This window comes from Rhinolophus sinicus, linkage group LG07 (assembly GCF_036562045.2).
Source record: "Rhinolophus sinicus isolate RSC01 linkage group LG07, ASM3656204v1, whole genome shotgun sequence".
Lineage (NCBI taxonomy): Eukaryota > Metazoa > Chordata > Mammalia > Chiroptera > Rhinolophidae > Rhinolophus > Rhinolophus sinicus.
Window position 1 is genome coordinate 84,166,148 of NC_133757.1, and position 269,427 is coordinate 84,435,574.

A 269,427-nucleotide genomic window follows, 5' to 3' on the forward strand; every position below is an offset into this window, starting at 1 on the left:
TTAATAATTCTTCACTATTCTGACCAATATTAGAATGGGCATTTGTACTTGCATCTTTAGGTATTCATCCAATTGTTTCTCTATGATAAATATTTTTAAAAGTGCAATGGCTGGGTCAAAATGCATGCACAGTTGTTGTTTTTGATTAATATTGTCAGACCACTCCTGGAAATCTCTGTGTGCCAACTTCTGCCACCACTAACGAGCTATGAATATGCTTTGCCCACCCGAGGATGGGCCGTCTTTTTATTATTTGCCAATAGATGAAAAAAGAAAAAAAAAGTGCTTGTTTTCATTTGTACTTCCTTATCTTTTATGCTATGAAAGAGGGAAAAATATTACACCCATCTCAAGATTTTGTGCAGGTGAAATAAAATAATGATAAAAGTATTGAGCAGCCATCATTGTCAAATAGGCAATGGGTGAAGTGAGATCCCCACCTTATTTTTCTGAGTTTTTCCGACCCTGTGAAATCACTTCACGGCTTCAGTTTCCTCATCTGCAAAACAGAGCCTATGATAGTACATACTTCAAGGACCGCCGGAGGGTGGATAAAATAATCCTCCACATGAGTTCAGGGCCTTCCAAAGGCTGGGAGAGGCGGAGCCATTTGCCAGAGACCATGCAGCCCGCAAGTGGCTAATGTCAACTTCAGAAAATGAACTAACTCCACCCCTTTCCCAGGTCCCTCTGTCCTGTTCAGATTACACAGCCTCCCTGCCCTTGGTCACCATTGCCTGAGGAAAGATGAACTCCCCATCAGGAGGATTTTAAAGAGCCAGCTGATGGTCACATGCCACCTCTGCCCTTTGACCCACATTCTCAGACTGTTGCCATGTCCCAACACAGGAGGCATTTGGGACATCACACTTACCCTTTTACACTTGGGGAAACTGAGACCTGGAGTAAGAAGGCTCATCCGGCCCTGCCAGCCATCCCCTGCCGCGTGGGGTTAGTACTGTTGCCTCCTGACCCCCAGCCCAATACCCTTTTCCCGACTCTGCCTTCCTTTGAAACACCCTTGGGGAAACGTCTGTGTCTCCTCTTTGCTTCTTGCACAAAGTTCAGATTCTGCCTAGTTTTCCAGCTTTGCTTCTCCCTTCTGAGCCCAGGCTGCCCCCTCTCCTCTGGGCCAGGATATATATATCTACTGTGAATCTTTAAGCCACAGTCAAGCCGGCAAACCTTTGTATGAGTTAAATGCCCCACATTTACTCTCACTTAAGTTCCAGAACTGTGCAGTCTGATACAGTAGACTTTGGCTACATATAGCTACTTAATGTAAAAGAAAATTAAAATTCCAGTTCCGCAGTTGCACCAGCTACACTTCAAGTGCTGATAAAGATGAACTGGAACTTCCATTGACTTCCTTTTCCCTTCTATAAATACCCTCCATCTTGGCACATAGGCCAGAATGTGCACGTGGCTTGCCATATCTGCATGCAGTGGGGTTACAACCTTTTCTTTTTCCCGAATAAACCCTTTCCGGTGATGAAACATCTAGTTGATATTATTTTTCAGTCCACATTTTAGGAGCCTGTCCAGGATTCCAGAGAACAACCCTGACAGCTTCTTGGCAGGTGGGCAACCAGGTGCTGGCACCTCACCTAGAGCCACTTTGGCTCCCAGCTTGCTCTCCAATTCAGAAATTTAGGGTAGGTTTCCTGGATCAAGCTTCCCCTTTTTGTATGTTGAAGCTTTCTGGGCTTTATTCAGAAATTGTTTAGAGAATTTTTTGTTTGTGTGCATGTGTTAAAAAAGCCTTGCTTGTTTGCTTGTCTGTTGTCTGTGAGTACTCAATTTGGCACATCAGCCTGATTTCTTCAGAAACAGGTTGTCCTTTGAAACAAAACTGGCTTTGGCCTAAAGAGCCCTTTGAAGACAGAGGTTATTTCTTTTGAAATTAGTCAGTTTGGCCCAGTATTAGACAGTGCCATCTCATTGAGAGAGCCACCCAGCTCAGCCTATAACTGGACTCTCCCAGGGTCAGTTGTTTTCCTAAAACTGGCTTTCAGCCTTCGGCCTGGTCCTCTGTGATCAGAATGTTCTAGAGTGAGGCAGGCTGGTAGCTGACCTGCAGGTTGCTTGAGCTGTTGTAAATTGTCTTGGACCCTATGTTCTAGAGAAAAGTCTCTGAAAAATAGGATCCATCATGCAGGGTGTCATGCGGGGTCTCTGGTCCCACTCCCCACATAAAAACGCAGGATATGGTGAGGCCAAAAAGGAACACCCACGGAGCCATAGATAGGGGACTCATACCACTATATTCTCACTAGTGGCTGGGTTAAAGACACAGGAAGCAGGAGCCACACGATCCACAACCTGCCGTCTGCTTTTCTCTGCCAACCAACCTCACTTGGTAGCTGCAATCCGCCGTGCTAACTGCAATCCACTCTTGCTAGCTCAGCCACCATCTTCTTGCTAGCCCCCATTTGGTGCTAGGGTAGCCACAGCAGTTATATTAGTGGCCAATGGCTCACTGGTTACAGCTGACGGCCAACTAGCCACAGCTGATGGCCATTTACTACCTGAGCCAGCACCTTGAGAGCCTGGAAATTGCACTCCTACCTCTGTCCCCACAGGATCTCAACCATCTAAATATTTTAAGACCATCCCTCATTTACCAGGGACACCTGCTGAGTACATGGTTAAAATCTGCGGTCAATTTTCACATGCATATTTAACTAAATGGACAAATCTGACTAAAAGTAATTCAGAAAATCAGTGGCCACTGTGGGGAACTTTCAAGATTCCTAAACTTGATTTTCTTAAAACTAAATAGGACAATAATAGCGCTAAAATTGATAAAACTGAATGGAATGTCTATTTTGAACGGTATTTTGAGGCTTCCAAATGAGACCAAGAATCTGAATTTGCCTCTTTGCAAAATAAAGTTTTGAAATTAACAAAGGCTACTGAACATTTAAAAAAAGAGAATGGCATCAGAAGTCACATGTTCTTCCTCTGCAGCACTGTCTTGCCCTTCCCTCTCAACTCCATTGTCTCAGGTTCCATCTTTAGGTCCACCCTATCCTTCTATGCAAACTTTGCCTCAGGTTTATTCTCCAGTTTGTGCAAGTGCTTCTTCCCCAACTCCTTTGCCTCACGCTCCACCTCCGACGCTATCTTGCCTTCCACCACTGCCTTCCTTACCTTTGGTTCTGCGTTCAGTGCCATTTTTCCTTGAATCCGCTCATGTTTTTTCCCCCTCTGAACTTCTCAGTACTTTTCCATTTAAAATAACCCCCCCCCTCTGGGTATCCTAACCCCAAGTTTCATATGTCCTTTGGACTAAATCTGAATTACAAGCCATTGTAAAGGAATTCCTTAAGGGGACTGAGCATCTTCACAAGTTTGCTTGAGGAATTTTATATTACTATTCAGGCCTATCAACCTGGTCTTTCTGATTTGTATCAGCTAATCCATATGTTAGTTGGTAAAGACCAGGCTAAGAAATGCTGGATGGGAGCATTTTAAAACAGACTTAGAAAAGCAAACTTCTAATTTGGGGGAAGAAGCTAGAGAACTTGCTCGAAAGCTAAACCAAGTAATTCCCAAGGCTTTCCCAAAGCCCGTTGATTGGAGCAAAATTCAGACTTGCTCACAAGAGTCTGACGAATCTGTTTATGACTATTATAATAGACTTCAGGTCATTTTTAAGGAAAATTCTGGTCGTTAGATGTTGATGCCACTTGGGTAACTTTTAATTCTGTTTGTTAATGGGCTGCAGAGATCTTTCCCTCCTCGTTAAGAGAACCAGGATGGAATGGGGGACCGTGCCCACCCTAAATTTGGTTAATTGTGACAATCAGCTTGCCCATACTCTAGATGAGCCACCTAGAAGTAAGATTGCCAAGATTTTTAATTTTCAGACTCAGCAAATGAGAGGCCCTGTGTGAAACTGAAAGACTTCAAACTTTTGCCATTATTGCAAAGAACTGGGACTCTGGAAAAGGGATTGCTGTTTAAGCTTTTCAGACGCTTTCAGCCTTCTAAGCAGCATCTTCCAGTTAGCCCCCTCACTTCCTATAAAATCCTTTTGTTAACTGCTTTCTGTATAACTCCTTCACGTTGTAATAACCTTAATCCTCAGTCTCCCTTCTGAGACTGACGGATCCCCTCCTGACTCCTGACTCCTGATGATTTGCAGGAGACTCCTCTAGGTAAAGCTGATCTCTCAGGGATTACATATGGTTTATATTTTAAAAATGTAAATGGCGGTGCTATTTATGCTATTGTTACCACTTCTGAAGTTGGTGAGGCAGTATCTTTGCCTTCAGTCACTTCAGCACAGCAGGCTGAATTATAGGCCCTCACTAGAGTTTGCATTTCAGCAAAGGTGTCCTGCGGGAGACCCTGCTCACTGCTCCGTCTGTCATGCGGGGCGGCCTGCGGAGTCTCTGGTCCCGCTCCCCACAAAAGAATGCAGCATATGGCTAGGCCAAAAAGGAACACCCGTGGAGCCATAGGTAGGGGAGTCATACTAGTATATTCTCGCTGATGGCATTATACTCTCTCTGGAGGCTGGAACCACACTGTCCCCAACCCGCCATCCTAACTGCAATCCGCGCTTGCCAACCCAGCGGCCATCTGCTTGCTAGCCCCCATTTTTCTGCTAGCGTAGCCACAGCAGTTATATTAGTGGCCAATGGCTCACTGGTTACAGCTGACGGCCAACTAGCCACAGCTGATGGCCATCCAATCACAGTTGATGGCCATTTACTACCTAAGCCAGCACCTTTCTATGTGAGGCCGAGACCTTGAAAACTGCTTTCTGGGGTTCTGTCCCCACAAAAGGGTAAAACTGTCAACATTTATACTGATAGTAGATGTTTCATGACTTTGGAATCTTAATGGAAACAATGTGGTTTCCTTACCTCCAATGGAGATAAAATTAAAAATTGCCCATATGTTCAGGAATTATTGGATACTATATTTTACCTCATGCTTATTAAGATTCCAGGATATTCTAAACTTGACTCCCTGGAAGCTAAAGGAAATCACCTGGCTGACATTTCAGCTAAGAATGCTGCCTTTAAAGGCATCAGCTGGACTCAAAACCTCTGTCATGGTCCAAAGGGATATTTCTCTAGTCGATAACTTAGAAAAACTGGCCAGAGAAGGCCAACAATTGGCTTTGGGGAAAAAGAAAAAAACAAGACTGGAAATTCAATAATTGCTGGTTTGATTAGAAGAGAAAGCTCTGGTTCGGACTAAGTAACAACCCAGTCCTACCAGAAACTAAAATTTTCACTCCTGACTACTGTATATGCATTAAACCATTGGCTCACTGTCAAAATGATAGCATTTATGAATCAGCATTGGTGGGGAGATATTAACAAGGCTGCAAAAAGCGCCTATCTGAATGTCCTAGCTGTGCAAAGTACAACCCAGGGGAGCCTGTTCTCATTGCCCCTGGACAGTTTAAATCGCCTAACAGACCACTTGAGGTTCGACAAATAGATTTTATACAACTTCCCTCATCTCATGGATATACATATGTCTTAGTTATGATATGTATGTGTTCTCACTGGACTGAAGTGCTCCATTGTAGACAAGCTAAAGGCCTATGAGAAGATTATTCCTACTTGGGAATGCCTCTCAAACTCCACAGTGAGGGAGGAACTGATTTCACTGGTCAGTTGCTACAACAAATCTGTGCTATTTGGCCAGTTCTACAACATTTTCACTGTGCTTACCACCCTCAATCTTCAGGTTTAGTTGAATGTACTAGTGGCATTATTAAGATTCAAGTAGCAAAATTAGTAGAAACTCTTCAAATACTTTCGCCTAAAGCATTGCCATTAGTCCTTTTAGCTCTCAGGTCTACCCCTTTTGGGACACATAAGCTTTTACCTTTCAAGATAATTACAGGACGCCCCATGTATTTGGCTCCTGCCTCTCTTGATCCATAGTTGGTAAAAGGAGACATATGTCAATAGAAGCTTAATTGCTTCTATTGGCAATCATCATGCTTTGGTAGAACAATCTTTTCACAGTGCACTCCAGGGAAATGAAAAACTCAACCTGGACACTTTGTTCACTGGAAAAGACACCTCAAAAAAGATTCCCTCCAGCCTTGCTGGAAGGGCCTCTGTCAGGTACTGTTGACTAACCTCTGTGCTGCTAACTCCAGGGGGTAGACTCTTGATTACAATCATGTGTCACCTAAAGAAGGCACCCAACCCTGACTGGAACTGCACACAGTCTGGTGACCTGAAACTAAAACTATCAATATTAAACCAGGCGACCTCTGAAGGAGATGAATTGCCAAAATGACTGAATCAGGCCTGTATAACTCTTCTTACTATATCGATTCTTATTTCATCTTTCTCTTTTGCTTGGAAGGAATGTGCCCTTGCTGACATTTCCTAAACTATTGTGAAAGGGGGGAAATTTCTGGTTGTTGAATTTGTCATCAAGAACTTTGATCTAAGATAATGATGGTCTTTGTTTCATTATCTACAGGCTTGAGCTCCTGGTTTAAATTCATCTTGTAGAATAAGTTGTTATGTTGTTCTAATTCTGCTTTGAATTCTTCTTGTTATTTAGTTCTGCACCTGTTGCCTGTTAAACCTCAACATGAGCTGTTCCAGATCCAAGCACTTTCCCTCTGATGTGAGCGAGGACACCCAGAAGAGGTCCTTCCTGATATCAAGGGATAAAAAGACTGAAGTCGGAAGATCTGACTTTTGATCAGAGATGCTTTTGGAGAGAGATCGCGATCAAAAGCGGGGAATGATAAAGTTGAACTGGGACTTGAAGCAAACAGAATCAGTCTGGAGGGCCGATGGGCAGAGCGAGGGCTTATGTAAGTTCTCACGCTCTGCATAATCGCAAGAACCCCACATGCAAGAACTTTACAGGAAGAACTCTGTTTATAATAAAGCTCTAGAGTTCTAACTTCTCTTTCCATTAACTTCCTTTCCCTTTATATAAATACCCCTCCATCTTGGCACGTGGACCGGACGGAGTGTGCATGTAGCTTGCCATGTCCGCATGCAGTGGGTTGCACCCTTTTCTTTTTCCCGAATAAATGCTTTTAGCTGATGGAACATCTAGTCGGTATTATTTTTCAGTAGACAGTGCTTAGTAGCCACATGTGGTTAGTGGTTACCATGTTAGATAGCGCGGACACAGAACATTCCCATCATAGAGTTTCACTGGCTAGCCCTGCTCGAGACTGACCTTGTTTAAGTCTGAGATTTTTGTAATCCCATTTTACAAATGAGACAACTGAAGGTCAGAGAAATCACACCCAAAGGCACGTAGCTAAGAGCTGGGATCCAAACTAGTCCCTGACCCTAGTGAAAGATGGCAGACTAGGTGGGCTGACATTTCGTTAGATGCAAGGAAGCTACCCTCATTTTCAGAACACACACGCTGTGAACATATACATCTACTGATATCACTGTGCTTAACTGCTTAACATTTTCACTGCGAGGTCCGACTGTAGTCGAATGATCTTTTCATGCCTCTGACTGTAGCGTTACTTTACTCCACAAGCTCAGTGTTCCAGAAAGGAAGTTTAGGAAAGTAGATGTATATTTTTCTATATTTTTGTGGTTTTCAAGAATGAATAACAATAGGAAATTTTTATACTTTAATCATTTATTTTAATAAAATGTAGCACCTTGACTGTATTTACTTAAAAATATAAATACTGTAATTATTTTCTGTGGCTTTTTGACACATTTTGGAGAACAAACTTGAAATCAATTAATGCAGTAAAAAGGTTAAGCACTGTGTATGTATTTGTGTCTTTATTAACCCCCAGAGGCAGCCAGCATTTGACTCTGAAAACCCGAATCACAAATACTTCTGCTATCCATATCTTTTTCCACACGGGAAGTTTCATCATTAGCATAATGAATGTCAGCACCCTTTGATTGGTGAGATCTGGGGCTTGTTAATTAGTCTTATAAAGGTTGGAAAAAGGAGCTCTTATGGGCAGAATTAACGGTATTCGAGTATGTGGATTGGTTAAAATATGAGACTCACTCATTCCCCAACCTTTTAATAGCAAGTTAGAAAAACAGTTTCTATCCCAAGCCCGTTCTGTGGTCAGTCATTAATTTGAAGGATTCAGTTTGCCTGACACCCCTAAGGCTTACAGGCCTAAAGCAACACAGAACCCTGCCTTTAAAATATTCAGGTTTAGGGGAGGCTGGATGGCTCAGTTGGTTAGAGCTTGAGCTCTTAACAACAGGGTTGCTGGTTCGATTGCCACATCAGCCAGTGAGCTGCAGCCTCCACTAGATTGAAGACAACAAGCTGCAGCTGAGCTGCTAGAGGGCCTGCCAGATGGCTCAGCTGGTTAGACAGTGTTCTCTTAACAAGGTTGCCTGTTCAATTCCTGCATGGGATGGTGGGCTGTGCCCCCTGCAACTAAAGATTGAAAATGACAGCTGGACTTGGAGCTGAGCTGCGCCCTCCACAACTAGATTGAAGGACAATGGCTTGATTTGGAGCTGATGGTTCCTGGAAAAAACACTGTTCCCCAATATTCCCCAATAAAATTTTTTTTAAAAATTAGTAACTTAAAAAAAAAATTCAGGTTTGTTTCTTGGTTTTGTTTTCATGCAACGTATAGTTTGCAACACCAAATTGGACAGAATGCTGGGAATTCATGGAACTTACACGTGTAAATTCTCTTGTGCCTGTGAACCAAGTTTAATGTCTACATGGCAGAATTTGACTGGAGACCTTTTAGCATGACCTGGCAGCCAGGTGGAGGCCTCGTCAATCAGGCCTCTGGAGGTTTCCAGGAGTGCCTTTGAGACTCCAGAAGAACCCGAGTTGTGTGCTGTGTGTGGGACAAACAAGGTTTACCTGGGTCTGCTGGCCTCCCAAGACTGTAGTCTCAACCTTCACTTTACAACCTGTAGTCCCCTGTGCCAGAATCTGGCCCAGGCCTGGGGGCTGCCTTCCACCAAGCTCCTTGCAGCCCCCTCACGTTCTATGTGTTTGGGGAGGGGTTGGAACAGAGCCCCCCCTCCCCCACCGCAGACCCAGGCCGACAGAGCAGGAGAGGCACATCTTGACAACCAGGGTAAGAAAGGAAGCCACAACAGCCAGGAAGATTGGTGAAAGCCTCGGTTTAATTGGAGACAAGATCAAAGGATTGATTATCGATCAACAGACCGACTGATTTATCATCAAAGTGGACAACACTCGAGCAGCTCACAGGGGTCCTGTGCTCCCCCCTGGAGAGAGGAGCCCTGATTGAGGGTGGGGGGGTGTCCATCTCAATGGAGGCCAGTCACACCTGGCCCTGGGGCAGGGAGAGGGGCAGACTCTGCCAAGCCCTCATCCCACAGATGAACCGACTCCCCATCAAACAACAGCATTAAGCCCACCCTTTCGGGGTCTATTGTACAGTTTGTATAATACAGCAGGAATGGAGACTCTCCCTCTGGGAGACCCCCATCCTTCCTTTCCCTGACTGGGTCAGCAGGGGAAGGGCAAGTTTATTTTCCCTTTTTGCCTCTGTAGAATAATTTACAAACCAACCATACAGTATGTACAAGAAAAAAAAAAAGAGAAAATAAAACAAAAAACACACAAAAAAGGCCCACTCCGGTTGCCGGCTAGGACAGAAACTACTTTCACTACAAAAATGAACCCTGTACAGCATCATGGGAGTGGGAGCGGGTGGTACTCCCCAGGGGGATAGACAGACAGATGGAAGGCTGGGGGCAGGGGAGGCTACAGTACCGTGTGCTCAGAATTCAAGGGGTGAGGGCAATGAGAGAGGTCGTGCCCTGCCCAGCTGCGCAGAACCAGGCCAAGGGGCATAGAGGAGGGGAGAAAAGGGGGTCTTTCCTTCCAAACATTCCCCCATGGCTTGGAGAAAAATGGCCTTTCATCTGTCTGTCGTATTGCTCGGGGAATAGCTAGGAGAGGGGAAGGCTTGGCAAAGTGGGGACAAAGGAGAAATGACTTTGGTGCCAGGGTAGGAAGGGATGCCCAGAAAGGGAATGTGGGTGTACACCATTATTGCTTCCTCCTAGGGCAAAGGCTTGGGGAGGGGAGCAGGAGGATGCTGGAGGGTGCCCAGGATGGGGGCTCTGGGCCTGGCCCCACCCCAACCAAGGTGCAGGTAGGAGCCACTGCAACCCCCTCTCCTATGGCCATGGGAATCATTAAGGCAGAAACAAGATGAGAAGCAGCTGGAAGGGGGGTGCAGCTCAGAGCCATTCCCCCCCAACAGAGAAAATTCAAACGGAACCCAAAGTGGAAGGGGAAGAGAGTGGCAAGTGGAGGGAGGATCAGGCCCTCCTGAAACCTCAGATCCTAGGCTGATGGTGTGAATGCGAATGTCTCTCCCACACCCTCTCCTCCTCCCAGCATCCTAAATTTCACAGCATCCCTGTGCCTGTCCCCGAGTCAGTATTGCCAGGTTTGTGCAAAATGAGGTGGAAGACTTCTGGGGGTGGGTGGGTGGGAGGGCAGTGAGCCTGAGAGGGGCTGGAGCTGGAGCTCCTCACAGTGACCCCTCCCCCACCAGCCCTGCCCAGAATGGCTATTTCTGGCTGGATTCTAGAAACCCTCCAAAGCTCAGAAGAGCCTGGAGGGAGACCCTAAGCCTGCTTGGGCCCAGACAGAGAGCCCAACGAGGCTGGAAGACTGAGCCTGGGACCTGGGGGGGTGGGGGGGGGGTGGAGATGGACAAGGAGAGCCGGGAACAGGAGCATCTACAGTTGCTGTGTTTCATCCTGGTTTTTTTTTTCTTTTTTTTTCCTTTTTTTAGAAATGTAACAATTAAAATTCAAAAAATAAAATCCCTTCCAGGACCTCAGCCCCTCATTCCCCAGGTCCCACCTCCAAAAAGAGGCCCTGTGGGTGGGGGTGGGGGTGGGAGGAAAGGAGAAAAAAAGAAAAGAGAAAAAAAACCACTTTTCTGTTTTCTTTTTTCTCAGGAGGCCCAAGAGTCTTTGAGGCAGTGGAGGAGGCAGTTGGGGGGTGATGGCGGTGAAAGGAGGCAGGGAGGGCAAATGGGTGTAGGGGCTGGGGCTCAGATAGGGTCTCCAGCAGACTCCCACCCGCCAGGAGATGGGAGTGTGGGTGGGTCCTCGCTGGTTGTCCCTGTGCAGGCACAGCACGCCCTCTTGGCAGCCTGATGCTCTTTCTGGGCCCCCACCTCGGCCACCATGGAGGGGAGGCCCAGGAGGCCCGGGGCCTCCTCTGGAGTGGGCGGGGTCCTCAAGGCAGGCAGAGGGAGGCTCTCAGGGGGGTTGCGGCAGCCTACAGGATCCATGGATGCATCTGGGGTTGTGGACTCATCCTGGCCCGAAGCCACACTGTCTGCTTGCTGTGTCAAGGACATTTCCTCTATCTCCTCCACCTCTGCAGATGTGTCCTGGCCATCATCCTCCAACACTTCCTCAGGTGGGAATGCATACTGGGCTGTGGACAATTCCTGTACCTCAAACGCACCCAGAGCGGAGGACGCCGCCCCCTCCTCCTCTTCCTCCTCCAGCGTCAGCTCAAACTGGAACTTATCGTGTGGAGATGGGTGGCCTGGCCCTCCGGGCTCCTCCTCAGGCGGTGGTGATGGGCTCTGCTGAATGGCACTGTAGTACCAGTCCCGGTTGTCCTCCAATGTGTCCAGGATCTCCTGGGCATCTGGATGGACCAGGTCAGCCCATGTCTCCCAAAGCGGGTGCACAATATAGTCGATGAAACCCACCTGAGAGAGGGGGAAGAAGATATAAACCACCGGCCTGCTGGTGCAGATGGCGCCACAATACTGCGGGATCTAATCAAATTGAAAAGATGCTGATACCATTTGACCCAGCAAGCTTGCTTGTCCAGCTCCACCCTGGAAAAACTCTTGCACAGTAAGAAAGAAAGAATAATAAGTTTTTAAAAAATGTACTCCACAGATATTCATTATGGCATTTTTTACAACAAAGAGAAATTAGAAATAAGTTCATAGCAGGCTACACCCTGATATCATTCTCCCACCTTTTCATTGACAGAATCTTGATTTTTCTTGGGGAACACAATGCTTCCAGCTGAAACCTGTATTTCCCAGCTTCCCTTGCAAAGAGAGGGTGGCCATGAGACTACCTGTAGATAGAAGATGCTGTTCTTCCCTAGAATGTAGCCAGAATGGCTAAAGCTTCAACAGTATAAGAGGCTCCTCTGGGGATAGAAGCCCCATGCTTCAGATCGTAGAAGAAAACACTGCATGCTCTGGGCTGCCTGCCAACTTTGTGAAGCCAAAGAGAGCCCAATTCCCTTTCTCTAGACTTTTCTTATATAAAAGAAAAAAAATCTTTAGTTTGAGTCACTGTGAATTCCTAACTCCTAAACACTTCAATGTCTAATAACAGGGGAATGACTACACAAATTATTACCTATCTTCACCTGTGGAAATACTATATAGTAGTGAAAAAGGAGGAGCTAAATCTGTGCGCAATAACTTGGACAGATCTCCAAGTTACTGTTGAGAAGAAAAGGCAAGCTGTATAAAATGTGTGTGTATGTATATAGATAACCTTTTTATTTTTAAAAAAGCTAAACTCAACTTTGCTATTAAGTTGCCTGTGAAAATAAGTACATAAAAAAACTATAAAACTGGGGTGGGGGTGGGGAGGCGGAGGGGTGACTTGCAGGCCCAGGGGACATTTGGAAAGTATCTGGAGACATTTTTGGTTGTTATAGCTTGAAGGGAAAGGTGCTCCTGGCATCTAATGGGTGAGGCAAAGGGTGCCACTCAACACCCTACAATGCTCAGGATGGTCCCCACTACAGAGAAAGATTTGGCGCCAACTATCAACAGAGCTGAGGCTGGGTAACCCTGGTCTGGAAGGGCATATACACTGAAACAGGAAAGGTGGATCTCACAAGGAGGAGACTCGAAGTGCAGAGGGTGAGAAACTCTTACATTCACACTTCAATGTTGACTCTTTTGCGAGATTGCATTCCTGCCCTTCTTGTTAAATTAAACAGGCTCACAATGAAGACAAGTCATTTCACCTAATTTCAAAATTCACCAAAAATCAGGGACAATATCAATGGCCAGGCCACAATATCAGAAACAGAAGCTAAATCAACGTAAGTATTATTATTGATACTATGTATCAATAATACTTAGCTAAGTATTATTATTGATGCTATGGTGCTTGCTACAAATGAGTTAGAGCAGTCTGAACACAGGTCTGTGTGCCTAGAGGTTCAATTTGGTTGTTCTAGGGAGGACAAAATGTTGCTATTTCCTATCAAGATGGAAAAGACTTGACCTTGTGGAGGGGCAGGTCAGGACCTCCCTGGCCTGAAAGCTCCAGGCCAGGATGGGGTGGGAGGCCAGCCCTGTTTCCTTCCATTTGCACCCTAAAACTGTACCTGAGACTTCTCCACCGAGGCTGTGTGCTTGTCGCACATGGGGCTGATCTCCATGCCTCGCTCACGCTCACGGTCACCCTGCTGAAAGAACTCGGCCATGATGCGGTCTGTCCACTGTCGGTACAGCTCCAGTGGCTTGGTGGGGTTGCTGAGATCTGCACAGTGCACCATGTTTCGCAAGACCTGCGTGGGGCAGGGTACCTTCAGAGGCCATGCCCGGTGCTTCCTTACCTCCCCTCTTAGAGGGAGAGTAGGGAGAAGGAACAGGGGGATGATGGAGAGAGATGGAGAAATAAAGAGGGAGATGAGAGGGGGAGAGGAGAAGGGAGGTAAGAAGGGGCTGATAGAGGAAAGGGCAGAAGGAGATAGGGAAAAAGAGGAGGTAGGGAGAGGTATGGTGGAGATGGAGAGAGATAGAGGAAATAGAGGGAAGAGGGGAGGGGGAGATGGGAAAGAGGAGAAGTGGTGGGGGAGAGGGGAAGGGATAGGCAGGAAGGGGTTGAGGAAGAATGGGGGGAGATGGGAAGGAGAGATGGGGGTTGGAAGGGGAAGATAGGAGGGGAGAGAAAAACAGACAGGAAGATGGGCAAGAAAGGAGCTGGAAGCTAAGAGAAGGACGACATCCCAGACATGAAAGGGGGAGGGGAGGGGAGGGACCAGTCTCCTCATGTGAGAGGGGTGCACCTGAATGCGGTCAGAGTAGTTGTCCAGCAGAAGGACACCCGAGCTGGTCACTTTCTTGGTCTCCACCATGGTCTTCAGGTCAGCCAGGAGGGTCATGTGCTTGGACATGTCCGTGGCCAGCACCTGTGGGGGAAGGGGGCACCACAGGGGCCGCTGAAGCCCTGCCGATCACCCACTGTACCAACCTGAGCCTCTGAAGTTTTCACTCGGTACAATCTGTCCCCACAGGACTCGGACCTCCCCAAAGCACCACCCATCAAAAGTGGCCTTCCCTCTCTGAACCCGCCGCCTGCCCCGCCCACCATGTCGATGACCATCTTGCGCAGGCTCTGCCGCTGGCGCTTGCTGAGGTTCTGGAAGATGTCGCAGTTGTCCTCCTGCAGCAGCTTGAAACCCACAGCCAGGTGGTGGTTCTCCAGCACCGACTCATCGTTGTACATGAGGGCCAGTTCCGAATCTGTAACCCAGGCCCAGGCGGGCAGTCAGGAGATGGGAGCGCCCACGGAACTGCCCTGCAGGGAGGGGCAGTACAGGCCCCGCCTCCAGCCCTGCAGTCCCCGCCCACTCACTGGTGTTGATGAGGAACTGGTTGGAAACCCCAGGGTGGTCCACGTCGTGGATGGCAGCCGCAAAGAGGGCCGCGAGAATCTCCTGGTCTGTGAACACGGCCTGGAGGCAGACAGAGGGGGTCAGAGAGACATTGGGGTAAGAAAGATGGGGAGTCAGACAGGGTGAGAGAGAGATGGGTAGTGAAGAAAGACAGGGGTCAGGAAAGATAAAGATCAGAAAAGAACAGGGTGAGAGACCCTGGGCCAGAGAGATAAGCAGGAGACAGGAGATGGGCAGTCAGAGAAAGTGATGGGGTTGGGGAGACAGGGCCAGGCAGTGCTCACGTCCAGCGCAGGTGTTGCCAGCAGCACATGGGTGGACTGGAGCACGTCGGCTGCGTGCAAGCTGTTGTGGTAGGCCACATCCTGGTGGTAGTGGTCTTCCAGGGTCAGCATGTATGTCACCATTGTGTCCACTGGGATGCGGAACTTCTTCAGCAGGTCCCGTTCCTGAGGGCAGGTGCGAAGAGGCGGTGAACCCTGCTGGCCCTTAGCTCCCCACCCTGCCCCTCCCTCTCACTGCCCTCCACTTGCCCTACTCAGCTCGGCCTACCTGGAATATCGCATACATGATGCAGCTGAGGGAACGGCCCCCTGCATAATCTGACACTCGAAAGATGTTCAGGCCCCACTTGTTCAGGTTCTCCAGTTCCTGAAGGAGATGGAGGCCAGAAATCAAGAGCCTGTGAGGCCCAGGGCCCTCTAGATTCTTTCTGGCGTAGCTCTGGTCTGAAGGTAGCACCATTATTGCTTACCCTGTGGGTGGCATGCTTAGTGGCACAGAATTTACTGCCCAGGTCCTACTGGGCCAGGAAAAAACAAAGCAACCACAGCGACTGTCTACTGAATGCTTATTATTGAATGCTTAGTGCCAGGCATTGCACTAAGCACTTGATCTCATTTGGCAGGGGCAGGGAAATGATGTGACTTACCCAAGACCTTGCAGCTCACAAGCGGCAAAGCCAGGATGTGAACCCAAAAGCACAGCTCAGTCTCTGAGCTAAACTGCTCATGGGCACAGGCGGGAGGAAAGAAACATGGGCTAATTTTCCATGGCTTCCCAGGATCCAAAACAGTGCCAGCACATAGAAGGTGCTCAATAAACACTGGGTGACCCAATGTAGTACTGGCCAGTGTTAGTCCACAGAGAGTTACAATAAATGTCAGCTGAGTGACATTTATTGACAGTGCATCACATCTACTGTACAAATCAGTGTGGAAGCCCCTTGGCTTAAGGTCTCTTGGAAGAGCCAGGAGCCAAACCCAGGTCTGGCCTATACTGGACACTGTTGGGATTCTGCCCAAATCCCCTTCACTGGCCACTGCACTCACCCCCCAGCTGCTGGGACGTTTGCTTCTAAGGCTCACAGCTGCCCCACTCTCCAGAAAACTGCCTTTGCCCCTACAGGAGCTACACAGAGGGGGCGATGTCATCCACCCTGGGGGCAGCCCCCAGCCAGTGACTGACACGGGATGCAGAGGTCAGCGCTCTTCCCTCAGGATGAGATCGACTCCAGAGCTCCCTGTGGGGTCAGGCTGAGGCTGGACTCCAGCTGAGACCACCTCCTTGCTTAGCTCCTTCCTCTCCTGCTCCGGAGTCTCCGAAAGCAGGTACAGATGTCCTGCACTTTTCGAAAGTTCTCATTAAGCCACTTGCTTTTACAAAAGACCTACACTAGAACCTGTTTTTGCTAACTGAAAGAAATCCAAAGAGGATTTTTGCTTTTAAAAAAGGCAAAAACAGTGTTCAGCATTTGTTTGGCGGCAGCCTTTGTAGAGGCATCAGCACCCTGAGCAGCAGGAGTGGCCCTGCCAAGCTCCTTCCCCCTGGACCACAATCAGCATCTTAGCTTCCAGCCACCAGAGTTTTGAACTGCGTCTGTGAGCATCTGTGTTTTACCTAGATTTATTTTGTGTATCCATTAGCAAGATGTGTCCTCAGTATCAGAAAAGCCTGAGAGCTTCTAAGGGTGTTACACTTAGCATAAAACTGAAAGTAATTAAGTGTTTTGTTCATGGTATACAAAATAAAGACGTATAAATTAATGGTAACTGCTTCTTTGCTTTACGCCAGTTCGGTTTATGAAAGGTTTCATAGGAACGCCCTATTTTCGGATAGCAGTAGGACCTGTACGCCCCAATCCTCATCTCAGGCTAACCCAATGCCCAGTCCTTCCTTGGGCCCCAGGAAACCCCTGTCTTTTTCCAGCCCAGCTCCCACTGAGCCCCACCCACTTGGGCCAGGAGATCCTCTTGGTCTGTCTTCACCCCAAAGCGGGGAATACTGCAGTCGGTCAGGCTGCTGCTATGCGTCAGCTTCTTCACCCCCGTGATCTGAGACATGGGCTGGAACTGCGGCCCAGGGGGTGGGGGCTGCTGGGAGGGTCTCTGCCAGGATGCTTGCTGTTTCTCTCCATCCTTCATCGTGGGTAATGGGATCTCTACTTCATTCTGCTTGTCTGCAGAAAATGGAGGAGAGGCAAGCATGAGTTTCCCCATAGAGACTCCCTGTTTGGCCCTCAGTCCCCATCCCATTTACTCTGGGAAGTCTCACCAGGGAGGGCAGACCACTTCTGGGTGTCATGCTGTTGGTTACTCATAGGCTGGAAAGCAGAGGGGAGGCAGGAATTCTGGGAGGTGGTGGGCTGGAGTGAGGACCCCAAGGCCCACCAGGAGCCATGGAGTGGCCTCAGTCCAATTGCCAAGTTTGACAGGGGGGTGGTCTGGGAAGCCAAGAAGTGGGGTGGGGAGGCTACAGAGAGCTGCTGTCTGTCCCGGATAGTCAGGGAAGCTTCTCTGGCTGTGAAAACATCCCCATAATGATCTAGAGTGCTGCTGTGGGTGGATAGCGCTGGGAGGAGGGAGGGAAGTGTGGTCTCTGGCTCCATGGACTTCCACCCCTAGCTGGTGACACCAGCTTACCTGGGGGCCAGCCCAGGAGCCCTTTTCCTAAGCTTTCAAGGGTTTCCAGAGCCCAGCCAAGGCCACGCATTGTGACCTGCGGCCCACCAGTCAATGAAAGGGCCTAATAGGGGTTATTTGCATGCCGTGCTCCCATTGGCTGGATCTCAGAACTCTGCAGCGCCACACCCCTACCGGCGGGAGCATTTGAAACTCAAAACCTCTCTTAAGCTTGGGGGAGGTAGGTCTCCTGAATTTGGGGACCTTTGGTGATAAATTGTGAGGGTGAAATTATCCTGAGTTTGTGAGGGTTATCCTCAGCTTGGGCTCTTAAGTTCAGAGGTTAGGATGAATTGCAGGTTCCGATGACCTTAAGGGTTCCCAAAAATTTGGGGTATTCTACTGTACTGGGGTTCAATTGAGTTAGGAAATTCTCCTAAATTTGGAGAATCTCTTCCAGGTTTTTAAGCTTAAAAATTCTATTGAGTTTGGGTATCTAAGTTTGGAGAGTCTACTGAATTTGGGGGGTCATACAAGTTTGGGGATTCTATTGAATTTAGGAAACTTTTAAGCTTAGAAGTTTTTTAAAGTTTTGGGGTCTTTTATGGACTCTTAGGGGCAGAGGGTCCCTTAAGTTTGAGGACCCTACTGAGATTGGGCATCTCTCCTGAGTTTTTTTTTTGGGGGGGTCTTGTGAATTTGGGGGAATCCAAGTTTGCAGATTCTATTGAACTTTGGGGGGGCTTTCAGCCTGGAGGCATCTTAAAGATTAGGAATTCTATCTGAGTTTGAGGGTTTCTTGAGGTCTTGATTTTGAGAGTTCCACTGGGGTTTCATTGAATTTGGAAGGGCTTTTCAGTTTAGAGAAATTTTTTTAATGTGGAGGTTATATAGAAAATGGGGTCCCACCGAGTTTGGAGGCATCATGAGTATGGGGACTCTTGAGTGTGGTGACTTTGACCTTTGGGGAATGAGGAGTCAGGGTCCCTTAGGCAAAGGTGGACAACAGGACCCGGAATCTGGGATTCCCCTCCAGCTCAGGTGTCCCCTGCCATGTGCTGCTCTTCACTTACCCAGGAATGTGGTGGAGATGTACTCAGAGACCTGGTTTCCTGACCTGCTCATCTCTGACAGGTGTGTGAGTTCACGGTTTAGCATCCTCTTGAACTAAGGTGAGAGAGGCAAGAAGGAAGGAATGATGGGGTCACAAATGAAGGCGAGAGTCAGCTCCTCCCAAGAAATTTCTGAAGACCCCATGAATCCCTCCTCCTTGTCCGTTGAGCCAACAGAGCCCCCAGCAGGCTGCTAGAGGGGAGGGGTCAGCCTTTCCTCTCCTCCCAGCTCTGGATAGTGGTCCCTAATCTAGGGGAGTCAGGACTCAGCACATCCCTCATTGCCTGAGGAAGGGGGGGGTCTCCCCTCCCCATCCTCTCTCCCCATCAAGGAGGAGCCAGAGAGGTACCTGTGGAAGGGAGGGGCTCCTGACTAACAGGGAACCAATGGGGTATCAGGAGAATCCCGTTGCCATGGCGATGGGAGTCTCCTTAGCAACTCCCCTTCCAACCAGCAGCTGAGCTTGGGGGAAAGGAGGGGCAGGCTACATGCCCTTTAACCCTTGCCTTCCAGAGCTACCCTTGGCATGGGTCTCCCCAGATATTGACCCCACTCCCTAGGAGTCCTGGCCCCCAACCCAGTTTGAAGGAGAGAACACAGTCCCCAAGTTCTGGGTGAAGAAAAGGCTTGGCTGGAGCAGAGGACAATAGTGAGCTGAGGAAATCCTAGTTCAGTCACCCAGGGGAGTGGGGTTCCCATCATAGCCCCCTCTCCCCCAACTTCAGGGGTGGACAGATACCAGATGAACAGAGTACACCCAGAACCAGGCTTGGGGGCCCTTCCTGGTCCCTCCATGCCACTTCATACAGTGTCTGCTGTGACATTGTGCAAGGAGGAAAAAGGGCATTGGCTCCCCGCCCCCAAGCTCCGCCAAAGCACCCCCAAAGCAGAAGCCGACTCTGTCCACAGAGGCAGAAGGGAAGCTGGGTAGGAAGGGTGAGCCCGTGTGGCCCACACCAGGACAGGGTGCTCTTTCCTCCCAGTGCTGCCCAGAGACCCTGGGTACACAGAAAGAGACACATATACCCAAAGTCACAAACCACACACTGAGTCACAGATTCCTGTGTTATCCAGTTTTACATAGCCTCAGACACACAAATCAAGGGGCCTATATAATAAGGTGGTCACAGACAGTGAGGGTCATATGCCCTCCCAAAACCACGCAGTTCTGGGCTCACAAATATGCCTAACACACACCACCACCATCAGAGCCAGATGATCTCAGACAGGGCCACGCCATAACCCAGGCAAATAAGCATATGGTCAGGTGGCCCCAAACTACTGAAGACATACACATGTGTATACTGATGGTCACACCCAGACAGAGACCCCCCAGCTCCCCACCATCTACACCCAGCCCTGGGCCACATACACAGACAGTCATAAGCATTCATCTCCAGGCGACACACGTGCACAGATGCACACACCATTCCAGATGGGGGGTTGGGGGCAGCTGAAGGGTTAGAGGTCAGAGGGCTAGAGCCCGGTCTTCTGCCCACCCTTCACTCCGAGGTCTCCTACCTGGTCCCACCAGCCCACCAGCCATGGCTTGGAGCAGGTCTCACAGAAGAAATCCACCAAGGGCATCTTGGAGTCTTAGCCCTGCTCAGGGCTGCCGCACACACAGGCTGGGCTTGGGGAGTCCCGGGGTTAACAGCCACCCTCTGGGGTGGGGGTGGGGTGCTGGGCAGGTGGGCAATGGAAGGGGGAGCCGCGGAGGGGCCTGGGCCGGCCCAGCAGGGCTGGGGGCTCCCTTCCCCTCCGCGCTCCCGGTGGCAGCCCTGGTTACATGGTCTGTCGGCCCCTGACCCCTATGGGCCCCCCAGCTACAGCAGCTGGAGGCGGCCAGGGACCCCTGCCCATGGGTGGGGGCAGGGCGAGGGTCCCAGGAGGCAGCTTCGGAGGCTCTGGTCTAGGTGTATATGCGTGTGTGTGTGCGCGCACACACACACGCTTGCTCACTGCAGTACTGGCAGGCTGCATGTGATGTCAGCTCGTGCTGGGGGGGGTGTTAAAGGGGCATCGCAGCCCACGGACCTTGGCCAGGACCCAGGTAGGGCTGCTGGGATAAGCAGGGCGGCACACACCCCCTTGAGGGGACATGTCTCCTTTATGGACACACCCAGATGCTCCACACACTCAGACACATACTCTGAGACATACCTTCCACACCAACACAACCAGACACTGACACACAGGAACACACAGACACTCACTGACCACACACACACACACACACACACACAGTCACAACTCTGATGTGCAACATATTTACAGGCAGACACACCCTTTTTAAGAACACAGACCCACACCCAAAAAATGAAGACACACACCGAGGGACAAACACCCAGACACTAGCCACACAGACACATACTCATCACACCCACAGGCACACTTTCAAACAAACACAAATACCCATGTGGCCTTAGACACAAACGTACCCTGACAAATCCATAAGAGAATATACACACACACATACACACACAAAACACACACACACCCATCACAGACATACACTCACACATCCACATTCAGAGAAACAGTCACATTCTCTGATGCTCAACACATCCGCAGGGACACAATCGCCCTCAGACTTACATGGTCCGACAAACCTCCACCCATAGGGGTATGCACCCCCCAATACTGACTCCTCCACCTACACACTCATTTCCTGATAGGCATCCTTCCACAGGGGCTGCCACCATCCTGCATAACTCCAGGAAGCATCATTCAATTCACATGGCCTGCTTTCTGCATAGTGCCCCCTAGAATTGTGCAGTGCACAGCCTGCACAGCTGCACATGGAAGACCTGTACCCTCCCCAGCAGCCCTGCAAGCACACACACACTCACATTTGCACCTGGACCCACTCACACCTGTAGACATACACATCCCTCCAGCACAGCCCCACACACTTACAGCCCCTCAGAATAGCCTGTGCACACCGACATATCATCCATAGGTACACATCTGTATGCCATTCTTGACAAAACCAATTGGAACACACCCTGACCCCACACTGCAAATGTATGGCCAAAAAATCAACAGCCACACACACCCACAGCCACGGATACACACCTATTGACCATACAAGGATAGGACCCCTCTCCAAGAGATGGTCGCCTATGGATAGATGTACAGCCAGACACGCACACGCACACACACCAAGCTCTCAGGGCCCTGGGAGAAGTCAGAACTATAGGAACTACAAGTCTTAAAGCCACCACCCAGGGGTTGGCCCTACCCTACAGGCCTTATTTTATTCACAGACTGGTCCAGCCACCCTGCCGCCCCAGGCCCGCACACCTTGTGGGACGCCATCTCGCTAACTGAGCGGTAGGTCTGCATGGTCTCCAGCTGCTCCAGACACCAGTCCAGCTCCTCCAATGTCTCCCGGGCCAACTGCTGACATGTCTCCTCTGGAGAGGGGGGCAGCAGGGGCAGTGACTCAGAAGATCCACTGGCAGACCCCCAAGGCCCCAACCCGTGGTGATGGGGGTCTGCCAGGTGAGTGGGCTGCTGGAAAATGGTGTGAATCAACCACCCGGGGTGAGGGACCCCAACTGGGGCACTAAGAGTGGTTCTTTTCCATTACCCCTGGGCATAGTTACCTGACAGTGTGGCCTTGCAGACGAGAGTTGGGCCACTCAGTGGGGACCGCCTGCAAAGAAATGGGGCTCCAGTGCCAGCCTGGGCCCCTGCAGACCCCTGCCACCCCTTCTCCATGATAGTGATGATTTTCCTTTTTCTGAGTGCTCACTGGGTCCCAGGCATGCTACCATGTCCTCTACCTGCAGCCTCTCACAGAGCCCCACAAGTAGGGTTTCCAGGCAGGAATTCCTGCCCGTTCTCAGGAATTATTTTTCACTTTCCCATTCCCAAATCTTGAGATATAAACTGTTTTCTGTTCTCCACAATGAATCGTTTCCACAAAGTGACAGCCAATACTACCAACCACCTGGGTTTAAGGAGCCGATTTTCCCTATTTCCCAACCAACTTTTCTCGGGATTCGGGAACGGGAAAGCGAAAAAAATTCCCAACGGGCAGGAATTCCCACCCGGAAACCCTAGCGATAAACAGGGAAAATGTCTAAGAGATACATTGTGAGTAGTATGTTTATTTCCCATTGTGGGTATTACTGGGTTCAAGGAGCCAATTTTCCCAATTTCCCGACCAACTTTTCTAGGGATTTGGGAACAGGAAAGCAAAAAAAATTCCTAAGAATAGGCAGGAATTCCCTCCCACCTGGAAACCCTACCCACAAGAAACCATTTTACAAACGAGGAAACAGGATCAAGGAGGTGAACCGGCTCCCTGGAGTCTACATAAGTGATCAGTGGTTGGGTCAGATCTTGTGTCTCCAAAGCTCCTGCTTCATCACCCACGGCACCCACTCCTTGAACCTCCTGAGGATGGCTCTGTCCCCCCTCCCAGAGGGACCAGCAGCTCTCAGCCATACCCCTGACCCCAAATAAGAACTGCTCCTATTTAGTGAGTGCTTACTATGTGCTGGGCAATGTCCTAGCACTTTCTATATATCACTTCTGCACTCCTCACAGCAGCTAGCTAATGGAGGCGCTATTCACTTCTCCTTGTATAGAGGGGGAAAGAGGCACCACAGGGAGCTATTTGCCCAGCAAGGTGGCTTGAGGGCAAGAGTGGCCCTGAGGCTGAGGTGGTTGGCCACCCATGGCCTCACCACCCTGTATCTAGACCCCTCTTTCTTTATAAAAGTTTCTGTGTCAGGCATTCAAATTGCAGTGGTTTACTGGCTCAGAGCTATTACCTGAACAGAGGCTCAGAGAGGTCAAGTGCCTGCCTGAAGTCACATAGCAGAGCTGAGAGTGGAACTCAAGCGTGCTTAGCCTCCTGATCATGGTCGTTGGGGCCCAGTCTTGACTCACCTGTTGCTGGGAATGGGCACATTGGTCAGGAGTGAGAAGTTGCTGCGAACACTCCGGAGACTGGCCAGTACCTGGGACCAGGAGTAACAATGAGGAAAGGGGAAGCAGGGCCTGGCGCCCTGTGCCCAAGGGTGGGACAGGATTGTAGCCCCTTCCTTCCTTCCTTAGGTGGAGTGGTCTCACCTGGGCAAATGGTGTTACGATGAGGTCCTCAGCGTACCTGTAATCAAGGACAGGAGCAGGTCAGGGGTCCTCCCAGTGGGATGTCAAAGGACCTGGGAGGAGAGGGGCTGGGGTGCCAGAGAAGCAACTCTAGGATGGACACTCTGTGGGGGCTGGGCCTGGGAAGGCCGTTGGGCAGGGAGACAACTCTGGGGGTGGGGGCAGAGGGCATGTACACCTCCCAAGGGCGGACATGCTGCAGGGGCCGGTCCTGAAGGAAATGGCATTCAGGGAGAAGGGCTCAGATGGGTGGGTGGGGGGAGGCTGAACACACTACAGAGGCTGGGCCTGGTAAGAAGAGTTGGTGGAGAGGGGCAGAGGGCAAGAAGGGGCCTAGAGAGGATGAGATGGGTACCTTGATGTGGCAAGGGCAGGGCTGGAGGATCCAATGAGAGGGGAGGGGGCTCAGCAGGTCTGGGGGGTGCTCAAACCTCAATAGGTGGTCATGATAAGGGGGGCTAGCTAAGGGAAGGCTGGAGGAGGGCAGAAAGAGGGGGCTCAGCCGAGGTGGACACTGGGAGGAAGTTGTGGGAGGGAGGGGCTCAACTGGGGGTGTTCCCTCCTTGCGGGAGATGCAGACTGAGGTGGGGCCAGGCCCTGACAGCCAATGAATAGGTTGGGTGGGAAGGACAGTATGGACACGGGTGGGGGCTGGGCCTGAGGGAGGGGCTCAGTGTGGCTGCGTGGGGGCAGAGATAGATAGGGTGGGTGCTTATTGGGTGAACATGCTATAAAGGGATTGAGCCTGTTTACCCTTTACTGGGAGGACAGGTGTGGGGGCTTGGGCAGTGAACCCCTCCACGTTGGGAAGAGCAGCCTGTGGTAGGGCCAGGCCTGGATGGGCTGGCAGATGGGATTAGGGGTGCTCACGCCTCACTGGTGACCGACGAGTTCCGGGACATGGTCTTCGGTGACATGTCATAGTCGCTGTCTGAGCGGTAGAGGAAAGACTCACGGCGCTGGCTGGTGGCCGTACCGGCATGCAGCACAAGGCCCGGGCTCGCCTGCGAGTCCAGGGGGCTGCGGCCAGGCGATGGCGTCGGCCCATTCTCTGCCTCACAGCTGCAGGTGGGGAGGAACAGGGGCCACAGGGGCTGAGATGGCATCAGGGAGGTTAAGAGGAACAAGGGGGCCAAGGGGATTCCTGGCAGAGATGGGGGGCAGATAGAGGACATTAAAGACAGACACCCCAAAATAGATAGGAGACAAAGAATAGCATAGATTACACAGTTACCGAAAGTCTTCATGAGCCAGGCCTGTTACAGGTGCTGGGGACAAACCAGTGTCCTTCACAAAGATGACATGGGGATGGCTGGGTGGTAAACAGCTTAACCTAGCAGCAGTGTATACCCCAAAGTTGTGGGGTCCTCCTTGGCTCTACTCTTTCCTTCATACCTCAGATCAGACTCAGCCCAAATCTATTCAGAATCTGTCCACGTCTCACCCCCTCCTCGGCCAGCCCCCCTGACAGCTGCCTGGACCAGTGCATTCACCTCTGCCCTGGTCCCTGCCTCCTGTCTTTGCCCCTCAGTCTGTTCCCCCTTTAGCAGCCAGAGGAAACCTGTAAACACCTAAGTCAGGTCACATCCCTCCTCTGCTCAGAACCTTCTATGGTGCCCAGATGATTCAGAGCAAAAGCTGAAGTCCTCACTGCGGCCCGTGGTCCTGCCCTCTGACCTCCCACTCTCCCCTTCATTCACTCTGCTCCAGCCACAGTGGCCTCCTCACTGTTCCCTAAACATTCCAGACACATACCCGCCTCAGGGCTTTTGCACAGGCTACTTTCCTTGCTCAGATCTCCAGTGGCTCCTCTTTCACCTCCTCAGGCCTCAGCTTAAATGTTGCCTCCTCAAGGAAACCTCCCCTGACCAACTCATCTAAAATTCTAACCGCTGTCCTAACATTTTATATTTCCCTTCCTTAAAAAAATACTACTTAGCTGACATATTCTATATTTTACTTCTTTACTGTTTGCTTTCCCTTCTAGAACTAAGTACTATAGATCAGGGATTTCTGTCTGCTTTGTTCACTGCTGTATCCCTTGGGCCAAGAACATGGCCTGGCACGTTTATGGAATGAATCATAAAATGTATGAATAAAGGAATGAATATATGAATACATGAACTGGACTGTGCCACGCAGAGAATTAAAACTAGAGGGATGACCGCAAGTTGCTAGAGAGCTGCTTTTAGCTGCTGTAGTTGAAGCAGGCCTGTCTGAGGAGGTGATATATGAGAAGGAGAAGGCCATGGGTCTGGGGGTGGGAGAAAGCACTCCGGGGTAAGGGAACAGCAAGTGCAAAGATCCTGGGGCAGGATTCAGTTTTTGTTTGAGGGCCAGCAAGGAAGCTGGTGTGGCTGGAATGGACATATAGACAGAGTATGACAGAGACACAGACACAGAAAGGGAGAACAGTGGAACCTCAGCCTGGGGATACTGACAAGACCAAGAGCCTCAGGATAAGGCAGGGAGATGCTGGCTATGCCACTTCCCAGCTGTATGACTTGGAGAAATGACTGAATTTCAGTTTTCTCATCCACAAAATAGGGACAACCACCCCCTCCCTCAGGTCATCCAGGTGACCAGCATTAGCACAGGTAAAATGCTTAGAATGATGCCTGGCACAGAGCTCAAAACATATTGGCAATCCTAAGTCTATCAGCCCCATATACACCACTTAGGGAATGGACTCAACAAGGCAGTCGATATGGAGAACTGAGGATGACAGCAGGAGTTGTGTGCCTGCAACTTGCTGTGTGGCCTTGGGAAGACCACTGCACTCTCTGGTCTGTTACTCCATTGTTAAAATGAGGGGGTTAGACTGGTGAGCAGACTTCAGGCTATGCTCTGGGGGGTACACAGTGTTAGGGGGAGGAAATGGAACCCTCCCCTTTCCGGCCCTACTTATTGCGAGTCAGCATAAGATTATATTTGAATAGTCCCTCTGCTAATAAGTTTGAAAACAAAACAAAACAAAACAACAACAAAAAAGAAATAAGTTTTAAATTTCTTAGACCATGACAGTGACACCAGCTTCCATATACTGAGCCTTTTCTCTAGGCTAGTTCTGGGAGGAGGGAGTGGGACGGGACTTCATTGATTCTGTTTTATAGATGAAGAAACAGGTTCAGGGAGGAGAATGTAACTCTGGGTCACATAGGAAGACCACAGTGGGGTCAGAATTCAAACCCAAGTCTTGTGACTCCTTAAACCAAAATGTTAACTGCTGCCCTCTGCTTACCTGACCGCCATCAGAGCATAATCCATCCACTAGAAAAAAGATGTTCCAAGGGGTCGGGCAGCCAACACACAAAGCAGAGTGGGGCTGGAGCCCTGAGTAACCAGACATTCCAATTTTAGGAAAGAAACCCGAAATTCTAAATAGTGAGAAATTCAAACTTCCTTTAAAAACAAACTTCAGGGGCGGACAGATGGCTCAGTTGGTTAGAGCACGAGCTCTGAGCAACGGGGCTGCCAGTTTGATTCCCACATGGACCAGCGAGCTGCGCCCTCGGCAACTAGAATGAAGTCAATAAGCTGCCGCTGAGCTCCCAGATGGCTCAGTTGGTTGTGGCGCAGGCTCTCAACCACAAGGTTGCCGGGTAGACTCCTCAACTCCCTCAAGGGACGGTGGGCAGCGCCCCCTGCAACTAACAACGGCAACTGGACCTGGAGCTGAGTTGAAAGAACTTTCAACTAAGATTGAAAGAACAACAACTTGACATGGAAAAGTCCTGGAAGTATACACTGTTCCCCAATAAAGTCCTGTTCCCCTCCTCCCCCCCCTTCAAAAAGCTTTTTAAATACACCTAAAACTTCCATTCTGAAAAAAGACACTGTCAAGAGAATAAAAAGACAAGCTACAGACAGGGAGAAAATATATGACAAAGGACTTGGATCCAGAATATATAATGAACTCTCAAAACTCAATAGCAACAAGACAACTTAATTTAAAAATGAGCAAAAGTTTGGGCAGTTCACCAAAGAAGATATCCAGATGGCAAATAAGCACAGGAAACACCATTTGTTCTTAGGGAAATGCAAATTTAAACCGCAACTATCACTTCATACCTACTAGGATGGCTAAAAAACAAAGAAACAAACAAAAACTGACAATAATAACAAGTGGTAACAAGGATTCCAAGCAACTGGAACTCTAATTCATTGCTGGTGGGAATGCCAAATGGTACAGTCACTCTGAAAGACCGTTGGTAAGTTTCTTATGAAATTAAATACATACTTACCATATGACTCAACAAATCTACTCCTATGTATTTACCCAAGATGAATGAAAATATACGTCCACTCAAAAACCTGCAGACCAATATTTATAGAAGTTCTGTTCATATCACCAGATACTAGAAACAACCAAACCAAATGTACACCAACAGTGAATGGATAAATTGTAGCATGGAATACTATTCAGCAATAAGAAAAGATGTGTGTATGTGTGTATGTTTGTATATATTTGGCCTCTGCCCTGTGTTCCTTACACACAGTTCCTAAAACCCTGGGAATCTCAGCAGTGAAAAGTGACTTTTTGTAAGGTAATGAGATGACTGCCTGCTAGGGACTCCCAGACAGCCTCAGAATGGGGGGTGCTACTTACAAGAGAGACCCCAAGTGATTAGAGGGTTGTAACTTTCAACCCCATTCCTAGATCTCTGAGGAAGGGATTGAGGCTGGAAGTTGAGTTAATCACCAATGGAATGGCCAATGACTTAATCAGTCATGCCTATATAATGAAACATCCATCAAAATCCCTAAGTGACAGGGTTCAGAAAGCTCCTAGGTTGGTGAACACATCAAGGTGCTGGGAAAGTGGCACAACTGGAGAGGGCATGGAAGCTCCGTGTCACTCCTCCCTATACATCTCTTCTCTCTGGCTGTTCCTGAGTTGTACCTTTTATAATAAACCAGTAACCTAGTAAGTAAACTGTTTTCCTGAGTTCTATGGGCCATCCTAGCAAATTATCTAACCCAAGGAGGGAAGCTAAGAGAAAGGGGCCAGTGGTGGGATAACGTGTCAAAACTCATGGAACTGACTAAATAAATGAATTTAGCAAAGTTTCAGGATACAAAATCAACAAACAAAAATCAACTGCTTTTCTATACACTAACGAGGAACAATCCAAAAAAGATATTACTGAAACAATTTAATTTACACTAGCATCAAAATAAATAACATACTTAAGAATAAACTTAACCAAGGAGGCAAAAGACTTGTACACTGAAAAGTATAAAATGTTGCTGAAAGAAATTAAAGAAGACACAAATAAATGGAAAGACATCCCATGTTCATGGACTGGAAGACTTAAGGTTAAGATATAGATACCACCTGAAGCAATCTACAGATTCAATGCAATCCCTATCAAAATTCCAACAACATTTTTTTGCAGAAATAAAAAAAAAAAGTCCATTCTAGAATTTATATGGAATCTCACGGGACCCTGAATAGCCAAAGCAATCTTGAAAAAGAACAAAGTTGAAGGACTTGCACTTACTAATTTCAAAACTTACTACAAAACTGCAGTAATCAAAACAGTGTGGTCCTACATAGACAGACATATAAACCAATGGTTGAATAAACAGCCCAGAAATAAACACTCACATACGTGGTCAAATGATTTTTGACAAGTATGCCAAGACCGTTCAATGGGAAAAGGACATTATTTTCAACAAATGATGCTGGGAAAAGTGGTTATCCACATACAAAAGAAAAGTTGGATCCTTACCTCATACCATATACAAAATGAACTCAAAATGGATCAAAGATCTAAACATAAGAGTTAAAACTATAAAATGCTTATAAGTTTCATGACATTGGATTTGGCAGTGATTTCTTTGCTATAACACCAAAAGCACAAGCAACAAAATAAAAAATAGATTGTCCTTCTCAAAATTAAAAACTTTTGTGCCTCAAAGGACACTATTCAGAGAGTGAAAAGGCAGTCCACAAAATAGGAGATAATTTTTGCAAATCATGTATCTGATAAGGGATTAATATCTAGAATATATAAAGAACTAAAACTCAGCAACAACAAAAAGCAAACAAGCCAATTAAAAAAATGGGCAAAGGACTTAAACATTTCTCCAAAGAAGATAACAGATGGGCACTAAGCACATGAGAAGATAGGCAACTCCATTAGTCACTAGGGAAATGCAAATCAACCACAGTGCGAGACCACTGCACCCCATTAGGATGGCTGTTATTTTAAAAAGGAAAGGAAATGTTGATGAGGATGTGGAAAGAATGGAATACTTGTGCATTGCTGGTGGGAATGTAAAAATGGTGCAGCCATTGTGGAAAACAGTTTGGCAGCTCCTCAAAAATTTAAGTATAGAATTACCATGTAATCTAGCAATTCTACTTCTAGAATTGAAAGTGGGAACTCAAACAGTTCCTTGTACATCAATGCTCATGGCAGCATTATTCACAATCTCCCAGAGGTGGAAACAACTTGTGTCCATCAATGGGTGAATGGATAAAGAAAATGTGGTGTATCTATATATACAATGGAATATTATTCAGTCTTAAAAAGGAAATTCTGACACATGCTACAACACGGATGAATCTTGAAAACATTATGCTAAATAAATAAGTCAGACACAAAAGGACAAGTATTGTGCTATTCCACTTATATGAAGTCCCTTGAGTAGTCAAATCCATACAGACAGGAAGCCGGGGGAGGTGCCAGGGGCCGGGGGAGGGGATGGGGAGTGAATTAATGGAGAAAGTTTCAGTTTTGGAAAGGTGAGAAAGTTCTGGAGATGGATGGTGGCACAACAATGTGAATGTACTTAATGCCCCTGAATTTTACACTCAAAAATAGTTAAAATGGGAAATTTTATGTTATTTCTATTTTACCACCAAAAAAAAAAAAAACTTCATATAGATGTATACTAAAAAGGGTGACTTTAATATGTTGCTCTTTTAAAGACATTTAAAAAACACACCTTAAGATGGAATACTTAATCATGAGCTTGAGCCTTTGGTGGTAATTCCCATTCCTTGAGCACCTGCTATGTACGGGGTACCAGATTAGACACTTTCAGGTATAGAGCAGTAATAACAAGACACTTACTGAGTACTCGCCAGGCCTGGCATTATCAAAGTGCGTTATACACATGAACCCAGTTATGTCTCCACCAACTCTAATAACATCCTGGTTCAATGAGGAGACTGAGGTATGGTGGTGGTGGTGGTGGGGGGGTGGTCTCGCTGCCTGAGAACCATGTCCTATCTCCCAAGGCCCAGGCTGGATTTGTTTTTGACTCTGCTGAGTGCCACTGGGAAGGGGAGCAGCGCATAGCTATGTAGAGAGGACCCTTCCCCTGCCCCAGGAACTGAAGTGCAGTTTAGGGAAGGTGAGACCCAAGCCCGAGACAGTGCCCAACTAGCATCTCGGGCAGATATTGCAGCCCCAGAGGACTCACTTTACTGCAAGCAGGAGCCCAGAGGCCAGGATAGGAAGAGGCTCCCTGGAGCCCTGCTGTTTGTGCTTCCAGGAGCTATGTCCCCTGGGCTGCAGAAGGACAAGGGGGAGGGGATTAGGCCTGTTGAACTGCAACCTGTAAGGGGGTCTCAGCTACCCCCAAGGCAGTGGGGAGTCATCCCTCCCTGTCCTGCTGCTATTCAGGGTGACCCAAAATCAGGCTAGAGGCTGCACCAGAGATGTCCCAATGGGACCCCCAGCCATACGCCTGACAGGCCCTGACATCACAGCCTCATGCCCAGACACTCCACCAGAAGGGAAATGACCTGGGTGGTCAGATGGCTCAGTTGGTGAGAGCTCAAGCTCTGAACAACAGGGTTGCTGGTTTGATTCCCATATGGGCCAGTGAGCTGCGCCCTCCACAACTAGATTGAAGACAACAAGCAGCCACTGAGCTCCCGGAGGGGCAGCGGGATGGCTCCATTGGTTAGAGCGTGAGTTCTCAACAACAAGGTTGCCAGCTCAATTCCCCCATGGGATGGTGGGCTGTGCTCCCTGCAACTAAAGACTGAAAACGGTGGTGACTGGACTTGGAGCTGAGCTGCACCACAGCTACGTAGATTGACTTGGAGCTGATGGACCCTGGAGAAACACACTATTCCCCAATATTCCCCAATAAAATTTATAGGGGGAAAAAAAAAAGGGAAACGACCTGCCCAAAACTCCACCTGGGACAGTCTGACCATTTGGCATTCTTAGGTGAACTTGCTACCTGCCTCCACCCTTCTGGGGCCTCTAGGCCTGCCCACCTGGGCTTCAGAACATCAAATTGGGCCTCTGGAGGGCTGTGCAGCCCAGGGACAGACGCACGCTTCAGAGAAGTCTGCTGCAGGGACCAATGGGAAACAAACAAGCCGGGGTGGGAGTGGGGGTAGCAACGAAAGGGGACACATCCCATTTGGTAAAAATCATAGCAACAATGAAAGTAGCCAGCTGCTCTTGAATGTCACACACTAAGCACTGTGCTATGCCTAGACAGGCACTCATCCCCATTTTCCAGAGAGAGAGAAACTGAGGCACAGGATGACTGACTTGGCTGGTGGTAGAGCAAGGATTTGAACCAGGGCAGCCTGGCTACAAAGCTGCATGCCAAACCACTGGGTATCTGTCTCCCCCCAGGCAGGCCTGGTGTCTCCCCAGGCTCTTTCTGCCCCACTCTACATAACTCCCTTGTAGGAAATGCCAGGCAGCCTTTATGGAAAGGCCTGGCATTTACTTTGTGAAGGTCACACAGAGGTTGAAGGCGGGCAATGTGGTGTGTCTGCCAGGCAGGCATGTGGTGCCAGGTGACATGGCTGTTAGTGGGGTGGGGTGTACAAGAAAGGTCTGTTCATGTGTGAGTGGAGGGTGGTGTTCAGGAGAACCCGTGTTCACGGATCTGTGAGTCCGGCTGACGTTGTAATGGTATACCTGTGTGCTGCACATGTCCTGTGACTGTCCCTGACTCCTGAGTTGGTATCAGGTGTGTGCCTGTGTGCAGCCGTATGGAGGTGGGAATCAGGCCTGGGTATGTGTTGCAGTGAGAGTGTGTTCCTGTTGGCAGTGCAGTGTATACACGGCTGTGTGAAGCCAGGGGTACTGTAGTCTGTGTGTCACCATGGCCATGGGTCAATTGTGGGTTCTCTTTTTGCCCCCACCAGCCAGGAGACCCATGCCCAACATAGTAAACACTGGGTGATCCTGACTGCCGTGTGTGTGTGTGTGTGTGTGTGTGTGTGTGTGTGTGTGTGTGATCTGTGGCTGTGTACGTGGAGTGTGCCAGTGTTAGGGAGCATGTGTGTGTCCCGTTGTCTGAAGGGCTTGGTGGGGGGGACCAAAAACATGGCTGGGGTACCCCAAGAATTCTGAAAACCTAAAGGCAACTTCTCTGTCTCACAACTGTCCAGGAGATTCTAAATACCCGCAGCAGTTGCAGCACCAATCTCCTCCCCACCCCCACCCCAGCTTGCTTTTCAGCCTGGCAGCCTTAGCAAGGAGAGAGGAAGGGTAAGGGCCCAGGGACCTGGCTGGAGGCCGGTGGCCCGGGAGTGGAGCCCAGGTGACCCTGGACACCCATGCTTGCTGCCAGGGTGAATGCCAGAAGCCCAGGTTTAGGGGTGCAGAGGCTGAAGGGATCCCATCTTGGGTAGGCAGAAAGGGGGCAGGACCCAGCACCCATTTTTGAAGCCACCTGCAGGAAGTCCTGAGCAGTACCCAGGCGTTTAGGGCGAGAGAAGGGGTTGGGGCTCCAGGTAGACCCTGAAAACCACTTTGGAGACTCCCCAAGGCAAACTGGACACCCCCACCAGCAGTCAGAGCCCTCTGGTGGAAAAGGAGGGGACTGGCCCCGGGCCACCCACCTGACAGATCTGCCTGGAGGGTGCCAACAGGTGTCCTCGTCGCTGAAGGAGAAGTGGAACAGGGACTCAGGGCCTGCGTGGGGCAGTGCTAGGGCAGGGGGCCGGGGCCTGGCCCGGCGGGCTGAACTGGAGCGCATGGGTGCCAAGCGCTGTAGGGGCGCGCATGGGGACGGAGAAGGCACCGTGTTGTGGCGTGCACAGCTCGCCAGGTCCGAGGTGTCTGCGGCCGCTGCCGGAGCTGCCTCCACACCTGCCCTCCCGGTGACCCCCGAGGCACTGCCCCGGGTGTTCTGGCGTCCTCGCAGCGCCCCGCGGGCTCCACGCCTGCCTCCTCCTGTAGGGCCCTGCGGAACTCTGCGCACACATCTCGCCTGCCTCCCTTCCCCCTGGCCTGAGGGGGGGGCGGTGCCCCGGGCTCCGGTTCCCGGGCTCCGGGCCCGCCCCCCCTCTGACTCTGGCCCCGCCTTCCCCTAATCCTGACGTCAAGCTGTGCCCGCAGAAAGTCTCAGAGCGCCGGGTGCCCCGGGGGGACAAGGCGCCCGCGCCAGCAGATTGCGGGGTCTGGGACACAAACTCGGGTGAGGGACGACGGATGCGGGGGATGCGGAGCTGGGGGACTGAAGCGAGACTGGACACAGATAAGTGGAGACAGAGACACAGAGTGAAACCCGAGAGCGGCCCTTATTTCCCCCGCCTTCCCATCCCCAGCTCCATGCCGGGATCCCAGAGGCCCCGACCCTCCTCCTCTTCTCTCTCGGCTCCCAGTCTTTCGCTGGGTCCGCGTCCTGTCCGTACCCACAGTGCCCTCTCCTAGTCTGTGTCTCGGGACTCTGGTTCTAAACAAGTGTGTACGCAGAGTAATGGTAAGGGGCAAGCAGAGGACCCTCTCCCAGCTCCGGAGAACCTCCAGCTCTAGCCCGTGCCCACCTCCGGGTTGCCAACCTCGGTTTCCAGGATAAAGGGACACTGGAAAATGAGACCAGATGTGGCGCCAGGCTTCTCACCCCCAGGCTGTTCGCCCACCCGGGTCTGGCCAAGAAGGGTACTTCCATTCGCCCTCCGTGCCCGGCGCACGCGGTGACCAGCAAGCCTCCTGGTAAAGCAACCCCGAGGGCACCGCTGGCCCCATTTCACAGGCCGCTAGACTAAGGCCAACAGAACTGAACAGGCGTCCTCAGATCACCTGGGGTGGCAGGTTGGCCTCGCTCTCCCAAAGCCTGACTGCAGCCTCAGGTCTGCACAGGAAGTGGGAGGAACGTAGTGTTATATTGAGCGCCTACTGCATGCCCTATCAGATGTCTCCACGGCAACACTGGCAGGCCAGGGATGATTTTTATCGCTGCCTTGTGACGGAAGAGGAATAAGTGAAGCTGGGCGGAGCCAGCTATGTAACCCAGACACTGGCGCGCGTCAGGTGGCCGGTGGAAATTCGAACCCACAGCCACCTGGGCGCACTTACCCGGCCCACGCCTGGCGGCCGAAATCCTGGAAACTGCGGAGAAGCCAAAGGCGCCTGCGGAGAGTTGGGGACGGGCTGGCGAAGAAGACTGGAGAGGAGGGCGGCGAACGTAGCCAGCGGGGCGCGCGGGGGGCCGGGGGCTCCGGCAGGAATGCCTCGTCCTCCGCCGCCGCCGCCGGGAAGGCGGCCAGCTGCAGCTCGGGGATGCAGCCCAGGCCACGCGGCCGCGCCATGCCCGCGGGGGGCGCGGGACGGCCCTGCCTTGGCGGGCGCTGGGGAACAGCGCTGCCCGCCCGGCGCGGCCCACGCAGGCCGGCCGCCCAGCCCTGGGGCCCACCGGCCCCTCCGGCCCCACCCCGCCTGGCCTCCTCGGCCCTTCCGGCTTCGCGCTGGGGCCGCCCCTGGGCGGGGCGGGCCTGGGGAGATGCAGGGCTGCAGCAGGGACACCCCACAGACCCCAGGGGGCCCTGAGTCCCTCTAATGTCCTCGTTATCGCTGGAAATGTCTCTACAAACACCTGGGACGCACCTCCCCAAATTTCTAGGGCGCTCTCACAAGTCCCATGGTGTTGAGAGGTCCCACAGACCTCAGGGGTGTCCCTAAAGTCCCTCAGACGTCCCCACAATCCCAGGGAGTGCCGCCACTATCCCTGAGATGCCCACACACTACCCGAGGGTATACCCCAAATCCCTGGGTTCCCCCACAAAAGCCAGAAGTGCTCTGAGAGAACACAGCTCCCCGGATGTCCCCCATAGTGTCCTCATCGTGACTGAGACATCACCACAAACCTCAGCAGCACCCCAAGAATCCCAGGACACACCTACAAGTGCCAGGGGTGTTCTGAAAACCCACAAGAAACCCCTTCAAATCCCAGAACCACTGCTTCAGTTACTTGATGTCCCCCAAATCCCCTAGAGCCCCTCCACCACCCCTGAGTCATGCAGAGGCCCCCCCCCCCCACCAGAGTACCGCCAGAATCCCCCAGAGCCACAAAGCATTCCCACAGACATGGGCATTCCTCACAGATGCCAGAAATGCTTCCAGTCCCTCAGATGTTCCCCAATCCCTGAGTGGCTCCACAGCATCCCTGACATGCCCCCACAATAGCAGAGACCCCCAATATAACCTCAGAGGTGACTTTAGACTCCGGGGTGCTCCCATAACCATGGAGATGCCACCAAAACCCCAGGGGCACAACTAGATTCCTCCACAGCTCCTAAAACTGTTCTACAACCCTAGGCTACCCCCAGAATCCAAGATCCACCCACAATCCTTAACCACCTCCCAGAATGCCCTCCCACAGCTTCTGAGACATGTCTTATAACACCCCTAGAAGATCTGAATATGTTCACAATCTCAAGACACTCCTTAGAGTCTCTGAGACACCTCTTAGAATTGAGGCCCCACAGCTCATGAGGTGACCCCAAGAATTCAACCTCCCTTCAGCACTGACTCCCACAGTAGTACACAGGCATGAGGACTTTCTGGGACCCCGGCAGTGGCTCTGTATGCCCAACTACTGTGACTCTGGGGGGCACATTATCCCCTTTCACAGATGAGGAAACTGAGACTCAGAGAGGTGAAGACCCTTGAACAAAGTGAGCCAGCTGGTTATAATTCCAGACCCTACTCCAACCTGTCTGTGGCTCTTAGGAGTTAGGGAATGGGAAGAAGCTTGTTTTAAATAAGAAAAATGGGCCAATCTCTATTTTAGGGCCCCACCTCTATGAATACCTTTCTACCTGTTAGCTCTGCTGTCATGGGGCCCAGAGTCGATGGCCCAGGCTTGAGTCTGGTTTCTGGCACTGAGTCATTTGACCTTGGCCAGTCACTTCCTCTCACAGAGCCTCAGTTTTCCCACCTGTAAAATGGGTGTAATAATACTACGCACCTCGTGGATGGACATGTGAAAAGCTCAGAAAAGTGTCTGGACGTAGTAAACACTCACTGAATGTTAGTTAAGACTATTATTATTTGACAAAACATTTATGGAGAGATTATAATGTGTCAGCCAGTGTACTAGGATACAGATGTATAGAGGATACAGATGACGACAATAATGGCACCAGATCTTCAGAATGCTTCCTGTGATTCAGCACCTCTACCCTGTTTCCCCAAAAATAAGACCGTGTATTATTAATTTTTGCTCCAAAAGATGCATTAGGGCTTATGTTCAGGGGATGTCATCCTGAAAAATCATGCTAGGGCTTGTTTTCTGGTTAGCTCTTATTTTCGGGGAAACATGGTAGCTATGCTCTTATTTAATCCTCACAAGACACCCACAAAGCGATACTATTGTTGTCCCCAATTTACGGATGGGTAAACTGAGTCGTGGAGAGATGCTTCTCTCCAACCTGCTCAAAGTCACACAGCCAATGAGTGGCTGATTCAGGCTCTAGATCAGTTTTTGTCACTCTGTATTTTATTACTGCCTAAACATTTCCCCCTAATTGCCTCCTCGATGAAATGCTAATACCACAGAAATACTGTATATTTGTTTATGTGCTGTTTGTATATCAGGGCTTTGTACATAAAGATTTTTTTTTTCACACATCCATCCTAAGAACCAAATTTTGCCCCCATGAAGGTGATACCACCTCATTGGGAAAGCATGGTTTCCCAACCTGAGCACTACTGACATTTGGCACCTGATAATCCTTTGTCCTGGGTGGGGATGGAAGTGGTGGGGGCAGTCCTGTGCACTCATAGCAGTAGCAGAATCCCTGACCTCTACTACTAGGTGACAGTAGCTCCCCTCAATCATGACAAATAAAACATCTCCAGCCATTGCCACATCAGACTTTGGGAACAGGGTCCTTGGCCAGGGTCACCCAGACTGGAAGGAGAAGAGCTGGATTATAAATCCAGTTGTCTGATTCCAGAGACTGGGACTTTAGCCACTGGGCCCTTCACGGTTTAGCTTCCTTCTAGTCAGTGACTGTTGTCCCTTTCTAAGAAGTCAGATGTAAACTGAGACCTAAAGCCAACCCTGACCATGGCCTACGAGGGAGGTGAACTGCCCCTCACTTCCCTGCTTCATTTCCTTCCACTCACCCTTTGCTCACTCTGCCCTGGCCATACTTGCCTCCCTACATTTCCTCCAATATGTCAGACACACTCCTACCTCAGGACCTTTGCACTGGCTATTCCCTCAGACACCTGTATACCATTCTCTCTCATTTTATTTAGGTTTCTACTCAAATGTCACCTCCTCAAAGAGGCCTTCCTTGTCCCCAGGATATTTTTCTTCATGTCCCACGTGTCACCATCTAGAGCTATCATATCCCTTTACTTGCTATTTCTTTCTCACCTACCTAGAGTCTCAGAACTCCAAGAGGGAGCAAGTGGGTCTATCTCATTATCTTCAGTCACAACCCGAAAATGCTCGATCAATGTGGGATGAATGGCCCTGTTACAGATGAAGAAACTGAGGCTCAGATGGTGAAGTCCTTTCCCAAGGTCACACAGCAAGTCAAGGGCAAAGGCTGGATTTGCGCTCTTATTCAGGAGTGAAAACAGTGGGCTCAGATGCCCTCCAAAACTCTGTCGTCACAGCTGTGTCTGTAGTTCCCCCAGGCCCAAAGCCCCAGTTTCCTGCAACTCAGAGGAGCTTGCAGTCAATCTGTTACTGGTGAGAGGGGCACCAGGGCCTGGGTTTGTGGTGTGGGGGACGCCCCCTTCTCTGCTGAAGTCATTTTGAGGAAGTGTAGTTCTCAAGACACCAGCTCCTGGCTGCCCAGCCCTGATGTCAGCTATCTCAGCCTGGGGGGTGGGCAGATCTTATTCAGCACGGTTTACTGAGGAAACTGAGGCATAAGGAGGCCTGATCGCTGGCCCCAAGTCAGAGAGAGAGACAGTCAGCGGGCAGGGGCACAATCTGAATCTCACCCACTGATCTGAAGCCGAGGAGACCTGGTTTTTAACCCCAGTTCTGCCCTTCCTGGCTGTGTGACCTCGGGCAAGCTGCTTTGTCTCTGTTTCCTCGGCTGAAATGGAAAGCCAAAGAAAGATGTTGGGAGTTAAAACGCAGGTTGGTGTTGGGAGGCCCGGGCGTGGGCAAGGGCATAGGCAGGACCGCGGAGGCCAGACGGGAACTCCGCTTCCGCAACTTTTCCGCTAATTTCTTCGCCACCCGCCAGGCGGCAGTCTCCACCGCGCTCCGCTTGGAGGATGGAGGTGGCGGCCTGGTCCCAACCCACCCGGGGAAGGCGCAGATCTCACGCGCAGCCTGCGGTCGGCCGGCCTGGCGCCCGAATTCCCAAGCGTCAGTAAGCATTAAATAATAACAGTGGGCGCCGCGGCAGTGGCGGTGGCGGCGACTTAGCTCTGCTCAGGGACCGGTACCGCACACAGGTTCGGACTAGGAGCGTACACTCAGTCTGTGCATTTTTCGTTGCCCAGCAGGGGGCGCGCGGAGACACCCGCTCAGCCAGGGTCAAGGGATCGCCAGAGACAAGGGAAAAAGAGGACCCAAGCGGGGACAGAGACCACCAGCCAAAGAGAGACCCCATTTCCGGCTGCCTGGGATCAGGCAGCGTCCCTCTCTGTGGGGAGAATTTGGGGGCCTAAAGGGGGCCGCAGGGGTCGATACGTTGGCCCCACCACCAATTAAGTCAAGCCCCCCCATCTCACCACCAGAGCCCTCTTCCTGGTGCTCCATCTGCCTCTTGACAGATCGTGGCGGTGTCGTGACTCAGCCCTGCAGGGCCCCAAGAGCGTAGGTTTATATATTCCCAGGTCACGGACGGAGGACAGTGTCCTCTCTGGAGGTACCTGTGACTCAAGTCTGGAGGGCTCCCTGGACCCACTGTTTGGTGGCTGCATAAACTCCATTGTGGGAAGCGCTGGAACCCCCTGTGTGTGCACTGGTAGAACCATCTTCCGGAGAACTGGGCTGGCAGAATGCCCATTCTAAAAAGCAAGGTTCCCATTGGAGGTCTCTCAGTTCCCCCTTCCTCCTTCTGCCTGGGAGTCAGGGAAGGATACTGGCACCAATGCCCTCCCTCCCGCCACAGCCCCTGGAGGCTACATAGGCCACAGAAACCTGTGAAACAGAAACCTGCTGGCATGTGGTTGAGGTTCCTGTTTTTTCTTTCCATCCTGGAGGAACAGGGTCTAAGCAGGCTCCACCTCCTCTCCCGAATTCAGGGCCCTGAGTGACTAGCTACTGAGCACTCCCTGTGTTAAGTCCTTTACACACATCCCGAATCTCACAGAAGTCTCAAAGCAACACCCACAGGGCAGTGCTGACCACAGCCCCACTTTATAGATGGGGAAACTGAAGCTCACAGCGGCCAGGACACCCAGGCATCAGATAGACCTATGGTGGAATCTCAGTTCTGCCATTTCCTGATTGTGTGAACTTGGGCAAGAAGGAGAAGGGACTTTGCCCCTCTCAGCCTCAGTTTCCTGATCTGTCCAATAGGAGTACCTCGCCAGACCCAGGGGATGAGGACATGTGAAAAAGTCCCCCACATGGAGCCTGACAGTGAGCCATTTAGGAGATGGATGACACTAAGATAATGATTATTACCACTCAGCCGCCGTCCCCTGAGAGTCAGCACCCCAAGACCAGGATAAGGGGAGTCCCTGGGGCCTTAAAAGGGAATAGGGCCCAGTTCCTACTGCACCCCACCCCCTCCTCGGTCTCTCAGAACAGTGACCTGGCATGCTGCCCTTGGTCTTGGCATTTCCTGTTGATTCCAGTTTGTTTTCCTTCAGCTTGTCTCTGGTTCCCTTTGGGAAATATCAGGCTGTGTGTGCGGGGCTTATGACACTTCCTGGTGGGGCAAGGGGCTGGGTGTGCCTTGAATGGAGGTGGGTGGAGGTGGCCTGGGGGGCTGTGGTGCCTGCTGGAGGTCTCCAGAGGTAGAATAGTAGGGTCACAGCCTAGAGGGGCCTCCCTTGGGAACTCCACTCCTAGAGGGGCCTCCCTTGAGAACTCCAAGAGTGAGAGGCCCAAATTTGTCTTAGTGGTGTCCCAAGAAGAGGGGCACCCATGGGGGGCAGGCAAAGCACAGAATCAAAGCTGTCAGTCACTCATGTCACCGGAGCATACACAGTCAGATCTCTAGCACTATCGGAGCACCAGGTGGTTAGAGGACAGCACACCAGGCACACAGGAACACACCCCGAAAGTCAGAACACACTCTCAAGCACAGGGCACAATGGCAGCCAAGAGCACACCACAGTGTCTCAAGTTCAGTGTCCCAGGTAGAACGGACAGTCCTACTGACACAATCACATCATCCTAGGAGTGTACACATCTCAATGCTACCATCCCAGGAATGCATACTGTCACAATCACTGTCCCAGCAGCACATACAGTCACTGTCACAATCACTGTCCTGGGAGCAGATAGTTACTCTGTTACAATCACAGTATCCCAACAACACACACCATCACTGACACAATCACAACATCCTGGGGGCGCGATATAGCCACATGGTCACAGTATTTCAGTAGCACAGAGTCACTGTCAGAGTCACTGTCCCAGAAGTACACAAATCACAAAATCACCGTCCTAGGAGCACACACTTTCCCACTGCCATAATTATCACTATCCCTGAAGCACACACACTGTCCCCATGTTACAATCACAGAACCTCAGAAATCCAGGCAAAGCACACAACTAAGGTAACCACAGCTGGTCCTACCCTAACAGCTGGAGCCAACTGAGGTCAGTGAGAAGATAGTGAGAGCCAACGACACGCCCTCACTAACGCTGTCACCTGGGGAGGCAGGGACTTCTTCACCCTCTGCTGGGACTGTGCACCCGCTGGACATTGCTCCCTCCTCTATGCAGCTACTGAACCCTAACTCTCCTGCCTTAAGAAGGGAGCTCCACTCAGCACACAGGCCCCCAACACAGTGCTCCCCCAAAGAGGCCCTCTCTGGATTTCTGACTCCAGCTGCTGCAGGGCGAGTCCACGAATGCCTTCCTCCCCATCCCATACAGTTCTCCACTCCCTAGAAGGGCCATGAGAGGCCCTCAGTCTGGAGGAAACACTGGTCCTAAAAGGCGCCACCCCCTCACAGCGCCCCCTTGGGCATCCCCAAAGAGTGAATCTAGCTTTCAGTACAATGTTTCCAGGAGAATCCCTGGAAATGGTACCCAGCCTAGCCACTGTCCTGCACTATTACCGACTAAGGATATAGACCCCTAAAGCTGCAGCCTTCAACCCAGATCCCGTTAATGCCACACGCAGCATGGCGCCCCCAAGTCAACCCCAGGTTCGGCTTCAGTACAAGCCTCGGGTACAGTACACCACCAGGGGCCGGATTCCGGATGCCCCCGCAAAATAACTTCCCCCCACCCCTACCGCCGCCAGTCACACAGATTCCACCCGCCTCACAGCGTCCCCTTGCGGTCAGCGAGGCGAGTTGCATCCTCCCTGCGCGCTTGTTGGCTCCGCGCGCGTCCGCCTCCCGGAGTCTTACCGCCTGCAGCTGCCTCCCCCCGCACCGCCGCTGCTGGTGCCGGTGCCGTGGAAGGACGAGGGCCAGGACATACGGGACGTGCACAAGCCGGGCCGGTCGCCGGTGTCCACAGCATCCGCGCGCTCTATGGGCCGGTGTGGCGGCCGCTCCGGCTCTGCGCGCTCTGCGCTGTCGGAGTAACCGCGCTGCTGGATACGGATGGGGGTCCGCGGCTGCCGCCACAGGTGCTGGGGGGGCGGCTTCAGGGTAGCCTGGCCCTCCCGGGGCCCGGGCAGAGACAGAGACAGGCTCCTCTCCGAGGGGGCGGCTGGGGGCTCCATGGCGCCGGCCCCCACCTGCACCCCAGGGGGCCCCGGCCTCTCCAAACTACACCCTGCTCAGCTGCGCGCGAGCCGACGCACCCGGAGCCCCGCCGGTGCGCCCGGCCTCGGTGGGGCCATGGCGCCCCGGGGACAGACCCGGGGGCGCTACGGGCTGATCGCCCCCGGGCCGGGCGCGGAGGCTTCCTGTTGGCGTCTGGCTCTCGGCTCGGTACCCCGCAGCGCTCTCCGCGCTCCGCGCGCGGCTCGGCGCCAGCACGGCTCCCCCACCCCCGTCCCGCCCCTCCCCGCCCCCCGCCCGCCGCGGCTGTCAGCGCCGCCCCGCTCCTCCTTGGTCCCAGCTAGTGGGGGACAGCCACCCAAAGAATGGGGGGGCCCTTCCCGCCCACGCAGAGCCCAGGTCCCGGCGGGGAGGGGTCGCCTGAACGCTGCTCTCTCCAGAGCGTCCTGCCTAGCAGCTGCTCGCACGGGAACAAAGGAGTTAAACGGTTAATCGGATCGAGAAGAAGACACCCGACTGGTTGCGCGAGTGTCAGTCAGTCCTTCCATCATGGCGGGGGAGGAGCCCGGTGCTGGCGTGTCCTCGCCGCTACCCCAGGCCAGGGGGAACGTGTGGGAAAGGGTCCCGGTACCCCAGACGCAGTTCCTGCGGAGGACAGCGGCGGTGTGCCGGGTATCCACTGTTAGTGGGTCGGAGGATGGTGACAGTGTGTTCCCGGGGCGGGATGTGAGCGCACGTGGCCCCTTCCGAGGGTTGTCTGTGTTTTTGATATCCTGAAGTGTGTGTGCGCACGTGGTTGGCTGCCGCGGTCGGCCTGTTTCTCTGGATTTCGCTGTGTGTGTATCTGTGTGTCTGTGGGTGAAGGATGTGTGCACACGAATGCTGGGTGTTTGGAAGGTGTGCCCTTCTACCGGGTATATTCGGGTGGCCTGAGGGCTGTGTATGTGTTCCCACGCTTTTGGGTGTGTAATGTGGTCGGTCCGTGTTTGAGTAGTTGTGCATGCGATTCAGCCTCGGTTGTTTGACTGTCGTGTCCGAGGGAATCCAAGTGTATTGGTGTGTGTGTGTGTGTGTGTGTGTGTGTGTGTGTGTGTTTGGCCTAGGGTCACTTTGGGGTGTTTTCAGTGTATCTCTTTGGTTCCCCTGTGGCTCCAGGAGGACACCCGTGGCCAATACCCCGGCTGCCCACCCACTGCTCTATGTTTCGCTGCCTCTTCTAACGCGCTTCTTCAGGAGGTAAACTGAGGCAGGTCCCCGGCAGCCTCGGGACACACCCGTGCCCTTTTCGGGCGAGTAAACAGCGGCGCCTCTTCCTCTCGGCCCCCGCCGGCAAAACCCCCTTCCGGCACCTAAATCGGGAGTCGCCGTGACTCACGCTCCCGCCTCCCCCAGCGCTGCTCTGAGCGAGCGAGCTGAGAGGGAGCAGGATTCCAGCGCTCCTCCCTTCCCCCCGCCCCAGCCCCAGCGGAGCTCTGGTGGCGGTCCGGAAGAGGGAGCACACGCGCCCGGGTGCCCCAGCCGCTGGGCCGAGGCGCTCAGATGCTAATCTGCTCAGATTTGCGTCCGCCGAAGCAGGCCCTCGCCTCGGTGCTCCCCAGTCCCGGGCTCCCCCGTAGAGGCCGAGCTGTCTGCCACCGCCTCTCTCTCTCCATCCCCCGCAATGTTCATATACATATATACATATATATATGTATATATGTATGCCAGTCTCCAACCCCCACAGCCGCTTTTCTCCCCGCCAGAGGGGGTTCCAGGCGTGGGAGAACGTGGAGCAAGACCCGGCCCCCCATCAGCAGCCGCGGGGGATCCCAGAGGCCAGAAGTGTATCCGCCACTTCTCTCGGGGACCCTCCTGGCAAGTACACACACAAACGGCTTCTAGGGGATTTGCAAGGGTTGCCAGTCCTCCCCAGATCAATTGAGCGTCCTGGTCTGGGCCAAAGTCTTGTCACAGGGGTGGGGAGGGGGGCGCTGTAGCGTTGGCTAGAGAACTCTGGACAGGCAATGCAGGATACGGGGGGTGGGGGAGTGTCCTGCCACACAGGGGTTGCAGAAAAGGGCATAAGACAGTAGGCCAAGCTGGTAGTTGGAGCTGTGGCCTGAGGCTGGGATGGATCAGGCTGGATCCGGAAGTGCAGAGGCTAGAGGGTTTTGTTGAGGGGGGAGGAGGCGGGGTATATTAGACCTCCCCAGGTAGGAATGACAGTCACTTCCTCTCCCACTTGTAAATGAACAATTATTCCATGACCCAAGCAGAGACCCTGGAGCCCTCCAATTGAGTAGATGAAAGGGTGGGGAGATCATGGTTGCATAGAACAGTGACCTGGGGAGTGCAGTTGGGGCAGGGGCCCACCAGCAGCCAGGACCAGCTCAGTCCTCTGGCTTTTGAACTCATCCTTGGGCCAAGATGGGAGTTGGAATGCCCTGGGAGGACCCTGATGAGAAATAGCAAAAAAGTGCAATGTAAAAGCTCACAGATACCTCTCACATCTCCCCAGGAGAAAGAAAAATGCCAGGCCAGAACTCTTCCAAGACCCCACCCTCCTAAGTTCTAGAAGAAACAGAATCCTTCAAGGAGGGGAAATAAAGGCGCACAGCAGACTGATCAGACGCCTGCTCTCCAGCCTGGCCCAGCTCTCTGAATGTGGAGGCACCATTGGGAGCTGGTGGGCTGAAACTCCTTTTCACAACCCTGCCCCTTGCTGACTCAGGCAGCTGCAAAATGGAAGGGGTTTCTAGAGGCTGCAAGGGACACCTGGGGGGATGGGTGTCACAGCCTGACCCACTATGTTCCAGAAGTTTCAGCTGGTTTTGCAAAATGCGGGGAGTGTGGAACACAGAAAGGGCTGGTAGCTGGACCTAGTCCAGTTGGGCCTGTTCCTCCACCCCACCTCCCAGCCTGGTACACCTCCTGCCTACCTGTCGGCTCTGGTGATGGAAATCCGCGGAGGGATCAGAAGTGGCAATGTGGTGGGCCGTGGCAGAAGAGGAACACCAGGGTCCAAGGGCTCTGGGTCCACCCAGCCCAGGCCTGGACCGGTGGAGAGGCGACGGCGAGGGCGTCGGAGGCCGGCCCCCAGCATACTGACATGGCTGGGTTCAGGGGTCTCCCCCAGCCTCTATGGAGGGACAAAGATGGGATGGGTGCTTGGCCTGGCCAGGCAGCTGTGAGCTCCACTCCCAGAAATGACCCTCCCTAGCCACCTGGAAGAGGCTGATGGGGGTGTAGAACCCCCAAGTATAGACTTGGGGGTGTCCCCCTCAAGTCTGAGTCCCATAGAGTGCCTTCCCACCCCTTATATCTGAGGAGTGCCCTTTCTCAGCCATAATTTTTACAGGGCTTCCTCTTGATGTCCCAGCCATGGGGACTCTGCTCTGGGCCCACATGCCTGTACACTATCCTTCACATGAGATCCCCCTACCACATCACATGAGATCCCCCTAACACATCACCTTTTCCCACCCTCCAAGTCTAAGAAACTCCCTGTTGGACTTAATGTCTGTGGCCCCCTCTCACATCCAAGAACCTCAAGACCTCACCTGCAGCTCCACCCACAATCCTTTACCGACTTCGGATGTCCCTTGGAAGACTCTGCCTTCTGCCCCTGGGCTGAGGGCCTCTTAATTCGGGCAGCAAGAGAATAACAGAAACAAAGGAGGCACGAGGGGACGTGACTCCTCGCGGACACTTAGTGAATAGCCCTGGTCACTAGAGGGCACCCTTCTCCTAAGTGGCCCAAGCCCCATCCTGGGCCCCAACCCTCGCACCTCGTCCCGGGTCCCGGCCACCGACTGGACACTGCCACTCCTCTTCATCCCGCCAATCTAGTACGCTGTGAGGTCTGCGGGGACCATTGTCGGCCTGGGCCAGCGCCTCCTGCAGGACCAAGCCAAAGGCATCCACCATTAGCTCCCTGGGGCTCCCCCTGCCGGCGGGGCCTAGAATCCGCCCTGGCCCCTGGTCAGTTGCCTCTCCCCGGGCGTGACGTCAGTAGGTTGCTGACGCACTGCCTGTGACATCGCCTCCCATTGCCAGAGCGACAGCTGACGCACGGCTGGGCCCCCCCCCCCCAGCGTCAATGCCAGGGTTAGCCACTGGGGGACCCCCGAGCCTGGGGGGGTTGCCCCAGCAACCTCCGGCTGGGGCTAACCCACGCCTTGGGATCTAGCAGAGAAGACGAGGAGCTCCCAGAGCCCGCCGCGTGTGGCGCGTGGTCCGAGCCAGGGGCCGGAGGAAGCGTCTCCTCCGAGCTGTTGGGTTTTTAAACCTAAACCCGAAATAGCTCAGATGTGCGGGGGCCGCGCACAGAAAGACAGCGACTTGGGCACAGATGGGGGACGCGCAGGCAGAGGCGCACGGAGACAGACAGGAACGCGTGGAAATAGAAACAGACAGGGACACAGACGCAGCTCCGGATGTTGAGTGCGCTCCACTGCCGGCTAGCCTTGTCTAAAAGCTTGGGGGAGGGAAAAGCTGGCTTACTTCACCTCACCCAGACGCGGCGAATTACTGCTGTGTGGCCCAGTCTCGGTGACTTAAACTCTCTGAGCCTCAGTTTCTCCTCTGTGAAATTGAATGATAATTTCTACGGGGTCCATGTGAGAATGAAATGAGATCAGACCATACTGAATTCTCACGGGAACAGTGTCTGGCACTCAGTAAATGCTTAATAAATGCTGCTAACATCTGAGCTTGTGGGAGCCTGTTAAAGCCCAAATGAAGTCATGGTGCTCCTGTGCTTAGCACTTTTCATGACTTTCACCTCACTCAGAGGAAAAGTCAAAGTCCTTAGTAGGAGGTCCACACAATCCTGCCCAATGTGCCCAATCACCTTCCTGTCCTCACCTCCTCCCACTCTTCCCCTGGCTCACTATGCTCCCTCCACACTGGCCTCTTGGCTATTTCTGGACACACTAGGCACGCTCCAGCCTCAGGGCCTTTGTACTTGCTGTTCCCTCTGCTTCTCGTCCCTTAAATAATCATAGGCTCCCTACATCTTTCTGGTCTTTGCTCATATTTCACCTTTTCAGGCATTTCTTGTTGCATTTCCCTCTACTGTACTTCTTTTAAAGTTGCTAGCCCCTCAGGATTCCTAATCCCCCTTATCCTGCTCCATTTTCCCATAGCACTAGCACCTCATAACATACTATGTAATTTATTTATTATGTTTATTGTCTCTTTCCACACCAGAATATCAGCTGCAGTAGGGCAAGAATATTTATTTTATTCATTACGTATCCCCAGTGCCTGAATCTGGAACATAGTAGGCTCTTAATAGGTATTTGTTCAATGTCTGGTTGTTATTTCGAGTATTCAATAGCATATTTATAAAGTTCCTAGTATGTCTACCACGGACTAGATACATTATTGTGACTTATTTTTCTTACCTTATTGCACTAGCTAGCACTTCAGTTCAATGTCAGCTAGTAAAAGTGAATATAAACATCATCTCACCAGCCTAGTATTTAGCACCAGGCAAGCCTGCAACAGACAGTTGTTGAACAAATAGGTGAATGTATAGACAGCTTAAAAGTCACCCCCATTTCTCAGCAAAACCAAGCCAGTCCATGTTCTGGGCTCCACGGCTGCCTATTCTGCCCCATTAAATCCCTCATCATTCTGGCTTGTAATTATCTGTATTCCCTATTAGAGCTCTCTGAGGGCAAGAAATGATATCCATTCATCATGATCCCCCACACAGAGTCTCAGTGAATGCTGAACAAATACAGATAGACACAGGGAGCGAGAGGCTCCCTCTCTCTCTGAATGCAGACAGATACATACGCTCAGACAAGCAGAGAAAGGGCCATACTCAGGTTCCAGAATTACACTGATAGACCTGTATTCAAATCCTGGCTCTGCCACTTATTAGCCATATACCCTTGGTGAAGTTGCCCCAGCTTTCTGAGCCTCAGTTTCTTTGTCTGTAAAATGGGGATAATATTCATACCTCCCTGAGGGGTTGTTATGAAGATGAAGTGAAGCAATGTATGTAAGGTTCTGAGCAGTGTCTGTTTCATAGTAGGTGCTCACAAAACAATGGCCACTATCCTAGTAATAACAACTATCACTGTTGTTGACTCACATGGAGCTATAGACAGATCTCACTTTCTTCCATCCTCCCCTTCTCCCTAGTGGCCTTCTAGATGTTCCTAAAACACTTTGAACATATTCAGACCTCAGGGCCTTTGCACTTGCTGTTCCCTCCATCCAGAAAACCAACCTCAGGTATCCTGTGCTCCTTCCATTCCCCTGATTTCCCTGACTCGGCTTTCATTTTGTTTGTTTTAGACTTATTACATTCTAACAAGATATAGAATTTATCTCCTATTTTTATTAGCTGTTGCCTGTCCTTTGATTAGGACATGAGATCAGGATGTTGGTTTGTTTTGTCCCCTGCTAGGGCAATGCGGGCATACAGTAGGTGCTCAACACATAGCTCTTGAATGAATGAATAAATCTGCTTGACTTCCTCACCTCCTTTGGGTCTCTGCTCAAAGTCACCTTCTAGATCCTTCCCTGATACAGGTGTCTCCCCCAACCCTGTCACCTTCTGCCCTTACTTAGCTTATTCTCAGCTCTTATCACCCCTGACATCTCATATCTTTCTGTTTCTACTCTCCCCAACTCCTTAGTCCCATGACGGCAGGGGATTTTTCTGGCTTGTTCTAGCTGTAACAAGGGCCACCTCTCATGGCCATCTGAACTGTGCAATCCCACAGGGCTCTACGTTTAGAAGGTTTAATGTGCTGCTATCATCGTCTTGAAATTCTTCATAATTTTGAACAGGAGCCCTGCATTTTCCTCTTGCCCTCTACTGTGCAAATTCTGTAGCTAGTCCTGGCTACATTCCCATTGCCTGGCATAGCCCATGATAGGTGCTCAGAACGTATGGAATGAAGGAAGGAATGGAGGAGTGGATGGGCAGAGGAGCCCCACAGGCCAGGGGAGAGAGGTGACGTGCACGTCACCACTGTCCGGACACACCCATGGACATTTGCAGCAATCCGTCCTGGCAGAGACCTGGGTGCAGGAGGCAGGGCATCAGCCTCTAAGCCTGCCTTCCCCTCCCCTGGGCAGCAGGCTGTCTGAGGAGAGGGGTCCAGATGGCAGAGCAGGCCGCTCTGGGCAGCTGGCACCAAGCTCAGGCTGAGAGAGGCTTTTTCCCCCACCTAGCTTGTCAGTGCAATCAGCCACAGGCCCACCCTGGGAGCCCCTGGCCTGGCTTAACAGAGGGGTGCTGGCTTCTCCCAGCCTGACATCCTGCCCACCCCCTACTTCTCTCAGGAGGATATGGGGACGGGTGGCCAACAAGAGGGAAAGGAGTGAGGATAAAGGCCAAGTCTACACCTTGGCCCTGAACATCCAAGACTGACGAGCTCCTTGCCTGGCACTGAAACAGGGCTGGGAAAACTGTCAGCGGCCACGTGCATGTGTATGCACACAGGTGTTGTGCATGAGACTTTGTACACAGCTGTGCGTATTCAACTGACAGGTGGAACTTGCCATGAGTCGAATTTATATAGTTGAGACAAGACTCTACCTGTAGGAGTGTTTGTATGTGACAGGGTGACACCACATCAGTCTATGTGGGCATGAGGTTAGACGTACCTCTGTGTGACTGTGACACGAGTGTGTGTGGGGGAGAGTATTTGCATGTGGAGGCAGCAGGAAGCAGCTTTTCACAGTGGTTAGAAATGCCAAATTTGGGTTCAAATCTCTGCTCAGCCACTCACCTAGTTGTGTGGCCTCAGGCATATTATTTAGGTTCTCGGTATAGAGTGTGAGTAGGATTACATTTGTCTGGATTTGCATGTGTGTGTATCTTGGAAGAGTAATTCCACTCCTCCAGGAGATCTTCCTGGATATCCAACTTGAAGTGGACCTTTCCCTTTTTCTTTCTTGTCACAAGCTGTCTGTTTCCTTCACAGCCCTAAGCATAATTTGTTGTTACCATATTTATTTGTTTATGTTATTTTTCTCTTTCCCCCAATAAATATCAGCTCCATGGGGGCAGGGAGCCTTTTTCTGTTCACTGCTATGTCCCCAGCCCTTGACATATAGTAGGCACTGAATACTTGTTGAATGGATGAATATCTGCATGGTACGGGGAGAGGTAGTTTCTGCCTGGGTATCATAGGTTCCTGGAGAGCCCGTGCCCAAGTCTGGTCTCTACTATCTTCCTTTCCCGGTTGTCCACAACCATTCCTTTGGCCATCCTCACTTTTATGGGAATGATGACACCTCATCAACCTTATCACCTCTGACAACATCTTTCCCATCCCTGGGTCTTAGGGACTCACTCAACCTCATTTGTAAAATGGGAGGATGGATGGACTGGTTCATGATAAAGCCGCCTTTGTGATCTAAAATACTAAGGAAATACTCTTTGTCTAATTCCCTCTTTAATTCATTCAACATTTATTGAGCACCTACAGTGTACCAGGCACTGATTTGAACCTGATCTTGCCCTCATGGAGCTGAAAGAACAAGGCAGACAGATACAAACCGTAAATCTCATTTAATCTCCAGCACTCCCCCGCCCACCACCACACCCCATCACTCTCTATGCCTGACAGGATTTTAGTCTGCACAGTCTGAAATCACCATGGGTATTTCTCTGTTTACATACTGATCTTGCTCCCTTACCAGTCTGGAGGGTCAGAAGAGCAGGGACCCGACTGGTCTTGGTTGCTATGGCACCACAGCCTGGCTACAGTGCCCTGGCACATAGTAGGCACTTGGGAAATAGGTGTGAAATGAGCTAAGAAATAAATGATGAGGCAAGGACAGGCTCGCATGCATTACTTCGTGTAAGTCTCGGTGTGCCATTACCCACTTTGCAGATGTGGAAATTGAGGCTCAGGGAGGCAAAGCCATTTGCTGTGTCCCACTGCAGCTAAGTGTGTGGCTTATCGGATGCAGCAAAGGAAGCTTGGATAGCCCAAAGGAGCATTCCCAGCCCCCCAGCCCCACTTCGCAGGTACCAGAGACACAGCATGGGATGCGCTAATGGGAGTGGGGGGGCGGAGAGAGAGACCAAAGGACAGTGCAAAACAACTCCGGGATCTCTATCTCCAGGGTTGGAGATACTGTGCTCGCAGGAGATTAGAAACGGTTTGGCGCTGATGGGAGAGCTTCCGGCGCCCTGTTCCCAATTCTGGAAGCTGGGGCTCTTGGGACCCGGTTTAACTGGGGCCAGTCAGCTCCAGTCTCGAGGCCAGGGAGAGACTCCTGCGCCTACCCGGGAATCCCCTGCATCCGGGGTCCTCCCCACACCCCCCGCAGTCCGGAGGCAGGCCTGAAGCCCTCGGAGGGCTACGGGGTGGAGGGCCGGCTTTCTTGGGGAGTCGGGAAACCCCCTCCATCCTGGCCACCTCTCTCCAGGGCTCCAGGTTCCCCTCCCCACCGCAGCTCGCAGCCCGAAGCTTACCTTGCAGGGGAGCTGGGGAGGGGATGCCCCGCCCTCTCCGGCTGGAGGGGGGGCGGGAGGGGACAAGGGTGTCCAGACCCTTTGTTTGCTGCTGTGTATGTGTGTGTGCGCGATTGTGAGACCCGCTGGGGTGTCGGTCCGTGCGCGCGCGTGCCCGGGCTGTGACGGTCTCTGAGATCCTGGACTGCCAGGGTTGGAGGGGGAGGGGAGAAAGACAGAGGGACTCCCCCGCCCCCGCCCGCCCACTGATTGGTTTGAATGGAGCCTGAGGTGGAGGGGCGGCAGCAGGAGGGGGCTTTTTTCTGGATGGCCCCATCCCCTCTCCGGGCAGGGGAATCCCCCCTCCCATCTGGAGATCTTCCAGCCCCCTTCCTCCAAACATCCGCTTTGGAGAGCCTGGGAAGAGGCGCCCCTCACCTGAGGGTCTAAAGCTCCTATCGTCCCCCCGGACCCTCACGGAGTGTCCTTTAATCTGAGATAATCCTGGCCCTAGGCTGCAACAGAGCCGTTTATCCCGGTATCAAAGTGTGGGTTGGGATTTACGAAAGTGTGCGTGCGGCTGGTGTCGCCCTAACTCAGAATAATGGAATTCTTTGAGCGTGTCCAGACGAAAGGGAAGGGGCTATGAGCAGCCCTGGAGTATTACTACGTACAAGGAAAGCCCCCTTTCGCACCTCCGCGATCCACCCGCCAGCTCCACCACACAGCGGGGCCTGGAGCACTGGCCGCTGGCTAGACATTAGCGACACCTAGCGGCCACACGGGGAAACGCCGCAGACCCGCGTCCGAGACACGTTTGAGGGATCCAGGTGATTCCAGAGGGTGCGTATGCGCGAATCTTGGCTTTGGAGTGGTAGCAGATGGGAGCAGCACAAGGAGGCTGTGGTGCGACCATAGAAAATAGCAGCCCCCAAGGCAGGGTCACATCGCCGCCACCTCCCACCCCCCAAGGGCAAGGCCATAATATCCCTCTTCTACTAAGACTTCCCAAGGCAGGGTCCTGCACCCCTGAGGGAAGGTCCCCTCAGATCACACACCCCTCCCCAGCGTAAGTTAGGTCCCAATTCACAAGGGGCAGGGGGCGGGTCTCCTCGCCGAGGCCCTGCCCCTGCAGGGGGTTCGGGCCGATGTCACTGCGGCGTGGCTGAGGGGACAATCTTCTCCCTCAGTGTCGCCAACTTCACCCCCCTCCACGACCGCCGCAAACTCCCACTGAGGGGCAGCGAGAGATGAGGGGGAGCTTGAGGTTGGAGCTCCCGCCCGTATACCCCTAGAAGATGCCTAGTGGGAACCCCGCGTCGGATGAGGCGAGGTCTCGAACCGGACTCCCGGGGGCCGAATATGAGCGCTGGGGCCTTTAAGACTAACTCGGTCGCCAGTGACGCCGCCGCGGTTACTAGGGATGTGACGTCGCGCGCGGGCGGGGTTGCGCGCCCGGGCGGAAGCGGAAGGGGCGGGGCTCCTCAGGTTGAGGTTCCCGTGCTGTCGCTGCTGCCGCCTTCACAGCCGGAGCGGGCTGGGCCACCGAGGCAAGATGGTGGACTACAGCGTGTGGGACCACATTGAAGTGTCTGACGATGAAGACGAGACGCACCCCAATATCGATACGGCCAGCCTCTTCCGCTGGCGGCACCAGGTAGAGCGCGCGCGCCCAGCCCCTTCCCCCACCCTCCTGGGACTCCGCTGCAAAGTTCCGATCCCTTATACAGCCAGGGATTCCGCCGTTGACACTTGGGATTCCCACCCCACAGTCTGGACTTTTAATATCGCCTAGGGTTCCTCGATTAAACTCCGGGACCCCAGAACTGCCGGGACCCCAGAACTGCCGGGACCCTGAATTTCTGCATGGAACTCCCAGTTGACGCTTAAGGCACCTTCCTGAGTCTAGACTCCCAAGCCAAGCTTTGGGGGTGCCTCCTAGTCCCGCCTGGGACCTTTCATTTACACCCAGAGCTCTGCCTCAGAGTCAGGACCCTCATCCTGTTCGGGTCCCCACTTCTGATCTTGGATATCCCATCGGCCACTCCCCAGTCCCTAGAGACCTCAATACTTTGAATCTGTTCTGTGATATGCTTCCCTGGGTCTTGAGGGTGATTCCCATTAAGATCCAGAAATCCCACTTTTTTCCCAAACAGAACAAGAAACTCTGGCCTCCCCTGGGGTTTTTGTTCCTGGCCTGGGATGCCACCCCACACTCAGGACCCCTACTCTATCCTGTAGACCTGTGCACCACTAGGGCCCTTAGTCCCACCTGGGCCTGGAGTTTGGAACCCAGTTCCCCTCCAGACCCAACTACCAGCTCCACCGTGATGTAGCCTCCGATTCTGGCTGCTCTCCTTTAGCCTTACCTACTGTAGACCCCATTTCCCATGACACCAGGAAACCCTATCGTTGTGGCTTCCTGTCCAGCCCTACCCCCTGCCCCTATTTGGCATTGCAGACCCAGGCACCACCTAAAGCCCAAGACTAGCTTCCTGTTGGAACCTCTGCCAGCATTAGAACACCTCATCCAAACCCACTCTGCCTTCCCCTTGACCCCAGCCTAGTCTGCTGCTCTCAGGCACCCAAATTGTCCCTGCTCTCACCAGGAACCCTCTCCCAGTCTGATTCCAAATTCACTGCCTATTTTAATATTTGTCCCCAAATCCAGACCCCAGAATCCCGAGCCCCAGTGTCCTCCCTCCTCTTTTCCTGTCCAGCAGTGTCCACAGACCAACAGAAGGGCTCTCATAAGTCTTAATGTTCTAACCTCCTGCTCCCACACATCAGGGCTGCTGCACCCACATAGCTGTGCCTGTTATACTCTCAAACTGAGGGTGTGTTCCTCTCAGAACCTTCCACCCTCTGGTATGGCAACTCCCAGTCATGTATCCAGAAACTCCTAGAAGGGCCGTTTCCCATCTTGCCAAGGCATTTAGTCTCTACATCTGATCCCCAGTCTTATTTCCACCCTGTTCCTTAAAGCAGCAGTCTTTTGGGTAGTGTACCTGCTGGGCAAGCCACTGGAGTCTAAGAAGAAAGTTCTAGCACTTCTATTTCTTGTCATTTATTATGAAGCATTTAAGACCTCCACAAAGTTCTAAAGACTATTCTTGGGAACACATTTCTGTCACATAAAGAGGTTAATCTATCTTGCTTTGTGGAGACCGGTGCCCCCTCTCCTGTGGCAAATGCCTTCCACCTTGCCCTCCACCCCCCTTCCTCCCCACTCCTGACGCAGAAACGTTTCCTGTCTTGCCACGGAAAGCCTCTTGGCTGTTGCTGACAGGGGCCCTCAGCATCTCCAGCACCAAGGAAGCTTGGGTCCTAATCCCAGCCTTGCCTTCACAAGACCATTGCAAAAATGAAATGAGATTAGATCTGAAAAGAATTTGGCTCGGGGCCTAGGACGGGAGGTGGGATTAGTGAATAGGTAGCCTGGTGGCCTTTTGAGCCTAGGCCTGCCTGCCTGATTTCAGATCCTGGCTTCTGAATCCCTTGACTTGCTGCATGATCTCTAGTGAGTTGTTTGATCTCTTGGTGCCTCAACATCCCCAGCTGGAAATATTCATAGTGTCCACTCCGTAGGGTTGTCGTGAAGGTTGCCTTATTTATTTAATGTGTATAATGCTTTTGGGACAGCACCTGGCATGTAATAAGCTCTCCATAAACTTTAGCCACCATCGTCATCATCATTATTTAGGCAATTTACTCTCATGGTAAAAAACAAAACAAAACACAGATTCCAGAAGGGAACAAGTGAGTCTTCCTTGGCTCCTCGGCTCCCTTGCTCAGACAGCCGCCACTGGTTTCTTGTGGCTTCTTCCAGTAAGCTGTGCTGCATCAAGATTCTAGGGGCGTCAGTTTCTCTATCTGTAAGGCAGGAGGGCAATGCCACCCGCAGGCACTGCCCACTCCTGTGGCTTCTGCCCTGCCCAGCGTGCTACAGTCCCTCCTGGAGGTGTAAAGCCCAGGCTGGGCAGGCAGCTGCCCCCACCAACTCCGGGCGGCCTTTATTTAGCTTTGGCCTCCCTGGCAGCTGCTCAGAGGACACCAGGAAGAGCTTGGTCGCTGCCCAGCAGCAACCAGCAGGGTGGTAGGTTCCTGCTGCCACCCTAGGCCAACTATGGTGCCGACCCCAGAGAGCCTCTTTCAAGGTAGTGGGAAGGCACCCGGGCAACACAGGCCCTTGTGGAGAAAGGGATGTTGCAGAGGTGAGGGCCTTTTTGACCCCTAGCAACATGGGGAAAAGTGTGGCTTAGGATTGGCTGTGTCAGTTTCTGGGGCCAAGGTCTCCCAATTCTCACCCTCTGTATGCCTGGTCCTGTGCTAGAACTTGGAGATACAGCCTCGTATAAGGCACAGAGAGAGTTAGCAGAGCGTTCTGGTGGCAGTAGCCGTGACTGGTTATAACAGTAAGATACTGAGTGCTATGTTGCAAGCAGGTGCTGTGGAGTAATTCATTTAGTCCTCACAGCAACCTTGTGAGGCCCCATTTCACAGTGTTGGGAAAACCAAGACAGGGAGACCGTGGTTTAAGCGACTTGCCCAAGGACGCGTCACCAGTAAGTGGCAGACCTGGGTGTTGTGACGATGTAGTGACAACCACCCCCAGCTAAGGAGCATTTACTCTGGGCCAGAAATCAAACTGAGCACGCGAAGTACCATTTCTTGTTTGAGCCCCAGAATGTTCCCCAGAGAGAGAGAGCGAGATCGTCCCCTTGAACAGACAGTAATGACAATAGCCAGTGTGGGGCTGGTGCTTGCTGGGCGTCCATGGCCCTGGACCATCTGCTTTAATTTATAATCTCCTTTGCTTCTCCCAGTGCAACTCCGTGAGTTCAGCGTTGTTGTCTGCATTTGAAAGATGAGGGAACTGAGGTGCTGAGAGGTTAGGGGATTGGCCTAGGGACGTCCAGGCAGTGCGCAATGACCGTGAAGTGTGACCCAGGTCTGGGGCCCTGAGACTCTCCTCCAGCATCTCATCAGGTCGTCTGATGATCACAGAGGGGCCTTTGGGACTTGATGCTGGTTGGGGGGCACTTGAGGAAGGCGCTGTCAAAGCTGGGACGTGGGGGCAAAGCAGGTGGAGTAAGGGGAAAAGAGTTCCAGGTGGGAGGAACAGCATGTGCAGAGGCCAAGAGGCAGGAGACAGCTGGTGTATTCAGGGAAAGGGAAGGGCCAGTATCTGCTTGGGGCCCAGAGCTGGGAGAGGAAGGCAGGACCCAGCCCCCCACAGGGCCTTGGTGCCAGCTGAGCAGCTTGGTGCAGGGGTCCCGGGTCCCATTTGAACCTGGGAACTCCACTGTGGGGCATTGGGAAGAGCTGCAGTCAGATGTTATGTGTCAGAGACTCCTCTAGCAGCTTCTGAGCTTGGATGTAGGGGGCCAGCAGTTGAAAGCAGTGGTGCCGCTCAGGATTGAGCAGGCGCTGTCGGGAGCCTGGGGAGATGATGGAGGAGCCAGCAGGAGGGCTGGAGAGCAGGCAAGGCCCAGCGGTCGGCTCGGGCCCTGGATGGGGCACTGAGCCAGGCAGTTGGTGAGATGGGTGCCGTCATCAAGCTTGGGGCACAACTGAAGTGGACATCTGGGGTGTAACATCCAGGGTCGGGTGACAGGAGACTGCTGGGCACTGAATGGGTCTCAGGAGGGCATGCTGGCCTGGAGATAGCAGAGACCTTGGCAGTGATGCAGGCTCAAGACTCCCAGTGGAGTGAATTAGAGAACCATCTAGAAGTGAAATCGTCAGGACTTGGTGGCAGAGCAGGAGGGGGGGCAAGGCCAATGAGCAGGCCTCAGCAGGGGGCACAGGCCGGGTGGGCAGTGTCTTTGTTAAGGGACGGCCTGGCAGGAGGCCAGGGGTTAGAGGGTAAAACGGTGAGGTCAGTTTTGGGCATGAAGTTGGAGATGCCTGCAGGGCACCCGGGCGGAGGGTGGGCTGAGGGGGTTGGGGGACAGAGGAAGGTGCCCAAGTATTACCGACAGAGGCTCCAGGGAAGAAGGGGATGAGGCCCCATCCAGCTTCTCTTTACTCATCTCACAAGCATTTCCTGAGCTCCTACTGTGTGGCCCCTACTGTGTGTATGACACAGTGAACAGATCCATCCCCATCTCCAGAGCCAATATCGTTGGAGAAGGACAATGCCCAAAACATGATAAATAATTGTCACTGGATATTAGTTAGCAGGGGACAAGTGCTGAGAAGGAAGATAAAGCAGGACACGAGTAAAGGGAGGTCCTGATCTTCAGTAGGGAGGGAGGGAAGGCTTCATCTCTAAGGCGATTGAGCCAAGGTGGTAAGGATGCTAGGAGTAAGCTATAGGGGGATCTGGAGAGAGTATTCAGGCGGAGGGAACAGCCAGTGCAAAGGCCCTGAGGTTTGAAGTGAGTTCCAGCCAATGTGGCTGGAGGGAGAGGGTGAGCAGGAGGAGCTGAGGGCATGGAAGTGACAGGGCACATCGTTCAGGGCCTTGCTGGCCATGGAGTGGACTTGGGCTTTTGCTCTGAGTGAGGTGGGAGCCACGGAGGGTTCTGAGCAGAGGAGAGACCTGCCCTGACTCGGTGTACACAGGTCCCTTTGGGGGTGAGGGTGGAAACCGAGCATCTGGGACACAGGTTGGTGCAGACATTCCTTTTGGCCATGCAGGTGCATCCTGGGTGCCCTGGGCTGGGGTGGGACCAGGGTCAAGGAACAGGCTGTTCCCCAGAATGGTGGGCCACCCCTGCCCACAGGCCCGGGTGGAGCGCATGGAGCAGTTCCAGAAGGAGAAGGAGGAGCTGGACAGGGGCTGCCGTGAGTGCAAGCGCAAAGTGGCCGAGTGCCAGCGGAAGCTGAAGGAGCTGGAGGTGGCCGAGGGTGAGGGCAGCAAGGCGGAGCTGGAGCGGCTACAGGCTGAGGCCCAGCAGCTGCGCAAGGAGGAGCGGAACTGGGAGCAGAAGCTGGAGGAGATGCGCAAGAAGGAAAAGAGCATGCCCTGGAATGTGGACACACTCAGCAAAGACGGCTTCAGCAAGGTGCGCATGGGCCGGGGGGCCTCACTCCGGGTGGGCTCGGCGGCCACGGGTGGGTGGGAAAGGGTGAGGAGCGCAGGTCAAGGGAGGGACAGAATTGGAGGCGGGCGGGGAGCAGGTGTTGGGGGGCCGGGCAGGTGAAGCACCCCACCGGTCCCCCTCTGATCTGCCCGAAGGCGCTAGTCCGAGGCCACATGTGCCACACCCATGCTCCCGCCACATTGATGTTCACAGCGCCATCACCGCCTCCACCGTGGATGGGATGGGCGCGGCGGCCACGGCCCAGCCGGCCACATTCGGGCCGCCCCACGGCCTCGCCCCAGCCCACTCCCCCTCTTGCCCCACCACAGAGCATGGTTAACGTCAAGCCTGAGCAGGCGGAGGAGGAGTCAGAGGAGGTTAGGGAGCAGAAACACAAGACCTTCGTGGAGAAGTACGAGAAACAGATCAAGCACTTCGGTGAGCTGAGTGTGGTTGCGGGGGGCAGCCGGGTGGGGTGCATGCGGTGGGCTGGCTCTTTGCTTCTGGGCCTTTCCAGCACCTTGGCAACACCTTCTTGCAGGCATGCTCCGCCGCTGGGATGACAGTCAGAAGTACCTGTCAGACAATGTCCACCTGGTGTGTGAGGAGACGGCCAACTACCTGGTCATCTGGTGCATTGACCTGGAGGTGGAAGAGGTGCGTGTGCCCTGCCCCCGTGTCGGGGAAAGGCCCTGCCTGGGGGCTGCCACTGGCTGACGCTCTGCCTCTTCTCCCTCTGCAGAAGTGTGCACTCATGGAGCAGGTGGCCCACCAGACCATCGTCATGCAGTTCATCCTGGAGCTGGCCAAGAGCCTGAAGGTGGACCCCCGCGCCTGCTTCCGGCAGTTCTTCACGAAGATTAAGGTGGGGGCCCTGAGCAGTAGGGACAGGATGGCGGCTGGTCCTCGGGGAACCAGCCTGCCATCCACGGGTTGGTGGGGGTTGGGGGGGCAAGGCGAACACTTGAACACATGTCCCCTGGGACTGAGACCCTGTGCTCAGAACCTCATAGGTTAGGAGAGGGCTGAGCCGTGGAGGAGGGAGAAGTAGTCAGCTCCTAGACAGAGTGTGGAAGCTGCTGAGGGAGAGAGTCAAAGACGCCTCCAGTTTTCTTACCCTGAGCTCCCCATGCTGACCTGGGGAGACGGGGCAAGGCAGAGGGGCTGGGGGGCATTATCTGGAGCTCGGGTGTGGCTGTGTTAAGTTTGAGGTGCCTGTGAAAGTCCCCGCACGAGGACGTCGAGGGAGTGGGTGTCGGGTCTGCAGTTAAGGGGGCATGCAGGCCCAGGTCATTAGCATACAGGCGGACCTCATTTCATTGCGCATTACTTTGTGGCACTTCACAGATTATTACTTTTTTTTTTTTTTTTAACGAATTGAAGGTTTGTGACAACTCTTCACCGAGTAAGTCTATCGGCACCATTTTCCCAACAGTATTTGCTCACTTTGGTCTCTGGGTCACTTTTGGTAATTCTCTCAATATTTCAGACTTTTTCATTACTACTATATTTGTTATGGTGATCTGTGACCAGGGCAAGACCCTCCACCAGCAAGAAAATTACAACTCGCTGAAGGCTCAGAGGGTAGATAACATTTTTTAGCAACACCTTTTAACTAAGGCGTGTATGTATTTTTAGACGTAATGCTATTTATTGCGCGGTTAACAGACTATAGTGTAGTACAAACGTAACTTTTATGTGCACTGAGGAACCAAATGTTCCTGTGATACTCGCTTCATTGCGGTGGTTGGGAGCCGCAGTGTCTCCGAGTTGTGCCTGTGTGGGTGGTCGAGTTGAGCCGAGGGGACACTAGATGGGGCAGAGGAGAGGCCTGACCCCCACGGCATTTCTGAGAACCAGCAGCAGGAGGGTCCTGGGTGCTCCCCATCCTGCCCAGCGAACGCCTCCCGTCTCCTGCGCCCCACAGACAGCTGACCGCCAGTACATGGAGGGCTTCAACGACGAGCTGGAGGCCTTCAAGGAGCGTGTGCGTGGCCGCGCCAAGCTGCGCATTGAGAAGGCCATGAAGGAGTATGAGGAGGAGGAGCGCAAGAAGCGGCTGGGCCCCGGCGGCCTGGACCCCGTGGAAGTCTACGAGTCCCTCCCCGAGGTGCGGAGCCCCAGCCCAGGCAGGCGGCAGCCAGCCAGCCAGCAGGACTCCCAGGGTCCTGAGGACCCAGGCCCTGACCCCCAGCTCCTCTGCCCCCACAGGAACTCCAGAAATGCTTTGACGTGAAGGACGTGCAGATGCTCCAAGACGCCATCAGCAAAATGGACCCCGCGGTGAGTAACTGTGCCCCAGGCCCACCTACCAGCCAGGCTGAGTGGCTGAACCAGCGCTGTGTCCCCCAGCTCCTCTCTAGCCTTGTTCCCCATGTTGCTAGTAGAAGGGTCTCCTGGGCTTCTAGAATGCATAGGAGGTTGGGTTACTGTGTGGCCGGCACAGGAGGCAGCCAGGCTTTTGTACTCGCATTTATTGAGCACCTACTGTGCCCAGTATCCAGATGAGTGCCACTGTCACTGTGGGCCCTTTATAGCCAGCACATCTTGCTGACCCCGTCTTTGCCAGTGACTCAAGGTGGCCCAAGGAGGCGTCTGTTACCCCTTCAGTCCAGTTTCTTTCTTGCTATTAACTGGCCAAGTGCATGGGGAGGGCTGGGCACATGGTAGATGCTGGGAAGCCTCATTGTGCTGTCATTATTAGAAGCAGTAACTGCGCTGGCAGGTGAGGACTTTGAGGTTCAATAGCGCTTGGTTTGACCCCATTCCTGTTGGTTGGCTCACTGGTTTCCTCATCTCTAAAATGGGTTCAGTCACGCGATCTGTTCTGGGCTTTCTAGAAGCTTCTGTGGGGAATGAGCATCTAGACCAAGGGTCTTCAGACTTCAGCTCACAGGTTCACTGCCTGTCTTTGGTACGCAGAGGCCATGCTTGTTTATTTTCACATTGTCTGTGACTGATTTTGTGCAATAGCCAACCACAGAGTGGAGGGGTGATGGGTTGAGCAGTTGCCACAAAGACCATGTGGCCGCAAGCCAAAAATATTTACTATCTGGTCCTTTGCAAAAATTTTTGCTGACCCTTCTAGACCTACACTATTTAAGTTTGAATGAAAGTTAAGGGAAATTAAAAATTCTGTCCCTCGCCTGCACTGGCCACATTTGGCGTACACAGTAGCCACCTGTGGCTGGTGGCTGCCATGTAGGACAGCACAGATTACGGACCATTCTATCACTGCAGACAATCGACAGCCCTTTTGGACAGCTCTGACCTAAAATAAGCAGTAAGCAGGCTGGAGGATGTACAGGGCGCAGGGGGGCCACCAGGAGGTGGCAGCCTGGCCTCACCCGCCCACCCTTCTCCCTGCAGGACGCGAAGTACCACATGCAGCGCTGCATCGACTCCGGCCTCTGGGTCCCCAATTCCAAGTCCAGCGAGGCCAAGGAGGGGGAGGAGGCGGGCCCCGGGCACACAGACACCTTGCTGGAAGCCGTCAAGCCAGGAGAGGAGAAGGATGTCAGCGCGTGACTCACCCCAACTGCCGCCCACTTGCCTGCAGGCTCTGTGCACCCCTTTTCAAAAAATGAAAATAGATGCCATTGCCCTAGTTCCTGGCTTCCTCCACTTTCACTGCGTCCCCCCCCAACCTGGGGGACCTGCCCCTCATGCCCCCCCCCCCAGAGCTCGTCCAAGTCTTGCTTTGAGTCAAGGGGGTTCACTGCCTGCAGCTCCCCCATCAGCTTTATGCCAAAGGCCCAGGGGTCCAGAAAGGGGCAGAGATCGCCAGGCTGGTCCAGGAGAGGAGGGAGGGGCCCCAGCTGAGAGGCCAGCTCCAGTCATTGTGGGCTCTGGGTCCACTGTCTGTCCGCTGTCGAGTCTTCTATATGGAAACAGCAGCGATCTTCCAATAAAGGATTTCACGTGCTCCACAGGGCCTCACAAGGGCTGTTGGCACAGCTCTTCTCTTGGGACGGGGGGAGAGGAACCTGGTGAGTGTTGGTGGCTGGGCCTGTGACACCCGTACTTTGTCCTCCAGCTATCTGGGCGACTCCCTTTGTGCTTACTCCAGGCACTTGCTGTTCCACTGCCTGGAACACTCTTCCATCAAAGTCCTCATCTGCCCCTGCCCCCCTCAGTCTTTGACTTGTTCTTCCAAGTCCCTTTCCTCTACCAGGTCTCACCTTCCACATGGGCCGCTCTGCCTCCAAAACTGATCTTCGGTCTGACCACTGCCCTTTGTCCACACGGCCTCCACCCTGGTCCAGGCCCCCATCATCTCTGGCCTGGACACCTGCCCCATACTGAACCCCAACAGGCAGTGGCCAGGAGGTGCCGATGAATGCACGAGTCGGAGCACATCCCTCCCTCAGAGCAGAAGCCAAAAGCCCGGTAGGCTCACCAGGCCCTGCCCCATATGCCCAGTCCCCTCCCTGCCCTCATCTCGTGTCCTCCCTCCACTCCCTCCTTGCTGATCCGTGAGCACTTTATCAGTGTGGATTGGGCAATTCAGCCTCAGTGTCCCCTGCTCTGTACAATGACAGTAATGGTAGTACCTTCCTCCCAGGGTTGTGATGAAAGGTGATAACGCTACAGGCAGGCAGGCACCTGGCACTTAGGTGCTCCCACTGTGGGCCTGGATGTCTTCCTATCCCTCTGCCTGAGCGCCTTCCCGGCAGTCCTCGGGCGGGGCTCCTTGAAAAAGAAGGAACTATTTGGGCCTCAGGAAAGGCCTTAAAGAATAGTTAAGGACACAACGATTAAGGACACATCACCTTAGACATGAAATAACAAGCTAGTGAAGTCCTCTGCCCACACCTGGGGGACACCACCCCCAGCAGCTGCTTGTCACTTAGCCCAGAGCTCAGTGCCATCTCCTCCCCGAGGCCCTCCTTGCCCTGCTTTCTGAGTTGCCCCTCCTGCCCAGCCAGGCAGCTTGCCTTACCTACCCAAACACTTGCTTTTGCTGACCCGCGTATTGTCTCCCTTATGCTATGATGACCACCAGGGTACAAACCAAGTCTTTCTTGTCCCTGAGATATTCGCAACACCCACAAGAGGTCCTTGGCACACAGCGGGCCCCTAAGTAAATATTTGCCAAAGGTAAAGGCCCCAGAATGTCGTCGTGCCTCAGCTGGTCACCACCAGGGGGCAATAGTGAGCTGCAAACCAGAAGGCGTCACCTACTTTTTATATGGATGACAAAGTATCGCGGGGTGGCAATCCTAAAGCCCTGGATAAACCTCAGCCATCCAGGACTGTCAACTTGTTAATTCTTTACTGTGAAAACTTTCAGAGATAATCCATATTACAGATTTTTCCTTTTGCCTCAGGCTCCGCTATAACTCAGCACTGTTACTGATTCTTAAAATTTCGATACTTTGTTCATGGACTTTTTTCATGCTAATTGTGCTTTTTGAAAATATTGCATTAAAGTATTTATCTTGGTTACTGAGTTTTTTGACACCATCTTTGCTTTCCTGCCTCACCTGCCTCACATTAACTGTGGCCCTGGTAGGACACGAGACTTAAAACATGAAATGCTGTTAAGGGATTCACAGTGAAACGGCTGCCTCTCCTCATCCCTCCACTCTGCTGGTTCCCTGCCCCCAACCACTGGAACCCACTATCTCTGGTTTCTTGTGACTCCTTCCAGGGTTTCTTTTCGTAAAATCAAATATATTCTTATCTCTTCCCCTTCTTTTTACAGAAAACATAGCCACTCTACAATCTGGAACATCTTGCTTTTTCACTGAACATGACCTACAGATTTTATCGGTCCATCAGCACTTCCTCATTCTTTCCTGTGTGGAAAGCTCCAATATGTGTACATTGTATTGGTTTATAATTACCCCTGGTCATTCACAGAACATGAAAGAATTCACGAGACTCAGAAAAGTAGGAAAGCAAGAAAAGGTTTATTGAAAGTGGGGCAGCGGGGATACCTCCAGGGTCTAGAGGAGGCGCTTGCTGTGATGAGAAGTGCTGGGATTTCTGTTTGGAAGAGAAGTGCTGGCAAAAGGAGTTTGCCAGGGCAGTCTGATAGAGACAGCTGTGGTGGGTTTCTGTTTAGCTGGGGTTTTATATTTTTCTGTGCAGGATGTAGAGTGCTTGTTAGCTTGCAGGGGGTTGCTGTTGCGATTGGGAATTGTTCTGTTCTAACCTATGATGGATATAAGGTGCTTGTCAGCTTGCAGGTGCAGTGCTAGCCAGGGGATTCAGAGCCAAACAGTTAATTTTTAAACTCATTCCTGCTAATTCACAATCTCGCTCCTGTTAACACTTTCCCTGTCTCATCATACATCTCAGCATTTATTTCACCAGCCCTTTTTGATAAACACTTGGGTTTTTTCCAATCTCTACATTTTCTAGCAATGCCACCAGAAATGCCCTTGTATACCATTTCCCATAAGTATAGGCTTCCTACTCATAAGAAAAATTCCCCAAAGCAGGACTGCTTAAGGGGAAACAGAACTCCACTCAACTCTGAACAAACTAATGAAGGAATTGGTGTCAGCGATGTGAGCGGGGTTGGAAAACCAGCAAACATATGTTGAGTGTATTAGTTTCTTATGCTGCTATAACAAATTGCCATAAACAGTAGCTTCAACACAAATGTATTACCTTCTAGTTCCGTAGGGCAGAAGCCTCACAGGCCTAAAATGAAGACGTGATCCTTGTGGAGGCTGTTCTGGGTAGGATCACTTCCTTGCCTTTTCTAGCTCCTAGAGGAGGCCTGCATTCCTTGGCTCATGGCCCCTTCCTCCATCTTCAAAGATGGCAAAAATGAGTCAAGTCCTTGAATCACATCACTCTGACCTCTTTTTCTGCCTCCCCCTTCCACTTCTAAGCACGCTTGTGATGACATTGAGCTCCTCAGGCTCATCTCCCTATTTTAAGGTTAGCTGATTAGCATCCTTAATTCCGTCTGCAACCTTCATTCTCCCTTGCTAAGTAGCATGACATAGTCACGGGATTTGGGGGGAAGGGCTGGAGCTGTTAATCTGCCAACTACAGTCACGCACCCCAGAACTAGCAGCAGTGGAGATGGAGACCCAGACCCTTTGTGTGTGTTTTTTTTTTTAATTTTTAGTTTCAGGTGTACAAAACAATGTAACAGACATTTATCATTTATATCCCTCACATAGTGATAACTCCCCTCCCCCATCTACTACCCCTCTGACATCGCACACAGCCATTACATTTCCACTGTCTCTGTTCCTAATGAAACCCAGACCCTTTGGCTTCAGCCTTCGTGTACTCCCTTCGTGTAAATCCTCTGTTTCCTACTGAGACCAGCACAGCATGTCCTGTCTGTGGCTATTTGTAGCTACGTTCTTTGTTTTCAAAGATTTTATTGAGGAAGGGGAATAGGACTTTATTGGGGAACAGTGTGTACATCCAGGACTTTTCCAAGTCAAGTTGTTGTTCTTTCAATCTTAGTTGTGGAGAGTGCAGCTCAGCTCCAGGTCCAGTTGCCGTTGTTAGTTGCAGGGGGTGCAGCCCCCCATCCCTTGCAGGAGTCGAGGAGTCGAATCGGCAACCCTGTGGTTGAGAGCCCACACTCCAACCAACTGAGCCATCTGGCCACCCGGAAGCTGAGCTGTAGCTCATTGACTTAATTCTAGTTGTGGAGGGCGCAGCTCACTGGCCCATGTGAGAATCCAACCGGCAGCCCCATTGCTCAGAGCTCGTTCTCTAACCAACTGAGCCACCCATCCGCCCTGTAGCCACTTTCTAAAGGCCTTGGGTTCACATACGTGCCAGCATTTCCACTGGGTATGGAATTTCCTTGGAAGGATTTCCAACCAACCTCATGACTGTTTGGGGGAGGGGCTGACTGTTCCCTGAACCCTCCAATTCAAAAGGACACAAAAAGATTTTGCTTTTAATTCACCAATTCCAGGCTTTCCTCTGGTCTGCTGGACACTCTGGGAAGGCCCCTGCAGGTCTCTGGAGTCTGGGGAATCCCCTGAAAACCCATGGGGGAAGGGAGGCCCTAGTTTGACCAGACTGTCCCAATTTAACCTTGAAAGTCCCATCTGGGAAACCCCTGCAGTCCTGGGTAAACCCCAGCAGTTGTTGGGATGACCTGGAGCCTTCCTGCTGGGCCTGGACCCCCATCTGTGATGTAGGGGGCAGCACACAAGCCTTCCCAGCAGCCTCCTGTGGACTGTATTTTCTTCAGCTGTCAAGTGGGGGTGCTGGCCCCACTTTAAGAGAACAAGAGAATTCTAAGCACCCAGCCCTGGGCCCAACATCCAGGCTGGGACAATGTGAGCTATTAAAATTTATTATTACTGGGATCATTGCCATTATTATCCTTAGTCACCTCATCTGACATTTCCTGTGGTGCCTCCTGAGGTGATAGACGCTGGGCCCCAGGCCCAGCCACCCTCTGTGGTGTAGCCTCCAACCCCTGCAGAGGCCGCCCCACCTTCCCTGGGCTAGCTGTTGAATCTGGCACCCTGGGCTTCCCGCTGCCACATTCCTAGTGGCAGAGAGGAAGTTGAGGCTGGAAGGCCATGGCTAGTCCTTCTGCGGTGGACAGGACAGCAACTTGGGCCCAGACAGCTACCCAGAGCCATTCACTCCACCAGCTTCTTGGCACCTATTGAGTACCAGGCTCAATTCCAGGATCTGAAGTTACAAGTGGAGAGCCACGCAGACCCCTCCCTCATAGAGCTAACATTCTGGAATGGAAGTCAGGCATTAAAATCAGCTCTCAGAAACTTCCAGTGGAATGTCAGGTGGTCATAAAGGTCACGAAGGAAAAAAGATAGTTGGGAACAGAGGAACAGAGAGTTGGGTTTGCTGATTCAGAATGAGGAAAGTGGTGAGGGTTTATTTCTTACCCTGACTAGTTGTTTGTTTTATTATTGTTGTTCTTTAAATCTGGGCCCATAGGTGAAGCTCATGAAAGTTTTTTTGTTTTTTAATACATGGTAAAGGAAAACTGTTTCCCTACTCAGAACACGTCTAACACCCAATGTGTGGGTTTTCTGCACCACACCATTCGCATTTTCTATGGACACCAATGGGTGTCCTACAGTTCAATTCAGTTCTGACACTGACTACTCCGGAGTTAGTGCAGACCCCACAGGTTAAGGACTCAGTCCCACAGGACTGCCCCCCACTTCAGCCTCCAATCATTGATGAGTCAGAAAAAGAGTTAATAAGAACAAGTCTGTGAGCTAACAGGAATAGGTTTAAAGATTAACCACTTAGCTGTGAGTTTCCCCAGCTAACACTCCACTTGCAGGCTGACAAAACACCAGGAGGATTTTCAGAGAAAGTCAACTGCGACAAACAGTTCTCAGAAGGGGCCAGCAGCAATGGTAAACAACTGCAAGATGACTAGCCCCCTGCATCCTGCATAGAAAAACATAAAACCCGCTAAACAGCCACATGCTGCAGCTGTCTACCTCAAACTGCTCCTGCTCCCCTGCTGGTGTTTCTCTCCTTCCCACCTGAGGAAGCTGTCTTCTTTAGATGTTGCCACGGGTATTCTCTCGGCCCCACCTTCAATAAAACTTTCCTTGCTCTCCTACTTTTCTGAGTCTTGTGAATGCTTTCACATTCTGTGAGCGACCAAGAGTAATTCTACACCAATACAATCACAAGTCCCAGGTTGTCACCTTTACTTCTGGCTGACCGCTATTAATTGGGGGTTCCCACAACCTCCTTCTCAGGTTCAATAATTTGCTATAATAGCTCATGGAACTCAGGGAGACACTACAGAGGTTTCCCAGTTTATGATAAAGGATACAGATGAACAGCCAGATGAGGAGATACACGGGGCAGGCGCTGGAATGGTCTTGGGCACAGGAGCTTCTGTCCCCATGGAGTTGGGGGTCATCACCCTCCCAGCACATGGATGTGTTCACCAACCCAAAAGCTCCCTGAATCCTGTTATTTGGGGTTTTATGGAGACTCCATTACACAGGCACAATTAATTAAATCACTGGCTATTGGTGATTAAATTCAACTTCCATCCCCTCTCCCCTCCCTGTATATGGGGCGGGGTGGGGCTGACAGTTCCAACCTTCTAATCACATGGTTGGTTCCTCTAGAAGTTACAAAGTCTCTAGAAGTTCTGTGCCATGAACCGGGAATTAAGACCAAATATATACATCTTATTATATCACAATATCACACATGGAAAGACCATTTTTCCTTCAGAGATAGGTATTTATGGTTTCAAATTTCCCTGTGTCAGCCCATTATTCCCATTCTAAACCCCAGGGACCCACTCCTTGCCACTCAGTGCCCTGACCTCAGCTTAAGAGCCTGTTGGGATCATGTATTTAAATGGCTTCACAATTCTGTAACCCATACAATCAGGCTTTAGATCTGATCACCTGCTCCTGTAAAAGATAAGCAATTGTGTAATGGCTATCATGAAATAAAACAACCGTATGTTCTCTCTCACACACAAGAATGTTCCTTGTAGCAACAAAATTGGCAAGCGCGCAAAATGCCATCACCAGAATGGACAATTAAGTTAATTAAGTTTTGAACTATCAATTTGTACAGTTGGAATATGATATGGCAGAGAAAGGGAGTGTTCAAGAGCCACTTGAGTCAACATGGATTAATCTCAAGGATGTGTCACTGAGTAAATAGAATCAAGTGGCAGAAGGACACGTACAGTATGATATGTTTTTAATAAAGTCGAAAAGCGCGCACAAGACAGCGATTTAGTATTTGAAGATGTAAGTAAAGTGAGGGGAAGATTCATAAAAAAAATCTGAGGGAGTGTATTCCAGGCAGAGGGCACAGTCAGTGCAAAGGCTCTGAGGCCGGACTGTGCCTGGTGTGTTGGAGGAACAGCGAGGAGGCCTGTGTGGCCGAAGCAGAGTGAGTGAGGGGGAGAGACGGAGGAGGGGAGGGCAGGGAGGGAACAGGGCATGTCATGCATGACCACAGAACGGAGCTGGGATTTTTATCTGAGGTGGGAGCGGAGGAAGGTTCTGAGCAGAGGAGGGACATGGCCCAACTCAGGTGCTCACAGGTGCCCTCTAGGCAATGCAAGAAGGACAGACTGGGGGTGGGAGGCAAGGGCAGGAGCCCCAGAACAGGCGCAACTGCAGTGGTCCAGGCATATGATGATGGGGCTGAACAGGGAGGTGTGAGAAGCAGGCCAATTTTGCTGATGAATCGGAGGTGGGTGTGACAGAAATGGGGGAGTCAAGTAGAACCCTAAGATTTATCTCCCTGAGCTAAAGAATATTTCCACTTTTCTCTTGAGTCCTTCCGTAGGTTGGCTGAGCAAGCATAATAAAATACAATTGTTGGTTTGTAAACTGGCTCCTGGTACACCCAGGACAAAGAGAGACTGAAGAAAGAAACAGATCACTCCAGATTGGCAGGTGGCAGGTTTAGTAAGAGAACTTACATAAGATGCTTGTCGTGGGTCTACAAGACAAGTAGATCTCTGCACCTGCCCACCAGCATCTTAAAAGTGTATATAGAGGCCTTAACTGGATTCAGTCACATATAGTGTCCAGATGGTCTCAACAACACCTTACTCTCTCAAGGCTGTGTCCTGGGAACTGCTCCCACTTTGGGAATGGTAGGCAGACATACATTCCAAGGACAGGGGAAGGGTGAGGAGCCTGTGATTGTCCAGGTCCAGCTCGAGGGTTATGACCTCTTGATGACCTCCTCCAACAAAAGCACATTATTTTTATTCCTCTCCTTTATTACGAAATATATAGACACTCTGGAGATGTCTCCATATCAGTACAAAGGCCCTCATTTATTTCCCAGCTGCATATTATTCCCTTGTCGGGGTAAGTCACTGTTAATTCCCCAGCTCCAGGTTCCCAGCACTCACTACCCTCCAGGCACCAGGCTCAGTCTCTCTCTACAACTTCACATTGAGTCTCCATAACTGCCTTGTGAGGAAGAGTCTGTCTTTCCCCATATTTTCTCAGTGAGGAGCAGCCACTTGCCCTTGGCTACAGCAGTTATGGCTCCAACTCCAGAAATAAACCTGTCTCTGCCCTTTTGTGCTGTGACCTGGGAAAGTTACTCAACCTCTGTGAAAGAAAAAATTATTCTGATGCTTGTTAAAATGGTAAGGAAAACTTCATTCACGTCTATTGCAATAGGGGGATTGAAATAGGGTTGAAAGGTCAGGGTCAATTCTGAGTACAGCAGACAGCTGGGGATTGGGAGCCAAAGAGCAGAGTGGGGGTGGGGGTTGTCTATGGTTGGAAAATAACTAAGAGGAGAGAGACGTTAAAGGTAGGGGGACTCTTGCTAAACTGACTTAACAGAATTTTTTGCTAAAGAGAAGCCAAGGACATATGCATCAAAGGTGGGGGATGAGGAACTTGATCAGATATCAAGGGTGGTGCGATGACTTAGGAGTCTTTGCTCAGACTGGGCTGGGCAAAGACAGAACCGGGGGCAAGGTCGAAGGCTAGTGGAGAAGAGGCCTCAGAGGAATAAAGTTTGGTTAAGGAGTCTTTGGCACCTCTCCGTGCCTCAGTTTCTTTCTCTGAGAAATGGGTATAAGAGCTCCTACTCAGAGGACTGCTACCAGGATCAAACGCGATGCGTGTAAAACGCTAAGCGTATAGCCTTCTCGGTAAATGGCAGAGACTTGCTGTGTGATTAAAACTCAGATCGGGTGGGACGTCCAAGTTGCTACTTGGACAGCAAGGTGGCCTCAGAGGACAGGAATGCAAGAGATCTGGAAAGGGATGTGAGCAGGTGGGCTAGAAATGCCTTCCGTAGAGACGAAGGGGGGTCTCAGCTAGAGGGTGGGGCTGGCCATGCAGTGACAAGGCAGGATGGAATGCGGAGACACATGGCAGGCGGTTGAAGGACTGAATGGCGACCGGCTGCAGCCTTAGATCACCAAGACGAGGATTTGGGGCTTGCACCAGAGTCAGGCGCGAAAGCCTGACTTGGGCCTCTCGCCCGCGCAGGAAATAAAAGATCCCGCCGCAGCGGCCTGTGTGGACCACCCACTTCCGCGTCTGAGGCGACCAATGAGTGTGACCGTTTCAGGCAGCCAATGAGAGGCGGTGTCTCGGCGGCGATCCGGCGGTGGCTGCCTTCCGCGGCGGAGAGGGCTCCGGGGTTCGAGCCACAGTCCCCAGGACCAGGGTTGAGTGTGGAGGAGGGCATGGAAAGGGCGCCTCCCAGAGGTCCTCAGGAAGGATGCGGCTGGCGAGAGGCGCCGGACTGGCAGCGCTTGGCCGGAGATGAATAACAGCACCCGCTGCCTCGGGACTGGCGGATGCCTGGTGGGTGCACGTCACGGTTCCTACCCGTCAGCGGAGTTTGGAGGTTTGGGTGTGTGTGTGGGGTGCAGACTTCCCGGGTGCAGACCTTAGCCTGACCCCATCTCCAAGCTGGGTCTGGGCCTAATGGGGACGAGGAAGGGGGAGATGGGCACCCCAAAAGTCCCATCCCCACGTCTTCTCTTAAAAGTTAATAGATAATAATAGCGAACCTTGATCGAGGGCCTGCTGCGTGCCAGGGCCTGTGCTGTGCCTTTTCCCGGCTTCATCTCACTGAATCCTCCCCACAACCCTCTGAGGGAGAGACCTTTATATGCCCGTTTTCCAGATGAGGAAACAGGTTAGAGAAAGCAGCTGATTCCTGACGAACCTGACATTATGCTGTTACAACATTCTCCTCTTTCCATCACTGTTTGTCTTAAATCAGTAACATTGGTGCAATCAGTGGAATCACTGACAGCCCCTCCTCCCTGGAGATTCAGGAGACCTCAGGAGGCCTGGGCCCTGGGCCTGGCTTTGTAAAAGTCCTGGAGCTGGGTGGGAGGTACAGAGCTGAACACAACCCTTCCCAGGCTCAGGGGAGTAAAAAGAGTCTGGCCTTGCTCATGGGGGTGGACGTGGGAGGCAGGAATCTTGGCCTGAAGCAAAAAAACAGTTACGAGGATGAAACCAATAATAATGATTTTTACCCTTGTTCTGGTCACATTTGTTATTTTTTTCAGGCCTGTATCAGGGTCTGTGCCAAACATATAAGGAATACGCAGAATTATGTTGAAACATTGCAACCATCTTTTGATGGCAGCGCTCTCGGCATCTCCATTCTCCCAATGGGGAAACTGAGGCCCAGTGTGGCTAAGTGACTTACCTCAGTTGACACAGGCAGTGCCCAAATTTACCACCCAGGTCTGTTTGACCACACCTGTCTGCCTGGTTATGTTGGGAATAATGGGTTCAGAGCAGATTTTTATACTGACGCCACTGTGTCCAATAAAAGGGTTGGGTGTTATAGTTCATGAGAAGTATCTGATAGGTGGGGACACATCCCTCAACTTCATCAAACAGATGTGGAAACTAAGGAGGAGAATTGTGTGCCTGAGGTCACAGAGTATGGGGAGTCCAGCATCGTTCCCGCGGGCCTCAGTCTGACTGGGCAGCAGGTTGAGATACTAACAGGAGCCTCCAGGTTAAGACCTGGGGACTGATGAGCTGTCCCTTCACAGCCAAGCCAGCTGTCAAGAGCATGCCTCTGTGCCACTGGAGGGCCACTGCCAGGGGCAGCACGCCTGATGAGGATGGAGCTCAGCTCATGACCACCAGAGGAGGCCTGAAGGTGCTCCTGCACTGGGCTGGCCCCGACGGCGGAGAGCCCTGGGTCACCTTCAGTGAGGCCACACTGACTGCGGAGGAGGTCTGCATTCACATCGCACGCAAAGTCGGTGAGTCCCGTGGCGAGCGTGGAGGTGCTGGCAGCAGCTGGACCCCATCCATCCACCTGCCTGTTCATTCAACAGACACAGTGAGCACCTGCTGTGTGCCAGCCCCCAAATCACTGCCTTTCTGATAGGGAAATCAGCAAGAAATGTAATAAATAAGAAAACTGTGTAGGAGGGCAGAGATAGATGATGGTGAAAAATTAAAAACTTAAGGAGATAAGGGAGGGAGCCCCAGGGATATCTGGGGAAGATGGGTACCAGGCAGCAGGAGCAGCAGGAGCAAAAGCCCAGAGGTGGGAACTTGCCGGCAACCCCTGGAGCCGGGTGAGGGGAGACAGGAGGAGGTGAGGGCAAGGAGGTGATAGCGCAGGTTGTGCAGGGCCTTGTGGGCCTCAGGGAGGATTTTGGATTTTGCTCCATGTGATGTGGGACTGTGAGCAAAGGAAAGACGTGACTGGACTCAGGTATTCACAAGTGCTCTCTGGCTGCTGTGGGGGGAACAGACTGTGGTGGGTGAGGGTGGGAGAAGGGAGACCAGGGCAGAGTTGATCCCCAGGTGGGAGAGGATGGGGGAGAGGTCAGCCAGGGCCAGACCTTACAGTGCCTTAAATGCTGGAGGGAGGAGTTGAGAGTTCAGACTATTTTTTTTTTTTAAGACAGCAGTAAGGAAATAGGGAATGGCTGGGAGAGCCTGTAGTAGATGTGCTCAAAAGTGTAATTTCTTCTGCCAGAGGAGAAGGTCTCTCCAAGGGGACTTTCTTACATGCCCTTTCTCCAGGAAGTCCTCTCAAACTCCCCCCGCCCCCACCCAACGACTGGGTGGGTGTGCCTTCTGGTGGATTCCTACACTTTGTACTTTTCAATTGATAGCTGATTCTTAAAAGCTTTCTGATGGGTGTGCTGGGTGAAGTGAAACATGTCTGGCAGAGGGAACAACGTGTGCAGAAGTCCCAGAGAGCCTGATCTATTTGAGGAAGGAAAAGACCTTAAGAGTGATTAGCTTGTCAGTTTCAAGGATTTGGAAGGGGAAGTAGGAATTGAAACTGGGGTCCAGGTCATAGCTATTCTGTGATGAGGGGTTGGGCTTTCTCAGGGTGCAATGGGGAGCCATAGAAGGTTTAAGCCAGTGAATGAAACAGTCAGATTGGCTCTTCAGGAAGTTGTCTCACAGGGAGGCACTCCTTCTGTAGGAGGCAGTGCTCTTGGATGCAGCAACTTGGCAATTTGGCATCATCTAACGTGGTTGAAATGCACACTCTGAGGCCACACAGTTCCACTTCTAGATATTCACCCTACAGACACTCAGCTCATATGTTCCAGGAGACACATGAGGATGTTCAGAGCTGTCTCATTTATTTTAGCGAAAAATGGGAGACGATCTCAAAGTCCCTCTGTAGGAGAATGTGCAAATAAATAGCAGTATGGTTGAGCACTGGAATACTATACAGCCATGAAAAGGCAACTTAACCAACCTTACATGTATCATCATGTGTGAAGCTTTCAAACTTATTGTGGCATGAAAAAGCGAATTGCAGGAAGACACTTATGATATAATACCACATTTCGAGTTTATAACATTCAAGACGATCATAGAGGATATGAAAATGGTAAACTCTACTTTAGGAGTAGACATACCTCTTTGTGGGAGGGGAAAAGAGGTGGATATAGGCTATATTTACCAAGTTTTATTTCTTTATCTGGTGGCTGGTACTTAGGTGATTATAAATCATTCTGAAAGAACTATTTTAGCTAAATGTTAAGTGATATATAAAAAGACGCCTTGGGTGGCCAATGTGGGGAATGACAAGTCTGGAGGTTGGACTAGGCCTGGGTTTTTTTTTTTGTTTTGTTTTTAAAGATTTTATTGGGGAAGAGGAACAGGACTTTATTGGGGAACACTGTGTACTTCCAGGCCTTTTTTTTTTTTTTCCAAGTTGTTAACCTTTCACTCTTGGTTGTGGAGGGTGTTGTTCAGCTTCAAGTTGTTGTCCTTTCAGTCTTAGTTGTGGAGGGCGCAGCTCAGCTCCAGGTCCAGTTGCCGTTGCTAGTTGCAGGGGGCGCAGCCCACCATCCCTTGCAGGAGTCGAACCGGCAACCTTGTGGTTGAGAGGATGTGCTCCAACCAACTGAGCCATCCAGGAGCTCAGCGGCAGCTCAGCTCAAGGTGCTGTGTTCAATCTTAGTTGCAGGAGGTGCTGGCCACCATCCCTTGCGGGACTCGAGGAACTGAACTGACAACCTTGTGGTTGAGAGCCCACCGGCCCATGTGGGAATCGAACCGGCAGCCTTCGGAGTTAGGAGCACGGACCTCCAACCTCCTGAGCCACCGGGCTGGCCCTAGGCCTGGGTTTTGGATTTGAAGGAAGTGGGTGGGTCCCAGAGAGAGGGAAGATACAGGAAGAGCAGGACTTGTACCATCTGATGTGGAGTGTGTGGAAGGAGTTGAACACAAGAACCAAGTCCTGGCTTAAGGAACTGGGCAGAGGAGGGGCAGGTGTTGGGACCTCGGATAAGATCTGTTTGAAACAAGGCATGTCTGAGGGGGCTTGTGACTTCCAGGGGCAGACAGCCAGGAGGTAGCTGATAATTTCTTTGGCGCTGAAGTTCAGAGAGAGATCAGAGGAGGGTTGTGTTAGTCAGTCGAGGATAGGTTTTGCTATAGTAAGAAGCAGCCCCCCAAATTTTCCTGGGTTAAGACAATGAAGGTTTACCTAAAATCTAATGCAGGTCAGATGGTTCGCCTCCATCTTGGCACAAGGTGTCTCTAACATCCCTGGGGCAGGGAAGATGGCAGGAGGGTTTATTTCCAGGCCTGGAAGTATGAAATCTCTTCTGCTCACATCCCATTAGCCAGAAACCAGTCCAATGGCCCCATCCAAGCTGCAAGGGAGGCTGGGAAATATAGTCTTCTGTGAGGCCACAGCGTGGTCAACATATTGCGTTGTCTTCTGTCAGCAGGGGAGGAAGTGCAGGGAAGGCTTGTGAAGGGAGACAGCAGGTCTGGGGGCCCACAGAATGAATGGCAGCAGACGCTGACTCCTAACCTTGTTTCTCCCCTGTTCCAGGCATCACTCCACCCTGCCTCAATCTCTTTGCCCTCTTCGATGCCCAGGCCCAGGTCTGGCTGCCCCCAAACCACATCTTTGAGGTCTCCAGAGACATAAGCCTGACACTGCACTTCCGCATGAGGTGAGCAAAGGCCTGTGGGAAGCTTGTCTCCTTTTGTTCTGTCCCCTCCTTCCCCTGCACCCCATTTTCCTAGAGCTGGTCTGAATCTGTGCTCAGCCCCAGCTGTGCCCACTCCTTTCCTGCAGGTTTTATTTCCGGAACTGGCATGGCACAAATCCTCAGGAGCCAGCTGTGTACCGCTGCGGGCCCCCAGGGGCCAAGGCTTCATCAGATCAGGCAGAACAGGGCATGCAACTCCTGGACCCAGCTTCCTTTGAGTACCTCTTTGAGCAGGTGTGAGCAGGGCTGGGGAGGTGGGATTATTTTGGGGGAACTTATGGGCAGTTGAGAAGGCTCCACTTCCCTCCCCAGTTACAACTAATAGGTTTCAACTCATGCCATCTGGGATCCTTTTTCTGCCTGAACCAAAGGGTTTTGAGACTCTCCCGTTTGCCTGGGAAAGAGTGCTGTGATCCATCAATGATGTCTGCCACAGGCATAGGGTTGGGTAGAAAGGCATGAATGCTGTGTATTTGGCTTTTCCAGAAAACTTTTTCCCCGCCTCCCCAAAGTGGTCAGAAGCTGGGGAGCGAACAGGTTCTCATGCCTCCCTTCCTGTCCAATTTAACCACCCCCAGGGCAAGCATGAGTTTGTGAATGATGTAGCATCGCTGTGGGAGCTATCGAGTGAGGAGGAGATCCACCACTTTAAGAATGAGAGCCTGGGCATGGCGTTTCTGCACCTCTGCCACCTCGCTCTCCGCCTTGGTGTTCCCCTGGAAAAGGTGGCCAAGAAGATCAGGTATCTGCAAATGGGGCGGAGACACTGTGTAGATGGATGGCAACATCTGGGCATGGTAGGACCAAGGCAGACCTTTCATGCTGCCATGACTTCGTTCATTCAACAAATGTTTATTGAGTACCTACTACTGTATGCTGGCATTAGTTCTGCGTATTGAGGACACAGTAGCGAACAAGTCAGATAAGAATGTCTGGTGAAGGAGACAGGCAATAAAGAAAATACAAAAGTAAAATGTGTAGTGATTTAGATGGTGATAACTACAACAGAAAAATTAGGCAGAAAAAGAGGAAGAAGAAGAGTGTCAGGGAGTCAGGGTTACACAATTTAAAATTGAGTAGTCAGGGAATTCCTCACTGAGCAGGTAACATTCATTCACATTCAAAGATCTGAAGGAAGTGAAAGAGGGAGCCATGTAGGTATCTGGGAGAAGATAATTCTATAGAGGGAACAGCCAGTGCAAAGGCCATGAGGCTGGACTGTGCTCGATATGTTGAAGGAAGTGTGGCTGGAGCATGATGAACTTGGAGAACTCCCTATAATTCAAGGGAAGGAAGGAGCTAGCTATGCTCACCTCCATTGCCAACTCTTGGGGCAATCAGAGCATACTGCCTGGAGGAGGCAGCAGGAGAGTTGGGTCTTCAGTACCAGCAGTTCTTCTTAAAATACATATCCTATCACCATCATGTTATCACTCTGGAGGACTGGGGCTGTGACAGCGAACTGGGAAACCCAGAGGAGGCAGCCTATCCAACCTGGAGATCAGAGAACACTTCCTGGGGGAGGTGACATTTCTACTGATACCTGAAAGTTGAGTTGGCTTTATCCGGATGTGGACTGCGTTGGCAAAGCATTCTAGGCCAAGGGAATAGCATATACAAAGGCCCAGAGGCAGAAGGTGGCAAAAGCCTATTTCTAAGGGGACCAGATTTGGAATATGATTGCCCATGTGCAGGAGTCGGCAAGGCACTAGTCAGGGGGCCTCTTTCCCCAGTGGGGAGCCCTGGAGGGCTTGGAAGTGGGGACAGGAGGCAGCTAGAACCTCAAGCTTTAGGAGCTCTCTGGTCAAAGGGTGGACGGGAAGGCTTGGGACATGGCGACTGAAGCTGCGAAACCTATAATCTAGGCGGGTTATTATACTATACTAGTGGGCAAGTGCAGGGAAGGTGATGGGGAGAGGGGCTAAGGGGGCAGGGCTTTGTGAGGAACAGAGGAACCCCCCAGAATTGTGCCTTTTATTGATAACCATAATATTCATGTTAAAAACAATAACAACTTCAATAATAACAGCTGACAGTGACATGGTCCTTATTATATGCCAATCAATAGTCTTAATTCTGTCATAAGCCCTACAGGTGGGCACAGTTTGAAGCCCTTTAGAGCTTAAGGAAGTTGCCCAAGAGCTGGGATTTCAGCCCATAGACTCCTCCTGAGTTCTGTGCCCCAGGCCCGACACCACGCAGCCTCCCTGTGCTGGCCCTTTATTGTGTGGTCTTTCCACCTCATGATAGCCTGCGTGTTTTCTAGATGAGGCAGCGGAGGTTCAGAGAGGTTAAGCCACTTACCCTGTGTCACCCAGCCAGGCCTGCAACCCAGGCGCCTGACTGGCCCCTCCTGGTCGTCCCCACAGCTTCAAGGACTGCATCCCACGCTCCTTCCGGCAGCAAATCCAGCAACACAACGCCTTCACACGGCTGCGCCTGTGGATCCTCTTCCACAGGTTCCTGCGGGCCTTCCAGCCAGGCCACCTCTCTCAGCAGGTCATCATGGTCAAGTACCTGGCCACACTTGAGCGGCTGGCACCCCGCTTCGGCACAGAGCGTGTGTCTGTGTGCCACCTAGAGCTGCTGGCCCAGGCTGAGGGAGAGCCCAGCTACATCCGGGACAGCAGGCAGGACCCTCTGGACCCTGGGCCCGAGTCTGCTGTAGGACCCCCGACTCATGAGGTGCTGGTGACCGGTACTGGTGGCATCCAGTGGCGGCCAGTACAGGCAGAGGTGAGCAGGGCACCTTTTCTATCTGGGGGTCCAGGTAGGGCCGGGCAGGGGCTCCTATGAAATCTTGGCCTTGGTCTCTGAGGGGAACTGTGGTGCGTCCTTTCCCCACATGGCTCTGGGGTATGTCCTTCTGTCCCCGGAGTCTGTTTTCTTGGGAAGTATCCTTTGTCTGCTGCCCGCTGAGGACCTGATTTCTGGGGTCTGCTCCTCTGATAATCCCTTTGGCATATGGGGGTGAGAGAATAGGATTCTCTTCTCTGCCCTCCTCGAGGTTCTGGCTTCTGGCATGTATATCTCGTGGGGGTGGGTCCTCTGTCCCACCTGTGACACGACATGAGGGGGGGATGCTGAAGGAGATTGCCTGGTGCCCCCAGTTCCAGCCTCTCCACAGATGGAATGTGTGGGGGACTAAACAGGTACATCCCTGCTCAAATCCATCCTCCCCACATGCTGGCTTTCCAGGGTCCCAGTGGTGATGCCGGTGGCAGGAGCAGGAATGCCCATGCTGGCTCCTCTGCGAAGAAAGCAAAGGCCCAAGAGTTGGGCAACCAACCCATGGACAGGCCACGCGAGGTGCCATGGACCTACTTCTGTGACTTCCAGGACATCAGCCACGTCGTGCTGAGGGAACGCCATGTCAGCATCCACTGTCAGGACAACAAGTGCCTGGTGGGGCCGGGGCCTGGGGGCTGGGCTGGGGGTGCCTCCAGCCTGCGATGCCTGGCTGACATACCCCTGGCCTCTAGGAGCTGACCCTGCCTTCCCGGGCCGGGGCCCTGTCCTTGGTGTCCCTGGTGGATGGCTATTTCCGCCTGACAGCTGACTCGAGCCACTACCTGTGCCACGAAGTGGCTCCTCCACGGCTTGTGATGAGTATCCAAGATGGTGTTCACGGACCCCTGCTGTGAGTGCGCGGGGGGCGCTGGGCAGCGTGGGCCATGGGGGCAGCAGCTGCCAACTAGACTGTGCTCTGGGAACTGGGGCTCGAATGAGGTGTGTGTACAGATTTGTGGGCACTCATGTCTCAGTGTGTGCTTGTGTGCGCAGCTGTCAGTGTGCAAGCATTTGTGTCTGGTGTGTACCTGTGAGTGTGAGCACATGTTTGCTTGTGTGTGACTGCATTATATGTGCAAGCATTCACTCATACCACTGGTGCCTCCATTTGTGTGTGTGTGTGTGTGTGTGTGTAAGTACACTCACATGTGCGTGCCTGTGTGTGTGTGTGTGTGTTGTACTGCACGTGGGGTACAATAGGGGTTAGAGAGGGAGAGAGCCACTACAATGGCATTGGCGACGTGTCATGGGAGTGACTGGGTTGGGGACTACTACTTGTGCGTGTCTGGATGTTGAACAGCCCATTTGGTGTGCAGCTGTGTCACTGCTCCAGGGACTGCGTATAAAATTGTCCTCGTATGTTTTCACACGTGATAGGATGGGGGATTTTTGTGGTGCTATGTTTTACAAATGCTGGTGGCCATTCACAGATATGTGTGTGGGTTTACGCCCCTGCAGGTGTGTGTCTGTCCTGATAATTGTCGGTTACTGAGAGATTCTGTTTGGACTTGTAGGGCTGAGAATGTGAAGTATTAGTGCTTATGTGGTCATCAGATGCGTGTGTGGCCGTTCTGCATGCTGCCAGGTCATAGTTTGTGATTGTCTGGCCATTGTCCCTGTGCCTGGGTGTCCCTTATCCTGTGTGTAACACTGGGACTGACCCCTGGGGGTTTCTTTCTAAGAGGTCTCACCCCTCTGAGCCTCGTCTCTACACCAGGGGAGGGTGAAGTAGCTATTTTACCTCATGAGAGCTATGGCTGTGCCACATCACAGCTGAGTGTGTGCCACCCGTGCGGGGTCTGTGGGCCTTATCAGTGCGTTTCTTAGTCTGTTTAGGCTGCTATAACACAATACAACAGACTGGGTGGCTTAGAAACAACACACGTTTATTTCTCACCATTCCGAAGGTCAGAAGTCCAAGGTACCAGCAGATCTGGTGTCTGGTGAGGGCCCACTTTCTGATTCAAGACAGCTGTCTTCTTGCTGTGTTCTCATGGGAGCTCTTTGGGGTCCCTTTTATAAGCAGTAATCCCATTCATGAGGGCTCCACCATCATAACTGACTTACTTTCCAAAGATTCCAGCTCCTAATACCATCACATTGAGGGTTAGGACTTCAACAGACGAATTTTAGGGGGACACGAACACCCAGTCTAGCAGCACGTGAGCCGCCGTGTATGCAGGCGCCTGGGCCTGTGGCGTGGTGTCTCCTGTTTGTTGTTCAGGACGATTGTTACCTCTGGGCCTAGGATGTCGGTGCCCCTGTGCTGCCTCATGACACTGGGTAAGCAGCCGTGTCAATGAACATCCTCCTTTGGGGGTGGGACAGACAGTCCACTGTGTGTCACCCTGGGAGTGGCTGTGTCTGTGGCTGGGGTGTGCCCGCTGGCATTTGACAGCTGTTTTCTGTCTCTGCGTGTATGTCATTGTGTCGCTGACAGTGTCTGACAGATGTTTCCCATAAGTGTGTGCCTGTTTCTCTGCGTGAGTTGTCATGTGTGACAGTGTTATACCTGCGTGTGTGTGTCCCAGACTCAGTGTCACCACATAAGCAGCTGTGTCTGACATTTGTCCCAGCTGGGAGTGTGCCCCTCTGGGTAGGTTTTGTGCGTTCCTGTTGCCAGGTGGGGGTCCAGCAGCGCCCCCTGATGCTGCCCCCTTGTCCCTTGCAGGGATGCATTTGTGCTGGCTAAGCTGCGGCCGGAGGACGGTCTCTATCTCATCCACTGGAGCACCAGCCACTTCAATCGCCTTATCCTCACAGTGGCCCAGAGGGACCAGGTGGGCTTGGAGTGGGGGTCCTGGGCAGGGGCTGGGTGTACCTGCCTGGACCCCTGCTCATCGCCCTCATCCTGCAACCCACCCCAGGACCCTGGTACGCAGGGCTTGCGCCTGCGGAAGTTCCCCATTGAGCTGCATACGGGGACCTTCACACTGGAGAGCTGGGACCGGTACTTCCCCAGTGTGCGGGAGCTTCGGGCTGCCCTGCAGGGCTGCTTGCTACGGGCCGGTGATGACTGCTTCTCCCTGCGCCACTGTTGCCTGCCGCAGCCAGGAGGTGTGATCGGGGTGCACGGGGTCGGGGGTGGCACTTCCTCCATGGCAGCCCTCAGTGACTTGGCTCTCGCCCCCAGAGATCTCCAATCTCATCATCATGCGGGGGCCTCAGGCCAGCAGCACCAGGCCACTCAACCTCAGCCAGCTCAGCTTCCACCGGATCTGCCAGGATGACATCACCCAGGTGTGTGCAGGTGTGGGGCCCCTGGGAGTAGGAGGGTGCCAGGAGGAGCAGCCACCAGCTCTTGTCGTGGACACATTCTCTGCCATGTTCCCCCAGCTGTCCCACTTGGGCCAGGGCACGAGGACCAACGTGTATGAGGGCCGCTTGCAAGTAGGGGGCAGAGGCTCTGCGGAGGACACGGCAGACGGTGGGGACACCCCCATGCTTGGTGCGGGCCGTGGGCAGGAGCTCCGTGTGGTGCTGAAGGTGCTAGACCCCAGTCACCATGACATCGCCCTGGTGAGTGAATGCAGCCGGGGCTGGGGGAGGGGCCGGGTGTGCGGCCACCTGACCTGGTGTCCCCACAGGCCTTCTATGAGACAGCCAGCCTCATGAGCCAGGTGTCCCATGTGCACCTGGCCTTCGTCCATGGCGTCTGTGTGCACGGCTCCAAGAGTGAGTGAACCCCAGCAGACTGCCCCCACCATTTACGGGCCGACCCCCCACTTATACCCACTCCCTGGGTTGTACCCCGACCTTTGACCAACATCCTGACCCCTGACTACCAACCTATGACTATTCAACCCAATCTATGACTATTCAACTCTCACCATTACCCTGACCCCCTGCTATACCCCAACCCCTGACTATATGCCAACCCATTGCATCTCAGCCTCTGGCTATACCTTGACTATTACATGCACCCCAACCCTCGACTATACCCTGATTCCCGACTTCATCCCATGCTCCATTCACCACCTAGATGCCTCTATAGCCCAGCCCCCATCTGCCCTCCAACCCCATCAGGACTGTGACCCCATGCAGACCCAAGCCCTGTTGGATACCCCAGTCCTTCCAGACCTCAGCCCCTGCCCCACCCCACCTCTACATCTACCCTGTGTGTACCTCAAAACTCCTTGCACAGGGTCACCCTGGCCAGTCCCCAGAACCTGAACCCCATGTGTCCACCTCTCCTGCTTCCCCCCAATGCTGGCTTTCACTCTGACCCTGAATAACTTCCGCCCCCGAGCACCCCAACGCTGTGGGATCCTAGCATCACTGATGCGTCAGCCTCAAGCTCCATGCCTCCACTTGTCTGCCTCACCCCCAGGTCCCCAGTCCCCTCTCCACCATTGTCCTGACAGCTGACTATGTCTCAGACCCACCCTGGACCCAAACACCACCATTCATCTCTGCCTCACCCTGGACTCACCTCAGCCTCCACTCCATCCTGCATTTCCCCTCTCCCTGAGGTCACTCCTAAGCTCCCCACACACACCCCTGCCCAACAGCTTCCCCGCCCACAGCCCCAGCCCCCCATGGCCTGCCCTCAGTGCCCTGGAGGGTGGAGGCAGGTGGGTGGCCCTGCAGTGGCTGGTCTTTGCAGACATCATGGTGACCGAGTACGTGGAGCATGGACCTCTAGACGTGTGGCTACGGCGGGAGAGGGGCTGCGTGCCTGTGGCCTGGAAGGTGGCAGTAGCCCAGCAGCTGGCCAGTGCCCTTAGCTATCTGGTACGTGGCCTGTGGGTGGAGGGGAGGGCCACCGGTTGGTGGGGAGGGCCAGGGCAGCCTCAGCACTGGGAGAACAGGAAGGACCCACTGGGCACACAATGACAGTGTGTTGGGGTCCCCATAATGACTATGATTGTCTTTTTCACATGGGCTGTCCCTGTGGGATGGTGTGGGGACAGGGTCTGTAGGCCTCCACTGGCCATGCCCCCTTTCCTTCCCACCCCAGGAAGACAAGAGACTGGCTCATGGTAACGTGTGTGGCCGGAACATCCTCCTGGCACGTCTGGGGTTAGCAGAGGGCACCAGCCCATTCATCAAGCTGAGTGACCCCGGCGTGGGCCTGGGTGCCCTCTCCAGGGAGGGTGAGGACCTGGACATGGCTGGGTATGGGGAGTGGCTACCCCTACTCCTTTCACCCTCGGTGACCTCTGGCCCTGGCCCCCAGAGCGGGCAGAGAGGATCCCCTGGATGGCCCCTGAGTGCCTCGTCGGCGGGGCCAACAGCCTAACCACCGCGGCTGACAAGTGGGGCTTTGGTGCCACCCTCCTGGAGATCTGCTTCAACGGGGAAGCTCCTCTGCAGTGCCGCAGCCCCTCTGAGGTACATCCGGGGCACCCTTGGGCTCTTCCCACAAAGGCGCCAAAACCTCCAAGGGCACATTCAGGGTCCAGAACTCCTCCCTCTGGCTTGTGGCCTCATATGTTGTCTCATCTTTTTGGGGCTCCATCAGGTTATCTATCAGTTCGAGATAACTGTAGTCCCAGCCTCATAATGTCATTGTGGTACACAGCAAAGAAGTGACATGCTTGAGTTGTAGACACAGTGACCTGGGTAGTGATGGAGGAAGCACAGGCTGTAGTGGGGAGGAGGTCCCAGAGGATGCCCCTGACCCAGCCGAGGGGTAGGCAAGGCTTCCCAGAGGAGCTTTTAATCGAAGTGCAGATATAACACAGTGGCCCATGCTAGAGAGTGGCAGCCTCGGCACAGCCTGTGCAAAGGCCTGGGGTCTGATGCATTCAGGGAGCTGTGTCTGCAGAGCTCCCTGGGAGCAGAGATGGGTGGGAGTCAGGACAGGAAGGGACAAGTGTGAGATGCTTCACACAACAGAATCTGCTGGACTTGGGTTTAAGTCCTGGCTCTGCGGTGGCAGGCAAGTCAGCTTCCCTTTGCCAAGACTCAGTTGCTTCACCTGTAAAATGAAAACAGTACAAGGACCTGGCTGGTCCAGCCCTGCCGCCTTGGCGGCTTGACTCTGCCTCTTGGGAAAACAGACTTGGGGGGTGGGGCTACTGACGCCTTCAGGTTCCCTTCCCCACAGAAAGAGCACTTCTACGAGAAGCAGCACCAGCTGCCTGAACCCTCGTGCCCGGAGCTGGCCATGCTTACCAGCCAGTGCCTGACCTATGAGCCAGCCCAGCGGCCATCCTTCCGCACCATCCTGCGTGACCTCACTCGGCTGCAGCCCCAAAGTGAGCCCCACCCCAGTGCTGGGACCTTGGGGCAGGGGAAGGGATTGGGATTCCTACTGACACAGGCACAGTGCACTCAAGGTCTCTGTATAGTGGCTCATGGTGTGTGCCAGATTCTAATTCACTTAGGCGGGGAATGCCCGACTTCTTAATGTTTTCCTTGGTTTCAGCCAAACTTCTTTGGATGCATTTTTTTGTTTTGTTTTGTTTCCTCTCTTGATGAAAAGTTTGTGCCCTTTACCCAATCTCAGAACATCCCAGGTATCAGTTTGATGCAGCCAACTCTGCGTTTTGGACTAGATGTGGAATTTTCCAGCTGTTGAAAAAAGTTTCCTTATCTCTGGGTTGATCCTTGGGGGAGGCAGTTACCTGCTTTCTGTGCCCCAAAGTGTAGACCTGCTGGGTAAAGGGCTACGGCCCGACGTCATGCGGTGTGGCTTTTCCAGATCTTGTTGACGTCTTGGCTGTGAACCCCGACTTGCAGGCGGCAGACCCCACTGTTTTCCACAAGCGCTATTTGAAAAAGATTCGGGATCTGGGCGAGGTGAGGGCGGGGCCTGGAGGGCCGGGGCGGGGAGCTGGCAGTTAGAAAGCTCGCGGGGGCAGAGAAGTTCAAATCCTAAGGAAATCCTGCGGAAGGGTGTTTTTTTAGAGTGGGCAGAGCCAGGTCCAAAAGACTGTCAGCTTCAAAGGAGGCCCTGGGGAATTGAAAGGGGGTCCTAGGCCCCTAGGAGACCCAGCAACACGGAGTACGTGGGGCCTAGGATTTTCCCAAACTGACCAGCCTGGAGGCGGGGCCCAGGGAATCGAGGCTCGGGCTAAAAACTATCCTGCGTTCTTGGCTAGGGTCACTTCGGCAAGGTTAGCTTATACTGTTACGACCCGACCAACGACGGCACTGGCGAGATGGTGGCAGTGAAGGCCCTCAAGGCGGACTGCGGCTCTCAGCTCCGCACCGGCTGGAGGCGGGAGATCGATATCCTGCGCACGCTCTACCACGAGCATATCGTCCAGTACAAAGGCTGCTGCGAGGACCAAGGTGGGTGGAACCGGACGGGGCCTAGAAGTCGATGGGGCGGGGCCATCAGGACCTGTGGCCAATTAGAGCCTCTCAGTCCCAGGTTGGAGGACGGAGGTTGTTAGGCACCGAAGTGGGCGTGGCTGGACTGCCTTTTTTCCATTTGGGGGACGCTCTCTTAGGGCCAGGATGGGTCGCAGCCGTTGTCACCTCCCTGGGTTGGGGACAGGGTTTAGGATGGCTCCTTCCCACCTGAGGACTGGGCCTAGTGTGGGTGGGCCTTGGCCTTCCCTACTCACCTTGGGGTCGGGAGCTGCAGGGCTCACGGTGGGCCGCCCCTGGCCCCTACCTCTATCGCCCTTAGGCGAAAAATCGGTACAGCTCGTCATGGAGTACGTACCCCTGGGTAGCCTCCGAGACTACCTGCCCCGGCACAGCGTTGGGCTGGCTCAGCTGCTGCTGTTTGCCCAGCAGATCTGCGAGGTGGGCCGGCCCGCCCCTGCTTGCAGAACCTGCCCCTCCTCTTTGGCTTGGCCTGAGTGTCCCATCCCTTTGCTTGCCAGACCCAGCCCCTGGGCTGACTTTCCAACATACTTGTCCGTCAGCCGATCACCTGGTCACACCCCCAGCCTGCCAGTCCCCCAACCCGCCTAATTTCCACTCTGAGACGCCGCTCTGCTCACTTGGCCACGCCCAGCAGCCCGGTCCCTCCCAGTTTGCCCACCCCTGGTCCAGTGTCCCCTCTGTGGTCTCCTCTGCGTCCATCCTGCTTCCTTGCTTGGTTGCACCTGCCATCCTGCCTGCTCTCGCAACCGGTCCCTGCAAGCCTGACCTGACTGTCCCCCAGCCATCCGGGTCACCGCTCCTTAGGCCCCGCCTCACCCCGCTCCCAGGGCATGGCCTACCTGCACACGCAGCATTACGTCCATCGAGACCTGGCTGCGCGCAACGTGCTGCTGGACAACGACAGGCTGGTCAAGATCGGGGACTTTGGCTTAGCCAAGGCTGTGCCCGAAGGCCACGAGTACTACTGCGTGCGCGAGGATGGGGACAGCCCTGTGTTCTGGTGACTAGACGAGACCCACCTGGAGGGGGGGCCAGGCTTATCTGGAGCAGTCAGTGGAGGAGGTGGATGCTGGGGCCTCAGATGACAGGGTCTGGTCTCACCTTAAGGGAGGGGCCCTAACGGGCCAGCGGGCTTCCAAGCCCCAGATAAGGACTCCAGTCTGGTCTGGCCCAAAGCCTAACTGCCCTGTCCCCCCAGGTATGCCCCAGAGTGCCTGAAGGAGTGTAAGTTCTACTATGCATCTGATGTCTGGTCCTTTGGTGTCACCATGTATGAACTGCTGACCTATTGTGATTCCAGCCAAAGCCCCCCCTCGGTGAGAGCCAAGCCCGCACCCCTACCCCGTACTAGAGGAGTTAGAATGGCATGCATTCAATTCCCAGCTCCCCCAGCTTAGCAAGTGCTTGATCCACTTGAGCATCACAGTCCCAATCTGTAAAATGGGCCACTTAAAATGCCAGGGGCTTTGATTGTGACAGAAACTCAAATAGGAACTCAAATAGGAACAGCTTATTCCTCTATTTGCAAACTCCAGGGGAGAGTTGGGGCACAGCTTAATATAGACCCTCAGATATCATCATGAATCCCATTTTCTCCATCACTCAGCTATGCTGTTCTCTGTGGTAGTATCTCTCAGGCCGTCTCTCTCTTGTGGCAACCATGGTCCCCTAGTCCTCCCAGCAGCCCTCCAGGTACCCATTCCCTGCAGCTGAGGGGATCAAGGGTGCTTTCCAGCTTAATTCTCAGGACTCTCTGACTGGCCCAGCTTAGCTCACATGTCCTCCAGGGAGCCAACCAATGGGTATCCATGAGCCACAATAATTGGCCAGGCCTGGGCTGTAGGAGGAGCCAAGAGAACGTTAGGGGTTTATTCCCAAAACCAATCAGAGTGCCTTTATAGGAGATTAAAAAAAAAAAAAAAGATCCTGGACAGACAAAACAACTTGCTGAGAGGCTTAATAACAACAGCAAACACCTGATTCAGACTTACTCTATGAATATGAGTTTATCTAACTTTCACAATCACCCCAGGTGTTAGAAGATATTGCCCCATTTTACAGATGGGAAAACAGGCCTAAGGAGGTGAAGTCATAAGTCCAAAAGTTACACAGCTGAGAAGTGGTAGAGGCAAGACTACCACGTTTCCCCGAAAATGAGACCTAGCTGGACAATCAGCTCTAATGCATCTTTTGGAACAAAAATTAATATAAGACCCCGTCTTATATCATAGTAAAATAAGACCGGGTCTTATATTTTTGCTCCAAAAGACTCATTAGAGCTGATCGTCCGGCTAGGTCTCATTTTCAGGGAAACGTGGTCGAACCCCTGCAGTCCTACTCCAAGCTCCTGCCCTCTACCTAGGCAGCTGTGCCTCTTGAAGAGCTTGTCTTTTATTCTGTAGAAATTCATCGAGCTTATAGGCCTCACCCAGGGGCAGATGGCAATACTGAGGCTCACAGAACTGCTGGAACAAGGGGAGAGGCTGCCTCGGCCAGAGAAATGTCCTTGTGAGGTGAGACCCCCCCCTCCTCTGCCCCCACCATTGGACTGTAGACAGGGCAGTAACCACAGCCCATTTTTCCTCCCCCAGATCTATCTCCTTATGAAGAACTGCTGGAAGGCAGAGGCCTCAATCCGCCCAACTTTCCAGAACCTCATACCCATCCTGAAAACATTGCACGAAAAATACCAGGGCCAGGCCCCCTCTGTGTTCAGTGTCTGCTGAAGCCCACCCGTGGCTCTGATTCAGGGGATCAGAGGAGGCAGTACCCACAGAAAGGGCCGCCCACTCTTACCCCAACAGGGGGAAGTTGGTCTCACCCACTCCCTGCGCCTTACTCCTGCCCTGAGACTCCACCTTTGTGACCTGACTTTCCCTGTCTTTATCCATTTGGGCTGCTATAACAGAGTACCACTGACTGGGTGACTTATAAACAACAGAAATTGATTACTCACAGCTCTGGAGGCTGTGAAGTCCAAGATCAAGGTCATATTTGGGTGAAGGCCCTCTTCCTGGTTCATAGCCTAGGCCTTCTCACTGTGTTCTCACAAGCGGGAGGGTAGTGAGGGGTCTTTCTGGGGCTTCTTTTATAGGGGCACTAATCCCATTCATGAGGCACCTAAGTACCTCCCAAAGGCCCACCTCCTGATTCCATCACATCAACTGCCAGTTTCACCCTTTTCTCCCTGTTTGACCTCAGGGAAGTGACTTTCCCTCTCTGGGCCTCAGTTCTCAACTATGAGCTAGGGATAGTCATGCTTGCTACTTGGAGGACTAATGTAAAGAGTTAAGACATTGTGTATGCCACATGCTTAGCAGAGAGACTTGCAAACAAGCACTTAATAAACATTTGATACTGTTCATCTGGTGCTTGCCAAAGTGTTTCCACTTAATTGGTACTTGAGATGGGTTATGTGTCAGCCACATTGTGAAAAACAGGTAATTTGCTTTCCCATAGGATGTCTCCAGACCTAATGCATTGAAGCTCTCTTGAACGGACAGTTCCACACTATTCTAGAAGCATTTGCTTTTTATACCAGTTTTCAAAATTAAATATTCATTGTAATTATCATCTCCTTTGGGGGATAGGTAATATTGACAGAGGCAGAGAAATGTCTCCCTCCTCTGGCCTTTAGCCACCACTGTCACCTCCCTGAAGGCAACTAATGTCATCTGGTTTCCTGTTTTTCCTTCCAGAGACATTTTATCCAAATACAAGGAAATCTGTACACATATTATGCTTTCCCATCTTTTGCAAAAATAGTAGCATGTGCAAAACTCTACAGAGCTCTAGTCTGTTTTGTTGCTATTTTTTCCCCCATGTAATAGATCTTGAAGATGGTCCCATATATCTAGGCATATAGCATTTCCTTGTTCTATTTTGTGGTTGTGTTGTAGTCCACCGTTGAAATGTTCATCAGCATTTGTTCTCTGCTGGGATTCATGCAGTCATTCCTAACCCTTTGCCATACCTATGTGCTACTGCAGCGAGGAACCGTGTGTGCTCATCGTTTCATCCACATTCAAGGGTATCTGTAGGACAAATTCCCAACGGGAATTGCTGCTTGCAGGATCCAACCTGGTAATTTGGAAAGACGTTGGCACTAGGACGTGTTTGATATTTGACAAGGCAGATCTCTCCTTTTTTCCCCTCAAAATTATCTTGGCTTATTCTTTTGCAGCTACTTTTTAAATATCTTTTGGGGCTGGTCCAATGGCTCAGGTGGTTGGAGCGCACGCTCCTAATGCATAGGTGGCTGGTTGGATTCCCACATGGGCCAGTGAGCTGCGCCCTCTACAACTAAGATTGTGAACAACACCTCTCCCTGGAGCTGGGCGGCCGTGAGCAACCAGAGGTTGGCGTGAGCGGCCGTGGGCTGTTGAGTGCTGTCTTGGGCTGCTGTCTGCTGCCACGGGCTACCGTGTGCCGCCATGAGCGGCCACGGCCAGTGTGAGTGGCCGGCAGCCGTCAGAGCTGCCGTGAGCTGCTGTGAGCCGCCGACCGGTGACCGACTGCCTCAGCCGGGGAGCGCAAGGCTCTTAATACCAGCATGGGCCAGGGAGCTGTGTCCTACACAACTAGACTGAGAAACAGCGGCTTGAACTGGAGTGGGGGGGGAGGTGGAAGAAGGGGGGGAAGTACACAATGAACTTTTATTATGAACAATTTAAAGCATATACAGAACAAAGGAGAATAATGTAATGAACTTGCACTTAACCAACAGCCACCAACAGTTTCCAACACCTGTGGCCAGTCATGTTTCAACTCTACCCCCATCCCTACCCCTGCCACTGAAGCATTTTGAAGCACATCCCAGATGTAGAAAATATCATTTTATCTGTAAAAACTTCCACATGTATCTCGAAAAGATGTAACCACAAACAATAACTGCAATATCATCACACCTAAAAGAAAATTTAAAAATAATTCTTCAATATCATGGTGTAGCTTGTGAGTGTTTAGATTTCCCCAGTTGTCTCACATGTTTGGTGTTTGTTTACAGTTTGTTCAAATAAAAATCCAGAGAAGGTCCACATGCATTTGGCTGAGGGCCGGGTCCTTTAAGTTCTGAGTTCCTCTTCCTTTTTCCACCACCCCTCCTCCCCTTGCACCACATGTGTTGAAGAAAGAAGGTTGTTTGTCCTGTAGACTTGACCAGTCTGCGTCATCCTTGGGGTATAGTTTTAACACATTCTTATGTCCTCACTTTAACCAATGAATGGGCAGGTTCAGTTTCCATTTTTTGGCAACTCTCAAAGGGCATTGTGCCCTCTCAGCAGGAGGTACTCACGTTCTGCTTGTTCCTCCTTTTGTGGCACGAGCAGCCACCCAGACCTATCAGGTATGCAGTTTTTATTTTTTAATATTTCATTCCGAAAAATTGCAAACAGAGAAAAGTTGGAAGAATAGTACACTGAATACTCCTAGATTCCAAATTACCAGGTTGCTAAATGTACTTTATCGTACTATATCTATTCATTCTTCCTCTGCCGGTCCATCAGTCCAGCTCGTGTTTTGGATACAAATCAAAATAAGTGGATTTGTGTGTGTGTGTGTGTGTGTGTGTGTGTGTGTGTGTGTGCGCTGAGATATGCTAGTATCAATTTGACCATTTTGACTATTTTAAAGTGTATGATTCAGTGGCATTAAATACATTAACAATGTTGTGGAACCAACTCCACTATGGATTTACAGAGCTTTTTCATCTTCTGAAACAGAAACTCTCTATTCAACACTAACTCCCCATCCTCCGCCTTCCCCTACTCCTGGTAACCACCATTCTACTTTATGAAGTTTTCTATTCTAGGGACCTTGTATAATTGTAATGTTTATCCTTTTGTGTCTGGCTTATTTCACTTAGCATAATGTCCTCAAGGTTCATCCATGTAGTATATTGCAGAATTTCCTTTTCTAAGGCTGAATAATATTCCATTGTGTAGCTGGACCACATTTTGTTTATCCATTCATCTGTTGATGGACACTTGGGTGGCTTCCACCTCTTGGCTACTATGAATAATGCTGCTACAAACATGGGTATGCAAGTATCTGTTTGAGTCCCTGCTTTCAATTCTTTTAAGAGAGGAATTGCTGAATCATTCTGTTTAACTATTTGAGGAACAACCAGTTTTATATCCCCATCAGCCAAGTGTGAGAGTTACAGTTTCTCCACATCCTCCCCAACACTTGCTATTTTCTAGTTTGTTTGATTGTTTGTTTTTTAACGGTAGCCATCTTAATAGGTGTGGATGAAACCAGAGGGCAACCGAGTCCAAGGCTTGTGTTGCCTGCGCCGCTCAGCCAGTAGACCGACACAGAAATTGGGCTATAGGATGAGTATTTATTGTCAGAGCACCGGTGATCTGAGAAGGCAGCAGGTTAATACCTTCAAAAACTGCTTTAATATTCCTAAACTGGCTCATGGTATTTAAGGGAAAATCTGGACATTCCTCCAGAGGCTATGTGATAGTTCTGGGGAGTCTGTTCTGCTTCATGGAGCCTTCCCTCTGGCAACGTGGCTCTCTAGTGCGTTAACAACCCAGGAACAATGGTGGGAATAACCAGGAAAGAATACTAGGCAATAAGAGGTTGTGATGAAACCAGAGGGCAACCAAGTCCAAGGCTTGTGTTGCCTGCACTGCTTAAGGGTATTAATCATAAGTTTCAGGGTAATTTTCTAAAGAAGGGAACTGGGACGGGAAATTAAGCCACAGTGGGTAATCTATTACTGAGCTATAGGTCAAGGAAAGGTGAAGCCGGGGACCCAGTGAGGCCTCTACTATCTATGGGGGTCCCAACGGGGCCCTGCTTCATGGAGTGCTCTCTCATTGTGGTTTTGATTTACATTTTCCTAATGGCTAGTGATGTTGAGCACCTTTTCATATGTTTATTGTCCATTTGTATAGCTTCTTTGGAGATATGTCTATTCAAGTCCTTCGCCCATTTTTAAATTGGGTTTTATTGTTGTTGAGTGTAGGACTTCTTTATAATCTGGATATAATCCCTTATCAGATATATTATTTACAAATACTTTTGAGTTTTAGTTGCTCTTTCAGCACCATGTGGGAAATGGATGGGGGTCAGGGCAGCAGAGGAGACCCCTGATTGGAGAGGGGAGGTGCCCCAGGTTAGAGAGGAGGAAGATAGCCTCAGGGAAGGTGAGAATGGATGAATACTGGGTGCCATGAAGGTCCCTCTCTGGCGCTCATTAGTGGAAAAGGAGGCAGGTTGGAGGCCCAAGAGATGCAGCAGATGGAGGTGGGAGTGGCCACCTGACACCACCATCACCACCTCCTCCACCTCCACCCTCACCCCTATTACTGCTGTTCCCAGTCCCTTTTCTAGAGATAAAGAGACCAGCTGCCTAGAGGTGAGGGCAAGGGGGACAGGGGTAAGGGATAGTTACAAGTAGCATCCTTGACACACGGTAGCTCAGGATTCATCTGTGTCCCAAACACCCCACCTCAGCATCATGCACAGGGAATGGGGGGATCTCAGTGGAGATTCCCCCAAAATCTTCAGTGGTAAAGGGCCCTACAGGAGCCATTCTGAAAGTCAATACAGAGCCTTGCACAAGTGCCCAATAAATGTGGGCTCTGTTCATTTTCATGGCTTCACTCATTTTAGGGGGTCCCTCTTTTTTTTTTTAAAGATTTTATTGGGGAAGGGGAACAGGACTTTATTGGGGAACAGTATGTACTTCCAGGCCTTTTTTCCAAGTCAAGTTGTTGTCCTTTCAGTCTTAGCTGTGGAGGGCGCAGCTCAGCTCCAGGTCCAGTTGCCGTTGATAGTTGCAGGGGGTGCAGCCCACCATCCTATGTGGGACTTGAGGAATCGCACCGGCAACCTTGTGGTTGAGAGGACACGCTCCAACCAACTGAGCCACCCAGGAGCTCAGCGGCAGCTCAGCTCAAGGTGCCGTGTTCAATCTTAGTTGCAGGGGATGGAGCCCACCATCCCTTGGGGGACTCAAAGAGTTGAACCAGCAACCTTGTGGTTGAGAGCCCACTTGCCCATGTGGGAATCAACCGGCAACCTTCGGAGTTAAGAGCACGGAGCTCCGACCGCCTGAGCCACCGGGCTGGCCCAGGGGTCCCTCTTTATGTCCTCCAAGAATGTTGAGATTTCACACTAATCTCTCGAGGCCCTGCCTAGAAGTCCCTGCATCATCCCCTTGAAATGTTGCCTTGAAATCACTCTTTATCACTTCAAGGACGGTGTCTGGAGGTTCCCCCATTAACTTCCTCTAAGCTCAGCAGAAAGGAGGTATTTCACCCCCCTCCACCCAGACTTCCTAGTACTGAGAACAAAGGAAGGTGGTGGTGCTAGCATTTCCTGTAGGTTCCTTTAGAGCGTGCAAATGAGGTCCGCCTTGTCAGATATTTGCCAGTGACCTCCGTCTCGTCTCGCAGGGCCCCACTTGGGCCCCCCACGCTGGACCTTCAGGGCCACAGAGGATCCTCCCTGCCCCTCCCCAGGCTTGGGCAAGATGTAACCCCTGGATTTGTACAATCTTAACTGCTGTGGCTGTGTTTCCGTATTCCTGGGTGGCCCCGCCTGCTCCCCACTGCCCTGCCCAGTGCTACATTACAGCATCTTCCTCCACAGGTTGGCCACCATGGTGCCCTTGGGGCCACTGCATGGGGCCTGCCGCACTCTGCTCATCTCCCTGCTTCTGGGCTGCTGTCTGCTGCCCCCAGGTAAGGCGACTCAGGTGGGAAGGGCTGTATTGGGGGACTGGTAGAGGGTGAAGAAAACAAAGCTCTCACATCCTGTTGCTGTGGTTCACTTCAACTTGTATCTGACAGGGCTCACCAGTGTCCTGTAGACAAAGTTTATGGCTCCTTCACTCAGCTTTCAGGGCTCCCTGAGGCCTCATCCCTGCATGGGGTTTGTCCCTCCACCCCAACTCTCTCTCTGTTCCATCTGTTCCCTTGACCTTTGCCTGTTCTCTTCCCTCTGCCAGGATCACTTTTCCCTTTCACTTGGCTGATTCCTACTTACCCTTCAAAACACCATAGTCGTCTCTTCCAGGAAGCTTCCTTGACTCACTTCCTCCTATAGTCTCCTATGGATCTCCTTCTAAGCTCTCTCCTACCCTTGATCCATCACCTGCCTTCCCCACTGAACTGGAAGCACTATGAAGGCAGAGACCATTGTTCCAAGGAGGCGATGGATGGTGGGGCCTGAAGGTGGGTGGGCTGGGGGTACCGGGTCAACCAGCAGAGCTTCCCCTTGTTCCCGAAGATGTCCAGGGGCAGGAGTACCTGCTGCGGGTGGAGCCCCGGGACCCGGTGGTACCTGCCAGAGGATCCCTCTTGGTAAACTGCAGTACTGATTGTCCCGATCCTGAACTCATCACCCTGGAGACGTCCCTATTGAAGGAGCTAGTGAGCAGTGGCCTGAGCTGGGTGGCCTTCCAGCTCAGCAACGTGACTGGTGACAGCAAGGTCCTCTGCGCTAGCTTCTGCAATGGCTCCCAGATGACAAGCTCCTCTGATATCACAGTGTACCGTGAGTGGATGTGTCTGGAGGTGGGCCTGGTCTCAAGCAGTGGTGGGGGTAGATGGGCAATGCCCTGAGTTTGCAGGAATGGACCAGGCCTCTCTCTGACCCAGAGCTTGGACCTGGACTTGCGTGTGTGTGTGTGTGTGTGTGTCACATACACATACACACACATAGCAGAGAGACAGAGATACATCTCAACCACATGCCAGGGCCGCAATGTGAAATCTATTTATTTAGATCCCAGCAAACATTTAAAAACTGATAGCTCATGCCTTTTATTTCTTACTTATATTTTATGGCAGGTAATAAATTAAGGGGGTTCCCAAATCAGAAAGTATTAAAAAGGTATAAATGTCAAGTCTCCATTTACCTAGTGCCACTGCCAGTGGCCAGTTTCAAGTGTTCACACCCACTGAGGTGCTCATTCAAGCCTTAAAAAAGCCCCAGGGTAGGGGGTGGAGTGGGGTATGTGTAGGGTGCACTTATGAGCCTCATTTTACAGCTAAGGAAACTGAAGCTCAGTGGGGTGCAGTCACTTGCCAGGGTTCACAGCCCGTGAGCAGATAGGCCGGCAGTGCGGCTCCCAAGTCCCTGTTCTTAATAGGTGACATCTTCCTCCCCAGACCGTGCATCCCCCTGGTACCGCTTTCTTGTGCATCCTTCCAAGAGTTTCTCTGCATTTAAAAGAATACAATACACTAGAAAATAGCAGAGAATCTCACTCATAGTGCCTACCATTTTGTGAAGTCTTTACAGATTAGTGTGTTTAACTGTGTAAGCTCCTGTGTGGGCACTAGTGTCTATATGCATGTGTGAATCTACATGTGTGTCCGTGAGTATGTCATGATGTGTCTGTGCCAGTGTACACGTATGTCTGTGTGTACCCGTTTATCTCCGTGGTAACTGTCAGTATCCATGCCCATGTGCAGATCTGTGTGTGAGCATGTGTCTGTGTGTGACTGTATGTGGATGTCTGTGTCAGTATGTGTCTATGTATACATGTCTTCATATGTGTATTTCCGTGTAATGTGTGTATTTGTGTGTCCCTCACTCTGTCTGTGAGGTACTTCTGTCATGTGCTACGTAGGAGCCTGTTGGTCCTGCCTCATGAGATCTGACTACTCATCTCTTCCCTTGTCTCATATTGGGTAGCTTGAAATCAGCCATAGCAGGAATATTTACACCACAGAAATTGGTAAATGCTCGCTGTTGGGGCTCCCCACCTCTGACAGCCCAAGCATTACCAGCATACCACCATCCCTAACCAACGGTGCCCGAGGTTAAGATGGAGGCCTCCTTGTTAAATATTCTAAAATTGTAAAGAAGAAGATGTTAAATATTTTTCAGAACAGCCAGTCTGCGGGCCTCTATGTGACAGTTTGAGATCCAGACTTGAGTTGTTGAGGGTGAGAGTGTGCCTACAAGGGGCACTGCAGCTGCAGTTGGGAGAGGACCCAGCCTGGGGTTGTTGGGGTACCCCATGACTATGCCAGAGCACCTTGAGAGACTACCCCAGGCAGGTGGATCAGGAGATCCTGGGGACTGATCAGGGAGGGCTAGACCAAGCTCTGGGAGACGGTCAGGCCAGAGCCCAGGCCAGAAGCTGGGAGGAGGGCCAGGGGAGTCCCTAGATGTGACATGAAGGAGGCTATAGACACACAAGTCTCAAGTTTGGGAGACCCGCATTCTAACCCGGGTTCTGCCCCTTCCTTGCTGTGCATCCTTGGGTAGATCACCTCTCTGGGTCTCAGTTTCTCCATCTGTAAAAGGGAATAATAGAGGAAATTTTACTCAGTTGCTATGTGAATGAAGGTGGATTACTGAATGACATCTGGAAAGTCTAAGGAAAGCTCCCAATAAACAGGAACTTTTATAATTATTATTATTAACATCATAAGTGGTCATAAACGTTCGTCCCCTTTCTTTTCTTGTTTATTCCCCCTTAATTGTGAGGTCCTTGGGGACAAATCTTATTTTTATAGTTCCTGGCAAGGCATCTGACAAAACAGGAAATAATCATGATACTAATGACAATAGCTGACACTTCTACTGGCACTTTGCTAAGCCTGTCAAAGTTTACAGTTCTGCACTGGGCCACCCACAGCTCCTCTCTACTCCCTGGGGCAGGGGTTGCAGGGCTGGCTGGTAAATTCTATTCTCCTCTCCCTTCCCCGCCAGGGTTTCCAGAGCGTGTGGAGCTGGCACCCCTGTCCCCCTGGCAGCCTGTGGGCAAAAACCTCACCTTGCGCTGCTGGGTGGCAGGTGGGGAGCCCCGGACCCACCTCTCTGTGTTGCTGCTCCGCGGAGAGGAAGAGTTGAGCCGGCAGCAGGCGGTCGGGGAGCCTGCAGAGGTCACCACCACAGTGCTGGCCAGCAGAGACAATCATGGTGCCAATTTCTCTTGCCGCTCCGAACTGGACCTACGGCCCCAAGGACTGGGACTGTTTCAGAACAGCTCGGCCCCCAGGCAGCTCCGAACCTTTGGTGAGGGAAGGGACTGTGGACAGTGGGTGATGGGCTGGGCCAAAGTAGGGGTGCTTGGGCCATGGGGCTCCTGAGAATGAGATGGCCTAGATCTCAAGGGCTTCTGGGAAGGCATGCCCTTGCATTTGAGGGGGGTGGCCTCAGATGGGAGGCCCCAGCCGGCCACTGGAACTTTTGAGAAGTATGTTCAGGTGTGTCCTGGGGAGGGAGTGATCCAGGCTGAAAGGTATTCTGGGAAAGAAGGACCCTGGTTGGGGGGTATGAATATGTCACATGGAAAGGGGGCATCCATGGCTGTGTGAGATTTCCCGCTCATGCCCACCCTTCTACCTGCTCATGCCCACCCTTCTCCCCACTCATGCCCACCCTTCTCCCCAGTTCTGCCTGTGACCTCCCCGCGCCTCACTGTCCCCCGGTTCTTGGAGGTGGGAACGTCCGGTCCCCTGGCTTGTAGCCTGGACGAGCTGTTTCCAGCCTCAGAGGCCCAGGTACAACTGGCACTGGGGAACCAGATGCTGAATACCTCAGTCTTGAGCCAAGGGGACACGCTCACAGCCACAGCCACAGCCACAGCCAGCGCGGAGCAAGAGGGCGCCAGGGAGATTGTCTGCAACGTGACTCTGGGGGGCGAGAGCCGGGAGATCCGAAAGAACTTGACCATTTACAGTAAGTGGGGACGGGGCCAAAACAGCTGGAGAGATAAGGCAAGGGGGCAAGGCATATGGGAAATAGGAAAAGTGAGGCCTGAGCTGCCAGAGTGGGAGGAGTATAGTCTGAGCGCCCCAAGTATGGCGAGGGGGGCGGTCCGCAGAGTAGCCGAAAGGCATGGCCTGCATACCGCGCGGGGCAAGACGTAGGTGGATGGCAGGGCTTGTCCCGCGGAGGGACGTGGTCAGCAAATTTTCGGTTAATGCCCCTCTTCTAGGCTTCTGGGGGCCCACAGTGAACCTGAGTGGGACTATCGTAAACCTGACCGAGCCCACCGTCCCTGAGGGGACCACAGTGAATGTGACTTGCGCGGCCGGAGCCCGAGTCCAGGTCACACTGGATGGAGTTCCGGCCGTGGCCCCAGGGCAGCTTGCCCAGCTTCAGATAAACGCCACCGAGAGGGACGACAGGCGCAGCTTTTTCTGCAATGCCACCCTCGAGGTTGATGGGATAATCTTGCGCAGGAACAGGAGCGTCCAGCTGCATGTCCTGTGTGAGTAGGTCACTCTGGCCTCTAATCCCTTATTCCCCTGGTTTGGGAAGACTTGATTCTCCCTTGCCCCTTTGTGCCTCGGGTGTGTCTGATCATTTGGCGGTCCCACAGACGGTCCCAAGATTGACCCAGCCAAATGTCCTCAGCATTTGACGTGGAAAGATAGGACGATCCATGTCCTGCAGTGCCAGGCCCAGGGCAACCCGGAACCACAGCTACAGTGTTTCCAGAAAAGCTCCGGGCGCCAGGTGCCCGTCGGGATCCCATTCCGCGTCAGGTTAAACTACAGTGGTACCTACTGCTGCCGGGCGGTCAGTTCACAGGGCACGCACACTTTGACAGTGGTGATGAACGTTCGGGGTGAGTGAGGTGCGGCCGCGGGTCTAGACGGGCAAGCCCAGGTAGGGCCAAGGTGCGAGTATTTACTCCTCGCTTATCTGCACAGATCGGAACTCCCCTGTCGTCACCATCTTCATGGGGGTGTCAGCGATCCTGGGCCTCGTGACTGTCATCGCAGCCTTACTGCACATCTTCAGGGTGAGGAAGCGTAATGACATCTACCGTGTGAATCCGGGGAGCACCTGGTTGCCCCTCACGTCTAAACGGCCCAACGAGGTGCTGGGGGAGGAGCCATCCTGAACCTCGGGCTACCGAGGGACTGGGCCAAAGAAGACTGGGATGTGGCTGTATCCCCGGGTTCCGAAACAATAAAGCCTTCAAAATCCGGAGTCTGTGGCTTGATTCCACCTGTGCAGAGCCGTTTCCCCACAGCGCGTCCATTGAGTGACACCTCGACGGCGGAAAGAGCGGAGGCTGTGGCGTCCAGAAGGGGCTTGAACTCTGAGAGGCGGGCTGGGCCTTAGCCAATAGGCTGAGGGAATCGAGAAGAAGGCGGGGCTTCTCCCGGCCAATAGGTGGACGCGCTCTCGTTGCCGCTCTATGACGCTCCGCCCCACTCGCTAGTCCCAGAAGGCGTCGGGTTTCCCAAGATGGCGGCCGACGTGTCCGTTACTCACCGGCCCCCGCTGAGTCCGGAGGCTGGGGCCGAGGTTGAAGCCGACGATGCCGCGGAGCGCCGAGCGCCCGAAGAAGAACTGCCGCCGCTAGATCCAGAGGAGATCAGGAAACGCTTGGAACACACCGAGCGCCAGTTCCGTAACCGCCGCAAAATACTGATCCGGGGCCTCCCGGGGGACGTGACCAACCAGGTATGGGGGGGCGGTGTGGGAGCGTGGCGGGGAAATACCACCGTACGCGTGCGCGGGGGGAACCGAGCAACACCAACGCTGGCGTGCGCAGGGGGGAACGTCGGCGGGAGAATCCAAGCGCGGGATCCACGCGGGTTTGGGAGAGACCAAGAGCGGGTTGTGGGGGAGGGGATGGAGGGAGAAACCAACTTTGGGCTGAGGGAGGATGTTGCTAGGGGCGACCACAGGCTTGGACAAGACCATTGAAGTGGGCGGGGAATGAAGGGGCGGGCAGCTTTGGGGGATTGTGAATGGGTAGCTTGAGTGAGAGTGTGGAAATAGGGATGCCAGTTGCTCTCTGCTCTGATTGTGTTTTTCCTCATTCTCCTCTACCATGAGGTGGTGGGACCTCATAGCCAGCAGTTTCAGAATTGTTTAGAGTATGCTTTTCTTTCTTAGTACGCATTTATTAATGTCTCTTAGAGATCTGGAAGCTGTAGCAGTTTCTGGGGTCTTTCTTCCCTCAAAGCCCCAGGATTAATTTGGAAAAATGGTGTCTTCTGCCCCCAGCCCACAGACCTGAAGGAAAAGAGGGGCGAGTGTTCTGTAGAGCGGCCCCTTGGCTGATCTGGCCAGGGGTGCCCTTCTCTTGGGGCCTGTGTAGCGCAGGGCATTCTAGTGCTCTTTGGACCCAAGGAAATCGCATCTGGTCTGCCCTGCCCTGCGGTGGTGGAATGGATTCTTTCTTCCTGTTACTGAGAATTCCTGCTCTGCCCTACCAGCATATCTGCTACTGGCTCACCCTGCCTGTAGGTCGGCACATGGCTAGTGGGGCCCCCGGAGTGTCGGGACAAGCATGACTTGGGATCAGACCTGCGGCAGGCGCCACTAAGCGTGGTTTTCTAGAGCTGGCCCTCCTCCTAGCACCTGCCGTCTCTCAGCTGGGAACATGCAGTCTCTCCTGCTGGGTGTACAGTGTGTCTGGCACAAGCAGGCCCCAGAGCCTCGCCTCTGCAGCTGGCTTGCAAGAAGGGGGCCCTGTCAGCAGGAGGGAATTGGGAGGCATATGAAGCCACAAAATGTGGCTTAAAGTACACAAGGTCCTCAGTCAGGTATCTCTGGGTGGCATTCCTGCTGCTGCCATGACCAACCCCAAGACCTTCGACAAGTTCCTTCACTTCTCTGAACCTCATTTTCCTCATCTGCAAAATGAGTTTGTTAATAACCTAACTTGTAATGTTGCAAATAGCCAGTCTTGCCAATCCAGGGTCAGAAATGTTAACTTCCCTAAGGGCATATGGCAGAGATGGGACTTGAACTCAGACCTACCTGGCTCTCTAAGGCATGTTGTGTTGGTTAAGAGCAGGGGGTCTGCAGTTAGATTCTGAATCCCAGCACTGCCAGGTATGGCCTCAGTGGCCTTGGCAAGTAACTGCTCTGAGTTTCAGTTTCCTCCATTGTAAAATGGGGGATGTAATGGATCTACCTTCATAGCTGGTCCACATGAAGGTGGCACTGGATTGCTCTGTTAAGCCCCTGGTGACTCTCTGTCATTTGGCTTCTGTCTCCACAGGAAGTGCACGACCTGCTTAGCGACTATGAGCTCAAGTACTGTTTTGTGGACAAATACAAAGGGACAGGTTTGTGGGGTTGTGGGGTGGGCTAGTGGCAAGGGGTGACAGTCCCTGAAGCCAGGAGCGTTCTGGCCCACTGTCTCCTCTCCTAAATTTTGGGCCCAACGTTGCTCCCTAGGCCAGCACAGGACAGACGGTTGCCCCAATCTGTCCCTCGTCCTGGGTACTCATCATGGGGAGCCTTGATGTTCCCCTTCCAGGCTACTTAGCTGGGTACCTGATCATTGGGCTCCCCTGCTGCCCACGACACCCCTCCCAGTAAGCCAGTCACCCAGGCCTGTCTAGTCTTCTTCAAGCTCTCCAGAACAATTGGTAGCCCTTCATCTCTGCCAAAATGGCCTCTCTGCTTCCATGATTTCATGCCCCTGTTTGCCCCTCCCCCAGGCAGCCAGGACTGGTCAAATCTGATCAATCTGATTGCAAATATGATCAAACCTGATCCTAACCCTGATCGTTTTGCTCACTCCTCAAAAGCTGTCTGAGGCTCCTCCTGACACTATCTTGCAAGGATGTACCCCAGCCTTACCTCAGGCACCCATAAGCTTCCAGGCTATTCCCTGTGACACAGTTCTTAGCTGTCTCCTCTTCCATCTAGGTAGCAGCAGGCAGTTCCTTACAGTGCCCTTTCCCCATCATAGCATTGACCACCCTGGGTGGTCATTGCTGGCTCACTCCTGCCTCCTGTACTCAGTGGTTAGCTTCATAAGAACAGAGACAGATCTTGTTAGCCTTGGCCGCCCCCCACTGGTGTGGGAGGCCCTCAGTGGGTGTCTGCCCTCCAGGTATTGTGCTGGGTATTCAGCCTCCCAGGGCCTTTGTTTACAATCTGTCACATTGGTGAGAAGGAAGTGAGGACAGGTGACCCCTAGAAACCTATCTGGTGGGCTAAGGTAGTGGCTAAGCTCTTGGACCCTTGAGGCAAATGGACCTGGGTTTGAGTGGTCTGTCCTCACTCTGTGGCCATAAGGCAAGTGATTCACCCTTCCTGAGCCTCAGTTTTCTCAAATTGGGCGTGACTGGCTTGGGTTGGTCACATTAAGATATCTAAAAAAGGCTGGGGGTGCCTGGCACATAGTAGGTGCTTAGTAAATATTGACTGGGCAATGAGACGACTGTTTACTGAGCTCCTCATATGCATATATGCCAGGTATTGAGGATCCAGAGGTTAAGAGACTCATTCATATCGTCTTTCAGTAAATACTGAATGCCAATATGTGCGGGGCCATGAGGACACAACTGTGGACCAGAGACAGTCTAGTCTGGGGGGAGGATATTATTCAAACAACTGCAGCCGTGGAGGTGCAGTGGTCATGGGACCAGAAGCTACAGAGTGCTAGGCCCTGAAATAGGAGCAGTCAGGGTAGGCTTTGTGAGGATGAAATGATTTTTGCAGTCAGATTAAAGGGGGGCTTGGGGTTAACTGGGTGAAGGGGCGTGGGGACCGGTATTCCACGTTCGGGGAAAAGCAGGTGCAAAGGCCTGAGGGGGGTTGTGCCCAGCATGGTCCTGGAAGTAGCAGTAGGAGATGGGAGAGGAGGTCAACAAGGCCACAGGGCCAGGCCACAAAGGCTCCCCTGGCCCCAGCATTGAGAAGCCCCTGGACAAGGGTGTGGCACAATCCAATTCTCATTTTGAAAAACTCTCTGTTGTGGTTGGGTAGACAGCAAACCAGGAGTGGCAGTGGGACCAAGGCTGAGGCAGGGACTTGGATGTGAGGTGTTAGTGACCTGGAAAGGCAATGAGGAAGAGTGGGGCTCTGTAGTCCACCTGGATTCAAGTCTAGGCTTCTCCCCTTGGGCAGGGAGATGCTATTTTAGACCCATTTCCTTGCTGACACAATGGTCGTTATGAGGAGTAAGTTATTCCCATTTGACAGATGGGGAAACAGACCCCAAAACCACACGGGCTAGAGTTGAAACCCAGGCTCCAGTGACCACATGCTTAACCACTGCCCTGTATGTCCCACAAGTTGTGCATGTAGTTCCTATATATTACCTAGCCAGGTGCACAGTAGGTGAGAGGGCAGGTGAGTGCTACTGTGGGTTGCAAGCAGGGGTAGGGGTAAGAGCAGGGAGCAGGCTTCCTGGAGGTAGGAGGCACCCGTGCAAGGCTGGCAACTATCCAGTTGACTGCGGCCTGAGATGTCCTGGTTGGTCAATATTCTGAGGTCACGTGGTTTAGAGGGAAGTAGGGGTGGGTGGCTGTGGGGCGGAGGGACAGGCTCTCAGGGCCCCCACTGACCCACACCCCTCCTGCTGCAGCCTTCGTGACCTTGCTGAACGGGGAGCAGGCTGAGGCCGCCATCAGCACCTTTCACCAGAGCCACCTGCGGGAGCGCGAGCTGTCGGTGCAGCTGCAACCCACAGATGCCCTCCTCTGCGTGGCCAACCTGCCCCCCAGCCTCACGCAGCAGCAGTTCGAGGAGCTGGTGCGGCCCTTCGGCAGCCTGGAGCGCTGCTTCCTGGTCTACAGTGAGCGCACTGGCCACTCCAAGGGTTATGGCTTCGCTGAGTACATGAAGAAGGACTCAGCTGCCCGCGCCAAGTCGGACCTGTTGGGCAAGCCGCTGGGCCAACGCACCCTGTATGTGCACTGGACAGATGCGGGGCAGCTGACGCCCGCCCTGCTCCACTCCCGCTGCCTCTGTGTCGACCGTCTGCCGCCCGGCTTCAGTGATGTGGATGCCCTATGCCGGGCGCTGTCGGCTGTCCACACACCCACCTTCTGCCAGGTGAGCCTGTGCCTGGAGTGGGCCACTGGGGAGCTGATGCCAGGCCCCGTGCACCTGGGAGGGGTCCTTTGACGTCACCTGCTTTCTCTTGTCTCTTGGGTCCCTTTTCAGTAAAGCCTTTGGCGACACCACTTTGGGGTTCTTGTTAGAGAGGCCATGTGGTATAGTGGGTGGCAGCTCAGATAGGAGCCAGATGATGGGGATTCAAATCCCTGCACTCCCTCTAGCGACTGGCTTAACCTTGCTGGCCTTCGTCTCCCCCTGTAGGTGCAGGTGAGGCTGCTTTTGTAAAAGTTGGGCGCGAGGCTTGTTTACCCCTCATCCACTTTCACTGCTGCACTCTTCAGATGTTTGTGGAGCATCTACTGGGTCTCAGGCCCCAAGCCCAGCTTTAAGGAGGTTGCTCTGGAGAAGTCCACAGTCTGTTTAAGCCTTGAGGTCAGGACGCGTACTTGACCAGGTCCCAGCCCTGCTCTGTGACCCCGGGCCGGTCACTTGCTATCTGGGCCTCAGTTTCCTTCATAAGAAGCAATTTGATACTCTTGAGTTGGTTAACAACATAATCCCTGGTTCATCCAAGTCCCATTTGTCAGGCACTTCCATATGTGTGCCCAGCCCCATGATAGGCGCAGTGTGGTGAGATTAGGCCAAGCCCAGCCCCTGGAGCGTCCCAGATGACCCCCTAGGTGGACATTCCTTCAGCACACACTGGGTTCTGAACACATTATTGCAATCCCTTCATCCTGTAACAGCCCAGAGAGGCAGGTATTAGCCCCATTTTCAGGTGGGGACACTAAGGCACAGAGGGGTCAAGTGACATACCCCAGGTCATACAGTCAGGGAGTGGCAGAGCCAGGCTGGATCCAAAGCCACAGGCCAGCCTGGAAGAAAGCTGGGACCTGGCTCAGACGGGACAGTCCTGGGCTCTGACCCCAGCTCTGTGGCCTTGAGTGGGGCCCACTCCTCTTGTGTAAATGGGTGTTAGCACCTAGGGAATCAGGCAACTGTAGGATGCTCTCCCCTTGCTCCCACAGTGGTCGTTCATGTTCTTGCACCTACTTCATGCGCCAGGCCCTGGGCGGGGCTCAGGACACAGATGAATTCGCTTGGTGCCCACATCCCCTTGAGGTGGCTGAGGATGGCAGGGCCATGACCAACTAAAAGTTCTCTCTCTGAGCCTCAGATTCCCCATTTGGAAATGGGGTTAGCATCGGTTTGTGATTAAGTTATTGTGAATGGCTTCCTGTTCATTCCTCCTTTTAAGTTAGGTGTCCTGGTTGAATGGAGGCCGGGTTCCAAAGTCAGGCAGGTTGAGGTTTGAGCCTCAGTTCCCCTATTTAGGAGCCATGCGGTCTTGGCTGCCCTTTGACCTCTGATCTCTCTCTCTTCATTGGTAAGGGGGGTGTGATTGTGAGAAAATATGCATCTGGGCCTTGATACGGGGCCTGGCCGGAAGTGGGCTGATGGCCAGAGCCTGCCTTGCTTGGGCACTCAGAGCAGGTGTCGGCCTCCCCGAGCTGCTGTGCCTGGAGTGGGACCCTCCTCTTTCCCTGTTGAGCATCTGATTGAATCCCCACAACCACCCTGTGAGTCGGGTTGTTGCTGCCCAAACCGAGGGCCAGGGATGGGCATATATAGGGACCTGCCCAGGCCAGCCAGCCACTTAGATGTAAGCTGGGAGTCAAGGTCAGGCAGCTGACTCTGGGGGCCATGCTCTTAACTGGGTGCCCCTGCCTCCCAAGACAGCCGGATGCCAAGCTGAGAGTTTGCACTGTCCTCTGGGGGGGGGGGGGAGGCTTTATTTTTCAACATTAAGATGAGACCTAAGGAGCTCCCATAGCAACCCACTTTAGTGCACTTTGTCATTTATTTACAGGCCAATTTACATATGATAATTTATTTCATTACAAAGTTGCTTAAAAAACTTGAGTGCTGTAGACATGTATAAAGTAGGTGTCACAAGACCTTGTGTGTTACAAAAAGCCTTTTCTGTTTGTTTAATTTTCTGAATGGGCAATCCAATCCCATTTGGAAATTCACAATCCAGGGTAAAGGCTCCCTCCCGGCCCCCCAGCGCTTTTTCCTGAAGCCCCTGCTCACACTTGTTTGTTGTATTCATATATATGTTCCTGCGTTCTTCTTTTTTTTATAAATTTTATTGGGTAATATTGGGAAACAGTGTGTCTCCAGGGCCCGTCAGCTCCAAGTCATTGTCCGTCAATCTAGTTGTGGAGGGCGCAGCTCACTGGACCATGTGGGAATCGAACCGGCAACCCTCGCGCTGTGACCAACTGAGCCGTCTGGCCACCCTGCATTCCTCATTTCTTGACTCAGTTAATGCCATGCCTGCGTCGGTTTGGGTTTTTCCACTCGCTTTGTTTTGGGCATCTTTCCTTATTCAGACATGAGAGCTTTCTTGTTCTTTCTGCGGCTGCACCGTATTCCGTTTTATGGACTGTGTGCTACACTCCCTCCCACTGGTCATGGTGTTGGTCTCACACCGTACCACAACTGGGCCGTACACCACTTGGAACCCAGAGGAACCGCATTGGTTCTCGGGACAGCTATCGTCACGCCAAGGTGGCCCGTCGCACTAAGGGAATTAGCCTCCCCGTGTTTGATGCCAGCTCCAGCTCTGTGGCCTGGGCAAGGGACTGCCCCTCTCTGAGCCTCAGTTTCCTTATCTGCAAAGTGGGCATGCTAACAGTGCCTGCATCTGGACTCAGTGAAGGGCCCAGCTGGGTGTTTTCACAGTATCTGCGCACCCTGGGACAGTCCCCACCCACAATTCCAGCACCCATAGAGCCCTGAAAACCAAGAGGTCTGTTTGCTGAGTTGGTGGCAGACTCATCTGGCAGCGAAGAAATGATGTGGGGCCGTCTGTGACCTTTCTCTTTGTATCTTGCTGCAGAGCTATTTGTGTGTTTGATTTTCAGGGAGCCCCGGAGCCCACTGAGGGCAACTGCTATGTAATACGCAATATGTGTGGCATTCTCCCTTTCTCATCTCCAAAAAATTCTCAGTCCTGGAACACATCTGGCCCCAGGGTCTGGAGGAGGAGCTTTGGACCTGAAGTACCAAGGGGCTGCTGTCAGGGCAGGTGAAGAGGCCTCTCTGGCCTGCCTGTGACCACGCCTGTTCCTATGGCTCACTGGCTCTGTGACCTTTCACCACCAGCCTCCAGCCTGAGCTCAGAGGCCATGTGCCTCACCTCCCAGCCCTGGCTGCAGTGCCCTCCACCTGAGGCTCCTGATTTCGTGGCCTCCCAAGCCCACCTGTTTTCTAGCCAGCCCTCCTCTCACCTCTGCAACCTGAGTTTGCCACTCCCATGTTGGGGCCTTGGCTGAGCCAAAGTGGTGTTGGCAAGAGGCCCAAGGGAGTTGACCACTGTGAGGCAGGGCCCAGCTCTGCCCTCCCACTTGCTGTGTGACCTTGAATATGCTGACCTCTCTGAGCCTCAGTTGCCCCCTAGAAAGTGGGTAGGATGCAGCCTCCCAGGGCCGTTGAGAAGATTCAGTGAACTAATGCAGGAATGGGGGCCAGGACTATTCCCATTGGCCCAGTATCTACCCTCTCGGGGGGGACGCTGTCACACTCAGGAGCTGCGTTTGTTCACTGTTCTCATTCTGTGAGAGTGGTCACTGCCCCCTGGGCCTCACCTCTGCATCCCTACCCCCCAGCTGGCGTACGGCCAGGACGGGCAGCTGAAGGGCTTCGCTGTGCTGGAGTACGAGACGGCTGAGATGGCTGAAGAGGCACAGCAGCAGGCAGACGGCCTGGCCCTGGGGGGTAGCCACCTGCGTGTCTCCTTCTGCGCCCCAGGGCCCCCTGGTCGCAGCATGCTGGCTGCGCTCATCGCCGCCCAGGCCACGGTGAGTGTGTGCACGGCGGGTGGGGGGGGGTGGGTGGAACAGGGGGCCAGACCCTCCTCCCTCAAGAAATCAGGGCCCCTGGCGGACACCAGCTGGACTCGGGGGTCAACAGGGAACGACAAGGCCCCCCCCTCTGGCCGGGCAGGGCTCTGAAGTGCCCTCTGTTTCTCTCCTCAGGCCCTCAATCGGGGCAAAGGCCTCCTGCCTGAACCCAACATCCTGCAGCTGCTCAACAACCTGGGGCCCTCTGCTTCTCTACAGCTTTTGCTCAACCCCCTGCTCCACAGCAACGTGGGGGGCAAGCAGGGTAAGGTGGGTCAGGTGGGTGGCAGGCAGGGTCCCCAGCCTCTCAGAACCGGGCACCTCCCTGGGACCGTGTTCCCATCTGAGCTCCCAGTGATACGAGCCCCACGAGCAGGAGCTGGGATGAGACTGGAAGTCACATGTGAGGGGTCTCAGGTGGGAGCCTTACAGCCTGCAAAGAGGCAGGGTGGCGGAAAGAAGGGCTGTCCTTCCCCAGAGCAGACATTCCCTTCCTGGGTCCTTCCTTTGGGCGAGTCATTTACCTTCTCCAAGCTTCAGGCCCAGGACTGTGTTTAATGGGGGGGAGGGACTTCTAACCAGGGACCACCACCCATCTCCCGGTCTCCATCCAGGTCTCCTGGGTGCCCCCCCGGCCATGCCACTGCTCACTGGGCCTGCCCTGTCCACGGCTCTACTGCAGCTGGCCCTGCAGACCCAGGGTCAGAAGGTAACGCAGCGGTGGGCCCGGGCTCCCTCCTCACCCACATGTGCTCCCACAGCCCCTTGCGGTTTCAGACACTATTTGCACCTGCCAATGGCTCGCCCTCACTGGGGTTGTGGGCTGTCTGGCTGTGTCCCTGGGGCTTAGTACGGGTCCTGGCCTGTCACAGGTGCTCAGGACTCAGCGAGTGACTCATTCTGGGGAAGAAAGTCCTGGCCCCACAGGGGAACAGAGTGGCCTCTCACCCCCACCCCCGCAGTACATATACACAGAGACATGCAAAAATAGACATAGACACACCCACATACAGACACCAATGCACATACATGGAGACATGCACACAGACACAAAACAGTGCAAGTGCACGCAAACACATGCCACCCTGTCTGGGTTGATTCCAGGGGCCAAGTCAGTGACATGGTGATAACTGACAGAAGGCAGGTTGTGGGCTTGGCCCCTTATGTGGCTAAGTGTGACTGTGCTTCTGTGATAATCAGCAAGGGGGCTGGTGTGGGATGCTGGGTGCCTAAGAAGGACTCACTGGTGTATGTCTTAGGTGACTGGCAGTGTGGGATGACATGCTCTGATACACTGAGACCCGTGTTCCCTGGGTCTCCCCAAGGCCTTGGGTGGGCCCTGGCATGCGGGAGGCCCTGGGTTACCATTGGCTGGCTGAATGTGTGATGGGTGGGGTGTCTCAGACACTGGGGGACACTGCTTGTCTGCCTGTGATCGGCCATGGGACTGGAATCTGGGTGTACTGGCAGGTGTGACTGCCAAGATCTTGGGTAACATCTGTCTACTGCCCAACCCACACTGCCCTCATCTCCAGCTGACTATGCTCTGTCCCTAGAAGCCTGGGATCCTGGGAGACTCTCCCCTCGGCACCCTCCAGCCTGGGGCTCAGCCAGCTAACCCCCTCCTTGGGGAGCTATCTGCAGGTAACACAGATCCTGCCCCTTCATCGTCTCTCTGGGCCCATCAGGCTTCCCCTTTCCTCTCTGGGTGTGGTAAATTTCCAGCTGTGTGGCCTTGGGCAACCTCTCTGGGTCTGAGGGTCCTCATCTGTCAGTTGGGCTCCCACTTCCTAGCATGTCCATGAGCATTCTGGGAGTTGATGCACTTAGAGGGCTCGGCTCAATGCCTAGCACAGAGTTGTCCCTCGGCTACTGACCCTGGTCCAAGCAGAGGCTCTAGAACCCTGAGAGGAAGGGTCTTGTATGGCTGTGTGGCTGACACCCTCTTTCTCTCTGTAGGGGGGGGCCTGCCCCCGGAGCTGCCACCTCGGCGAGGGAAGCCACCACCCCTGCTGCCGCCACTGCTTGGCCCTTCTGGGAGTGACCGGGAAACCATGGGCCTGGGTCCCCCAGCAGCCCAGCTCACTCCACCCCCTTCCTCTGTGGGGCTCCTAGGCACTGGCCTCAGAGGCCTCCAGAAAGACAGTGGGCCTCTGCCAACACCCCCCGGGGTAAGGCGCCATCCTGCACCCAGCACCATTCCAGCCTCCTGCCCTGTGATGTTCCCCCTGCCAGGGGCCCTTGCAAACCCAGCCCTCCCGCCACAGGTCTCACTGCTGGGAGAGCCCCCCAAGGACTTCCGGATCCCCCTGAACCCCTACCTGAACCTACACAGCCTGCTCCCAGCCAGCAACCTGGCGGGTAAGGAGGCCCGGGGCTGGGGAGGCGCTGGGAGAAGCCGCCGCCCAGCTGAGGGCCCCCTGCCTAACCCCCCAGCCCCCGGAGGTGGTGGCAGCAGCAAAGCCTTCCAGCTCAAGTCTCGCTTGCTCAGCCCTCTCACCAGTGCCCGCCTGCCCCCCGAACCAGGGCTTCCTGACAGCTATGGCTTCGACTACCCCTCCGTGAGTACCTGCTTGCCCTGTGGTCAGCCCTCCCGAGGGCCGGATGCTGTGGCCCTTTGTGTCCTGGGAGGAAGTCATTCTCCAAACCGATCTTTCTCTTGTACTGATTGTGCCAGGTCAAGCACTAGTGAGACAGCGAGGAATATGCCGGACACGGTCCCTGCCCTTCAGTTTCTTGTCTCTGTACCTCAGACCTTGCTTCCTGTCTGTCTTTTCCTCCCAAGAGGTCTTAGGCTGCATTTCTGCTTCTCCTTAGAGACAGGGTTCAGCCTCCTCTATCTGTCTGCCCTTCTCCCCTCTCAGATTCCTGTCTCTGTCCCTAGGAAACTGCTCCTTCTATGATTCCAACCTCTTTCAGGTCAGATGTTACAGACTGGCCACCCGCAGGCCACCTGTGTTATATTTGGCCCACACTAAAAAAATAACAAATAAATGCTAACGCCAGCATATAAATACTACAAGCATTCACACAACTCAGATGCCCAGCTTACCTTGAAAACTCTGAACAGCTGGCCCCATTGGGGCCACATGCCTTCACAGAAATCTCTGGGTCCGAGGTGCAGCCACCCCCTGGGACAAGACACATCCTATCTCATTGCCCTACCCTGCATCCTCAGTTTGCCCTCTACTTGAGAGGGAAGACTTCCCTGATAAGTCCCCAGCTGTGCCGGGGAATTCAGCCGGGGGATGAGGTTGGGGCAGGCCCCAACACACTTCTCCCACTTTCATTCAGGACGTGGGACCTCGGCGGCTCTTCTCCCACCCACGGGAGCCAGCCCTCGGGCCTCATGGACCCAGCCGACACAAAGTAAGAGCCATCCTGTCCATCCCACCTCCTGGATTTATCAGTTAGCTTTTGCTGCATAACAAGCAGTGGCTTAGAACAGCAAACATTTTATTTGCACTCTTCTGTGGGGCAGTGGGTTTGCTGTGTAGTCACCTGGCAGCTCAGCTGGGCTCAGCAGTCCACATTGGCCTCAGTAGGATGGTGAGGGGGCCTCAGCGGGGATGGTTTATCTGTTCCACGTGGTGCTCACCCCAGCAGGCCAGCCTGCGCTCATGCACATGGTGGTGGTCCCAGGGTTCCCAGGAGGCAGAAGGGAGGGCAGGCACCTCTGCTTACATCGTCATGCTACTGTGCTATTGGCCAAAGCTAGTCACATGGTAAAGCCCGGAGTCATTTGGGGGGTGGTTTACAAAAGGGGGTGGATACTGTAATAGTCTGCCTCACTCAGCTGGCCCCTTCTCTACAGATGTCCCCCCCACCCAGTGGCTTTGGCGAACGGAGTGGTGGGGGCAGTGGGGGACCCCTCTCTCACTTTTATTCCGGCTCGCCCACTTCCTACTTCACCAGCGGCCTGCAGGCTGGCCTCAAGCAGAGCCACCTTAATAAGGTGAGAAGCCTCCCCACCTACTTTCAGGTTCCCAGTGATAGCCAGAAGGCAAGGAGACCCTGTGATCCTTGTTGCTTAGGCCGAGGCTGGGGTGGCGGCAGGGGGTCAGCTTTGCTCAAGGCCGAGCTGAAAACAGGCCATCCTCCCCTCCCCTGTGTGTGTCGCACCTGGTGCTGCCCAGCCTTCTAGGCCTCCGTTCCCTTCCCCAACATCTCAGGGTGGGTGGTATTAGCCCCAGTTGACAGATGAAAAAACTGAGGCTCAGAGAGAGGAAGTAATCTGCCCCCAGCCTCATGGCTAGTAAGCAGCAAAGGCAGGATTTGAACCAAAACCTTACCTTTGCTCTGGGAGATGTTTCCTCTCCATCCTACCTCTCTCATTTCTCCCAGGCGGTCAGTTCCTCCCCACTGAGCTCTGGAGAAGGGCTCCTGGGCCTCGGCCCTGGGCCCAACGGCCACAGCCACCTGCTGAAGGTACAGGTGTGGGTGGGGACACAGGGCAGGGGAGTGGTGGCCCCTGGGTGGCCCCTGACCTGCTGCCCCCTCCTGTCTCCAGACCCCACTGGGTGGCCAGAAACGCAGCTTTGCCCACCTGCTGCCCTCGCCGGAGCCCAGCCCAGAAGGTGGCTACGTGGGCCAGCACTCCCAAGGCCTTGGCGGCCACTATGCAGATTCCTACCTGAAGCGCAAGAGGATTTTCTAAGGGTCCAGTGCCAGAGATGCTCCAGAGCCTGCACCAAATCGCTTTTGGGTTTCCTGGTGTTTTTGTATTTTTTCTTTCTTTTTTTCCCCCAGTAATAGAAAAATCTCTGAAAGACTTTGCTGACTGACCCAGCCAGAACCCAAGGAGTATGGGAGAGTCTGGGGGCCACTCTGGGTCTCTGGCCTGCTCCCGGCATGGAAACCCTGTAGCCTTAAGAGGGAGAGAGCAGGCCGGGGCCCCTCTCTCCCCTTCCCTGTGTTCACCTACATCTGCCTCTCTGGGAGTCCTCTCCTGCCTTGTCACTCCTGTATCTTGGCCTTTTGAGTGCCTTGGAGGTTTCTTTGTCCTCCCGTGAGGATCAGAGACTGTCCCCTTTTTTTTAACTTTGACGATTGACTTTGTTTCCTTATTTTTTTAAACAATCCAAGATGACCCCCAGCTCTTAATTCCTGCAAGGTCCAACATGTCTGAGTCTCCATTCCACACTTTTCGGTTTGAAATGGCTCAGCCCTTTTCTCTCCCATGTCTGCCACAGGCATGGCTGTCTCCTGCCCCTGCCTGCCCACTATGACCTGTACTCCAGCTCTGGATCCCATGCTCCCTGCCACAGTTCCCTCGCCTTCTGATGCCTTAAAGCTGGGCCCAGGCCCGCTGGTCAGAGCCTCTGTGACACTGAGCCCCAGAAGCTTGACTCAGGACCAAATGGCTCTGGCCTGGGGATTGTGTTGGCAAACCAACCCTACCATCCCTTCTGCCAGGCCTAAACTAAGTGCCGAGACCGGCTTTCTCTGCCAGCTTAAACCAGTCCTGCTGTCCATCTGTGGAAGTAGGGCACTGTGCATCTCACTGAGCCTCTCTGCTCACTCCCCATGTTGAAAATGAGCTCCGCCTCTTTTTCCCTAGCCCAGATCACCTGGAGCCGGCCTCCCTTTGGCCCAGTGGGAATCCACGTCCATGCAGATAAGCTCTGACCCTGCCCACCAACAGGACATGTTGGCCTGAAGTGACGCTGAGCCCTGCCCCTGGCCGCCTGGGCCACCAGCTTCCCTCTCCTCTAGGTGTCCACATCCACTTTGGGGGGCGGGGCGGCCTCTCCCCAACCCTCTCACAGACCTTTGCTGAATTAAAATTTGTAAGTAAAATTTTAAAGAAAGAGCTGGCTGTTTTTTGGGACAAACAGTGGGCCTGGGTGGGTGGTCTGGGATTATCGCCACAGGTCTTGGTGTGCCAGAGCCTTCACCTTTCCCCACTCCAGCAGTCCACGCCTGGATTCACACGCTACAAGCAAGCGTTGGCGCTTTTATGGGGGTGATTATAAGCCCTTTGCTCCCTTGTGCGCCACAGCGCATGCCCAGTCTTCGGGTCACGTGATGCCTGTCATGGCTGCCTCCATGGCTCGGGGCGGTGTGAATGGCGGTTTCTTGCTACGGGTGGCGTGGGGCACCTGGTGGAGCCGACCTGGAGGCTGTTGGGGATCCTGGAAGGCGGCGGCGCCAGCGACAGCTAGAAAATTCCGGGCGACAGGTACCTAGAGCGCCTCGGGATGGGGGCAGCGTTAACCCTCGAATGCCGGCAGGGCCCGGCTCGTCCCCTCACCTAACCGTGTTTTCCAGGCTCGCGCCCGGCCGGGGAGAAAGAAGCCAGCGGCCCCGAGCGGCCCGGGGACGTGTGAGTGGCGGGGGGTTTGGGGGGCGGGGGCCAAGTCCTCCACTCCTCATCCCACGAGGTTCCTCTGATCCCCACCTTGCCCTGATGCGTTATCCTTGGGTCCCGCATCTGCTTCTCCTTATTTCACTGTCCGTCAAGCCCAAGCCAGACTTCCTAACCCTAGATTCTGGGCCATCATCCAGTTCGCCATCCGCACCCCCGTCTGTCCCCAGGGTGAATGTGGTGTTCGTAGACCGGTCAGGCCAACGGATTCCTGTGAGCGGCAGAGTCGGGGACAATGTTCTCCACCTGGCCCAGCGCCATGGAGTGGACCTGGAAGGTGGGAGTCAGGCCCAGAGAATTTGGGAGGCCCCTGTCATTCATTTTTTAAAAAAGAGAAAAAAGAAAAACAGCACGCACAAATCATATATGTCTCCCTGCGGCTTAACCCTCCTATGCCTTTCACCAATCATGGACTAAAATCCAGACTCCTCACCACTGCCTCATCCCCCGGTCAGCTCTTAACTTTCATTCCTTCAGCATTTGTTTGAGCATTTACCTGAGGTTACTAAAACTCCTGCTTGTACTGCCCTTCCTCCCTCTATTCTGGCCACGCTAGCTTTCTTGCTATTCCTTAAACTGCCAAATTCATTCCTGTCTCAGGCCTTTGCATTTGCTACTCCCTAGGTCTGAAGTGAATTCCCACTAGATCTTCTGGTTTCTTCTCATCCTTCAGGTCTCAATGTAAATGTTATCTTCCTGGCAATCTCATCCCCCTCAGCCAAGCTTAAGTCCCCATGCCTCAGCCTATCATATTAGTGTGTTTTATTGTCCTCATAGCACTTCTCACTGTTTTATATCCTTCTTTGTCATCTGTCCCCAGAAGAGATCAGAAACAGTTTGCTATGTTCACATGTATGTGTTGCCAGTCATGGTATTTAGATGCAACAGGTATTAAATCAGTATTTGTTGAAGGAAAGATAATAATAGCAGACATTACTTTAAGTATGTTAACACATTAATTCATTCATTGACACTTCATGACAACTTTATGCAGTAGGGGAGATTATCTCATTTTATAGGGAGGAAATTGAGCCCCAGGTTGTCGAGACCTGATCCAAGGTGAAATGACAAAGTTAGATTCAAACCCAGCCTATTTTAGCCACTAATCTGTGCTGCTCGTCTGTAGATATTGAACACCTACTGTGTGCCAGGCAGCAGTGTACAAAAATAGATAAAGCCTGTCATTTCATACCAATTTTAACCTAATAGGGAGTAAATATGTAATTATCAGCAACTGAAAAGGATGGCCTGAAAAAGTGTGTAGGGTTATTTGGTGAATGTAATTGGGAGGCTCATTAGAGGGGATGGAGATGGGGATGGTCGTGGCAGGCCTACCTTAAATTTTCTTCTGAAACCCAATGGCTAGCAATCAGGATGGAGATTGGAATATGAGTTTTAGAGGCAAGTGGCCTGTGTTCAGATTTTGCCTCTTACCAGCTATGTGACCCTGAGCAAGGTACTTAGCACCTCTGGGCTTCTGTTTCTTCATCTATAAAATGGCCTAACATAGTTTCATTTTGCTGGGTTGTTATGGAGGATTAAACAGACATTGTGCGTAGTGCTTAGTGCCTGGCACATGGTTAGTGTGCAGTGACTAGTTGGGACATTTATATTAGATAATCTCAAGGGATGAGGGTGCTAATGAGGTGGGAGACGGGGCCGAGGAAGAGAAGCTGGGATCTATTTGGAGTTTCAACGTTAAGTTTCTTCCCAGGGGACAGGAGGTTCTGCTGGGTCAGGAGGCTGCCTTGACCCAAGGCCTCAGATGAGGACTCCACCCTCATTGTCTAACATGTCTGGAAGAGAAAGGAGAATTCTGTCCCATCATTCACTTATAATAGATGTCTCTTGAGCATCTACTACATGCCAGTGCCATGTACAGAAAGCGGAGGGCAGGTTGATGGGGGACAGGTAAACCCAGAGATTAAGATAGTAACTTCAGACTGTGAAAAATGCTGTATAGAAATGAATGAGTTAACAAGGCAGGGGGAAGGACAAGAAACAGGAGATAGGGAACTTGGAGGATAGTTGAGTCCCCGAAGACAAGATCTGGCCATGGAAAGAGTAGACAGAAGAGCATTTCGGGCCAAGGGTATAGCAAGTGCAAAGTTTCTGGAGTTGAACAAGGGGGCTGGTGTGGCTGATGTGGACTGAGTGAGGGAGTGGGAGGATACCAGGGATTTGGATTTTATTCTGTCTGAAAACCTTTTGGAAGGTTTTAGTCCAGGAGGGACATTATCCGCAAGCACAGTTCAGTCATCAATCAGAAGGGTGGCAGTGTGTCCAGAGGCAATCAGGAAATCTCCGCTTCTGCATCTTTCAACCTTTATTCCCTGACTCCTTCCCCTGCCGCACTAGGTGCCGAGTGAGCTGGTCCCTCCTTAAGGAACTGGAGGGAAGTGGTAACACATTTGCCAATCACTGTGACAGAGTCACAGCAAGGGCTCACAGGCTACAGGGAACCTGCCTGGCCTTTCCCTTCTCAGCTACACTGAAGTCCAGTCTACACTCATTAATGGTTGCATGTACCCAGCATGATGGGGAATCGTTGGGAAATGGGACACCCAGGATATCCCTTTGCAAAATCTATCTGCAGCTCAGGGACAGCTAGCTGAGTAAATGACAGGGTGGAGGGTGCACACAATAGGTGTACAGGCCCAAGAGGGAAAGATGGGGGCACGTGGTGACACAGACTTCTCTGTTATGTCTTTCACCGGATGGCACCAGCATGACCATGCCCCTCACCTACGTTCCCTTCACTTGCTGCCCTTAGGGGCCTGTGAAGCCTCTCTGGCGTGCTCCACTTGCCATGTGTACGTGAGCGAGGACCACCTGGACCTTCTACCACCTCCTGATGAGAGGTGAGCACGGCGGCCCCTCCCAGCTTGGAGCTGTAGCATTGGCCATTGAGCCTCTGCATTCCCGGTGTTTAGAGATCCACTGGGCAGCAGCGGAGGGCAACCCCAGCTCTTCTCCCCACTCTAGGTGCTGGCAGGGGCATAGCACCCCTGGACTTGATCAGGCTGCCTCCCTCCCTGCCCCTCTGGGCCCTCCCCGGCTGCATCAACGTGCCCATAACTAACCGCTGCCCTCCTTGCCCAGGGAGGATGACATGCTGGACATGGCCCCCCTCCTTCAAGAGAACTCCCGGCTGGGCTGCCAGATCATACTGACGCCGGAACTTGAAGGGGCTGAATTCACCCTGCCCAAGATCACCAGGAACTTCTACGTGGACGGCCATGTTCCCAAGCCCCACTGACATGGGCTGCTGGACCATCCCATACACCCATGGCCCCAGGGCCAGGACTGGAGGAATAGCCAAATTGCCAGCCCAGCCCAGCCCAGAGCACGGACAGGCCCGAGAGAGATGTTGGAAGCACCCAGGAGGCCAAATGCTTCAGAGAGATCCCACGTCCAGGCTCTGGTGGGAACAGGGCCCCGGTTGGGGTGACCTACCCAAGCCCCTGAGAATGGGGTTGTGGATAGGGGTGGAATCTAACTAGAGTGACAATAAAACAGTCGCACAGAACTGCAGCATCTTGAGTGTCCTGGCCGGGGCTTTCCTCTGGATCTACAGCTGCATCTTCCGGGCCCCAGCTCTCCCACAGCAGTGATGGGGCCAGTGGGGAAACTGAGGCAGAAGACTGGAGGAGAGGGCCTGAGAGCCTGAGGGCCCACGTGCGTCAGCGTGGCAAGGCCCCGCCCCTGCAGCCGCGGAGGGATTTGGAGGGGCCGAGGCCGCCCTTGGCCGTCAGGGATGTGCAGGCCACCCTAGCAGAATCGGAAGGGAGAGGGGCAGTGCCTGGCCTGAGGTTGGGAGCTAGGAAGCAGGCACCAGACATCGCCCGCCCTGCCCAGGTAGGACTTATTGCCCACCTCCGCCTGAAGCGCAGTACCCCGCAGGTCCCGCCCACCCAGGTGGCGCTCCTCCGTGGGCCGGTAGGGGCGGGGCCAGGCGAGATTAGGAGAGGGGGGCTGGGCTGGGGCATAATGGAGGCTGAGCCAGCACCGGACCTCTCGATGATGCTGCGAGAGCTGCTGGCGCCGTTCTGTCTGGACAACGAACCGCTCCCCGGAACCCCCACCCAGCAGGCGCCAAGGGCCCCAAGATGCCTCACACCCACTGGCAGGTGCGTTAAGGAGCCGCCCCTTCCCCCATCCTGGCCCAGTGGTCAAGGGGTCATGACCTCTGGTTTCTGGGGTTGTTTAGGGGCCACAATGTTAGTTACTGATACTTACAAAGAAGAGGTTCTGGTCCCCAGGGGTACGTGGGGTCATATGTGGTTAGAAGACATGCGGTTCCCCATGCCCCGTGTCCCCGAGGCCTGTGTAGTGCCACCCAGGAAGGGAGTGACCACACACACTACCCCTTGTTCCCAGGTCCTTCTGGCCTGCACACCAGGATTCCGTCACTGCCCTGCACTTCCTTCCAGAGAGAGAGGGCCTGGCCCAGCCCCCTGCTGGGGACACCCAGGCCCTGGGCCTCTGCTGGGAGCTGAAGGCCCTTGGGGCGCTGGGACCCCCACCTCTGGCCAGGGATGCCAGGGCCATGCTGACTCCAGTCAACCAGCAACATAGCCTGGGGCCCCCAGGGACACCCTCAGTCTCTTCAGCCCCACCCCAGAAGAGACCCCGGAAGCAGTTGAACCCGCACCGGGGCGCAGAGAAAGTGGACCCCCAGTTCGAGGGGGTGACGCTGAAGTTTCAGATAAAGCCGGATTCCAGCCTACAGATCATACCCAGCTACAGGTAAGGGCTGGCCCTGGTAAGGGCACCCTTTATGCAATTAATGATAATGGTGGGGACGGAGGCCTGCGGTGGGGTGCCTCCAGGCCTGGCTCACAGATTCCCACACCAGTCCTGCGTTAGAAATGGCACAGTCTCTAAGCAAGCCATGGCCGTGGCCAGCCACTTTCTGGTCTGAGCCTGGGTCTCCTCTTTATGAAATCGGCCTGACCATACTGATAGCTGCTGCTATGTAATTTTTTCCAATAACAATAGCTACCATTTGTCAGGAATAACAATAAGAGGTAACAGGTAACACTTGATGTATATGTCTCACTGAAGCATTGTAAAGCCTATTTTTACAGATGCAGGAACCTGAGGCACAGAGGGAGAAATCACTTGTCCAGGGTCGCACAGCGAAAACTAGGGAGAAATGGGATTTCAACCTGGCAGGCTGGCCCCAGGCTAACTACCTCTTCAGATGATAATCATTATTATTGTTAATGAGGGACCAAGCCAGGCCTTTCAGACATCAGATGCCTCCTGATGCCTGATACCTTGATAGGAAATCTTCATTTTGGGGGGCTGTCTGGGACAGGATAGTTTCCCCAATGCTAACATGCTTGTCTGCTCTCCAGCCTGGCCTGCAGCAGCCGTTCTCAGGGTCCCCCTGCAGGCCCCACTGGGGGCCCTGAGGCTAACCTGGGAGGCAGTGAGGCCCTGGGTGAGTCCTGGAGACCTGAAAGCTATAAATACTTGGGGGGACCAACCTCCTGTCCTCCCTGTCTTTCTCCCCATCCTGCTTCCCCATTTAGACCCATCTAAGGAGATGCTGTACCCCCATCACTCAGCTGAGTCACTCCACCCCCAGTTTCCTCCTCTGCCAAGCTTTGCCATCTGTCTCCCTTCCTAGCTTTCCCTGTCTTAGATCTGGCAACACCTGGGGCTGGCCCAGAGCTGGGTGGGGCCTTCACAGAGAACCCCATGCTCCACCCCACATGGGACTCCTGAGCTCAGACTCTTGGCCTCTGACATCTGCCCTTTGGCCTCTGCCCCTTCAGGGCCCCGGCGCTGTGCTTCCTGTAGGACCCAGAGGACCCCTCTCTGGAGAGATGCCGAAGATGGGACCCCTCTCTGCAATGCCTGTGGTATCAGGTCCGCAGAATGGAGGAGTTGGGGTGGGGATGCAAATCAGCCTGTGCTTAGCCAGCATGGGGTATTCCACCTTTGGGGAAAGATGGTTTTTTTGTGGCGGTTTCTATAGCCCTGCTGCATCCTGAATGTTGGTTTCTTGTACTACCACTCCAGGTATAAGAAATATGGCACCCGGTGCTCCAGCTGCTGGCTGGTACCCAGAAAAAATGTCCAGCCCAAAAGGTTATGTGGCAGATGTGGGGTTTTCCTGGGCCCACACCAAGGCCCAATTCAGGAAGGGTAAGCCCTTCCTCACCCAGCCCTGCCTGTCCTGCCTCAGTTTCTCCAGGGGAAGAATGGGCGGAAGACCTCCTAGGAGGAATGGGAAACGAACTTGGGTCTTGAGGGCTTCAGCCTGCCTGCTGTCTGCCCCCTTCCCATTCAGGGTCCCCAGGCGGAAAACCCAGGCCTCAAACCCCAGAGCCCCTTTCTCAGGGGGTCACTGGCCCCTTCCTTGGGCCCCTGTTCCAATCAATCAGGTTTGGCTGAGCTCCCCTCAGAAAATGCTCTCAGCAGTGACATTCATACTGTTACTAGCAGGGACAATAAAGAGCAGAGCTACTCAGAGAAGGAACGCTGTGACTTGGGAGTCCCACCTCTTGTGCCCTCACCCGCCTCTCCCCCAGCCCGGGAACATGGGGCAGGCATTTTCTCATTGGGGTTCTGAGGGACACACACACATACGCTCACGCATACAGGCACCAGTTCCCCACAGGGGACTCGCTACATGCACCACAACATCCCACACGGGAACAGCCACCACACACAGAGACAGACAACACCTGTAGAAAGACACACACAAAGGACAGACATATGCATCAACACACACGAACAGACACATGTGCTGACACATGAGACACACAGACTACACACAAGACTGAAAGACACGCGTTGACAGACACATCTACTGATAGATGATAGACACACCTGTCAATAGCCACGACAGATACACACAATAGACACACATGAAACACATACAGAAGGCACACATTGGCACAGTGATACACTGTGGGCCCCGCATCTGTCAGCTCCACCTCTGCCTGCAGAATGTCACCTTCCTGCTTCCTACAGGGACCAGTCCCTGCTGTGTTCCACTCTCCCTCTTTTAAGATCTCTTTGACCCCACCAAAAGGTGTCCCCAGCCTGAAGCCAAAAGCCATGTGGAAGAGGCGGGCCCTGGGCAGAGCTCTGGTTGCCAGGATGGGTGGGATGCAGTGAGAGCAGGGCTGGTCCCTGCCTTGGGGGTGAGTGAGACTTGCCTGGTCACATGCCCTGAGAAGGCAGGCCCTTGTGAGACTCCTTTAGTTTCTCCTGGGTGGGCCAGTAGAAAAGGCCTGGGCCCAGATTCCTCAGCCCTCAGACTCTGACTCATTTGGTCCCCCTTCCTTGTATCAGAACACTCTTCCCCCAGGTCTCCCTTAGCAGCCACCTTCTTACCACTTGCGGAGGGGAGGCTCAGCCTTCAAAGAAGCCCCCCTTGACCACTCTGTCTAAAACAGACATGCCATTCCCACCCATGGCAGGCTCTAGTTCAGCTCCTTGCTGGTCTCCCTCTTAGGACCTACCAGAACTTCCAGTTCTCTACTGCTCCAGGGTCATTTTATTCACCTTCCTCTCCCTGACTCAACCATGACTTGGGAGGTACAAGGTCACCATCACATCTGTGTCCCTGACCATGACAGGGAGAATCTCTGCCCAGCATGGAGAATCTGGGAACACACACTGAAAACACAAAGGTCTCAGACTGTGTGTCTGCAAACTCATGGCTGTTTTTATCCATTTATTCAGCATTTATTGAGCAACTACTGTATGCCAGCCCCCAATTGGGACACTGCAGGGTGAACAGAACAAAGATTCCTGCTCTAGTGCAGCCAACATTCTAGAGTGACAGTAAAGAAATAGTCAATCACATATCTAATGGAATGTCAAGTAGTGCTCGGTGCTACAGAGAAAGTATAGAAGATGTGGAAGAGTTGGGTGACTACCTTAGCCATGGTTCAGGAAGGCCTCTCTGAGAAGGTGACATTTGCATAGAGACCTGAGGATAAAGAACTATGGGGCTATTTGGGGTGAGGATGCTCCAGGCAGATAGAATGGCAAGAGCAAAGGCCCTGTGGCAGGCAGGACTTTGTAGGGTTCAAGGAACATGAAGGAGGTGGGTGGGAATGGGGAGAGGTGATTGAGGGGGTAGGACTGCAGGGGCTGTGCCTTGTTGCCTTTGGTACTTACTTGGCACCCAGCACTGGCGTAGCCTCTATTGCCGTTTCCTGCTCTCACCTTTGCTCATGAAATGTTGGCATGGGCAGCCAACGGAGTTCGCGCTGTCCAGACCTGCTTCCTCCTCTGCAGCTCTGTTCCTGTTTTTGAGGGAGGAGGCTGGGGGGAGGCCCAGCTGTTCTCTCCTTATGCTCTGGGTAGTGAGGGGGATAGTGGTGTGCAGTAGGAGTTTCACTTGATACCCTGTATTTCTGTTCTGAATCATGATGAGTCAAATCCAAAGGCAGGTTGAGGGTAAACTGAGGCACAGTGGATCGACAAAATGGAGGACACTTTGAGAGTGAGACAGGGACATCCTGGGAGCTGACAGGCATAGCTGCAGCCACTACCTTCGTTTACCATCTGGGCGAGACCTCAGCAGGGGTCCGATGCCCAGATCCCTGGGAGGGGGGCTCCACCCATCTGGGGAAGGTGGCCTTAGCTCTGCTAGGAACGGTCTTGGGGAAGCCCCTAGCTCCCACCCTAAAGAGTTAGCCGGTTTAGAAAGCAGTGCTGGTACAGAATTGTACACCTAAAATCTATGTAATTTTACTAACAATTGTCACCCCAATAAATTTAATAAAATAAAATAAAAAAGAAAAAAAAGAAAGCAGTGCTGGGAGGAAGAGATAAAGCTAAGGGAGAGGAAGGAAGGAATCTGGTCCCCACCCCTGCCCAAGGGTCCTGTGAGAGCAGGAAATGAGGAATGGAAAGAAGCTCCAGGTCGCACCGTGCAGACTGGCTCCAGACATAGCAGATTCTCAAAAACAAAAACAATGTTTTGAATGAATAACCCACTGGGTTTGGATTCGAACCCTGGGGGGCCTCCACCTTGCAGAGACTGACACAGACTGAACCAGTGTCCTTTATAAAAACTTTACTGGGTAGGGGGGTAGAAAATGGGGGTAACGCCCTGGAATTGAATACATACATAAATAAATAAAACAATAAGCCCCCATTGCGTCTGGGGGGGCGTCCCCCGGCCCGCGGGGAGAGGGCTCACGCTGATGTCAGCTGTATGGCGAAGACCTCGCCCCCTGCGGGCGTCTCCGCGGTGTCCGCAGGTTCTGTTCCACCTTCAGGGCCCGCGCCCCCGCCTGTGCCCCCACCAGTGCCGTTGAGACATACAGCCTCGCCGGAGCTCTCGGCCTCCTGCACGTTGTATTCGCCCTTCTTGCAGGCGGTGGACTGCATGTAGAAGGCCAAGCCGGCCCCCGCGGCCAACAGTGCCGCGCCCCCCGCTGCTCCGCCCACGGCGACCCACAGCCACGGACCTGCAGGGTGGAGCCCCTCAAAGAGGTTGGACCAGCTGGGAGCTCCCCCTACCCCCATGAGATGCCAAACCCAAGTCACTCCCAGCGCTGGTGTGACACAAGACCCATTTTACATGTCACCCCAGCACATGATGATATAAGCCCCTGGCTCCAGAGATACCCACAAGTCAACTCTCCTCACCCCCAAAAGGATGAGGGTGGGAGGACCGGGTCATTCTTGTACCCCAGAGAAAACCAAGCCTGCAAGTGACACGAAATGGGGGGAAGGGATCTAGTTCACGCCTCCCCCCCCATTGCCATCCTCTGCGCTTGGGCTTGGTCAGTCTCCAAGCCCTCTTCTCCACAGCGACAGTGGAGGGTGAATTGGACCAACTCTCCACCAGGCAGAGCCCCGAAAATGAATAAGTCTCTCCCCACAGCAGTCACAGCCCTGGAGGGTCCCTCCCCTTGAAGTTCATTCAGCTCCCTCTCCCTCCACCTCACCCTCATCCCACCATCAAAGTCCCCCACCAATCGGAATGCCCCAGACGTCTACCCTGGCCTCCAAACTCATCTGTGGATACAGGAAGGCAGGGAGGAGGTCAGATGTCCCAAGTCGCAGATTCCGCCCCCCAGATGCCACTTACCAGCCACGTGCACGGTGATGCGCCTGGAGTGGCGCCCATGCGTGTTGGTGGCTGCGCACTCGTACTCGCCGCCATGGCTACCCAGGGCGCCTGCCACGCTCAGCGTGCTGTTGTTGCTCGACAGGCCAATGTTGAGCGCCCCTGGGGGGGCGCGCCAGCTGATCTGGGCGGGAGGCCAGGCCTCTGCGCGGCAAATCAATGTGAAGTTCCCACCTGGCCGCACGCCTCCTGGAGGCGATGCAGCCAGTTCGGCCACCACAGGCCTGTCTGCAGGGGGACAGAATGTTGTAAGGGGACTCAGGGCCGGCCCCGACGCTGACCAAGTGCCCCGCTTCCGCCCAGTACAATCTGAGACCACCCCTGCTCGAATGTGCAGGTGGGGATCCAGTCTCCCATCAGAATCCCCCCTACAATCCGGCTGTTGTGTGAACTAACATCCCTCGCCCAGCTACACCGAATGGGAGAAGGTGGGGACCCGCGCTAGTGTCCTTCTGACCCAGGATTTGAGGGGGGTTGGGCTCCTGTTCCCTAGAGTTTTTATTATGCTCAAGTTTGGCCGGGATTCTTTATCCCCAGAAATGGGACTAAGGAGGTGCCCTTGAGTTCCCCTGGGCAATCCGACTGCTGCAAGTCTCTGTTCTGAGGACCATACCCCCTACCTAGTGCTAACCCCACTCACATTCCACGCCCACGGTGACCATCCGGGCGTCCGTGCCGTGCGGGTTGATGGCCAAGCAGTGGTAGGTGCCCGCATCCTGTCTGGACACGCGCAGCTGCTGAGGCAGGGGAGTGCCCTCCCTGGAGCATCGCACTTGTGGGGAGGGGCGACCTCCAGCGACGCAGGCCAACTTGGCAGCCTCCCCTTCCAGCCACGTCTGGTGACTTGGGCAGGTGGACTCATTCATTTGTGGTGGCGCTGCAAAGCAGTCATAGGGGTTATCAGGGAGGGGCCAGACCTGGGGCACCCTCTACTCCAGCCAGCCTGGGCCCCGCTCACACTCCACGCTAACAGCCACTGTCTTGACCATGGAGCCATGTCGGTTGGTGGCGTTGCAGGTGTAGATACCAGGTGCCAGTTCATTAGGGATGCTGGGGGCTCTGGGACTAGGTTCTGGGGGTGCCAGAGGCAGCAGCACCCCTTCACTGGTGTCCCCAGAACCGACGCATTCCAGTCTTGGCTGTGGCTTCCCATCAACCTCACAAGAAAACAGCCGTCCAGATCCTTCCACCCATGTCCAATTGCTGGGGCAGCTCAGCTCCTCAAAACTGGGGCCATCTGGGGAGCAGAGGGTCATGCAGGGACTGGAAGTCAGGCCAAGGTTATCCTGACATAACCCATCTTGCCCTTTGCTGCCCTCACTCACATTCCACCGTGATGGCCACATTTTTGGCTGCAGAGCCTTGAGTATTGGTGGCTTCACAGCGGTAGGTGCCCGCATGCTCCCGGGCCACACGCAGCAGACCCTCCATGACCTGGGCCTCCCCAGAGCGCACACAGCTCACGTTTGGTGGTGGGAACCCGTGTGCCACACAGCTCAGCGAGGCTTCTGTTCCTTCCAGCCATGTAATGCGCTCTGGGCAACCCACGCTGTCCAGCGCTGGTGCATCTGAAGGGGGTTTGGGTTTAGGGATCAGCCTAATGTCCCTAGATCCTCTTTCCCATCCCAAGGCAGTCAGGAAGGATTGGGCAGGATATGCCCCACACAAGGATGTGGAACCAAAGGGGTCTCATGCCAGTCAAGCCATGCACTATTTTGGGGTCTTGTGAGCCCAGAGGGGCACCTTTTTCTTGTTTTTACAAAGCATCCACAGGGCCTTCCCCCAGTCTTTGGCCTAAAAATTGTTAGATGGCTTGGAGCATACACCTTTCCAAGACTCTGCTCAAATACCATGCCCCACATCCCTATGGAACGCCTACCGCTTCCCTCCGTCTTTCTCCAAGGTCTTCCCCCAACACCACACACTAGCCTGTTCCTTTTCCTAAAATCCCGCCCAAAGGCACCCCTCAGACCCTGCGCCTACTCTTCCCTGTAGGCTGGCCACCCCTAGACTCTAAGAACCAGACAGAGATGCACCATGCACACCCCCAACTCACACTCCACTGTCAGCGTCACGTCCTTGACTGCCTCGCCCTGGATATTGGTCGCGGTGCAGCGGTAAGTGCCCGAGAGTGCGCGAGTGATGGGACCCAGCAGGCCCAGTGCCAGCACCGCCCCGCCATCCAGTCGGGCGCAGTGCACCGAGGGCGCTGGGTTTCCGCGGGCATCGCAACGCAGCGTCTGCTCTGGGCCCTCCGGCCACGTCCAGCTCCTGGGACAGTCCGAATCGTCCAACCGGGGGGCGTCTGCGGGCAGGGGTGTGAAATGCAGAGAGGCTACACGTGTACCATGAGAAAAGCCCCACTTCCACGACATGGCCAGGGACCGGGTAGGTCCTTGGAGATCACGAGGAGGGAGGCAAGAGGTCAACTCACATAGGACGCGCAGTTCGGCGCTCTCGTTCTTGTTCAGGGTCTCCCCGTCCACCTCGAGGGTGGCGTCGCAGAAGAAGCCGCGTCTGTCGTCGTTCTCTGTGGTGTTTAGCTGAAGCTGGACGGGCCGCCCCGGGACCGCGGCTGGAACTCCGTCCAGTGTGACCAGAGCTCGGGCCTCCGCAGCACAAGTTATTGTCACCATCTTCCCCTCGGGGACGCTGGGCTCGCTCAGGGTCAGGAGGGGCGCCGGGAAGCCTGGGGATGCGGTATTTGCCAGTAGCCTACTAACCTCACCCCTCCTGCGGTCAAGGCTGCCCCTCATCTGCGGGAAATCTAGCGCGGGGGTCAAACCGTGAGTACCGTGCCCCGCCTCTCGGGCTACTCAGGCTCCGCCCCTTCTCGACCCACCCTTTTGAGGTGATCAGGCCACACTCCTTTCCGGTGGCTCAGACTCAGCCTCTCCCACCATTCCGCTTCAGTCCTCCATCTTCCCCGCCACTTAGGAACTTTCTGGCCACGCCCATTTCAATACTAAGGCCCCGCCCACTCACTGCCTAACCTTCGAGTCCCTGTGGCTCCACCCTCGAGGCCCAGAGGTCCCGCTTCACCCGGTCTTACTGTAGACAGTCACGTTCTCCCGGGTCTCGCGGCTCTCGTCCCCCAGGGTCACGATGCAGACCAGCTGCCTGGCGCCCTCCTGCTCTGCGCTAGCTGTGGCTGTGGCAGTGGCCATGAGCGCGTCCCCCTCGAGGGTGATATCAGGACTCAGCCTCTGGTCCCCCAGCGCCAGGTAGACACCGGCCTCCGAGGCTGGAAACAGCCCGTTCAGGGTGCAGTTCACGAGTCTTTCCGAGCCCACTTCCAAGAGCCGGGGGGAAGTGAGGCGCGGGAGGTCTGGAGACAGTGCTGAGAGTCGAAGAACAGAGCTTGAATTTATGTATTGAACACTCAATATATACTAAGCGCTTTACCGTGCACTATCTTATCCTACTATCCTCAAGGCACAGAGGAAAATAGCTTTCAGCTGGTGAGTGTTGGAGTAAGGATTAGAATTCAGTCTCTGCTTCCAAACTTCTTAAGGACCGGCCCGACCCCTCTGGGTCCCCTTCTCCTTTCCGCAGCCACTCACCGAAGGTTCGGAGCTCTCTGGGGAACGAGCTGTTTTCAAACAGCCCCAGGCCGTGAGGTCGCAGGTCCAGTTCCGCGCGGCAAGAGAAATTGGCCCCATGGTCCTCCCTCCGCGCCAGTACAGTGGCTGTCAGCACCGCGCCACGCGCTCGGGGTGGCTCCCCGGCAAAGCTGCGGCGGATCAACTCCTGCGCACCCCGCAGGAGGGTCAATGTGAGGCTCCCACGAGGCCCAGCACCGGGGACCCTACAGCTCAGGGTGAAGTTCTCGCCCACAGGCTGCCAGGTAGGCAGCGGCACCAGCTCTACACGATCCGGCCGCTCTGCAATGTGGGGAACCATGGGAAAAGCTCAGCAGGACGTAACGTGGAACCCAGGGGCTAACAGGGGAGGACTTGGGGATCCAGAGGGTGGGGCCTGCAGGGGAGGACCCCGTGACCCAGAGGGCGGGACCTAAAAGGGAGGGAAAGTAGAGTGAGAGCGTGGTTGCTGAGAACTCACGAAAAGTGCGAATGAGCCCACGCGCCTGCAGTGTGCGCCGCGCGCAGCGGAAGAAGCAGACCGGCTGGGTCTCTGGCTCGCGGATGTCTACCAGCTGCCGCGCCAGCCAACGCAAACCCCTCTGGGTCCCATTCCGACGTAGCGAGGTCTCCAGGCCACCGCGCTCCGGCCGTGGGCAATTGGTGCTGCAATTCAGCCACAGCGATCCCCCGCGCTCCACAAGCGCCACGCGGGGCTGTAGGTCTGCCCAGAAGGGTTCCTGCGCGACCGCTGCCCAGAGAAACGTGGGTTCAGCCCGTGGAGCCACCCCTCTGCCGAGTCAGAGATTCCCGGGGAATGAACAGAGGCAGCAGTACGGAAAGAACTCAGAAGTTCCGCGTCCTGCCCAAGCCTCAGTTTTAGAGGCGCGTTCCCAGGGTGCAAACCTCAAGGGTGTCTCTGGGACGTGGCAGCGGAGAGCCCTGGTCTCCAAGGTGCCTATGAGGTGATGGGAAAGTATGGGGGTGTGGGGGAAGATGAGAGGAAAGATGGGGTCTTCGACGCACACAGCAACGCTGGGAGGAGGGGGCCCCAGGTGGGGGGAGGGAAACGAACTGGTTCTCAGGATTCTCACCGGGAGAGGGGGACACTGAGGTTGAGGCCAGGGCAAAGGGGAGATGAGGCTGAATCAAGGATAACCCGGGTGAAGAACATGAAAAGAGGACGCGAGGCTGGACTCATGGAAGGAACCGCGGGAACATCGAGGGACTTGGTTGCCAAGGCTCCAGGTGGAGCGAGAACAGCGCCTCTGAATCACAGCAGTGGGGGAGATCGGGTCTTCGTGGGCCGCGAGAGGGAAAGATGCCAGTTCGTGGACCATGGTGCATAGCAGAGCGTGAGGAGGTACCCCGGGAGGGAACAAGGGCGACATGGAGTCTCCGGGGTGCGAGGTTGAGTGCGGAAGAGCACCCAGGATCTTAAAGGGTGTAAGGTGTGTGTTGGCGAAGAGAGAGAAGAAAGACCAAGGCTCAAGGTGGGGGCAGAAGCGTGGGAGCCGAGCGAGGGCGGAGCCGGCAGGGGCATGTGGTCGCTTCTCAGTTCCAAAAACCCCCTCTCTGTCCACCCGGAACAGGGACGGGCTCTTACCTGTGAGGCCGAAGAACCCCAGGCCCAGGGCAGCCCAGAGGCCGAGCAGCGCCCGGCGCAGCCCTGGCATCGCCGCCGCGGGGGAAACACAGGAGGCGATGGGAGCGCGAGCGCTGAGCTGGGCTCGAGGACCGCGCGGCGCGGCGCCGCGGGTGGGGTGTGGAGGAGGCAGAGTTGCGCTCAGGGATTGGTTTAACGTTGGTAACTTGGTTTCCAAGGAGGGGGCGGTGGCAGAGAAGGCGGGGAGGCGGGAGGGCGAGCGTGCACCAGGCTCCCGGCCTCTGTGAAGGCGTCCTGGCAGGAGCAAGCGACCCACGGGGTCTACGTGGAGGCCTGCCCAATCTCCCGAAGCCTTCTGGAGGCGGCTGCGCGCTCCCGCGCCATCCCGGGCGATGACGCGGAGGTCGGGGGTATGCTGGATTGTCCTCAAACCCCCCACTCCACTCCTAGCGTACTTGCTGTGATAATAAGCTGGACTCGGAGCTCCGCCCCCATATTTAGCCCTTCCCACCAACGCCCCCTGAGGCAGGGATCGATTTGGTATGCGCTGGATGGGGTAGGTACAGTTCTAGGGATGGGTGTGGATGCCTCCCTCATAGATCCTTCCCCTTTTGACCCCGGGGAGCTGAGGGTTACTGCCCTGCCCCTAGTCCCCCTCCCGCTCCGCCCCCGCACGCGACAGAGGGGGCGGGGACCAAAGTGCCAACGAGTCGGGAACACGTGTGAGTGCGCGCAGCGTTCGCGGGAGTCTAAATTAGGGTCGGCTCGGCTCGGTCTGTATTTACCCAGCGTGCAGCGGGCACGTGTCTACTCTGTGTGTGCGAGCGCGAGCCGCGGAAAAACGCCCTTGAGTCCACTTTCCGCGCGGCGGGTGGGAACCCTGGACCATGCGGGCCCAGCAGGCATCCAGTGCGGACCCAGATTCTGTGTCCAAACGAGACCAAGAGACCAACTGTGACGCTTGACCCAGCATCTGGGCCCCAAGCTTTGACACCCTTATGTGCCCACCAGGCTGGATAACTATCAGGACGTTGCCAGGACGCAAGTCTGTGCCACCCCACGTGGATCATCTGATTGCTTTTACTTCGCAGTCACCACATTGGTACCTTTTCTGCCTATCCACGTTCCTCAATATGTCCATGTGACCCCGCCCACTTGTGCTCTACTCTCCGGCGCTAACAAGTGAATTATGGGGATCAGTGCTCGTCACACCCTTGTGCTCCAGGAAAAGTGCAGGATCAAAAGTAGAAAGGAAGGGGGGATGGGAAAGGAAACGTAGTATCCAATCAGGTGATAGCGGCGGAGCCAATCAGGAAAAGCCATACAGTGAAGGCGCCCGCCCACAGCCCAAGGCCTTCCAGTGCCTTTGCTTTGCCCATCTGCACCGCACTGATAATAGCCACTGGACAGGTGTTTATTACTACACCGGCTAGTAATGCAGAGGGATTGGGACTCTGAACCAGAGTGAGGAAACCTCAGGTGCCCTCAAGGAGACAAGGAACTTGAAGAAATTGCGACAAGGCCAAAAAAGACCACTTCTCGGAGGCAGTGTACTATTGGGGTACCTTTAGGTGGAACAGAGGTCGGCTTTATTGATCCAGGCAGGGTTCCCCAAAATAGTCCAGATTCCTTTTTGCTCAGGCTGAACTGGCATGGACCACCCCCTCTACGGCCGGGACTGCATCAATAGGTACTTTCGCAGGTAGGCAGCCCCCACGAAGAGAAGGATCCCGACAAGGGCTGCGATGGAGGTGGAAGCCAAGGGTTTGGAGGCAGGGCTCCAAGCTGGGGGCAGGAAGTGAGAATTAGGAACCGAGCACTTGGAGGTGTGACGACCCTCATGGAGCTCAAGCTTGGCGTGCACAGCCTCCTGGGATCATAACCCTTCCCCACCCCTCCTCAAGTCCCCAGGATCACAAGGGTGCCTCACCGAAGATTGTCATGGGTGCGGAGCTGCTGCGGACCACCAGGCCGTCAAGACTGAGGCGCGCGTGGCAGGTCACCGGCTGCCAGAGGTCGCAGGGCCTGGCCAAGTACTCATAAGTCAGTGTCACGTTGGCCAGATCCAGGCCTGTGAAGCGCGTGAGGTTCTCAGAATAGATGACCCGGCCGCCGTGCTGCAGAGTCACCACTAGGAAGCCCACGGGGAATACATGCGTCACGTGGCAGCGCAGAGTGTACTTACCGTCCTCTAAGACCGGAGGCTCCAGGATCACGCTGTGTGGCGGTTCTAAAGCAAGAGGGGACCGCTGAGCAAGGTCCGCGGGCCCCTAGCGCGACTGTCAACCGCCCCATTTCTGTCCCCCCCCCCCCCATCCCAGCCGGGCCTGAGTCCCTTTCCCTCACTATAGGCGTTGATCCTGGCCGTGGCACCCTGCGTTATTCCTGCGCAGGTGACGTAGCAGTGCACGTCGGAGCTCCAGGCCCTCACATCCAGCAGCTGGAAGGATACCCAGTTGGACCCGTTGAGCGTCTTGCCTCGCTGTAGTCCAGTATGGAGGCTGGGGCCCTCCGGTAGGGGGCAGCTGCTGCTGCAGTTGAGCCACACCGAACTCCCGGGCTGCACGGCCTTGAACGTGGGGCTTATGCGGACCCAGAACTGCGCTTTGGTCTCCGAGAACACGGAAGAATTGTCTCCCGGGCCTTGCGCCCACACAGCCCGACGCCTCCGCGCGCTCCCACCTGCCTGGTAGGCAGCCGCCAGCAAAACCAGCTGCGAGAGGGGGAGCAGAAACCTCATGGCAAGCAGCCCGAACTGAGGGACCCGGCTCCAGAAAGCCAAGGCTGGCTCTGGAGATAAGGAGGCAGGAAGCCCCACCTCCTCAGCCCCACCCTAGACAGGCTTGCTACCAGAGGGCGCAGAAGCCCTGCAGTATATATACCCACAATGAGATTCCAGACCCCATTATAGACCAATGTCCATGTGTTTTTGCCAGAGGGGAATCTTTAATTTTTTACCCCCTTCTTCCACCTACCCCGCCCCCCCACTCCAGTTCAAGCAGTTGTTTCTCAGTCTAATGTAGGACACAGCTGCCTGACCCATGCTGGTATTATGAGCCTTGCGCTCCCGCGGCTGAGATAGTTGGTCATCAGTCTGCTGCTCACAGCAGCTCACGGCAGCTCTCGCTGGCTGCCGGCCGCTCACGCTGGCCACCAGCCGCTCATGGCAGCTCATACCAACCTCTAGCTGCTCACGGCAGCCCAGCTCCTGGGAGAGCTGTTGTTTATAATCATAGGTGTAGAGGGCGCAGGTCACTGGCCCATGTGACAATCAAAATGGCGACCTTGGCTTTAGGAGTGCGGCACTCCAACCACCTGAACCACCGGGCTGGCCCTCTTTAATTTTCACTGGCATCTCAGAAGGTACTAATAAATTCAGATTTGGATTAGGACCCCAGGGTTGGGCCTAAAACTGCAGTCTTTTCTTGGGGGAAGAAGTGGGAGGACAGGGCTGTGGTAGAGTGGCTAGAAAGTGTTCTATCTGGACTTGACACCTCACCTCAACTCACACAAAGCTGGCCCAAATGAAAAAGCTTTATTAGCACAAGGGAGGGGTTTCTGGAGTTGGGAGTCCTCTGAGGCCTCTCCTTCCCATTGCCTGAAGGGCCCTCATCACTGCAAGAATTTGGAGCTGCTAGAGTTCTGTTCTTGCATGGTGTGGGGACAGAGCCAGGAGTGCAGTTTCCAGGCTCTCAGCCTCACAAAGGTGCTGGCTCAGGTAGTAAATGGCCATCAACTGTGATTGGATGGCCATCAGCTGTGGCTAGTTGGCCATCAGCGGTAACCAGTGAGCCATTGGCCACTAATATAACTGCTGTGGCTACGCTAGCAGCAAATGGGGGCTAGCAAGAAGATGGTGCTGGCAAGTGTGGATTGCAGTTAGCACGGCTGAGTGAGGGTTGAGGATTGCAGAGAAGTGGACGGCAGCTTGCGGAAAGTGTGGTTCCTTCTTCCTGTGACTCCAACCCAGCCACCAGTGAGAATATAGTGGTGTGACTCCCCTGTCTATGGCTCCGTGGGTGTGCCTTTTTGGCCTCACCATATTCTGTGTTCTTGTGTGGGGAGCGGGACCAGAGACCCTGCATGACACCCCGGCGTGACACATGGTCCCAATGAGATGGAAACAGGTAGGACAAAGCAGGGGCACACAGGGGTTGGGCCTAGTTTCATGGGACTCCATGGTTTAGCTGCCAAGGACTGGGTACTTATGTTTAGGCATGCCATCAAGTGTCACTGTGAGCACTAGCAGAGATGCATATGGGTGGAGAGATGGCTAACAGAGGTCAGCATCAGTGCTGGAGGGTAAGGGCTCCATGGGTCGTCCCTGGGCATGTCACCAGCAACATGCAAACCATGTTGCATTGCTTGTACCCTTCTGGGGGAAAGCAGGTTGGCCAATGGAGTGGGAAATTCCATCCCACTTAACCTTTTTGCCACACACTCTTAATGCAATGCACAGCCAATACAACTGTACCTGGCATCCCTGAATGAGATTAGACTTGAGAGCTCCCTGAGGGCCGGAACCTCTGAACTTCTGTTTGTCTTGTTTACCATTCTATTCCACATAAAAGGAACTAATAAATATCTGATAAAAGAACAAATGAATAAATATGTTATCACCGAGAGTTGGAAACAGTCAGTGGACCTCACTGTAAGAGCTGGCATCTGTCAGAGGAAGTATGGGGATTTGTGTTTCAGTGCTGCCCGTTTGGGCAGGGCTACTTCTTAGCACTGTAGGACCTCAGCACACACAGTAGGGGGTGTTTTTCAATGTTTCCCACATGGATGTCTCCATGTTGGAGGTATGGGTCTCCATCACTCCCCTTCTGACCAGGTCAGCCTTTGATATCTCTCACAGTCATGTCCTGAGTCTTGCCCCCCAGTCTTGGCTCAGTCCTGTGGCTACAGGTCAGGTGGGAGGCCTGGGAGGCGTCAGTGCGCAGATGCCACGACCCCAAATGCTGTGTGTATCCTAACCGAGGCCTGTATCCTGTCCTCTGGCATTCTCGGAAGGCAGGTACAGCTGAATAGCATATGTCCGCCACTGTTCAATGTGGCACTGCTGCCACTGGTGGAGGCCCTGTCTTATGACAGCTTCAGGGTGGCGTGTTCAGCTTCATGGCGTTCGCCTCCCGGGCCTTCTGTAACTTGTACTCCCGGATCTTCCGCTGGCGGTTATAGAGGTAAGCGGCTGCGAACATGGTGCCCAAAATGACAGCAGCTGCCACCACAATGATGATGACCACTTGATTCGAGTTGTCTGTGAGAAGAATTGGGAGAAGTGAGGGTTGGACCAGGCTTATTGTCCCTCCCCTGCCCAGCCCTGAACACCCGCACACTCACAGGTCACATTCACAACCACTTCACGGGTCACTTCACCCCGAAAGCTTGTGGCCTGACACACGTAGGTGCCCGAAATCTGCCGCTTGACAAGTATCTGTTTCCTGATGGGAAGTGAACTCCCATTCCCCCCTTTCCGGCGACAGACCACCTTGGGGGGCGGGTTTCCCCTAGCCTCGCACTTCAGGGTCTCCTGGGAGCCTTCCTGCCATGTCCAGTTTCCTGGGCAATCACTCTCTTCTAGTCGGGGGCCATCTGGAGAAACACCGCAAGATGAAAGACAGGTCAGGGAGCAGGACACCCCTCACCACCTAGGACTGGAGGACTTAGGTAGGAACTCAAGGGGGAGGCCACCAAGGTGAGGCAGGGGTGGGCACCGGAGGTCAGAAACTCATGAGGTTTTAGGCTCAGCCTTAGAGGTTAGGGGTCATTGTCCAGCGGCCTCACTCACACAAAACATGGAGCTCCTGGGTCGTGTTCTTGCGCAGCACCGTACCAGCCACCTCTAGGGTAGCAGAGCACAAGAAGATGCGCCCGTTGTCGTCGGAAGTGGCGTTCAGCTGAAATTGGGCACTCGGTCCTGGAGGCCCAGCTGGGGCCCCCTGCAGCGTCACCACGGCTCCAGCACGGGCCTTGCACTCCACACTCACCACAGTCCCCTCGGAGACATTAGGCGAGCTCAGGGTCAGGATGGGAGCAGGGAAGCCTAGAGACAGGGCACACAGTGAGCCCCGCTTCTAGTGCTGGCCACCCCCCCCCCAACCCCTCTGGTCTCTACTTACTGTAGATGGTCACATTCTCCAATGTCCTCTGGCTCTGGTTTCCCAGAGTCACTGTACACGTCAGCTGCTGGGTGCCCTCATCCTCTGTGTTCGCTTTGATGCAAGCCGTAGCCAAGAGAGAGTCCTTGTTGTTCTCGACTGTGGTTTCCAGCCTCCGGTCCTCTAGCACCAGGTGGACTTGGGCCTCTGAGGCAGGGAACAGCCCATCCAAGGTGCAGTTCACGTGCTGCTGTGTGCCCACTTCCATGATCCGGGGGCTAACAAGGTGTGGGCGGGTCATTGGCAGGACTGGTGAGAGAGGGTGGGTATGAACAGAGAGGAGGCTAAAGCCCTTTCCTGGGGCATTTTCAATCTATCACCTGGAACTCCTCTTCACGGGAGGCTCTGTGGCCTGGATCACCCCTGCCCCAGGACACTTGCGCCTTTTACTCCAGGTCACAGCTTTCTCAGAAGGTCCTGTGACTTGGGCACCCCATCCCCCAACATCCACCCCAGTGGCCAAGAACATGCTCTTCCCAGAAGCCTTTGCAATCTAAGTCGCCACCTTCTCAGTATCCTCATGGCCACCGGCCCCTCCTTTCCAAGAACCCCTCTCTCCAAGCCAGAACACCATATGAGCCTGTCTCCTGCAAGCTCCCCAATGCCTCACCGAAGGTTCGGAGCTGCCTGGGGACTGAGCTGTTCTGGAACAGTCCCTGGTTTTTGGGCCGAAGGTCCAGTTCCGTGCGGCAAGAGAAGTTAGCACCGTGGTCGCCTCTACCAGCCAGAACTGTAGTTGTAAACTCAGTGGGTTCCTTCACCCCTGACTGCCAACTCAGCACTTCCTCCCCGCGGAGCAGCAACACAGAGAGGTAGGTCCGGGGCACCCCTCCTTCCACCTGGCAGCGCAGGGTGAGGTTTTCACCTACGGGCTGCCAGTGGGGCAGGGGTGCCAGCTCCACACGCTTTGGTAACGCTGGAGGGAGGAAAGGGAGTGTCTGGTGAGCTGGACAGGACACCTGCCAGCAGGGGGCACTGCTGGCACCACTCTCCCCACAACACACCCCAAACTACCCAGCCAGACAAGAATGTTAAGGGCTACAGGTGAGAAGTCCCCAAGTGGTTGTGAAGAGGACAAAATAACTCTTTATTCACTGCAGCATCTAAGAGTGAAAAGTGGAAGAGAACCCCAGAGGCTGTCACCAGGTATCCTGTGAAATAAACAGTACATTTCAGCTACACAGTCCACTAGAGATTGTTTTTAAAAAGACTTCTGCTCCCCCTTCTTCTATCTTGGCCTTATTTTTCTCCGTAGCACCCTTCACCCTCTGACATACAACATCATCTACTCAGTAAACTTGTTTCTCCTCCATTTCCCCCATGGAATGTCAGCTCAGGAGGGCAGGGATCTTTATCTGCCTTGTGTCCTGGGGTGTTGTTGGCAAAGAATAAGGTTGAGCCACCCACACTGATTCGAGGCCTTTTAGGAATTCACTTTTATGAGAAAGAAGTTCCCAAACGTGCTGTGCAATCCCCTGAAATGTTAAAAATATAAGAACAATCCACAGACGCTCAAAACACAACTCTGAATAGCTCCTGAAAACATAACCCACGGGCTTGGTTTTTGCAGGCCGTGGTCTCTGTTCTGCGCAAGGTAACAGAATTCCGGGTCTGGATTCCCAGTGAAAATTTATAGCAGAGCCCTGGTGAGCTATGACTTAGCACTGAGACTCTCTAGGCTCCCCAAAAAGCGGTCTTGAGGACGCCCAGTTCCCTTCTCAAGGGGCCCTGAAATGTCACTCAGCAATGCTATTAGTATCTGGACATGGTTCCTAGCTTTTCTGCTTCTTTGCTATGAACTGTTGGTGAGTGACTGCATCTGGAATAGTCCCAGCCCTCGGGGCTGCAGAAATGGATCCTCAGTTTCCTGAGCTGTAAAGTGGGGCTATTGGAGGCAGGATTATTAATCCATTTAAGAGGTTGAGAGAATGAGTATAAATGGGCATGATGTTTCCTTTTAGGGAGATGAAAATGTTCTAAGATTAGATTGTGGTGATAGTTGTACAACTCTACAAATACACTAAAATTCATTGAATTATACACTTCAAAGCTGTTAAAAGGCTGAAAAAACCCTCAGCCATCCAGCTGTGACCTCTAATCACCTGCTGCAAACCCCAACTTACAGAGCCAGAGACCCCCTCGAACCTCAGCCCCCACATCTCAGAGCCCAGCTCCTTGCCCTGAAGGCCAGTCTGGTGGAGGATGTCTGTTTGACCAGAAGGTCCTCTTGACCCTTGACCTTTAGTACCTCACAAAGTCCTGGTCACTCGTCTGCCCCTCCCTTCCTCTACATAGCCACTGCTCACAACACCTGTGCCCTGGACAAGGCCTCGGCCAACTGCTCTCCCACTTCCTATAAGTCTAGCTTTCTGCTGTCTAGATCCCCTGGCCTGCTCACACACCCATCCATGGCTCCCTAGCACCCTGAGGAGAAGGTCCCAACTTCAACTCCAGCCTCACCAATCTGGTGACGTTCAGCCCGTCCTGCCCTCCCAACCCCAGATCAGCATGTTTCCCCACTCCAAACCTTTGCCCAGGCTGTTCCCTCTGCCCAGAATGCCTATCTACCAATTCCTACACGTCCTTCAAGGCCCAGTTACCTCCGGCAGGAATGACCACTGTCACCTTTTGAGAGAAAGCATAGCCACCCAGGAATGCCCTTTATCTTCATACTGGGGGTGAGGCAGGACCAAGCTAGAGTCTCTCCTAGGTCACACCCATGGCTACTGTGTGCCAGCTATCTGCTCCATTTCACAGAGGTGGAAATTAAGGAAAGTCCGGTGCCCAAAGTCACAGAAGGAGAAAGTGGCAGAGCCAGAACTCACACCTGGAGTGCTGGGCTTTCAACTATCAGGCTGAGCTATGAAAGGGCCTTCCAGGAAATTTCCCTGGGGTTTTCAGAGGCCACCAGGAATGTCTGGGGACTTTCCTTACCTGGCCAACATCTGCTCAAACATCCTCCAAATCAGAAGCAAAGCTGATATTTGCCCAAAGGCTTCCTCGCCTAGACACTGTGAAGATGGAATGTCCTTCATGACTCACTGTGTCATTATACTCGTCCCACGAGGTCTCGTGTGAGAGTCAATTGAGGAGCTATGTCCCGCACGGTCACCCAGTTAGTAAGACCCATGCTGGGACTGGAACCCACGGCTGTCTAATCCCAAAGCCAGTTGGCCAGTTCGTTTGTTCTTTCCCTTTCTTCTCTCTGTCTCTCTCTGTCTCTCTCTCTCTCTGTCTCCCTCCCTCCTTCCTTCCTTCCTTCCTGTTGGGTTTATTTTGTTCTAATTTGAATTTTATTTGTTGCCTTTGGTCATAGTAACACATTCTCACAGTTCAAAAGACCAAAAGCAAAAAACAAGAAACAAAAAAACAAAACAGTGGGAGAAAACTGGCCCCTGCCTTCTCCTGGAGCCCCCCCCCCCCCAGCTTTTCTCCTCACAGCCAGCTAATATGGTCATTTCTTTCAGTAAACACAGCCTCCCTCACCCCGCTCCTGCCACTCCCTAATGCCCAGTATGGCATGCCACTCATTCTGGGCATAACTTTCTTCTTTGGACTCGACTATACACCTTGGAGCTCAATCTCTTTTGAGATACAAGAACAGTCTTCATTCTTGTACACAGTTGCATACTATTCCATCGTATAGTCAAACCACAGTTTATCTCCCAGCCCCAGGCATTTGAGTGGCTTGCAAACTACTGCCCTTCCGAATAAAGCTGCAGTGAATAACCCCATTCCCCCACTCCAGTTCCCTCCTGGGTGGCGACACATGTAAACCCAATTCCCAGGAGTGGAGTTTCCATGTCAAAGGACACGAGTATGTGTCATCTGGAGAACTGATACCCCCTTCCCTGCCTGGGGTTGTGCTTCTTTAGGCTCCCATACTGTCATCAATGTCCTAGGACTGCCTGCTGCCCCACAGTCTTGCCAGCACAGCTGTTATCAATTCTTTTGATTGTTGCCAATATGTAAAAAATGCTATCTCAGGGCCAGTTTTAATTTTCATCTTTTTTAAAAAAGTCAGATCTAGGGCCTGTCACATGTTTAAAGAGTGAGGCCTAGAGAGCCAGCATTCTCAAATGTATTGAATCCCTGTTGATTCTCTAACTGCACAGAAGGAAATTCAAGGAGGGGTTTCAAATGACAAGGAGGCTCTTCGAAGATGTGTCCCCCTGCCCTTCGGTGAGATTCTCCCTAGCCCCACCAGCCAGCAGTGAAAGCTGGGGCCTCCCCGGCCCACCTCCCACACCCAGCTTGCCCGGTGCGGCCCCTGGTCCCGGCCACTCACAGTACACAGTGAGGGTCAATGAAGCTGTCGACTGGATATTGTTGCAGTTTGAGAAGCATAGTGGAGTGCTGTCTTCTTGTATGTCACTAAGTTCATAGATCTTGTAGTTGGGCCCACTATCCACTTCCTTCTTAGTCAACGGAGTCTCCAGACCCAAGACAGCATTTCCATTACAGGAGGCTCTGCAGGTCACCTGCATGGAGCCTCCTCTGGGTATGATGTGTTCTGTGGGTTCTACTGATGTTTGGGCACTTCCAGTCCCTGGAACAAAAGTGTGAGGAAGGGAAAGGCATTACGAATTGGGTTCATCAACATTCTTGGGTACTCATCCTTGAACAAGAAAAAAACTCTGCCTTCAGTGTGGGAGACAGAAAAATTCATGAGCAAATAAGATAATGAATAACTGATGTTAATAAGAGCTTTCACAAAAACAAAACAGGGTGACAGAAAAGACAGTGCCTTGACGACAGGGGCTGGCCGTCCAGAAAAAAGGGAAATGAGTTCCAGGCAACAGGACCAAGTGCAAATGTCCTGGGGCAGGGTGTCCAGAGCCTAGTGAGCGAGGGGGACATGAGGTCAGGAAGATCATGCAGGCAGTGTAAGCCATGCCAAAAATGTGTTTGTTTATGCTGAGGGCAGTGGGGCGCCATGGAAGTTCTCAGCAGAGGAGGGACCTGGCGTCAGTGTTCTCCCTCACAAGAAGGCAGCTGAAGAGGACCAGACCTCCGGGGATGGAGGGGTTCTAATCAGGCTGGCTCCCCACCCTTTTGGACAAGTGGTCTCCCCTCTCTGGCCTTCAATTTTCCCATCTGTAAGGTGGGTGAATATAGTCCTCCCCATCCCCTGGTAACGCAAGTAGCTCCTAGAGCCAGGCAGGGAGGGAGTGAGTAGCTACAGGTAAGAAGGAGGTGGATTGTTAGCTCCCTTGAACACTGGTGTCTCCAAAGCTGAAAAAATGTCTGTCTGAGCCCCTCCCTCCTACTCTACCCCTAAAGATTCCTGCCCTCAGCTTTGGGCCCCCTCTTCCTGGGGTGTGGAGGTGTGAAAACAACTCTCCAAGGGTGATTATGGAATCATTCCCATTTCACAGAGGGAAATGGGGAAGCTTGGACACGGGAGGTTAATCAGCCAGAAAGCGGTGGAGCTGGTAACCACGGTGTCCATCTTTCAGTCTCCTGCTCCCCAACCCTGACCACCCTTTGAGACCCAGGCTGGAGCTGCTGGAGGCCTGTAAGGGAATCTCACTGCTCAGCCTGGAATTCCCCTGAGCAGAAGCAGGTCTGGACTTCCCCAAAGGCGGGGAGGAGGAACAGACTATACATGGGGGGCGGGGATGGGTCCCCAGCCTGCTCAGCAGGGTGCACCGCGTCCTACACAACACCTGACCCGTTCCTGGGGGCAGGAGGAGCGTTGGGCCAGGATACAAGCACGGCAAAGTGGCCACTGTTACGTTCTCATTTTCACAGCTGAGAAACTGAGGGCTCTGGGAGGTTCAGACTATATAGCCTGAGACCACCCGTCGAGGGAATGCAGGGTCTGGATTCGAACCCATGGCAGTTGACTTTCAAAGGGTGGCTCTAGCCCCAACTTCCCGTAAATAGCTACCTCAGTAGGAATGACCTGTCCCCAGGCCGCCCGGAGCCGGTCCCCGCCCCCACACCTCGCCGAGGGCGCAGCCCAGATCTCGGGCGCTGGCCCGAGCGCAGCCCCATCCTCTGACTCACCTGGGAGCAGAGCCCCGAGCAGGGCGAAGAGGGCGGGCAGCGGGAGTCGGGCGGCGCTCGAAGCCATCGCCACCGAGGTAGAGCCGAGGCAGAGATGTGAAGGGGTGGAGGTTCGGAGAACTGACTGGGCACTAGCAGTGCGCACCTCCTTTTATAGCCACCGGCCACCGGGGGGTCGAGGGGCGGTGCTGCTTTCCGGGAAACCTCACGCCTTCCCCTTAGAAACTACTGCTCAGGCATTTCCGGATTGACGTGATGAGGGGCCAGAGCAGGGCTGTACCCTTGCTGGCCACTGGAGCAGCGGAATTTCCGAATTGGAGCAATAGGGCCACAGTGGCTGCAGCGACTCGGAGGCGGCTCCCGGTCCTAGGGGTCTCATCCACGGGTCCGTTAACCTTAATTCAGTGTTTACACTGCGCGGAGCGCTTTGCAGCTACTCTTGGACAGTAGGGACTGTTACTGTGTCTGTTCCAGAGGGTGTTAAACTGAGGCTTCCAGCTGCAAGGGGATTAGAAATCCAGTGTCACTCCTCAACGCCTGTGGGAGTCTTGAACCGAGTGATAGATCCCTCGCTAGGGTGGGATCCCGAGAATACTCCCGGGGTGCCCTCCACAAGGGTGTCCTTCCCTCATGAAGCATGTCCCCAGCCAGCTGACCGATTTCCCCAGAAGCGGCCCAGAAGCTAGCGAAACCTGGGGGTGAGGATGCGCTGCGTCGTCACGTCAGGGGATCCGCATTCCCCCACGGATGAGAGTCCCCACCCCGGCGGCCTCGCTTCTCCTTTCGGCCTTGGCCGCGGGGGCGTCTTTACCGCTTCCAGAAAAGGGAAGGAAGCCACGTGGTCCTGGCGCAAAGCCCCCGCTGCCGTTCCCAGGCTCGGCGGAGAAACTGAGGCAACAGACCTAGAGGGGAGGGGATGCGCGCGAGCCCTTGCCTTCCCAAGGGAAATAGGAAGCTCCTAGGCCCCGAAGAGGGGACACTCACACCTGTCCACCGCGCGCGGCTCCCGAAACTCCAACCCGGAAATTCAAACCACGGGCGCTAGCACTAAATATGTGCAGGGATTGTGCGGGCTGGTTCCATTAGGGCGTTGGTGGTGTTTGAGACCCTGCCCTTCGTATATAGGTCGCCCCACATTCCCCACCCGAGGTCACAGCCTGTGCGTGTGACCCACAGACTAGTTATCCAGCACGTTTGAGGCTGGGGACTCGAGTCTCCGAGCGCCAAGCCGCGAAGCCTAAGGCTTCCTGTTGTGGGGCGCGCGCTGCGTCTCCATGGAGACCTCTGAAGGGCCACGGAGGTCGCTAAGCAGAACGGGAAAGGAGGGGGCCCCGGGGACACCCCAGCCCTTCCTCAGCGGCATGGGGCTGAGAGTCGCTCATCGTCCAGATAAGCGTCCCTCCTCCACCTCCACCCTAATCATTCCTAAGGAATTTCCACGGGGATCTTTCTTCTTAAGCGCTGAATTCCCGCCCAGAACCGCCTGGGCAAAGGTGAAGACCGGGGATTGGGGACGTCCCTGCCCTCCGGAGGGTCTGGGAAAATCCTGCGCTGGGCGTTATTTTCCGGCGGATTTTTCTGAGGCTTCCACACCGGCTCTTTTGGTCTTGGTTCGAAGTACTCGGGCTGCAAGCACCCCCTCGCGGCCCGGATTCACCAGACAGCCAGAAAAGAATCGTTCTTCCCTCTCCACACGGCTGCACGGTGTTGATTGAGCGCCTATTGTGTGCAAAGCGTCGTTCCAGGTGCTGGGGACACAACAATGAACAGAATAGACAAAAATCTCTGCCATCGTGCAGAGATGGTCTTAGTGGGGAAACAGACAAGAAACAAAAATAAAATGCTATATAGAGTGTTAGTTTGAAAAAAATAAAGCTGAGAATGCGAGAGGAAATATGAGGGTTAATGGACTTTTAAATAGAATATTCTGGGAAAGACTGAAAAGATAACATTTGAGTAAAGACCAGAGGGCAGCGAGGAGGGAGCAGTGGCAAAATTAAGAAGAAAGTGTACCAGGCAAAGAACACTGGATGTGCAAAGGCCCTGCGGTAGGAACTGCCTTAAAGAATAGCCAGGAGGTCAGTGTGGCTGGAGTGCAGTGAGGAAGGTAGTTAGAGGAAAGGAGGGCAGGGAGGGGGTGAGGCAGAGTATGTGGGCATTGTCGGCCAGGGGGAGACTTTGGCTTTTCCTCAGTGAGGTGGGAGCCATTAAGGGTTCTGAGCAGAGGAGGGACAGGCCCTGACTCAGGTGTTTACAGGCACCTTCCTGAGACTGCAGTAGCTCCAGTCAAGGGGTGCAAGACGTGGGTGGAAGCCAGATGGGAGACGAGGTGACTGCTCTAGTTCAGGTGAGTAATGATGGGGCCTGAACTGGGAAGTGATATTGGAGAAGTGATCCAATTTGGCATCCATTTTGGCAGCAGGGCCAGTTGGACTTGCTGGGACATGGGGGCAGGGCAGATTCAAGGATGACTCCTTGGTCTTGGTCTGAGACCCTGGGAGTATGGAGGACCATTTCCTGAATGAGGAGGGGATTGTAACGGGGGCAGGTTGGCAAGAGGAGAATGCACTTCCCAGTCTTACACTCCTTTGCGGTTTTTGTTTTTTTGGTTTTTGGGTTTTTTTCCAAGGGAAAGGGAAGCACAGATGCTATAGTCGCCAGGAAGGGCAGGGCTTCCTCCAGGGTGCCAGGGAGTCTCGGGCAGGCGAAGGAATGAGCCCAGGCAGAAGTATCTATGCTCAACTCTATGGCATTACTCCTGCTCTCTCCTCACTCTGAGCTCTGGCGTGGCCACCTTGCAGTTCCCTCATCCTGGAATGCTCTTCCTCCCATCCCTGACATGGCTGGCCCCCCCTTTCTTGTGACCTGAGCCTAACGCCCATAACTTTCCTGAATGCTCCCCACTCCCGGATCCTGGACCACACCCTGTTCACTCCCTGTCTCCTACCCTAATGGGTCCATTACTGAAATTTCATTCACTTGCTAAAATTCTTTCAGTTTACTTATTGTCTGTGACCTCCATTTCTGAGAGCTCCAGAAAGGCAGGAACTCTGTCCACCTCAGACCTGAATCAATGAATGGTCATTATAGAAGGTGATCAATAAATACTTGCTGAATAAATGAACTTCTTGTCTCTGAGCATTCTGCACATGCTGTTCCTACAGCCCAGAATTCCCTTTCCACTGCTTTTTACAAAAGGTTCCCAGAGCATTTCACTCACAAATTTGGTGTGCAGGTAGTTTATCTGGGAGGTGGTCCCAGGAAACATCTGGGGTGGGGGGAGTCAGGGAAGGGAGCCAGCAAAGGTGAGCATTAGTGGGTTTCCCCTTTGGGGGCATCTGGGGTTCATCTCACTGGGAAATTCTTGGAGATGGGTAGACTCTATGCTAATCCTATCCCTCATTGGGTAAAGGCTGCTCCAGGAAGTCAACTCCCCAATACTACATATATATATATATATATATATATATATATATATATATATATATGTTTAATTTTTAATTCACCATGTTGTACATAACACCCCCAGGATTTGTTTAATATTCCATTTTGTATATACGAACCACATCTTTATCCATTCATCCATCCATGGACACTTAGGTTGGTTCCATGTCTTGGCTACTATGAATAATGCTGTAGGGGACATGAAGGTGAAGATATCTCTTCCAGATAGTGATATCATTTTCTTCAGATAAATACCCAAAAGTGGAATTGCTGGATCATATGATAGTTCTATTTTTAATTTTTTGAGGAACCTTCATACTGCTTTCCATGGTGGCTGTACCAATTTCATATATATATATGAATATATATATGAATATATGTATATGTATGAATATATGTATATGTATGAATATATATATGAATAAGAGAAATTCACATAACATAACATTACATTTTTGCCTTTAAAGGGTTATCTAGTATATTCACTATCTTGTACAACTGTCACCACTATTTTATTCCAGAATATTTCCATCACCCGAAAAAGAAACCTGGTACCTCTCCATACCCCTACTCCCCAGCCCCTGGCAACCACTAATATACTTTCTTTTTCTATAGATTTGCATATTCTAGATATTTCATATAAATGGATGTGGGGACAGAGCCCCAGAGAGCAGTTTACAGGCTCTCGGCCTCACGTGGAGGGGTGCTGGCTCGGGTGGTGGATGGCCGTCGGCTGTGGCTGATTGGCCGTCGGCTGTGGCCTGTTAGCCGATTGGCCGCTGGTATAACTGCTGTGGCTACGAAGGATTGCCGAGGAGCCGAGCAGAGCCCAAGAGAGCGGAAGAGGAGGGCCGAGGAGAGTGGAGGAGAGTCGTAGGTCGGTCGGTTGGCGGAAAGGTGGACGGCAGGTCGCGCGTCCGGTGGGCCCAGCCTCCAGTGAGACCATAGTGGTATGGCTCCTCTACCTATGGCTCCGTGGGTGTTCCTTTTTGGCCTCACCATATCCTGCGTTCTTATGGGGGGAGCGGGACCAGAGACCCCACAGGCCGTCCCGCACGACAATGGAATTGAACAATATGTGGCTTCTTTCACTCAGCATGATGTTCATAATGTTTAGCATAAAGATTCATCCATGTCATAGCATGCATCAGTATTTATTTCCCTTTTTGCTGAATAATATTCCATTATGAGGGTATATGACATTGTGTTTATCCATTTATCCGTAGATGGATGCTTAGGCTGTCTCCACCTTTGGCTATTGTGATAATGCTGCATTGTTCCTGTTTTCAGTTCTTCTGGGTATACTGCTTTGCTTTTTATAGTTGAATAATATTCCATTGCATGGATATATCACAGTTTGTTTGTCCATTCATCAGTCGGTAGACATTTCTGTTGTTCCTACGTTTCGGCTGTTGTGAATCATGCTGCTGTGAGCATTCATGTGTATGAGTTTTTGTATGAACATGTTTTCAGTTCTTTCGGGTACATATGTGGAAGTGGAATTGTTGGGTCACATGGTAATTCCACGTTTAACTTTCTGAGGGACTGCCAGACTGTTTTCCACACTGACTGTACCATTTTACATTCCCACCGGCAATGGACAAAGGTTCAAGAGCTCCCATTTTCCACATCATTGACAATACTTATTTTCTGTTTATTATTATTATTGCTATCCTACTGGGTGGGAAGTGGTATCTCATTGTGGTTCCCCAGTCCTTCTGACCTGTCCACTGGACAAGCCCAGCATGGCCCTGCAGTATAGGAAGCTGGGGTGTGCCTGGGACAGCGAATGCTGAGAGGATGTGGCCGGTCAGGGTGCTGACAGCACCTGCCACAAGCTGTGACCTTGAGCAAGCCACTTCCCCTGCTTGCACTGGACCAGCCTCAGTTGTAGAATTGGGATAATAACATATACCTCAAAGGGTGGATGCGAGATTTCAATAAGACTATTGTGTAGTGCTTGGCATAGCCAAGTGCAGCGTGTGCGGCGTGAGAACAGGCAGTATTTACTATTTGTTTCCTCAGCACTCAGCTATGAGAATCTCCCCCACACTTCCTAGGCAGAAATATATGCTTCCTCTTCTGAATTTCCACAGATCTTGTTTATTCTGGCATTACAGCTCTCCCTAGAGGCTCTAGCATGTAAAGAAAAAATTTGTGGTGTTTGGATGTCATCAAAACACAACTTTGTTTCTCCTTCCACCGCTTTTTTCTGTGGTGGAATCTTTCCCTGCCCTGGCTGAGAGTTTTGCTGGGGGACTTAGGCCCAGATCAGCCTTACATTCAAATCTCTGGAACTTGACTTGGTCCTATGGGAGCCCCGGATCAGTCCCCTCCAGACTAGAGGCCTCAATGGGGAGAAGGTCCCTATGCCATTCACCTTCTTCGTGCCCACCTCGCCCCCTTTCACCAGCTTTGGGTCCCTCCTGCCCAGGTGCAGGGAGGAGGGGACAGGTGAGAGGGGGCAGTTTCTGCTTGGCTGATGGCTTTACCCTCTTTGGATGAGGCAGCAGTGTGTTAAAGTGGCGCCCCTTGGTGGATTTAGTGGTTATGTGTTTTGGGGGGCTCTTTAGAACTCCTTCTCTGGGGTATTGCATCTGTAAGCTGGGTTTGGCTCTTTCTTCAGTCCCTGGGGTCTGGTCCTATCCTCTCGTCTCTCCCAGGGGCCTCCAGGTCGACCACCAATAAGCAGACCTCCTGGCTCTACCATCAGAGTTTCTTGCTTCTTGCCCTCTGGGTTTTCTGGGAGTCAGATCCCAACGCCATCCGCTCACTTTACCTTTCCCAGCCTGAATCAGCATGGGTGGTCTTTATAAAGGGCACTTTTCAAAGGCAGCGAAGTCCCCTCCAACTCTGGGTTAGCCCCTGTCCCAAGAGGAGGACATGGGGACTTGCAGGTAGCAACAACTCCCCCTGAAAAAATGTGTTCACCTATCTCTTTAAAAAAAAAAAGGCTTTTTATTATAGCGAAAGCTCTCAACAGCAAAGAGGGCATATGCTGAAGCCACATGTGACAGCTTCCACAGTTCTCACGGCCAGTCTTGTTCTAGCTCTCTCCCCTTACATATATCCTGTCATGGGTTCTACTGTTTCTTCTCCCTGCAAAAAAAGAAGTCTTAACCCTCAGTACTTATGTATATACACTTATTTAGAAATAGGGTCTCCACTAGGGTTTCCGGGCAGGAATTCCCACCTGTTGTCGGGAATTTTTTTCGCTTTTCTGTTCCTGAATCCCGAGAAAAGTTGGTCAGGAAATCGGGAAAATTGGCTCCTTGTACCCAAGTGGTTGGTAGTATCAGCTGTCACTTTGTGGAAATGATTCATCGCGGAGAACAGAAAACAGTTTATATCTCGGGATTTGGGAACGAGAAAGTGAAAAAAATTGCCGAGAAAGGGTGGGAATTCCCGCCCAGAAACCTTAACAGGTGATCAACTTAAGATGAGGTCATTAGTGTGGGCTTAACCCATAGCGACCAGTGTCCTTATAAAAAGGAGAAATTTGGACAGACGTGCACACACAGCACACTATGTGAAGATGAGGCCGAGATTGGAGTGAGGCTGCCAGAAGCCAGGGACCACCAAAGATTGCCAGCAAACTGCCCGAAGCTGGGAGAGGCCTGGGACAGATTCTCCAAAACAGCCTCAGGAACCAACCCTGATGACAACTTCATCTTGGCTTTCTGGCTTCCAGCACTGAGCTGATATATTTCTGTTAGTGAAGCCCCTCCTTCCCTTCTCCCCTCCCCCAATCTGTGATACTTTGTTATGGCAGCTTGAGCACATACTCTCCCATCCCCCTATTATTTGAAAGCCCATTACAGACATTGGATTTTTTCTTTTTTTTTAATGCTTTTCTCCATCCTGATCTGGCTGAGGGAGAACAGGGGAACAGGTTCTGGCCTATTTTTTGAAAAGCCACATGGGCAAGGGTTGGTCTGTTTCTGATGGCTGTGATGTAGACAACTGAGCCACATTACTCCTAGTTACAACTATTTAGACTAGGCCAGGCGTTGTCAGAACAGCTGGGTCTTACCTTAGGACTTGATGCCCCATGGGGCTGGCCAGAGGCACAGGAAGAGGCAGTAAGTTTGGCTCAAGCACACATAGCATTTCTTGCTCAGCCTCTGCACCCTTTCTTACTGCTGGCTCCAAATGGCTTTTTCTTTTTTACTTAGTCAAATCTAGTACTTTAAGGATCAAAATTTATTTTCATTGAGGAGTCTCGAAGAATGTCTTGGGAGTTCTGAAGCACTCCCAAGAGAGGCATTTCAGATCTTTGCGGCAAGGCACAGCCCAGCTGATAGGTGGTCACTGTGGCTGCCTGGCCTAGCCAGCACATGCAGATGGCAGTTCTGGCCAACTTTAAAGAGATCGACCACATTATTTTATAGTCTGTGTTTTAACTATTAAAAAAATTAACTTGGGAGCAGCTGGATGGCTCAGTTGGTTAGAGCGCAAGCTCTCAACAAAAGGTTGCCGGTTCAATTCCCACATAGGATGGTGGGCTGTGCCCCCCTACAACTAAGATTGAAAACGGCAACTGGACTTGGAGCTGAGCTGCGCCCTCCATAACTAGATTGAAGGACAAATACTTGGAGCTGATGGACCCTGGAGAAAACACACTGTTCCCCAACAGATTAAAAAAAAAAAATTAACTTGGGGGGGGGGCAAATGATATCAGCAGACTCAAGAATTAAGGTACCGGTTGGTGTTTTAAAAAACGTTGATTCACTTGTTTATTGACCACATTGATTCTGACTGTGCTCAGGGGAAATCACTGTGATGGAAGCTCAGGTCTGCATATGGGACCTACTTGTGGAATAAGCCTGCACATCGGACTGAAGGACCATAAGAAGTGGGGCCACAGAGCCCGTCAGGGATGTGAGTACATGATGACGTGACCAGGAGCCAGGCGGTACCAGGAGCAGGTTCCTAGGGATGTGCTGCACCCACACTCCTCTGCGAGCTCCTGGAGCCTGCCTCACCCTGGGGAAGCTGATGCTGGGTCATTTCTATACACAGTGCTAAGGTTGCCCCTTGAGGAGAGGTGCTGGTGGTGCTCAGCACTGGGGAGAAAACCCGACTTGCCAGGCGGAATTATTCACAACATCGCAATAAGCTTTTCTATTTCTCCTCTGTGATTAAAAAATAAAATTTATTTTAAAAACAGAAAAGAGAATTGGGACAGGAGCTGGGTCAGGCTCTCCGCCGAGTTGCCCCTTTTCAGTCACGACACCTGCCGGGCCACTCTTCATGGGCTCAACCTCCTAATTCAAAGAGGGGGTCTGGGCAGTGCTATTCTTGCAGGGTGGGTGCAAGGCCCCCAAACCACCGGGGGCTTGGCTTGGCTCAGAGCAGGCACCTGGCATGGAGAGCAGTGCAGGAAGAAGGGCAGCTGATGGGCCCTGGGGGTGCAGGGTAGGGGTTCAGGGGAAGTCACAGTAGGGCAGATGGAAGGGGTAGAGGGGTGTATAGCGTGAGTCGTGCCAGAGCAGCTTCTCCTCCAGGAAAGCGACAGTCTGCAGGGTTAGGATCAGCGTCTGGTGCTTCAGCATGCTGTGCACATTCAGGCCTGAGGGGCAGGGTGGGGGGTGTAGTCAGCGGGGCTGCACCCCACATCTGCAGCCCCTTTCCCTACTCTGGGAAGCACTCCCCCTTACAGAGACACCATGGGCTGGCGTGGAGTCTTGAGCCCCACGGCCTGGGTTCAAACCCTGCCTCAGCTGCTCGCCACCCGGAAGACCCTGGGCAAAGGAGGGTCCTCAGCCTGTCAATTTCTGGCTGACAGCCTCCCACGTACGCTGTGCATTCTGCCCTCTGCTCAGCCATGATTCCCACCTCACACTCCAGTGGGTAGGCACAGACTATAGACAGAACAGATGAATAAACACAAGGTACTGAGGGTGGCCAGTGTGGCTGCCGTTAGTGAGCAAGAGTGGGAGAGGGAGAAGGGAAGGGTAAGGAGAGGACGAGGAGGTCATGTAGGATCTGGTGGGCCTCAGGGAGGACCTGGGCTTTACCCTTGTGCAGTGGGAGCCACAGAGGGCTGTGGGTAGAGGGGTGTGCACCAAGCTGTGTTCATAGGCGCCCTCTGGCTGCAGTGGGGGGAACAAACTATGGGGATGAGGCCAGAGGCATCTGCACTGGTCCAGGCAGGAAGGGGAGGGGGCTGGTCCAGGGTGCTAAGAGGTGGCCGGATTCTGGATATGTTTAAAGACAGAGTTGATTGGGTATGACTTGGTGAACTGACCGAGGAGTGGAGGGTGATGGCACGCTATGGGGCCTGAGCCACTGGAAGGAAGGAGATACAGAGATACCTATGAGACCCCCACGTACAGCTGTCCAGGAGGCAGCTAGACATGCAATGAGGAGGCCAGGAGAGAGCTCTAGGGATCAGTCAATGCGATGATGGGTGTGACATGCCCAGGACAGGCCTGATTTTATCTTTCCACCTCTCTGAGTGAGGAGCCAGGCAGGGACAAGCCTATGGGCCCTTACATTCCCTCCTGCCCCACACTGGGACCTGAGCTTGGACAGATGTAATCTCAGAGCATTTAAGAAAGTTATCAGGGACTGGCCGGTGGCTCAGGTGGTTGGAGCGCCGTGCTCCTAACGCCGAGGTCACCGGTTCAATTCCCACATGGGCCAGTGAGCTGCACCCTCTACTAAGATTGTGAACGGCTCTCCCTGGAGCTGGGCTGCCATGAGCAGCCGGAGGTTGGCATAAGCTGCCGTGGGATGCCATGTGCTGCCGTGAGCGGCCGGTGCCAGCGTGAGTGGCTGGCAGCCAGCAAGAGCTCGCCCACTGACGATCGGTGACCAACTGCCTCAGCCAGGGAGAGCACAAGGCTCATAATACCAGCGTGGGCCAGGGAGCTGTGTCCTACACAACTAGACTGAGAAACAACGGCTTGAACTGGAGTGGGGGGTGGGGAGGTGTAAGGGGAGAAAAATGAAAGAAAGATATCATTCTTCTGATGCTTTGTTTGGGCCAGTTGAGGGTCGGGGGTGGGGGTGGGGCCCAAGGCCAGTGACTGTGGGCAACTGAGAGGCAGATACAGGATTTGAACTGGCCCGTGCACTCTCTATCTAGGGACCTGGGGATGGACCGGTGCCCTTCACTCACCGACAGCTGGGATCAGGTTGAAGGTCTTGAGCCTGGAGGTGGCTGCCACGATGTTCTGAGGCATGTCCTCATGTGCTCTGAAACAGAGGCCAGGAGGTGAGCCCTACAGAGGATGGAGCTCAGCCCCTCCCGCCATCTACCCTACACGCTCACAAGTCCACCAGCAGCACGGAGTCCCCCCAGCGGCGGTAGCGGGCCAGCTCTGTCAGGTACTGGGGGTCTTCAGTTGGCAGCTCCAGGGAGTCCACAATGTGCAGGTCATCCTGGTGGGAGGACAGGACAGGTGGTCTGAGACCCTCTCCCCCACCCCCATAGCTCCCAGCCCACACCCCAGGACCCTAGTGGCGACTGGTGGGGTCGGGGCTCTACCTGGGCCAGCTTGATGGTCAGAGCCACCTTGAGGCCCTGCACCCGCAATTTCATGGGCAGCATGTAGTAGTAGCTTGTGGGGCCCCGGGGGCCGTGGGCAACGCCTCCTGCAGGGACAGAGGTGTGTGAACAGGTGAGAGCCCTAGCTGGGCTTGGAGGTCAGAAATTTGCCTCAGTGGCTGATGTGGAGGGTGGGGGTAGGGAGGCTGCCAGCAGCCAGGCTGAACTCCATCAAAGAGGGCAGAGCCTCAGGTAGGGCTGTATGGGGAGGCTGGATTGGGCATCACCTGGCACAGGTGACTTCACCTCCCTGAGTCTCCATTTCCTCAGCCATCAAACCCTGAGTGACGATTGTCTACTTGTATATCCAACCTCTGCTAGGCCCTGGAAATGCAGCAAGGAACAAGATGGACAGGATCCCTGCCTCATGCTGTTCATAGTCAGACAGAGGCTTGCATGCAGAGGGAATCAGAGCTAGGAAGGACAGCACAGGGGTCGTGGGGGGCGGAGGACCCAAAGAAGGTCAGGGAGGGCTTCTTGGAGGAGGTGTGGCCCAAACACATCAGAAAGATGACAGGAGTTGGCCAGGCAAATGGGAGTAAGTGCTACTTGGTCACAGAGGGTGTGAAGAGGACCAAGAGGAGGGGTCTGCAACCACCAGTGCCTGGAATGCCAAGGTAAGAAGCTCAGACTTCTTTAAAAAGCTGCAGGAGCTGGGAGTCTGAGGAGAGAGGCCAAGACCAGAACTGGGGTGGTGGGTGGGAGAAATGGGGAAAAGTGGACAACTCTCAGATCTCTGCCCGCACATGGGCAGTGAGGTCTATAGCGGCCTGAGTCCTGCTGTCCCTGCCCAGGAAGGCTGATAAGGTGGAGGGAATGGGACTGAAGAGACAACACGCCATGTGTGTGAAGAAACACCAGACCCTGTGTTAACCCACAGGCCCCTCCCTGCCCTGCCTGCTTACCTCCTCGCCAGATCGGGGAGCGGATACTGCCATGTCTTGCACGCCCACTGCCTTTCTGTGGCCAGGGCTTCCGGCCACCGCCCCGCACCTCAGCCCTAGTCTTGGTCTTGGCATAGCTCTGTGGGCACAAAGTGAGGAGGGGGTCAAGTTCATAAGGCAGATATCATCGCAGCCAAAAGGCACCTGACCCAAGGATATAGCAGCAACCTGGGCAGACTGGGCCTGCTGCTAGGGAACCTGACAGGAGGCACAGAGATTGGGGTTCCATCGTGACAAGCACAGATCACTTCTGGAGGGCAGGAAGGATAAAGAAATCAACAGTTCCCTCCTCCACTCCAGAATGTCAGCCTCAGAAAGTGAGGGGCTCTGTTGCCTGGCATACCATAGCTGCTCAGTATTTTGGGAATGATTTTAATGCGGCTGCACCTAAAAGGAAGGTGGGGCATGGGGAAAGACATGGCGAGAATTCGGGAGAGGTGCAGGTGGGGGCTCATGAGGGACTTCCAATGCCAGGCTGATGACTTCATTCCCAGAACAACCAGGAGCCAGGGTGTGGGCAGAGGGGAGAGCTCACTGGATTTCTGAGGTGGGCAGATGGAAGGCAGAGAGACGCTGACTGATAACGGCTTCTTCAATGTTCTTGGCATAAAATCCAAAGGGCTCACCACTGTTCCTGCTGATCTCTATGGTCACACTGGGCTGTTTTTGGTCCTTGCCACAGGACCTTTGCATGTGCTGTTCCTATTACCTCCACTCCAGCCCTACTACTCCCTTTATCGAGTTAGCTCCTGCTGCACACCTGAGGTTGAACGTCCCTTTCTGTGGGACAACTTCCCTCATCATACTTTTATTTATAGATATGACTACTTGATTCACATTTACCTCTCCAACAAGATAGCTTCATGAGGGCAGGGATCTTGCCTGTCTTGTCCCTAGCACAATGCCCAGTGCACAGTGGATGTTCAGAAAATGCCTAGCAAATGACCCATCAGTGAATGGTTTGGGAGAGAGAAGAGGGCCTGAGCCCAGCACACCAAGCTTCCTCTGCCTCCTTCTCCCCACCTCACCCCACTTGGGACACTCACAATTCTCCTGAAGTTCTTCTGCCAGATAGCAACCTGGTGCAGGATATCCAACCTGTGGAGGAAGGAGACATGAGAGGTCTGCCTCCACGTAAAACCCTCCCATGGCCTCCACCACGCTAGGTGAAAACCCAGGCTCCTGCCTTCCACGTCCAGGGCTCTGTGTGATGTGCCTCTGCCGCTCTCCGAACCCAGCTAATAGCACTCTGGCTCCAATCCATTCCATTCTGTGAAATGGAGTCTGGCCTCCACACCTTTGCACTTGCTGTTCCCTCTGCCTGAAATGCTCTTTCCCTGGCTGGTTCCTTCTCAGCCTACAGCTCTCGGCCCAAACAGTATCTCCCAGAGGAGCGCCGTGGCAAAAGAGAGAGCCGCCCCTTCCTCCTTCTCACCTTACTTTTTTCCTACCATTACTTAATGCCACCTTCTTTACGAAGTAGTTTGCCTCTCTAGCCCTTCACTGCCCCATATGGTAGACACTGGGCACATGTGTAGCTACTTAACACCTAAAATGTGGCCAGTGCCACATGCTGAAATGACAGTATTTTAAATGTATCAGGTTAAATAAAATACATTATTGAACTCAATCTCACTTATTTCTTCCTATTTTTCTAAAAATGTGGCTACCAGAAGAATTTTAAGTTACATATTATGTGGCTACTCACATTATGTGCCTACACTGGACATGGCTGCCACGGTAGTCTGCCAGGGGTTGGCAAACTATGGGTAGTAGGCCAAATCTGGCCTGCTGCCTCTTTTTGTAAATGTTTTATTGGAACACAGCCACGCTCATTTGTTTACATACTGTCTATGGCTGCTTTTGCACTACATTGGCAGAGATGAAGAGTTGCCACGAAGACATTATAGTCTGCAAAGCCTGAAATATTTACTATCTGGCCCTTTACAGAAAAAGTTTGCTGACCCCTGCTCTAGACTGTAAGCGACATCAGTGCTCATTCACCACACCTAGAATGGAATCTGGCACATAGTAAGTGCTTCAGATATTTAAAAAATCAAAAAATATATATTGCGTTTTAATTTTTTTTGTCAACCTCTACTACACTGGTGCTCTGTAATGGCAGGGGCAAACCACACAAATAACTGCAATGAATTAATAGCACTTACTTGCCAGACACCATGCACATAAGAGGCATCATACACATTGGCAAGCAATAACCCAGTCCTGGGAGTTGGCCACAAAGGTTGAGATCCTGGCTGTAAAGCTTACCAGCTGGGTGACCTTGGGCAAATTTCTTAACCTGTCTGTGCTCAGTTTATCTGCAAGATAAGGATAACAGAACCTCTTCTTCCTAGGGTTGCTATGAGACCTAGTTCACCAAAATACAAATAGGCTGTGCCAGGCACATAGCAAATATTTAGACATTGTTAATGACAACTTTTGCAAAAACCAATCACAACAACAATAATCAACATTTCTATAGAATTTATTATGTGCCAGAATTAACTCATTTAATCATCACAGCAACCTCTCAAAGTTTGACAGAATGGAGATGGTAAACCACAAAGGGAGAAGGCAGGACTGGAACCCAGAGGTTTTGCATCCTTAACCCCGAGAGAATGCTACCTCTCAGCGCTCAACCTCACACAATTCTACAGCAGGAAAACCATCATCCCCTTTGACAGGTAGAGAAACTGAGTCTCAAGCCCAGGTCATCCTGATTCCTAAACCCGCGTTCCTCGTCCCTCTGCCACCCATTTCACCATTTCAACTCCCCTTCACCTGGGCGCCGTGGAGAAAACGTCAGGGTGCAGCTCGGCCAGACCCACACGCTCCTGCTCATAACCCCGCAGGGACTCGACCCAGGCCTGCACTGGACGCCGGTGCACGGGTACCGGGAAGTCGCTCTTACGCAGCACCGGTGCTTGGGGACCTGAAGCAATTGGGAGGTCAGCGACAAGGGTCAGAACTCCCGGTCGCCGACCCTCCTGAGGCGTCCCCGGCAACCTCACCCGCGCTAGCCAACGACTCTGGCTTCTCCAGATGCTGCCCTGCCTCTTCCGCCAGCGCGTTCAGGCCCTGCAATGGTGGACAAGAGTGAGAGACGATCCTGGACCAACCAACCTTTGTCCTCTGACCCTAACCCCAGATCCCGGCCTCACCCGGCCCCCGGTGGGCAGAAGGCAGGCCCGTGCCCCCGCCCGGAGTAGCTGCAGCATTGCGGCGCCGCTCCCCACGCGGAGAGGTCACGGCTCCCTCTAGACTCGCTCGGCGCCTCGCGATGACGTCACGCACGCTCTGTGGGCCGCTCCGCTCGGATTCAGGGCCAGAAAGGGGAGCTTGCAAGAGCGATGACGACGGGACCCGGCCCAGCGTGCCCCCACCACCATCCAAAGGCTAACCCCCAGACCTCAATTTCCACTGCTGGCCTAACGGACCCTTGGAGACACCTGGGAATGCGATCCTACAACAAGAAGCCCGCCCGCCCGTAAGTCTTGCCCTATTGGGTCCGGTCCTAGACCTATTGGGTCCTGTGTAGGAGTCCAGCCAAGGAGACCTTCCCTGCCCAAAGGTCACGCCCCTCAGTCAACAATGAGCGTTAAGTGTGGAAAAATGGCCTGCCCATGGCTGGGCGGTTCTGAGGCGGACACCTAAGGGAATAGGACCAATAAGTGTTACGCTTTTTGTTTCAGCCTCGCCCTCCTGGTCTCGCTCCCATCTAGCCTACAAGATTCTCCACGGTGGTTTTTCTCTATCCAATAAAGTGGTTTTGTTTGTTGAAGTGCAGGGCCCTGTCTCACACAGAACGCTCTCAGGTTTGGGCCTACCGGACCGTGGCTATCCGCTTAGATCCCCCAGGGCAAGGCTACGTCCCCCTTAATCCCCTCAGATTAGGTCTGTGTCTCCCTCACTCCCCAGGCCAGGGTTCTGCCAGGGCTCTCCGAGGACAGAGCAAAGTGGAGAGTCCACAAATCCTGGATTGCACTCTTGTTGCCCACATCCTCAACAGAAATCCAAATGCTCGTTTTTAGGGTCTTTGCCACGTTCACTGCATGACCTCCAGGGGGCGCCACGCGCCCATAGCAGCCTTCCTCGCCTGGTCAGGCTTGATCACCTGGAGGTCTGTTCTGTCTGGACAGAGCTCAGGGTCCCAGAACGTGGTCTGGAGCCAACCTCAGTTTTCTTATCTGGAAAACAGGGTGGTTATGAGACTTCGATGAAATACTGAAGACGAAGCGTGCCATGCCTGGCACAAGGTGAATACTTACACCTAACATTATTATTATTATTATTATTATTATTATTATTATTAAATGTGAGTTTTGTCATCAAAGCGAGTCAAGAGCCAAGGTAGGGATAGGGGTGGCCCTTGGAGGATTTGGATGATATGCTAAATATATGGGCTTTTTTTTTTTTGCCATCTGATATATAATATATGGATATTTATAAAAACTGTTACAGAAAATTTACAATGTATTTCATTGTGTATTCTATCCCTGCAAGAATAACTGCGGATGTGTGTTTAAAATTCCACACTCTTTGCAATTTAAAAAGGTCTTTTAATCCTTTATATTGTAGAATTTTATTTATTCATTTTATGTTTGCATAGATAATTCACACACCTGGTAAAAAAATTTTCAAAAACGACAAAAAGATAACTAGACTGAAAAACCTGCATTCTCCAACCTCTGTCCCCTACACCCCCCAGTTCCCCTCCCTGCACCCCCGCCCCTGTTCCCCTCCCAGAAGCCACCACTACAACCAGCTGTGTGTCTCCTCTCAGAACCAGTGTATGATTTTACAGGCAGATTTAGAACTCTGTCCTGTGCCAGGGAGTTCGTATTTTATGTGGTGAATGAGGGAACAGCATTTTAGTTGCTTAATAATTTATTAGGTACCTACTGTGTACCGCTGGGGTAAATCCAGTAGATACCCTTGAGATACAGTCCAGTGAAGAAGGCTGAGGAATCAGAATAGGAAAGGTCTTCAGGGTCTGTGGGAACCCAGAGGAAGAACTCATAATGAGTGGGGACAAGAGCCTCAGAGTTGGCTTTCCTGAAGCTGTAACCTGAAAGCTAAGAATTGAGGGTCCATCTGGACTTTGTCCAGAGAAGAAAATGTGTTCTAGGCTGAGGGAACAAGTCGCAAAGGCCAGATGTGGGGAGAGTGTAGCGGGGTCCGGGGTGGCTGGACTTTTCTGACAGCCACATGCTTTATTCGTTAACTCATTCATTTATGTTGAACCCACCTCAGGGCCTTTGCAAGAATATCCCTGCAATAATAATTGTGGATGTGTGTTTCAAATTCCATGCTGTTGTTCCTTCAGCCTGGAACATACTTTTCCCAGAGCTCCACATGACTTGATCCCTCACCTCCTTTAATTCTTTGCTCAAACGTCATCTCCTCCAAAAAGCCTGTCCTTGAGCACACTACTTAAAATTGCATTCCCCACCCCTGGCCCTTTTGACTCCCTCATCCTGCCCTATTTTTTTCCCCATCAGTATTTCTAACATCCCATATAATTTCCCATTTTTTAATGCTTTTTGTCTGTCTCCTTCATTAGAGTGTAGAAATTTTGCTCCTGTGTGTTCTCTGCTGTAGTCCCAGCACCCAGTCTAGTGCTTGTAACACAGTAGGGGCTCAATACATGTTTCTTTTTTTCTTTTTCTTTTTATTTTACTTGGACAAGGGGAACAGGACTTTATTGGGGAACAGTGTGTACTTCCAGGACTTTTTCCAAGTCAAGTTGTTGTCCTTTCAATCTTAGTTGTGGAGGGCACCATTCAGCTCCAGGTCCAGTTGCCGTTGCTAGTTGCAGGGGGCATAGCCCACCATCCCTTGGAGGGAGTCGAACCTGCAACCTTGTGGTTGAGAGGATGCGCTCCAACCAACTGAGCCACCTGGGAGCTCAGAGGCAGCTCAGCTCTAGGCCCTGTATCCAATCTTAGTTGTGGGGGATGGAGCCCACCATCCCTTGCAGGATTTGAGGAGTCCAACCAGCAAACCTTGTGGTTGAGAGCCCGCGCTCCGACCAATTGAGCCACCTTGCCGGCCCCAATACATGTTTCTTGAGTCATTTCCTTCTCTCATTGCTCTGTTGCAGGAGTATTACCAGAAGCAGAGAAAGCCCTCCTTTTGTCTTCTGGGTTTTAAAGTCTCTATCACCCTGAAGTCACGGACACATAAGGTACCCAAGAAACGATTATTTATCCAATGGTGCTGGAGTCACATAGACACAGGTTCAAATCCAGACGATGCTGTTAATTGGCTGTGTCTGTGGGCAAGTGGTTAGCTCTCAGAATTTGGTTTACGAATTGTTAAATGAGACACACACAAACCCTCCCATACTGAGCTGTGTAGTAGATAAGAGTTCTCTTTCCTTTTGTCCTCACTCCCCACCGTCCTTTTCCTCCCACAGAGGGAGCTTATAAACAGGAGTTAGATCACATCCCTTATCTGCTCAGAACTCTCCATACCTCCCATTTCATTTAGCGCAAAAGCCAGAGTCCTTACTACAGTCCACAAGTCCTGCAGCCCACCTGCCTCACCTCCTCCCACCTGTCACTCTGTGGTTTCTGCCATAGTAGACTTCTCACCAGACCTGTCAATCCCATGCCAGCCTCAGGGCCTTTGCACATGTCATTTCTTCTGCCTGGACCACTCCCTGACCTCCTTCAGGTCTTTGCTCAAATGTGACCTCTGGTGACCCTGGGTCTAAAATCACTGTTCTCTTGGTACCCCCATTTTCCTCATCGGCTTTCCTGGTGTCATTAGTTTCCAGAACTTTTACCACCTTCTAACAGATGACATGATGTTCTTATTTTCCTGATGCTTGTCTGTCTCCCTCACTGGAACATCAGTTCCTGGATGACAGTGTTCTTTGTTTCTTTCACTGCTGGCCCCCATTGCTAAGGGTCCCAATAAGTTCTCATACACAGTAATTGCACACATGGAATGTAGAGAAAGTACTTTGCACAGAGTTCCCCCTCTCCCAGCATATCGAGTATGAGCTTTAATGAAAGAGAGGTGATGACCTCAAGATCTGCACACTGCAAGGCTCAAAGGTTGACCATTTTGGCCCATGCCTAGGTGAAGGTCAAAGGTTGATGTGTCCAGCCTACTCCTTAGATCAACTGCAGGTGACCTCTGTCCCCAGTGGCATGGGGCCAGCATCAGCCTTTGGGCCCACAGAGGATCTCTGCTGGCCACAGGCATGATAGCAATTTAGGGCACACACTTTAGAAGCTGGAAGGCCCCCAGCATCTAACCTTTCCTAGTCCCTCATCACTGTGCAAGTGTTTTCACAAAGGCCAGAGGTCAAGGTTGGAATATTCCGGGCAGCCCTCAGATAGGAGGAGCCCAGTGTGAGTGCAGGCTTGATGGGGGGTCTCTGACCTGTCTGAAGTGCTCCCTATCAACTGCCACAACATCTGCTGTGTGTTTGCAGCTCAGTTTGTGGGCAACTGCCAAGCAGGGGAGGAGGAGGAGTCTCCCAATGAGGCACCCCTCCCCCCAACCCCTGGGGATGGGCCTCATTTGCATAGCCGTTTCCATTCCCTTTTAGTTCCCTTTGGTTCAGCTGCATTGGGGGCTTGGAGCAAAAAAAGGCACAGAACCAGCCTTCCGGCCAGATCTTGGCAGAGATCCAGACCTTCCTCCTCAAGGCTTGAACCCCTGGGCAAGGCACATGGGTTTGCTGGGCCTCAGTTTCCTCCTCTGTAAAATGGGGCAAAAGTGCCCCTACCTCACATCGTTTGTGCTGGCTTAAGTCTTTGTGTCCTTAGATCACCCATTCCCTGCCCTGCCCCTGCCTCATGGATACAGGCTGACCCCTGCACAAAATATTTCCATTGTCCACTGGCTTCTGCACACACTGCACCAATGGTAGGCCAAGGGTAGATTGGAAGGCAGGAGGATAAGAGAAGCCAGGACATTTCTTCCCAACTGCTCCTGGTAGCATCTCCCATTGGACACAGCCTCCCTATGTGCTAATAATTTCTAAATTATTAAATCCCCTCCATTTGAGGTGCTTCTATTTTCCTGATGTAAGACAGCTGTGAGGGATTTTGTTTGTTTGTTTTTGTTTTAAGATACAATAAAGTCTTCTCTTTTCAGTGTATAGTTCTATAAGTTTCTGCAAACATATGTAGTTGCGTAACCACCACCACGATCCAGATATAAAATGGTTCCATCACCCAAAAATTCCCCCGTGCTCTTCTGTGGTCAAATCCTTCCCCAACCCCAGGCCCTGCCAACCACTGGTCTGTTCACCATCCCTGTAGTTTGGCCTTTTCTAGAACGCCATAGAAATGGAATCATGCACCATGTAGCCCTTTGTGTCTGGCTTCTTTCCCTCGTTATAATGCATTTGATATTCATCCGTGTTGTTATATATCACTAGTCCTTTCCTTTTGGAACTAGTGGTCCCAAATAGATTCCTGAGTGGTCTTCTGTGTAAGAATGGACTACAGTTTGTCTATTCATTCCCTGGTTGAGGCAGCCGCTATGAGCTTTTCATGAGTTGATATTTGCAAAGCTTTTAGACAATAACTGGCACGGTGTATATGTCAGCTGGTTCTATTATGCTGGGTCGGGGAACTTGCTGAGAACTGGGCCTCGGGTCTTCCCCTCTTCTCTAACTGTGCATGTCTCTCTTGTCTGGAATAGAGAGCCCACCCTTCCCAGGATGGAAGGGCTAAGACCGCATCTGGTGCAGACGTGGCAGGGGATGGCCTCCACTGGGGGCCTCCCCAGCCCATCCCTGAAGCTGAAAGTGGGCCCCAAGCCCATGGACGGAGGAGACGAGGCGGCTGCAGCCCCACCGCCTGCCAAGATCAGCATCTGGAAAGCTTCTCTGCAGCTGGGGCCCCTTCCCCCAGTGCCGGGGTGATGATCAGAAAGTTGGGACCTGTCTCAGACACTTCTTTTTATGCAGTTTCTCCTGCCAAAAGCCAAGAGCCGTGGGGTGGGAGGAAAGTGGAGGCCCAGGGAGAATGAAGGGTAGGCCTGGGCCTCATTGATTTGGGGGAGTTCACAAAATTTGGGGTGGGGTAGGATCAGAGAGAGATCAGAGGGTTCCCCTCACCTGGATTATAGAGAATGTTCCACGTCTCACCAATGACCCATGTTGTCCTGAGTTGTGACCATCACCCTTCTATCCTGACCTGCTGGAGCAGGGAAGGGGGTCACTGCATCTGGACTGGGTTGAGGACGGGATGAGCAAGTTCAAATCCCCACACTACTGTGTGTCTCAGTTTCTTCATCTTTAACATAGATTGGTGAGAAAAGGCAAAACTGTGGCGACAGTAAGAAGATCAGGGGTTGCCAGGGATTCAGGGGGAGGGAGGGACGAATAGGTGGAGCACAGAGGATTTTTAGGGCAGTGAAACTACTCTGTTATGAGACTATAAAGGTAGATACATGTCATTCTACAGTTGTCCAAACGTGCAGAATGTACAACACCAAGAGTGAACTGCTATGACTCTGAACTTGGGGTGACGGTGATCTGTCAATGTAAGTTCATCAAGTATAACAAATGCACGTCTCTGATGTTGATAGTGGGGGAAGGCTACGCTTGTGTGAGGGAAGAGGGGATATGGGAGGGAAATCACTGTACTTTCTGCTTAGTTTTGCTGTGAACCTAAAGTTGTCCTAAAAATAAAGTCTATTTAAAACAATGGGATGATGATAATAACATTCCCCACCTCCTAGGGCTGTGAGGGTTCGTAGAGCCGCACCCCGTGCAGTGTGAGTCGCGTGAGCTTTAGCCATTATTGTCAGTAGCCCTATAATTAGTGAAGGCTAGTCCGAGCCTCTTCTGTCATCTCTTTCCTCTTCCTGGGAGCTCCCCAAGAGAAGGGCCCTGTTTCCTTCTTCTTCCACTGTTTTCTCGCTCAGGGGTCCCCCTAGAGCAGGGCCCAGCTTTCCCCTTGATGCCCCCAGACTATCAGGAAGTCTAGGCCTCTAGTATTTTCCAGTTCTCCAGCCCATTCCCTCAGCTGACCTGGCAGAGACTTCATGTTGCCCCAGAAGTGGAGGGGGAGGGGAGAAGAGGGGGGCGGAAGTTGCTTGTGGGTGTATCTGTGTCCCTGAGGACATCACCATGTCTAGGAGCCAGGGTACCCCTAACAGACTCCGGATATGTCTGTGGCCTTGACATCACCCCCACCCCCAGGTCTCTGGGGGGATGGCAAACTGCTGAGCCAGCCCAGGCAAGTTGGGGGGGGGCACTTCCTCCCCAGGCTTCAGGTCTCTACGGAAGGCTGAGATTTCCGCTCGATAGCAAGGAGAAGACCCAGTTTTTTCTGTGCCTGTGGGTTGAACACCTGGTCTCTAGAGGCTACACAGGCAATACAGTTCACTTGGCAGAAGAGTCAGTGAGATTTTGCCAAGGTCCGAGTGGACCCCAAGAGCTCGCCTGGAACTGAATGGACACTGAAATCTGGCTCTGGAAAAGGAGCAAAGTGGCTGTCTGACTTTTCTTTTCTTATCTCTGCATCAAAGCCCTGCTGCCCTCTGTTAGAACTCTCTGGTTTCTTCAGTCTCCTCCATCAGACTATCAGCTTTGCATGGCAGAAACCAACAAGGCATCACGAGAGCCAGCACTGAGCATTATACGTTGTGCATTAGATGAATATATATGCTGCATACATATGTGTAGCATTAATCTGTTGATTTTAATATACATTTCTTTATTAATAATGTAAAGATGTTTATTAATATAAATTTGTTAATATTGGTATGTTGAATAATAATGATATCTTTATTAACAATGTTATTTTTTATATTATTGATATTACTGATTACTATTATTACAGAAACGATTTTACAACTAGAAGTCTGGTGATTTATTACCTTTTATTTCATTTTTCATGTCTTTGTAAATTTTTTGAATTGGCAATGTGAGCTAAAAATTTCAAAGTCCCCACCACAGTAACCCATGAAAAGTCTGGTGACTTCTCACCTGTTCCCCTGGCCCCCTAGTTCCCCTCTCTGAGGGTAACCACTGTGACTGGTGTCTCATGCCATCTCCCAGAGATGGCCTGTGAGTCCCCAGGCAAATGTGTGTGTATTTATACAGCCCTTATAAATACACCCAGAAGTGCAGGCAAACAATGCAAACTGGTCTATATTGTGCTTTTTTTCAATTTAACATGTTGAAGAGTTTCACATTAGTACATACAAAACTACTCCATTTTAATTTTTTAATAGGCATAAAGGGATCCATTTTAATTCCCTTTTTCATCATTTTGCTTTTCAACACTATGAAGTATAATATATATTCAGAAGAGTACACCTACCTTCTCTCTTCTTTTTATTGGTTGCATTGTCTGGGTATCAAGCAGCCTTAAATTTTTGTTTGTTTAATTTCAGCTTTATTGAGGTATCATTGACATATAAAATTGTGTTATTTAAAATGCACTTTGTGGTTATTCGATATACGTATACATTCTGAAAGATTCTTCCCAGTGAGTTAATTAACACATCCATCACCTCACATATTTATCTGTGGGGGTTTGTGTGTGAGAACATTTAAGTTCTACTCTCAGCAAATTTCAATTATATCATACAGTATTATAAACCATAGTCACCATGTTTCTTTCACATTAGATTCTCAGACCTTATCCATCTGATTGCTGAAAGCTTGTACCATTTTACCACCCTCTCCCTGTTTCCCCCACCTCAGCCCCTGGCAAACACTTTCCTGCTCTGTTTCTGTGAGTTTGATTTTCTTTTTTAGATTGCACATACAAGTGACACTATGCACTATTTGTCTTTCTCTGTGGCTTATTTCACTTAATAATGCCCTCAAGGTCCACCCATGTTTTCACAAATGACAGGATTTCCTTCTTTTTTAAGGCTGACTGGTATTCCATTATTATGTTTTTTGTATATATGGAAAAATATATATCACATCTTCTTTATCCATTCATCCATTAAGGAACACTTAGGTTGTTTCCATATCTTGTCTGTTATGAATAATGCCACAGTGAACATGGGGGGTACAGGTACCATTTTTTATCGGTTTGCTTTTTTGAAGTATAGTAATCATACAGAAGAGTGCACCTACCCTCTCCCTCCTTTTTATTGCACTGTCTGGGCATTGAGCAGGCCTAGTTTTAAATTTAATTTATTGTTGGAATATGGCACGTACGCACATGTTACAAAAGTCAAAAGGTACAAAGGATTCATAGAGTGAAAGCGGCCTCCATCCCATGCCCTTTCTCCTATCTATCTTTCAGTTCCTCTCCCAGGAAATTTACCAATTTCTTCTTCCTGCAATATTCTGGATATTCTGTCCACATCCAGTAGGACATTAGCTCTACCGCAGACAGGGTATTTTACCTGTTTTGTTCCCTGATGTGTCTCCAGCCTTTAGAACAGTGTCTGGCACGTAGCAGATACTTCATGTATTTGACAAATAAACATATAAGCGGATTATGTTTGTGTTTTCACAAATAGTTCCCTCCTCAAAGACTGAATGAGGGAAAGAGGGGGAAACTGAAGAACCCCATTGCAAATTGGTCCCAACTAGGAAGGCAGGGTGCAACCTGGGCCTGCAGGGCCACCGCAGAGAGGGCGGGACAGCCACTGGCAATGGCAGGATAGGATGTTGGGTGCGCCCAATCTTCTAGGAGAGGAGGCAGCACTTGAATTCTGGGATACTATCGAAGCAAAAACCAGTTCTGTCTTTGGGGCAGGGCCTGGCACATGGTTGGAACTTTGTTTTTTAAATGAACGCACTGTAGATGGTTAATGCCTATTTGCTGCGTTGACACATAGTAGATGCTTCATTGCTCCTTGTTGAGTAAATAAAGGGGATCCCGTGCTCTCCTCCAATTCTAGGGTCTCAGGGATGGGCCAAGACAGTGTCTGCTAGATATCTGGAGACAGCTGTTTCAGGTTCAGGCCACCTGGTCAGGAGCGACGTAAAGTCACGGGGCTGCGTGATGTCATGCGCCAGCCGGTTTCTCACGGGAGGCGGCTGGGAGGGGCAGGGCGGAAGGTGGGGGGGGTGGACAAAGGGACCCGAGAACCTCCCCCGCCGGCCCCCAAGCACGCCGGGGCAAGCAGGCCACATCTGGAATTCATTGCCGCTGCAGCCGGAAAGGGGAGGAGAGGAGGGCGGGGCGAGTGGGGGGCCGAGGCGGCGCCTCTCCCCGCCCCCCCGCCCCCCCGCGTACCGGGTCCTGAGCCCCGGGACGCAGCCGAGCCCGGCGGGCAGCCCCAGCCCTAGCCGCGGCCGTCCCGGGGGCGCAGACGCCAAAGCCCCTCTGGTCAGGGCAGGGACCCGGGCCAGCCAAACCAGGTGAGCGTGCGTGGCGAGTGGGAGACAGAAAGGGCGGGCCAGGTCCTCCGAGGTCCCCGTATCGGAGCTGGGGGGGCGCTGGCTGAGGGTCCGGGCACACCCGGGCGCGCAAGCGCTGCGGTGCTCCTGCTGCACTGAGGGAGTGGTCACCGTGCGCCCTCTCCACGACTCCAGGCGATCTTCACTTCCTCGGCCGGCCGCGAACCCCCAGACTGCGCTCCCCGCCTTCCCCAGCGGCAGGAAGTTGGCGCCGGGGAGAAGGCGGAATCCGAGCGTTTTCGGCCGGAGACTGGGAGGCCGGACGGCGTGCCTGGGGTCCCGGGTTTGGGGAGTGTGTAGGCGGGGGTAGGGCGCCCCTCCTAGCTGACTCCAGTTGGACGTGGGCAAAAGGTGCCGCGCGCGAGGAGCCTCCAAGCCAAGGGGTGGGGCCCCGAAAAGGGCAGTCGCCCACTACCTGCCTGTCTGGGTCGCTGCCTCAGTTTCCTTGAGTAGTTCGTCTTCTTCAGTCCCCCCATGGGGGCGTGGCTTTGTTCTGGAAGGACCGGGAACAGGACTGCGTGGCTGCGGCGCCTCCTCTTTACTCTGGGGCCCGGGGATGGGGCGTGGGTGCCGACGTGCGTGGCACGGACCCCGCTGGGTCACGGACCCAGCGGAGCGTTGGGACGTCGCCCCCATCTCCGGCACGAGTTGACTCACCCGGGGATTTCCACCCCTTCCCCCCGACTTTATTCTAGTCAGGTGCTCCTGGGTACCCTGCTTGGCGCGCGTGGGGCATTCGCGGTGCAGCTGCGGCTGGGATCTCCCCCACCACATTTCCCAAATACTCTGGGAATATCCAGGCGGTGTCCTGGGTGGGACAGAGAGTAATCCCCCAACCCCGCTTGGAGATGTGGAGGTTCCTAGCTTGCGGCTGTCGCGGAGAGAGGAGGCGCCGGCTCAACTGTTTGGAGTGTGGATACGGGCCCAGCGGCCTGGAGTGTGGATACCGCGCATTCCACGGCCAGATAAGGAGACCGAGACTGTGCCCTGAGGGTGGGGGCGGGTTCTGTCTCCCGGATGCGCTGGGCTCCCCTGGTAGGGGGGCCTGCCATCAGACCAAGGGTGCCTCCAGCCTCCTTTGGGTTGATTGGGGCTGGGCTAAGTTTAGAAGCCGCCTCCTTCGGAGGCCCACTGAGGCCTCATTCATTCATGTATGCATGCATGCATGCATTCATTCATTCATTCATCCATCCATACATCCATCCATTCATCCATCCCTTCATCCATCTCACATGTTTTCTGAGCACCTTCTGTATGCTCGGCATCATTCCAAAGGGTGAAAATGGAGCTGGTTGCTGGCCTCCAACACTTAGATTCTACTGTGGAAGCCAGACAGAAAACTAGAACTATTGTACAATGTAATTTTAAAAATTGCCAAGTGCTGTGAAGATAACAAATCAAGATGCTGTGATAGAAAGGGCATGGAGAAGGCAGCTATGGTAGATTGGTGATCAGAGCAAGTGACCTTAACACGTTGCTTATGGCGGGGTTTAAATCCCTCGTGAAGATTCTCGTGATCTAGTGATCCGTAGGCAACGTGTTAAAACTTAAGCTTGAAAGATGAGGAGGCGGTCATTTAAGGATTTGGGGGAAGGGCATGTCAGGTAGAGGAACAACAGGGGCAAAGGCTCTGAGGTGTCCAGTGTGTTTGGAGTGGAGCGACCCTTGGGGAGAGCTGGAGGAGGCTAAGTGGGTAGGGCCGGGCCATTTGGGGCAGTGGGGAGCCATGGAAGAATTTGGAGCTGAAGAGTGACACATTGGAGCTTTAAAAAAGCACCCCCCCTGGCTGCTGTGTGGAGAAGGGCAGTGTACAGGGGGGCCTGAAGGGAAACCAATAGAAAGGGTGAGGGGCTACCTTAGGGCAAGTAGCATGGGATCAGTGTGTGACAAGTGGGAACCCTAGCCATAGCGCCTGCCTCAGTGGAGCTTGGGGGAGGAGCTCTTGGAAGCCACTGAGCTTCCTCCTGTCTTCCGCTCTCCTAATCTCCCCCTAAACAGTCTTGATCTGTCTCTTTTCCCTTCCCTCAAAACCCTGTCACTTGACCCTCTCTCTCCATTTCAGGCCTGACAATTCCTGGTTCTGAGTCCAGTGACCTCTACCAAGCCTTTAGGGAGGAGTCAGGACTGCCTTGGTGAAGGTGAACAGGAGACAGGCTCTGTGTGTAGCCAGGCCTGGGAGCCTGACACAGGGAGGGGAAGCAAGCAAGGCCTGCATTTGCCTGGGGGTGACTGCCAGCCCCAACCTTTAGGCCGGCTTCCTCTTTCTGGGGAGTACCAACCTGCCTCAAGCTCCCACTTTAGCAATGTCCTAGTGGAGAAGATGAGAGTGTGGGCCTGTTTTCCCTTCTCCAACTAGTAGAGCCACCCCTCCTTCTGAGGATGCCTTGACAGCCTCCTGGGCTGCAGAAAGTGAGGGTGCTTTGCCCCAGTCTTACTCCCCCAGGGAAGAGGACTCCCCCAGGGAAGGAGACAGACTTTTTGGTCCGTCCCTGGGGTTTGAAGGCTGAATCCATTTCTTATTTCTCCAGGAAGCAGCCATAAATCTTTTTCTTGGCCGCCAGACTAGAGAGGGTGGTGGCCCCTCGTCAGGGAGGGAGGTGGTGGCGGCCATGGTACACGCCCTGGGCTTCTTGCCCCACTAACAAGGGTGCTTTCCAGGCCTGTGATGGTCCTTGATTCTCAATTTTAAACCTCAGGAGGGGCCCAGTAGGCCAGGGCAGCATGGGGGTGTTTGGTCGGGTGTGAGGTCAGGCCGTGGTTCAAATTCTCCTCTGGGACATCCGCACAGTCTTCATTCTCCAGAAAAGAGCTCCAGAAGCCTAGACAGGAACAGATTAGCAGTACTAGCGTTAGAGCGCCTCCAAATGGGGCAATCAGACGTCAAAAATGGAAAGCTCAGGCCAATAGGCGAATTGCTCGATGCTCTGGGATTGAAAATAAGCCAATCAGGGTGCGGACTGTTTCTGGCCGGAGGCCTTTCTGGTACGGCCACGCCTGGGCCAAGCCAGCTCCCGGTGGCTGCAGCAGGCAGAGGGCATCAGGGCGCCCAAGGCCCTGTCTGTCCAGCAGGGGAACAAGGGGCCTCTGTGTGGTGATTTGGGCGGGGCGGCAGCCCTTGGGGATGCGCACAAGCCCTTCTCTGTTCCTTAACTAGGACGGATGCCCCTTCATCCAGGGGGAGCAGCTGCCTCCGTAAGGCCAGGGGACAGAGATGGCTGAGCGACCCCAGAAGCCCCCCATCACTCCCGGGCTCACTAGGAGCCAGCCTAACCAGCCTTTTCTGGAACGCTGCTCTTGGTGCACACATGGTCCTTGCAAGGCTGGTTTCCAGGAGCCTGGGGAGGTCTCTTCCCGTGGCTCCCCTCCCCCATTTAGCTAATGGCTGGAGCTTCCACCTAGCTCCCCTCCTGAAAAGCAGACACTGCACTAGCTCCTCTGAGAACACCCCCTCCAAGCTGGAGGGAGGCCATGATGTCGGCCTCTCATCCTCTCTGCCCACGCGCCTCTTCCCGCCCCCCCACACACGGCTCAATTTTCCTTGGGGGGGGGTGACTCAGGCTTTAATGGAAACAAATACCGGCCCTCCTCCCTGCGGGGCTGCACACCCCCTCATAGCTCACATGATTTCAGCGCAGCTGCCCCATCCTCCCAGCCAGGACCTCCCAGACGGGTCTCCTGTGGCTCCCCCATCCCATCACCCCCTCCTAGCCTTCCCCACACCGGATGTGACTAGGGAGCAAGGACTCCACCCTGTTTGTTACAGGGGCCTCACATCTGGATTTCATCCTGGTTGGGGAGGGGGTGCCAGGGCCTGCCCACCCTGCTGGGACCCTCTGTCCAAGGGCAGGCCTAGATGGTGCTGATGAGAACAGGCTGTTGAGAATCTTGCCTGGCTCAGTCAACATCCCCTCCCAAAAGACTGGGTGGAGGTCACTAGTCCCGAGCAGTGTGTGGCAGTAAGAGGGGAGGTAATAATATTTATTGAGAGCTTGCTATGTGTTAAGGGTACCTCATCCATCATTCAACAGGATTCCCCATCACACCTAGGAAGTGGGCTTTCTTCTCCCCATTGCACAGATGAGGACATTAAGGCTGCATGTCAAATGACTTGACCAAGGTCCCACAGCATGTGAGAGGTGGAGTGAGGTTGAATCCTGGATTGCCTTCAAGGTCTAGGCCCATGAAGATGATATGACCTCTAGGATGCTCAAACCTCAGGGCCACCGTGGTGTCTCCCCAAGACCTTATGTTGGGAGCACCCATGTCTTCAAGGCTTAGACCCAGCCTGAAATCTAGGGCAGTGGGTGGTAATGAGCTGGGGATGGTGCTATCAGCAATGAGCACCTTGCTGACCCAGGTTGGCAGGCAGCTTGCTGCCCAAGGCTCCAGTGTATTCAAGAAGAGGCAAGTCCACCAGTTTCTGCCCACAGCTCACTCTCTGGGTAGGTAGGCAAGGTTTCTAACGTCCACTTTGTATCCTTCATGCTATTTGGGGGAGCTTCTGAGAGACAGTGTAGCCTAGAGGTTAAGAGACTTTGGAGCGGATCTCTTTGGCTCTGCCACTTATTAGCTTTGAAATTTTGGGAAAGTGAATTGACTTCTCTGGGTTTCCCATCTATAAAGCAGAGATCATGATAATTCTGACTTCATGTGGCCGCTCGGTGAGGAGTGATGGAGCTGGGACTTGAAACACAGCTGTCCAAAGTCAGAGCCCAGGCAGCAGCCACAGCACTGACGTATTTGTCTGTCTGTCTGTCTGTCTTTTCTCCCTGCAGATCTGACAGCCCCATGGCCCCCGCCGGCCACTGAGCCCCACCATGGGCAGCCTGTACTCGGAGTACCTAAACCCCACCAAGGTTCAAGAGCACTATAATTACACCAAGGAGGTGGTGACCACGGAGGACCCGCCCTCCCGCCAGGTGGCCTCAGCCCTCATCATCATCCTGTGCTGTGCCATCGTGCTGGAGAACCTGCTAGTGCTCATCGCGGTCGCCCGCAACAGCAAGTTCCACTCGGCCATGTACCTGTTCCTGGGCAACCTGGCGGCTTCAGACCTGCTGGCGGGTGTGGCCTTCATAGTCAATACCTCGCTCTCAGGCTCTATCACATTAACGCTGACACCTGTGCAGTGGTTCGCCCGTGAGGGCTCAGCCTTCATCACGCTCTCTGCCTCTGTCTTCAGCCTCCTGGCCATTGCCATTGAGCGGCATGTGGCCATTGCCAAGGTCAAGCTCTACGGCAGCGACAAGAGCTGCCGCATGCTGTTGCTCATCGCGGCCTCATGGCTCATCTCACTGACTCTTGGTGGCCTGCCCATCCTTGGCTGGAACTGCCTGGGCAACCTCGAGGCCTGCTCCACCGTTCTGCCCCTCTATGCCAAGCACTACGTGCTCTGTGTGGTAACCATCTTCTCCGTCATCCTATTGGCCATTGTAGCTCTGTATGTCCGCATTTACTGTGTGGTCCGCTCCAGTCAAGCTGATGTGGCTGTCCCGCAGACACTGGCCCTGCTCAAGACGGTCACCATTGTGTTAGGTGTCTTCATTGTGTGCTGGCTGCCTGCCTTTAGCATCCTCCTCCTGGACTATGCCTGTCCCGTGCGCTCCTGCCCGATCCTCTATAAGGCCCAGTACTTCTTTGCCTTCGCCACCCTCAATTCGCTGCTCAACCCTGTCATCTACACGTGGCGTAGCCGGGACCTGCGGCGGGAGGTACTGCGGCCACTGCAGTGCTGGCGGCGGGCAGCAGTGGTGCAAGGACGGCGGGGCGGGACCCCGGGCCGCCGCCTCCTGCCCCTACGCAGCTCTAGCTCACTGGAGAGGGGCACCCACATGCCCACGTCACCCACAATTCTGGAGGGCAACACAATGGTTTGAGGGACAAGTGGGCTGACAACCAGGCCATGGCAGAGGGCTCCGTAGAGAGGCGCTGGGTGACCTTGGACAGAGAGGTGAGGCTCCCAAGCAAGAGGACCCACTCCACAGACCTGGGTGATACTGAAAATATTTCACACCTGGTATGGCCGGCTGAGGCACCGATCAGTCGGATGGCAGAGCTGCAGCCGGGTCCTGGAGGCCAGTGCAGTGACTTGTGTGACTCCTTCAGAACTGGATCATGGAAGGTCTGGGGAACCTGGAAAGGGCCCGGGTGACAGCAGGCAGGCACTCAAGAGGAGCTCAGGGCAGGGGCAATTTACAACCTGGTACAAAGAATTTCATTTCACAACTGTCCACTCTGTGCCAAACTCCGCTCTTTGAATTTAACCTCCTTGCCACCTTTTCCTGGCAACCTCAGTCCACTTCCCTAGAACCGCTGCCCTAAGGGGCTGGAGGCCTCCTCCCTGACCATCCGGGCAGTCCCAGCTAATGGTTCCCTGGGCCCAAATCCACAGCTTCCCCAAATTTTACCAGCTGCCACTTTGGCTATTTCTTCCCTTTCCTCTTACTCCACAAGATACCAGGAAACCACGAGGTGAATGTGGGGTGGGGTGGGGCTGAATCCCGTTCTCAGACCTCATTGGCCAATTGCATTATTTGGGGTGCAGAGGAATCACCAAGGACTAGAAAAACCAGTCTGGGGCGCTGAGGAGGTGTCTGGGTCTCTTAGTGGCACAGGGTAGAACTTGAGAAAGTTCTGGGGGAACTGTTAGTCCAGGACGCTCCCACCCACCAAAAACAACCACCCCCAAGTTATACTCACCTCCAGCCCCAGCCAAGGTACCAGATCTCCTAAGGCAGGGCAGCCTTGGAGCCCACTGTGCCTCATTTCACGTTGAATTAAACGGAGCAGGTGGTGGGGGTGCCAAGGACATTTGTAGGGGTCTCTCCCCTAACCTGCCCCAGAAGGACTTGGCTAAATCCTGTGGATACGTGGAAAGGTCATTGCGGTACAAATGTATATTTATGTGTGTCTGTCAGTGTCCTTGTGTGTCTGAGTGTGCACATGTGTGGTGCCTGTGACCCCCTGCCTTTACCACTTTTCCCCAGAATGGGTGTTATTTTAAAATGTTTCATGTCTGTGTTGAAGCTGCCAAAGAGGGGTCCGGTCCCCCACAGACCCCTTAGTAATCGCTAGCTCATCTCCTCACTTGAGAGCTGGGCTGCAGCTCACCTCGTGGAAAGAAACCTCATGCGTCAAAATGATTTCTTATGAATGCAAAGGCTGGGGGTGCTATCTGGGGGGCAAGTAGCCAGTTGGGGGCTTGTCTCCCCTCATTTGGCTCCCCAGATAACCCCCCTCCCATGACAGACCAGGCCCAGGCTAATAAATTGTTCAATTTCTCTGTCTGATTTCTCTTTTTGTTTTCTTTTCAGGCTTAAGGTGGCAGTTCCCCCATTAGTGCCCTATGACTGAGGGCAGATGGGACAGGGGAGGGTGGCCGCTGCCCAGGCAACTCACCCTTTACCAGCGTTCCCATTCTGTACCCCCCAGCTCTGCCCAGGCCAAGACTGTAGTGGCTTCTGAGAAAACGGGGTCAACGCTGGCCTTTCCCCAGGGCAGTTGTGGAAGGCCTCCCTGCTTTCCTTCAAAGAGAGCTGGTGAGTGGTGGGGGCCTCCTCCTCCATCCCAAGTACATATCCCTCCCCAGAAGCTGGAGAGATCTTGGGGAACACGGGTCCAGATGGCCCTCCAAAGCTCAGTATTCCCCAGAGGAATGGCTGACCTTCATCAAGCACTTTCCAGGCATGAAGATGTGACTCCTCAGGAGGTGAGAGTTACTATTACTCTCATGGAGATGTGGGTTCAGAGAAGTTAAGTGAGCTCCTCAGAGTGACACAGCCCTTTAGGACAGCACCTGTTTGGATTTGAACTCAGGTGTGCTGACTCAGGAACCTGCCAGCTGCACCACTGGGCCAGAGAAAGGATCCTCAAGCCCCCTCTTTGCCATGGAAGTATGGGCTGCCAGCCCCACCCAGAACCAGGAGAAGCCCAGATGGGATGAAGCTGGGGTTGGGTCCAGGTTAACACCCCACTCCTTTGCCCAGAGGCACAGGGCACAGTGGCTCCTTTGAAGACCTGGAGCTTTGGGAACCCAGGGCCCCAAGCTGAAGTCTCACCCAGCAAGACCAGCACAAATGTGAGGGCAGCCAATGTAAGAGGAGTGAGGGAGACAGGCCACAACCATGAGGCTGAGAGGACTGCACCCCCATTGGAATTCCCCTTCAGCAGTTCAGAGACAACCTCTGTTTGGAAACCTGAGCCCTAGCTGAGATTGGGAGGAGGAAGAGGCATAGGCCAGGCCAGAGTTGATAAATTTCCCCCAAATACCTTTGTGCTTCCTCTGTCCGTTAGGCCTCTGCTCAAATGCCAGCTTCTCAGAGAAGCCTGTCATGACCACCTTCTTCCCTCTCTATCTAGCCCTTTTCCTGCTTTTCACCTGGCGGTGTATCATATATCAGTTTTTCTGTCTCTCCCTATTATAATATGAGCACCTTGAAGATAGTACTGCATCCATCTTATTCACCACTGGGTGTCTAGCATCTTAAACAGCACTTGGCACATTCCCACCACAGGGCCTTTGCACCTGCTGTTTCCTCTGCCTGGAATGATCTTTCCCCAGACATCTTTGTGACTCCTCTCCTCCTTCAGGTTTATATTCAAATATCACACCCTGGTGAGGCTTCTGGCCACGCCATGCACCCGTTTCTTATTCTATTTACCTCCCTTGCTACTCTAACATGCAACACACTTTGTTTCATCCCATTTATTTTCTATCGCCCCCTTTTAGAGTGCCAGTTCCACAACAGCAGGGGTTGCTGTCTATCTTCACTGCTGGGCCCCAGAACAGTGGCTAGCACACAGTAGGTGTTCAATAAATGTTTGTCAAATGAAAGCAAAGGCAAATAATGATCATTTCAGTGAATGTTAAATGTTGTGAAGAAAATAGAATAGGAGAGGCAACAGTTTTGGGATACTCTACTCCGTAGAATAGGCACTACTGTCAGCACTCTGACAGTAAGGAAACTGAGGCACAAAGTTCTCTGGCCAAGGTCATACAGCGTATGAATGGAGGGATTGGGATTTGAACCCAGGCAGTTCTTGATTGAAGATCACAGTCACATCTGATCTTCCTCAATATCCTGAAGATCAACTTTGCTGATATCTCTCAAATCTTGGAGCCTAGACCAGGAGGAACCAACCCACAGGGGATGCAAGATGACTTTCACCTCCTTTTCCCCTACTAGCTGTTGTTGGATATTAGGAAGCATCCAAATCACCTGGAAGAACCTATTAAAATGCAGGTTCTGAGGCTCTGCGGTGAGAGATGCTGATTGAGTAGGTCTGTAGTGACCCACTCAATGCACATTCTCCATCAAGCATGGCCAGGCATTGACTTGGGACCATATTCTGAGAAAGTCCTAGACTCCAGAATCTCAGTAGAATTTTTTGCACGGATGGAACTATGCCATATCTGCCCTGCCCACTTGTGGGCTATTTAGCACTTGAAATGTGGCTAGAGTGAAGCAGGAACTAAATATTAACTTTAATTAATTTAAATGCAAATAGCCACGTGTGGCTGTTAACAATTCTACCTTATGCATCTCTGCTTTCTGCAGCCTCTGGGCAGCTGAACTCTCTTGGCATTATGCTGCCAATACAACAAAAAATCCTGTCTCACCATCATTATCATGATGATGACATGGTAGCTTCCACATATTATTTCATGATTTTTGAAACATTTCTTTTAATAATGATATCAGCTGCAAATGACAGCACAAAATATTAGTAACTTAAGAAAGAAAAACGGATTTCACATATAAAAGGGTTTCAGAGGAAATTGGTCCTGGGTAAGAAGGACAGATGCCTGTTTACTAGGAGTCCAGGCTCCTGTCTGTCCATCTATCCGTCCGTCCATCCATCCATCCATCCATCCATCCATCCATCCATCCATCTACCTAAATACTTTCTGTGTTTCCTAAGAACAAGGCATCCTCCTATATAACTTCAGTAAAATTATCAAAATCAGGAAATCTATAAACTTTAATCAGATTTCACCAATTGTTCTATTACTGACCTTCACAGCGGAAGAAAATCCCAGACCACGTGTTGCATTCAGTTATCTTTTCAGTCTCTGTCACTCAGAAAAATTTCTGAAACTTTATCTTTCATGACCTTGACATTTTTTAAAAAGACTGGTCAGTTACTTGGTAGAATGTCTTTCAATTTGGATTTGTCTGATATTTCGTCATGATTACATTCAGGCTATGCATTTTTGGGCAGAAATACTACGAAGTGATGTTTTTGTCAGTTAGTCCCATCACTAGCCATGTTAACTTTGATCACTTGGTGGTATCTGTCAAGTTTCTCCACTTTAAGTATTTCCCCTTTTGTAATTATTAAGTACCTTGTGGGGTGGTACTTTGAGATACTGTATATATCCTATTACTAAGCAAACTTTTACTCTTTTAGCATCCATTCTTGTCTGAATCAATTATTACTCATTGGCTGTCTTTAAGAAAATTGGAGGACATCACATTTCATTTGTAAATATGCCACTTTTTATCTTTAAAACTACAGTATCATGATTATACTTGTCTAAAGTAACAGTGTTAAGTTTCCCCCATCTGTTTCAGTTTTAACATTTTGTTTATTTGAATCAGAATTCAAACAAGGTCCCATTTAGTAAATAGATTTCTGAAGCATTGTTTCAAAGCGGCAATTGTGGTATAAGTATTGAGTGCATTCTTTAAAGTAAAGAAAAACATGAAACGGGTTAATACTGTCACCACTTTGGTGGAGAACAAGAATGCTCACCTGGTTTCATCGCCTGTAAAATGGATGTGTTAATAATCCCAACCTGGAATGCAAAACGGTACTACCACTTTGGAAAACTGTTTGGCATTTTCTTACAAAGGCAAACACAAACTTACTATATGAACCAGAAATTTGACTCCAGGTATATACCGAAGAGAAGTGAACATGTATGTCCACAATAAAAATTTTATGCAAATGCTCAGGCAGCATTTTCCATAATAGCCCCAAAGTGGAAACAACTCAAATGTCCATCACCTGGTGAATGGATAAACAAATGTGGTTCATCCATTCAATGGAATAAGACTCAGTAATGAAAAGGAACACAATATTGATACACCCAATAACATGGATGAAACTTAATTTTGCTGGGTGAAAGAAGACAGACACAAAAGATCACATATGGTTCCATTACATGAAATGTCCATAAGAGGCAAATCTGTAGAGACAGAAAGTAGATTAGTGGTTGCCTGGGGCTGGAGGTAGGAACAGGGATTAACTATAAACAGGTATGAGGGCTTTTATTGGGGTGATGAAAATATTCTAATACTGGATTGTGGCAATAGTTGCACAACCTGGCAAATTTACTAAAAATTTAATTTCTACACTTAAAAGGGGTGAAATTTTTGTGGTATGTAAACTTTACTTCAATAAGCTTGTGAAAAAAGAATTAGGAGCTCTCAAAATACATATATATTGAATGGTCTATTTTATTCCTACCCTCAGAGATCTCACATTCTAGCAGGAGAGACAGTCTGTAAGAATAAATATATAATACAATGTTAGAAAGTTTCCATTATGGAAAACAGTATGGAGGTTCCTCAAAAGATTAAAAATAGAACTACCATATGATCCAGCAACCCCACTTCTGGGTATATATCCAAAGGAAATGAAAGCAGTGTCTTTAAGAGATATCTGCACCACCACGTTCATTGCAGCACTATTCATAGTAGCCAAGATACGGAAACAACCTAAGTATCTGTCAATAGGTAAATAAAGAAAATGTGATAAACACACACACTGAATAATAATATGGAATATTATGCAGCCATAACAAAGGTAATCCTGCCATTTGCAACCATAGGGGTGAACTTGGGGGACAATAAGCTAAGTGAAATAAGCCAGACACAGAAAGGCAAATACTGTATGAGCTCATTTATATGTGGAATCTGAAAAAATCGAACTCAGCAAATCAGAGAGTAGAATGGTGGTTGCCAGGAGCTGGGGGATGGAGGGATTGGAGAGATGTTAGTCAAAGGGCACACACTTCCAGTCATAAGATGAATAAGTTCTGAGGATCTCATGTATAGCGTGGTGATTATAGTTAATAATATTGTATTGCATAATTGGAATTTGCTAAGACAAGTGTTCTCACTACACACAGAAAATAGTAACTAAGTGAGGTGATGGATGTGTTAATTACGGGGATGGCGGTAAACATTTCACAATGTATACATATAACAAATCGTCATTTGGTACACCCTAAATATATGCAATTTTTATTTGTCCATTATACCTCAGTAAAGCTGGGGGAAAAATGCTTCTTAAATTTTCACAAGTGGGGAGCTTGTGAGAAAATACAGCTTCCTGGGCCCTACCACCCCAGAGAATCTGATTTCAGCGCCCAGGACTCTGCATTTTTACTCTGCGCCACTTCTGATGTGAACCATCCATGACTTACAGCATTTTTGTTTTGTTTTGTTTTTAAATTTTATTGGGGAATATTGGGGAACTGTGTGTTTTTCCAGGACCATGAGCTCCAAATCAAGTTGTTGTTTTCAATCTAGTTGTGGAGGGTGCAGCTCACTGGCCCATGTGGGAATCGAATTGGCGACCTTGGTGTCATGAGCACTGCACTCTAACCAACTGAGCCAACCGGCTGCCCATGACTTACAATTTTTAAAATACTGGTTTGAGGCTGACTTAGGGCTGTAAGATATTGCCTAGAGGAAATAAAAGACAAGGTCATTGCTTTGTCATTTCCTTCTGGCTAAATCAGTCATTCTTATCCAGGGTGATTCCACACCCCCAAGGGGAACATCTGGCAGTGTCTGGGGACATTTTTGGTTGTCCCACCAGAGGGTAGGGGTGCTACTGGCATCTAGTGTATAGAGGTCAGGGATGTTGCTAAGCTCCGCAATGCACAGTCAGGACAGTCTCCCCTGACAATGGATTATTAGGCCCCAAATGTCAGTAGTGCTCAGGTGGAGGAACAGCAGGTGCCCTTCTGGCTCCTTCCACCCGGTCAGCTGGTTCAGGACTGCTAGGCCACAGCTGGGAGACTGAGGAAACTTCTAGAGACATCCTGAGTGCCCTGGTTGGAGACACTCTCTGTTCACGTCTGTTTGCCAGGTAGCTTTAATAACTTGGTGATTGTCTTTGGAGAGGCAGTTGTGGTTAATTTGTGGTTATTTCCCGAGAGGAGGCGTTTCACGTGAAGTCTCTCAGATTTAATGGCTGGGGCAGGCCCAGTTCTCATCCCTGCTCGGTGTGGCGTGGACGATTTTCTTTGCAGTTCAGGAGCGGATGCGGTTGTGTTTTTCACTTCTTGTTCCAGAAGGTGGGTGACTCACCCAGGTCTCCCTACTGTTTTTTGTCTAGGGCCTGGTGGCTATAACAGGCTGTGGCCATGGGACTCAGGGAGACTGATGAGGGCTGGCTAGGCTGAGGGAGGCAAAGTGGGATATACATAAATGTCTTGAAAGGAAGGGAGAAAGGAAGCCCCAGCTTGAAGTGGGTGAGAGAAGTGGGGTGAATTTACATAAACAAAATCAGGCGGTATGTACTATTTTATGCTTGGCTTCTTTCATGCAGCGTAATGTTTTTGAGATTTGTTTGTAGTTTTGCATGGAGTTGTAGAGTGTTCATTCTTGAGGCTAAATAACAGGATTCTGCAAACTACGGTCTGTGGGCCTAATTCACCCCACAGCCTGTCTTTGTATGGACTGAGCTAAAAATAGTTTTCACATTTTTAAGTGGTTGGGAAAAAATGAAAAGAAAACTGTATTTTGTGACATGTGGAAATAGCATGAAATTCTAGTTTCAGTGTCAATAAAGTTTTATTGGAGCATAGCTGTGCCCACTCATTTACAAAATCATCTGTGGCTGCTTTCACACTACCATAGCAGTGATGAGTTGTGACAGAGAGTATGGCCCACAAATCCTAAAATATTTACTATCTGACCTTTTACAGAAGAGGTTTGTCGCCCCAGTGTATCGTATTCCACTGTATGAAATAGGTAACTGCTTATTGTTCTATTGGTATTGGAGGTTTACGTGGTCTTCAGTTTTTGGCTACTGTGAATAAAGCTGCTATGAACATTTTTGTACGTGTCATTTGGTGGATATGAGCACTTATTCCAGGAGTGGTGCTGGGTCAGAGGGCAGGTGTGTGTTTACCTTTAGAAGATGAGCCCAAATTGTTTTCCAAAGTGACGATACAATTTTGGATTCCCCCGCAATACAGGAGAGTTCTGGTATTGCTAACATTTGCCAATTTTCCTTTTTTTGTTTAAGCCATCTTGGTGTGGGTGGAAACTGACATTGCATTGAGGTTTCATTTTGCATTTTCCTGATGACTAATGCAGTTAAGCAGCTTTCTGTGTGGGTCTTGGACATTTGGATTATTCTCTTTGGTGATGTGCCTGTTCAACTTTTTTTGTCTACTTAATAAAAAGGGGATTGTCTGTCTTTTTCTTATTAATTTGAAGGAGTTCTATATGTATTGTAGATACGAGTCCTTGGTTGATGACAGATAATCTGTGGTTTGTCTTTGAGTATTATCTTTTGATGAACAAATTCATTTTAATACAGCCTTCATATTTTCCTTGATGCTTAATGTGCTTTGTGTCCTGTTAAAGAAACACTTGCCTACCCCAAACTCACAAAGGTGTTTTATGTCTTATTTAAAAGCTCTCTTGACTTTGCTTTCCCATTAAGATCTACAAGATGTTTGTAATTAAGTTTTGTATATGGTGTGAGGAAAGGATCAAGGTTCACTTTCTTCCATATGACCGTCCAACAGACCCAGCATCATTTATTGAAAAGACCATCCTTTCCCCACTGCTCTTCCAGTTGTTTTTGTTTGACATAAATAACACAGCCATACGGTCCGGCATTCCAAAAGGGCAAAAAGATATTCAGAAAAATTCTTCCTGCCCACAGCTCTCACCCTGCTAGTTAACATTCCTTATCTCCAGGAAGTTATCCATTTCTGGTTTCTTTCCCAAGGTTTTATGTATAGAGGAGTAAATACACATAATACACCCCTTTTTTAATATAAGCAGTGGCACACTATGCATTCTGTTCTACATCTTGCATTTTATTTTCATTTACAGATAGGAAACAATTTCTGATATTATATGGGTAAATATCCTTTTGGTTTGTTTTTTTTGTGTGGCATCTATCACTATGTAAATGGACCACAATTTCTTTAGCTCATCACTGGAGAACTAGGTTCTTTCCTCTTTTGCTATAGTCAAGTCTCAGTGAATAGCTGTGTCGACTTCTCATTTTGCACATGTGGGTGAGTGAATCTTAGCAGAGATTTTTGGAAGTAGAATAGCTGAATAAAAGGATATGTGCATTGGTTTTTTGATAGATATTTGCAGACTGAGCATTTAATGTGGGGGAACAGGCATTGTATCCTCGTCCTTGAATGCTCCCTAAGTCTTTATTACATGGCAGCTGTATCCTGGGCAGTTTGTTGGGCATAGGTGGGGGTATGACTGACATAAACCATCACCCTAAAATATGTGATTGTCAGTTGGAGTAAAGACTCTGGAAGAAAGAGCTGTGGAGGAGGAAAGGAAAGGCTCCTTGGAGGAGGTGATGGTTGAGCCACAATAGGAAGAATGATTAGATTCTCCAAGCAGGGAAGTGGGCACGTGGAGCAGCCGGGCTTTCCAGGCTAAGGGTACAGCAAGTACAGAAGCCTTGCAAAAATTATCTAGGGCTGCATAACAAAAATCTCCAAAGTCTAGTGGCTTAGAACAACACCCAAGTATTATCCGTCAGGGTTTCTGTGGGTTGGGAATTTGGGAGTGGCAAAACTGAGCAGCTCCAGGTTGAGGCCTCTCATGAAGGTAGAGTCAGATATTAGCTGCGGCTGAGTAATTGAAAGCTTGACTAGGGCTGGAGGAATCACTTCCAAAGTGGTTCACTCACCTGGCAGACAAATTGGTTCCTCTTCCTGTGGGCTTCCCTGCAGGGCTGCTTGAGCATCCTTACAATGTGGTGGCTGTATTCCCCCATGAGCACAAGCTGGTGTTGTAATGGCTTTTATGACCTAGTCTTAGAATGGCTTTTATGACCTAGCCTCATGTACCTTTGCTTCTACCATATTCTCTTGGCCACACAGACTGGCCTTGGTTCTGTAGGAGAGGGATTCCACAAGGGCATGAATCCTGGAGGTGGGGAATGTTAGGGGCCCACTTGGAGGCTGGCTACCACAAGTCTTAGGCAGGAAGAGGCTGGGAGTATCCAGGATGGCGTTCAGCTGGGGTGAGCAAAGGAGTGAGTGGCAAAAGCTGATGTGGACAGGGCTATGAGCATAGGGGTGAGGTTTATCCTGAGAGCACTGAGAAGCCATTCAGGTGTGTGCGATAGGGTGTGGAGGAAGTCAGAGGATCAGATTTGGATTCCAAGAAGATCCTTCCCACTGCTGTGTAGAGAATAGGAGGGGAGAGGGCTGAGTGGCAGCCCGGGAAGGGGGCTGGGCAGCTGTCTAGGAGAGAGGTGGAGGTGACCTGCCCAGAGCAGATCAGCTAACTGACTTAAGGGTTGTTTGAAGGAAAAACCCACCAAGCTTGGCATTATGCCCCGAATGTGACCTCAAACAGAAAGCCATCAGCTTGCTCAAGGGCCTCGCAAGTTGCAGGCAGGTCTACCCATCACACTCCAGTGTGGTTTCCCCAGATCAGTTCCTGGTCCCTCAAGCCCAGAGAGAGAGTTTGCAAAGCCTGTGCTTGTGTTCTTCCGGGCTGGACTCCGGTCTGGGGTAAGAGTGGCAAAGTATCTCCATTAAACCCTCGAGTGCTGCTTCTACCGCTGGGGGCCTCTGCTGGGCCTGGCCCCAGGAGAGCTGGGTAGCTGTGACTAATTCCCCAGCATGTGGTGTGACTCAGCACTGGCCTTCTGACTGACCATAGCTCAGGACACGTGGCCACCCCTCCACTAGCCCTGGTGCTTTGAGCTGCCTGGACCTTGGTTAGGCTGACACTGGCCTCTCCTGGACTCTGGAGTAGGGCTCTCCAGCCTCTGTGAAGTGTTCCCTCTCCTGGCCTCTGGCCTCTGTGTTCTCTCTCCTGGCCTGTGGAGTGTGGCCCTCCAGCTGGAGGTGGGAATGTGGCCTGGGAAGCAGGGAGCTCAAGCCTGTCAAATCTTTTCCTGTGAGAGGTCTGTGAACACTGCACTCTAGACTAAAGAGGTAAGGTGGAGTGAATGCCCACAAGAGCTGAACCTGGTTTTCTGGAAGATCCATTCCCTTTGATCAAGGAATGAGCCTATTTCTAGGTAGGGGAGGGCTTCTCTGGTTGTCCAGCCAGTCACTGTGGAGGTTCCCAAAGCTGTAAGTATCCTTTCCCCCATTGGTTTGGCAGACATTTGTCGTGGTCACCTGACCACTGAAAAACCACCAAAAGCTCTCTGGAATGAAGCAGGTGACTCAGGGACTACAGACAAACCTGGCTTTGCAACTTGAGCTGGTTTGGGCCTCAGTTTCCCTGTTTGTAAAATGGAAATTACATTGTTGTGGGGGACAAAACAGCTTTATACCTACGAACATTTGTCTTCACTTTGTATCAGGCACCTCCCATGTGCCACCTCCTACATCCTATATATTAATTTAACCGATATTTGGATTCCCACGGAGTGAGCCCTTGGAACATCAGCTGTGAAGGAGGCAGACCAGGTACTTGCCCTCTGGGACTCATAGCCTTTGCAGAGGTCAGCACTCTTAAGGCTCACGGGCTAAATCTGGCCTGCTCTCTGTTTTTGGTGAATAAAGTTTTATTGGAACACAGCCATACCTATTCATTTATGTATTGTCTACAGCTGTTTTCAAGCTATAAAAGCAGTGTTGAGTAGCAGCAACAGAGACATAGGGCCCAAAAACCTGAAATACTTACTCCCTGATCCTTTACAAAAAAATGTGCTGATCCCTGCTCAGTTCTAGTAGAACAGACAGACTACAATATAGAGGTAAATAAGAGAATCTCTGACAGTGGTAAATGCTACAAAGAAACAAGGTAATAGGATACAATGACTGGGGGCTTCCAGGTGGTCAGGGGAAAGCCTCTGGGTAGCAGCAAACTTTGAGCTGTGTGAATCTCCCAGAAGAGGGGGCTGGTCAGAAGTAGCAGAAAAAGCAAAGGTCCTGGGGCATGGAAGAGCTTGAAAGACTAAAAGTGGGTCAAAAAAAGCTAGAGCACAGTGAGGGGGAATGAGACGCCTCCAGGCAGGGCCCTGTAAATGGAGTAAAATGCTTAGATGTTTAGTTCAAGGGCAATGGGAAGTTTTAGTGCGGAAGAGGAAAATGGCATGTTCTGATTTTTTGTTTTCTTTTCCCTTTCCTTTCTCTTTCTCTCTTCCTCCCTCCCTCCCTTCCTTCCTTTCTTCTCTCTGGATGCAGTGGTGTGGGCGGTTAGAGAGGAAGCTGCTAGAATAGTCCAGGTGAGTGATGATGGCAGTCTGGGCTGAAATGGTGGCAGAGTGGATAAGCAGAAAGTCCTGGGTTGTATTTCGGAAGAACCAGTGGAGATTCCTCATATTTTGCATGTGAGGAGAGGAGAGGAATTAGAGATGGTACCTGGCTTTTTGGTCCTGAGCAATTTGAGAGCAGATCCAGCTGTGCTGGAAGGCCTGATTTGGCACCAACTTGCTGGGAGCCCTTGGGCAAATCTTTATGTCCCTGAGCACTTGCTCCACCTGTAAAATGGGTCTATCATCCCTTGACAAAGGGATTATAAAGATAATTTACCTGAAGGGGAGTCTCCAATAAAGACAATGCTCTCCCATGAGCTGAAGCCTCTGAACAGCAGGTCTGCTCATCTGTCTCTCCACCCTCCCGTCCTATGAGCACCCCTTTTCCTAAGGTGTGTTAGGGGCCCACATGCTGGCTTCTGACAGGTCTATGGGACTTGAGTCAGACTATCTTCTATCTGCCACCCCTTTTCTGCCACCCCAGCCCTCAGTCCAGTTCCTCCAATGCTGTCTGGCTTCCTGGGGCCTTGACAGCTCACCAACCTGGAGTCACTGTTTTGCATTCAGGCTCTGGAGCTAAAGACACCTGAATTAATGGTCCCTGCTGCTTCTGAGTCTGTGATCTTGGGTAAGCAGTCTCTGAGTCAGGCTCCTTTGTAACAAATATCCTAGGCCACAGGAAATGGGGATATCTCCCTTCATGCTTGTTAAGGATTAAATTAAGTAATTCCTCTAAAGAGCCTGGTAAGTACATAAGTGCTGATTAAATATTAAATTAATAGCTATTAACTTTAATCCTATTAATATTTCAGTCCTTCTGGATCTTGCAATGTGTATGTAACCCATAGCAACCAGAGGGTCTGAGGTCCAATTCTTGCCAGGCCAACCCCTCCCCACCAGCTACTGGGGAACCGAGTTTACATATGTGTTTACAAACACATTCACTTGTAAATTTTGTAATATAAATATGTAAAAATATACCATAATTTGTAACTATGTTCTGGTTTTTTGTTTTTGTGACAAACTCTTTTTTTTTTCTCTTTTTTTAAACTCAGCTCTACCTTGTTAATGGTTTATTTTTTATTGTGGTAAAGAACACCCAGCATTTACCGTCTTAGCCATTCTGAGGTTGACACGAACAGTAGTGTTAACTACATGTACTTTGTTGTGCAACAGATCTCTGGCAATTTTTCGTCCTGTAAAACTGAAACTCTATTTCAATTAAACAACTTCCCTTTCCCCACTTTTCTCTTCCGCTAGCCCGATAATCACCATCGTTCTTTCTAAGAGGTTGACTACCTTAGCTACCTCAGAGAAGTGGAATCATGAAATGTTTGTATTTTTGTGACTGTCTTATTTCATTTACCATAATGACCTCATGGTTCACTAGGTTGTTGCAAAAGGCAGGATTTCCTTTGTTTTTTTAAGGTGTTTATTTATTTATTTATTTTTATTGGGGAACAGCAGTGTTTTTCCCAGGACTCATCAGCTCCATCAAGTTGTTGTCCTTTCGATCTTAGTTGTGAAGGGTGCAGCTCCAGGTCCAGTCGCCATTGTTAGTTGCAGGGGGCACAGCCCACATCCCTTGCGGAAGTTGAACAGGCAACCTTATGGTTGAGAGTCTGCGCTCCAACCAATTGAGTCATCTGGCCACCCTGGAGCTCAGCGGCAGCTCATTGACTTCATTCTAGTTGCAGAGGGCACAGCTTGCTGGTCCATGTGGGAATGGAACTGGCAGGCTTGATGCCCAGAGCTCGTGCTCTAACGAACTGAGCCACCCATCCGCCCCAGGATTTCCTTTTTTTAAGGCTAATATTCCATTGTGTCTTTGCCACATTTTCTTTACTCATCCATCAACGGACATTTGGGTTGCTTTCACCTGTTGGCTATTACAAGTAATGCTTCAATGAAACTGGGTATGCAAACATCTCTTTGAGATCCTGTTTTCAATTCTTCTGACTGTATACCCAGAAGTGGGATTGCTGGATCATATGGTAGTTCTATTTTTATTTTTTTGAGGAACCTCCACACTTTTCTACAACAGCTGCAACATTTTACATCCCTACCAACAGTGCACATGGGTTGCAATCTTCACATCTCTGCCAAACTTCATATTGTTTTTGGGCTAATGGCCATCCTAATGGATGTGAGATGATAGCTCATTGTGGTTTTGATTTGCATTTCACTGATGTTCAGCATATTTCCATATGCTTGTTGGCCATTTGTGTATCTTTGGGGAAACTTGTATTCAAATCCTTTGCCCATTTTTTAATCAGGTTATCTGAATAGTAGTTCTTTATATATTCTGGATGTTAACTCCTTATCGCTTATATGGCTTGAAAATATTTTTTCCCACCCTATTGGTTGCCTTTCCAATTTATCGATTGATTCCTTTGTTGTGCATAAGTTAAGTTTGATGTATTCTCATTTATCTATCTTAGCCTTTGTTGTGCTTTTGGTGTTATATCCAAGAAGTCATTGCCAAGTCCAATGTTGTGAAGCTTACCCCCACGTTTTCTTCTAGTTCTATAATTTTGGGTCTTATGTTTAGGTCTTTAATCCATCTTGAGTTAATTTTTATATATGATGTAAGACAAGGGTCCAACTTCTTTTTTTTGCATGTGGATATCTAGTTTTCCCAACACTATCTGAAGAATATCCTTTTCCCAAGTTCTAGTGTTTTTATAAAAACACAGGCTGTGGAAATGGCCTGGGCATCCCTACACTGAGATTCTTGGTGCTAGCTGTATATTTTGTGCATCCTGAAATTTTTCTGGAGTAGGAGCTATTAGCCTCTTTTTACAGATGAGGAAACTGAGGCTGGGTCCAAATGACCGGCCCAAGGTCGTTATAATGAGCAAATGGGTGGAGGTGGGCTTGGCACTGAGAACTTGAACTCAAGAGCCCACAGGCGTAAAGCCCCTGGGAGATGCTCCCTGTTTTATCCCCAGCATGCTAAAAGAAAGAATGAATGACTGTCTCAGGCAAGGCTCCCAGCGACCGGCGGAGCTTGGATAAGCCCACTGCTCGGCATGGGGGTGTACGCCCACTCTGCGCATGCGCACCCCCGCCGTTTGGCCAGCTCTACTCCTTTTGGTACGGACTCTCTCAGTATGGTACGTCCCGCCTTCCCCCATAACCGGGACAGGATGGTACGGGCCACCTCTGCTCACCGCCCCTCCCCATCGGTTTCCGCGCGAAAAGCCAGAGCTGCCTGTGCTGCCGACGCCTCTGCTGCAGCTTCGGAGATGCCTGCCCGTACAGCCCCGGCCCGGGTGCCCACGCTGGCCTCCCGGGCCATCTCACTGCCCGACGATGTCCGCAGGCGGTAGGTGCCGCAGGGGACGGTGAACTCGGTGGAGTGGCATGGTGTTGAGGGTGGGGGGGTTGCTTCCCCTCTGGGTAGCCCTTGGCTGCTGCTGACAGACGGGCGCGCATGCGTGCAATGGTACGGTGGCAGTTGGCGCGGGCGGGATGGGACTTCCGGTCGCGCGCCCCGGGCCGTTTGGCGCCAAAATGGGCCCAAGCCCCTCACAGCTCCTTCATGACTAGAAACTTGGGGTCTTCTCTTATCTCAAAGTAGAGCAAGTTCATAGTTCGTTTCAGGGATCCCTTTCCCAGAACAGCTGCGGGCCCGGCTCCTGCCGCCAGCCTGGTCGCACAGGAAGTGGGCAGCCCGCTGCCTTAGGACACCCCTCGGCCTGGCACTTCGGCCTCCACTTCCGGTGCCCGGCTCGCTGAGGGGCCTGGTTCACAGGGGTGTTTTGGGAGAACCCCTTGGCGTCCCTGTGCCAACATCCCGATGGCGGCAACCAGAGATGAATGTCGCCAGTCAGGGCCCAGGCGCTGCCGGTTCAGGTTTGCGAGCCCTGTCTTCCTTGGGGGGCTCCTTCCGTCATCAATGCTGGGGAAGTCACATTCTGGAAGAAACCTACCATGCAGCGAGGCCCAGAGCTCGGGCAGTGTGAAGGCTGAATGGGCTTTGCTAGTAAATCTGTGCCTTTGAGGCTTGGGCATCAATCAAGGAAGCCTTGCTAGGAAGAATTGGCTGCAGTTTCCAGCATGTGTGTCTATGGGAGAGTGAGGTGTGGTGGCTAATGTTGGGGACCCGCTATAGCAATTCTGTGCTCACGGGTGGGTGGCAAGATCATTGGGCCCCGGCTTCTTGTTCGTGAAGGGCACCAATTTCACTCCTGAAAACTTGCACACCTCACTTGGAACAGGAGTCACAGGACCCTTGACCTGGCCTGAACACTTCCAATCAGAAGTGACCCTGACTTTGCCGTTTTCCTGTGCTTGTTTCCTATGGTTGTGCCAGGCCAGTTCTGATTTGGGCCTCTGGGGGTGGAGAGTGTGTGTTGGGGGTATTTCGGTCTCCTTATCAGGTGTTTAAGGTTCCAGTCACTTTTTAAGCAGTTGGAGGGGGTGTGTTTTTGAAGAATCTAACTGTTACCCCAAGATATAACTTGACTTAAAGTGGCATTATGAAAGTCCCTGGTTTCAGGGTGTTAGACCCAATACAGAGACGTTGGGGCCCAGTCTTCTTTACTCTGATGGTGAGAACTCTACCTCCACTGGCTTGTTTATGATTTGGGGCAAGTGTCATAAGCAAGCAGTAGACTAGGATTATTAACATGCATTATAAAGTGGTATTGGAGTAAATGAGAATATGCCTGAAACATAAAGACCCAAATATTAGCATCGTATTGGCTAATCTACCTTGCTTTTTTCAGTTTTGCTAATCAATCACTAATTGTATAAAATACTTTTCATTTAATCCTCAAGAATTCTTAAGAGGGTGCCGCAGGAGTTCACTTCGAAGGAGCAAGGATTCCTGCTGAGGTCCGCTTCTTGCCAGAACCTTTCCATTCAGCTAGGGGTTTCAGACAGGCCACTGACTCAGGGGTTTTATTGGGCCAAACCAAGTGATTTGTTTGGTTGAATTTGAATGTTAGGTGAGTGTTAACAATCCGCCAGTTACTCTAGGTTCCATATTTGTTTGAATTCGAATTGCCTACTGTAGGTAGAGAGTTTTGGATTTCTGCTTGAGACCAAGTGGTAGACATTGAAATTGTCAGCTTATGAGACCCTCTCAACAGCTTTTCTTACATTTCTTACATTCAGTGTACAAAGTATACACATAAGCATGGCATTCAACATTCCTTTAAACTTAGATTTGTAAATGGAGGTGTAATTCTTGATTTACGAAAATTGGAAACGTGTAATCTATAATGTAGCAAGTACTTAAGTCCATTAGCATACTCTAGGAACAAAATTTAGGCCAGGTCCTTAGGCATATCTGTCACACTTCTGCTAACTTGTGTTTATGTGACATCTTTTAAAACTCAAGTGTAGTTCCACTAGCTATATATAACGACACTAGAAAGTATTTTCTGTTTTTTTATTGGGTGCAGCTCAGCTCCAAGTCTAGTCGCCATTTTCAATCTTAGTTGCAGGGGGCGCAGCCCACCATCCCATGCGAGAATTGAACTGGCAACCTTGTTGAGAGCTCGCGCTCTAACCAACTGAGCCATTCAGCCGCCCACTAGAAAGTATTTTCAATATTTGGGTTTTTAAGTCTTTAACTTCTTTTTGGAAGTAGTATTATTTACCTTAAGTCTTTTGAAAAGCATGCCTTTCAGGATAAGCCATATTTTCTACTTGATTTTTCTTACTCTGCCCAAGCCGCCATCATTTGTACAGAAAGAGTGGTAGTGTCCCACTTTTCTTCCTGTTACCACTCAGGTCTGTTTTCTATAAGTGGAAACTGTGTTCCTCTTACAACTTAAGTCGGTTTCAATGGTTTTCCTGCCCCCAACACTGCCTGGTACCGTTGGCCTGAAATCCAGAAGCCCTATCCATTTGACTGAGTCATCTTACGCTCTTCTCACAATCTATGCAGGCCTTCTTTTAGGTTCTCAGGACCTGAGACCATGTAGAGTGACCAATGTAAGGCTGTTCACCTACCCTCTCCCAAGGGGGGTTTTGTCCCTTCGTCCTTAAGCTTTCACTCAGAAAGACAGTCCCCTTCCCCCACATTGAGAAGGGTGTTGAATTCAGTTAGTGCCTCCTGCATGCTGCCTTGCACTCCTGGGGTTGATGATTTGTTGTCCGAGCATGTTTCTCATTCATTGTATCTCCAGCTTGGTGTATAGTAGACTCTCAAATGTTTGCATGCCAGACTTTCTCCTTTAATGAAGCCTGGGTTTACACACTGATTCTAGCAACCTCCTTTCCACAACTCTGATGAGTCTTTGTAATTATGGCAGCTTTCTTATCTGCTAGTCATTCTATGATTATATTAAGATGGATCTTGAATTTCTTAACTAGTTTCATGGCTCCTACTGAGTAGATATTGAATAGGGCAAAACTGACTTACCTTTTCTAGTTCTCTCCTGCAGTGGGATTCTAGAGGTGCAGACCATTGGGATTCAGAGCCCACCTGCCACTTGCCAGCTGTTTGGCTAAGTTGTCTAACATCTTGGTGCTTTATCTGTAAAATTGGATGGAGGTGCCCATTCCACCAGGGCATTATGAAGACGACCTGAGCTGATCGGTGTAAATATGGTAGAGCAGCACCTGCACAGAAACCTACGTGGTCGGCTGGATATTTCATTTCCATAAGGGAAGCATAGTTTAAAGTACTGACACGCAGCTCTTATCCTGAGGCAGGTATTAATGTAGCATTGTATCTCGTGTTGAGATGAGGTATATGCTGGCTGATGCCAGCCTTCCTCTTTGCCTGGCTTCTTGTAGGACGTACTCTTTCTGCTGCCACCTTAGCTTTTGTGCCAGCTGTGCACTCCTACTCTTGATTAGGCATTCCTCTCTGAAGGGTTGAGGTGGCTTTCTATCTTCTTTCAACTCTCAGTATCTTGTTTCTTAATTCTTTATATCCTTGGCTTTTGTGATGCTCTACTACCAGGGAGCTTCTTTCTTCCTTGTCCCCCCCCCCCCTCCATCCCCTTTCTTTTATTCTTTGACCCTTATCTCTTCTAGTCATGGGACTTCTATTTTCAGCAATTGGGGTGCCCACTGCAGATAGAAACCTCCAGTAATTTTTTTTAAAAAAGATTTTATTAAAATATAGCTAACATACAATATTATATTAGTTTCAGGTGTATACCATAGTTATTCAACATTTATATACCTGAAGAAATGATCAACATAAGCCTAGTAACCATCTGACACTGTACAATGTTATTATAATATTAATGACTATATTCCCTATGCTGTACATTATACTTATTTATGACTTATTTATTTTATAACTGGAAATCTGAACCTCTTATTCCCCTTCACCTTTGCCCCACTTTTAAAAAACTTCAATTACGGTTGACGTTCAATATTATTTTATATTAGTGTCAAGTGTACAGCATAGTAGTTAGACATTTATATACTTTATGAAGTGATCCCACTGACTAGTACCCACCTAGCGTTATATAGATATTACAATATTATTGACTATATTATCTAGCCTGTACTTTACATCCCCGTGACTATTTTGTAACTACCAGTTGTGTTTCTTAATCTCTTCACCTTTTTTTCACCCAGTCCCCCAATCCCCGTCCTGTCATCCATCAATTTGTTCCCTGTATCTATGAGTCTGTTTCTGTCTTGTTTGTTCGTTTATTTTGTTCTTTAGATTCCACATCTAAGTGAGATCATAGTGATAATTTGTCTTTCTCTGTCTGACTTATTTCACTGAGCATAATACCTTTTAGTTCCATCAATGTTGTCGCATAGATACCTCCAGTTTTAACGTCTCTCTGGAGAGCCAGTTCTGATTTCTAGCTGCCGAATAGCCATCTGGACAGCTGCTGTTCACTGAAACATCACTCCTAAAACTCATGGCCTGGTTATTCTCCTTTCTTCCACCAAAAAGTTCTGAATTTCTAATACTGGACTCATTTTTAATTGCTGCCATAACAAATTACTACAATTTTAGTGTCTTAAATAAAACCACATAAATTTATTATCTTATAGTTCTGTAGTCAGAAATTTGGAATGGGTCTCACTGGATTAAAACCAAAGTGTCAGCAGGCTGTATTAGTTTCTGGAGGCCTTAGGGGAGACTCTGCTTCCTACTCTTTCGGGTTGTTGGCAGCACTCAGTTCCTTGTGGTAAGACTGAGGTCCCTCTTTTGTTGGCTGTAAGCTGAGGACCTTTCCCAGCTCCTGGACGTGATGTATACAGTTGATCCTTAAACAAGGTGGAAGTTAGGGGCGCTAACCCCTGCACTGTTGAAATCCAGGTGTAACTTTTGACTCCCCCAAAGTTAAGCGTTGATAGCCCACTGTTGACTGGAAGCCATATGGATAACAGTTGATTAACGCATATTTTGTATGTGTTATGTACTGTATTATGATAAAGTCAACTAGAGAAAAGAAAATGTTATTAAGAAAATCATAAGGAAGAGAAAATATATTTACAGTACTTATTGAAAACAATCCACGTATAAGTGGACCCACGTAGTTCAAACCCACGTTGTTCAGGAGTCAGCTGTACTACTATCCTACCTGCAGTCTGCTGAAAGTCTTTTCTACAGAAAAACCTTTCCTGACCACCCGAGTTGGGAAGTGCCTGCCTGGCAATGCCTGTGTCCAGTCACCCAGCTCGTTGCCTGGAACAGGGCCTGGCGTGCAGTAGGTACCCACAGATGTGAGTGGCGAGCGAAGCTAGAAGCAGGTTCTCATGCTCTCCGAGCAGCCACTGTATGACACTGGTCCAGCAAAGCCCGCCACTCACATTCCTGGATTTGCTGCTAATGCCTGCCCTCTGGAAAAGCTCTGTTCCTGCCCTTCGGGCAAGTGATAACTGAGTACCTAGTCTGTGTGGGTGCTGGGGGGGAGGATCCAGTCCCTGCCCGCTGTGCTTCCCTCCATGACACTCACCTGACTGGTTAGACCTGTTCTCACCCCCAGGCTAGGAACAGCCTCTCCACTCACTTCGCTTTCCTCGTGCTTTCTATTCTTGTTCCTTTATTTTTTCCTCCCTTCTCCAAAAGAGGCAAGACACTAATCTTCAATAATGAAACCAGAGTATGATTTTTCCAGCCAAACTCATAACAGTTCTGCACCTCTGAATAATCAGGTACAAACATTCCAAAGAAAAAAATAAATAAAAGCAAAACAAGACAAAACAAAACATTCCAAAGGATGACTCTTGGATGAGGTGCTGGCCAGCTCTTCTAACTCATCCATCTCCCCTGCCACCCCAGATGCCTTGATTCCCCCATCTCATACGTTGCTCATTAGAATGCTGCCACCCCTACCTCCCCAAGCCCTGCCCTGGCCTTTGGGGAATGTTAGCCGCCTGTTCCCCACAGCATCCCATGGCTCTGGTCCACTCATTCTAACACCAACCGTGCTATGCTCTACCTTCTTATGGGCTCTTCTCAGATCCAGTGGGGGGAAGACTACCTGTGGGTCACTTAACTTACAGAAGGACACCAACTCTGACCTGCTTCCTTTCCCAGTCCCAGTACCTTTTAAAATAATACATATTGTTATAGAACACTCCTCTACTATCTCTCACCATCATCAGAAAAACTACCCTTCATCCCCCCAAAAAAAGGGACCTCATTTCGATCACAAATGACTTCTAGGCATTACAGTTGGCATTCTAGACATGGGTGGAGGGGAAACTACTGTATTTTTTTCTAACACTCATATATGTAAAATTTACTTCCAAAGTTCTTTAAAACTGGTACTAATTTTTTTAGGTAAACAAAGCTGCTTAACAAGTGTTTCTCCCTTATTTTCTTCCCCCAGGCTCAAAGATTTGGAAAGAGATAGTTTAACAGAAAAGGTAATTCCACCTTAAAAGTTTTTTATTATCAAATGTGATTGTTAGATACTTCGTGGCTTGTAAAAAGTTTAAGTGGAAACAGCTTTTTTATAATGCCATTTTATAATGCTGTTTTGAGGACAACTTGGAAATATTGCTTAATGTGCTGCATTAATATGCTGCTAATATTAGTTGACTTTTGGTAACTCCTTGACGAGTTTCCCAATCTAGGTTCTAAACCATCAATTCTGAATTGTAACTTTTCCTGGTCACACTGTTTTAAAAAGCATAGTTTTGTTCTAATACACTATGGTGTGTCTCCATCCCACCTCTGATTTTTCCCATTTTTTTACCACTTGGGAGATGGAGTAATGTGACCTTAACGGAAACATCATGAACGTGTCTTGTGAATACTGTTTTTTTTGGCCAAGTCAGCATTGCCTGTCATTCAGTCATTATGTGACCAGGCAGTGTAATTATTTGTGTATTAGTCTATTAGTTAGTAGCATGGGAGTTTGGGGACTTCTAAACCCATATCCTTTCCTTAGGAGTGTGTGAAGGAGAAATTGAATCTCTTGCATGAATTTCTGCAAACAGAAATAAAGAATCAGTTATGTGACTTGGAAACAAAATTACATAAAGAAGAATTATCAGAGGTAAGTCATTTCTCAGCATCCTGGCATCTAGAAAACTTCTCTTGTGTAGCTTGTCTGTGACCAGCGAGGCAGAATAATCCCCAACTCTCCTTGTTACCTGATAGTTACAAAGGAAATGTGTGTGGGTCCTTATTCTCTTATTGCCACTCGTTTACATTTACTGCTACTTAAATTATCCTTTCCTGCTGTAGGAGGGCTACCTGGCTAAAGTCAAATCCCTTCTAAATAAAGATTTGTCCTTGGAGAACGGAGCTCATGCTTTCAGTCGGGAAGTGAATGGATGTCTAGAAAACGGGAGCCATTCACGTGGTAAGGACCGCAGAGTGGGAATGGCAGAGGAAAACAAGTCCTCCAAACCCGTGTCCAAACCTTGCATGCCCAGGAGAAGCAAGTCCGATGGAGAAACGAAGTGTAAGAACCCTTGACTTATTTAACCTTGATGGAGACTGGTACCACATAAGGAGACAGTCAGATTTGGAGCCATAGGTCCCTCCAGGCAGTAGGTCCTGGTTTGTTTTCTTGTGTATACGTCTAACTAGTAAGAACTGCATACTTCCTAATTAGCTTAGGTGTATACCACTCTAAATTTTGTCTTTGACCAAGTCTAGAGTGTTAGATCTCAAAACATGGCTAAGTTTATGAGGTTGAAGATAACAGGAGCTACTAATACTTATTATTTATAAGTTATATGCCTATTTAAGCTAAACATTTATTCTTAGACTCTTTCCCAGTTTGTAGTCAAAGTAACTCTTGGAATCTTTATAAACAAAAGAGCATGGACTTGAGCCCAGATCTGGTTCTTGGGCACTTCACCTTTTGACGATAGAAGGGGACGTTCTGTTTCCTTGTCTGGTTTGGGGTTGGCCCCTCAAATATTAGCTTGTGTAAAATGGCTCAGCATACTGGCAGGTGCTAACTGCAGACTTGCTCAAGACAGTTGTTGATCAGAATAAGAGGGGACAGACACTTAAATCCTCAGAACCTGGTTCTCTGCACGAGCTTAGTGATGCTGAAGAACTGCTCCTTCGCTGTGAACTTTTTTATTTATAGTGGCTTTTTTTTCTTGTTTCTTTTTTTCTTTAAACAGCTGATGTCTCACCTAGCCCCAGGATTACAAGGCAAACTACCAGGCAGACTACTATCACCTCTCATTTTGCAAGGGGGTCAGTATATAATGAATTGACAGCCGCCTTTTCCAGGGGCCAATTGTTTTTGGTAAAACATGTATGGAATTAGCAATTCTGACTTCCACATTGCATAGGTTTTCATTTTGCAGTTTTGTTCATTAGACATTCATGAATAGCATTTCTGACGATCTCATCTATTTTTAACCTTACTGTAGGAAACTTCAAATATATACAGAATAAACGAGGATAGTAAAACGAACCCCCAAGTTCATTTCATCTACACCTCCATACACTCTAACTGGATTACTCCCAAGTATATAGCGACTCCTCATGTCCCCCCAACTGGATTACTTTGACACAAATCTCAGACATGGTATCTTATCCATAAATATTTCAGTAGATTTCTAGACGATGACTTGTCTTTTTCTCTGATGAATTTTTTATTCATGTTTTGCTGTAATTGCTAATATTTAGTAAACAGTCTTTTAAAAAAAAGACAAAACATAATGACTTGTAAAGTGTAATAATTGTAAAGTTAATAATTCTTTACTATCAAACATATAGCCACTGTTCACATTTCCCCACGTGTAGCAAGCAAACTGCGTTTAAGGAAAGGCTTTATTCCTTAAGCCTTTCAAGTTATAGATTCCTTTTCTTATTTTCTTGCCATTTATTTGGAAAAAAAAACTAGGTCATTTGTCCAATAGAGTTTCTAGATCTAGCTGGCTGCGTCCTTATGGTGGTCAGTGTGTGCCCCTGTCTCCATTTTCTGTAAACTGGTAGTTAGGTCTAATGCCTTGATCAGATTCCAGCTTTATTTTTTTAAGACTTCATAGATGGCTCTGTGGCCTTCCATCAGTCACGCAATGTCTCTCCTGTGATACTAGCAGCCACGGATCAACGTCTAGATCCACGATTTCTTAGGGTTTGCAAAATGGTGATATTCTAAACTTGTCACTCAGGGAAATATTAAACTCGAAGCTTCTTTCAATTCCGCTAGCAATGAGGGCTTCTTGGCATCCGTGCCCTGAATCTGCCCTAAAGAGGGTGGGAGACGTGTAGATCATTCCACACCCGCTGGAGGTCTGTGGTCTGGCTGAGCTAATGGTTGGCTTTACTGTGTTTGACAGCCCTGCCAAACGGAAACCCGAGGAAGACCCTGAAAAAGCCAAATTGGACGATTCTGTTCATGAAGAAGAGAAAGACCAGGTGGGGCTGGCTCTTTCAAATTTCTTCACTCTGCCTTTTTGGGTACATTTGCTGATAATTGTGACTTTATACTTGCTCTGTCCAAATGGGCTTAAAGTGACTGAGGAGGTGTTAGAACGTGTCTCTGGACCCAGGGCAGTACGAGTTTATCACATTAAACCTGAGGGCGCAGCAGGCCCTGCCACGCATGGCAGCCTCACAATGTCAGAGTCTGTTCCCTCCTCTGTCTTCCTACCTCTCTAGCTGATAGTTATGACAGTCAACCCAGCAGATGTGACATGTTTAAAGCATTTGCTTCTGACGTCAGATAAGCACCTTTCCCACATCTAATTTCTCTGTAAAAATAGAGAATTCTCCAGTTGTCATGTGTAGTGTAATAATGCTACTTAGACTTCCTAAGTTAGAAAAGTGGTGGCTTGCTGAAGACCTTCGGTAGGGAAAATGTCAGTCTCTGGTTCTGTCCCCTGTGACTTAAGGAGGGCCAAAGCTACACAATCACCAGATGGTCACATGCTATCAATTTTCATTTCAATTTTGCCACAGGATTAGCTATGGAAGTTGAAGGGAAGTCTGTATAGGTTTACGTGTGAGTGGTAAATGCCTAACTGCTACCTAGTAAAGATGAGTCTCCGTGGTTTGCTCTAAGGCAGCGTTTCCCAACCATGGCATTATTGATTTGGGGGGCTGGGTAATCCTTTGTTGTGGGGAGCGGTCCTATGTGCTCTAGAATGTTTAGCATCATCCTAGACCTCTACCAACTAGATACCGGTAGCATTCCCCCTCTCCCCTCCCAGTTGTGACAATCAAAATCATCTTCAGATTTTGCCAGATGTCCCCTAGGGGGCAAAATTGCCCTGGGTGAGAAGCACTGGACTAAGGGGTCACTGGGATACCAGTATTATTGATAGACTTTGACATCTTTTTGTGGCACACGCTAATTCTGTGTCACTGTATTCTTGAAAATTAGATGTCACTATTCATGATCTTTATGCAGACATCTGTAGTCAGATTTAGTCCGACTACCTACTCAAGTGGAAAACTGAGGCACAGAGGGGAACAGCTTGTCCAAGTCGTGCGGCCATGTCTCTTGCCTCCTAGAAAGAATTATTACAGGTGAAAGCAAGCTGGCTCTTGTAATATTGGTAACTCTTTTTACGAAGGCACCAACTTTAGAGTTTCTTGCCCTCTGACCTTTTGGAGTCCGGCTTACATAGTCTGTTCATCTGGCTTCTCAAACACACCAGAGGCCAGTTTATTGGCAGTATTTGGGAGGCTTTCGCGGCTTCATGGATGAACACTTGTGAGAACTGTTTATTCCAGTATGCTAGAGTAAGTCTTAGTATACTAAACCGGTGTTATCAGATGGCATTAGTCAAATAAATGGTAATACAGAGAATCGTACTTAAAGTCTTGAGAATTTATGTTTTAAAAACGGGCATTACATGTATCTGGTGAAACTTCAAACAGTACAAAAGGATGTGCGGCACACAGATCTGCCCCTCACCCTTTCCTCTTGAACCTCTCGTTTGCCTTTCTTAAAGGCAAGCATTTATCAGTTTCTTTTATGTTTTTTCAGGTTACATATGTGCATATATATTTTAGTACAGTGTATCAGTATAAAATCTACATTAGGATTCTACAGAGAAACGGAACGAATAGGATGAATGAATGTGTGTATATGTATATATGAGATTGGTTTTAAGTAATTGGTTTACATCCTTATGAGGCTAGCAAGTCTGAAATACGCAGACAGGAAAGGACTACAGGCTGGAGACCCAGAGAAGAGTTGATGTTGCAGCTGGAGTCTGGAGGCAGAATTTTATATACCGGGGCTGCCCAAAAATGTATACAAGAGGACACTTTGGTCAACGTTGCTCAAGCAGTAGTTGGCCACAATCAGAAGTGTCTGGACGCTGATGGTAACCACTTTGAGCCCCTCTTGTAGTTGCAGAAGTCAAATGTGACTTGTATTCATCTTTTGTTATCAGTATATATTGAGTATTATAATTTTAATACACTTTTTCTTCCTTAAAATGTATATACATTTTTTTGGCACTGTGTGTGTGTGTGTGTGTGTGTGTTCAGATTTTTAAAAATATCTGTTCTGTGTAGTATAGAGAAGTCCTGTGTGGCTTACACAAGTTTCCCCAGTGATAACATCTCACATAACTTCAATAACAATAGTCAAACCAAAAAACTGACATTGGTACAATCTGCAGACTTGATTCAGATTTCACCGGTTTTCATATGTATGTGTGTATAGTCACGTGTATCCATGTATGAAATTTTGTAATTTCCACCTCAAGTAAGATACAAATTTATTTCATTACCACAATATTTTTATCCCTTTTAAATATGCAAATACAGCTGTCCTGCAGATGGCAAATATTGTTGACGTAGGGAATTAGTGTCCTAGGATATTCGTCTGGGAAGAAGAGCTTCTGTCTAGTTTAGTTGTCACCGTCACTTCCTGATGTGAATCCCAAATTACCATTTTGTTTTTTTCTAATATTAAAGAATTCCTGACACAGGGTAGAAGATGTCTGATCTTTTATGCAGCCACACTAGGCGATCTCTAGCACGCAGACATGTGCTGGGCCGCCCCCTGGGCCTGTTTTGTTGTGAGTGGGGTGGGACATCACACCAGACTGATAGTTGCCCAGATCATCACCCCAAACCCAGGCCCCCTCCCCTTTACCACCCTCTTTTTAATCATATCAAATGTATTAATACTTGGACTTAATGTTTTTGGTTTTGATCTTCTCTTGAAATATTCTTATCTTTTTTTTTCTTGCCTTCTCTCCACATAGGAGGAAAAGAGACGTCGAGTTATATCCAGAGACCCGTAAGAATAATTAATATACCTTTTTGTTCTGTGCAATGTATAATCTTAATTACAGTAGTGACTTTTCAGAAATGTTTTGAAAAGCACTTTATAGTGAGTTGCCATGGTGACCATACATGAGTTAAGGATGCTGAGTTTGGGGTCAGATTATAACCTTTGATTCTGGTAGAATTTTCATTGCAGAGAATGAAGTGAGGGCAACTGGCAGTTGTTATCAGAACCAGATCTAAAGGTCATTTACATATTAAATGTTAAAGTAGCACGTGCCTTTCAGGGTTCTTAGGATGATGCTCACTTGTGGGGACAGGCAGGGGGACCTTATGAAAACTGTTTCCAGGGGAGGAGTCTGTGAAAGTCATTCTTGGGTGTGTTATTTTGCTTGACAGAGTTGCTAGGCCACTCCCTGCAGAAGAACCGGAAAGAGTGAAACCGGGAACACACACGGAAGAGGAAGAAGAAAGAGATGAAAAAGTAAAGCCTGGTCACCTCCAAGTTTGTCACTTCTACATTAATCTCAGTCCCCATTTGGTTCTAGAAAAGGGGTGTAGGGGAGGGGAGTGTATAGGAGCAGAATGACTTTCACTAATGATCAAAATGACCCGACTTTGACTAAAACGCTTTTCGAACTCATTTTTCTAGTGGTTCTCTACTTTTCTGGTGGGTTATACAGCTGTGATGATAGTAAGTACCTCAGTGGTAGGCCTGGGGTCAGCTGGACCTTTGCTGTCTCATCAGTCAATCATAGAGCTTCCGACTGTGCCTCTTCCTGCTTGCCTATCTTGCTCACAGGGTCTTTGTGAAGATCTCATTTTCAAACATGTGAGGTGCTAAGATGCTGTAGCATCATCTAGATGTAAAGTTGTATTCTTAACTGAGATCAGACGAGTAGACCCCCAGCTCCTTTGTAAAATCTGTGTTTACGATTCTCTGAAACACAGATGTACCGCCTGAACCCCCTTGAAGAGGGGGTGGGAGAGGGAATGAGGGTCTAACACTGGAAGCTTTACCATTAGACAGCACTGTCTCGTACGACAAAGGGCTGACATGGAGGTCATAGGTAATGAAGCAATATCGGGTCCCATTTTAGTTTTCATGTTAAGACATGGATTAGAAGTTTCTTACAATTCTTCTAATGGGTGGTTAGTACCTGTATTGGGAGGCTATTGAAGGGTGGGTGTCTGTTATTTTGCTGTAATGGAGGATCAACTAAGATGTGTGCTAATTCTTGAACCATTTGGTACATGAAGCTAGTTTTTAGTTACCGCTCCTTCCCTGATACTGGTTAAAATTAGCAGTCACAGTTGGGACACATGTCAAGTTTCTTTTAGAGTAGACAGTTCTAGTGGGCTTGCTGGACCACCCTCCAAAGAAGGAGCTTTGGGCAAGACTACAGTCGCTTACGGGGGGTCAGACTCCCAGGATCTCTTGCAGTAGGAAGGTCTGCAGCGTGTTTCTTCTCTTAACACCACTGACCTGTGTGGTCTCTTTACAAAACGTGTGGAATTTTGGGGGCCAAATTCGACTTGAGCAGTTTTCTGGAGAAGTGTGTTTAGCTCTTTAAACTTGGGCTCAAAACGATGTATTGTCCGTGTTTGAGAAGGAGCTCTTGTCCAGATTGTGTCATCCTGCTTCGTTCCTTCATTATAGATTCCTAGGTCGGATATAAAGTTATTATCTGTGAAGTTGTCAACACTTACTCATGACAGGTGATAGGGGGGTTTGAGGGTAAATACTTCAACGGCAGGATCTCTTAAGAGTTTAATTTCCTGCCTACTTATCCCACCAAAAAGAATTTGCTATCTTGAAGATCGACAATTTTTACTCTCACCAACTAGACTGTTGGATCAGTTTAGATATTTTATTGCCATAGAACACTCTAATAGAAAGAACAGGACCAAATGGGGAAACATTAACTAGTCTTTTTTTTTTTCCTCTGCACTTAGGAAAAGAGACTCAGAAGTCAAACCAAAGAACCGTAAGTATAGTTAACATGCCTTTGTAGTTTATATTGTGAAACTTAGTTGTTAAAATAAGTGTTCCGGTAAAAATAAGGGATTGGACACACTAGGTAGTATGTGGGTGAGCTGAAGATTCAGCTGACCTTGACCCCAGGCCCTTCCTCAGTGGTGGTCATGTAGCAAGCAGTTGTCCGGTGGTGGTTAAAGGGCACTGAATGTCCATTACTCATAGCTGTGGAGACACTGGAACAAATAGCCCCAAAGGTCAGTGGCTTAAGACAGTAAGCGTTTATTGAGCTTACATGTCTACAGCTTGGTGGCTGTCAGCTGATCTTAGCCAGGCTTGATGGGGACAAGCTGCTTCTGCCATACAGTTTGGCCAGCCTGCGTGTGATCCATGGCAGTGACAGCGTGAGGGCAGAAGTGAAGACCAGCACTTTTTCAAGCCTCTTGACATCCAGTTGGCTGAAACATGTTGAGACTGAGCCTAAGACTGGGGGTGGGCAGAACCCGGAACCAAGTGGTAGGGCCCTGGCAGAGGGAGAAGTGAAGATCCCATGTGTGCAGACTGCTTATCAGACTGACCCTTGCTGACCTCCACAGTGTCGGCCTCGGGGCTGGGGGGCCAGACACTTGCCCTGCAGGTAGGATTCCCATCAGGTCACAAGAAATCAGTGGTCTCGTTATCTGTTTTTGTTTTAAACTGCTGGCATCTCATCAGCATTTGAAAGAAGTGTTGATGGCATTTCTGAGATCATAAGTTCTGAGGTGATAAATGCCTTTTGGGTTTCTTACAGCAAAGGCTTGCCCTTCAGATGGGAAAGGTGATGCATGCTTTAACTCGGGGAAGAGACCATGTAAAGGTCCTCACTGGACTGTTTGCAATGGCGTCCGGCTGCCTGAGCTGACTGGGGTGTGTGTGTCTTTTGGTTTGTGACAGAACACCTAAACAGAAATCTAAGGAGGAGCCGGACAGAGAAGCAAGACCAGGACTTCAGGCTGAAGTGGATGAAGGAGACGAGAAAGTAATAACTAAATCTTTGTTACTGAACTTCATTCTTCTGTTCTCATTTGGTTGGGAGAAACGGTGTGGGCAGGGCTCTGGGTTCAAATCCAGCCCCACCTACCTGTGGGGTGACTGGGCAAATTCTCTCCTCACCCTCGTGGGGGCTGGTTATCACTGCAGGTCAGTGCCTGCTACGTAGTGAGCGTTCAGTCGTCTGTTTGCCCATAACGGTGAAGAGGCCCTGTGTGTATGGCTAAGATGTATTTGGAGCCAGCTTCTCTTAAGATCCTTCTCAACTGAGAAGGCCTGACGTGTCACCCCAGACACGTGTGCCAGCCATGCCAGTGCTGCTTTACCAGTCAGTCTCCTCCCTGCTGAGTCTAGCTCCCTCCACTCCCACCAGCCTCCTCACCTCCAGTTCAGCTAAGTAAGCATGTTTGAGGGTTTAAACATTATACATTGAGACAGGGTTGGGCCTGTGTAAAAGTACAAGGACATATCTGCTGGGCGCTGCAGCACGGGAACCGCAAGCTCTTTACGCAGTTTCATCCTGTCTGACTAAGAGGGGCCGAACTGGGACAATCCCAGGACTGATGGGCTCTGTGGTCTTCATTCTGTTGAGATCTAGAGCGTGCAGCCCAAGGTCAGACTTACTGGGCTGTGAACATCCTCATGTCCAGCCTGGTTGGTGACGGGTGTCCCTTCTCATCCTATGGCACGTGACTCTCTTGGTGTGCCCTCCAGCTTGCTCGAACATCTTCTTGCCTCTCATCTGCTCTGTCCAAATGTTGGGTGCCTTTCTATCAGCACTTGCCCTTCCGATCTAGAGAGACCTTAGTGGTGTCGGCAGATCACCCATTCTCCTCAGACTGGCAGAGGCTTTATATCGCACAGCCAGCACTTTTGCCTTTTAAATATGGACTCTTCTAGTTTAGTAGATATTTGTTGCTTTATGAAGATGAGCTGTATTATCAGAAAGGTATTTTTTGTCTATAGGTTCAGAAGATACTAGATTGTCCATATAAAAGAAGGAATTTAACAGTTGGGAATTCTTATTTTTATTTTTTAATTTTCCATTTTGGATTCTAAGTTGTGTCATTGTTTCCCCCCTCCATTATCCCAAGGTCTGTCTGTGAAGTCTTCACCTCAGACCAGATAACAGATGGCGCTATAAGGCATTTTGGCCAACATAAGCAAAAGTGCTCTAGTATTCACTTGTACACTGAGCTTTCCTGGCACGGGTTGGCAGAGTATGACCCACAGGCCAAATCCAGCCCTCTGCCTATCATAAAGTTTTATTGGAACACAGCTACGTCTTTTCATTTACGTATTGTCTCTGGTTGCTTTTCTGCTGCAGTGGCAGATTTGAGTAGTTATGACACAAACCATGTGGTTTGCAAATCTGAAAGTGTTTGTGTTCTGGCCCTTTACAGAAATTTTGCCAACTCCTAGTCAAGTCTTGTTTGTAGGGGGTAGGGAGCTGAGTTAACAATTTGAAGCCTCGTCTCTACCCTGTAAATCTGCCCAGATTTTCCTGTTCTCTAGTTCCACAGTGTTGCAATCACTAACTGATGCTTTGCGTTTGGTCTAGCTCTTTCTCAGAGGCTAATTTCCCCCCTTTATGTCTCCACCCCTGTTCCCCCCTCTCAGGATGAAAAGAGGCACAGAAGTCAACCCAAAGATCTGTAAGTAGTTAAAATGCTTGCACTTTGGGGCTGTGCATTGTGTAACTGCAATTACGGAAATCAGTGCGCTAGAGACCTGTGATGTGGAGGTTTACAGGGAATTGCTGCTGCTACTGGAAGATGGGATCAGGGGGGCACCTGAACTCCCCTTTTACCCGCTGCCACCTAGCAGCACTCCCATCACTACAGAGCACGTGTGTCCCTTAGCATTGAACACTTCTTATCAGGCCCCCCCACATCTGAGGGGTCACATGGGCCTTCTGAAAGCCTTGTTTCGGGATTTTGAGTTAGCAACATGCCTTTAGAGCCACCTTGACAAGGGGACTCTTTTTTTGGATGAAAGAAAGAATCTGTTCCCCAGATGTATTCTGAATATTTTGCTTTTTGGTAGGTTTTAGTTTGTTTTTGATGCAAGATGGTGATACGGTTAGTTTTTCTGAGCTAATATTTGGTGTATATTTATCTACCCCACAGAGCTGCCAAACGGAGACCCGAAGAAAAAGAACCTGAAAGAGTAAAACCACAAGTTTCCGATGAAAAAGATGAGGATGAAAAGGTAAGGCCTTGTTTTTTCAATTTTACTGTATTTCATACATCCCACTGGCTGGAATGTTAAGGTAACTTTTTAAAAATTAACTTTTTGTTTTGGAAGTATTCAAACATACTCAAAAGTAGGCAGAATAGGGTAGCAAACTCTCACATTCTTATCAACCTTCAACAATGATCAACTTGTGACCAAACATGTTTTAGCCAAGCCCCGCTCATTCTCCTTACCCGCCCTTCACCCCTGATAATGAATGAATCCCAGGCTTATTACTAAAATATTTACCAAAGAACTGCTTATAAAAGGAAAGGACTCTTTAAACATTACTGCAATCCCATCATCCTAACACACTAATACTGAGATCTAATCTGTTCAGACTTCCCTGATTGTCTTCCTCCATTGTTCTGACAGTTTGTTTGTTTGAATCAGAACCCTGACAAGGTCTATAGAGTATATTTGCTTGATATTTGTCCTAAACGTCTCACTACAGTTTCAACCTTCTCTTATTTGCAATATGTGGAAAGAACCAGTTTATCTGTCGAGTTTGCGGATTCTGCCATTTGCACTCCTGTTGTGTTTAACATCCCCCTCCAGCCCTGTCTTCTGCAGACTGTTAGGTCCAGAGCCTTGACCAGATGCAGGCCTTCTGTTGTTTTCCAGAGAACTTGGGAGGTAGTGCCATATGCTGCCCGTCGCATCACACCAGAAGGCTCAGTTGTCTTTCTGTGGTGTTAAGCTTGATCACTGGGCTCAGGTGCTGTCTGCCCGCTGCATCCATTAGAAAGTCCCCCTCAGTTTTTCACCTAATGTTTTTAACAGTCTTTGCTTAATTCCATTATTTCACCAGGAGTTGCAAAGTGGTGATTGTCTAGTTCTATCATTCCTTCATTTATCCAAAACCGTTCAAGAAATAAGTTCCCCCTTATATTAGTCTGCTCCGGCTGCTGTAACAAAAGATGACAGTTTGGTTGGTTTAAACAACAGACATTTATTTTTTCCACAATTCTGGAGACTGGAAGTCCAAGATCCAAGTGCCGGCAGGGTTAGTTTCTGGTGAGGCCTTCCTTCCTGGCTTGCCGACCACCACCTTCTCACGGGGTCCTCATGGGCCTTTCCCTCGTGAGCTCTGGTGTCACTAGTCCTATTGGATTAGGGCGCCACCCTTATGACCTCATTACCTTAGTTACCTCTTTGAAAGCTCCATTTCCACATACAGTCACATTTGTGGTTAGAGCTTCAACATAGGAATGGGGGAGGGGGCACAATTCGGCCCATAGCACCCCTCGTCGGTTATTTACTTGAGGTACCACTTGGAAAGCTAAGGGGATTTTTTTGGTCTCATGAGTCTTTTAAGGAGGTTTTTGGTTATAAGAATTTTGATTTAAGACTTTACACACAGGAGGTGGCTCAGGTCTCACTGGTCTTTTACCTTCTTCTCTACCTCTGACTAGGTTTTGTGATAAGCACACACATTAAATTCTTAATTCTGAAGCATTGTCCAGAAATACATTTTCACTCTTCAATCTTTTTGGTTTCTCCATTTAGGAGGAGAAGAGGCGCAAAACTACATCCAAAGAACCGTAAGAACTTATTTTTGTCTTTCTACATAGCAGATAATAAGGTAATTGTTCTTGAAAGGAAAAAGGGTTTGTCGTGAATTGCCAGACAGCCTTAGCTTTGAATCTGATGGGTCCAGGAGCACAGGACCAAGGCGCTCCAGCTCTGCCATGTGAGGCGGGATCCCTCCGTGTGGGGAAGACACACCTGTGACCAGCACCTTGCCGCTTCTGCAGCAGCTGGTGCTCATCTGGGTCGAGGGATTTAGGTATAACTTGGACAGTGGATTCTGATATGTTCTGAAATTATTAAAAAGCTGTCTTGTGCTTTGTTCTCAGAACGGAGAAAAAAATGGCTCGAACCAAAACAGTAATGTCTTCCAAGGTAAATGGGGATCTCGGGGTGAAGCTGATGGTGTGACACTAATGGCATTGCTGGAGCCAGCTCTGAGTGCCCTTTGTGTCACGTCCCCACAGACCCATCCTCCAAGGTGCATTCAGTGTGGACAGTACCTGGATGACCCTGAGCTAAAGTATGAACATCATCCCCCTGACGCAGTAAGTTCCAGCTCTGTCTTCAGCCTTTTGTTTCCTGTCTCTTGTGCCTTGGCTTAACAGTCCGATGTGTCTCAGGTAGATGAGCCACAGTTGTTGACAAACGAGAGACTGTCCATCTTCGATGCCAATGAATCTGGCTTTGAGAGTTACGAGGCTCTTCCCCAGCACAAACTGACATGTTTCAGGTACTGATACGCTTCTTCCTGTGCCAGGGCACTTCCCTAAGATCCCTAAGTTCTTCAGACCTGTAGCACCTAATGTAGCATTTCTTGTACTGCTAACGCTTGATGGATGAAAGCCACGCAGCTGGTGGAAGCTTAGTAGGTCTTTGCTGGATTTTGTTTTTCTTTCTGTTGTTAATACTATACATGTTAAATCTTCAGTCTGTATACACACTTAGGAGGTCAGTCATTCAAATGAGCGCCAGCTTTGTGCTAGGTCCTGCACTAGGTGTTATGGATATAGCACCTCAGGTCCCGCTTTGACGGAGGCAAAACCAAAGTTGTGTTTGTCAGGTAGTAATAACTATGACAGATGTAGAAAGTACGGAAAGCAGAGAATGGTAGGAGAAAGAAGTTGTGTTTAGAATGGCGGGTAAGTGACTTGAGCAAAGACCTCGGTGGCGTAAGAGAACAAGCTGAGGCATTAGCTAGGGAAAGACATCCCAGGGGGAGGAAGTAGCATGTACAAAGGCTCAGGTGGGCCCACGTTGGCTGTGGAAGACTCAGTGATGGGGCTGGGGTCACTGGTAGGCTAGGGAAGAGGGAACAGGATATATTCAGGGAGGGGGCTAGATCCTGCAGGGCTTTGCAGGCCGCGGCAATCACTCCAGAATTTTCTGAGTGAAGGTCCATGCATCTGAACTGTCCCTTTGGCAAGGCCTCAGCAAACCCTTGAGTGAGCAGTGTCATCACTCTCTTCAGCGCCTTCTGTGTAGTCCGCTCCCTGTCCTGGAGGTGTAGTTACTCTCAGAGGCTTCACTTTGTTTCTTTGTGAGAAATGGCTTGACTCTGTAGGACCAGCCCATGTCTCCTTCCAGGCCGAGGCTCATGCTGTTTCTTTCCCCCAGAGAAGGAGTCATGGGGGCAGGTGGGTCACCTCAGTAACCCCTGTTGTAAGCCTCAAGTGGACATCACTTCTAGGCAGCCCTTTCTGACACCCGTGCCTCACAGCAAGTTGGGGGTTCTTGTGCCCTGGGACAAGACCCCAGGGGATTTCTTCTGCTAGCACTCTTCACGCTCCCTGTGTTTGGGTTGGTTGTGTTTCCCTGTCCAACACAATCAGGATTCTGATCTGTTCATCTACCAGTGACCCCCAGGGCCTGTCCCTAACCTCTGCCTGATGACACACGCGAAACATGCTGTGTTGAGGTAGCTGTGGCCCATGCCCTCGTGCGTCCCTGTGCTTTCCTCAGGACAGAGGCTCGGCAGAGGACCAGGAGCTGGAGCCAGGGCTGGAGTCAGGGCTGGAGTCCCTCGGCTTCTTCCCCACGATGGAGTCTGCTGTCGACTCATTCCTGTAGGCTGGGAAGGTTGTAGTAAGGACACACTACAGTAATAATGTGCCTTTTAGCATCAGGCCATGGGAGCAGACTGCCTGAGTTATTTAGGGACTCCATTACCCTCTAATTCTTGGGCTGAATGTGGCCGGTGGAAACAAGTCTCAGGTGCGGTCCGTCCTGTGAATGAGTGGGTCCTGTCCCTGCCTGGGACTTAGAACTTCTCCTTGATGTCACCTCCACTGAGAGAGCGCAGGGACAGCCTAACAGCTTGGCCCTGGATCCCCATCTGCTGCGGGTTTGCGGTGTCCTACTCTCCTGTGACATGTGTCCATCTTCCCTCCCGGACTTCAAGTCCCGAGGGCAGGGCTGTGACCTGTGTCCTGTTTACCATGCCTGGCACATAGTAGGGCAGCTCAACTCAAGGTGTTCATTTTCATTTTTTAAAAAGCTTTGTAAGATAAGGTGAGGATTGCTGGCTTCCAGGGCCCTCGGCCAAGTGAGTGGCGGGAGAGGCGCTCAGGAGACCTGCCCAGACCCCATGTGGCCCACGGGGGGTCTCTGAGGCATGGCACGGGGTCTCCGGTGCAGGAGGGTGGTCCTGGAGGCCAGCACAAGCAGGTCTGTAAGCAGAACCCCCGATTCACGTTGTTCTTAAGTTTGGCATCCTGCTTAACAAGGAACAACCTCCCAGTGTCCGTGTCGAGGCCGTGGGACCGAGGACGTTCTCAAACCTGAGCTGTTCCCCTAGAGGGAGGCCGAAGTCATTCCTTCCCATATGCCCGTTATACCTCACATTTTATGCTGTTCTACAATATGCTTTATTTTTTTAAGTTTTTAATTGAGGTGAAACATAACAAAACTTAACCATATGAGAAATATCATGAAGAGGTAAATCCATAGAAACAGAGCAGATGAGTGGTTGCCGGGGATGGGGAGGGAATAAGGAGAGACTGCTTAATGGGTACGAGTTTTTATTTTGGGCAATGGAAATGTTTGGGAGCTAGACAGAGATGAGGATTGTGCAACTGTGAGTAGAATGTGTTTAAGAGCCGGCATTTCTCCATTAGCAACATGCCGAGGGAGGATGTAGTAGCGAGTTAGTCTCTTGTGAGATTTCCCCTCTTCCCACTGTAAGTCTCACTGATCTCTTGGTGTTGCCTTTGCAGACACTTGTACGCTTGATGTGCAGGTGGGAGGATCAGGTAGAAGCTGTTAGAGTGAGAAAACACTGTATGATCTAGTGTTCTGGCAGCCAGAGAGGTGACAGAGTCTAGGAACGGCACGTAGTCCTGTCACCTCGTGTCTGGACTTGACTCTGTGCTGCAACTTGCCTTTACTGACCAGCTGGTGACCACACTCTTTGTTGCCTGTCCAGCGTGTACTGTAAACGTGGTCACCTGTGCCCAATCGACACCGGCCTCATTGAGAAGAATGTTGAACTCTTCTTTTCTGGTTCGGCAAAACCAATATATGATGATGACCCATCTCTTGAAGGTAAGCGGAATGTTCCAGGTTATATTTGGGACAGATATTTCAAAAACCAACAACTTGCCTGCAAAGCAATATTCAGCCTCTTCAAGTGAGGTCGTGAGACTTGTGCTGCGAACAGCTCTGAGCAAGCACAGTCTGCGCTCTGATAAGGAGAGCCTGGCGCGGCTGATAAGACATGTCAGCCCAGGTGGACGCTTCGTTTTTGATGTGCCTCATAGCTCTGAGTCCATTTCGTTTCAAGAAAATGTTTTTCTTCTTTTTCCTCTCTTAGGTGGTGTTAATGGCAAAAATCTTGGCCCCATAAATGAATGGTGGATCACCGGCTTTGACGGAGGAGAAAAGGCTCTCATTGGCTTCAGCACCTGTAAGTATGTGGCCAACTGGACTGTCCTGGGATCTGAAAGGAGCCTTTGCTCCTGTCCTTTCTGGGGCTTGCTTGGGCTCTGGGAAGTCTCAGCAGGCTCACGTGAACACCACTGACTGTGGGAACCATGGGAGGTTCGATTGGGATGGCCTCCTATTGGTTACAAGTGGCCCTGGAACTGACCCTCCAGTTATACAAGTAGCTCATATTCTTGCAACTCAAACCCAGACCACATTCTAAAAACCAGGATGAACCAAATGAAAGTCCCTCAGCCGGTTTCCATTCTCTAGTCGGCTCAGACAGGCCACTTCTGCATTTGGTAACTGATCGTACTTTATTTACGTTTTTGACATTTGGGTATGGGATGACGTTTAGACTCTCCGTAAGCTTCACAGACTCATCTCTGCCCTTTGGCCACCATAGCTGCCTTCAGGTTCCAACTGCTTTTTAAAAACCTTCTGTTCACTCCAGCCTTTGCCGAATACATCCTGATGGATCCCAACCCAGAGTACGCGCCAATGTTCAGCGTGATGCAGGAGAAGATCTACATAAGTAAGATCGTCGTCGAGTTCCTGCAGAACAACCCCGACTCGACCTATGAAGACCTGATCAATAAGATCGAGGTACAGGGGTGGAAGTCTTTGTAATCTGGGATCCACACATGTTTACATGCGATAGAGTTATTGCTGGAAAACTCACATTCTTCAGTTCGGCCTAAGAAACTTCTGATCTTTTTTCTTAAAGACCACGGTTCCTCCTTCGGTGCTCAACCTGAACCGATTCACCGAGGATTCTCTCCTGCGTCACGCCCAGTTCGTGGTGGAACAAGTCGAGAGTTACGACGAGGCTGGGGACAGCGACGAGCAGCCCATCTTCCTGACGCCCTGCATGAGGGACCTGATCAAGTTGGCGGGGGTCACGTTGGGAAAAAGGTGAGGCCGCAGCGGGAGGCAAGCTGAAGACCTGAGAGCCGAGCGCTCTTCCAGGCCGCTCACAGCATGGGGACCTCTCTCCCAGGCGCGCTGAGAGGCGTCAGACCATCAGTCATTCCGCCAAGGAGAAGGACCGAGGCCCCACGAAAGCCACCACCACCAAGCTGGTCTACCAGATCTTCGACACGTTCTTCGCAGAGCAAATCGAAAAGGATGACCGAGAAGACAAGGAGAATGCCTTCAAACGCCGGCGCTGCGGCGTCTGCGAGGTGACCTCCCCGGCCCGGCGCCCACGTCATCTGAGCAACTTCTTTCCCTTTCTGGCTTGAGAGACTCACTGTTCAGATGTGACCCGTAAAACAAGATCTGGGAGAAAGTTGGTGATGTGGGGGGAAGGGCATACCCCATGGGACAGATTGGTAGGACAGCTGTTGAAAAAGGCGTCCTTGGGCACTTTGCTGTGAATGCCACTGTCACAAAGGAGCCTGGCCTCCTGGGTGGCATTTGCTCTGCCTGCATCTCATTGTATAAAGGCCGAGGGAGTGACTACCCCCCAGAGACACTGTGTCCTCCAAGGGGAGGACACCCTCCCAGGAGCCCACCTGTCTTAGGCTCTTTCCTGGGAAAGCGGGGACTCTGTCCAACTTAGATTTGAGGTCTTTCTGTGGATTTTTAATACGTTTTTAACTTCACTCTGGAGGACTTAATCTCCCTAATCCTATGACCCAGAGAGCGGATGTATTTTGGTGTCTATTTGGCTTATTTTGAATGAGAACTTAAATGCAAAAATACCGCAGCTGCTTTCAGAACCGCCCTGTCCGCTGTCCACTGGATTCAGAGCTTTTCCTTTTGTCCTCAGTGGTAACCCTTAACAGGGATTTGTATGTCCTCACCATTCTTGTTTTGGTTTTACTTTTTTTTTTTTAACCTAGCACATGTGTATCCAAGCTGGAAAAACAATGTTTGTAAACATACATAACTGATATCTTTCATAATCAAGTTATGTGTTGACATAGGTAGATCTAGTTCATTCACTGACTGTTCCATAGTACTTGGTTATACGACAGTCCCAACTTAACTCTCGGTGATGGGCGACTTCCGACCTTATAAGGCATGCTGCGGCAGAATCCTTCAATGAGGCTTCTGGGACTGCCTCTACTTAGAAGCGCAGTTGCCGGGGTGTGGGTTATATACTTAACTTTAATTTAGAACACTGCTCTCCAAAGTGGTTCACCAACCGAAACCCTTTGGGCAGTGCGAGTTTCCCACACCACATGTCCAACTTTTTAACCTTTGCCAATCAGGAGGGTATGAGTGGTATCTATATGTTCCTGACTCTCATTTCCTATACTTCTAATGAAGCTTTATACAATTTCTAAAAATTGTAATTTGCCAAAAAACTGGTTACCGACTGTTACTAATGGCCGTTTGATTTTCCTTTTTTAATGTCTTTCAGGTTTGCCAGCAGCCCGAGTGTGGAAAGTGTAAAGCCTGTAAGGATATGGTTAAATTTGGTGGTAGCGGACGGAGCAAACAGGCTTGCCAAGAGAGGAGGTAGGCTTGGCTGACACTTCTTCTGGTAGCAGGGGACAATGCCAGCCGATGGCTGGTGCGCTCTGTGTGGGACGGCTGGTTTGAAATGTGCAGAGCAGGCAGGAGTGCTTTGTCTTTGCCTAGCATCGTCACCAGGCCTGTCCCTGTTATCTTACTCCAACAACCCCATTCAGTTTTACTTACAAAAGGGGCCTCGCTTATGTAAGTGACTTTGTAGGTGTCCCAATATGGCCATGAAGGAGGCAGATGACGACGAAGAAGTGGATGACAATATCCCAGAGGTGCCGTCGCCCAAAAAAATGCATCAGGGGAAGAAAAAGAAACAGAACAAGAACCGGATCTCTTGGATTGGAGAAGCCGTTAAGGTAATCTGGAGCGGACTCCGTTGCTTCTGCTGCCCTCCGAGAAGCGAGTTGTCTCCTGCTTTCGCCACCCAGCCTCTTCAGCAGCCTGAATCCCACTCGCTTGTCTCTTGAGAGGAGCAGCGTTCGCTGCGAGGCCGAGGCTCGTGACCACGCACCAGAAATGTGTTTTTGCTTGTGTGCCGGAAGACTCGGTTTCTCTAAGGTTCCAAGATGGGTATTTGACACAGTTCTAAGGGTGTCAGGCTGCTTCCTCTCCAAGCATGTTTGAAGAGAGTTGTCGACACCCCCTCTGGCCTGGGAGTGGGTGTCTTTGAGGCACTAGCAGATTGCCTCCTGTTCATTCTGTTTAAGAATGACCTCCCCGCCTAAGGCTCAGTTCCTTTCCTAAAGCTGGAGAGTAAATGTCCTCAGCGCTGCTTCCTTGATGTCCAGAGCCAAGGGCATGGTCGGTTCATTGAGCAAGTGTGAGGCCTCCCTCCCCTGCCGTTTGCTGCTCCAGGCCTGGGCATGACTCAGCCCCTGCCCTCTGGTGCTGATGGTGGGAGCAGGAGGGCAGGCCTCCCACTTCTGAGCAGGCCGGGGGAGAGCTGCAGGGGCGCTGGGGCTGCAGAGGCTTTCCTGAGGAGGTGACGTCTGAGCTGAGGGCCAGAAGGCGGGAGAGGAGCTGCCCCACAAAGATCTGGAGCAGAAGCAGGGCAGAAGGCCTGGGGTGGGAGAAGAGGGGCCTGTGGCTGCGGGAGGAGCTGGGGGTGGGATGCGCTTTAGGACCATGGTGAAGAGCTAGCAGCGGTGCTGTAACCTCGAATGCTGGAAGCGGATTCGCTGCGGACACGTAAGGGCGCAGCTGACAGGAGAGGAACATGAGTGTCCTTTGCTGCAGGCTTCCAGCCTGGGGCGGTGGATGTTCTCTGTAGGAGCCAGGCTGGAATGGCTTGTGACTTCTTCACGAAATCGTTATGGCTTATACCTTTGTATAAAGTAACAAGGACACCATGCAGGTCAAGCCTAGTGTGCACCCTCAGACCCATCCCCACCTGAAATCCACTGTCTTTGTTTTCAGACTGATGGCAAGAAGACTTTCTATAAGAAGGTATGCATTGACTCGGAAACCCTGGAAGTGGGGGACTGTGTCTCTGTTATTCCAGATGACTCCTCAAAACCACTGTACTTGGCAAGGTTTGTATCTTTCCCTTTGCTGGACTTCAGCACACACTTCCTCTTGAACAGCAGCAGCAACTCTGTCCTAGACGGAAATGAAAAAAAAAAAAAAATTCCCTAAGTAGACGTGGAGCAGATCAAGTTGGAACTTTCTTCCTCCTCCTCTTCTGACTCCAGGGTCACGGCGTTGTGGGAAGACAGCAGCCAAGGGCAAATGTTTCATGCCCATTGGTTCTGCGCCGGCACAGACACGGTCCTCGGGGCCACATCGGACCCCCTGGAGCTGTTCCTGGTAGACGAGTGTGAGGACATGCAGCTGTCATACATTCATAGCAAGGTGACGGTCGTCTATAAAGCTCCATCGGAAAACTGGGCCTTGGAGGTGAGTGCCCGGCGCCTGTTGCGTGCCGCTCTCTCACTGGGTGGGCTCATGCCTGACAGCGTCCCTGTCCCCAAAGGGAGGCATGGACCCCGAGGCCCTGATGGCGGAGGACGATGGGAAGACCTATTTCTACCAGCTGTGGTACGACCAAGACTACGCAAGATTTGAGTCCCCTCCAAACACCCAGCCGACAGAGGACAACAAGTACAAGTGAGTGTAGGGGCTAGGCCCTGGTGCTGTCCCTTCTTGGGGAGGACAACGTGCTTTTGTGTGAGTCCCTCTAGCTTTTTACAAACTTCTGTCTGCTGGGTTTGTTTCCCTGGCACCGTCTGGTTGTTTCTTTGCCAACTGCAGACCAGTCTGGCTGTGTGGCGATAGTTTTAGGTGTATGGACAGCCTGGTGCTGAGTTACCTTGACGAGAAGCTCTCGTGTCCAGGAGCAGGGTTTATGATTCCGTTTCCAGCCTTTTTTAATGTTCCTCAGCGTCTGGACCATAGATTTCACATGTTTTCTTTCATTTCTTAGGTATCTTCTCTCATAAGTGAGATCTTTGGTTCCATTTTATTCTAACTGGTAGGTGACTACCCTTAGGGAGTCTTGGCTTTTTTTTTTAAAATGTTAAGTTCCTACACCTTCCTTTCTAACCTCTGTGCCTCACTTGTTTTGACTGAAAGTGGCGCTGGTGCCTCATAGCAGCGGTGGGATAAAGTCTGGGAGGGCTCTCTAGATGCTTCTGGTGTTTTCCAGTCGGCCTGCTCTGCCTTTTGACTTGATCTCCATGTTGAAAGCGGTCTCCAATCCTCCTTTAAGGAATAATACTGAACTTTACCAAATATCTCTTTAGCCTTTATAGAGATAATAGTATGAGCCTCCTCTGATATTTTGAGTTCCTACCTGAACCACTGTATTCTTGCTCCTGGCATATTCCTCACCATACTCTAGATTCTGTTTGTTGATGTCTTAGGTTTTTACGGCGAATACTCAAAAGTGGGATTGGCTTGGCATTTTCTTGTGTTGTATATATCTCTGGGCTTTGGTCCCAAATAAGAGGTTTCAAAGTGTGAACATAAAGTACAGGAAAGCCAGTTCCTTTAAACATCTGCAGATGTTTTTTTCTTGGTCATCAGAGTCTCTGGGTTAAGCCAGCAACTGCTGCTGCAGTCACCACCTGCCACCTCAGGGCCTTTGGTTGTTTGTCCTTCTCTCCTTCAGGTTCTGCGCATGCTGTGCCCGTCTGGCTGAAATAAGGCAAAAGGAATTTCCCAGGGTCATGGAGCAGCTCGAGGACCTGGACGGCCGGGTTCTGTACAGCTCAGCCACCAAGGATGGCAGCCAGTATCGAGTGGGTGACGGCGTGTACCTCCTTCCCGAGGCCTTCACATTCAAGTGAGTGCCCCCGTGGCTCAGTACAGGGTTGGCTTTGGAATGTCCCCGACCCTGCACTCCAGTACCAGCTGCTGCCTGAGCCAGCACACTGGCTGGCCTCTGTGGTGATCAGACAGTATCCAGCTGTCCAGTGCAGAGCGACTGCAGTTCCGTTGCAGAGTGAAGCTGTGAGTCTGTGAAAGAAGTCAGAGAGAGCACCAGAGTCAGTGGTAAGCCCACCCAGCTCTGCCTCTGACCAGCTTGTGAGGCTTGGGCCGGAGACCCCCTCCTCTCGGTCCCCAGTGGTCTGATGGGGACTGAGAGGAGGATCTCGCCTGCCAGGCCCGTAGGATTGAGTGAGTTAAAAGAGGTGCTTAGCGTGTTTCCCTGAAAAGAAGACCGGGTCTTATATTAATTTTTGCTCCAAAAGATGCATTCGGGCTTATGTTCAGGGGATGTCATCCTGAAAAATCACACTAGGGCTTGTTTTCCAGTTAGGTCTTGTTTTCGGGGAAACACAGTAGCACAGTGCCTGGCTTAGAGTAAAGACTGAATGAATGTGACCTAATTCCTGATAACAGGAAATGCATCAAAAGACTTCTTTGCGTATCAGAGGGCTGAGGCTCTTCAGAGAAAAATCAAAGCCACAGATATTTTCCACACTTTATCCATTCTTTTTCCATTCTAAGAACTGGTACATGGTTGGCGTAACAACCAACATTTTCCCAATTTAGTTTGGTTTCTCGGCTTGCAATTCTATTTTCCTGGAGTCCCAGTTGGAACCCAGCCCTCAACTGCAGTTCACTTATGATGAATTACAAACATGGAGAGCAGGGTCCTTTCAGCCTGGCGGTCTGTACGTCACCCCCTCTAGTACTGATTGTCCTTGGCATGAAGTGGGGGCTGCCTGGAGTGCTGCTTCCCAGGTGCTCCCAGTGTAGCAGGAGCATCAGCACAGGTGCTTAGTCGCCTTATGAGCCCATCAGACCCTGAAGGGGGCCTGGTGGGTAGGAAGGGCGGCTGCCGCCTTCCTAATGGCAGTTGTCAGAGAATGCAGCCCAGCCACCTTGGCAGCCAGTCAGATGACTGACTTCATCACAGTGGGGCCAAATTCGGCTTGCCCAGACTGCCAGTCTCTTGTCCCTGCCTTCTCCAGTATCACCTCTAGGTCAGGAGACTGTGGGTTATACCATGGTAATAACCCCAACCGCAGAAGTTCGCTTCTTCCCAGTACTGTGTCTGTCACAGTTCAGTAGGGAACTTGGCCTGTTATGTCACTCAGGGACCTGGGCTGACAGAGTTGCCACCTTCTCAAAAGCTGCCAGTCTCTGAGGCAAGGGAAAGCACGCTGGAGGCTCTCCTGGCAGTTACACGCTCCCCCCACCCTCAGAAGTGCTTGTGCATCACTTCTGCTCACACTCAATGAGCAGAATGAGTCATATCCTAGGGAGCTCACTCCTGCCATGGAGCAGGGAGCTGGGAATATTCGAACAACCCAGCACCTACCATGGCCAGCAGTGCACAGATGGGACAATGCTCGTTTTAAACAGTGGGCGAAATTTAATCTTTCTCTAAATCTTTTCTAAGGATACTTAGCTGCACTAATTTGTGAGGTGTTTGAATTTAAATGGCATTGTCACTGGTCGGTCGTGCTGAACTACCTACCTATTTTAAGGTTTAATGTTGGGTTACATGTAACGTATGCTTTTGTGCAGCATCAAGCTGTCTAGTCCTGTGAAACGCCCACGGAAGGAGCCTGTGGATGAAGATCTGTACCCAGAACACTACCGGAAATACTCTGACTACATCAAAGGCAGCAACCTGGACGCCCCTGAGCCATACCGCATTGGCCGCATCAAAGAGATTTTCTGTGTCAAGAAGTGCAACGGCAGGCCCAATGAGACGGACATCAAGATCAGAGTGAACAAGTTCTACAGGTCAGTGAGGGCTCTGCTCTTCCAGGAGACTGCAGACTCTTCCTGAAGGCTCTGCCTGAAAGGGGGCTATAACGTAGCACACCCAGTGATGTTTTAAGAGTTAGGTAGAGGTAGCTTTTTTTCGAAGTTTCTGATTACCTGGTGAGTGCTGACCGTGACTCGAATATTTCATAGCCTTGCTTTTAAAGAGACTGAGTTCTCTCTCGCATAGAAATCTTTAAGCTGTGACAAAGGCAGAGGGGGAGTGTCCTGGGCTCTTCCTGAGGCACCCACAGAGAACCTCGAGTTCTATTTATGACTGTCTGCGTTCGCCCCTCCCCCTCAGCCCTCCCTGCTTTCATCTTCCTGTTTCTCCCAGCCCTGCCTTTGTGTCCTGGGGTTTCTCTCAAGGTCTTGGCTGTACCTAGTCTTTTTTTGGGACCCTAGTCACTGGTAGGGGTTAGGAGCTAACCTGAAACTAAGCCATACAGATAGTTATGACATTGCTTCACTTCTTGGCCAACATGTATCAGAGACTTTCTTGAAGTTTCGTAATAATCAGTTGTAACAATGGGAAAGAAAGGAGAAGTCTGGCTGCCATAGGCGAGAGAAGGAAGCTTTAGACATGCTCCCTCACAGGAGGTAGGCAGCTGCTGTCTTGGCACAGGGCCAGTCTGTTTGGGCTGCGGTGGGGGCACGAAGAGCAAGCAAACCATTTAACAAACTAACTATAAGGTCTGATGTTCAGTTACGTGTAACGTTTGCTTCTCTGCGGCATCAAGCTGTCTAGTCCTGTGAGACGCCCACAGAAGGAGCATTTGTTGCAAAGAATCCTACTCAGTTTGTAGTGTTTAGTGCTAGCTAAGGGGGACAGTCATCAAGCTGAGCTAATTGGGGGGGGGGGGTCAAGGTGTTTACCCACGGATTCTCTGAGCACCTCCAGGAATGCGGTGCCCTTGAATCCTTGCCTGCTCATGGCAAGAGAGAAATGCTAACACAGACCCCTCTGTGCACAGGCCAGAGAACACGCACAAGTCCACACCGGCCAGCTACCACGCAGACATCAACCTGCTGTACTGGAGCGACGAGGAGGCCGTGGTGGACTTCAAGGCTGTGCAGGGCCGCTGTACCGTGGAGTACGGGGAGGACCTGCCCGGGTGCCTGCAGGACTTCTCCGCCGGGGGCCCGGACCGCTTCTACTTCCTCGAGGTGGGGCTCGGGGCCAGCGCGCAGCCCCTGAGAAACCAGTGTCATTATCCAGAGTACAAATCTATGACATGCATGTCTGGAACTTAATCCTTTAGCTTTTTAAAAAGCACAGATTAAGAAGTGTAATAGTTGAGTGTCCTGGGGTAACTAAAATTTACTTAAAGACTAGACCGACCGGTGCCTTAGAGTGAGTTAGGGAGAGGGGCTCCTTCCCCAGGGAAACAGCCCTGCCTCTCGGTCCCGCCAGGCAGGTGTCTGCATCCAGGCCGGGGCCACACACCATGCAGGGGGCCCTGGTTATCAAGAGAAGATCTAAGACTCTGTTGACTAAGCTAATAATTGCTTTTACATTGTGTGATTGTGGCCTTTCTGTGTTGGTTTGTCTTAGAATGACACGTGCCTGTTTCCCCTGGTTCTAGTGTGGAGAGCCTCATCAGACAGTGTGGTCGGTCGGTGTAACACTTGCCTAGTTTTAGAAGGAGTAATTCAGGCACTTATAATAGGAATCTCAATGTCAGTCACATAAAATATTTGTATTAATAGAATGCTTTTTGTTTTTTATTTTTCGTTTGAAGTATAGTAAAATCCAAGTACTTTTATTGGTGGCTAATTGCTTATGACCATAATCAGGGAGAAATGAAGTGGATCTTTATCAAATTGTTAGAGAGGGGACCAGTGTATTTCTCTGCCAGACTGTTGTGGTTCTTCCCTTCTCAGGCCTATAATGCCAAGAGTAAAAGCTTTGAAGATCCTCCCAACCATGCCCGGAGCCCTGGAAATAAAGGGAAAGGGAAGGGAAAAGGTATGTCATTACTCCATGGGGTTCTTTTTAAGTCCCATTTTCTATAACTCGGGATACTTAAGATCAGTATAAAAGAACAGCCTCTAATGTTACTTCATTCTCTGTGTTAACTCAAAAGGAGGCTGTCTCTGAATCAGTAAGGTATTTGAAGAAAGCCAGTCATGGCTCTGATTTGATTAGTGGCCTGTCTCCTCCAGGGAAAGGCAGGGCAAAGTCTCAGACACGTGAGCCAAGCGAACCTGAGGCGGAAATTCCGCTGCCGAAACTGCGTACCCTGGATGTGTTTTCTGGCTGCGGGGGGTTATCGGAAGGATTCCACCAAGCAGGTAAAGGCCCGGAGGTTTTCTGTCTGCCCAGCTAGTAAAACCAGACCAGGCCCGTTCTGTCTGGAAGAGCTTTCTGGTTCTGGTCACTTTTCTGACTCAAAAGTCTCATTCCACGAGGTTCAAAGCCCGTCTTTGTCTCTGTATCCTCCAGGCATCTCAGAAACTCTGTGGGCCATTGAGATGTGGGATCCCGCAGCCCAGGCATTTCGGCTGAACAATCCTGGGTCCACGGTGTTTACGGAGGACTGCAATGTCCTGCTGAAGCTGGTCATGGCCGGGGAGGTGACCAACTCCCGGGGCCAGAAGCTGCCCCAAAAAGGCGATGTGGAGATGCTGTGCGGCGGGCCGCCCTGCCAAGGCTTCAGCGGCATGAACCGCTTCAATTCTCGTACCTACTCCAAGTTCAAGAACTCTCTGGTGGTCTCCTTCCTCAGGTGAATGGAGCAGAGGCCCCTCTGTGTTCAGTGCTGCCTGTGGGTGACTGGACAGCCAGCCCTGGGGCTGCTGACTAGCCGTGCTGGGGAGCAGTAAGTGCTTTAGCTTTCGCTGCTGCTGGAGGCCATCTGCTGAGGTGAGACCCGGCCTTCGCCTTCAGGAAGTTCGCGGCTCACTTTCCACTGGGGAGAGACCTCAAGAGTTGGGAGGTGCAACTTCTCCACAGCCAAACGTCGAGCATTCAGGAATGGCTTTTGGTAGAGTAGGTCTTCTCTTACCTCACGCTTATTCTTATGGTCTCTGCCGCCTCCCACAGCTACTGTGACTACTACCGGCCGCGGTACTTCCTCCTGGAGAACGTCAGAAACTTTGTCTCCTTCAAGCGTTCCATGGTCCTGAAGCTCACGCTCCGCTGCCTGGTCCGCATGGGCTATCAGTGCACCTTTGGCGTGTTGCAGGTGGGGCTCCCGGGGAACGGGGTAGAGCTGGGAGGATGGACATGGACCGGAGGGGGTCAGTGGCCCCTGGACCGCAGCACTATCCGCAGCTAAAAGTCAGGCTCCAAGGGACAGGCCTTAGGGTGGTACCCTGCGGTGCTGGCGAGGGCCGAGAGACGGCCTCTGTGAGGCTCTCTGCGTTTAGATCTGAAAGCTCAGAGCTGGGGTTCCAGCAAGTCCACCTTCTCCAGAGCTGTACCTCGTGTGCCTGAGGAGGGGCCAAGTGCAAGGGGGTTCTTGGCCACATTGTTTCCTTCAACAGGAATGGTGGTGGCCAAGTAGATGCTCTAGGCAGAGGTTAGATCGCCACGGAGGGGTGGGTGAGCGGTTGGCAGAACGACACATAGACCAAACTGTTACAGGGTAAAAGGCAAGTGTATCCTCTGTGCAAATGTATGTGCATACAGACACCTGGAGAAGGTGGGGGCGGGGGGGTCGCACTGCAGGTGGCTACTAGTGTCTTTATCTGCAGGGACAGCTAATTGGGGTGGCCCCGGGGTAGTCGGCCTTACCTGTAAACAGCCACACTGTGTGTACCCATTCAGGAATCGCTGGCATAACTAACACTGAAACAACTATTAAATGGGAAGGGAGGTTGGCTGAAAAGCCGTCTGTGAGTGAGCGAGTGCTGAGCCTCGTGGCTCCCCAGTTCAGCCTCTGCTATCTCAGGCTCACTGGTCAAGCCCGCTTGGCTGCTGTGTTCTCTGTCCCTGTGAACACGGGCTGCCAGCTCGGCGCTGGGCTCCCTGGCGTCTCCTCTGGCCTCCTCCCCGTGCATGCTGAGACCACAGGGCCCCTTGCAGTGCTGTCTAAAGAGCTGCCAGGATCCCCAATAGGGTTCACTCCATTTTCTCCACTGGCTGCCACATGAAATCTGTTCTTTCATCTGGTCCGACTTGGTCGTGTCAGGAGTAAACCTACTGTGTTAATTAGGGGTTCTCCAGGTGAGCTCTACACCAGCCAGCCTCTCCATAAAGTGGGGTGCCACTTACCCTGGGCCTTGATTCCTCAGTCGGAGGTGCCCATTGACCCGTGTGTGTGACTCTCCCTTGCACAGGCTGGTCAGTATGGCGTGGCCCAGACACGGCGGCGGGCCATTATCCTGGCCGCGGCCCCTGGGGAGAAGCTGCCCCTGTTCCCAGAGCCACTGCATGTGTTTGCGCCCCGGGCCTGCCAGCTGAGTGTCGTCGTGGATGACAAGAAGTTTGTCAGCAACATCACCAGGTAGGATCCCCTGCTAACCCCACTGTGTCACGGGTTGTGAGCGTTATCCTGGGAGTTTTGGGATGGCACTGCCACCTCCGGCCTCGTTGTGACCGCCGAGTAAGCACTGCATACAGAGCAGTGGCCAGATGCTTGGCTGTATCACGAGCAAAGCCCACACAGGCCCATCCCCTTCCCTGACGGAGTCTCAGAAGAATGCTGCCTGTGTGACCTCAGACGGCCCTTGGACCTCTGAGTTATGTGGTCCTCTCTGGAGAGGACAGTACCAGCAGTCAGGAGATGGCAGCTATGACTCAAGAAACAGTGGCGGTATGCGTTCCCCGAGGTGTGACTGTGCCATGCTCCATGCAGGCTGAGCTCAGGCCCGTTCCGAACCATCACTGTGCGTGACACCATGTCCGACCTCCCTGAGATCCGGAATGGAGCTTCAGCGCTGGAGATCTCGTACAACGGGGAGCCTCAGTCCTGGTTCCAGAGGCAGCTCCGGGGCTCGCAGTACCAGCCCATCCTCAGGGACCACATCTGTAAGGTAACATCGCCGTCAGAGGAGGCCTCCTTCCAGCTGCCTCATGGGAACACGGACCTACAGAAAGCCCAGCTGGGCTCAGGGTGGGAAGCAGAATCTGACCCCAGCCTCCCTCCAGCTCTTCTGCTCTTGGCCCCGGACCTAAACCACTGTCACCTTGACTAGCTCCCAGCCTTGCCCCCTCACTGCCTCCTGCTTCTCTTCTTGCCCCAATACCCATGCCCTCCACAGTGGTCTGCAGTCGTGTAAAGCATCGATCAGGGTGTCTGCTCTTCCTGGAATAGGCCTGGAGTGGTGTGTGTGCTCACTGTCCCCTCGGCCTGACCTCTGTCGCCACTCCTGTTTTCTGCGTGTTGTCCCAAATATGCCAAACCTGGCCCTTTGTGCCCCCAGCTCCCCACTCCTCACACTGCAGGGCTCAGCTCAGATGTCCTCCCCACGCTGGCCCGAAGCCATCCCTTCGCCTGTTCCCCCCACATTATTCTTCATCCCTGCTCTGTCTTCATGGCACCTGTGTAACCCCTGAGTCCATTTGGGTGCTTGTCAGCCCCAATGGGAGTCAGCCCCTTGGGGGTTCTTGGTCATTGTGGTCCCACAGCATATGCTCAGATGCTCCCTGAGTTTGGTGACAGCTGGGCCCTGCTGCCCTCTTTCAGGACATGAGCGCGTTGGTGGCCGCCCGCATGCGGCACATCCCCCTGGCGCCGGGCTCAGACTGGCGCGACCTGCCCAACATCGAGGTGCGGCTGTCCGATGGCACCATGACCAGGAAGCTGCGGTACACCTACCACGACAAGAAGAACGGCTGCAGTAGCACTGGGGCCCTCCGTGGGGTCTGCTCCTGCGTGGAAGGTGGGACCCGTTTGTGCCCTCAGTGCGGCTTCCCTCCAGTTTATTGGGAAGCGCCTGCCCCCTCAGGTTCTAATCCCCTCATAGCTGTCCAGGGGGCTCGGGGACGGGGCATTGCTTCTTGGGGTTTCCCACCAGGAGATACTGGGTGCTGCCACTCAGGACCCAGAAGCCCTGGGCAGGGCACACATGCCGAGCCTGGGTGACTGCAGTAAATAGTGTGAAAGCATGAGTGGTAAAAGCGGTGCCTGTGGACTATCAGCTGCTGTCCCTGGGTGGGCTCCGCACGCTGTAGGTACCTTCCCGGGCTGCCCTCCTGTTCTGTGACGCGGCCTCACTGCAGCCCTCTCCCAGCAGGCAAAGCCTGTGACTCCACGGCCAGACAGTTCAACACACTCATCCCCTGGTGCTTGCCCCACACCGGGAACAGGCACAACCACTGGGCTGGCCTCTACGGACGGCTCGAGTGGGACGGCTTCTTCAGCACGACTGTCACCAACCCTGAGCCCATGGGCAAGCAGGTGGGTCAGAGGACCAGGGGCAGGCCTGGGAGGGGGGCGAAGGCACGGCTGCCCCTGCTCACTTCCTGCCTCAGTGCTGATGGGCACAGGCCCACAGAACGGCTGAGGCCTAAGGCCAGACCTGCCCACGGCACAGTTTTCATCCCTGCCCCACCCACCTGCCTCTTTCCCGCAGGGTCGCGTGCTCCACCCTGAGCAGCACCGTGTGGTGAGCGTGCGGGAGTGCGCCCGCTCCCAGGGCTTCCCGGACACCTACCGGCTGTTCGGCAACATCCTGGACAAGCACCGGCAGGTGAGTGGTGTGGAGCCGGCCTGGGTGTTCTCTGGCCTTGAGGAGGGGCTGGTGGAGGGAGCCCCTCTGCCCCTGACCTGGGGGGAGCGTTGTTCGGCAGGGAGCACAGCTCACATGGGCACTTGTGAGGGGATCTAACTGGCCTCAGCACTACCCCAGAGGGGCGGCCAGGAAGGAGGGTCCCTGTTTCTCGGCCCAGAGTGCTTATGGGTCAGGATGAGTCAGCCTGTTGGCTGCCAGTTACAGCTCTGAGGCAGATTTATCCCTCAGAGGGATAAAGCTTCCAGTGCAGTGCATTTCAGAGAGGGAGCAGACTACCATGTTTCCCCGAAAATAAGACCTAAGCGGAAAATAAGCCCTAGCATGATTTTTCAGGATGACATCTGATTATAAGCCCTAAAGCGTCTTTTGGAGCAAAAATTAATATAAGACCCGGTGTTATTTTCGGGGAAACACAGTAAATACATAGTGGTGAAAATTCACTATTTCTAAGGGTAGAGGTGAACCCACAATTCCTCACTGATTCTCAGGGTGTTGGGTTGGCTTCTTAAATGAATGTATTTCCATCCCAGCAATGCACGCATATGGCTTAAAACGCCCACAGTGCTTGGGGTTGTATCAGCAGCCTCTGTTTCATGCTTTCCCCCTAATCCTGTTCTCTGGAAGCAGCCACTCTCAGCTGGAAGAGAAGCATGGTGGCTTCTGGATCTTTGAGTTTTTCTAAAGCCCTGAATGGCCCCTTCTCTCTGGGTGGTTCTTGACACCGTGGTGTTTGGAGTGGGAGGATAGCCCGATTTGCAGGTCCAAGGACATGGTGCTGCAAGGGCTTCCAGGACCCATGTGAACATGAGGCCAGGGGCCCAGGGGCCCATCCTTGTGCTGGCGGGGGAGGGCCCTGACCCCGGCTGGGCCAAACCAGGCATCGGCCTCCTTCACTTTTGCAGGTGGGTAACGCCGTGCCGCCACCCCTGGCCAAGGCCATTGGCTTGGAGATCAAGCGCTGTATGTTGGCCAAAGCTCGAGAGAGTGCCTCAGGTATGGCGAGGGTGGTGGGCCGGGGCCAGCCAGGGTATAACTGTAGGCTCTGGGACTCCACGTCACGCACCCTCCCTGTTGTCCTCCCTCTCTCTGTGGGCTGCTGTGAGATGGGGGGAGTCACACGTGTGGAGTGCTTAGAACAGCCGGGTGCCTGGCACACAGTGGGTGTGCGGTCGGGTCCCCTCTCTTTCCCCTGTCCTGCCGAGCGAGCCTGCCTTGGCCTCTAATCTAGGCAGTCTGGAAATTTCTAGGGGGCACCTTTGAGCAGCACTCAGTCTCCCTGAATGTTCATTCAGAGCTGCTGCAGGTTCTTTTACGGTCAGCCGTTAACACCGACGCCTGGCGTGAAGGTAGTTCCCGACCTTGTGCGTGTGAGCCTGTGTGGTGCACTGTCGCGGGCGCTCCCAGCAATGACGTGCCTTTCTCTTTCTCTTCAGTTAAAACCAAGGAGGAGAAAACTACCAAGGACTAGTTTCGCCCTCCTGTCGCCCTTGTTTCTGGCACCAGGGATCCCCAACATGCACTGATATTGTATTTTTAACGTTGAAATCTGTCAGTTCTAATGTGTTGTACACGGTGTTTGTGGCCTTGGCTGACATGAAGCTGTTCTGTAAGGTTTGCTTCTCAACTAATGACTTAGTGGTCAAATTGTGCAGTACTTTGTGCATTCTGGATTTTAAAAGTTTTTTATTATGCATTGTATCAAATCTACCACTGTATGAGTGGAAATTAAGACTTTATGTAGTTTTTATATGTTGCAATATTTCTTCAAATAAATCTCTCCTATAAATCACCCTGGGTGGTGACTCGTGACTTTTGAGAGGCTTCTGGCTGAGGCTGGGTGAGAATGAGCTCCTCGGTGCTAAAGGTGGCTGACCCTACAGAGGCATTTGTCTGAAGTCAGATCTTCCCATGTGTCCCGTGTGTGTTTGGGTGTGGGAGTCCACCTATGTGACTCAGTTCTGACCAATGAGATGCAAGTGTAACTTGCTAGTGTGGCTTCCAGGAAAGCCTTTTAACTAAGCCTCTTAGTTGGCTTTCCCCATGGCCTTGCAGCTCGTTGGAGTGCTCTGTGATGCCTGGCCGTGCAGCAGCCCTCTTGTGACCATGAGAACAGAAGCCGCTTGCAGTGGATGGTGGGGCAAGGACAGAGGAGTTAGTCGGAGCCCTGGCCTGCACCCCTTGACAAACTCCTTCTTTGCTTAAGACTGTTAGGTGGGTTTTCTGTGCTTTGAGCCTAATTCAATCCTGCTGACATCTAAGACGAACAGACCTTTGCTTTGGTGTTTATCTTTGGCAAAGGACTTGCTATAAAATGCCAACAAAGCAGAAGCAGACAAAGAAGCATCAGTCACCAACACTCACGACCCAGAGGTTAGTTAAGTAACACCTGCCCTGCCACCTGCACACGTACGTCCATGAGTGGGGCACTCGGGGGCCCTTCAACCCTCTTTCCACTCAGTGAGCCCAGGTGTGTTAGTCACAAGACTCAAGGACTAAATATAATTCAAATGCACAACTTACTAAGTTCCTTCCTCTGTGGTTTAGTGTTTGCCTCTTTTTGCCGTGACAAACAGTGCTGCATTGAACATGCTGTACATTCTCTTCATCACCTCCAGGGAAATCTCAAGAGGTCCCGGGATCATCAAGCATAAAAGTTTTCATACTTCCCGTTTCAGGTCTTGTGGCTGACCCACCCCTCTGGAGAGGCTTTAGCGCTGCCGTCTCCCACGGTGCAAAGTTTCTTGCAGCCTGCCCTGGCTTTTGCTTCTTTAGTCCTTAATGCAATAGTGAAAGTCTTGTTAACATTTTTTAGGAATGACTCGACACTTCCATGTGTCTGGTGACCACTGGAGTTTGTTCCTTCTCTCTGTGGTGACACACGACTTGGTCTTCACTGGGAGCTATTTGGGCATTAGATTTCTACCACTGATGTGTTACTTTCATCTTGAGTCATCGCATCATTGCCATATTGAGATTTTATTCTTAGGGGTTATATTTGTCTGCTTTTGTTTTTCGGAGCCTATTTAGGAACGCCTTCCCTGCCCCCAGATCATAAGCTTATGGTTTCTTCCATATTTCTATGACATCTCATTTTAACATGTGGATCACTTTTGGAAGGACGAAAACAGGCACCTCAGTTTATGTAGTTTTTGAACAGGTAACAAATGCATACAGCAAACATAAATAGCTTGATATGGTATCTGGAAAGTTCCCCCATCAGATTTTATTTTTCAGCTTTACCTGCTTTTTTTAAAACTGAAAACTCATTAAAAAGTGTATTGTGAGGGCAGTTGGATGGCTCAGTCGGTTGGAGCGTGAGTTCTCACCAACAAGGTTCAACTCCCACATGGGATGGTGGGCTACACCCTCTGCAACTAAAGATTGAAAGTGGCAACTGGACTTGGAGCTGAGCTGCGCCCTCCACAACCAGATTGAAGGAAGACTTGAAGCTGACGGGCCCTGGAGAAACACACTGTTCCCCAATAGTCCACAATAAAAAATTTTTTAAAAAAGTATTGTGAGTAGAGTGAAAAGTAGACTTTCTTCTGCATCCCAGGCATCTTGAATCCTTGTCTCCTTCCAAAGTCATTCTTTGTCTGAGTACAAGTATGTGTCTGTTTGCTGCTACAAATGGTGGCATCGATTAAAACTGCTTTGTGGGCCGGCCCGGTGGCTCAGGTGGTTAAAGCTTCATGCTCCTAACTCTGAAGGCTGCCAGTTCGATTCCCACATGGGCCAGTGGGCTCTCAACCACAAGGTTGCCAGTTCAGTTCCTCAACTCCCGTAAGGGATGGTAGGCAGCGCCCCCTGCAACTAAAATTGAACATGGCACCTTGAGCTGAGCTGCCTCTGAGCTCCTGGATGGCTCAGTTGGTTGGAGTGAATAAAAAAAACGAAAAAAAAACAACTGCTTTGTGCCTTGAAGGTTGTTCTACCTAGAATGTCTCACTGGTTCCCCTGGATTTTTTTTTTAATTGAGGTTTAATCTGAAATGCATAGGTCCCGAATGTAGAGCTTCCATCCACCCTTGGATTCAGTCTTCTCCCCACTGCTCTATGCTCCCTCCGGCCTCCTTTTACATTTCTTTGGGAAATACTTGACTTTTGATAAAAATGATACATGCTTGATGTTGAAGAAAAAGTATTCCATGCAGAAAAATACCAAAATGGAAGTAAAGATGAGGCCAAATCGAAACACCCAGAAGCATCCATGTTTAGTGGCTAATGTGCTCTGGGCAGTACAGTGTCTCTCCAGGGGTGGTGCTTCTATGGATGAGGCAACATGTAGCTAATTCTTTATTCATGATGGTTGCATAGTTTTCAATTTTTCAATTCTTTAAGCCACACTGTGCTGGATACTTCCTTACAATTTAATGCACTTGGATGTATATATTTCCTTCCTAGGCTAGTCCTAGGAGAGAGTATGGAAGGTAGTGGATGTACAAAACATAGTAAAATACATTTATATGTTACATCTCGCATATATTACATAAATTCATACTATATATTAATACATAAAGTATATAAAATAAATTTTATATTATATATTTATATTTAAATCAAGATAATATATGCATACACATGGTAAAAAATTTTAAATACAGCAGAAAAGTCCAAAAACAAGATTGCCTCCCCTGATGCCTTTCTCTCAGAGCATCCCTCAGCAACAGTTTGAGATTTCTTTTCTGAAAATAGTTTGCATATATCTACATATCTATGTACAATTAAAGATTTACACAAATTGGTTCCTCTAGCATATGCCATTTTACATCTTGCTTCCTCCTCTTATCGTGATTTTTAAAAACATGAGCACAAATTAATCTACTTTAAAGACTGCATAGTATTCCATAGATAATGGAAAAACATACTTTAATCTATTTAACCAGCCCCACCAAATGGACAGATAATTGTTTCTGACTTTTGCTATCATGAACAATCCTGCATGGGTATCTTATTTTCGCATCTTTGTAAACATTTACAAGTTTTTCTCACAGTTCGAATTACTAGGTGGCTCAAAGGAAAATACATCTGTGCTTTTCAAGTTTTAGTAGATGTCAAATTTCCCTCCAAAAAGTTTGCATAATTTCATGTACCAACAACACGTACAAGCCTCTGTTTCTCTACATCTTTGCTAGCTTTGGGTAACATCACATTTTTAAAGTTTTGCCCATCTTCTACGTTGTTTGTATTTTGCATTTCTTGGAGTAAATTTGAGTAAGTGCACAAATGTTTACTGGCCCTTCGTACAAACTTTATATTTTCATCCTTATTTCCAGACCACCCTCTTTCTTTCACTCACTTTCCCAGCCTCCTTCCTGGTCTCTTGCTAATTCATTCTTTTCTACTTTACCCTCTATAGGCTTTCAAAATAATCTTTCTCACAAGAAAATCTGGTCATACCGGGTCACCACTCAAAACATGTCAGTGATCTCTGGGGCGGCCGGATGGCTCAGTTGGTTAGAGGGTAAGCTCTGAACAACAGGGTTGCTGGTTCAATTCCCACATGGGCCAGTGAGCTGCGCCCTCCACAAGTAGACTGAAGACAACGAGCTGCAGCAGAGCTGCCAGAAGGGCGGGCCAGATGGCTCAGTTGGTTAGAGCGCGAGCTCTTAACAACAAGGTTGCCAGTTCAATTCCCCTATGGGATGGTGGGCTGTGCCCCCTGCAACTAAGATTGAAAACAGCGACTGGACTTGGAGCTCAGTCTGCACTCTCCACAACTATATTGAAGGACAGTGACTGATGGGTCCTTGAAAAACACACTGTTCCCCAATATTCCCCAATAAGAATTAAAAACCAAAAAACATGTCAGTGATCTCACCCATACCCACTGCCTACAGGATAAAGAGCCTACACTCTTCAGTTTGGTTTAAAAAGTACTTTATGATCTGATTCCCACTCTGCACCCCTAAATGCCCATTAATTGAGCACTTACTACATGCAGTCACCCTGTGGGTGCTGGGGACCCACAGGTGAACAAAATAGGCAAATGTCTGCTTTCTGCAGTTGACATTCTACAACAGTGTTTCACATAATGAAACTTTTTTTTCATTATCGCCCTCGTAAAGGAAAAAGATGGGATTGTCTTTAAATTTAATGTAAGTCAATCAATTTCAATTTAATTGCATTTAATTTCTCCCTAATGACTATGCGAGATATATATAATATAATGAAATTAAATACTTAGTAATAAGATTTTGTCTGAGAGGGTTGGTTTTGGAAGGCCACAGCCATTGTAAGTTTTAAGGATTTTTTGCCCCCCCCACCAGCCGGAATTAATTTGGGTCCTCTTGGGAACCATATCATTCCCATTGAGAAAGCATGCTTTAAAGGGAGAGCTGTACAATACACAAGTAAGTGTTAAAGATTATATCAGAGAGCCAAGAATTTACAAAGAAAAGAAGGGAGAGTGGTTGAGGGCGCCACTTGACATCTTGAGCATCTGAATCAGGAAAGTGCTCTCAAGACAAGGAAGACCAGCCTTGTTTTTATCAGCTGCAAAATGGAAATGATAATTTTCTCCTCACAATGCCTAGCACACAGCAAGCGCTTAATGAGTTGGCTTTATTGTTATTATTAATTATTTTACTTTATTATTTTTTTATGGAGGTATAATTAACAATTTTTAAAAAAAAAAAGGTAAACGGAGATACGCTTCTGCTCCTACTTGGGTACCAGCGCGCAGCAGCTCACACAACTGGCGCCTCCCCCTCCGTCCGCAAGGGGCGCTGTGGGCCCCGCGGCCGGGCTGTTCTAGGCCGCGGCAACGGAAGTTTCATTTTTCCCTCACTTCCTGTCTTGGCCCAGGCTTGGGCTGCGTGGAGGTTTTGCGATGCCTACTGGAGACTTTGAGTGAGTCGAGGGTCGCCAGAAGGTGGGGGGTGGGGGCGGAAGGTGCCTTAAGGGTCCTCGGGGGTTTTCTGGGGCCTGGGTACGCGGAGGCCGCGGGAGCCTCGTCTCGCTGACTCAACCCTTTCCTCCCACAAACTTGTCCCCGCAGTTCGAAGCCCAGCTGGGCCGACCAGGTGGAGGAGGAAGGAGAGGACGGTGAGTACGCCAGGTCGCCCGAGTCACTGCCGCCTGCTCTAGCCCCCTACCTTGGCACCGCCGTCCGACCCCGCATCTCCCCCCACGGCCAGCCTCTGCCCCGCGCCATCCTTATCTGGGCCCGCGAATCGCCAATTCCAGATGTTCACTGGCCAGTCCCTCTTCCTCCCCACGCCTCACAGCCCAAGCCCTCATAGCCGCTCCCCTACTCTGGGGAGGAAGTTGTAACAGCCTGCCTTCTGCCTTTGTACCAGCGCCCGGATGCTTTGATGGCCTGCCCCTGCCTTTATGCCAGGCGTCCCCTATCCTTGTCGTTGCTCTGGGTCACTACAGCCAGCTCAGTGTCCCCGCACAGCTGTCCCAGCGTACTTCCTGGCCAGCCCTCTGCCCTTGGTCCCACCTTCTTCAGGTCCTGGTGTGGGCCTCATCCTAAAGGCCCCTGTATTTCAGCTTGAGAGCTCCCGCCCCTTCACCTCACTTCTCCTCCCCACACTCCCTCTCACAGACAAATGTGTCACCAGCGAACTCCTCAAGGGGATACCTCTGGCCACTGGCGACACTAGCCCAGAGCCTGAGCTACTGCCAGGAGGTGAGTGATGACCTCCACTCCATCCCTGGGCTGCCGCTCTCCCCAGCCACATTTCCGCCTGGTCCCCATTACCCATGGCTCAGTTCCTCTCCCCTTCTCCCCTTCTCCCCTCGCCCAGCTCCACTTCCGTCTCCTAAGGAGGTCATCAATGGAAACATCAAGACAGTGACTGAGTACAAGATAGATGAGGATGGCAAAAAGTTCAAGGTGAGGCTGGGAGCGGTGGTGTGTGTCAGGTGGGTCCTTGGGCCCAGGAGCCTTGAGGACAGGAAGCCCAAACCTCTCTTCTCCTCTCCTCTCCCATCCACAGATTGTCCGCACTTTCAGAATTGAGACCCGGAAGGCTTCAAAGGCTGTTGCAAGGAGGAAGGTGAGACCGTGCTCCCATGTCTTGGGGGCTTACCCCAGGGCTAACTCAGAGGAATTAAGAATCCTTTTTCCCAGTGCCTTTATTTTCAGAAGTGAGGTCTAACAGTATTGGAGGAGAATTGAGGCGAGGGGTGTTTGTAATCTGTTGAGGCCCCAAACAGTCCAAGTTGCAGGAGTGGTTGGGTTGCTTCTTACGCTTCTTGACTTGTCTACCAGGAGGAACAAAGCTAAACATTTCCCTGAGGTGGTCATAGCAGTAGAAGTGGTAGCAATAAATCCATTTGGCACAGTTATCTGCACACTATGTGCCAGACCCCATGCCAAATGCCCTGTGGGAAGTGTTTTCTGATTTTGATCCCCATAGCAACCCAGGGAGGTGGGGAGCATTTGTGACCCCCATTTTATAGGAGAGGAAGCTGAGGCCCAGGTTGTTTAACCCAAGGCCCGCGAAGTTTGGATGACCCCTGCATACCCCTGAGCATTGCTCCCTGGTGGTAGCTGGGCCACCACCTGCACAGCACCCCCAGGAGCTGTTGGCTGTGCAGCTGTTTCCCTGAGTCTCTGTTCTCTCATCTGGAATATGGGGTGAGAGCTGCCCCTGCCTCCTGGAGCTGGCATGAAGCCTGGCACTCACTCAGGAAATAGGAACTGTCATCGTCAGTGCTATAGGGGGCGTTTGGAGAGGGTGGAGAGTGGGGTTTAAGGCTCAGACACCCTACAGGGCGCTGTTGCAGATCTGGGTACCAGGGGGTGGTGGTCCTACCTGCTCTTGCCCTGACCTGTCCCTACCCTGCCCTGAGCCCAGAACTGGAAGAAGTTTGGGAACTCAGAGTTTGACCTACCAGGGCCTAATGTGGCCACCACCACGGTCAGCGATGATGTGTCCATGACTTTCATCACCAGCAAAGAGGTAAGTGAGGCAATAGGGCAGGAAGGTGGTGGCCAGGCTGTTGGTGGCAGGGGTGCAGCAGCCCTCTGAGCTGCCCTTGCCCATCCTGTCAGGATCTGAACTGCCAAGAGGAGGAGGACCCGATGAATAAGCTCAAGGGCCAGAAGATCGTGTCCTGCCGCATCTGCAAGGGCGACCACTGGACCACCCGCTGCCCGTACAAGGACACACTGGGGCCCATGCAGAAGGAGCTGGCTGAGCAGCTGGGCCTGTCTACTGGCGAGAAGGAGAAGCTGCCTGGAGGTGCCGGGGGCTGGGGGTGTGGCTGGCAGGCTGTGCTGCAGGGGGACCGTGGTGGAGGGGGAGGCTGTGTGCCCTTCTGGAGAGCCCTGGGCTGTCTCCTGCTCTCTGTGAATGGGCTATCTCCATCGTAGCTGTCGTCTCCCAACCCAGTGTCAGCTCCACAAAGGCTGTGGCCACAGTCCGTGTTTGTGTATGTGTGAGAGAGACCGGCCGGGTGGGTGCTGTGACTGCTGGTGATGTCACCTGTCTCCTTGTCGGGGGCTGTGAGAACTGCTTGTGTGTATGTCTCCATGTGTAACTCACTGGGAGGAGTGGGGAGATGGCGACCCCGTGTGTGAGACATGCCTGCAGTGATTCTGCTGCGGACTTGGAGAAGGTCTGACGTGAGTGTGCCGTGTCTGTCTGCCATGGTGCGGCGGCTGCCCCGTGTGTGCTTCTGTGCACACACACCTGCGAGCAGACACACAGGTGACTGACTGCGGTCCTTATCCTTCAGCGTGATTTGCTGAGGGTAAGTTTGAGTCCGGACAGCTCTACATCTGACTTTGGGTGCGGCGTGCTTGTCACCTGCCGTGTGTGTCCCTGGGGCTTTTCCCTGCCCCGTGTTGCTCTGTGGTGAGAGTAGGCCGGGTATTCCTCAGCTCTCAGCCTTGTAGGCACTTCAGACCCAATCAAGCCTCATGACTTTTTGCTCTTCCTGTGCTGCTGGCTTCCTAGGTGTGAGCTTTATGTCATCATGGCCACCAGGCCTCTGAGGGACCAACCAGATGCTTGTGGCTTTGACAGCTGGTGCCCGGGCTATGTCAGGGCTGGAACTGCTGGCATCGTGGGTGGGTCTGTCCCTCCGCTGTGCCAGGGTGAGTCCTGCCCTGACTGCTTTTGGTTTCCAGAGCTGGAGCCTGTGCAGGCTGCCCAGAACAAGACAGGGAAGTACGTGCCACCAAGCCTGCGGGACGGGGCCAGCCGCCGTGGGGAGTCCATGCAGCCCAACCGCAGAGGTGAGGCAGTGAGGGCACCCTGGCACCAGGCTGCTAGGCAAGCAGCTCCCAGTACCCAGTGATTATCCCGTGGGTGGGGCCCAGGCAGGCCAGCCCCTCAGAGCTTCCTCTCCTTGCCTGCCCAGCGGACGACAATGCCACCATCCGTGTCACCAACCTGTCAGAGGACACGCGTGAGACTGACCTGCAAGAGCTTTTCCGGCCCTTTGGCTCCATCTCCCGCATCTACCTGGCGAAGGACAAGACCACTGGCCAGTCCAAGGTGGGCTTGTGGCCATGAGGGGTGAGGGGTCACCTGTCCAGCTGTGCCCTAAACACCCTTCTCCCTCCCCACCCCCAGGGCTTTGCCTTCATCAGCTTCCACCGCCGTGAGGATGCTGCACGCGCCATTGCTGGGGTGTCCGGCTTTGGTTACGACCACCTCATCCTCAACGTCGAGTGGGCCAAGTAAGACTGCTCCCCTATCCCATCACCATGTCACAGCTGACACTCGGGCTGACTGGGGCCCCACACCAGTTGAATAGCCACCAAGTCTTCCGGGGTGCAGGTCATTTATTGTCCTTTTCATCTTGAGGGGCCACTGCCATTCGTGGCCGAGCCAGGCTAGTCACCATAGGTCTGGCCCCACGTGTGTCCTGTGCCGTGCCTCACCCCGAGACCCCAGTTGTGTGTGTGTGGAGGGGGGCAGGTCTTGGGGCTCCCTTGGGGTCTGAAGACCCCACACTCGCTCTCCTCATCACTCCTGTCTCCCTCTTTAGGCCGTCTACCAACTAAACCAGCTGCCACCACTGCTACTGCTGGGCCTCTGGCCCCAGGACCCTGCGGTGACAGAAAGCAACCTCCAAGAGCAGGGGGCTCTAAGGGCAATAAAAAGGCTCCAATCCCCCTATGCACGTCCTGTTTATATATGGGTGTCACCTACCTTGTGGCAGGTGGGGTCAGCCTCCCCCTCCCCTTCCTGTATGGGTTTGCTCCCTGCTCAGTGTTGGTGCTGTTGGCGGAAATACTTGCTGCTCTGGCCTGGGTGCTCAGGGTTCCCACCACAGGCGTTTGGGGGAGGAAGTGGCAGTTTGGCACCTGCTGTGTTCTCACCCCTGTTCCCCTGCAGGGTCCTTTTGGTGGGGAAGAGGCTCGAAATGTGCCAGGTCATGGACTCAGCTCAAGTGGCTATGACAGTGAGGGGCAGAGCTTGGCCAGAGCTCGCAGTGTTCTCTAGGGCCTGGCCCTCCCTGCAGCCGAGGCAGTGTAGGTGGCAGCAGCCCGGGCTAGGTGCTACCGCCATGTAGAGCAGCGGGTGGATACAGGTGGCCAAGGGCACGAGGCTCCGCGTCACCTGGTGGCCCACGTAGGACCTCAAGTCCAGCGCCGCCTCAGCCTGAGCCACGTCTGCAAATGCTGGGCAGCGGGCTATCCAGCGCTGCCGGGCGGACAAGTTGAGCACCTGTGTGACATAATAGGGCACGTAGGAGCTAGCGTAGAGGGCTACACCACTGGCCACCAGCACTGCCACTTGCATTTTCTCAGCTGCTGTCAAGCCGTGGCTGCGTAGCACAGCCCGCCCGAGGGCGCTATAGGCCACCAGGGTGAGCAGCAGCGGCAGGACACAGCCCAGTGCCACCAGCACCAGGCTGTAGACTCTGTAGGCCTCGAGCTGGTTACCCGCTGTCCCCAGGCACTTGATACAAGCCCCAGGCCTGTCCACAGTGCAGTTGCCTTCCTGGTGTGGCGTCGTCAGGTGGGAGAAGCTGAGTGTGGGTGCAGCCAGCAGGGCTGCTAGCGCCCAGCCAGCGGCACTGATGGCCCAGGCGTGCTTGGGCTGCAGGTGGCTGCGGGAGAAGAAGGGGTGAACGATACCCAGGTAACGGTTGATGCTGATGCACGTAATGAAGACGACACTGCCCAGCAGGTTGCAGACAAAGAGGAAGCGCTCCAGGCGGCATGTGACTTCCCCATAGCGCCAGTGTTTGGGTGGGTACAAGTAGGCGGCCAGCGGGGGCAGCGTCAGGGCATAGAGCAGATCGCTGATGGCCAGCTGGACCGAGAAGACCACAGCTGGCTGCCACGGGCGCTGCTGCTGTGTGCTGAAGCGGTAGAGGGCCAGGCCGTTGCCCGCCACAGCCACCAGGAACTCGACCACCAGCATGGGCCACAGGAAGCTTTCCTGGAAGTTGTTCAGGATGCGGTCAGCAGCCGCCAAGATGTTGGGTGGGCAGGGTGGGACACCTGTGGGCAGAGGGTGTCACCGAGTGAACCCTGTTCCTCCTCAACGTGGCTCCCACTACTTTCACCAGTCCTGAGTACCTGCTGTGCACCAGGCCTGCATAAACCCTTTGGATACGGAGTTTCACTTCTGTCCACGCCTATGAAGGGTGTCAACTGCAGCTGGCTTTTACAGAAGGAATGGGGCCCAGGAAGGTCAGGAGCCCAGAGTCTGTCACTCAATTGATGTTCAGTAGGCTCTGTGGGTCTGGCACCCTCAAGAATCAGCTGGGGCAAGAACCAGGGGGTCGCAGGAGCACGTAACCTGGCAGTGATGACTGGGAGCCCTTAGGCCTGGGGTGGAGGAGCAGGAACCCAGGGGGCTCAGACCCCACTGTAATCCTCCAAGTCCCCACCTTCAGAATCAATCACCCCTGTGATGCCACCAGAGTCCAGCTTCTGTCATCTATCTGGACCAGCAGTTGCTTAGGCCCTGGCATCCCAGCTCCTTGTCGGTCCTCATCAGCTCTCCCCACAGCCTCCAGAGGGCGCCTGTGAGTACCTGGATCTGGTCGCATCCCTCACTGGAAAATACAGTTCTCACTGATTTTCCCCTGCTCTTTCTCCCACCCATTTGCTCTCATCTGCTCTGCATGACTCTTACAGTCTCGATGCTGGCTTCCTGGTTGTTCGTTAGACACATCCTGCCTCTGGGCGTCTGCACTGACTGTTTTCTCCCCACCTCAGTCACAGGCTACATACATCCGTAAGGCCGTTTCCTTCACTTCCTCCTCCTCTGGTTCCAAGAGGCCTGTTCTGACCACCATAATATTGCCACTGCACACTTTGGCTCCCTTCCCTGCTTATTTTTTTCTCCACAGCCTGTATCTCCATCGACCACTGTGAGGAAAATCCCCAGGAAAGTATCCCTCTTGAGGGCAGGGAGTGCCAGCTTCTGGCTCCCAAGCACCCAGAACAGCACCCAGGACACTGGAGCATGGAGGAAGAGCAGAACCCTGGAGTTGATTCCCTCTCACACACCCCTCCCACACTCGGCCTGCTTTCTAATCTTGAGAAATGGCCCGTCACCAGTGGGTCCAACAGGCTGGCCACTGTGCTAGGTGCACAGACCCCTCCCTGGCTGTTTCTGTGCTCTCACTTCTGCCTATCCATCCCAGCTTTGGGCTCCCAGTAGCTCTAGGAGGAAGCTACTGCCCAGATAAGATTCTTAAACCATCTCCCCATACCCTCCACCCGTCCTGGGCTGCAGGGGCCAGGGCCCTGGATGTGCCCAGCTCAATGACCCAGCAGCACTCGCTCCTCACCTGAGGTGTTGGCAGCCATGGCCCAACAACTTGCTTCTGGGTCTGCTGCACTCGCTGTGTCTTCGTCCCCTCCCAACAGCTCCACGTTCAGGCGGCTGAGCTTATAGTTCAGGCACCAGCCTCCCTTCTGCGTCGGATTTCCTTCCTCATTGAACTTTCTAGATCTGGGTCTGTTGATGGGGCCCTGAGTTTGGGGGAGGAGCCCAGGACCCGGGACCCAGAGCCGCCAAAGACTAGAGCCAAATATGCCCACTTCCCTCATTCGCAAAACAAGGTCCTGCACTTCCAGTGCCACGCTGGGGGTCAGAAACCAGGTCCAACTCCCAGGGGCTGCTGGCCTCTGTGAGACAGAAAACTCGTAGGCAGTCAGGGACATAGCCATGGTGGAAGGAATTAAGGCCGACACCTTAACAAAGCCAGAGGAAATAACTTCACAAGCTGCAGGGCCCACCAGACTATCAGCTCGGGTGTGTGTGGGAGGACCCACCGAGATTAAGTAGGAGGTTGGGGAACCAGCTCCTTTATGAAAGGAAACTTGTTACAAAGCCATTCAAACTGCAGAGCCCGCCAAGATTAACTGCCCAGGTACAGGAAAGGGCCAATCAGCTTGCAGTTAACAATTTCAAACTGCAGAGAACATGTGCAGTCTAAAGAGACCAGGTAATAGCCTTTTGTCAATCCCGGGTGTCAGTCAGTGAAGTGGTCCCACACCTGGAGAGGAACAGCCCATCCCAGATAAAATCCACAGGACCCTGCGAGCCAGGCCATTTTTGAGCGGTGCTGTTGCTTGGGAGGCCACTCCAAACCCTCTGGAGTGTACTTTTTTTCCTAACAATGCCACCTTGAGCCTTGCCCCCTTTTTGCCTTACCTTTCCTGGGGGCCCACTCTAAACTCTTTGGAGTGTACTGTCCCTTTTAATAATGGCCCTTGAGCTACTGCTTTCTGCCCGGGCCCACTTGTTTCTTTGAAGTGTACTTTTTCTTCTAAAAAACTGCCTTCACTACTTTACCTCGGTATCTCAATTCTTTGCTCTGAATGCCAAGAACCCGGATACCGCTTCAATGTGGGCTCATCCTTCGGTAATGTAGTGGCAAAGCTTCCCAGTGTTCCTCCCCGAGGCCCAGGTTTGACCCCCTGGGTGTGGGAGCCAAGCCCCAACTTCTCAGCAAGAAGGGCCCACTCTCCGGTAACATCTGGGTCCTGTGCCCCAAGTCCCCCCATTGCAAACACAGCCTCTGACTCGTTGGAAATCAGTGTTTATTAGAGTAGGAGATTGGGGAACCAGCTCCTTTATGAAAGGAAACTGAGGGCTGTACCTGGACACCCAGGCAGGAGCCCAGGGCAGCACCTCTCGGGCCCCAATCTGGGGCATTCCATCCTCTGCTCAGGCTTGGCCTTAGGCCACTTTCTTAGATGGCCGTGCTTGGCCTCGCCCAATGTCCCGAGCAGCCCGTCGGGGCCCCAGCTTGGCCTGGGCCCCCCAGGGCTTGCCCTTTGCCTTTGGAGGCCTCCGGTCACTGCCACGGTCCAGCTTCCGCTCCTTTACCTGCCGCTTCTTGCTTGGAGGCCCAGTGGGCCGTCTCCGTCGGGCCTTTGGGAACATGTCTGCAAGGAGAGACTGTCAGGGCTACCAGGGCACAGGAACAGGCCCACGGTGCCCAGCTGCAATGACTCCTGCCACGCACCTTCATCAGGCTCCTCGCCCACTGCCTGGCGGAAATACTCTGCTTCATCCTCCTCCTCCTGGCCAGCCCCCTCTGCCTCAGGGGGGGCCCCAGGGTCCTCAGCATCGCTGTCCCCATCAGCCTCTGCCCGTGCCCGCTTCATGCCTGCCAGGCTCTTCTTCCTGGAGAAAGGTGTCGGTCAGTGTGGCAGCCTGCACCCAGGACCCACCTCATTACCCGCCAGACACACACTTGTGGGCCTCTCGCTGCTCCTGCTTCCGCTGGACATTCTGGGCCTGCTGGTCCTGCCTCTGGGCCTTGAGCCGCAACTTCTCCTCCTTGGCTGCCAGAATGGCTTGCAGCTCCTCCTCTGTTTTGTGCACTGAGAAGAGATGGTTCACCAAGATCCAAATGTGCCCACTGCATCTTGTGACCCAGCCAGGAGGGCCTCAGACCCCTGGCCCCATGCCTGCCAGTCCCGTCCTCACCGAAACTGTGAAACAGCACATTCCCTTCCCCAACGCCCTCCTGGATCTTGATAAGCTGCAGTGTCATCCGAGGCCCAATCTGGAAGGACATGGGGGCAAAGTCAGTCCTTCCTTGGGGTCTAGGGGCTGCCAGAGGAGGCCACTTCTGACACTGGGCCTCACCTCAGTGAGCCGAATGGCACTCTGCTGGGCCCGCATGTTGCCGCGCCCTGCGATAGCCTGGGGCAGCTCCGTAATGTTGTGTTCACCATCAGGCTCTGCCTCGCTCTCCGACAGCCCCGCGCCCCTGTGCAGGGGGTACACACAGCTCAGCAGGGGATCCCAGGCTCCTGGAACAGTTCTGGGTCCCCTTGGACTGTGGGAGCCTCCTACCCCACCCGCTCCTCACGTGGCCAGCAGCTCACTGATGTCCTGCAGGCGGCTCATGTTGGGGAACTTCTCCTGGAGAAGCTTCTTCATCCCTCGACTTGCACCCACAGGAACAACTTTGATGCTACTGTAGGGGCCGGAGTAAAGAGGAGAGTTAGGGATCATGGGATCAGAGGCCAACCCTACCCTCTCCCTTTCTCCCTTTTCCAGTGCTTCAGGGCATTTACTTTCAGACTGATCAGGCTAAGCAGCAGTGTTGCCATCAGCTGGAGGCAGAGCAGCACCGCTGCCCCCATACTCACTAGTGGCGGAAATCCAGCTCCTGGGAATCTGGGTTGTAGTTGATGAGAAGACAGCGCTTGATGGTGTTCAGGTTCACCTGGAAGAGAGAGGATGAGGGCATGGCACCAGGTCAGCTGCCCCCGAGCCTCACTGCATGCTGGAGGCCAAGCCAAGCCCTGTGGGGACTGATGGGGCTGCAAGTCGTGTCTGTGGACTGCTGGCTAGAAATCCTGGTTCTAGGGCCCTCCGAAGGCCACCCACACCAGACTTTCTGAGGATCACATCTAACAAGCTGAATTTGAGACCCGCTAATACCAGGGATTAGGAGCTGGGACTCAGGAGCCAGACTGAAAAATACAATCCTCCCCCACTGCCTTGTATCTAACCTCAGACTAGTTACTTCACCTGTCAGCCTCAGTTTCCCTCTCTGTAACATGAAGTCATGACAATACATGCTACACCACTTAAACCAGCACTCAATAAAGCACCACTGGCATTTTCCACCTGCCAGGGGGGAAGGCAGTTCACAGGGAGCCCCTTGCCTCATGTCACACAACATAAATGAGATTTGACTTTGGAAGCCAGAGATTTCAACCTCAGTGCTGGGAAGTGAGAACTGAGCAATCAACCCCAGGGCCTGTGTGGTACCTGCTATCTGGCACATCCACCCACACCTGCCACTCCAGGCCCAGCCCACCTTGTGCACATTGATGGAGGGGAACAGGTTCTGGAACATGGTGGCCATGAGCTTCACATGCATGCCGTGGGGACCAAAGCTATTGAGCACCAGGAGAGGCGGGTGGGTAAACTGCTGCTCGTGCATGCGGTGCCGGCGCAGTGAGGAGACCACGTCACGCACCAGCGTGTACTGTGGGAGGGGAGAGGGGTAGTGAGGAGTGGGTGACTGCCAACCACTCATGGCTGGCACCATCCCCCAAACCCAGCTCCCACCCCACATGGCCCTCACACCACCTCCAATCCTTACCTTGTTGATCCGGAAGGTCAAGGTGGGGCCTCCTGGGAGGCGCATCAGCTTCTACGGAGAAGAAAGGATCGATGAGGGTGGAGGCTTCCAGCTAGGGAGCAGGGGGAGTGGGAACCTCTGCCCCATCTCTTCAGAGCGTTTACTTTGAAGCCAGAATCACAGCAGTTCAGAGGCACATGGGTTCATCATGAGAGTTGAGGGAGAAGGAGAGTATGGGGTAAATGAGGGGTGTGGGTGTCCACTCACAAAGTAGATATTGGTCTCCGTTTTGCTCAAGATCAGGAAATGTGTGACCCCAAGGGGCCCAGCCACTGCCACACAATCCTTCAGAGAATTTTTCTTTCGTACCTGAAAATTAGGAAAAAGAACGATCAGACCCCTTTTTCAGCAGATTATACACTTAAAACTGCATGCCTTTTCTTGCACCTAATCCTTCCCAGAAGGGAGGTTGGAGTTGGGATGGAGTGGAATGCTCTTGGCCTCTAGAGCCAATCAGACCTGAATTCGAGTACTGCCTCTTGCTTACTGTGAATCGCCCCATTCTGCAGATAAGCCAACTGAAGCACAGCGAGGTCAGTTAACTTGCTCCAGGCCTTTCACAGAAGCCAAGTTTCTAGCCCAGTTCTGCTGATTCCAGAGTCCCCTATTATCCACCAGTCCCAGGCACCCACCTAAACCCCAAGCTGAGCGCGCTCATCTGCGCGCCCTCACTGCTGCTCCGGAAAACCATGAGAGGCCAAGACGATGGTCCCCACACGAGTCTCTTTCTCTACCCAGGGAGGCTGAAGCGCTGAGCGGTTGGAGCCGCGACAACGGGGCCCGGGGCAGGTGGAGGAGGGCTGGGGGGTGCAGACCTGAAGGCGGGTGGCGGTGAGCGGCTCCATGACCCGCCGCAGGTCCAGGCTGAGCTGCCGAACGCCGCGACCCGCGCGGCCCCGAGCGAACACGAACGAGTGCGGCTGCGCGGCGTAGGCCTCGAGGCTGCGGAGCTGCGCCTGGGCGCGCGCGCGCTTCTGGTGCCGGGACTACGGAGGCGAGAGGCGAGCGGTGAGCGTTGCGGCCTCGGCCCGCGCCGCCCGTGCCGCCCGCCTCCCCGGCCGCCGCACCTCACCCGCCCTGACTGCCGCATGCCGCCGTCTACTCCACGAGGGCCCTTCTACAGGCCGCTTCCGGCGCCACACCGCTCACTTCCGGCACCGGCGAAGCTATCACGTGAGGCGCCGCCGCGCCGTGATGTCACCAGGCAGGCTTATGCACCAGATAGCGAGAGGGGAAAAAAGAAAAATCGTTGGAGGTGTTGCTATGGAAACACCTGGTGCCTATTTTTACGGAAACGGGGGTGGGCCGCGCGGCACAGGGAGCTGGCGAGAGCGCTGAGAAATGAGTGGCGGGTTCGAATCTTGCCTCCGCCAGTTCTGCCAGCTGTGCGATTTTGAGAGCCACTTTCCCCACCCCGAGGCTCCTAAAGGACCCTAACGAGAAGATAATAATAATTTACTCTCTGACCTGCGAATTAAGAGAGACAATGTACGCACAGTGCTTGGCACAATGGTGCTAGGCACTTGGGGAGCAACCAGACAAGCGGGGTAGCGCGGTGGCCGTTACTCCTTTGGGCCCCCAGCTCCTGCGAGCCATCTGTCCTCCCCCGGGGCCCAGTCTGCGGATGGGCTGAGGATGGAAACTCCACATCACCTTCTGGAAACTTAGGGCAATGTGGGCGAGTGGTGAAAAATTCATCCCCTCCCGATTTCCGCTCAAAGCCCCAGTTTTGGCCTCAGGCCTCTGGCTTCTTCCCCAGAACCTTGGGGTGGGGGGAGGGACGCCCCCAACATCTCTCTCCCTGTCCCATTCGCTTCCCTTCCTCCATCTGCCTCCCCTCCCCCATCTGCCTCCCCTCCCCATCTGCCTCCCCTCCTCATCTGTCTCCCCCTCCCCAATTCTTCCCCCACTGTCTCCTCTTCCCCATCTCTGTCTCCTCCATTTGTCTGTCTTCTTTTCCCCCAACTTTGTCTCTGCCATCAGTTGTCTCTTTTATCACCTCTAAGTTTCCATCCTTCTTTCTCTGTCCCTATCCCCATTTCTCTCTTATCCTCTCCAGACTCTCCATGTCTCTCCCCTTCTCTGTGTCTCAAACTCTCCCTTCTGTCAGCCCCTCTGTGTGTCTTAGGAGGTTTTTTTTCTCTGCTGCCAATGGGGGAAGCTGGAGGGGGCTGCGGGTGGGGGGCCAAGGGGCCCAGTATGGGGGGGGCCTCAGCCCAGGCCGGGAGCCCAGCCTGGCAGCCTCTCTCAGATCTGGGACGACCATTTCCTCTTTCAGGCCCGGAGTCCACTCAGGTTACGAGTTCAGGACCGAGGACCTGGGGAAGGAGGCTGCTGGTCTGCAAGGCCTTCGCACAGGTTAGAAACCTCAGGCCTGTGCTCTCAGGTTGGGGGGTTCTGCGTGAATCTCTTTGTACCCTTGAGAAATGGCTGTCTGGTTTCTTCTGCCTGTTTCTGTCCCTGCATGACTTGACCTGGGTGAAGATGTGACAGTGTGTGTGGGAGACAAATGGACACATGCGTGTGGTAGTGGGGTGTGAGCTGGTGTTGGGGCTCGCTGTGTACCTGGTCTGCATCTCTGTGCTTGCTGGTGTGTGACCCCGTGTACCTGGGTGTGTATGTGTCTGATACACAGGTACAGACACACTCAGCCCACAGGTTTTCCTTTCAGTTGTGAGGTTATGTGTGTGTGTGTGTGTGCGCGTGTGTGTGTGAGAGGGACCATATTTTGAACACACAACTGTTGCCTGAATCTGTTGTTTCCGGTTGTGTGTTTGGCAAATGGAATCTGTGTGTGTGTGTGCCTGGCAAATCCACCTACCCATGCACACACAGATTCCGTCTGTCTGTCTTTGCTGCTTTGTACAGCGGTTTGCCTGTCTCACTGGGTGTGTTGCATGTCTCATGTCTTTGTGCTGCACTGTTATGTGAGCACGGGTGTGTGTGACTGTCACAGCACATACATGTGAGTTCTGGAGCCAAGCTTCCTGGGCCGAATCCCATTGCCAACATTTTCGGGCTGTGTGACCATGGGCAAGTCACTCACCCTCTCTGAGGCTCCGTTTTCCCTGCTGTTAAATGAGGCTACACACAGAAGGCAGCTCAGGTTGTGAGGATTAAATGAGATAAAAGGTGTAAACAGTTTAGAGTCATGCCTGACACTGCAGGTGCCGCTGATGTTGGCTATTGTCCTTCTCTGTGGTGTGTGTGTCTGTCTGAGGCCCGGATCCCCTGATCCTGGGGCCTGCAGCCTCCCATGCTCTGTGCTCTGCAGTGGGGGGAATGTCCAGGGCACTGACCTGTGTTATCAGGCTCTGGTGGCCTGGCCAGGGGGGTCTGGCAATTCGGCCTCAATTCTCATGTGGGAAATCCTAAATATTTACAGTTGGAGCTCCTGGGTTCAGCATCACAGTTCTAGTCCCAGGCTCTGGAGGGCCAGGAGGGGCTCATTACCAAGCCTCCTCCCTCCTGTTCTCCCCCAGCCTTTCCCCTTTCCTAGCTCGGAGGCCCCTGCCAGAACCTTGGCTCCTCCTCAGACTTCTGTGCCTGCTGCGAGACTCACTGGATTCAGGGTCTTGGTCGTGAAAGGTGAGAGAACTGGAGGGTGGGAGGGCAAGTGAAGTCTGATTCTGTCTGTTGGGAGACTGGGGCCTCTGCTTGACTGGGGGCTTCGCAGGCCTTCTCACCCCCGCTGAGACTCTTGTAAGGCAGCGTGTGTTACACACTCTAGCTCCAGGGGATGTGGTCCATTTTTGTTGTGAGGGGCCTGGTGTCTTCAAGTAGACAAGGAGATGACCCCACTCACCTGTTGGGAGCTCCTGCTTAATGTGCGAGTTCAGTCATAAATGTTCCTTTGTCCAGCTTAGAACCCCCCAACCCTCCAGTTCCCACATGATGACTCAGAGTAAAAGCTGAAGTCCTCCTCAAAGCCTCAGGGCCCTGCACACTTTGCCCCCTCACCTCCCTGCCCCCATCTCCTCCCGCTCTCCCCCTCGCTCACTCTGTTCCAGCCTCACAGGCCTCCCTGCTATTCCTTGGGTACATCAAGCAAGATCCCACCTCAGGGCCTTTGCACTTGCTGTTCCTTCTACCTGACTGCTCTTCCTCTTCTCTCTCTTCCTTCAAGTCTTCACTCAAGTGTCATCTCTTTAAATAGAGGCCTGACTCCTCTATTTAAAATGCCACCCAAGCCCAGGATTCCCACCCCCTTCCCTGTTTGAGTTTTCTCCTAAGCACTTACCACCTTCTGACCTATCTACTGTCCATTTTCCCAACTAGGATGTCAGCTCCTCGAGGGCAGGGATTTTGTCTGTGTTGGTCACAGCTGTGTTCCCATTGCCTGGAATAGCTCCTGGCACACAACAGGCGCTGAACGAGTGTGTGTTGAATGTGTGAATGAGGCAGCATGTGTGACAATGGTGACCATAGGACATGTGCCTGTGTGGCGACCAGGACATGTGGGTTCGGATATAGTGGAACTTGGTACAGGGATGATGAATGGACACATGAGACATGTTCTGAATGTCTGCAGGTACACATGGGAGGCATGTGTGTCCCCCATCTGAGAAGCTGTGAACCCCAAGAATGAAGGCAGTGGTGGCCCGTGTGTGGACCCTACAGGGTCAGGGGTAGGTGGCCTCAAGTACACATCCTCAAGTGAGGACACTTGTAGGAGGCCACCTCTGTGAGCTGGGGAATATCTGGGGGCGCAGCAGACCTGGGGCATGTGGGTGTTGGGGGTGTGTGTGGCACCAGGCACTGTTTCAGGTGCTGGGGACAGAGCAGTGAACAAAACCCAGACTTAGCCTCTGGAGGGTGATATTTTGGTGGGGGAATTCAGATAGTAAACAATCACAAGTAAATGAGGCAATTTCAGAGAATGATAAACGCTAAAATAAAAAAGATGGACTGTATAGGGAGTGTTCAAGAGGGGCAAATCTAAATGGGGTAGACAAGGAAGGCTTCTGAGGAGGGGACAGCTGAGCTGAGGTCTGAATAAGGAGAATGAGGGAGCCATGTTAAAATTCAGGGAAGAATGTTCTAAGCTGAAGAAGGAGCACATGCAAAGGCCCTGAGGCTGGAGAATGCCTGGTACGTTTGAGGAACAGTAAGGAAGCCAGGGTTCCTGTTACCGAGTGAGCGAGGGCTGAGTGGGAGGAAGTGAGGGCAGGGAAGGGACGGGAACAGGATGCAGGGTCTTGTGGGCTTTGGGGAGGACTCGGGCTTTTACTCAGAGGGAGGTGAGAGCCATGGAGGTTCTGAGCAGAAGAGGGATGTGACCTGACTTGGGTGTTCACAGGCGTCCTCTGCCTGCTGAGGGAGAGACCAGAAGTTGAGGACAGACGACTGGAGACCTGGGAGGCAGCTGCTGTAAGGAAATCCAGATGTTGTGTTGAGCTGGGATCATGGTGGGGGGGGGGGGGTGTCGATAGTGGGATGTGGAGGAATTCAGGGTCTAAACAAGAACTGGTAGTCCTGGCTGAGGGGTTGGATCTGCCATGAAGAAAGAGAAGGTATGGATGACACTGGACTTTGGTCTGAGAATGTGGGAGATGGGGTGTCCACTACTAGACTGAGACTTGCCTCTCACCCCACCTCACCCTCTCCGACCGCTTCTGCTCCAGTCTTCAGAGGTTCCTTTAGTACATCAGGCATGGTCCAGCCTCGGGGCCTTTGCACTTGCTGTTCCCCCTGTCAGGTCTGCTCTTTCTCAGACATCCCCACGCCTTCCTCCCTCACCTCCTTCAGGTCTTTGTTCAAATGTCACCTCCTCCAGGTTTTCCCTCTTCTCAGATTGCCCCCGTACAGATCCCCATGTCTCGCTGCTCTTTATCTTTAGCACTTAGCGCCATCTGTATTATAATACACTTCATTAATCTTATACTTTACTTTGTTCCTGATGGGCAAGGATTTTGAGTTTTGTTCCAGACTGTATTCCCCCAGCACCCAGAATTGAGGTCGGCAACAGTAAGCCCTTAATGAATGCTTGTTGAATGAATGTATGAGCCATGCAGTCCCGCAGGGCTTCTGGAACTCAGTGGAGAGGTCAGGGCGGTATCCCACTGGGTAGTTTCCAGCCTCGGGAGTCTGTAGACCCGGAGCCACGCACGTGTATACACGTGCATTCCCGCGTGGGATCAGCTGGGTGTAGCCCGGTCTGAGATTCAGGGCCGAGTCTGGGTTCCCGGGTCCCTCCCTCCTTCCTGTTTGTCCTCTGCCTGCAGGCCCGCCATGTGGGCGCCCGGGCTGCGCACGCTGCAGCTGCTGTTCCTGCTGGGTGCATCGTGGGCGCGGGCAGGCGCCCCGCGCTGCACCTACACCTTCATACTACCCCAGCAGAAGTTCACGGGCGCCGTGTGCTGGAGCGGGCCAGCATCCATGGGCCCGATGCGGGAGGCGGTGAACGCCAGCGAGGTGGCGGCGCTGCGCGTGCGCGTGGGCCGTCACGAGGAGTTGCTGCGCGAACTTCACCGGCTGGCGGCGGCTGACAGCGCCGTGGCCGGCGATGTGCGCGCACTGCGCAAGGACAGCCGCGGCCTGAGCGCGCGCCTGGGCCAGCTGCGCGCGCAGCTGCAGCACGAGGCGGACCCAGGAGCAGGGCCCGGCCCCGAAGCGGAGCCCGCCGCCGCACTGGCGTTACTTGGGGAGCGTGTGCTCAACGCGTCTGCGGAGGCGCAGCGTGCCGCCGCCCGTTTCCACCAGCTGGACGTCAAGTTCCGCGAGCTGGCGCAGCTGGTCAGCCAACAGAGTAGCCTTATCGCCCGCCTGGAGCGCCTGTGTCCAGGAAGCTCGGGCGGGCAGCAGCAGGTAACCCCGTAGTCCCCCCAGAATCGCAGCCACTTCATGTGCACATTATCTGTAAGATGGGTCTCCTGCAACCCCCGAATCTCTTAGCAGCAGTTCCGGAAATCTGGAGTTCCAAAAACTGGATTCCTACCTCCTCCCATAACTCATTTGGGTCAAAATGCAACTGTTGGCTATTTAGTCTTTACTTAATCCACTTCATATGACTATTCTTAGGATCCTGTAATCAAGCATATTGTGAGGAGAAAGACCAAAGCTCCGTGATGTGGAGGTGTTATGTAATACTCAGTATACACCCTGTGCCACTGTTTCTAATTCCTGCCAGATTATTATGAATTCTGGAACATGTCTGGCTCTGGGTTTTGACAGCCCCGACCATACAGGGTTGTGGGGGCATTCGGTAAGTTAATACTCGTCGTTGGAGGTACTCATGTTATCCCTACTTTATAGAAAAGTTGGAGGCACAGATTGGTTAGGCTGTGCACACCAGAGCAGGCATTTAGGCCCAACTGTCTGCTCTTGACAGCTACTTAGGCTTTTGGAGAGGCTCAATCCATGCTCCAGCCTGATCTCCCACCCATCTGGGTGCTGGGAGATTTAGGAGCTGAGTGGCCTAGGCTGAAGGTTAGTGCAATCACATCTGATTTTCTTGGTCTCCCCAGGTCCTGCCACCACCCCTGGTACCTGTGGTTCCAGTCAGTCTGGTGGGTGGCACGAATGACACCAGCAGGAGGCTAGACCCAGCCCCAGAGCCCCAGAGCCAGCAAGAGCCCTTGGCTTCTTCCATGCCCACAGGGTACCCTGCTGTTCCCACCAAGCCAGCGGGTAAGATGAGGGCAGGGCTGTTGGGGGTATGAAGAGCCAGGGGACTTCCAGTGCAGCATGAGTATAAGGAAACAGGAGTCAGGATTTTAACAGCAGATTCCTCTCATGGTGAGAGGGCTGGAGGAAATACTTTTAATCTGGTGATGGAACATGGAGCTATGGCTCCTACTCTAATAAAGACCAAAATGTTTACTATGGTATGAAAACAAGAGAGGAAGCCCTCTTATATTGATGAGGGGACAGGGAATTTAGGACTGCTACTTTGGTGAGAATTTGAGCTGGTTCAGTGTGCCATGTTCAGGACTTCTATTCTGGTGAGGAGACCATAGAGCCAGGATTAAAAAACCCCAGGCTCCACATGTGCTATAGTGAAGGAAGAGTGACTTAAGGATCTTATTCAGGTAAAGAAATGGGTATTGGGGCTCTTATTTTGGTGAAGGAATGGGAGAGGCAGGACTACTATTCTGATGAGGGTACCAGTGAGAATTAAAATTCTTACTCCAGTAGGGGTTGGTTGGTCCGGGCCTCCCCCATATCTCTGTGCTCACAGGCCCATGGCAGGATTGTGCAGAGGCCCATCGGGCAGGCCATAGGCAGAGTGGAGTGTATGAGCTGCAACTGGGCCGGCATGTGGTGTTGGCATGGTGTGAGCAACAGCTGGAAGGTGGAGGCTGGACTGTGATCCAGAGGCGGCAAGATGGCTCTGTCAACTTCTTTACTACCTGGCAGCACTACAAGGTGGGTGCAGGTAGGCAGGGCTGGGCAGGGGAGGGGACCAGCTCCTAACTTCCTGACTTTCCTGCCCTGCCAGGTGGGTTTTGGGCAGCCTGATGGGGAATATTGGCTGGGCCTTGAACCTGTGCATCAGCTGACCAGCCGTGGGGACCATGAGCTGCTGGTGCTCCTGGAAGATTGGAGGGGCAGGGGTGCACGTGCCCACTATGATGGTTTTTCCCTGGAGTCTGAGAGTGACCACTACCGCCTACGGCTTGGCCAGTACCATGGAGATGCTGGAGACTCTCTTTCCTGGCACAATGACAAGCCTTTCAGCACTGTAGATAGGGACCGAGACTCCTATTCTGGTAAGGAGCTCTTATTCTTGTGGGGGGGAAGGGGTGTAGGGGAGGAAGGACTCCTAGTGAGGGAATGAAAGAGTGGGGTAAGACTTCCCTTCTGGTAAGAAGCAGGATATGCAAGAGAACAGAGGATAGGACTTTTATTCTGGTAGAACAGGGAACTCAAGATTCCTTTTCTGATGAGGCAGTAAGAGTCAGGACTCCTGTTCTGGTGAAAAGCAGGGCATGCATGTGGGGAGTATGGGGGTGTTGTGAGAGCTAGGACTTATTCTAGAAAGGAAATAGAAAAGATTGTTTTCCTGGTAAAGGAATGAGGGGTAGAGCTCCTAGTTTGCAGAAAATGTGGGGAAAGTATGACTTGTAGTTTAATAAGGGGCTATGGAAGGAATTACGGCCATTGCTCTGAAGAAGAAAGTGGGGGCCAGGGGATGCCTGGCAAAAGCCTTGCATTAGTGAAGTACTGGTAGAGGCTTTTATTCTGGTAGGAGGACATGGACTCTCTCCTCCCTTAGGTAACTGTGCCCTGTACCAGCGGGGAGGCTGGTGGTACCATGCCTGTGCCCACTCCAACCTCAATGGTGTGTGGCACCGTGGTGGCCACTATCGCAGCCGCTACCAGGATGGTGTCTACTGGGCTGAGTTTCGCGGTGGAGCTTACTCTCTCAAGAAGGCTGCCATGCTGATCCGGCCCCTGAGGCTGTGATCATCTGTCAGTCTGTCCCCCAGGTCCCAGGGGATGTTTGTCAGCAGAAGCCGACGTGGTCGTGGCCACACCTCCTGTGTGGTTCAGTGCATGCCATGTCCCACAGACCTTCCTGTTGTCATCGATCTGCTCCCCAGGGCCCTGAAAACAGCACCCAGGAATCCCCCTGCCAACATCTCTTAACCCAGGCGCCTCCCCAAGGGCATTTAGATCTCGGTTTGAGCTCATATTTTATAATAACACAAAATATCCACAGACCGTGTCTGGTTTGCATCTCCACCTGGCAGGGTCACTCCCTGTGCCCACCCTCCTCTTCCTCCTCCTCCTCCTCCTCCTCCTCCTCCTTCAGGTCGTCCAGGATGAGGTTGTCCAGGTCTTCCAGCAGGCCCTCCTGGCTCAGGCAGGTGGCCACTGTGGAGCCACTGCTGATGTGGGGGTTGCTGGGGTGTAGGACTTTTGGCAGGTGGTTCTGCTTCCGGCTCTTCGGGTGTGCGCAGGACGTCCCAGGCACGTGGGGCTCTGGGGAGGGAGGGGTTCTGAGGTCACATGAGACTGGGCCAAGGAGGCTGAGGCCACAGGCTCAGAGCTACAGGAAATTTGGAGGTGCAAGCCACAGGAGATCCAGGGACATGGGTGTCACCTGAGGCTCCAGGAGACTACACAGGGGCTAAGAGCACAGACCACAGAGGCAGAGACCCCGGGACATGGGTGTGGGTCACTGGAGGGAAGTTACAGAGTCTCACAGGCAAGACCATGGGGAAGTGGGTGTTAGGAGGAGCAGGGGTCCAAGATGACCTGGTGTTGGAGGCCATGGAGACTGGGGAGCCATGGAAGACATGGAGGGAGGAGCCGATGACATTGGAAGTGGCCATGGGGACAGGCCTTGGGAGGCACGTGGAAGAAGGAGGCAGAGACCCTGGTACTTAAGGCCCCAGAGGTGGAGATCCCAGGAGTCAAGGCCAAGTAGACAGCCCACAGTGGGGAGAATCCACCGGGGATGAGTGGCGTCCTCACCTCGCCGGTTGTAGCAGTCGGCAGCTGAGCAGGAGTGGGTGTTGGTGCTGCGGTGGTCCATGTCCCGATCCCGGCGCGGAGGGAGGATCCGTGTCGGATACACAGGAAAGCCGCAGCCGTAGCAAGGGGATGAGGACCCCATCTGTGCCCAGCCCCTGGGGGTGGGCAGGGCCATGAGGGTCCAAGGGAGAGGGCAAGGCTGGGCCAGGGCAGGGGTAGGGCAGGGCTGAGTCTAAGGTGGGGAGTCAGGACCTCACCGAAAGTTGTGTCGGCACTTTGGGCAATGGAATTCAGCCACGCCCCACATCTTGTCACATGGCACAGGCTCATAGCGCTTCCGACATTTCCTGCATCGGGACACCTGGAGGTGTGCAGAAGGTAGCAGGCTCACTATCAGGGGGAACTCTGTTAGCTCGCTATTGGCCACAGTGGGAATGTTTATACCACAGAAATTGGCAAACACTAGAAATCTGGGGTCCCCCCAACCCCTCTCCTCCCACCCATAAGAGCTGATTGTTAAGCATTGACCAGAAGCACGAGCACACCATTGGTTAAGGGGGTTTAGATACCAGATTTGGGGCTGTGGTTTCGGGGTCAGATTTGATTGCTATGGTAGCTGTCAAACTGTGGAGTCAGAGGTCAGGTTCCGGGGTAAGGGTTGAACTCCTCAAGTTGAAGGTCAGATGTCCAGCTCAGGGTTGGGGGTTGGGGTCTGAGATCGAGGTTGAGTTCTCAGAGGCTGATGTTCTTAGGTCAGAAGGTCAGACATTGAAGATGGGGGTTGGGAGTGGAGTTCAGGACAGAGTCAAGGTTGGACTGGGTTATCACCTCCTTCCGCTGGGGTACGCGGCGCCACCAGACATGGTCACAGGAGGAGCAGGCAAACTGCCGGTCCACAGCAGGGATGAGGTCTTCCTGGGCACGTTGGAACATGCGTAGGTTGGCTTGTGTCAGAGGCAGGAGGGAGGTCGCTACTGCCTGTGGAATGAGGGGGGATGAGCACGAGAGGGTGGTCAGCCTTCCTCCACCAACATAAGTCTCAGCCTCCTCTCCTAGCAGATGCACCCCCTCCTCTACAATGACCTCACTCTCGCCCATGGATGTCCTCCCGGTTCCACCTCCCCCAGTCCCACCTGGACTCACCTGGATATCCTGGTCCTGCTTCATGTCCTCTGGTGGATCCTGGGTGGAGACACCAGGGGCAGAGGCTGGGGATTCAGCTCAGGCCTCTTTTCACCGTGTTTGTTGGCGGCCGGGCTCCTGGATGGGACCCTCCCAGCCCCATATAAGAGTAGGGTGTTCCTAACTCACAAGGAGCTGATTGGCAGCGCTCTTACTGAGACCAGGTACGTGACCTCTGTTACCCTCATAACAGTCCTGAGAGGTGGGCAAACCTGTTATCTCCATTACTCAGATGGGGAAACTGAGGCCCAGAGCCAGGAGAGGGCTTGCCTGAGATCAGAGCAGGCCTGGACCCCATGCTCCCTTACTGCTGGTTAAGTACCACACATTTGTTGGCATTGGGATGAGTTAGTTGCCTCTTTGAGGCCATGCTGCTTTAGGCTAAGTGTTCAGTCTCTGAGTTCAGATAGATGCAGGTTCGATCCCCAACTCTCCATTACTTCTAGCTGTGGCAGTGTGGCCGAGCTACTCCCCCTGGGTCCCTAATGAGGGGCATCTCAGAGCCCAGGCTCTGACTCTGAGTGGCTCGGGTTCAAATCCCAGCTGCCACTTGCAAGCTGCATAATCCTGGCCAGTGACTTCATCACTGTCTCAGTTTCCTCATCCATAAAACCTGGTGATAAATAATAGGACCTGTCTCATGGGGTCGCTTTGGTGATGAAATGAGTCAACAGGTAAAATTCTTGGAATCCTGCAGCAAGGAAAGTGCTCAATCAATGCTAAATGCTACTCTTTATTTTTTATCATACTCTTTATAGGTATAAATGTCAATGTATAAATGTAAAGAGTATAACACATACTTTATTATACTCTTTAACAACTCTATACTGGTCTTCCAGGCAGGCAAACTCCACAGTGCATCCGCCACCAAAGCCATCTAAAGGGCAAAGTGGCCATGATGTGTCTGTGTTTTAAAGCATTCATTCATTCATTCATTCATTCATTCATTCATTCATTCATTCATTCAACAGGAGCCCTTTGCCCCCTCTCCTGTTCCCCATCTCCTGTTCATCCCAGCCTGTCTGCATGTTCCTTTGCTCACACTATTCCCTCTTCCAAGAGGACTATTTCAGACCCCTCCATTCCCAGGGATCACTCTTTTTCAGCCTTGATCAGTTGACACCACATCCTCCAGAAAGCCTTCCCTGACCTCTAGAGCTCCTCTGTGATGACATTAATCCTGGCTAGCGTCACTAACTAGTTTCATGTCTCTCTCCCCCATTTAATACCATTAGCATGGAATGAACACCTACTGTTTGCAGGCTCCCTGGCAGGCCACACAGCCCTTCTGTGAATAAGTAAATATGGTTGGACCATGAGTTGTGGACTGGCAGTGCATTGAGTGGGGCTCACCAAGGATGGGCAGGGTTCCCTCTGTTCTCCCTCCCCAGTTACCCTGTCCTTTGAGCGGAGGGGGGACAGTTTACCTGGGTATCCAGGTCATTACTCAGTTCCTGTCCATCTTTCTGCTTTACTCCTGGTGGGGAGAGTTAAGTGTAAGTGAAGGGCCCTTGAAGGATCTTGTGGGAGTTTCAGGGTCTCCGGAGCCCCAATACAGACCCTCCCCAAGAGATGATCTCAACTCTTCCTACCCTCCGAACAGACCAAGCTCCCCCGCGCGGAACACCCACCAGTCCCGGGAACCCTGCCCGCTCACCGTACACGATGGAGCGGCCCACTCCGGTGTGGTCGCTGTCAAATTTCCTCATCAGAGTCCCCGCCTTCCTGTTGGAGACCTTCCCATAAAACTTCTCCCGGAGGCGCCGGACGCTCTTCTCCAGCTGGGGTGGGGACAGCGGGGCTCGGAAAGGGGAAGAGAGCGATTGCCCCTCCCTATTTCTAGGCATCCTTCTCCGGGCCTGAACTTGACCCTTGGTTTTGGCCTTCGCATCCCCCACCCCCATCCCTCCATGGTATTTCCTGGAAAAGCCAAAGTCCCCAACGGGCATTGGGGGAGGGTGCGGACTGGGGCGAGCGTCCTAGGCTCGGGAGGAGGCCGGCCAGGTAACCCCTGGCCTCTGACCCTTGACCCTGAAGCCCCTGCTTTTCGCCCAGGGGTCCGCATTTCGCTCAAGAGGAGGTGGCGGTCACTCTCCTTTCTGAGGGAGGCGGACAAGGAGGAAGGTCTGGGCTTCGGATGGAGTCCCAAGGAACTGCGAAGCCCCCTCTGCGGCCCGGCCCTTCCCGGCGTCTCTTGATGGCCCCCGGCCCAGCCGTAGCCATCTCCTACCTCCACACCTTCTTGAGACATGGTGGCAGTCACGAAGGTCCCCGCGAGGGTCCGCACTGCGCGCTCAGCGTCCCCCTACCTGGGCGCGCCCCGCGGTCCAGCCGCGCGCAGGGCAGGGGGCGGGGCTCCGGCCGGCTCCTCCCTTCCTTCCCGGCCCCCTCTTTCGCTTTCGATTGCAGGGAAGCGCTAGCTCCACCCTGGCTCCGCCTCTGCTCTTGTGCCCCAAACCGAGGAGGGCTCCCGGGGTCCGCACTCTGCGGCTGAGCGCGCAGACCTCCGCCAGGAGAGGCGGCGCGGCCTCTGCAGTCGGTCACATGTCCCCACGCTGCGCGGGGTCCGCGTCTTCACGTCCCTCGTGGGGGCGGGGCCGCATCGGAAGGCCGCTGCGAATCTCGGGCTCCCCCTTCTACCCCCGCCGCAGCTCGCGCTCCCCTAGTTCATCGCCTTCTCCCCTCACCCAGGAATCAGGCACTAATTAAGACCTGGGCACCTTCCTGACTCTGAGTCTCTTACCCGGCCACATCCCCTCTCTGAACCTCAGTTTACTCCTCTATAAAATGGGGGTGATAAGTGACTACATTCTGGGGTGTGTGTACGCGTGCGCGCCAGGATTCCAGACCCCGGATAGAACGCTTAGTAGCTCTTGGCATGCAAACTAGTCGGGCCAGCTACTCGGTGTCCGTCCAAAGGGACAGGCAGTGGGGGGATGGGGGGGTGCGTGTTGAAAATACAGGTTCCTGGTCCCAGCAGTCCGGCAGAATACGGCAGTCAGCGGTTCCAGGGAAACCTGGATTGTATTGTAAATCCAAAGGTTGAGAACTCCGAGCTCCACGACGATTCTAACCCACCCAGCACAGGGGGCTGGAGGGGCTCTGGCCCAGTTTGGAGATTTCAGGGATGGCTTCTTGGAGAAAGGGACGGCTCGTATAGAGTCCTTGGAGTTTGAGGTCTTAGCTAGATGAAGCACAGAGTGGGGAGAAGGAAGCAGCTGGTGAAAAGACCCCAGAAGCAAGAGAGAGTCTGACGTTTTAGGCCAGGGTTTCTCAACCTCCTCATTGCTGCCATTTTGGGCTGGGGAGTTCTTTGTGGTGGGCCCCGTGCTGTGTATTGTAGGATGTTGAGCAGCTTCCCTCCCTGGCCTCCACCGGCTAGATGCCAGTGGCACCCCACACACACCAGTTGTGACAACTGAAAATGTTTCCAGACATTGCCAGATGTCCTCTGGGGGGCAAAATTGCATTAGGATAATGACTCTAAATTGTTTTCCCAATTATGCACCCCTATCAGTAAGAATGTTGAAGCTCTACCCCCAGATGGATATTTACTTACAAATTATGTAGAAATACAGTTATATCAATAGATTCTGTAGATTATTTTATAATAATATTACATATTCTTTAGCAAACAAAAAATGGAGATAAAAAATAGGTGTTCTGATGTTTTCTATTTGAACCCCAAAGCTTTGTAGGTCTAGAGACTGCTCTCTTAGCGAATGTAAACAGTTCATGGTTCTTTGTGGCTGAATGGTGGAATTTCAGACAGGGATAGGGGCACGAAGGCTGCACAGACGACCTGGGATTTTGTCCTGAGGGAAGTGGGAAGGCCTGGGGGGCTTTCCCTTTACAGCTGCCAATTATTACTTACCCAGTGGAGGGGAAGGTCACAGCTATGTCCCATCCCCTGGCCAGGGTGGACACCGAGTGGGCAGGAAACAGGTGGGAGACTGATCCAGCTATGACAAGAATCGAGACTGCTAGATTCTTATAATAATGGCCACCATATTGAATGCTTACACTGTGCCAGGCATTGAACAAAACAAAGATCCCTAGAATGTAGAGCTGGCATTCTAGTGGGGGAGACAGACAAGAAACAAATATATAATAGGACAGGAAATAATAAGTGCTAGAGTGAAATATGAACTGAGATAGGGGGATAGAAAAACGGGGATCAGGGAAGGCAGTGGGACGTAACATCTGGGGGGAGACCTGAAGGAGGTAGGAGAAGAGTTCCAGGCAGAATTAACAGCAAGTGCAAAGGTCCTGAGGTGGGAGCATGGGAGGACTGTTAGTAGTTGTAGTATTTCTCTATTGCTGTGTAACAAATTAGCCCCAAACTTATTATTTCATATAGTTTTTGTGGGTCAGGAATCCAGGAGTGGCTTCGCTGGGGTTTTCTGGCTCAGGGTCTGTTTCTGAAGTGGCTCACTTACATGGCTGGCAGGTGGGTGTTGGCTATTTGTGAAATGCCTCAGCTCCTCCTTAGTGGAGATGCTTGCGTGTACTCCCAGCTTAGCAGCTGGCCTCCCCAGAGCAAGTGATCCAAGAGAAGGAAAGCCGGGTGGAAGTTGTATCATTTTATGACCCAGCTTTGGAAGTCACATTGCATCACTTCTGCTGCCACCTCCTGCACGTCACTAGATCCAGCCCAGATCAGGGACGGGGAATGAAGACTCCACCCTCTCTCTCCTCCCACTCTCCCATCTCCCGCTGCAGTCTCTCACTGGCTGCACCAGAAGGCAAGGAGGGCAAGGGAGCGGGTCATGCTATCAGCCTCTCAGGGAATAGAGTTGGGGAAAGAAGGGTGAGAATTAATAGGGAAGGACAAACAAGTCAAACGGGAGTATTGAATGTTGGCATCGTACATGAACAGAAAAATAAACATTCCCAGCGATCACATGGGGGTGCTCCCTATCCACCAACAGTTCTGTTTGAGATTTGCAGCCATCTTGGCCTGGCCAGGTGTAACTTGTTTGTGCAGTGGTGTGAGCATTACTGCATTTTATCCTTTGTCTTTATAAAAAGGTGTGGAAAGGGAGAAAATGGATGTGCTGATAACAGTGATAAGAAATGTAGCCTCTGACACTTAAGTATAATTGAGTCAAAGATGGAGCCCATTTGATCCATCCATTCATTAATTTGACAAATATGCATCAGGTGCCTTTTTGACAGCAAGCATAGTGCTGGGGACCATTTCTGCCCTTCCAGAGTAATGGTTTTAATGGGAATTTTAAACTATGTATCTCATTTGATCCTCATAGCAACGCTATGAAGCAGGTAGAAGTATTATAAATGGGAAAAAAGTTTTTTTTTTCCTGACTGCAAGAATCTGCTCAAGGGGTGAATAGGAGTTACTTAGGTGAAGAGGTGCAGAGCAGCGGGAGCAGCATGTGCAAAGGCCCTGAGATAGGAAGGGGCTTGGTCCATTGAGGAAGCTAAAGGTCAGCATGGCTGGGCTTAGTGAGGAGCAGGGAAAGTGGAAGGGGGTGAAGCTTGAGCCAAAAGCAGCACATATATATATATTTTTAATTAAATTTTATCGGGGTAACAATGGTTAGTAAAGTCACATAGGTTTCAGGTGTACAATTCTGTAATATATCATCTCTATATCACATTGTGTGTTCACCACCCAGAAAAAAAAGCAGCAAATTTTGGCTTTCAGCTGGATCCTTTGAAGCTTAAGCTGGTGACCATATGTTTAATTGTGGAGGAAGTGGACACAATTGGAGCATGTGTGTGCTTTGTGCAATCTAGTCAATTTTTCCCTCAGTTTAACCAAATGAAGAACTTTGGGAATGCCCAGAGTTGGAGGTGTGGGGAAATGGGAAATCTCCAAACTGTAGAATAGGGTGTCCCTTGGTAGAACCTTTGGAGAGGGTAACTTGGCAAAACCTACTAAAGCATTAACCATGCTGAATTAACCATTTCTTTCATTTTGTGTATTCTGACGCTTTGACATCTGGGGCCTCATGACCCTGGGGGCACTACTCCTCCCTGGGCATACACAAACCATTTGTGGGCATTTCTGCACGTGTATTTCCACACCACCTTTACTTCCCTCATTGCTTTTCTCTAACAATTGCATTTTTATTTTTTTTTAGATTTTTTTTTATTGGGGAAGGGGAACAGGACTTTATTGGGGAACAGTGTGCACTTCCAGGACTTTTCTCCAAGTCAAGTTGTTGTCCTTTCAGTCTTAGTTGTGGAGGGCGCAGCTCAGCTCCAGGTCCAGTTGCCATTGCTAGTTGCAGGGGGCACAGCCCACCATCCCTTGCGGGAGTTGAAACGGCAACCTTGTGGTTGAGAGCCCGTGCTCCAACCAACTGAGCCACCCGGGAGGCAGCTCAGCTCAAGGTGCCATGTTCAATCTTAGTTGCAGGGGGCAGAGCCCACCATCCCTTGCGGGAGTTGAAACGGCAACCTTGTGGTTGAGAGCCCGTGCTCCAACCAACTGAGCCACCCGGGAGGCAGCTCAGCTCAAGGTGCCATGTTCAATCTTAGTTGCAGGGGGCAGAGCCCACCATCCCTTGCGGGACTCGAGGGATTGAACTGGCAACCTTGTGGTTGAGAGCCCACTGGCCCATGTGGGAATCGAACCGGCAGCCTTCGGAGTTAGGAACACAGAGCTCTAACTGCCTGAGCCACCGGGCCGGCCCACAGTTGCATTTTTTTGGCATTGCTTTTGTAATCAGAACCAAAATATACACAGTAAGATAAATTCAATTACTTTTAAAAATAACATGTATGAAACTCTGCAAATATATCTTTGACAATGACACCTAACTGGAGAGACATAATTTGGGATTTCATAATTCGTATAGTCTTCAGTGAATAGAATGTCCTTTACAACACAGAAATCTGTTGTTAGAGTCTTGCGAAATCAGTCTCAAACACATTTCCAGTAATGCATTATGTGCAAAAGTTGGGGTCCTGCTCAAATGAATTCGGTGAGTGGAGAAATCACAGTGGCTAAAATACTCTGAGTGTGTCCAAGGCTCGCTGGGTGCCAGGCTTTCTGTGGTGTGTCCTCTGGGCTTGAGGCTACAAATCATCCCTCAGCCTTTTGGCTTAGATAACACTGTCCCGTTCTCAGATGAAGAATCTGAGTTTCAGAGAGATTAAGCAGATCATGCAGGACACCTGGCTAACAAGTGACATAGCCTGAGCTTGAACCTAGGCCAGCTCTCCACAATGCTCCTTCAAGCCAGAACTGAGGGCAAGAAGTATAGAGGTCAAGGGGTGCATTTTGTAGCCAGACAGTCTGGGTTTGAGTCAGTTGCTAGCTCTTTGAGCAATTTCTTGACCTTTCTGGGCCTCAGTTTCACCATCTCTGAAATGGGAATAGAATTGTTGTGGGAGTTCCATGAGTTAATGTAGATAAACCATTTAGACCCGCACTGTCTGACAGGGTAGCCACTGGCCATATATGGCATTTGAGCCCTTGAAACATCGCAGGTCCTAATCCAGATGTGCTGCCAGTGTCAGATGCACACTGGATTTGGAAGACTTATGTAAAACAACACATCAATGACTTTTTATATTGATTACATGTTGAAGTGATAATAGTTTGGCTATATTGGGCTAAGTAAAATTATTGTAATTAATCTCACTGGTTTTGTTTTGTTTTTACCTTTTCAAGATTTAAAATTACATAGGTGGCTTGCATTATATTTTTATGGGATTTTGCTGACTTAGAGGATACCAAGGAAATAGTCCAAAAAACACGTAGCTATTTTTATTACCACACCACCTGGGTTTCTGTTGCTTTTCCAAAGGCGTGGCCTGTGAGATCAGTCCTCTGCTCCAGCCCTGGGCTTGGTGGCCGTGTCTCTGCTCCTGGCAGCAGAAACAGTCACAGTTAATCATTGATTCTACATTCCAGAAAGCTCACAGGGAAAGTATTGGGAAAGTGCATGAAGTGCCCGCACCAAACTTTTAGCTCTGGGAGCTGGGATGGCCAGGTGATTTCATCTCTTTATATTTCAATTTTGAAATATCAAATTTGGGGCCGGCCTGGTGGCTCAGGTGGTTAGAGCTCCGTGCTCCTAACTCCGAAGGCTGCCGGTTCGATTCCCACATGGGACAGTGGGCTCTCAACCACAAGGTTGCCAGTTCAATTCCTTGAGTCCCCCAAGGGATGGTGGGCTGCGCCCCCTGCAACTAGCAAGAAAAAAGTCCTGGAAGTACACACTGTTCCCCAGTAAAGTCCTGTTCCCCTTCCCCAATAAAATCTTTAAAAAAAAAAAAAAAGAAATATCAAATTTGTGGATAGCTTCCCCCCCCCCCCCAACAAAACAATGCTCTGCCCTTTTTCTTTTCTGGTTGCAAAAGTAAAGCATGCTTGTTTGCCTTTTTTCCCCCTAAAGCTAAACATTAAGAAATGTTTGATTTAGAAGGAGGAAGTCTGTACACACAGGAAAAGAAAATGTTAAGTTATGGTTTTGCCTGTGGCTATCGGGGTGTCTGCAAATGTGGAGGAAAAGGAACATACAAGCCAATCACGGATAGCTCTCGTTCCTGGGGAGGGGTAAAGAGTGGGGTTCGCAGGGAAGAGCGCCACATTTTCTTTCCTATATGTCTGCCTTTTGGGGAATCCTTTTGCTAGAATGTCTTCATGTATCCTTAAATAATGAATAATAATAATAATAATAATGACAATAATAATAGAAGGGGGTAACTCCTAATTGCCCTTGCCACTGGGATAACTCCCATTAAATATGATGTATGTTCTTCCAGGTTTTTCCTTTGAGCTACTTATTTTTCTACCTGATGATATAGTCAAAGAAACACAATAGCTTTAAAACATGTTCCGATTTCTGAACAAACAGGTTTGGGATCAAAAGAGGAACTTTGTTGCTGGGTGCTCCCGGAAGATACACACCATTTCAGTGTCTCTATCTTCTTATTTATAAAATGTGAAGAGTAGCAGCCCCCATCTCATAGAGTTGCTGGGAGAAGAAAAGACATTAATGTGCCTGCACATAATAGGTAATCAAAAAATGTTTGTTTTGGGGGCAGCCAGTTAGCTCAGTTGGTTAGAGCATTATGCTCATAACAATAGGGTTGCTGGTTCGATCCCCACATGGGCCACTGTGAGCTGCACCCTCCACAACTAGATTGAAACAACAACTTAACTGGAGCTGATAGGTCCTGGAAAATCACAGTTAAAATAAATAAAAGATTTTTTTTTTAAGTTTGTTTTGACTCTTGGTACAATATGGGGGTTCAGACCAGAGTCCAAAATGCTTCTCTGCCACTTAAGACCCTGAATCCATGGCTGAACCCACTGAAGTGCTTTGTTTGCTCATTCATAAAAATGGGATCATAGCACTTGTGCCTGTTATAGGATTAAACTAGAGAATGAGACACACAGGAGGTACTCACTCTCCCTTCAAGGGGTCCCAGGGGCGTCAATAAAAAATCACAAGGCTCCACATGGATGTCCTGATTGGAGGAGGAGGGAGCATCTAGGCAGTATTCTAGGAGGAGATGTTATGTGAGATGCAAGAATCTATAGGTATGGAGTTTGAGTAGAAGAAGGAAAAAGAGCTGAACAAGGAGTTCTCAAACTTTCCAGAGCAGGGAAAGATCCAAAATGGTGGAGTAGATAGATGCTGTGCTTGCCTCCTTCAGTGGTCACATTAAAATTATAACTTAATTGTAGAACAATCAACCTATAGAACCATCTGAAGTATAGCTGAACAGAAGTTTCACAACTAAGGCTATTAAGAAGAAGAAGCCACATTGAGACTGGTAAAAGGGGCAGAAACGCAGAATGGGCAGGCCCCATACCTGTGTGTGGTGGTTGAGAATAAGGAAGGTTGAGAATCAGGAGGGATATCTTGACTTCAGAGGTTCCCCCCAGAAAAGCGAGAGGCTCCAGCCCCTGCTGGGATTCCCAGCCTGGAGTACTGGTGCCAGGAAGAGGAGCCCCCACATCTGGCTATGAAAAACAGTGGGGATTCCAAATATCCAGGTGAGATGGAAGGCTGTGGGAAACCCAAAATTCCTCTTAAAAGGCCTACACACAGACTTACTCACTTGCAGCAACTCACCCTGGGCTCCGGTGGAAAGACAGTGACTTGGGAAATGTCAGAGACACACAGGGAGAGACTGAGTTGTGTGGCTTCAGGGTGAGGACTAGAGGGAGAGTTGCCATTTTTCCTGTGTAGAATTTTCCTTCCGTAGGCAGATGCCATCTTTGGTCATTTCCTGTGCTGGACCTGGAGTCACATGGAAGAGGCCACATTGAAAATTGGGTCTGGGGTATCTCTGCAAAAAGCCCAGGATACCCAAGGCCTGCTGCAAAAAGCCCAGGACACCCCAAGGCCAGATGCCATCTTTCCTGCATTGAGCACTCCCCCACATGGCCAATTCTGAATCCACATTGACCTAGTGAACTCTGTTCACTCCACCTGTTGACTCCCTGAGACCCCATCCCACCAAACTCTCGAAATGCCAGAGTGAGCAGAGAGTCCCGCTCACATTGCACATTTTCTTGGACCACGCTTGGGGGTCCATGGGCCCCAGGGGAGCGGTGGCCCTTTTCAGTGTGCTCTGAGACCTGCTGAGTAACTCCAGGCTCAGCACTGGCACCAAATCAGAATCTACATTAACCTGATGAAGACCACTCATCTCTCCCTGGTGACTCCCTGAGACCCCACCTCACCCAACTTGTGTACTAGAAGAGGCTCTATCAGTGGCTGACCTTACAGGAGCTGGCAGGTAGCAGCAGGCCTTGGGGTGTCCTGGGCTTTTTGTAGAGGTACCCCAGACCCAGTTTTCTGTGTGGCCTCTTCCACATGACCCCAGGTCCAGCACAGGAAATGACCAACAGTGGATCATTTGTAGCTCCTATCAGTTAGTCCCTGGCCTGTCACAGGTAGTGGCTGACCTGGGCCTGTGTTGGCGCTCCTCCCAAGAGGCCCCAGAACCAACATACATGGAAGTTGGCTTCAGATTACAGAAGAGCACCACTCAGTTAACCCCACAAGCAGCACACCCAAAGGGCTGTCTCAACAGGCACCAGAACCCACTGGGGTCAATCCTTTGGGTAAGCCCCCTGCACAGCAGCCTGTAAGTTGTGAATGTGACCAAACCCCACATCCAGTCAACCTGAGGGTCAATCCCACTCACTGATGTACCACAGCAATTAAAGCTCAACTGTTAACAAGAGGGCACACACAACCCACACAAAGGACACTTCTGAAGCACCCAGCTCAGGTGACCAGGGAGACTGTGTCACTGGGCCCCACAGGACACCTACGACATAAGGCCACCTGGCCAAGACTGGGAGACATAGCAGATTTACCTAATACGTAGAAACAAACACAGAGAGGCAGCCAAAACAAGGAAACAAAGAAATATGTCCCAAATGAAAGAACAGGATAAAACTCCAGAAAAAGAATTAAAGGAAATAGAGGCAAGCAACCTATCAGATAGAGTTCAAAACAATGGTTATAAAGATGCTGAAGGAACTTAGTGAGAGCTTCAACAAAAAAGATAGTAAGCATAAAAAGGACATAGAACCATAAAAAGAACCAGTCCAGTCAGAAATGAAGAATACAATAACTGAAATGAAGAATGCACTATCAGGAATCACCAGCAGACCAGATGAAGAGGATCAAATCAGAGATTTGGAAGACAAGGTAGCAGAAAACACCAAATTAGAATAGCAAAAAGAACAAATAATAATAATAATAATAATAATAATAATAATAATAAAATGAGGATAGTTTAAGAGACCTCTGGGACAACACAAAGTATTACAGCACACACATTATAGGGGCACCAGAAGGAGAAGAGAGAAAGCAAGGGATTGAGAAACTATTTGAAGAAATAATTACTAATAACTTTCCTTAACGTGGTGAAGGAAATAGACATACAAGCCCAGGAAACACAGAATCCCAAACAGGCCCACACCAAGAACCATCATAATTAAAACGGCAAAAGTTAAAAACAAAGAGAAAATCCTAAAAGCAGCAAGAGAAGGGCAACTAGTTATTTACAAGGGAGCTCCTATAAGTTTGTCAGCTGATTTGTCAACAGTATCTTTGCAGGCC

The 269,427-nt window shown here is 51.8% G+C and overlaps 16 protein-coding genes, 3 long non-coding RNA genes and 1 other non-coding gene across 63 annotated transcripts; 11 read left to right on the top strand and 9 right to left on the bottom strand.

Annotated features, from left to right (window-relative positions):
* The first annotated feature begins 723 nt into the window (after positions 1–723).
* LOC141572715 (uncharacterized) lies at positions 724–7,055 on the top strand. Its single transcript, XR_012498100.1, has 2 exons — positions 724–951; positions 6,553–7,055. It is a non-coding gene; the product is annotated as an uncharacterized LOC141572715 (long non-coding RNA).
* A 2,028-nt stretch (positions 7,056–9,083) lies between these two features.
* PDE4A (phosphodiesterase 4A) lies at positions 9,084–52,432 on the bottom strand. 10 transcript variants are annotated; one of them, XM_019744927.2, is made up of 17 exons: positions 52,275–52,432; positions 46,609–46,717; positions 45,760–45,959; positions 24,657–24,848; positions 23,748–23,784; positions 23,565–23,635; positions 22,271–22,320; positions 21,966–22,078; positions 18,620–18,713; positions 16,881–17,104; positions 15,199–15,297; positions 14,931–15,095; positions 14,607–14,706; positions 14,340–14,494; positions 14,038–14,160; positions 13,354–13,536; positions 9,084–11,692 (listed from the first exon to the last, which is right to left on the bottom strand). In XM_019744927.2, the coding sequence occupies exons 2-17, from the start codon at positions 46,654–46,656 to the stop codon at positions 11,018–11,020; spliced, it is 2,529 nt and encodes an 842-aa protein (XP_019600486.1). In that variant the 5' UTR covers positions 46,657–46,717; positions 52,275–52,432; the 3' UTR covers positions 9,084–11,017. The 10 variants fall into 10 exon arrangements, with proteins under 10 accessions (XP_019600486.1, XP_019600482.1, XP_019600484.1 ...); XM_019744923.2 differs by lacking the exons at positions 45,760–45,959; positions 46,609–46,717; positions 52,275–52,432 and adding exons at positions 33,622–33,663; positions 42,521–42,840; XM_019744925.2 differs by lacking the exons at positions 45,760–45,959; positions 46,609–46,717; positions 52,275–52,432 and adding exons at positions 33,622–33,663; positions 35,081–35,967.
* A 1,281-nt stretch (positions 52,433–53,713) lies between these two features.
* Positions 53,714–64,736, top strand: CDC37 (cell division cycle 37, HSP90 cochaperone). Its single transcript, XM_019744980.2, has 8 exons — positions 53,714–53,910; positions 58,985–59,266; positions 59,614–59,722; positions 59,826–59,941; positions 60,027–60,149; positions 61,212–61,394; positions 61,496–61,567; positions 62,654–64,736. Exons 1-8 carry the CDS (start codon positions 53,809–53,811, stop codon positions 62,810–62,812), a joined length of 1,146 nt encoding a protein of 381 aa, XP_019600539.1. The 5' UTR covers positions 53,714–53,808; the 3' UTR covers positions 62,813–64,736.
* Positions 64,737–72,315: 7,579 nt separating this feature from the next.
* TYK2 (tyrosine kinase 2) lies at positions 72,316–90,640 on the top strand. Of its 12 annotated transcripts, none has more exons than XR_012498102.1 (24): positions 72,316–72,543; positions 73,761–73,976; positions 77,039–77,162; positions 77,288–77,435; positions 77,780–77,943; positions 79,571–79,937; positions 80,400–80,606; positions 80,684–80,841; positions 82,663–82,771; positions 82,859–83,048; positions 83,125–83,231; positions 83,328–83,510; positions 83,579–83,666; positions 84,598–84,725; positions 84,952–85,087; positions 85,171–85,325; positions 86,044–86,194; positions 86,641–86,738; positions 87,041–87,233; positions 87,577–87,695; positions 88,060–88,278; positions 88,477–88,594; positions 89,681–89,791; positions 89,870–90,640. XR_012498102.1 is itself a non-coding variant. In XM_019744868.2 (24 exons), the coding sequence occupies exons 1-24, from the start codon at positions 72,537–72,539 to the stop codon at positions 90,002–90,004; spliced, it is 3,585 nt and encodes a 1,194-aa protein (XP_019600427.2). In that variant the 5' UTR covers positions 72,317–72,536; the 3' UTR covers positions 90,005–90,640. The 12 variants fall into 12 exon arrangements, 2 of the variants coding, with proteins under 2 accessions (XP_074194294.1, XP_019600427.2); XR_012498101.1 differs by having other exon boundaries at positions 72,317–72,543; positions 88,106–88,278; positions 89,587–89,791; XM_019744868.2 differs by having other exon boundaries at positions 72,317–72,543; positions 88,106–88,278.
* A 734-nt stretch (positions 90,641–91,374) lies between these two features.
* Positions 91,375–101,198, top strand: ICAM3 (intercellular adhesion molecule 3). 4 transcript variants are annotated; one of them, XM_074338198.1, is made up of 9 exons: positions 91,375–92,622; positions 95,018–95,192; positions 95,886–95,977; positions 96,525–96,791; positions 98,964–99,269; positions 99,648–99,935; positions 100,195–100,470; positions 100,582–100,830; positions 100,916–101,198. In XM_074338198.1, the coding sequence occupies exons 1-9, from the start codon at positions 92,496–92,498 to the stop codon at positions 101,107–101,109; spliced, it is 1,974 nt and encodes a 657-aa protein (XP_074194299.1). In that variant the 5' UTR covers positions 91,375–92,495; the 3' UTR covers positions 101,110–101,198. The 4 variants fall into 4 exon arrangements, with proteins under 4 accessions (XP_074194299.1, XP_019600435.2, XP_019600434.2 ...); XM_019744876.2 differs by lacking the exon at positions 95,018–95,192 and having other exon boundaries at positions 92,493–92,622; XM_019744875.2 differs by lacking the exons at positions 91,375–92,622; positions 95,018–95,192 and adding an exon at positions 95,621–95,768.
* On the bottom strand, positions 96,998–99,203 carry LOC109454351 (uncharacterized). Its single transcript, XR_002138461.2, has 2 exons — positions 99,068–99,203; positions 96,998–98,545 (listed from the first exon to the last, which is right to left on the bottom strand). It is a non-coding gene; the product is annotated as an uncharacterized LOC109454351 (long non-coding RNA).
* A 261-nt stretch (positions 101,199–101,459) lies between the features above and the next one.
* RAVER1 (ribonucleoprotein, PTB binding 1) lies at positions 101,460–115,746 on the top strand. Of its 5 annotated transcripts, XM_019744874.2 has the most exons (14): positions 101,460–101,678; positions 103,231–103,297; positions 105,553–106,022; positions 109,703–109,894; positions 110,072–110,201; positions 110,551–110,645; positions 111,493–111,580; positions 111,896–112,107; positions 112,204–112,297; positions 112,373–112,497; positions 113,231–113,305; positions 113,751–113,891; positions 114,281–114,364; positions 114,447–115,746. In XM_019744874.2, exons 1-14 carry the CDS (start codon positions 101,460–101,462, stop codon positions 114,591–114,593), a joined length of 2,139 nt encoding a protein of 712 aa, XP_019600433.1. In that variant the 3' UTR covers positions 114,594–115,746. The 5 variants fall into 5 exon arrangements, with proteins under 5 accessions (XP_019600433.1, XP_019600432.1, XP_074194298.1 ...); XM_019744873.2 differs by having other exon boundaries at positions 112,204–112,497; XM_074338197.1 differs by lacking the exon at positions 113,231–113,305.
* A 79-nt stretch (positions 115,747–115,825) lies between these two features.
* FDX2 (ferredoxin 2) lies at positions 115,826–119,837 on the top strand. Of its 3 annotated transcripts, none has more exons than XM_019744881.2 (5): positions 115,826–116,117; positions 116,207–116,261; positions 116,444–116,580; positions 119,077–119,164; positions 119,406–119,837. In XM_019744881.2, the coding sequence occupies exons 1-5, from the start codon at positions 115,964–115,966 to the stop codon at positions 119,560–119,562; spliced, it is 591 nt and encodes a 196-aa protein (XP_019600440.1). In that variant the 5' UTR covers positions 115,826–115,963; the 3' UTR covers positions 119,563–119,837. The 3 variants fall into 3 exon arrangements, with proteins under 3 accessions (XP_019600440.1, XP_019600442.1, XP_019600441.2); XM_019744883.2 differs by having other exon boundaries at positions 115,844–116,117; positions 116,474–116,580; XM_019744882.2 differs by having other exon boundaries at positions 115,925–116,117; positions 116,425–116,580.
* Positions 119,838–119,974: 137 nt separating this feature from the next.
* ZGLP1 (zinc finger GATA like protein 1) lies at positions 119,975–122,804 on the top strand. The gene is made up of 5 exons (XM_019744880.2): positions 119,975–120,433; positions 120,684–121,052; positions 121,667–121,752; positions 122,090–122,183; positions 122,337–122,804. The coding sequence occupies exons 1-5, from the start codon at positions 120,294–120,296 to the stop codon at positions 122,464–122,466; spliced, it is 819 nt and encodes a 272-aa protein (XP_019600439.1). The 5' UTR covers positions 119,975–120,293; the 3' UTR covers positions 122,467–122,804.
* Positions 122,805–125,338: 2,534 nt separating this feature from the next.
* Positions 125,339–132,070, bottom strand: ICAM5 (intercellular adhesion molecule 5). 2 transcript variants are annotated; one of them, XM_019745009.2, is made up of 11 exons: positions 131,605–132,036; positions 130,480–130,749; positions 129,981–130,301; positions 129,470–129,757; positions 128,852–129,106; positions 128,474–128,722; positions 127,743–127,985; positions 127,376–127,654; positions 127,058–127,294; positions 126,379–126,645; positions 125,339–125,752 (listed from the first exon to the last, which is right to left on the bottom strand). In XM_019745009.2, exons 1-11 carry the CDS (start codon positions 131,672–131,674, stop codon positions 125,478–125,480), a joined length of 2,754 nt encoding a protein of 917 aa, XP_019600568.2. In that variant the 5' UTR covers positions 131,675–132,036; the 3' UTR covers positions 125,339–125,477. The 2 variants fall into 2 exon arrangements, with proteins under 2 accessions (XP_019600568.2, XP_074194295.1); XM_074338194.1 differs by lacking the exon at positions 127,376–127,654 and having other exon boundaries at positions 131,605–132,070.
* Positions 132,071–132,131: 61 nt separating this feature from the next.
* Positions 132,132–134,377, bottom strand: ICAM4 (intercellular adhesion molecule 4 (Landsteiner-Wiener blood group)). 3 transcript variants are annotated; one of them, XR_012498112.1, is made up of 5 exons: positions 133,951–134,377; positions 133,790–133,834; positions 133,535–133,675; positions 133,170–133,389; positions 132,132–132,528 (listed from the first exon to the last, which is right to left on the bottom strand). XR_012498112.1 is itself a non-coding variant. In XM_019744828.2 (3 exons), the coding sequence occupies exons 1-3, from the start codon at positions 134,342–134,344 to the stop codon at positions 133,271–133,273; spliced, it is 813 nt and encodes a 270-aa protein (XP_019600387.1). In that variant the 5' UTR covers positions 134,345–134,377; the 3' UTR covers positions 133,156–133,270. The 3 variants fall into 3 exon arrangements, 1 of the variants encoding a protein (XP_019600387.1); XR_012498111.1 differs by having other exon boundaries at positions 133,535–133,834; XM_019744828.2 differs by lacking the exon at positions 132,132–132,528 and having other exon boundaries at positions 133,156–133,389; positions 133,535–133,834.
* Positions 134,378–135,120: 743 nt separating this feature from the next.
* ICAM1 (intercellular adhesion molecule 1) lies at positions 135,121–144,382 on the bottom strand. Of its 2 annotated transcripts, XM_019745021.2 has the most exons (7): positions 143,778–144,378; positions 142,054–142,314; positions 138,376–138,681; positions 137,727–138,014; positions 137,396–137,650; positions 136,948–137,199; positions 135,121–136,864 (listed from the first exon to the last, which is right to left on the bottom strand). In XM_019745021.2, the coding sequence occupies exons 1-7, from the start codon at positions 143,842–143,844 to the stop codon at positions 136,701–136,703; spliced, it is 1,593 nt and encodes a 530-aa protein (XP_019600580.2). In that variant the 5' UTR covers positions 143,845–144,378; the 3' UTR covers positions 135,121–136,700. The 2 variants fall into 2 exon arrangements, with proteins under 2 accessions (XP_019600580.2, XP_019600581.2); XM_019745022.2 differs by lacking the exon at positions 136,948–137,199 and having other exon boundaries at positions 143,778–144,382.
* Positions 144,383–148,356: 3,974 nt separating this feature from the next.
* Positions 148,357–159,023, bottom strand: MRPL4 (mitochondrial ribosomal protein L4). 2 transcript variants are annotated; one of them, XM_019744987.2, is made up of 9 exons: positions 158,885–159,023; positions 158,735–158,801; positions 158,505–158,655; positions 156,767–156,818; positions 155,682–155,799; positions 154,717–154,823; positions 154,501–154,610; positions 154,348–154,424; positions 148,357–150,320 (listed from the first exon to the last, which is right to left on the bottom strand). In XM_019744987.2, exons 1-9 carry the CDS (start codon positions 158,939–158,941, stop codon positions 150,268–150,270), a joined length of 792 nt encoding a protein of 263 aa, XP_019600546.2. In that variant the 5' UTR covers positions 158,942–159,023; the 3' UTR covers positions 148,357–150,267. The 2 variants fall into 2 exon arrangements, with proteins under 2 accessions (XP_019600546.2, XP_019600545.2); XM_019744986.2 differs by lacking the exon at positions 148,357–150,320 and adding an exon at positions 152,358–152,793.
* A 45-nt stretch (positions 159,024–159,068) lies between these two features.
* LOC109454387 (sphingosine 1-phosphate receptor 2) lies at positions 159,069–176,357 on the top strand. 3 transcript variants are annotated; one of them, XR_002138465.2, is made up of 3 exons: positions 159,069–159,210; positions 161,827–161,910; positions 164,391–166,560. It is a non-coding gene; the product is annotated as a sphingosine 1-phosphate receptor 2 (long non-coding RNA). The 3 variants fall into 3 exon arrangements; XR_012498114.1 differs by lacking the exons at positions 161,827–161,910; positions 164,391–166,560 and adding an exon at positions 173,847–176,357 and having other exon boundaries at positions 159,071–159,210; XR_012498113.1 differs by lacking the exons at positions 159,069–159,210; positions 161,827–161,910; positions 164,391–166,560 and adding exons at positions 168,697–169,032; positions 173,847–176,357.
* Positions 176,358–190,685: 14,328 nt separating this feature from the next.
* On the top strand, positions 190,686–229,998 carry DNMT1 (DNA methyltransferase 1). 5 transcript variants are annotated; one of them, XM_074338201.1, is made up of 40 exons: positions 190,686–190,852; positions 197,298–197,334; positions 197,862–197,969; positions 198,161–198,278; positions 199,057–199,132; positions 200,227–200,305; positions 203,116–203,150; positions 203,537–203,621; positions 205,094–205,125; positions 206,049–206,133; positions 207,765–207,799; positions 208,274–208,355; positions 209,889–209,923; positions 210,239–210,284; positions 210,377–210,457; positions 210,533–210,642; positions 213,334–213,452; positions 213,721–213,813; positions 214,285–214,436; positions 214,558–214,745; positions 214,831–215,014; positions 216,202–216,299; positions 216,517–216,664; positions 217,725–217,840; positions 218,000–218,204; positions 218,281–218,414; positions 219,418–219,591; positions 221,286–221,507; positions 222,503–222,695; positions 223,413–223,497; positions 223,695–223,823; positions 223,975–224,257; positions 224,575–224,716; positions 225,813–225,979; positions 226,331–226,508; positions 227,162–227,357; positions 227,709–227,875; positions 228,051–228,167; positions 229,112–229,202; positions 229,643–229,998. In XM_074338201.1, exons 1-40 carry the CDS (start codon positions 190,773–190,775, stop codon positions 229,675–229,677), a joined length of 4,740 nt encoding a protein of 1,579 aa, XP_074194302.1. In that variant the 5' UTR covers positions 190,686–190,772; the 3' UTR covers positions 229,678–229,998. The 5 variants fall into 5 exon arrangements, with proteins under 5 accessions (XP_074194302.1, XP_019600459.2, XP_074194301.1 ...); XM_019744900.2 differs by having other exon boundaries at positions 190,687–190,852; positions 198,161–198,380; XM_074338200.1 differs by having other exon boundaries at positions 190,689–190,852; positions 198,161–198,380; positions 227,712–227,875.
* A 4,952-nt stretch (positions 229,999–234,950) lies between these two features.
* EIF3G (eukaryotic translation initiation factor 3 subunit G) lies at positions 234,951–239,292 on the top strand. Its single transcript, XM_019744892.2, has 11 exons — positions 234,951–235,060; positions 235,209–235,255; positions 235,761–235,844; positions 235,963–236,051; positions 236,155–236,214; positions 237,019–237,123; positions 237,216–237,405; positions 238,296–238,403; positions 238,529–238,665; positions 238,744–238,850; positions 239,162–239,292. Exons 1-11 carry the CDS (start codon positions 235,041–235,043, stop codon positions 239,175–239,177), a joined length of 963 nt encoding a protein of 320 aa, XP_019600451.1. The 5' UTR covers positions 234,951–235,040; the 3' UTR covers positions 239,178–239,292.
* Positions 238,942–246,955, bottom strand: P2RY11 (purinergic receptor P2Y11). Of its 2 annotated transcripts, XM_019744891.2 has the most exons (13): positions 246,828–246,955; positions 246,571–246,741; positions 245,963–246,064; positions 245,717–245,767; positions 245,429–245,599; positions 244,752–244,828; positions 244,469–244,576; positions 244,243–244,366; positions 244,081–244,159; positions 243,845–243,974; positions 243,614–243,774; positions 243,450–243,533; positions 239,432–240,626 (listed from the first exon to the last, which is right to left on the bottom strand). In XM_019744891.2, exons 1-13 carry the CDS (start codon positions 246,843–246,845, stop codon positions 239,563–239,565), a joined length of 2,340 nt encoding a protein of 779 aa, XP_019600450.2. In that variant the 5' UTR covers positions 246,846–246,955; the 3' UTR covers positions 239,432–239,562. The 2 variants fall into 2 exon arrangements, with proteins under 2 accessions (XP_019600449.2, XP_019600450.2); XM_019744890.2 differs by lacking the exons at positions 243,450–243,533; positions 243,614–243,774; positions 243,845–243,974; ... (7 more) ...; positions 246,571–246,741; positions 246,828–246,955 and adding an exon at positions 241,928–242,378 and having other exon boundaries at positions 238,942–240,626.
* LOC141572974 (small nucleolar RNA SNORD105) lies at positions 245,831–245,917 on the bottom strand. Its single transcript, XR_012498563.1, has one exon. It is a non-coding gene; the product is annotated as a small nucleolar RNA SNORD105 (small nucleolar RNA).
* ANGPTL6 (angiopoietin like 6) lies at positions 246,927–255,418 on the top strand. 2 transcript variants are annotated; one of them, XM_074338204.1, is made up of 9 exons: positions 246,927–247,243; positions 248,034–248,113; positions 249,238–249,343; positions 251,055–251,125; positions 251,980–252,562; positions 253,222–253,384; positions 253,935–254,122; positions 254,196–254,466; positions 254,973–255,418. In XM_074338204.1, exons 5-9 carry the CDS (start codon positions 251,987–251,989, stop codon positions 255,161–255,163), a joined length of 1,389 nt encoding a protein of 462 aa, XP_074194305.1. In that variant the 5' UTR covers positions 246,927–247,243; positions 248,034–248,113; positions 249,238–249,343; positions 251,055–251,125; positions 251,980–251,986; the 3' UTR covers positions 255,164–255,418. The 2 variants fall into 2 exon arrangements, with proteins under 2 accessions (XP_074194305.1, XP_019600447.2); XM_019744888.2 differs by lacking the exons at positions 246,927–247,243; positions 248,034–248,113 and having other exon boundaries at positions 249,204–249,343.
* SHFL (shiftless antiviral inhibitor of ribosomal frameshifting) lies at positions 254,584–259,906 on the bottom strand. 2 transcript variants are annotated; one of them, XM_019744893.2, is made up of 8 exons: positions 259,590–259,906; positions 259,017–259,140; positions 258,787–258,836; positions 257,321–257,359; positions 257,006–257,155; positions 256,435–256,538; positions 256,178–256,332; positions 254,584–255,682 (listed from the first exon to the last, which is right to left on the bottom strand). In XM_019744893.2, exons 1-8 carry the CDS (start codon positions 259,608–259,610, stop codon positions 255,453–255,455), a joined length of 873 nt encoding a protein of 290 aa, XP_019600452.2. In that variant the 5' UTR covers positions 259,611–259,906; the 3' UTR covers positions 254,584–255,452. The 2 variants fall into 2 exon arrangements, with proteins under 2 accessions (XP_019600452.2, XP_019600453.2); XM_019744894.2 differs by having other exon boundaries at positions 255,381–255,682; positions 259,598–259,732.
* Between the last annotated feature and the right edge of the window lie 9,521 nt (positions 259,907–269,427).

Excerpts from the sequence above, each read along its gene's own strand:
- ZGLP1 (XM_019744880.2), top strand. The coding sequence starts at position 120,294 with ATGGAGGCTGAGCCAGCACCGGACCTCTCGATGATGCTGCGAGAGCTG. Across the intron at positions 121,053-121,666 it reads CAGATCATACCCAGCTACAG|CCTGGCCTGCAGCAGCCGTT; the intron begins GTAAGGGCTGGC and ends TCTGCTCTCCAG. Across the intron at positions 121,753-122,089 it reads GGGAGGCAGTGAGGCCCTGG|GGCCCCGGCGCTGTGCTTCC; the intron begins GTGAGTCCTGGA and ends CTGCCCCTTCAG.
- P2RY11 (XM_019744891.2), bottom strand. Across the intron at positions 244,577-244,751 it reads GAGCTGGATTTCCGCCACTA|TAGCATCAAAGTTGTTCCTG; the intron begins GTGAGTATGGGG and ends CGGCCCCTACAG. Across the intron at positions 244,367-244,468 it reads ATCAGTGAGCTGCTGGCCAC|GGGCGCGGGGCTGTCGGAGA; the intron begins GTGAGGAGCGGG and ends CCCCCTGCACAG.
- ICAM4 (XM_019744828.2), bottom strand. The coding sequence starts at position 134,344 with ATGAGGTTTCTGCTCCCCCTCTCGCAGCTGGTTTTGCTGGCGGCTGCC. Across the intron at positions 133,835-133,950 it reads GGCCAGGATCAACGCCTATA|AACCGCCACACAGCGTGATC; the intron begins GTGAGGGAAAGG and ends CTCTTGCTTTAG. Across the intron at positions 133,390-133,534 it reads CGCACCCATGACAATCTTCG|CTTGGAGCCCTGCCTCCAAA; the intron begins GTGAGGCACCCT and ends TCCTGCCCCCAG.
- TYK2 (XM_019744868.2), top strand. Across the intron at positions 73,977-77,038 it reads TCACATCGCACGCAAAGTCG|GCATCACTCCACCCTGCCTC; the intron begins GTGAGTCCCGTG and ends CCCCTGTTCCAG. Across the intron at positions 83,232-83,327 it reads GCCAGGATGACATCACCCAG|CTGTCCCACTTGGGCCAGGG; the intron begins GTGTGTGCAGGT and ends ATGTTCCCCCAG.
- RAVER1 (XM_019744873.2), top strand. The coding sequence starts at position 101,460 with ATGGCGGCCGACGTGTCCGTTACTCACCGGCCCCCGCTGAGTCCGGAG. Across the intron at positions 101,679-103,230 it reads CGGGGGACGTGACCAACCAG|GAAGTGCACGACCTGCTTAG; the intron begins GTATGGGGGGGC and ends CTGTCTCCACAG. Across the intron at positions 114,365-114,446 it reads GCCACAGCCACCTGCTGAAG|ACCCCACTGGGTGGCCAGAA; the intron begins GTACAGGTGTGG and ends TCCTGTCTCCAG.
- ICAM5 (XM_019745009.2), bottom strand. The coding sequence starts at position 131,674 with ATGCCAGGGCTGCGCCGGGCGCTGCTCGGCCTCTGGGCTGCCCTGGGC. Across the intron at positions 129,758-129,980 it reads CAGAGAGCTCCGAACCTTCG|CACTGTCTCCAGACCTCCCG; the intron begins GTGAGTGGCTGC and ends TTCGACTCTCAG. Across the intron at positions 127,986-128,473 it reads CGTGACGCTGACAGTGGAGT|ATGCACCAGCGCTGGACAGC; the intron begins GTGAGTTGGGGG and ends AACCCCCTTCAG.
- SHFL (XM_019744893.2), bottom strand. The coding sequence starts at position 259,610 with ATGTCTCAAGAAGGTGTGGAG. Across the intron at positions 258,837-259,016 it reads GGGCCGCTCCATCGTGTACG|GAGTAAAGCAGAAAGATGGA; the intron begins GTGAGCGGGCAG and ends TCTCCCCACCAG. Across the intron at positions 257,156-257,320 it reads AGCAGGACCAGGATATCCAG|GCAGTAGCGACCTCCCTCCT; the intron begins GTGAGTCCAGGT and ends CTCATTCCACAG.
- ANGPTL6 (XM_074338204.1), top strand. The coding sequence starts at position 251,987 with ATGTGGGCGCCCGGGCTGCGCACGCTGCAGCTGCTGTTCCTGCTGGGT. Across the intron at positions 252,563-253,221 it reads GCTCGGGCGGGCAGCAGCAG|GTCCTGCCACCACCCCTGGT; the intron begins GTAACCCCGTAG and ends TGGTCTCCCCAG. Across the intron at positions 253,385-253,934 it reads TGTTCCCACCAAGCCAGCGG|GCCCATGGCAGGATTGTGCA; the intron begins GTAAGATGAGGG and ends CTGTGCTCACAG.
- ICAM3 (XM_074338198.1), top strand. The coding sequence starts at position 92,496 with ATGAATGGGCAGGTTCAGTTTCCATTTTTTGGCAACTCTCAAAGGGCA. Across the intron at positions 95,193-95,885 it reads CAGCGGCAGCTCAGCTCAAG|GTTGGCCACCATGGTGCCCT; the intron begins GTGCCGTGTTCA and ends CTTCCTCCACAG. Across the intron at positions 95,978-96,524 it reads CTGCTGTCTGCTGCCCCCAG|ATGTCCAGGGGCAGGAGTAC; the intron begins GTAAGGCGACTC and ends TTGTTCCCGAAG.
- EIF3G (XM_019744892.2), top strand. The coding sequence starts at position 235,041 with ATGCCTACTGGAGACTTTGA. Across the intron at positions 235,845-235,962 it reads GCCTGAGCTACTGCCAGGAG|CTCCACTTCCGTCTCCTAAG; the intron begins GTGAGTGATGAC and ends CCCCTCGCCCAG. Across the intron at positions 236,215-237,018 it reads AGGCTGTTGCAAGGAGGAAG|AACTGGAAGAAGTTTGGGAA; the intron begins GTGAGACCGTGC and ends CCCTGAGCCCAG.
- ICAM1 (XM_019745021.2), bottom strand. The coding sequence starts at position 143,844 with ATGGCTTCGAGCGCCGCCCGACTCCCGCTGCCCGCCCTCTTCGCCCTG. Across the intron at positions 137,651-137,726 it reads GGAGAATGTGACCATCTACA|GCTTCCCTGCTCCCATCCTG; the intron begins GTAAGTAGAGAC and ends CCCTGTCTCTAG. Across the intron at positions 137,200-137,395 it reads CCAGGAGCTCCATGTTTTGT|ATGGCCCCCGACTAGAAGAG; the intron begins GTGAGTGAGGCC and ends GTGTTTCTCCAG.
- PDE4A (XM_019744923.2), bottom strand. The coding sequence starts at position 42,840 with ATGGAGCCCCCAGCCGCCCCCTCGGAGAGGAGCCTGTCTCTGTCTCTG. Across the intron at positions 15,096-15,198 it reads TCATGTATGCGATATTCCAG|GAACGGGACCTGCTGAAGAA; the intron begins GTAGGCCGAGCT and ends ACCTGCCCTCAG. Across the intron at positions 14,707-14,930 it reads TGGCAACACCTGCGCTGGAC|GCCGTGTTCACAGACCAGGA; the intron begins GTGAGCACTGCC and ends GTCTGCCTCCAG.
- DNMT1 (XM_019744900.2), top strand. The coding sequence starts at position 190,773 with ATGCCTGCCCGTACAGCCCCGGCCCGGGTGCCCACGCTGGCCTCCCGG. Across the intron at positions 207,800-208,273 it reads AGAAGTCAACCCAAAGATCT|AGCTGCCAAACGGAGACCCG; the intron begins GTAAGTAGTTAA and ends TCTACCCCACAG. Across the intron at positions 219,592-221,285 it reads CCCGAGGCCTTCACATTCAA|CATCAAGCTGTCTAGTCCTG; the intron begins GTGAGTGCCCCC and ends GCTTTTGTGCAG.
- CDC37 (XM_019744980.2), top strand. The coding sequence starts at position 53,809 with ATGGTGGACTACAGCGTGTGGGACCACATTGAAGTGTCTGACGATGAA. Across the intron at positions 59,942-60,026 it reads TTGACCTGGAGGTGGAAGAG|AAGTGTGCACTCATGGAGCA; the intron begins GTGCGTGTGCCC and ends CTCCCTCTGCAG. Across the intron at positions 61,395-61,495 it reads TCTACGAGTCCCTCCCCGAG|GAACTCCAGAAATGCTTTGA; the intron begins GTGCGGAGCCCC and ends CTGCCCCCACAG.
- MRPL4 (XM_019744986.2), bottom strand. The coding sequence starts at position 158,941 with ATGCTGCAGCTACTCCGGGCGGGGGCACGGGCCTGCCTTCTGCCCACC. Across the intron at positions 156,819-158,504 it reads GTTTTCTCCACGGCGCCCAG|GTTGGATATCCTGCACCAGG; the intron begins GTGAAGGGGAGT and ends CTTCCTCCACAG. Across the intron at positions 152,794-154,347 it reads CAACCTGATCCCAGCTGTCG|GCCTGAATGTGCACAGCATG; the intron begins GTGAGTGAAGGG and ends CCTGCCCCTCAG.
- FDX2 (XM_019744881.2), top strand. The coding sequence starts at position 115,964 with ATGCCTGTCATGGCTGCCTCCATGGCTCGGGGCGGTGTGAATGGCGGT. Across the intron at positions 116,581-119,076 it reads CCATGGAGTGGACCTGGAAG|GGGCCTGTGAAGCCTCTCTG; the intron begins GTGGGAGTCAGG and ends TGCTGCCCTTAG. Across the intron at positions 119,165-119,405 it reads CTACCACCTCCTGATGAGAG|GGAGGATGACATGCTGGACA; the intron begins GTGAGCACGGCG and ends CTCCTTGCCCAG.